The sequence below is a fragment of the Anser cygnoides genome, chromosome 1, assembly GCF_040182565.1.
Source record: "Anser cygnoides isolate HZ-2024a breed goose chromosome 1, Taihu_goose_T2T_genome, whole genome shotgun sequence".
In the NCBI taxonomy this organism is placed as follows: domain Eukaryota; kingdom Metazoa; phylum Chordata; class Aves; order Anseriformes; family Anatidae; genus Anser; species Anser cygnoides.
In genome coordinates this window covers 79,712,501-79,929,230 of record NC_089873.1, presented here as the reverse complement: position 1 = coordinate 79,929,230, position 216,730 = coordinate 79,712,501, and the positions used below count along the sequence as shown (strand labels likewise).

Here is a 216,730-nt window from a genome sequence, read left to right as displayed (position 1 = left end):
CTCCGTCGGTGCAGGTCCACCTGCTCCACCGTGGTCTCCTCCACGGGCTGCAGCGTGGAACCCTGCTCCACCGTGGTACTCCATGGGCTGCAGGGGGATAACCTGCTTCACCATGGTCCTCACCACAGGCCGCAGGGGACTTCTGCTCCGGTGCCTGGAGCACCTCCTGCCCTCCTTCTTCACTGACCTTGGCGCCTGCAAGGCTGTTCCTCACTCCTCTCACTCTCCCAGCTGCTGTGTGGCGCAGCGTTTTTTTCCCGTCTTAAATATGCTCTCACAGAGGCGTAAACAACATCGCTTATTGGCTCAGCTCTGGTCAGCAGTGGGGCCCTTACCTAACATGGGGCAGCTTCTAGATTCTTCTCACAGAAGCCACCCCTATGGCCCCCTACTACCAAAACCTTGCCAAGTAAACCTACTACACCTGTGCAGCAGCAGTGAAGATGAAAGGGAGATGGACAGGTTCTTCTCTGAGACACAACAGCTTGAAGAATGTCAGACCCCAAATGCAGTAGAGAAGCTGGCAGTGTCCATCCCCACTGTTAAGGTAAGCACAGCCTCTGGAGAATGGGAAGATAGAAGATGGTGACTTCTGGTACCCAGAAGAAGGCTCCTGTTCAGCCTGAGTTGCTTACATCTACAAAGTAGGCTCCTAGCTTTCAAAGCAGAGGAGGAGTCATATGTATCTGTAAGCAAAGATCTAGTCCACCTAGCCCTAAATCATGCAAAACATGCAGGAATAAATGGTAGGTCAATGGGTGACTTCCAGCTACAGGGCACACAGGCATCCATCTGTTGACCTGACCTATCAGCTAGAGAGGTCTGTGCTGTCTGCCGGGGAACTAGATCTGGGATGTTGTGGAGGGACAGACAAAGCTTGTCTAACCCTCTGACTACTAACCCCTACTGTTATTCCTTGTTGGTACAAATGATACTTCCAAGGGAAACCTAGCCAATAACAAAAGTGGCTATAGAGCCCTGGAGGTGGTAGTCAGGGGGTGTGAGGGCCCAGGTGGTGTTCTCAATGCCCCCACTGAGGGGAAAAGTTACTTACAGGACAGTTCAGCAACTGGCTATAGAACTGGTGTTGGCAACAGGGTTTGGGGCTCTAAGACCATGGACCCTCTTTGCAAATCAAAGACTGCTTGGGAGAGAAGGGATCCAGCTCACTAAGCATGGCAAAGGTATTCTTCCCAGTACTAATAGCTGACATTGTAAAAAGGGATTTAAACTAAGAATGTTGGGGAAGAGAGAGAGTAACCACTTTGAGGAAGTTATGGGCAGAGTTGAGTAAAGGGCATGGGGTGGTGTGACAGGAAGGGATCACAAAATCCTCAAAATGATGGTCAGCCTCAGCCTTCAGATGTAAACAAGGAAGTGTCTAGAAGGCCCCATTATGGAGAAATCCCCCAAACCTGTCTAGAAAATCAACACACAGGGATGCCTCTCTAAATTGCCCATATACTAATACAGTATGGCGAATAAATATAATATAATTGCAGAGCTACAAACTCATTGAGACTATGGATATGAGGTGGGATGGCTCCCATGACTAAAGTGTTGTAATGGAAGGATACAGGCTTTGTAGGAGGGACAGGCAGGGAAGATGAGGAGGAGAAGCTGCTCTCCATGTGACAAGATCAGCTGGAGTGCATGAAGCTCCGCTTGTGATGAATGACTAGCTGACCAGAGTTCATGGGTTAGGATTAAAGAGGACAGGTACAGATGACATAGTGGACGTCTGCTACAGGCCAACTGACCAGGTAGAACAAGCAGATGAGGCCCTCTATGGACAAATAAGAGCAGATTCATGTTCACAGCCTCTGGTTCTCATGAGGGACTTCAACCACTCTGGTATCTGTTGGAGGGACAATGTAGCAGGAAATAACAATCCAGGTGGTTCCTGTAGTGCCCTGTTAACTTCCGCCACATGATAGAGGAGCCAACAAGCAGAAGTACTCTGCTAGACCTCCAGCTTGCCAAGGTTTTGTTAGGAATGTGAAGGTCAAAGGCAGCCTCAGTGTGGCAGGTATGCTCTACTTCTGCACTTGGCGTAAGTCTTGTTCAGGCTTATGAACCACAGTAGGCCTCTGTGCCTGTTCCTTGAACTGGACAGCTCATCAATAATAGAGCACCAGGTGGATGCTCAAAGCCATGAATAAAGGGTGGCACTCCCTTAAAGCAGGTACCCACTGAAATCCCTCATGGGGAAATGATGGATCACTTCAGAGTTCAAGAACAATACGTTTAGGAATCTTTGACTACAAGCCAATTACTTTATCTTATAAAAAGAGCAGCTGGAGAAAGCCTATTTGAGCTCTCCAGGGATCACAGCAAGCTGTAATCCTTGATCTCCCCCTGAGCTCAGACGTCTCTCATGGTACCCCTGAGGTGGAATGTCTTTCAGGGCTGATTCCTTGAGGATCAAAGCTCATCCACAGACACACACTGAGAAGGGTGAGTAATTCACCCAAAGGGGGGGTGGAGAGGGGAGGGAGTTTGCAAGCGTGCAGTTGAACTTAGAAACACCTAATACCCTTGTACTAGGTCTTGTGTGAACTTTGCCATTCTCGAACATTTAACTAAGTTCCTGTTTCCATTAGAGCAAATTCTGTTTAAATCACTGTTTTAAACTGGCTGATGATTAAATGCTGATTAAGTGCTGTTAAGAATCATACAATCTATTTTTTTTTTTTTGATTTACCATAAGAACATAAAAAATTGCTGTTAAATCAAAGCTGTGTAAAAAATCTATTTGCATCAAACCGGTGTAGTCAGCAGGATTCCAAGTAGTATCACAGAATGCTTACAAAAGCATGATATTTAACCAAACCCCACACCTGGGGAAGAACAGCCCCAGGTACCAGTATATGCTGGGGGGGCCAACCAGCTGGGAAGCAGCTTTGCAAAAAAGGATCTGGGGGTCCTGGTGGATATCAAGTTTGTGGCCTTGCCACAAAGAAAGCTAATGGCATCCTGGGCTGTGCTGGGCAGAACATTGCCATCGGGTCAAGGGAGGTGATCTTTCCCCTCTAGTCAGCACTGGTGAGGCCACACCTTGAATGCTGTGTCTAATTCTGGGCTCATCAATACAAGAAAGACATCGACACTCTGGAAAGAGTCCAACAACAAGCCAAGAAGATGATTAAGGGAATGGAGATTCTTTCCGGTGATGGAAGGCTGAGAGATCTGGGACTTGTCAGCCTAGAGAAGAGATGGCCTGGAGGAATTCTTTACTGTGTGGCTTACAGAGCACTGGATCAGGCTACCCGGGGAGGCTGTGGAGTCTCCCTCCCTGGAGATCTTCAGAAGCTGCCCAGAGATGGTCCTGAGCAACCTGCTCTGGGTGTCCCTACTTGAGTGGGGGCAGCATGGATCAGATGACCTTCTTAGGTCCCTTCCAAGCCTAAGCCATTCTCTGTGAAAGTTATGCAATGGCATGGGAACCATGGTGGGTGCACAGTGACTCTTTGGAACATTGAGCTCTCAATTAATAAAGAAAAAAAATGTTTAATGACAGCCATCTACTTGCATAGCCTCACATCCTCTGCTACACTTTTCCTATGTATGCCTACTAGGAAGTTTGGCAAGAAGTCTCAGGAATTAATTTTTGACGGGTTACTGATATTAAAGCCAAGATCATTGTATTTCCTACATAAACTAAACATTATTAGTCTGGAAAAGTTTTTACAGATCTGCATTTATCATCCATGTGCTGTCAGTTAGAAATTAAGGAGGTTGCATAATTGTGAGCAACTGTTTTCAGTCTTAATTTGACCCACTGTTTGAAATATTTTTTTAACATTTTTTGTGAATGGAAACAGTCATAACTTTTCTTAGTTTGCACAAGCAAATGCTCCAAGTAAAATGAGTTATCTTGCCATTTATTTTATACTGCAGAATAAAATCCTTGGAAGGTATTCTTGTACTTGGTGACGCAAGTCTATCCAATTTTTTTTTTTGCACAGTTTGGGTCAGGTCATTTACTCAAGTAACTCACAGTGGAATGGGATGTGTTCAGAGAACAAAATTTAGTTTATGACCAAAATGGTCAGCAATTGTCTGGACTGTGAAATTACCTCCAATGCTAGGGAAAAAGTATTTGTAACTAAGTGCCATTAGGAAGTTGCTGTTTTGAAGACTGATTGATGTCTTGGTAGCAATGTCTAAAAAGGTATCAGCTGTGAAATTGTGTCATCTTCCGTGGTGCACACAATTAGTAGTCTCATCTTCTCTTCCAAAAGGGAAAAATAATATTAAAGAATACTGTTCAAATTAAAAATATATGTTAAAAAGTCTCAGGTAAATGGCCCGTATAAGCTTGAATTCATTTTAAGCGTGTCATACTGAACAACTAGCATAGCCGGGCAGTTCATCACATGTCGCTTTGTTATTTTTATACACTTCTCACATTAATCATAGTCTCTTAAATTACAAAAGTTATTTGCTCCAATCACCAGAGAAAACTGCAGGTTTACCACCACCAAAGCCTGACAGGCCATCTCCAGTGGTGTTGTTTCTGAACAGCAGCAGGCGCCCATAGGGGAAGGACCATGTACCGCAGTGCGGCCACATGCTTCAACAAAGGATTGCACGTCTTCGTTTGGGAGTTGTGGGGGGGGACACAAGTGTCTCAGAAACATCAGCTCATTCTCTAGTTGACTTTATTATTTTATTAATTTTTTATTTTATATCACTTCTTAGAAGTACATGATGATCCAAGCTACACCCACAACACTGCATTCAAAACTCTGGGTGGGGGGGAGGCCTGTGAAAAACGAACGCAGTCTCGTGTTTTCATGTTTCTTTTTCCAGATTTCTGGTTAAGGAATGAAGAAAGGCTTGAGATTTTTATTTCACTTTTGTGATATATGGAGTAATAATTCGTGTCAAGAAGATGGTTGATGTTAATAAAGAAGGGGGAGATGTGGGAGTGTGGCCATGGGGGTCGACAAGCCCCATGGTTGGTCCCATCGGACTCTTAACGATGAGGCCATCAGGAATGTAAAGAGTTTAGAGGGAACAAAGAAGGGTGATTCAGGAGACGCCATGCCGTCTCGGGTTGCTTGTTCTCCCGCCGTTAAGGCATGGAAGTTGCTGGGGGTTTGCTGGTTGCCGGGCGAAGTTGTTCGACCAATGAAGAGTTAGCAGAAAAGGACTGCTGTGCGGCGAATGGTATAAGAAGGGAGCCTGTCCTCAATATGGGATGTAACACATATATAATGAAGTTATGTCATCAATAAAGAAGCAGCAGTTACTGATATAGAACAATGAAAAACACTGAGTAAACTGTTAAAATTTATTGTTTAATGTTATATGATAACCATATTATTAGCGTGGCTTCAAGGGTTAACGCAACGCAGGAAAACACGGCCTCGCATAAGTTAAGTGTCAATCGCATTTTGTTACTTTCGGGAACCTTGTGGAGGGCAGAGCATGCGCAGAAGAAGAGGGAGCCGGTCGAAGCCGCCCGTGCGGTCTGGACGAGATAATTATAATACGAAGCGGGGATAGGTCATACATATGTATAGGCGTACTAGGGTTTCTTATGAATATGTAAAAGCAATGTTCTATATATTTAGAAAGTTCGACGGTTGTGCGTTGGTAGAGCACGCAGCGCTGTCTACTTGCCTCTTATAAATATTACTAAATTCAGATTGAGTTGTATCTTCATTTATAACACTTTTCACTCCTCGTAATTATTTGCGTGTTCCCAGCGGTCCCTCGACAAAGCCCACGAAAACGCTGACGAGCAAAGTCAACGCCAAGCCCAGAACAAGTCCACAAACAGAGCTGGCGGGGCCGCGCCCCGCCCTGCCGCGAAGGGAGGAAGTTTGGGCGTCAGCGCTCGCCGTAGGCGAAGGGCCGCCACCGCCTGGCGCTTCCCAGCGAGGAAGCGGCGGTGGCGGCGGCAAGCGGAGGCCCTCTCCTTGCTCGCTGCGGCGCCCGGGGAAGGCGGAGGAATGGCGGCTGCCCCCGGCACGGCGCGGAGCCGCTTCGTGGTGGTGGGCGGAGGCATCGCGGGAGTCACCTGCGCCGAGAAGGTGCAGGCCGCGGCCCCGCCGCCACAGCGCGCATGCGCGGGACCCCAACCCGGGGGGGGGGCGAGGGCAGTTACTCGGGGGGCGGCGCCATCTTGGCCGCGGGGATCGGGGTGGGTGGTAGTCGGTCGGGGGGCGAAATGCCCGTAGGGGCAGCGGGTCTTCAGCTTCATACAGTGATTACGTAAGCGTTCTGTGTCTCCCCCAGCGTTTTACAAAAGTTTATTCCTTTTAAAAGAAACTATTTTATAAATGAGTAGTGAGCACTTAGAATCATAGAGTCATTAAGGTTGGAAAAGACCTCCAAGATCATCTGGTCCTACCACCAATATCACCCACTAAACCATGTCCCTAAGCACCACGTCCAACATTATCTTGAGCACCCCCAGGGACGGTGACTCCACCACCTCCCTGGGCAACCTGTTCCAGTGCCTGACTGCTCTTTCTGAAGAGGATTGTCTCCTCATTTCCAGCCTGAACCTCCCCTGGCACAACTTGAGGCCATTCTCTCTAGTCGTATCACTAGTTAACTTGGGAGAAGAGGCCAACCCCCAGCTCCCCACAGCCTCCTTTCAGTTAGTTATAGAGAGCAATAAGGTCTCCCCTGAGCCTCCTCAAAGCAGAGTTGTACTACAGCATACTCAGCTGTCTGCCAACACTTGCCAAGAGGGTAAAACTGCTTTGCACGTATTCTGATAACAGTTTATGAAGGCTTCATAAAGAAGGGGTTAAACCTTTGTATCGTGAGAAAGCTGGCATTCTGTATGCCAGTCGAGAGGTCAGCAGCTCAAAAGATAGCTGTGTTTATAGCCATCAAGGACTGTACCATGAGTAGGAGGAAGTTTGCTGTGCTGTGCTCCTTGTCATGAAAGCAGTGCATCAGTTTTTATGGAATCCATGCTTAGGGCTGCACACCTGTGGAGATTCGCCAATCCCTTCAGCTTTCCCTGAGCTCAAAAACTCTAAAAATCGCTTTGTTCACTTCTTGTTTTCAAGGTTTTTGGTGTTTTCAAAGTAGCAGTAACTGGAGGGAGTTTTGAACCCATAACATGGAATAAAATGATGTAGATATTAGTTCAGCGAAAAACATTCTAGTTGTCAGACTATAAAGCAGTATAAAAATTGTTTCAGATACATCGGTTCTCTGGTGATGAAGTGATATTATTTTATTTCTGACAATCTCGGGCATTTTATGTAAAACAAATGCAGAATAAATTACAGGGGGAAAATGATTGTTCTTCACCTGTATGGAATGGGTTTGGGTTTCTACCACTTACTAGTTGTTCTTCCTTTGATTTTTTTCACAGTTGATGCAATATGTGGGCTCTAATACTACAGACAAATACTGTATTAATATGAGTTATTACTTAAAAATTGTTTAAACTGTTCACAGAATTAAGGGTATTGTGTATCCTTGAGTGCTTGCAAGAATAAGATTTGGGTCAATATTTAATATTCCAGGAGACTGTGTTTGCCTGGAGGTAATATAGAATCATATGTAATTGGTGTGACCCTATTTCACAATACAGGTTTTTCAAATATATATTTGATGTATATAATCTTTAAGATTGCTTTAAAAGCGACTCAAGTTTGTTGTTTTCTTGATAGCGTTTCAGCAGCATTAATGCCAGAGTTAGGGGTTCATTTCCTTCCAAAGCTTGTAGTGAGTACCCCACACAGAGTCACAGAGTCACTGCTCTGTGAGCTCACCTCTTTTCTTATGCTCTTTCCTTTCCCTTAAGTTTTTTTTTCACTGATAGTTTTTTTCTTTTTTTTTTTTTTTCCTGGAAAACCCAAGTCAGATTCTTACATGGTGACAGAGACTTGCTTCTTTATTTTTTTCATCTCCATTAAAAATGGCCCGGCGTGTTCTGGAAGGAGTTTAGTGCGGTACATCTATAGCTGCCAGCAAGCATGAAATAAAAGGGGAAGATTGAATGCAATCTTTCTCAGTCCTGATTTTGAACAAGTAAGATTCCCTAGAACACAGTAGTGGCAATAAACAACTTCTCCATCATACTACATTTCGGGTATGTACTTACATGATGCCTTGTGGTTCAGGCTTCTCATGATGCTAACTGAGAACAGTCATTGTTTCAGGTCTGTCTTAAAGAGTTCACTTAGAATTAGGTACTTTTAAAGTACATTTCAAAACAGCCTGACAGAATGTCTTAAAAGTTTTTGAGCTGTTGTTGTAAGTTTGGGGACGTGGTGCTTAGGGACATGGTTTAGTGGGTGACATTGGTAGTAGGGTGATGATTGGACCAGATGATCTTGGAGGTCTTTTCCAACCTTAATGATTCTATGATTCTATGTCTTACATAATTTCCACTTTCCATGTTTATGTTGCAACAGTTCTTTCCGATTTGTGATGATTTGCATGCGTACATATGTATGGCTGAACTTAATTAATATTCTATCTGGCAGATTTCTAATTTCAGTATTTTCACAGAATCACAGAATCATCTAGGTTGGAAGAGACCTAGATCATCTAGTCCAACCTCTGTCCTAACACTAACAAGTCCTCCACTAAACCATGTCACTAAGCTCTACATCTAAATGTCTTTTAAAGACCTCCAGGGATAACCACTTCCCTGGGCAGTCCATTCCAATGCCTAACAACCCTTTCAGTAAAGAAGTTCTTCCTAATATCCAACCTAAACCTCCCCTGGTGCAACTTTAGCCCATTCCCCCTTGTCCTGTCACCAGGCACATGGGAGAATAGACCAACCTCCACCTCAGATAAAGAATGCACCAGCCTCAATGACACTGAATGAAAATTTCACACAACCACTCAATCGTAGTAAGAGGGGGGTGTAAGCATTAGAGCATGTGTAAGTGATGCAGAGGACATGATGTCAGTCTAAAAAAGTCTGAAAAACATCTGATGATGATTACCTAATCACATGCTGTCTGTGGCATTCTGAAGTTTTTCTGAAGCTTGTTTATTACGTGCAGATGGGAGCAGCTGCAGAAGCACATCGTGCTATTCTATTGAATGAACTTGTCAACCTTTCTTTTTTCTGTCAGTATAAAGCATACAGCTGCAATAGTTAGGAAATACGTATTAGGGATTCATGCTATAAGGTGTGGATTACATAAAGTGTTCACATAGCCTCACTAAATTCATTTTTGGTTTTATGCCCAGAGTATGGCCATGTTAATCTCCCTTAAATCAACAAGATTTAAAAACTTTGACCTTCAGATTACTGTGTTAGACTCCTTGTATCGGAAGTACAAGGATATATGCTATTCCCTTTATAGCTCAGTTGCACATGTATGACACGAAACACGCTTCCTGGCAGCTTATACAGCCATTCTGTTAACATGTAGAATACAGGTGACAAGGAACTGTGGGTTTTGTCAGTGCCTCAGAGATGAGTGGTTTGTACTTGAAGGAGGTTTTTTATATGCTGTGGAAGAGCAATGCAGCATTTAAGATGGAAATTCTTCACTTTGGCTTGGGGCCTGTAAGAGTTGTGTGTTGCCTATAACACTCTGAAGGTGATAATCCTCTTAGCAGTTCAGTAAATTACATTTAAAATAACCAACAGGAATCAATATTTTCTCTGTCAAAATGAAGTCTGTGAACAATTAGTCACTGGTACTTAATAAAAAAAGTACTTCCAGCAGTTGGGAGTCTCCACAAATCATGTGATCATAGTCGTCCTCTAGTTGGTCTTCAGAATATTGTGAGAATAGTCTTTTGAATAGTCATTTTTACAGTGACGGCAGTTCTTGAAGCTGTATTTGTATGTGAATGAATTAAAATCTTGGGACTCCAAATTCAATTTGTTTCAGTCATTCTGTCTTATCCTAATCTTACCCTAATCTTGAAATAGCAATTACGGTTCGATGAGACTAATGTAAGGTAGCAATGCATATTACTGTTCCCCAATAATTTTATTGTCTTTAAGTCAAATTCTATGGATTATTTGCTCATCATGATTTCTGTTTCTTTATAAGTTGGCCGTGGAATTCCCATCAGAAGACATTTTTTTAGTGACAGCTTCTCCAGTTATAAAAGCTATAACAAATTTCAAACAGGTAAGAGAGCTTTAATTTTTGTTATGGTAATACCTCTTCAGAAGTTTGTACATGTACAGAAAATTTAGAGTCTAATCCTGAAAATGTCTATGATTATAAGCAAGTGCTTGTGATTGTGTGTTATTTTATAGTGGTTCATAATTATATTCACAATATTGGTGAATAAGCAAAGATTGAACTGGGTACTTACATGATTGAAATGCTTACTGCATTTCTACTGAAGCTTTATTACACTACTTTGTTAATGGGAATTTTTTCCCCAGAATACCCATGAGAGGAAGGTGCTTGCATGGAGGAACATAGAATCATAGAATCCTCGAGGTTGGAAAAGACCTCCAAGATCATCTGGTCCAACCATCACCCTACTATCAATGTCACCCACTAAGCCATGTCCCTAAGCACCACGTCCAACCTTTCCTTAAACACCCCCAGGGATGGTGACTCCACCACCTATCTGGGAAACCCGTTCCAATGCCTGACTGCTCTTCCTGAGAAGAAATGTCTCCTCATTTCCAATCTAAACCTCCCTTGGCGCAACTTGAGGCCATTCGCTCTAGTCCTATTGCTAGTTATCTGTGAGAAGAGGCCAACCCCAGACTTCCCACAGCTTCCTTTCAGGTAGCTGTAGAGAGCAATAAGGTCTCCCTTGCGCCTCCTCCAGACTAAACAACCCCAGTTCCCTCAGCTGCTCCTCATAGGACTTGTGTTCCAGACCATTTATAATGTAATGTGTAACATTGAGTTATTCTATCAAAGTTTAACAAGCAGAACAAGTAGGCCTTAGAAATGCACCAGGTAAATTAAAAAGCAATGCTGCCAATTCTAATAATACAAACCACTACAGCAGTTATTGCATCCATCAGGGTAAGTAGCTTTAGAATGAAAATTCTGTGTATTACTTTGACTCTACCAGGGATGTGCATGATTCTGTACATAAAAAAGTACTTTTAGCAGTGTCACAAGAACATGTTTGAACACAATTATGTTGTGACTTCTTTACCAGAAATGAACTTAAAACATTTTGTTGCAAATTTCAGAAGTAAACATGGATAAATTATTCATATTTTCAATCTGTCTCTGATTCCTACAGGTCTCCAAAACGCTTGAGGAATTTGATGTAGAAGAGCAACCAAGTTCCTTATTAGAAAGACGATATACCAATATTAAAGTTATACAGTCTGGAGTAAAACAATTGAAAAGTGATGAGCATGTAAGCTACTGTTTTCTCTGTTTCACTTAAGTGTGCTTTTTCAAGTTATTAAAAAATCAGATCTAAGAAACACTTGAATGTTTTTGGCGTGAAATTCTGTTCAAGAACATTCTGGTTATTAAAACATAAGTTACTAAAATTAGAGAGAATATCTGCTGACTTTAATTTCACATATCACATGCTGTTGTTCAACTAGAAATATCTACAGAGGATGTAAATATAGATCACAAATTGTTTGTTAATTAAGAAACCATATCTTCTAGATTTAATTCTTTGACACTTTAGATCTATGGCATTGCATACTTGATTGGAATAGGAGGGAAAACTGTCAATGAAACCAATATTGTATACCAGTATAGGTGTCAGAAAATTTCTAACCCTTAACTGGAGGTCTCTGTGATTCCTAAATTACTGCTTGTTGCTACAGAGACCAAATGGTAACAACTTAATGGTGCGCAGAAAATGTATTCTCAGAAGAACCAATATTTCCAGCATTTCTTCTTTTTAACAAGAAAAATGTTGCAAGTATGAGCAATGTGCAGGTCCTATTTAGAGTCCAATTCAGCTTGACATATTTTTTTTTCATTTCAGTGTTTATCAGAAATTCACATTCAGATTCTGAACTGTTCTTGCTCCTTTTAAGTTGCAGAGCTATGATTTCAGTCAGATTGTAATGCTGTTAATGTTCTGAATCCAATTATATTATTGTAGCCTCATTATTACATTGTTTTATTTTAGTGTCTATGGACTCCGGTATTTCATGTATGTGGATTTGAAGGATCTTTTGCCTGTTATCCCCAAATCTTTAAAAAGTCCCTTTGTGCAAAAAACACTGTAAACTAGTTAGCTTCTAATCTGGAAAAAAAAAAAGTCATGTTAAGCTTTAAATATTGGTTGCTGCAGAATGATGTAGCTTGTTTATTGCCTACCCTTTGCCTTTAGCAAAGAACAGAATTTGCAGAATTTCTAAACTGTATTCTAGCCAGTCCCTAAATAACCCAACTCTACAGTTGTTTAAGTGTTTTGAATGAGATTCTTAATTGCTGTTATATAGTAGTGCATAGGTCTACATCTATTACTGGGGTGGGGGGGACATGAAATCACAGAAAACTGATTATGTCAGCACAGATAGTGAGTAGAGAGTGCCACCAAGAGGTAGTCTTAATATTTCATCTGTCTTTAAGCATACATGTTCCACCTTATTGGTCATAATGTATTGTATACTTAGACTTGTAAGTTTGTAGTGAGTGTAATGCAAATAAAGTAACACATAATGAGAGAATGAAAGCTTGCTTTTTTTTTTTTTTAAGAATCTACTTACAGCTTTTAATATCTTCAAAATAGCTTAACATTAAGAAAAAAATAAAAGATAATGTTCTCTTAGATGTCTCCATTAGTTCCTTCTTTCCTCTTAATTTTTAACAGAAAATTTTCACTGAAGATGGGAAAGAGTATATGTATGAAAAACTTTGCCTGTGTGCTGGAGCAATACCAAAATTAATTTTTGAAGGAAACCCGTATGTATTAGGAATCCGGGATACTGACAGTGCACAGGTAAATGCTCTTTGGACTTACACTTATAGAATATATTCGTGCTTCTGATGCAAAATAGTAAAAATGGTTGCGGAGTGAAATGTAGAAACATAAGGTACTGGTTTTTATTATATATCCTTAAATAAGAACATTTTCAGTAACAGAGAAATAGCTTTAAAATAGCATTAAATAATTAGTCACTAAATTTATTATGTTTATAGATGGCTCATAGTGTCTGTAACATGAAAATCTGGAACAAGCCGTGTTTGTTCTTTTGCCTTCCAGGCAGAAGCCAATTTGAAAATGTAAACAGGAGGTAGGCACCAGTAGAAACTTCCTTGAAAAGGTGCATCTAGTGAACAATATGAAGGGCTGCTTCTCACAATGAAAAGCTACTGAAGGACTGATTTCTTAGGGTTCTAGTGTTGCCTCTCTTTACTGTGCAGAATGGAGCTACAATTGTAGACAAAGATGTGGAAAAGTTTTCACATGACTTAATAGGCTAATACTTCAGTGTGGAAATAGAAAGTGAGGTTTGACTGCTATAGATCTTCAGATTGAGAGGAGGAACAGGGAAAGTAAACACTGATTCTCCATAACATGAGCACTGTAGTTCATCAAATGACAATAGAAAAGGAATACCTTTTCAAGCAAACTGAGGTGAAACTATGAAATTACTGTTGTGGTTTGTTTTGGTTATTAAAGCTTTACCTGAGGTTTGGTTTTGTTTTGTTTTAAAAAGGATAATCAAAAAAAGAAGTTGTATTGGGTTGTATTTCTTTTATTTCTCTGGACACTAAAATTTGATTTGGAGACTTATTTCTTTTTAAAAGTTTTTGGGGAAATAAAACTGGTTCTCAGATTTGCTACAAATTATTTTTTAAATTCCTGAATTATGATCAGGGATTTTTAAATTGCTAATTGTCTCTATCTGTGCTCTCTTAGTGTTGTACAAATTATTGGGGAAGTTTTACAAATTATGATAAAATTGGATTAATAGATAGATATAATAACGCTAACGGTCTTCAGAATAGAGAAGTGTTTTCTGGATTCTATTACAGGCTCTCTTGATTTTGCTTAAATGTAATTACTTCTGGCTCAGTTTGAGACTTACAAGGCTATGGAAATAACTTTAGCCTTTAATGTGCTAAAACTTCACAGGCTTGTGAAGTTTCTGCAACATATTCTTAGTATAAGTGAATGTATATGAGTAACCTGAGAAAATCAAAATAAAAAGACTGAGGGCAAGAAAATGCTAGAAAGGGTATATTTGATTAATTGGGGTTTAATTTTTTTCTTTTCTAATACAGGCTTTTCAGAAGCATTTGGCCCAAGCTGAGAGAATAGTAGTGGTAGGAAATGGTGGAATTGCACTTGAATTAGTGTAAGTAAACTACTAAGTTGAAAACATACATATGCAAATAAAATCTTTACCAATTTGATGTTAAATCTTGTGTGTGTGAGTTTGGGAGAAGGTTGATGTACAATAAAGTTATCGTTCTTAAGGTACTTAGTAATAGAATTTGATTAAGAACCATTTTTCACCATATGGTGGAACTTACTGTCACATAAAATTCAGAAAGTTTCAAAAGAAGCTTTAACATTCAAGATGTCAAGAATATACAGCATTTTTCTAACTTGCCACCAACAGAAATTTCTGTTTAGGATATAAAGAGCAATATTTAAATTATAAAACTTGCCTGATTTGTGGAGGCAGAAGAAGTAACAGGAATAGAGAGGCAGCTTATCTTGCATCCAGCCAAATTTAATTTGATAGAATTCTGAAGTGTCTTATGTGACCTTTGTCACAGGCAGGATATCAAGCAATAGGGTCCTACAGTCTGATAGATTGCAGAAGCATCTGTATTATACAATTACATAGTCTTGTTTTGCTTTGCGGGGAATCAGTTCTTGACTTGGACAGCTACTAAATTGATGATGACTTAATGATCTTGAAGGTCTTTTCCAACCTAGATGATTCTATGATTCTATAAATCATTCTCTGCAGTCTAGTTCATGTTCCAGGTAATACATCTTTGCAGTTTTTCTGATGGATACGAACAAGATCTGAATGCCTGTTGCCAGCAGTGGGCAGTCTGGACAATAAGACACGTTAGTTTTTTCATTGTGGGGAACAGGAAATACTAAGTATTATTATTACAAACTTAGCCTGTCTTTCCCTTCTGCCCTGTGTTCAGTTGAGACGTGATGGTGAGAAAGTATAAGCTGCTAATTTGAAGATTTTTTTTTTATGGTTTCCTTACGTGAATAGTTAGAACCTGTAGTAGATTTTATAGGTTTGAAAGTCTTGGATCCCTTATTTGTAGCTTCTGGAATTAACATTGCACAATTCTAATGGTCTTGCTAAGAGTCACAGATCCTTTTCTGAGTAGTCTGTCATTTTATCCGTTGTTTAAATGTACACAGGTATGAAATTGAAGGCTGTGAAGTAATCTGGGCTATCAAAGACAAAGCCATTGGGAACACCTTTTTTGATGCAGGAGCAGCTGAATTTCTTATTCCAAAGCTAACTGCTGAGAAACGAGAGACTCCAATTGAATGTAAAAGAACCAAGTATACAATGGAAGGTATGGTGTTTTAGTCTCCTAGCACTGCAGCAGCTGCATTTAATATTAAATATAGCCCTGAAATGAGTCAATTTAGCTGACCATAAATAGCTTACTATTGTTACCAGTGGAATTTCCTTCTTTAAAAAAAAAAGGCAATACAAAAACTCAATTAATGTAGACACCTGACAGCATGTAACAGTTAGCACATTTTGCAGTATTAGTTATCTTTATGTCTATGCCAAGTTTAAATTTGATTTTCGGTACTCAATCTGCTGAAGTACCTTCTCTATTATTTGACATATTTTAATGTTTTTCTGAATTATGTCAGCATTATGGAGGACAGTGCTGTCCCATACTAAGGTATCAGAGGACCAGATGAAACCTCACAGAACTTCTACAAATGCAATGAAGCTGTGTTCTTAATAGCAACAGTTAACTAGAACTGCATGAACAAATATTACACAAACATATATATGACCTATAAATTATAATAAAAAGAAGAGCATGATTCTAGACTTTAGGTTGGAAGAGTAAGTTTTAAAAGAGTCAGCCTAAACGTCACAAAGTGACACCCAATATTCTTCACTTGTATCATCATGTTAGAATTTGCAGCCTCATGCAGTGGAAGCCACGTAGTGCACATTTGGTAGCAGATGGACATCAGTTTCACTATTAGCACTGACAATAAGCAACTGAGTTCACAGCTGGACTCTAGAACTCCAGTGCCTCAGAAGCTGTTGGGAATCTCTGTAGCTCTTACAAGTCCATGCAGGTACCTAACGGTGCGTGGTTGGTTCAGAGGTGAGTAAGTAGTGAAAGGCATAAAACCAAAAGGTGGCAAAAATACTAGTTTGGAGTCTGATTTGTCTGCCAATTAACCATGTTTGGGACTTCACCTTACCTTGTTTGTTAGATGTTTTTGTCTTTCCTTTTGGCAATTGGATTGTATTTCTCTTAATTGGGAATCCTTCTTCTGAATTCTGTAGGCAGTGAAGTGGGTATGCTAAATCTGATATTCTCGATCTCTCTGTCTTCAGGAATGGAGAAAAAAGAAAGACCATTAGCAGCATCTGACAAAGTGGGCAGTGCCTTAGGCCCCGACTGGCATGAGGGCTTACATCTTAAAGGGACTAAAAAGGTATGGTCATAACCTTGCTTACATTTGTTTAACTGTTGCTTTAAATTGATAAGGATTACAGAATTTATGATTATGGAATATAACATTTAGGGTTATTAGAACAAGAAAAATAAGATGTGCTCGAACCAATTCTCTCGTCAGAATCACATAGGAAAAATGCTAACACAAATAGAATTGTTTTCTGTTTTAGGAGGGAGGTGATAAATCAGATCCACTGCCATGGTTTCATCAATTTCCTATTCATGTTGAAATAAATGTTGGCTTGCACATTTCTTCAGGACTGGTGTCAATCCTAGCTTTAAAAAGAAGCAATGATACCTCCGCTCTCTTAATTGTATCCGCCTTATGTGTATTTTAATATGTGAAAAAATAGGACAGTAGAATCTGTACAGAGGTACAGTTTCCTGTTACAGTATGTAATGAAATGCTAAATCACGAGTGCATACAAGCATTATCCTCAGATAGTGATCAGTTATAGATTCTACAGAGATGTCCTTACAGTACTAACTAAAGTACGTTCAGGATATTCACATATTAATGGCCGTTAAAGACTGTGGAAATGTGGAAATGATATCTTCTTTTTCTCTTTTTACAACATTTAAAACCTAAAGTGATTATTGTTATCAGAAATTAATTCATGATAGAAAACTGAAGGATTTGAAATCCTGAAAGACAGGAAAGACAAATTGACTTTTATTTGTCTGTTCTGATAAGTTCTGTATTCCCTTTTTATAAACTCAGGGGAACTGGAATATGCTTTCTGGCATGCTAGAAAAATCTATAAATTGTCATGATATTTAAAGGAGCATCAGATAGCTGCTGAAAAAGCATGTAAGTTACTGCTTACTGTGGTTAGATCTATCCCAGATATGAAAGAGTGTGGGAACTTGGCTAATGTGCAGTGCTTTAAGATGCGATATATGGTAATTCTTTTTCACAGGTTAGTAATGCCTCAATTTAGGTGAAGGTGCATTTGCTATTAAAAACATTGTTAATCATTATGTTTATATTTTTGACAAACTTTCTTTAGTTTTCTCATAAAGTACATATTGAAAAACTATGTGAAGTAAAGAAAATACACCTACAGCAAGAATTTTTACAACTGCAACAGATGTCTTTGGCTTTTCCTAAGGAAGAGAAAAACGTAGAACCAGATGAGGGTAGGTGTGACGAAAAAAAAGTGTGCTAGTGCCGATTGGAAAAGCATGTTGAAGATGAAGCAATGCTAGAGCATGTTTGATCTTGATTGCTTGTGCTAAAGGAAATGCAGATTTGGAATACCAGTCCTTTATTTTTATAAATTAAATGGAGTTTTAGCAATTTATAGCAGTTGAACATTTATGGGCTACAATTAAATTACAAAATGCTATGAATCAGACCTTTCTTCCACAAAGTCACCTAACTACTTTGTGCGGAATATTTGTTCTTGTGGCAGCCCAATAAATGAGGGATTTGATTCAAGAAAATTCCAGAGAAAGCTAATAGTAGGGAACTAAGCTCCAAGTCCCATTTTCTGGTCCTGAATGAAAGTAAGAAGTGCTATAGGTAATCTCTGTGGGTATTATTATTATTTTCATAGCTAGTAAACTTGAAATCTCAAATCATTTTTCTTCTTTATTTCATGTCTTACCGTAAGACATAAATAATACAGTAACTTCTGTTGGTTACATTCTCAGGGCAAAATTTTCCACTTTTTCAGTGCTATGGCCTGTATATGTGGAATTAACTAATGGAAAAATTTATGGATGTGATTTCATTGTCAGTGCAACTGGTGTTGTGCCAAATGTCAAACCATTTCTTGATGGCAATAATGTAAGTATGCTGATTTACTTTGAAGTTTAAACTGTGGGATTTTTTTAAGTAAGGGAAGAGGAATTCTTCCAACTGGTTTACATTTCTTTTGACGTGAAACAGTGATTTGAAAGGTTTTGAATGCACAGCATCTCAAAATAAGGTAGGTATGTTGATACTGGAAATATCTACTAGGATAAAAATGAATTTCATTAGTGTTCTTGGCTTGTTATATTGCTACTCATGATATATACACAGTGTATCAGTAGATACAATATACACTGTTAAGATTAAGTCTGTACAAAGAGGAAAACATTTCTGTAATTGGTGGTTAATGCGGCAAAAATGTAGAAGCATTTTTGTGTTAATTGTGCACCATACACTTGTCTTTAAAATCTTTAAATTTTCTGCTGGGAAGAAAGAATGCATTTCCAGTAGTCTTCATCTAGGAAAGTGAGGTTTAAAGGTGCTATTATTTATCAAGGGAGGTCACACGTTGAACCAAAACATGGTTGGTGATTACAGAGTTTGTAGCTGCCATGTGAATTTTCAGGCTTTGAAATCATTCTGTCTCCATGGTAGGATATTTGGTGTTTTGCAGTTTCTTTCAATTAGGAAGTAAAACACTATCCTCTGAATAAAGCAGAAGAAAATTATGAAAACATACACTAATGTTGAGCCATGAAATGTTTCAAGGTCTGCGTTATAAAGTTAGGAATTAGATGTTTGCAGTGGTATTTCTGGCCTATATGTAAAAAAATAAAAAATTAACTTTAAGACTAGATGTCCCTGCAACGTATTTGAATTTTGGCATGCTCTGTTACTTCCCTGCCAGGTATCAGTAATAATAATGTTGAAAAACTGTGCTGTGTTCTAAAAATAATACTTAATGTTTTGTGTCTTACCATGGAGCTCTTGCCACTCTATGTCATCTCATGTTAAATAATTTTATTCAGTATGCGATGCTACTATAAGGTATTTTTAATAGATGGAGCTTTGAATTATTTTAAAGGGTATGTGAAGGTCACTTGTGAAATGCAACAGTGATTTGTTCTTAAACTTGGTGAGAAAAAAATGTGTGGATTGGGAGGAAATTCTACTTTTGTAGGCTAATTTTGGTTTTGCTTATTTGAAGATTTCACAAGACTAGGGATAAATTCTGCAGGGGATTGGGTTGCGTTATAATATGGAGAATATTTTTATAGGGATGATGGCAAAAAAATACTTTGTTATGGCATTCTTCAGGGAAATCAGTTTCATTCCCTTAAAAATGAAGAATCCTGAAGACTGATGTTTGAATGTGTTTTTCTTAGGGTTATCAGTCTTTTCTAATTGAGTCAGATTAGATGGGAGAATGAACAGCCATAGATCATTTACACCAAATTCCTTTTTCTCTGTTGTTAAATGAAAAGCAGAAGAGCATCTTGCTGTGTTCCCTTAGTATTAATTCATACTTTATATCTTCAAATGTTTCAATTAAGCAGTAGTGGATTTACTGAAATTTTGTAGGGAAGTCTGCCATTAAAAAGCAAATGTGACAACCACTTAACATGTATAAAGTTAAATCACTCAGTTAAAATTACTACTTTTCTTCAGTACTGATCTGTGCAAATACTTAGTTTGCTATAGGTGAAGATGGAGGTCTTAAAGTAGATAAACACATGCACACATCCCTGCCAGACATCTATGCAGCTGGGGATATCTGCACAGCGTCGTGGGAACCTAGTCCAGTGTGGCATCAGGTAAATTATACAATTGTGTGCTCAGCAGCAATGCAATCTACAAAGTAAATTACACACTGTTACACAGATGGGAGAAAATGTTTAATTGAACTGGAAACCAGTAAGTAGACAATCCTGGGTGTGTTGATGGTAGATAATTTTATCTCTGTGGCTGAAAACCAAGTTGTTCAGCCTTTCTGACCGTAACAAAAATACGTAGTGGGCACTGATGAGAACAGTGAGCTTCATTCATTTTACAGTGACACATATCTGTGTATTTTTTTTTTTTTCAGATGAGACTGTGGACTCAAGCTAGGCAGATGGGATGGTATGCAGCAAAATGCATGGCAGCAGATGCTTTAGGGGAATCTATTGATCTGGATTTCAGCTTTGAACTGTTTGCTCATGTAACAAAATTTTTCAATTACAAGGTAAAGTAAATACACTCTATCAGTTTTAAACCACTGAGTAACACACGTATTGCTTGTTTATATTCACGTGCTAACACTGAGCAGATGCTTTAAAGGGGGAATGGTTTTAAACTAGAAGAGGGGAGATTTAGATTAGATGTTAGGAGGAAATGCTTCACTCAGAGGGTGGTAAGGCACTGGAACAGGTTGTCCAGAAAAGTTGCAGACGCATCATCCCTGGAGGGGTTCAAAGCCAGGTTGGATGGGGCTTTGGGCAACCTGATCTAGTGGGAGGTGTCCCTGCTCATGGCAGGGGGGTTGGAACTGGATGGTCTTTGAAGTCCTTTCCAACCCAAGCCATTCTTTGATTCTATGATATAATTCTATGATATTGATGAAACAGCATTCTCTATATAATAATTAATCTTTGATTTTCTCCATTCACACTGACTTTGAATATTGAAACCAAAGAGGACAAGGTACATACAGACATACTATAAATTTTAATTGGTGAATACCAGCTGATCTACTTCACAACTCTGCATATATTCTTATTTCATTATCTCTTTATGTATCTTACTTCATTAAGATTCTGCTCATAAAGAAATTCAATACAATTCAGCACGGTAATTGGATCATTATTGCTTTTAGTGATAACATTTCCAGGTGAAGGATTTTTAATTATACTGTAGCTCTGACAGCCAGTGAAAGGGGGATTTTTTATTTATATTTTATTCCAGGGGCAAGTATTTCCATGTTTATATCATTAGAACTGTTATCAGTGAAACTACTAAAAGCCACTGCAATGTTCTTATGAGTGACTTTTCTTTTTCCTTCTGTTAGGTGGTGGTTTTGGGAAAATACAATGCTCAAGGCTTGGGTTTAGACCATGAACTAATGCTGAGATGTACTAAGGAACAAGAGTATGTTAAAGTGGTGATGCAGAATGGACGAATGATGGGCGCTGTGCTGATTGGTGAAACAGACTTGGAAGAAACGTTTGAAAACTTGATTTTAAATCAAATGGATCTTTCAGCCTATGGTGAAGATCTCCTGAATCCAGATATTGATATAGAAGATTATTTTGATTGAATGAAAACCCATTTCCATTTTGTATAAAGTTTTGACATTGATTAATGGCTGATAAAACTGATTCCTTGGGATTACCAGAAATCAGGGATAAGTGCAATTCCTTATTAAGATTTTGTGTTAATATTATCAATTTACTGAAAAGCAAATTAGGTTAATCTGTGTACAAGCACAGGAACAAAGGCACGTGAATTAGTATTGGCAGTGAATTTTGATGTATGTTAGACGAGAACACGAGAACAGGGCTCCAACACTCCTAAAAAGCAAGCTTTGCTATGCTGTTAAGATAGCACTGCATTTACCTGAATGCAGGGTAGCTTTCACTGTTGAAAAGAACTTAAAGCTGTATGTAATACATGTTAAATCCAGTGCATTCTTGCTTGGGGAAGAACTATTTATGATGTCCTACCATCCATTCCACTAGCATCCCTCCACTGCTCAAACCTTTGAGTACTTGCTGAAGGTTTCAAGTCTCTTCTTACAGCTGATTACACTGTCTCTTGCAAGCTGGCAAATATTCATGGCACAGGGCACTCAGAGCTCTTGCCACCTGGAATGTGGCTTACAAATATACAGCAAGCTGTATAATTTTTTTTTCCTTTTTTCCATAACTTAATTTCTAAAAGAAAAGTATTTTCTACTCAGCTAAATGCAGAAGACAGTCTTTGAACTATGAAAGCTAGGATGAAGTGTCCTTGAGATGTTAATTGAGAGCAGTATTTATTTTTTTTAAACTGTTTGTCGCTTCAGCTCTCTAGGTATTGTGGTAAAGCTGCACCAGTGCATCTTGTGTGATTTTCAGCTGGACCACTGCAGGGGTCCACTCCAAGGAAAGGCTAACACTGTACCACTGGTGGTTGTCACCTGCCTCCAGTGAGTGAACTTCCTCCACCTTGTCAGAATCCTGTGGAGCAGTTTGCTGCATCCAGCTTATTTGGCAGAGGGTACTGGCAGACTTCTAAATGCTGGAGAGCATAGCTACAGGAGCATGACCCTAAGTGCAAAGTTGATAGGGATGTTTTGCAGTCTCAAGGCTAATTGGTTTGCAGGGTTTTTGTCTGTTTGTTTTTTGTTTTTTAGATTTTGTATGGTTCCCATATCCTGATGGAATTCTTCACAAACAACTATTACCGTCACAAAAAAATGATGCAGGAGGATTTCTTGGCCACTTTCTGCCCTCTTCTTTTTTATACCATCTTGCGTATTGGTTCCAGGAAGGAATTTTTGGGGGTACTAAATTCAAATTTTACTTGTGGCAACTAGTGACAAAATATATTACTAAGTTGCCAACTAGGGTTTAAGATTTAAATTTTATTTGAAATAAAAATCATAACAGGCTACCTGGATGGATGTTTAGTTATACAAGATGCACCCTGGTAATCATGATATGTATGTACAGACTTGCTTAAATCAAGTTCATTCTTTTTTGTTACTAGTAATAATTCAGTGTCTCAGTTCCTAGGTTATAAAGCCCAACATTTCAAGCTATTCCTTAATGTAGTCCTTGTATTCCATAGTGCTGTTCATAGATGTAAATTGTTTCATACTTGATTTTGGTTTTGATCTGCAGTTGTTACTTGGGAGTTAAGATTTAGGTTTAAACTGGGAGCATTTCATTGTATGAAGTTGGCGGTACATGTTGGGATTTTTCCCAGAAAATCACTAGAATTATTTTGAAGAGAATGAGTGTTTAATTAAATTAATTAATTCAATTTTTGGCAAAGGGTTCAGTTAAATGATAGGTGAAACTCTAAGCTTCAGTCAAAAGATTATACCAGAAAAATAAAAATGAAGAGTTTATTTTAATTATCTGAGATATTTTTTTTTGTTTTAAAATATTTAAGTTGATACACATCTGAATGCCTGAACGTGTCCAAAATGAAACCAGCTAGACAACCAGAACCTAAGTTTATGAGTTTGACATCAACTTATTGATCATTGGCTGCTAAAATCTTAAAAAAAAAATAAAAAAAAAATCTAGCAAATAGATTATTCAGCCTCTTGTGCGCCTAACTAGCTCTTGCAGTCAGTAGCAGCTGTTGGGTCTTTACCACTATGGTAGCATAGTTACCTTTTTCTGCAAATACCAATGTAAACATGCATTTAAGGAAGTCAACTGCTTCTTTACTTAGCTTTATGTGTAGTAGAAATACATTCTCCTGCTGTCTGCAGCCCCTCTGAAATGGGATGCAAAAAAACGCTGTAACTGAAGATTTTCTTAAGTCCATAGAGATTGTTGAGGAGAGACTGTGACTCACAATGGCACCGTTGAGTCAGGAGGGCGGTACAGGTAGCTGAATTCCTCCATTACAGGTAAGGTTAGGCTTGAAATGAAAAAGGCTTCCTGGCGCACATAACACAAAGTAGGATTAAACCAATAAGACACTGATACATTTTAAATAATTTAGAAGATAATAATTGCATAAACGTACGTCTTTCTGAAAAGAAAGCATGTACTGAGCCCTCCATTGCAAAAGAAGTGAAGCTCTTAACATACACTGACACTTGGCTGTATTAAAAAGAATCAGCTTTTCTGGACTCTAAGCACTGCTTCAGGTTGCCTGAATTTGAGGCATGGGGTTTACTTATTGCTTAGAAAAGGGTATCACTTTCTTCCAGTCTACTTAGTGTATGAAAATGAACCTTTAACTATATAAAAAGAAAAGGTTGGTATTTACATTTGACTAATTATTATAAACATTTACAGAAATGTTCTGTGTTCAACAGCTACCTCTGAATAAGGCTTTGGTGGAGTAGATTTAAATCACTAGCAATCTTTATTTTCAGGTAATTTCATTAAGTAGGTAGCAAAGCTTCATCTGCTAACAATTCAAGGCTAGGGTTTGTTTAGTAAGAGAAGTTGAAAATGTTGCAAATAATACTGAGCAGCATGACCAGCCTTTTAAGGAAACAGCACTAAACTACTTCCAGTTCAGCTAGAATTGATGCATATTCAAACCAGCTATTTTAATGGCGGTAACAAGATACCCATACAGCTACCACTGCATTTTAGACTAGCAGAAAAAGTAGGATACTGATCCAAGCTGCAAGTGCAGTTCAGCATAAGAAACAAGATCTTGTCAAAGGTCATCTGCTGTAGGGTTTGGTGCCTTTAAATACATGTAAGATAATGGTGCTCACAAGGCTCTAAGTTGAGATCAGTTTCAAAGGAGTTGATGAGGGTAATTTCCTGGTTAATGAATTTACCCAACAACATTTTGTAGTCCTGGTATTAGTGTGTCAATATACCTCATTTTCTAGTTGAGGAGAAAGGGGAAATACGGAACCCTAGGGCAAAGAAAGGGCTAAATTTTCACTTGAAAAAAGCTGAAGTCACCAGAACTACAAGCTCGTGGGAGCTTAGCATTTACTTCTGATTGTCAGAGCAAATGAATCTGTGAATGAATGTTCTAGCCTTAGGCATTTGAATGCAACAAGAAAAGTGTTAAGATTTACTCAAGTTCTTAAAATTTTTTAACAAAGTAGTAAGCACATACAGTGTCTACTTCATTAATGGTAGCCAAAGAGTACAAAGAATCAGTACAGTAATTTGTATTAAGTATTTAAAAGCACATAAAGGACATTATCTGTTGGCTCTTATTTTCAGCTTTCAAGGTATTCAAAGATACTTTTAATACACAACCATGACATTCGTATCTTTGAGCTTAAGCACTGCTTAAATGTTAAGCATAAACAGAACAGAAGCCCAGCAGTTGTTACCAGGATTGAAAGTGTAGACAAGGCTGCTCCTTCAGGCTTATTGTCTCAACCAGGCTATTCTTGCTGCCAACCCTGACAAATGCAAGTGGAACAGAAAGCACTAGTGCTTGGTAGCTGCAAAAGACTTTACCAGTTACCAAATACTCATGTTTTTTTTTCCAAATTCATCAAGGTAAGAATAACTCAACAATTCTTTTTATCTTCTGTCCCTTTGCACCTACTATATCAAGGTCTTCCGATGTTCAACTTTAGGCCCAGAGAACATTCAATGTGGAATTCAGTTTTCCTGCCTCCCTCCTTGCAAACATCCCTCCTGTCTTCAAAAAGGAGGATCTCCAGAATGTGCCAGTCAGCATCGCCTTAGCAAAGCATGCTGATCAACCCAACTGACTGAGCTAACTGCCCATGCAAATACAGGGATAGCAATTGATGATGGATACCTTGACTTCAGCAAGTCTCTTGACATGCTCTCTCATAATTTTCTCATTGCTAGAAACATCAGAGATACAGACTGGATAAACATACAACAAGATAGGAAGAAAGTTGTCTAGACCACTTGATTCACAGAACTGAGACTGGTGGTACAAAGTCCAACTGGTCGCTGTTTACTAGTTAAAATCTAGGGTCATTAACAATCTGGATACTGGGATGGGTGTACTCCAGCCAGGCTGCAGATGATGCCAAAGCTGGGGGACCTGCTGCTGCACTGGAAGGCAGGGCTGCTGCTGTTCAGAGAGACCTAGGCAGGCTGGACACATGGGCTGACAGGGAACCTTAAGTTAAAGCCAAAAGCGAAATCCTGCACCTGTGATGTAGTAGCACCAAGCAATGGTACAGGCCTGAGCCTGACTGGTTAGAAAGTAGCTTTGTGGTAAAGGACCAAAGCTCTCAGTAGGTAACAAACTGAACATGAAGCAGCAATGTGTCTTTGCAGCACAGATAACAACTGCACAGTAGACTACATTTACCAAGAATGTAAGCAGCAGTTTGATGGATGTGACTTACTTGTGAGATGATAGCTACAGTGCTGGGTTCATTTTTGGACTTCCCCCTAAAAGAAACTGATACACACTGTTGAGTCCAGCAGAGGTCTGCGAAGCTTTCCAGGGACTTGGGGAGGAGAAGCTGAGATAACTGGATTTGTTCCAGATTAAGAAGAAAAAAAGCTGAAGTGGAAGGGGATTGTTGTCTTGAACTACCTAATGGAAGAGCATAGCAGCAATGGGGCCAGACTCTTCTCAGAAGAGCACAGTGATAGGACATGAGGCAAAAGACAAGCTGCAATACAGGAAGTAACCATTAGCTCTAAGAAATTTCCTTTATTCTTTTTTTGGCATGAAGCTGCTCAAACACAAGAGCAGGTTCTGAGAGAGGCTGTGAAATCTCCATCCATGGAGATAATCAAAACTCAACTGGACGCAGCCCTGAGCACACTGTTCTGACTGGAACCACTTTGAGCAGAAGACTGGATTAGATTTCTGGAAGTCCCTTCCAACCTGTGACTCTGCAATATTTACTACAGTAGTTTCTATAAACTAGACTTCCAAAAGAGTTAATAAAGGCAACATAATAATTACTTACAGTTTGTAGTCATTGCTGTATCGTAAGATACACACAATTATTTTGATATCAAGCAATTTTCCCTTAACCACAAGACTTTTGCTAGACTTGAGGATTTTAAAGATCCTCGTTTAAGTTAAATTTTAATTTTAAAAGCACACAAAAATACCATTACTAAAACACAAATCGAGCTTACACACTGGATTGTCCATGGAGAGGCAAACATGATGAGATCCTAAATGTCAACTGTACAACTCAGTCAAGAACTACTGGCTGGTCACGTCCACCTGCTTGAAGCTTAAACTTCTTTGCTTTTAAGTTAGATCCAGAGTTATGCCGCTTACGTTCTTGTGACTTCTTCACTGCTGAATCTTGGACAGTCTCTGAAATAGTCTGAGCATTTTCACTACTTCCTTTTGAAGCTGAAGACTCAGATGGTTTATTCTGTAAGTTATAAACAATTCTATTCAAATTCTAACGTTGGTTTTCTTTCTTAGTGTTCCCATGCAAAAGAGAAGATTATGTCTATCTCAAATCCCATTGATTGTATTATTATACAAAATAAATTGAACAGGTGCCAACCTCTTAAAATAAACTCTAATGGAAAGGTATACATATAGCAAGTTGGTACAGATATAATTACCCTGTGAACACTTTTCTTGTTTGTTGTCCCTTGTATTGTGATGCGGTGAGCCTCATTTTTCAGCAGTCCCGCTTTTGGTCCTATCTTCAGGTAGGATATTGTAGCAAATGCCGTGAAGCTGAAGTCTTCCCTGTATAAATTAAATCAGTTTTATACAGAAGGTTGAGAACAAAGTCAGGATAGAGCATGCAAGTAAAAAAACAGGACACGTATGGTAATCCTTCTGATTGATGTTCCAAACAGCAGCTTGATTCTGCCTTACCTAGCCAAGCGGATAGTCACTTAATTTAGAGTGAATCTGGTCAATGCTTAGCATAGTTTAATTTGTGGACTTTTATACGTATGCACACACACATCTCAGTCTTCTGGAATACATGCAGGAAAATGAGGAAAAAATGTAATTGGTCATCTGCTCACTCTCTCTAGAGTATAAAAAGTCAGCTGCATAAAAGGATGCAAAAAAATCTAGTCAAAAAATAAAGGGATTAAATGTTCAATTTGTGCACATTCTTGGAATTTTCTGAAACTATATGGAAAAAAAAACATATGACACAGAAAACTAGATTACACAAGAAGCACTGCTGTTATTTTCGCTATGCTTTCTTAAAATTTCTGAATACCACTCTCCACATTAGCCAGCCTGTCCTGACTTAAACTCTATATGGGCAATCCCATTTGCTTTGCTTATCCATGGCATGTAAATAATATTCAGTATAAATAGCAGACTTCTCTGGAATGAAGCTTCCTGCAGACTTCTAACTGCAGAAGACCCCAACTTTTTAAAATTGTGAGAGATGCAGTGTTTTGAGTATTCCTACATTTCTATTTTAACATTTTCATGTAGAAATACAGTAGTTTTTTTTTTTTTTTTTAAATACATTAAACAGTTCTGAATACAAGACTACGGAATATATCCATTAATATTGTAGAGAAACAACATGGCAATAAAGAAAAATGACTACTAGTTGTTCAAGAAGAAAGGAGTACTGCCATACATACCTCAGATACTGCTGCAGCAGTAAATGGGCAACGATTCTCTCCAGTTCCTCTCGAGGGAGCTTTGGTGGAGTAACTTCAGCCACCCTTAATTTTGATACACCTTTCCCAGACCATGCATCAACTAACTTCAGTGGAGTGAGTTTCTCACTCATGTTTTCAGCTTGCTCAAGTATCTTGATTAGATCCCTGCAGTACCCTGTGATATCCATTTTCTCAAGTGCTACAAGTAAAAATGACATAATATTAAATTGTAAGTCATCACATATAGTTATTTAGATAGTATCCATATGTATATTAGGTGTGTATATATAAGCACTTTTACATGTATAGCTAAATCTTTCTGTATATGTATATATGTGCCATGTAATGCCAATGCTTTCAGTGTTTTTTTGTTTGTTTTTTAAACTATAACTTAACAAATGGAGCTGTAACTTTTCATCGGTCCAAGTAGGATATACTTGCAGTGAAATTTACATTTATCTTTCTACTTCGTTATTAAAACACCTGCAAGCATGTTTACAGGTTTATATTACAAATGTTTACACTACAAACCGCCAGTTATTTCAAAGAAACACTTCCAAAGCATAATATTTGTACAGTAGCTACTATATTATTCTGCAACTGGATTCATTTTCCTCACCCATAATACTTATTATGGAAAGATCAGAGGTCAAAGAAAAACTGAGGAACATACACAAGGCATTTCTTCTCTCAAAACACTAACTGACAAAATAAGAGAGAAAAAATGTCACCGTACAGATTATCTTCATAATGAATAATTATTACACAGCAGTAACACACATATCCAAGCAGAACATAACGATCATGCTTCTACTGCATGATCAGATCATGGCACAGAATTACCCCAAATACCTTCCTCCAATACTAAGAATTAACTACTGAAAAGCCAGTACTACTCCTAGGTTTCCTCAGACCTCACTTATCTGTCAAGAGACCCTGATGGTAAAGCAGCAGAACAGGACATATTTCAACTATACTTCGCTACATTGCAGCTTTAAGTCTTGGGTACAAGCCAGATCCATACTTTCTTCAACCTCTGAGGCAGGTATAAATTTCACCTATGCCTTGATTTTGCCGAACAACTTTATTATATAAATAGAACTTTATAATGCAAAAAAAGTTAAACATCTTTGTTTTGTCCACTTTACCTCCAAAAAGTATACAAGAAAAAAGAAAGTGTAATTCCCCAGGATGCCTGTGGGCAAAACGGAAGAACTTGTGTTCGATAATTGCATTCTACTGAAATCATCCTCTTCTACCATGCAGACTGGTTTGTTTCAGCTCCTCTCCCAAATTCCATGCATATCCGGCCCATATGCCTTCCCTCTTATAATCCTAACTTTCTTCTAAAGGAAGAGCACATGCCAGACAGATGTTGTGCTGTTAGAGCTAGCACACAGAAAAATCCTGAATTAGTGTGCTCAGTGCACACAAGCATCACATGCACACTCCTGACAAATGCAGGACTCATGAGCACGCAGCACTGAAATCCTTTGATATTTTACTGCTAAGTCTGAAAGATACCAAGTGTTTGGCATCATGCAAAAAGCCAGCCTAGGAGGTATCCTGCTAAACACCCTGTATTTAGCAACACTAAATCACTGTAAACTGATGTTCATGACAGAAGTTGCACCTTGGAAACAGGCAGTATCTTAAACATGCTTTACAGAAGTTGCTTACAGTTGGTTTAAACTAGATTATTTTTAAGCTAACCTTTTCCATGTTCTCTCTCCTTGTTTGTAAAAACAATTTACTTACAGTTTTCTCTGCAGCAGTTATCACACATTCTGTTGCAGTGTGCAGAATCCCATACTTCATCAAAATGATGGGCTATGAGGACCCGGCGACACCTGAAAGAATGGAATAGCAAGGAGGGGCTATGGAAGATAAATTTACACACCTGTGTTACGAATCATGAAAATGGCAAAAGTTCCTCTGGTTAAGCTTGTATCTCAAAACCAGCATAAAGAATTGTCTCAGGAAAATCAGAAGACAAATACTGCAACATAGTATCCCTGTCAATCATGCTAACAGGAGTAATCAATAGCTTTCAGTAATAGTAAATACTGCACTGGGGACAGTTCTGTTAAAGCAGAAAAATAAGTATGATCTGCAATTCCAGTAGAATGAAAAAAATTTTCATAACATAAACTGATTCTTAGAATGAGACCAACAAAGGCTGCGTTGAATGCATGAATGATCTATAACACAGAAGTGTTTTCCATGACGTATTCAATACAGCTCAGTATAGCAGATAAACCATTAAACACATCTGGATTCCTCTGTAGCCATCAAACACTGTTACCTTAGAGTAAAAAACACAGTGTTCCAGTACTTGCTCTGAATGGGATTTGAAATCCAAACGCTGTTTGTTGACAGATATTTTATGTCAATGTAACAGCTTCCAGACCATTATCGTGAAGCTGACAAGCAACGTATCAACATTCAGTTATGTGTAAGAGTACACATAGTAGGCAGCCAAACTACAAACCCCAAACTCAAGACTCTGTTACAAAGGCAGTGTTTCTACACTGTGCTGTTTGTTTGTTGTTAAATAGCCTTAAAAACAAACTACAAAATTAGCCTATTTAAAACCTAAGCAACCTAGCCACTATAGTAACTTACTTGCTTGCATTCTGGCAGTAAGACACCATATCGTACAGCTTCTCTTGCCCTACATTTTCCATCACTACCATTGAGCTGATTCTGAATATATCTCCAAAACCATAATACAAAATGCAGTCAGCTTTTTGGTCATCCCTACCTGAAATGCATTAAAACAAACACAAAACGTAGAGTTTAAGCATCTTCTGGTACAAATTCCACTCTTATCTGCATTGGCTTCTGCAGCCCCCATAGAGTACACCAATGTAATAGACTATCAAGCATAATAAATCAGCCAACAGAACATAGCATGATACAGACTAGAAAGAAAATATATTTAGAACAGTCTTCTACAACTACAGAATCAAGCAAACTAAAAATAGTACACAAAGATTCAGATTCTTAAACAACTAAAATACAATATTACTGTGACACTGAAAATCAATGCAACCACCACTTCCTCACCCTACATCTCTTGGAAAATTCTATCCAAATATATATTGAAGCCTAATTCATACTTGATTAAAAGACACTGTGACCTTCAAATATCTCATTATGTATTCATGATAACAAATGAAGAGAGAATTATTTATGATTTGACAAATTACTCAATTTAAAACTAACTGTGCCTTCTATAGCTGAACTTGGATCATCTCTTCCTTCCTGTTGGCCACCCCTCCTGATGATGTGATGGGTGCCCTCCTAATGTTTGCAAGATCCAGAGAGCTGAGAAGGCCTGAAGAACGAACACTTTCTAGAAGTTTAACATAAAACAGAAAGGAACTACTTCACTTGGATAGGTAGTTGGAGGAAAAAGGCAAGTTTCATAAGCTAAGTGATACGTTCAGGCAGGTGAACAGGAGTGCTTAATGACCCTCCACCCCCTGCAGAAGAATCCCATTTAAATAAAATTATGTAAAAAGGAAGCAGATAAAAGCTTGTTGAAATCACCCTAAGTTGATAAACACTGTGAAATAACTATTTAGCACCTGTAAGACCCCTGCCTCACCTATTTCTATACTTCCTGTTACGTCCAGCACTATCTAAAAGTAACCAGATTCTAGTGCAAGCATATACAAACTCCCAAAAACTTTGACAGCTTTTATATTTCTTCAGCCAACATTGAAGCCAAGTTCTATCATAGAAGCACAGTTAACATCTCAACCAATTGCCCTTCTTGGTCCTTACAAGGCTTTCTTTCACATATCTGTCTTTGAAAAAATAAGAGTGAGCACAAGCTAAAAAAAAAAAAACAAAAACCGAACATCCAACAACAAAAAACACAATTTTTTTTTAAAGCTACACCAGCTGTTTAGTGCTGCTATACACTGGTCAACCCTTAAAATTCTAACCCTCAGGCTCCCCATCCCACTTGTATTTCTGTGGCCAGTAAAATTCAGAGAGATCATACACCATCTACAGAAAATCTGAGCAGATTATGCATCCCAGTTGCTATGCAAAGAAAACAATATCCTTTCTGTGACAAATCTAATCAATGTCACATCAGGGAATTATTCTGGTATGCCACAGATGCCACAAAAATCAAGTAATCCCAAAAAATGCTGAGTAATGGGCTAGATATTCAGTTATTTTTGCTACACTACAGTGCAGAGGCCTCAGATCATGAATGGTTTTTGTATCTGCTTTAAAGACTAAGTAGAGGCACAGTGGAGTTATACACTTTGTAGCCCAACTCACAGACATGCACATGTATCTGAAATGAAAGAACAATTTTACTGGTTAAATAGATGTCAGCTGATGCTTTGCAAATGCTGTTTACTACAATACCTGCACGTCCGCTCTCTTGGTAGTAGTTCTCCATTGACTTGCTCATGGAATGATGAATTACAAACCTCACATCAGGTTTATCAATTCCCATGCCAAAAGCAACAGTTGCCACTACAACCTGAAATAAGATTAAGAAACCATCAAGGTACTAAAACACAATTTGTTTAAATGAGACAGAAGTCTGTGAAAAGTATCTACTTAACCTGGATTTGATTTGCTGCCCATCCTTTATGAACTTTGGTCTTATATTTAGCATCCATATTTGCATGGTATGTCCCTGCCTTGATTCCCAGTTTCTGCAAACTCATAGTAACTTGCTCAGAGTCCTTCTGAGAAAAGCAGTACACTATTCCTGCACAAAAGTGAAAGACGCCTTATTGTATGTCTTCAAAAATATTAAAAAACAACGACAACAAAACAATCCCCAATACTTAAGGAGAAAAAAAAATTAAATAAAAATTAGTAAGTGGTCCTCATGCCTATTCAACATCTGGTATTGGTAGCCATGAATGGAATTTAAATAATCAATTTGAAAAAGACAAAATAGGCAAAAGGTAATATTCAAGTCCTCCTAACAGGCTTCCTACACTATGCAAAAAGTGGCTTACTTATCTTTTAGGGTTTTCTCCTACTGCAGAGAAAAAGAGTTCAGTCTCCAGCTTTGGCTTGTAGACTGAAGAGAAAATATGGATGCCAATCTGCATAATCATGGCAGTATTCTATCAATGTTCAAGGTAGACAATGCTTGTTAGTGCTTATGTAAAGTGGTCCCTTTATTAAAGGGTTCCATCATGTCCCTCATGACATCTGAGATCTCACGTGAGATGTTTCAGATGAACTTCATGCGTTTTCAGTTAAATCAACTTTTTGTCATTAGTCAGTTTGGGCTGTCTACAATTACACACAAAGCCATGCAGTTTGTAATAATTTCAGTGCAGTTCTGTACACAGGGAGCTGCCCATTACAGCCACAGAGTTCTACAGCAGAGACAGGGACTGACTGCTGCTCCAGAAAACTGGGTCCTGTTGCCTTTGTAATATGACTGCCCTCTTGATTTGCAGTACATAATTCTACTGGTTGCATAAAGTCCAGCTTTTACAGTTCTACATTCATCACAGAAGCACAATTCACCCCATCATCCATCCATCCCGGGCACTGAGTAATACATTAATTTTATGATCACATATGAAAAAGAACTGTTAAAGGTATTAACTACACTAACACAGATACTATATGGGAATGAAGTAAGAACATACAGAAGTTTTTTGAGATTTGTTTTTACTGTCTTAAAAATTGCTATTATTCTTACCTATGTAAACATTGTCCTACATAAGTCAACATTATATTTAAATACTTCAGAAGATACAAGTAAAGAATGAAAAGATTAATTACTCAAGGTAGGGATCTTACTAAGTTTCATCTCTTTTAACGTTGACTGTTCAATGTAAGGTGAAAGTGGAATTTCTCTATATGTTTCTCCGTATGTTTCTATATGATCATTTGAAGTCATTCCTATAATGCTGAAGATTATAAATAATAACATGCTTTTACACTGTTTACCTGAGAGCCCTTTGTATCTTCCATTAATGACCTTAACAATGTCCTCAATGAAATCTTCATTACTTGAAGGTTTATGCCGAACCTCAGAGGAAAATACACACGTGTCAGAGAGTTCTTCAAGTTGGTAAACAATCTGTCAAACAATTCTATCACCCTACTTCTCCCAGTACAATAAATACAACTGCTCTGTCATTTAACCAAAATTACCATACTTCAAAAGCCCACAAATTTTCCCACAAAGAACAATGAAAGAAGATACAGCCAGACTGAAAATACAGTACAACACAATAATTCACACATTTTTGCAATGATATGACATACTTTCCAATAAGTTGCAGCAGTCTGAGCCTGCTGCCCTCCTCTCCCCTGTACACAGCCCTGTCTGTGAAGCCTTGCTCACAGAGAACTGGGCAGCCCACATTCCTATGCAGATGATTGCAAGTTCAGATCAAGTCATTAAACAACACCGTCATTAAGTTGCAAGCTATATATTATGAAAATGGGTAATTGGCAATCTATCCTGAAATTCATCAGCTGCAACTTACAGAAGATAACATGACTGTGATACAGTTCAACAAACAGGTAATAAGAACATACCTCATAGTAAAGATTGGGCCGGTTGAAAGATGCAGTAAAAGTAATGCATTTCTGAACATGCAAAATTGTCTGAGCATCCTTTAAAACATGATTTGTAGCAGTTGCAGTTAACCCAATCAAGGGAGCATTGGGAAACTGTCTTTTCAAGATACCAAGGGACTTGTAGTCTAAGCAAGAATACAAAAAGGGGAAAGGAAAATGTCTTATCCCACAGATCCAAAGTTTAAAAAAAAGATATTCATCTTGATAGTATTATATGGGATAATAATGCAATAAATGTTGCTGATATTACTATTACTGCTAGTTACCACAGAGCTAATTTATATATCCAACTGAAGTAATAAGAAGGTTGTACTTAACAAAATGATTACCTTCTCTTCTAATTGAATTTTATAGAAGTCACAATTCAAAAGGCAAAACATTGAAATAGAACTTCTTAAAAATTATAAAAATTTAAGTCGCATTGCATTAACCAACATTCAGATTATTTTGCAAGTCTGCTTTTAAGAAGAGGGTTGTTTTTTTTTTTTTGTAAATACAGCTTTGATAAGAAACAAGCAATGTGGAATTTGAAAAAAATACTGAATAAAGACTATACTAAGGAAATATTTTAAAAGGCTCAGTGCTGACAATGACTTGTTGCCTCCAAACAGAAATGCAGCCAGAGATACATATCTAAATTCCACATTGCCTGTTTCACTTGCACCAGCTCTTTGCTCAGACACCTTTTTTTTTTAAAAAAAATCAAAACTGCAAAGGTTGACTTCACAGTTATTTTTGCACCAAATCAAAGTTTTTCTTTTAAAGGCAAAGAGACAGTAAGTTAGTTTTCTACAACTGACAAGTTAAGAAACAATCTGAAGCACCTTTTCTTTCCCCGAAAATCAAGGGCATTTATTTCAAACTGCTTTAGAAGCAATTAAAATATATCACATGAATTTCCAAAACATTATCATCACCTCTAATGCAGATATCTTATCAGATTATGAGCCTTGGCATCCTAGAATGAAATTCGTTACCTCATCCAGAGTGCCAAAAGAGTGGTATAAAAAATTACCCATTTTTTTCCTGTAGCAGATTAAAGATGACTGTACTGGCTATATTACAGGAGGCAGCCGAAAACAGTTTCATTAGCAGCTTTTCAGGATATTGACAGCAGAATGTATAATGAAATTGCTGCAACTTGCATGAACTTAGCTCCTGGACAAGGACAGAGCCATTTGCGAATTAAAAGTCCATGAGCTAACACAGATTCTTGCCATACCTAAGTATGGAAGTACTTATTTAACAAGTGAAGAAAGAACTTGGCTTTATTCCAGGCCTAACTTAGTATTTATTGATGCCTGAATAACACTGCATACTGGATTACTAATGAGCATACCAGGCCTGAAGTCATGGCCCCACTGGCTACAACAGTGGACCTCATCTACAGCAATGTGAGCAAGACACCCCGCTTGGTAAGCTTTCTCTAGCTTTGACATGAACATTTTGCTTTTTGCAATCTTCTCCGGGGTCACATAAATGAGCTTCAGTTGTGAATTTCTGTTTAGCATTTCAGTATGAACCCACTTCACGTGTTCCTGTTCAAAACAAAAGGAGAAATCAAAGGCGAACAAACTAGAGCAACACACTGAAGTTGCTTACTGCTAAGATTCTTAAGAGGTTATTAACAATTCAAAGGGGGGTGATTAACACAGACTGATAAACTGTTACATAGTATTTACTGCTACTGTAAGTCTTTGCAGCTGATCACTACATATAAAACATTCATTTTTATACTTGGAAAATTTGTTGCAGGACCTTGAAATAGCAAACTATTGAAAGTTTGTCTTTGTTTAAGCGTGTACTATCTGCATTTTCCCATTAAGCTATAACATACCAAACAAACCTGTGGTACTACAAGTACCAACCGTAACTTCTATTACTGAATTTTCAAGGTGCTCTACCTCAAAGCTCACTCTAAGTTTGGCAAGTTGCATCAGGCCACTTCCCTACCAAACACACTCTCATGTGCAATTTAATGACTACGGCCTCCTGTCAATCAAGAAAAAAAATATTTCACTATGAAAAGCAATTGACTAATAACAGACCGGGAAATACATTGCTTGCTGGTCTCAGGATCAGTTTACCATCCCAAAGTAAGATAAGTAAAAGCCTGCATTCCTCACCATGTCACTACTAGATAATAATAATCACCTCCTCCAACCTTCTTTCAAATCTAGAAACTGAGTAAAAACAGAATAAACACCAAACAAAGGTAGCTCACATCCTTTAAATAGCCCCATTAAATCTATTTATTCCCTGAAAGATGTTAGCTTAAATGTGTTCTTGTTATTAAAACAAGAAAACAAGAAATTTCCATGAGCCAGCAGTGTGCCCTGGTGGCCAAGAAGGCCAACAGCATCCTGCCATGCATAAAAAGGAGCGTGGCCAAGGGAGATGATCCTCCGCCTCTACTCTGCCCTGGTCAGGCCTCACCTGGAGTACTGTGTCCAGTTATGGGCTCCCTGGCACAAAAAAGACAGGGATCTTCGGGAAAGAGTCCAGCAGAGGGCAACAAAGATAATATAGGGAAGATGGCTCCAGGCCCTGTGAGGAAAGACTGAGAGACTTGGGTCTGTTCAGCCTTGAGAAGAGAAGACTGAGAGGAGATCTTATTAATGTTTACAAATATCTTAAGTGTGGGAGACAGAGGGATATGGCCAACCTCCTTCCAGTGGTTTGTGGGAATAGGACAAGGGGCAATGGTCAAAAAATGGAGCACAGGAAGTTCCACACCAACATGAGAAAGAACTTCTTCACGGTGAGGGTGACAGCACTGGAACAGGCTGCCCAGGGAGGTTGTGGAGTCTCCTTCTCTGGAGATATTCAAGGCCCGTCTGGACACCTACCTGGGCAACCTGCTCTAGGGAACCTACTTTGGCAGGGGGGTTGGACCCGATGATCTCTCGAGGTCCCTTCCAACCCCTACAATTCTGTGATTCTGTAATGCTAAACTCGATCATGTTATCCATACCACAGCATATATCTGGCAAGATACTGTTGACAGAATGGCATTAGCTGCTAAAACCATGCCATTCATTCAGCATTCATAAATAACAAGAACAGAGGCAAGACACCAGCATGTATTTCATAAAAAGGCATCAAAATTGGGCAGTTAATCATACCTTACTGCTTGAAGCATTTAATAAAGTTGCAGAAATGCCAAGCTGTTCCAGAACCATAAGCTGATCTTCCATAAGTGATATCAAAGGACATATAACGAGTGTGAAACCTGTAACAATAAATTATTTGTGGCATCTGAAGCATTGTTTGAATGTTGTCATCTCAAATACATTTAAAAACAAGCAAATGAAAAAAACTATTACATCAATCCTGTTCTGTAAGAACTGCGCAACAGGAGCTTAAACTTCACGCTTACTAGCGGATTCCTCTCCTAGACAGATAAGAGAGCGATAGGTCACATACGGATATATTCGATCAACTGCCTTTGACATGAACGTTCTCTTAGAATCCAGACCACAAAAAATTGTGCTGCAACAAAGTATAAGAACTAATATACAAAGCAAAGCAAGTTAGATTCACAGCTGTGTCGTGAGGTAACACATAACTAAGCAATGCTAGGTATTGGTAGGTTAGATCTTTCCAAGCAACTGATGGGTTATTTTTCAAAAAAAAAAAAAAATAAAGTATGAAAACTACAACTGAATACTTGTTTTTACAAATGAATATACAGAGTGTCTCCCAAATAATCTGGATCTAAAACTTCAGAATGGAACAGAAAAATAACAGGTATCCATACTTCAATAATTTACAAGCTGTATATAGAATTAAGAGGCAAAGAAAAAACTAATGACAAAGTGTTATGTTTTTAAACACTAGGGAAACTTTTTAAAGTAATGACAGGAACCTAAATAAATTATTTAAATTTAAATCACATCTAAATGGCACATCTGTTTTAAAGGTGCTATTGCTCCTTAAAATAAATTTAAAAAAAAAAAAAAGAACAAAACAAGTATTTCCAGTAAATCTCTCCCTCAAATCTTCATTCTTTCCCTCACCCCCATATATTGTTATATCAGACTCCAACGTCACATGCATTCTTCAAATAGCTACAGAAGAGAGTAACTACAATATATAAACAATTTGATGTTTCCTCCCTTTACATACCATCAGAACAGACAGCTGGTAACTGATAACAAAGGCTCTTTCCACCACCTGTAGGCATGACAAGAAATACATCCTTTCCTGCCATTACAGCATTTACTGTTTCAAGTTGCAAGGACCTGAACTTCTGGAGTTTAAACTTGCTCTGCAGTGCAGTTTTTATCTTCTCATACCATGGAAAATCTGTTAAGAAAAAAAAAAATGCATTTTATAATTACTTTCTTAAAACATATGGAACGGTAATTTACATATACAATAACGAGATCTGAAAGTGATATAATTTCAAATATGTGAAAGTTTTCAAAGATTCAATAAGGGCACACACAAACTGAGTCTGTATAAACTGATTTCTAGAAATTATACCTTTGGAAACCCTATGAAAATGTAAACACAATCTACCTCCAGACTAAAAGCTTTCATGCATGTAAATGTGAACTAATACTAAGAACTCATAAGCACATGAAGGACTTTAAAATGCTAACGATCTAGTCAATTGACTAGTTGAAAATTAAATGGAAATGAGAAACTCACTCTGAAAATAATAAAAAAAAAGACAAAAACTCCTACAGCAGCCTTACTATTAAATTGCCCAAATGCTTCGTTCACACAAATGCAGCAATTACAAAGAGAATAATGAAGGCAGGGTTATCACTTGTTCCATATATTCCAGAGATAATAAGCATTAAAAAAAAAAGGGGGGGAGGGCAATCACCCAAAATAATAATGTGTTTATAACAGTTTTATTCTTTTTCCCTAAGAAGAGTTACAGACTGCACCATTTTAAGAGATAATACTTTCAAAACTTGAATTTCAGATGCACCAGGATGCATATTAACCATTTTCTTATTAATAAAATAAAGCTACAGAAAAACTGTGGGAATTCCAGTCCCCACTGCAAGCAATGCAAGAATTAACTCTGGGACCTGAGGCGGCATAGCTTCCTAATTTACAGAGATCACAGCTAAGTTCCAAAGTTCTCTGAAAACAAGAAAAGCTTCCCAATGATTTCAGCAAGCTTTATACTGAGACCAAATTTAGCTGTACTTCTTATTCTATATGTAAATATGCAGCATCTGATTAAAAAGGTGTTAGGTTTTTAAGCTTAGAAGGAGAGAACAAGGCACAAAGACACCCAAAACATATCAATTTCTTCAAAAGCAGTGATTTGCAATTATGAAGTATCAATATGCGCCTAATGTTTTACCAGACTTGGACAAATATGGGTTAGGCTACAAAATCAATTTCATTTAAAAACAAAACAAACAAAACAAAAAACAAAACAAAACAAAAACCAAACCAACCAAACAAAAAAACCCACCAAAGCTATATACAATAGATACAGACAGGAACTAACAATGCACTTCCAAATTACACGTGAAGTAAAAGAGGAGGAAAATAATAAAAAGATCTAAATTGAATTTGCCAGGAATAACACAGTCGAGACCCATCAGCTATCTAGGACTTCAGTTAATATTTAATTTTAAAGATGGAACTTCCAAAAGAAGAGCAGCCCTCACACCACCATGGGACACTTGTAAGTTGGACCAACTCTACTGTAATAACGCATGCTACATGACTTTCAGCAGTCAGCATCCATGACTTTCAGCAGTCAGCATCCATCTGATTTGCATCATTAGGTAAAATGGTGGGGCTAAATAACCCACAGGAGAAACCACCCATTGAAGCAAGAAAAAACAGAGAGACAGTGCAAAGTATCTTCAGGAGTGCAAGACTTATTAACAAATCCTGAAAATATCCAGACTAATTATTCCGTGATTATTTTTGATCTAAAAATAAGTATTGCAATACATGCAGATTTGCTCTTGGATTCTTTTAGCAACTCCAATCAAGCTGTGACTTTGCAACAAGAAAAGAATAAAAGTAGTTATAACAGGCCATTCTTGTCATAATTCTGTCCATAAGAACTCAGATTAGTATTAAGGAATGTCCAGGGAGGTAAGTACAAATATTAACCCATGTAATTAAGATGGCAGGCCCCCCAGCTGAACAAAATGAAATGGAACAATATCATTATCCAAACAAAACTCTGTATGAACACATTTTTCCCATACTGAATTAGATTACCTCTGTGCCAGAATATTTGAATTTGACTGTCCAAACCTTTTTTGTTCCACGCTTCAGCTGAGGTTTCGGTTTCTTTACTTCCCCCTGCCTCCAAGTCTCCTGAGGACTTCTTTATCAGCCCTTTTAACATTGTCTTCTTCTGAATGAGTTCTTGCTGTTTATCCAGAAGCTCCTGAATCTGCATCTCCACTGCCTGCAGCTCATTTTCAATGGAAAGCAATTCCTCCTCTAGCACTGAAGAGAAAACAGGATGAAGGCAAAATAGTGACTATTAATCACAGTTTTGAAGGGCATTGTATTTCACGTGTTGATCAAGAACAATTGAAATTAAAAATAAACAGCATCTAGAGAAAAAGACTGCATGATAGGCCTACCAGTTAAGTTTACACGATCTTAATCTTTGTACGTACCATGTAAAAATACTTAGCAAGGCTTAACAACATACGTGATTTTATATGACCTATTAATTTAAGAAATATATACTCTAGGTTGTCATCTCCGATACAGTATATGAGAGAGATGAAACATAACTAATAGAGAAAAAAATCACCTCTACCTAGTTTCTCAGAAGTGGTGTCTCACCAGAGAAATGCTTGCCATTATCTTCTTTTCTGCAGATTTATATTGAACAATGAAAAGCAAATTGCATTTGCCTGATATTAAAGCTGAAAGAGCTTCAATGAGCACAAAAGCAGTACTCCAGCCATCCAGCCATTTGCAATGTGAGCACAATGTTAGCACATTTTTAGCAGAAAGCATTTACATGTAAGAATCAACATTAAACTCAGCAAGCAAAGGTCTTCTGAAGATGGAAATAGGGGTAATAGCAGAAAGCTCTATTTCTTGCATCCAGATCTCCCTTCTTATGCAGTACCAGAGCATTTGCTAAATGTCAAGGTTTGAACATGCAGGACAAAAGCTTTTACAAACACACACTGTTTAAATCGGAAAAAGCTGAAGCAAACACTCCCCAAAAGGCTGACTTACATAAGTGAATCCTTGGCAGGGATTTGCCTTTTTACATCCTTATGTGCATCTGTGTGAATTATGGACTGTGTTCCAGAACTTGGGCCCACAGGTTCACAGAAGTAATTAACATTTAACGCATACCACCACTTCCGAGACAGGTTAGAAAAGCATAAGAAATATCTTTTCTTTTTTTTCCCTCGAAAATAACTAGGTTTGGCCCAAACATAGCAGATACAATAATTTGCTTATGGGAGTAAAAGTGATTCATATGGAAAAAGATATCCTCATTATAAATGGCACAAAATGGGGATACTTGTCTTCCAAAATGCCCACTTTTATTCAGCAGGAATGAGTTGAAAATGTCTTAAAATATGAAGCATACTGTCAAAGCACTGAAAGCCAAGTCATTTGGCCAGATAAACCTACTTACATTTTAGTTTTTAATCCAAGAAACAAAAAGTTATTCAGTTCAAAAAAAAAAAAAAGGCAGGAGGATTGAACCAGGTGATCTTTAAAGGTCCCTTCCAACCCAAACCATTCTACTGTCTTATGAAGACCTTTTCCTTCACATCTGAAGTATAGAATCACAGAATGGCTCAGGTTGGAATGGATCTTAAAGATCACCCAGTTGCAACCCCCCTGCCATGGGCAAGGATGCCACCCACCAGATCAAGTTGCCCAGGGCCTCATCCAGCCTGGCCTTGAACACCTCCAGGGATGGGGCATCCACAGCCTCTCTGGGCAACCTGTTCCAGTGCCTCACCACCCTCTGAGAGAAGAATTTCCTTCTAACCTCTAATCTAAATCTCCCCTCTTTCAGTTTAAAACCATTTCCCCTTGTCCTATCATTATCTACCCAAGTAAAGAGTCACTATCCATCCTTTTTAAGACCCCTTTAAGTACTGAAAGGCTGTGATGAGGTCACCCTTCTCTTCTGTAGGCTGAACATCCCCAGCTCTCCCAGCCTATCTTTGTAGGAGAGGTTCTCCAGCCCCTTGATCATCTTTGTGTCCCTCCTCTGGACCCATTCTAAAAGCTCCGCATCCTTCTTGTACTGGGGGCTCCAGAGCTGGATGCAGCACTCCAGGTGGGGCCTCACAAGGGCAGAGCAGAGGGGGACAATCACCTCCCTTGACCTGCTGGCCGCTCCTCTTTTGATGCAGCCCAGAATGCAGTTGGCCTTCTGGGCAATGTGTAACAACATAGAGCTGACACACTCCTTTCTGCATACATTAAATTCATATAAAGAACAATAAATAGCATCATGTGATCAAGTCTGTTAGTCAAAAGACAGCAAAATGAACATACTGAATACTAATTTTGGATTACCTGCAACAGCTGCCATCTCTGGAGGTTACAGAAGGCTATCCTCAGGAGAATTTGCTTAACCAAACTGTCACTAATAATAATGAAAAAAAAAATCATTACTAATCTTTCTAAACTTAGAACAAATTTACTGCAAGAAATTTTTCATTAATATATAAGGTGTTAGTATAACAGGTTAAGTATAGGTTCATTTAATCTGCCCATAATAAATATACCCAACTACATGACAACACACTTTTTTCCCTTCTGCAAAAGAGATAGATATGAAGTCATAAACAGATCCTAAGGCTACACAGAGCTTACCAGCCTTCCAATGAAACCATGTGAATTTTGACCAAGACTTAGATTTTACAAAACACTCTCTCTTCCTTCTTAATAGATGAATGGTGTAATATAGACCAGACATTGACCTACCTTAGGCCTACCTTTTTTTGGTTCTCTTCAACAACTACTTTACAGAAAAATCAGAACAATTACATTCTGTCCATTAGAAAAGTATCCACCATAATACCTGGAGGATACTCACCCAGAAAAAGTGAAAGGGAGCAAATTCAATGGACCTGCACTAGAAGCTGATCCTACTGTATCCCACCTATTTTACTGTGTTCCTACAAATGGCGGAAAAATACATACATAAACAAAGACTATGCAAATAAAGGACCAAATTTGTCAGAAGAATTTGTATGCAAAACTAAGTCCCACACTTCAGACAGAAGTCGATAGGATAATTCAGCAGTTTCCATGTCACCCATGAAATCTGAGTTACAGTCCTGTCTTTCCACCACCTGTCACTTACACAAAAGCATCTGGAAATGTTCACCTTTCCAAAATACAGAGCAGGTAGGGACAAAAAGAAAATCAGTAGCTACAGAACTGACAAACTGCAAATGCAATACACTACTTCTGTTCCCCCCAAATAAACGCAATAGTCACAAATACCGCCAGGCTGATAGCTCATAAGCCATTTTCTTATCCAAAGAGTGGGAAGCAAATTAAACTTACCTATAGAGGTTCCCCTCTATGGTGCTGAGGCTCTGTAAGCCTTTAGTTTAGATTCTGCCTCTAAAAGAGGTAGCTCAGCATACCTTCCAACTGATTATATAACAGCACTGCCAGCAAAGTCCTCAACCAGCCTTTGACTCCTCAAAAACGCAGCTCCTAAGAAACTGAATAAAGATGAACTTGTACCTTATGATCCACAGGTGGATAAAAGGCAAGTGAAAGCATTATGCCCCTTAGGTAGTTTAACCCCACTGTACAAACAGCTGGTTACTACCATATCATGCCATTAGAGCTTTTCATAAGTCACCCTGCGGCTCAGCATCCTGGCGCTGGGAGCTCCCTCACCCCCTTCCCTCCAGCCCCCGACTTGGAGCTCTGGGGTACCCCTGTGCAAGGGGCACGGTGCTCAGGGAACCCAGCCCATCATAGAATCAGTAGGGTTGGAAAAGCCCTCCAGTACCATCTGGTCCAACCACCCCCCTACCACCAATGTCACCCACTAAACCATGTCCCTAAGCACTACGTCCAACCTTTCCTTAAACACCCCCAGGGACGGTGACTCCACCACCTCACTGGGCAACCCGTTCCAGTGCCTGACTGCTCTTTCTGAGAAGAAATGTCTTTTAATTTCCAACCTGAACCTCCTCTGGCGCAACTTGAGGCCATTCCCTCTAGTCCATCGCCTTTACAACCGCGGAAGCGCCACTCACGCGACGGAGCAACAGGGCACAACCTGCAGGCAGCCCCAAAACCCCGGCGCGCACCCCATAAACCCCTGACTAAAGGATCTGATTTATTTCTTTTTAAAACCGAACTCACGTCACAGACCAGCACGCCGAGCAGCCGTTCCCGGGTCCACCCTCACCTCCAGCCGCCCCCGACGGGGCTGCCTCAGTGCTTACGGCCGCGGCCCCGAAACAGCCCCAAAACTGCCCCAAAAGAGCCCAATACACCCCCAAAACGGCCCAACCGGCTGCCGGGCCCCGCCTCTTCCGCTGCCGGCCTCCTTTCAGCCGGCGGCGAGGCGCAGCGGCTGCGTGTTTCCGGAGGACGTGGCTGCTGCTGCTGCCGCCACTTTGCTCCCGCCGCCGTTTGCTTCTCCTGCCGCCGCCGCCGCCATGATCTCGCTGTCGGACACGCAGAGTGAGCGCCGCGCCCGGCTCGGGGGGCGCTGAGAGGGGCCCGGCGCTGGGGCGCCGCAGGCGGGGCTGGGCGGGCCGGGGGAGCGGAGCGGTGCCGGCCCGGCCCGGTACTGGTGCCGGTGCCCTTTGCCTTGTGGTGCTGTGTTGGGCTTTGAGAGCCTTCCCGTGGGGCTCTGAGAGTGGTTAGAATAGAGCAGAATGAATGGGAGTTGAGTGCTGAACGAGCAGTAGCTGGCAGGTCGACCCCTTCTAATGCGCCTCTTGGGTGGGCGTCAGAGGTTTTCTGTAGGTCCCCCTTCGGTGACTGCACGGTGCCGCTTACAGCTTGCTCCTGTTGAAGCAGAAGTTCACAGGTGGCGTTGAAGGGGTTATAAAGAGAGGGTCAGCCACGTAATCTAAAGTAAATAAAGAAAAACTTGTATGGTAGTGTGGTCATGTCTTTACTGGGGGTTAGAGATGCTGAAAGGGAAAATGCAAAGAAATCAAAGAGGGTCCACAGGTATGTAAACTGCCAGGTAAAGGAGATCGTTAGGCCTCTGGTTTAAACTAATATCATGCATATGGTCCTTTTTTAGTATGGCTGCTGTGAAAGGAAATAAGGCTGTGCAATAACCACTGTCATGTCACTTGAAGGAGGATGTGTAAAAGCTGTAAAAAAATAAAGTTTATATCTGAATTTATCTTGATAGCTGGGTACTGAGAAAAGATACTGAAAAGCCAGCTAAGGCAAAGGATGAAGGCGGGCAGTAAAGCAGGCTAGCAAGATTCCAGGTGAAGAATTTCTTGAGCTGATTTCATGCTTTGTTACTGAATAGGTACTAGCTGTTCAGTGTTAATTTCAGTTTTGTGACCCATTAAATCATTTTGGGCTTTGCTTTTGTTCATTCACCTATCATCGTGTCCAGACTGTTAATTGGAGGAAACAAAAAATCTCTTCATGATGAAGAGATCTGTTCTCTGTTTTTACTTTTCTTAGCTTCTTGTTTGGGACCTTCACCTAACTCCTTGTGCTGGCTCTACTGCCTTTAACTTTCAGAGCCAAGAGTAGTAGGTAAAATACTGTATAGTTTAGTGTTTTTGAATTATTTCTCTGAAGTTCTAGAGATATCTTCAGATATTTTGAAACTCGCTCCTGCTTGGAAAAAAACAGTTAGCTGTAGAGTCATTAGTGGAGTCGTGTGATAAATAGCTGGAGAGGCACACTTCATTAGTTGACATTTGAAAATAAAAAATCTAGAGCTTCTGAAGGACTATAGTGCATGATTCTGTTCTTGTTTTCATACCAAAGGATGTGCTGTTGTATTCCCTGAACTTTCACAACCAGTGTATCTTAAGTTTTAGTATTTGCTAAGTGATTTTGATGTAGTGCTGCAATATTCTCACAGCTCATGGAATTTTCACAGAAGCATTGAGAAAGCATTGCTCCCACCTCTCAGGAAATCAGTTGTTTAAAAAAATAAAAATCAGAACATCATGTGGTTAGTGTGTGTTTCTCCGTTCTAGACGGAGAAGTTGTATTTGAGTTTTCTAGAAGTTGTATTCTAGAATGTATTCTAGTTGTATTTCTAGAAGTTGTATTTGAGTAATATAGTAATATTCTGGTGTGGGAGGGAGAAGGCATTCAAAACCAGCTCACACCCTCTATAATACTTCCTTCTTTATTGTTTGCAAAGATGATGTACACAATAGCAATGCTAGTCATACTTAACTTTATATTCTTGGGGGGGCTGGATCTGAGTTGTAATATGAATCTGATCAGTAACATCTATTTGAGATGAGTCCAGAAGTACTTCCCTCTGCCAATATCTCATCTGCTTTCAGCAGTAATTTTTGGCATGATAATGGTGGGCTCTTTTCCGTTCTTTTTTTTCCCCTCTGCTAACCAGAGAATATGGTTGGCTTCTGAAGAGAATCTGAGTCTGTTGTAGCAGTAGGTGAATACCGGAGAGTGTAGAGTAGTAAGTGCAGCAGCTGTTGGGAGTCAGCCTCTGCTTCGTGCTAGATCCCTTCTTTGTGCTGTTTCTGAAGGAGGAATGAATAGTCACTTCTAAGGGTTGCAAATCTGTCTTACTGGCAGCTGGTAACTCTTTTGGAGCCCTGCCTCCAAGTATTTTCCTCCCAGATTGTTTCTCCTTCTTCTGAAGTAAAGAGCACTAGAGAAAAGGGCAGACAGCAATTGTTGTATTAGTTTCAGTCAGCGGTTTCATTGAAAATACAACTTGCAATTCATCTATGCTTCATCATAAATATTGTCTGCTTAATTGTAATGGGTTATGTAGCAGTTTTAATCCTGAGTGGTTAAAATGTTCGTAGCATAGGTTTAATGTGGTAGACAATATTGTACAATTACAGATTTAACACTGTGGTCTGCAGCCTTGCTGAAAGACAAGCCCTTAGGGAAGTTGGGGAATTTTAATGTTTTTGTACTCTGAGCTGTTCTGAATTTATTTGCTACAAATAAAGTTTTTTGTTATATACAAGTCTGAAATAGGCACTATGATACTACTTTTCTGCTAAGCTCTTCAAGCAACAATAAATAATCAAGTAACTCAACATTGCAGTTAAAAGGGCAAAAAAAAAATACCTGCAGATAACTGTTCTGGCTTTAATTTGGCTAAGAGGAGTGGTGAAGGTTTTGGGTTAGGCCATACAAAAGTACTGGTATCTCCAATGTATGCTGGATTGCCAACCCATCTATAATAATGCTGTTGTTCATGTATCCTGTAGGTTTCTAAATCCTCTAGTCATAAGGACAGTGGTAACGTAACGGTGAGCGCATGGATAAATGCAAAGGCTTTTGCAGCCAGGTTGCTGCTGTTCCTCTTCCTCTGCATTCAGTCTGTGTGAGAGTCAGAGGAAGGCCTTAAAAATTTAATCTTAATAGTAGGATGTATTTGTATGTATGTTCTTCAAAATGCCTTGGAGGCTATTGCTAAATGGTATCTTTAATCATAGCTTGACACTAGCCTGGTTTCCCAGACAAGCAAAGCTTCTGTCCTACTCTTTGCCTACCCAGTGTTTCTTGACCAACCTTTTCAGACAGGCAGAACTCAGAGTATCTGCAAGTTTTGTGACAACTGGCAGGGAACCCAAGTTAATATTCAACAGCAGTCAGCACATGCAATTTGGAAGGGGCCTACAGCATTTGTCTGGAATGGTGTTTAATCCAGAAGTTGGGTGGAAGTGCCATGTGAGGCCTCAGGGGGGTGGGAAGGATGGGTTACTTGTGTTACTGCAACAAACAAAATGGGATAAGAGTTGCAAATGGAAATCAAGGTTTCATTTGTTCATAAAATCCTTTTCTCTATGCTAGCAGTAAATCAAAAGGGATCTTTGCCATATGTGTATATGCATACATGCTTTTGTTGCACTCGGTTTCAGTATATAGTTTCAAATACATCCTTTTTATGATAAGCAGCTTCCACCAGCTAGTCTTTCTCTAGCTGGTATTGAAATAACCTATATACAAGACTGCTTTGTTTGTACACTCAGGAAAGTTTAAGTAGTCATGAAATAGTCCGTGAGTTTGTCTGTGAATTTAAAATGTCTTTATTAGATGTTGCAGTTTCTCACAATTTTTATGCATGAGTTCTTCTGGTGCCATGTTCTGTTACATACTTGATCTTGTTTCTTTTTGCAGAGATTGGAATGGGTTTAACAGGCTTTGGAGTGTTTTTCCTTTTCTTTGGAATGATACTCTTCTTTGACAAAGCCCTTCTGGCTATTGGAAATGTAAGTGTGTACTCTTCAGTCTTAGATTCTGCACTGCTCATAATTAAGTATATGATATATTGTTCTCTTTTCAATTTAATATATTAAACTAAAACTAGGTCACAAAAATACTGTGGCAACTTGGTGTAAAGGAGTTATGCTCATGATTTGAGTGAATCATTTTTCCTGATAAAAGTTAGAGCAGCTCATATCAATCTAAACATCATACCTCCAGGTCAGGCCTTTGATATGTTGTTCAGACAAGCAGCACCTTGTTTTACAGTTGTTATGCTGATGCAAATAAGATTTTTAGGTTGGCTGTCATTACTAAGACGTTTCTTTTTTTTTGTGATCTTGTAACTGTCAAAGTTAAGTATCCATTTGGATAACAATACTAACGTGTTCTGTTAAGCGTTGTTTTGCTGTGCCTTATCAGGGAAGAGAGAAGCATGAATTCTTGATCTGGGCTTAGAAGAGCCAATTGCCTTTCATAGTAGTGAGCTGTAGTAGAGAGCTGTAATATCTTCAGTCTTTACCAAATGGAAGTTTTGCTTAAGCAGGATTAAAAAAAAAATCCTAGTGCTGATGCATAAAATTCCCAATGCAAAACAAATGAAAAATAACATGGTGTTTCCTGAATCAGATATTGCTGTGCCTCTGCTGTTCCTAGCTTTGCCAGCCAGTCAAAGCACACAGCCTGAAAGACACTTGCGTCCTCTTTTGCTGATACCTAAAAGTCTGTGGTCAAAACTGATCAGTTTCTTTCTGTGGCAGCAGCATCAAACACTCAGATTTCCTGGAGGAAAATTCAAAAGTATGCATTTGAATTTGGGTGCATTGTGTGAAAGAGTAAGAAATAAAATAACGCATATTTTTTCTTAATGGAAGGTGGAAATATGAGATCCAGTTTAGGGCAAATGATGAATAGGTAGGAAGAGACAATGAAAGGCTCTGTGGTAGCCAAAGATAATGCAAGGAAAGGTACTGTATCCGTAGAGAGTTTTTAAAAAAGTGGTAAGAAAGTTTCTTAAATAACATTAATGGATGAAGTTCAGGTTTATGTTAATCTTGAGTAAAATCTGAGATACTATCCCTTTTCAGCAAAAACGTTGGCCAGGTTTATGCTTACAGGATGGAGTAACTTCCCTGTTGCTGAAAGATGCTGAAAGTGGCTTTAAATAGTCTGGAGTAGCATGATAGTGTTCAGCCTGTATTGGATCTAGTAAGTAGTTAAAGCTAAGGAAGGTAACTGATAATACTGTACAGCTTTTTTCCTGTTTTGCCTTTCCACTGATCAGCATGAGCTTTTGAAGGTGGCCATGCTGCAGAACAGAGGTGCTTTTGTGGCATGTCTGTTCCCAGTACCATTGACAGCTAAGATTCCTAAAACTAAGCTTCAGCACCAATTGTGGATAACGAGGGTACTTATGTTACAGGAAAGACAACTATTGTCACCAGGTCTTCTGACTTGACTGTTTGTCAGAGACCACAAAGGTACACTTCTTGCTATTTTTTTAAGCAGATAGGTGAAAAATTTAGAATGCCAGGTACGGTGCTTTAAGATGGAGTTTACAAAAGAAAACGCTGCCAAATTCTCTCTCATTATCAATCTTGGTATTAAAATAAGTTGTGCAAAAATGCAATCTAATATTTTAGAACATATATGCATTCTAAACTTAGGAATATAGTTAGCTGTTTTCTTTATTTGGTTGGTTTTTCTCTTCTAGGTTTTATTTGTGGCTGGCTTGGCTTTTGTTATCGGTTTAGAAAGAACATTTAGATTCTTCTTCCAAAAACACAAAATGAAAGCAACAGGCTTTTTCCTGGGTGGTGTGCTCATAGTTCTCATTGGTTGGCCTTTGATAGGAATGATCCTTGAAATTTATGGGTTCTTCCTATTATTCAGGTAAGACTTCTTTCCAAATTGCTTTCTGTATTGGTATGTGAAAAAATAAATGTATTTGTTTAGTGGTGCTGTATTGCAACTGGCAAAATAACATTATTTGAATGCTAACTTTTGAAGGATTTTCATTTAAAGTTGTTGGCTTACATTTGCAAGAGGCAAAAATTTGGTGTTATTCAGGACTCAAATCTGCTGATGTTTGTGAGGCAGATACCAAAATGATTTTGGTAACGTTGCTTATATCTAATCAAATAATTGTACAGCTTCAAACTATTTGGGAGCCCAAATTGTTAGCAGTGCTAAGAGTAAGTATTTTCTTCTTATAGGCAACTTAAATACCTAGGGTGGTTTTTGGTTTTGTTTTTTTTTTTGGTGGAGAGTTTGCTCTTCTCTTTGATAAATGAGGCAAAATACTTGGTTACAGACATCCTGGTTTTGTAACCTTACTATTTAATTACTGTGGTAGCCCTGTGGAAAGATGGTGTGTGTAATGTTTCATCACACTTGTGCCCTAGGATAGTTAGAATGTACAAGGTGCTGGTTTTAGTTACTGTTGTCCAAAATGCGTTAATTATGAATTTTCTTGTTCTTGAACAGCAATCTTTATATGTGTTATGTCTTTATACATGTTAGAAGAAATATGGTGCATCTGGCACAACGTCATACAACATGTCATTGCACTTAAATGTGATTGTAAGGGTGAATCCCTTACAATGTGTATATATTTTTATTTACACTTCCATGGTTGAAGCTCCATACTCTGGAAAACAAAGTAGAAAGTGTGCTAATAAGAAAGAAGGGAGGCTTTTATTGGTTCTTGGACTTCTATTCAGAAGAAGATGGTTCAGTTAATACTTATTAATCTAATACAAGGCCCACTGAATTTTTTTCAGTGTTCAGCTGCTGGCTAAATAACTCGCTTGTACCTAAAATCAAAACATTGCTTTCATACTACTCTTTTCTTCTACTTAGTAAAATGGTATGTTAATCTGACATTTAAACTCTTTAGATATCTCGAGTATTTACCTTGTTTCCTATTGAACATTCAGATTTCTGAAAATTTGTCTTGCAGTTTTAACACGTTTCTTATTGTTTTACACTGCATTATTCTGAACTCAACATTACTGCAAATGTTCTGAAAATCACTTTCACTGAATACGTTGTCACTTCTTGCACATGTCACCCGGGTTTAATCAGCCAGTACCAAGTGGAGTAGAGTATCTTTCCAAACAGAATTGTAAATTGCTATGTCTAAGCAAATATGATTATTCATGTATTATCTGTTTGTGCTAGCTAGGGGCTATCAGGGTAAAATAATGTTGAAGGGATTAAAGAAGGTCAGTAGTTTTCCTTAAGTCAGTAGGACTATCTCTTATCCAGAAGAGTGTCAACAATGGATAAATAATTCCAGGTGAATGCTTCTCACCTGTTTTAACTTAAAAATGTATCTAGACAATCTCTTCTAGTGCTTAATAGTTGTCAGAATCTTAATCTCTTGCTACAATGTTAGCTAGCTACTACTTCAAACAAAGGTGTTTTGTTTTGCTTGACTCATTAATTTCAACCACAGTCACCTTTTTGGCAACTTTTTCCTTTTTGAAGAAGGAAAAAATGTTTCCTTTCCTCATGTACCATTTTACACAATTCCTCAGGATCACCCAGCTTGTTTGCATACCAGGAAATCTTCATGGTTATCACTGGTCTCTGAAGTACATAATTCCCTTAGGCCCAAGGAATACAAGATCAGCATATGCAGTTTTGGATTTGTTGTATCAGCCTGTTGTGAGGGTGGGAATTTCTGCATGTCCTAATGACTTCAGTTACATAGCTTGCCAGGATTTTCATATGAAAAACCTTCGTATTTATCAGGAGCAATTTAGCTGTTCTACTAACTACTTCAGCTAAGGTGTATTTGGGTGATACTGTATTATCCTTTATTCAGTCTTATGATTTGTAGACCTCTAAAAACAGTTCCACTAGGTGTTCTGGTCGCTGAAGAATTTTTGCGTGTAGGTTGTCATTTTGTATAGCTGGACTACTTTTACACAATCATCTTTCACATACCCTGTAGAAGTAATAGCAGAGCCCCTGTTGTGCACAAAACAAAGGTTAGGTACTGGTGACCAAAAATACGAAAGAGGTGACATGATGGCAATGATTTCATTTATTTAGCATGTATCATCTCACCAAAGTGAGAGAGCCACGACTGCTCTTTTACTGATTTAAATCTGGAACGTCTTTCCCTTTTTTATTTAAGATACTGCCACAAGTTTCCTATCAGAGGTTTATTCCTTCACCATACCTTCATGCGCTTAAATCTTATTCACTGGAGAAGGCTATTACAGTACAGTTTCTTGTTATACTCCAAACTGCTTTTGGAGCCTTGTTCAGATTAGACATCCAAAGTTATGGCTAAAAATACTATCCTACCCATAATGACTATTTCTTATTCTTGGCTATACCAACTGTTTAAGTGTCTTACAAGCGGTTCATGTGCCCTGCATATCATGATTTACTGGATCAGTGAAATGATCTGGTCTTTTTTTTGGAATAATAAGAAAATCACAAGGACACGTTGCTGGTGTATTTAAGATATGCCCAGCAAAAAGTTCTTATCAGTAAGAGGATGGTGAATAGTGAAATCTCGCTGTTCTGATGCATCTGAGGTTTCACTATGTGTTAATCCTTATTCTATGCAGAGAATGTATAGCTCAACTCAGAATGCCAACAGCAGCTGAATTGCAACAGTTGACTGCAAACAGCTGAGACACTGCCACAGAAATTTCTTTTTACTGCTTCAGATACAAAGTGGATGTTAGACCATAGCAGCTATCCTAGGCAGCGACCCTGGCTCATTATTCAAATTTCTGACTTTATGTGAATTTGTCAAAGAAGTGAATGTTCAACTGTGTCATGCTTAATTTTCTTCAGTAAATATGAAGATTGCTATATATAGTTTCAAAGGGAATTACTCGGAATTAACTTAAAGTGTTTTTACATTGGGTATTGCAAGAATGTGTTATTAGTTGGGAGCATCAGTTCTGTTAATTAAGTTGGATATTCACTTCTTAGTTACTTTTTTTTGAAGAACTGACTCAGAGTTATGAAGAAAATGTTTATGTCCATGTAAAAAAGCTTTTTGTGGTTTTTTCCTTTCTCTGCTGAATGTGTTCATTTATTTGGTAAAATAACTTTCAGTGAAGAAGCTACAGGACTTTAATCTTGGTTTTAAAGTTAACTTCTATTTCTTCATTTCACAGCAACGTAGGAACAGTCTAATTATAAAAACTAATAATAATCTTCTGATATCTTACCTAAAGGGGTTTCTTTCCTGTGGTGGTTGGCTTTATTAGAAGAGTTCCAGTCCTTGGTTCTCTCTTGAATTTACCTGGTATAAGCTCGGTAAGTGTTTGGTACTCGATGTAAAATTTGAAGCTTTTACTGTTTTTTTGTAATTATTGTTATTCCATTGTTATTGCAATAGTAGAAATGCATTGGAATTAAAGCAGATATATTCAAATTCACTGCTCCAAAGTTGTATTCCTGTATAGGTCTTGCACCATACAGATGAACTTCATTCCCAGTGAGAGGATTTTAAATGTAAAAGGAACAAAAAGATACCGTTGTGGAAGTTGCCCCTGCTTAAGCATTGTACAGTAGAAAGAGCGCTGAATTGTGACTCAGAATGCCAGGGTTCTGATTCCTGCCCCACTGTTGGCCTGAGGTGACCACAAAGAGGCAAATTGTGCCACTGTTCTGTGCCTGATCTCCTGCCTGTCAAATGAGAAGGGCACTGTTTTCCTTTGTGCAGTATTTGGATGTATCTATGAAAGGTGGCCTGTGAAAGCAAAGAGGATTGTTCACTGTTAACACATAACATGTATGGTGAATCCAGAAACTCTTATGATCCATACTCATTCATCAAGTACAATATTTACGCAGGTCCCTTGTACCAGATTAATTCTTGCTATTTACTAAGCTTTGTACTTTTTTCAAATGCGGTTTTCCATTTTCTTGATTTAAGTAGTCAGGGCTTTGAAGACAGTTAACAGGTGCCAGAAAGATGCTAACCTAGGTAGGGTGTTTTGGTCAACTACTTTTACTGTGCTAATTTCTGTATGTATTTTGCCATAAATGTTTTTAACCCTAGTTTTCAAAGCTACAGTTTTAATAGCTACTACTTAAAAATTAATAGCGGGTATAACTCAGATGTATATAGTCCGTTTTTTAAAAATTAGTGTTTAAGATCATCTGTTCCAATCCTACAGTTTAGGCCAAGTTCTGGCTCATTTCGTGATCAATTGAATGCTTCACTTGTCAATTGATCTTGTCTACTCATTTGATTTGATCATAATGGGGTTAAATCTTGTTATAAAAAGATAATTGTTAATGTTTTATTCAAAGCCTACGTAGGCTCAGAAGAGAATCCACAGTAATGGTCAGTTGAAATATCTTACTTGGTCTACTAATGCATGTGTGGCTGATACTGTATTGTTTTGTTTTAATCATTAAGCTAGCAGTGGTATCTGCATTCTTATTTCCTTTTTCATTCTGTTGCATCTTCATGTTGCACTGTTAATGTCTATATGAGAAAACATGTCATGCAGAAACACAGTTGCAATGTAAGACTTAATTTTCACAAACTTAAATCATGAAATCTTGGTGAGTATTATTTGACTCTCATTTTCAGTCGCATATTAACTGTGCAAATAGCAAGTTATATTTGAGAGTAATTACACTGTACATAAATGTAATGCAGCCTAAAACTTTTCTATTTTCTCCTTTTCTGCAGCTTGTAGATAAAGTTGGAGAAAGCAACAACATGGTATAATGACAAGACAGCAGAAGACTGATTCTAAACTTACTGTATTATTTATAAAATCCTTTTGAAGAATACTCAGCACAAAGAGTAAGTTGTGTGCAAAGGAAAAGCTTGTAACATTCTTTATGTAACAGTTTAATTTAAAATGTATAGTCAACAATATACATTAGAAAAGAAGCTCAGCAAGTATGCTTCTAGGAAAAGTAACTCCAGAGTTCAGGAAGTAAACTGAAGAGGTGAAAGTCATGGAATAACATGTTACAACTGTTCAAGACTATTTTTGTTGATTTTTGGAAAACATGCTAGAGGCAATGAACCTTTTTGGATTTAAAGGTGCCTGTACTTTACCTCCTTATTGTCAAGGTGCAGTAGAGCAAACAGGCCTCCGTTTTTAAGGGTGATCCCAACTTATCCAACCCTCTGCTTGCTACCCTCAGTGTGCAAAAAAAAAAAAAAAAAAACCAGAAAACTTCTTGTGTAACAAGAGATGCGTCTTTTGCATGAAAGTTAAGATGACTATTCATCTTTAAGTGTATTGTGACAAAAAAGGAAACCCTACACAGTTCTGTTGTAAACACTTTTGTAAATACGTGGCTGAAATAAAACATTATCTTTAATGTTTCAAAGCCAAATGTAAGTTGATTGTATTTGCCTTCCTTTTTGGAATATGCAAAAGGTCAATCTTTAATAACTGCAGTCTTAAATGTTGGTTCTGAATGTGTAGAGTTCAGCAGGGAACTCTGGAAACTGACTTACGCTTCTTCCAGTTTGTTCTCCTCGTATTATGTCTGCATCTGGGTGAGAATGTAGCCCCTTCTCACTAACAAGAAAACTTTGAAATATATTTGGTTCACAAAACATGCATTTGGTTAAGGTGCTGACATGAACCTCTTGAAATGTATCTTATCAAAATATGAACATTTGTTTTTAAATGGTTTGAAGCTAAGGTTTCTTTGTTTATTCTGGAACTACAAATTGACTTTTATTTTTTACAGTAATAAAAGGAAAACTTAAAATTCTGTGTATGTGAGTCCATTGGGAGTAAATTGTGCTAACAGGCCAACTAGAGATCAAGTGCCAATCTCAGTGTGTTTCATAAATAGTTACTTGGGTTATCTTCAAATAATTTAAAACTTTTCTCAATCATAACAACAATTTAGCTGTTAGAGATTCTTATTTAACCTGGAATAAATGTCCCCTAATAATGCGAAGGTCAAATTTCTGCTTCTACTGGAATGTTAAACATTGTGCACTTCCAATAGATTTAGTTTCATAGCGTCCTCACCTTAAAAAAAAAAGTTGTATTTGTGAAGGTTCTGTGGTTTTCTGTTGTTCTTAACTTTTTTTTCCTTAAGTATAATGCTAAAAACTTAATTAAATGCAATGGTAGTGTTTCAAGTAGCTATGCAGTCTTAAAGGTCTGACAGATTTTTTTATTATACAGTTAAAATTGGTATTTTTTCAAAACAACTTGTAAGAAGAATCCTCGCATACTAACCATTCTGGAAGTTGCTACAAAGTTTATTTGTATAAGGCATAAGTTTTTTTCACTACAACTGCATTAATGCCTGCAGCCTACTATTTAGGCATAAATTAGGCATTGGAATGGGCTGCCCAGGGAGGTGGTTGAGTCGCCATCCCTGGAGGTCTTTAAAAGATGTTTAGATGTAGCCCTTAGTGATACGGTTTAGTGGAGGACTTGTTAGTGTTAGGTCTGAGGTTGGACTAGATGATCTTGGAGGTCTCTTCCAACCTAGACGATTCTGTGATTCTATTTCTAGCTTCCATACTTAATTTTCTTTCTTCTCAAACAGGCACAAAATAGTTTAGTGGGGGAAAAAATGCCATGACATTTATAATGAAGAACATCTGAAAAAAAATCAGGTTTTATGAATGTGTATATGAAAAGTTGGCTATATTTGCCTGATAGCATTTGTCTGTTACAGTTTACAGACAGGAGTAAATATGACTTGTGGCTCCTACCTCAGAGATGAACCAATTTTAACTGCTCCTGCAGATCTGTTGAGTGTTAAATGACTAGAAATAACACTACAACTGTTTGGCGAACTCATCGTATCTGCTTTGGTAGAGCAGTGGTCCTTACTGTGGGAATCAAGTACTGTTTAAAGCAGTATTTACATTAGAAGTCAGCTACCTGAAGATTTTTCTTCCTGTCTTTTGAGAAATAATCTAATGGGAGAGGTGGATTGTACCACATGACTCTGGAACTCTGACTGAAAGCAAATCACTTGGTAAGCTGAAGTACACTCACCGACAAGAAATCTCATATCCTTCAGAGGCAATGAAGGCACTGTGTATGATCTTCTAGCCCTCTGTAGGCAGCTCATCTTGCCTCTATTTAATTCATTATTTATTTTTTAAAAAGTCAGTTTTTGTCAGATGTGAATTGTTGTGAGAAGCATCTGAGGGAACAAAATTGTATGTTGAATTTAGCTTTGTCTTTATCTCTCAAGGTAACGTTGTCTTTCAGACGGTTTTGTCAAGATAAACGTGGGTGGCAGCAACAGTCAAAACTACTTAGCCTTAAATGTTTCTGTCACTGTAAAAATCTCTAACAGAAACAAGTTTTGAACTTTTCCCTTTTTAAATGTAATTTATAACTGCTGCTTCAAAAATCATAAGGATGGTTCTTATTCTGTGCAAATTAATATTGTAAATATACTTGTCATACCTTGAATAAATGGGTACCTTTTTCTATAACGTCTTTGTGTCTCCTTATATGCACATTTTAAGTGTTTTGACAAGTTTTCTTTTACAAAGGTTAATGGGTATGCTTTGCATACTCATACGCTTATGCAGTGATGTTACTTGCATAGCAAATAGTCTGATTAATCTTAAATAAAAAGGTTGCCTCTTACAATAAACCTTTTACGTATGCATCCCCCTCTTTCTTCTTTAGGCATCTTCCTATACATAAGATGTTACTTGTTTTTGAATCAAGGAGCAATCCACATGTAATGCCTGGCAAATAGGATGTTCTCAACTGCAGTATAACCCGTGAAAGCCTTTCTTCTGCTTTGTTTCTTGCTACTGTATAACCTCAAGCACCTTGAATTTCAGTACTTTAGTCAGAATCTGTCTATTCATGCAGGAGCTACAACTGGAGGCATGTTCTCAGCTGGTCGTTCACATTCTAGTTTCAAACATCACAACAAAAGGGAAATCGCAATTAGGTGAGAAATGCTTTCTTTGTTAAACTACTCTGCCCTCTTCACACAGGAAGAGAGGAAATAGTTTAGGAGGAAGAAAGGCACATGTCTAGCACTTAGAGCAGGTCCTGGTCCCTGTGCTTTCAGTTTAAGTCATTGATATGAGCATTACTTCTCTATATCCTAGGGAGAGTGACCTGATAAGCAGGCTTACTATTCTGTGGTAATGTGCAAGCTTACAGACTGCTGCTGTTTTCAGAGAGAGTAGGAAAACACCAAAGGCAGCATCTTAATTTGTTGAGGTGTTGTGTTTCTTCTGTGTGCTAGTTCATGCCTTAAAAACTTATTTTGACTGAAGTTCTAGCCTCTCACTTTTACCAGAGTTGGTTCTATCCTAAGAAGTTGGTTCTGTCCTAAGAATTCCAAAGAGTTAATGCTTTCTGATTTAAAAAGAGAAAAAAAAAATCACAGCTACACCTAGTTATATTTGTTAAACTGTGAGAGAGATAATGTTAATCTGTGTGTAGTTCATGGCCAATTACTTCCAGGGAACAGTTGCCATTTATTAACCAAAAATACTTTGCAGTTGTTATTGCTCACAATATGGTACCACTGTTTTCAGAGCCTGTGTCATGGAAGTTATTTAAAAAAAAAAAAAAGCATCTCCTCTGCTGTAGGCATTACAGGCAAGGCTTCATTGAATTAGTTTCCTTGCTAGACTTCAGTGTACAGACTATTCTAGCTGCTGCCCTTCTGGTTTGTTTGGTTACAAAGCTGACAAGTGGAGTCCACTTCGCTAAACTGACTATCATGTATGTCTCTGTGCCATCTCCTTGGATGACATCACCAAACCTTCGTCTCCATCTCTCTGGCTGCTGTGTCCTGGCTTCCTTTGGCTGTTAACTTCTACTGTTCAGGTTGTTCTTACTAGCTCTGACAGCACTAGCATGCCATTTCAAGACTAACCCATCAGAATCTGGCTTTTATGGCCCCTATTTGTTCTCAGTTTTTCACCTATAGTATTAGTCTTGGCATATTAAAGCATCTTTTAGAAGACTTGCTTAGTCTAGCGAAGAAATTCTGCAGCTGCTGTAATCCCTCTTCCAAGCTAATTTAAGCACATTTCTACCTGCTTAAGCATCTTCTTCAACCATGTGACAGTTTGCAGAAAAAAATGACAGGACTTGATGTGGAGTAATTTGGTGTGCAATTCACGATCTCAAATGAGGTATTTGTTAAAAGATCTTGAGAAATATCCCCAAAATCCATTTGTGTATTTACACTGGTCACTAGTGTCTGATTTACCTGCATGCCTGGAGGTTTGTTTGCTGAAGCCCGTGTACCTGCCAGCAGATACCGGGGCCACCAGGGGGAGCTACGTGAAAATTTTCGGCTGCGTTGCTGTGTACTTCCGTGGAATCATCTTAAATTCTAATTTAATTTAGACTGGGGAGCTGCGTTGGGGTTTTATACCGTCATGTGAGTGTTGAACCTTTTACAGAGAGCCACTGGCTCCGAAATGCTTTGAGCTGGCCTGGCTCAGAGCTGGCAGTATTTGAAGTAGTCAGGTTGGAATTCAGAGATTGGGAAAGTCACCTTTCCACCTGCAACAACATAGTTGCCTCACTGTCTCCTTTTCACTAGTCAGTCAAAAACATTTCCCTGAAAAGGTCAAAGAGTGGGTTGCTTTTGATGGAAACTCAGGATTCACGTGGCCCAGGTGATGAAGCACTAGGTGGAGTCACCTGATCACCTGCATGATCCACAGCTGCTCCTCCAGTAGCAACTAACCTCATTTAAAAAGACCCTTAGAGGCTTTGGTTCAGCAGTTGTGTGGATGTTTTCTCTTCTGGTGTGGGGAGGGTGTTGGCCCTAGTCAGCAGAGCTGTGTGGCAGGCTGCTGGAAGCTTCTGGAAGCAGCTTACAGGGAGGGGCCTTATGCTGCCACCATGGCTGCTGCTGAGGGGACTGTGAGGACTCGAGAGGTGAGCTGCTAGGGAACTAGCTGGAAGAAGCTTTGGAAACAAACTGTTCTTGAATAATTCCCAGGCTGTAACGTTTTTCTTGCCTCTTAGGACAGGAACAAATGACACGTTCACAAAGTGCTTATTGTGTAAAAAAGTGTAAAAGTGCTGTTTCCCTGAATGGGTGGAAATGAAAGAGCAGGAGATGTGTTTATTCCCAGTTCCAATTAGCCTTGCACATATGAACATTTCCCCTTCAGCCTTTTCCTCAGTGTTTTTGTGCTTGTCAGGTGTTCTGTTGCTGAGTTTCCCTTCATCTTCTTTCACGACTTCTTTAATGTTTCTTTCTCAGAGTGTAATTATGAGATCTGTACTCCTTTATGGTGATGCCAGTTTAAATGCTTTCCACCCCTTAGCATGTACAACAATTACTTCCTACTCTCATGCTTTTTGGGGGGCATTTTTAAACCCAGCTCATTCCAGCAATCGGCTTTACAGCACAGCCCACACACAGTTAAGTTTGTGCATCTGAGGAGGTGGCAAAATGGCACAAGGATAAACATGAGGAAATGAGCAGCAGGGAAAGGTGCTACTACAGAAAGATCTTAGTTCTCTGTACATTATATCTACTGAGACCTGACAACTAAATCAAGCCTCTCTTCTGAGAGGTGAAATGAGTTTATGACTGAGAGAGCCTCCTGTGCCTTCATCTTTCCATTTCTACAAAAAATCCTAGTAGTTTTTTTTCTCCTTCTACAAAATGGATACAAGTCATTGCAGCCACGAGTTTCTATGTATAAGGTTCATTATTTTGGCTTCTCCCATTAATTTGTTGTAGTCCCAGATAATGAAGCCCTAAACAACCTGTCCTCTGAAATAATTTAACAAATGACAAATTCTTACCCTAATATTTTGTGTGTATAAACACACGTTACATGTGTGCACACAAAATCTGTGTAATAGTTGTTTTCTATTAGGAAACTTCTACAACACTGACCTTATTCTTGTCCAGAGGTTTCTCCTTCACTTACATCAGAATTTTGATAGCTTTCCAGAACTGTATTTCCAGTCCTGTAAGGCAGCCTTACTGAAATATTTTCCTACAGTTACTTTCTTACTTCTGAGTGAATTTGGTTTTGTGACTGAAACCAATCTCAGATAATTTTCCTGACAAATATTTCAGAAGTTCTTATATTACATCCTGCCCCCCCCAAAAAAACAAACAAAAAAAAAAAACCTTTGAAAACTGTAGAAGATCAACATCAAATTTAAACACTGATTTGTCAAAATTATACCTTTTTATTGGATAAGGATTGCTTTCCACATGCTTTACCACAGAAAGTTTTCAAATCATTTGTTCTCATTCCACTTCAGAAGGAAAAAAATTCTCAGGATCCCAGCTTTCTGTTAAATAGAAAACCCAGTTTCTACCTACCTTCACCCTATCCTTTTTATGCAGACCAGTGTTATAAAAGGAAACCTTTCAGAGTGTATCAAACTATGGGTTTCTGCCCTTCGTTCTTCATAGAATTATGTAATTATACAAGGTACTTCTTTCAAAATTCACCATTTGGTTTTATAGAGCCTTTTTTTTTTCTTTCTTTCTGGACGTTAGTTCCTCATATTTCTGTGGCTTAAATGAGAGGTTATTCAGTTCTGGCTTGAATAATCTGCATGAGTGAAACCCCTTCAGTCATCTGCAAAAATTCTACTCATGAGCCCGCAGCAAAGAGAACAAATGCTGTGCTGATCTGCACAGCAACAAAATGAATGGAACATGCTTAATTGCAGGGTTTTGTGGCTGTTTTACAAAACTAATCTGCCTCTAGGGCCCCAGGTGTTGAAGCTCATATTCGCCTTGTGGATCTCTAGAACTTTGGTAACTCTTTGGAGTCAAAGTGTTTAAATTACCAAATTCTCTCATAGCTGTTAAAAACATACTCGTTAGAACTTTAGAAGTTTACCTGTGCTGTCTTGTGTTCACAGAATGCTTTGTATTAAGGAAAAATCTAGCATAGAAATGAATAATGTCCTCTTTTATGAAAATGAAATATTGAGAAAGTAGAAAATTTATGTTCTTATTGATGGATCAATACAGTTAATTGAAGATGTACAGGTAAAGAAAGATAAAGCTGTGAGTGTCCATTGCATTATTACTTCTGGAGGGTTACATAAGGAACTGAAATTAGATTGAGGTAATACATGACAATACTGCAAAAATATATCTGTATCATAAAATCACAGAATGGTTTTGGTTGGAAGGGACCCTTAAGGATCATCTAGTTCCAACCCCCCTGCCATGGGCAGGGAAACCTCCCTTGTCCTGCTGGCCACACTGCCTTTGATGCAGCCCAGGATATAGTTGGCTTTCTGGGCTGCAAGCGCACATTGTCAGCTCATGTTGAGCTTCTCATCAGCCAACACCCCCAGGTCCTTCTCCTCAGAGCTGTTCTCCATCCATTCTCCACCCAGCCTGTATTTGTGCTTAGGATTGCCCCGGCCCAGATGCAGGACCTTGCCCTTGGCCTTGTTGAACCTCATGATGTTCGCACTGGCCCACCTCTCAGGCCTGTCCAGGTCCCTGTGGATGGCATCCCTTCCCTCCAGAGTGTCGACTGTACCACACAGCTTGGTGTCATTGGCAAACTTGCTGATGGGGTACTTGATCCTGCTGTCCATGTCACCACCAAAGATGTTAAATAGCACCAGTATACCACATTTACTAATGGCAAGTTCACTTTCTGGGGGTGTTGCAGCAAGAAAAGCTGCAAGTTTGGGGGGAAGTTCTGTAGTTTTGGTGTCCTTTTTCTGATTTTTATTTGCAATTTCAGGGCCAGTTTGGCTATTAATAAAAATATCTCTTTTTAACATATAGCCGGTAGAATTCATTGTTTTGACTTCGCACAAGAGGATGTACCAAACATCCTCCGCAATTCAGGTAACATTTCTCCTTTCTCTTTCTTTTCCTTCTCCTTTTAATTAATCGGTTAAAATTTAAGAAACAGAAGAGAGAGTCTGCAACTGAGAAAATGATATGGAAATGGAGGCAAATAGAAAAGGGACAAGGTTTGCTGATGAGACTAAATCCTTCAGGGTATTGTGTTAAGTAATTCAACGAAACTAGAGCTATCTGCAAAGAGTTGCAGAAAGAGTATGAAACTGAGTTGTCAAAATGACATATAATAATGTCTGTAAATATAAACGGATGCAAATGGAAAAAAAAATATGGAAACATTGGTGAGTTGTGAATGACCCATTATCTTTCAGGAGAGAAATCTTGGAATTAGTCTGTAAAAATATCGTTTCAGTTTAGTGGGGGTGAAAGAAAAAAAAAGAGCAGTCAAATCAGGAAACAGAACATCAGGATTATGATGACAAGAACGAGGAAAAAGAGAAAATGAGAAGTAAACCTGGTTATCTGCATTTTGAGTGTTTTCTGTAGTTCAGGTGCCCATCTTAAGAGTGATCAAAGGTATGTAACTGCTCTTGTATTAAGACAAAAAAGATTGGGACAATTTATCTGGAAAAGGCCATGACTGACAGTGGATTCAAGAGTAGCCTATAAAATCACAAATGACATAAAGGAGAGGCATAATTTCATCTTCACTTCTGTTTACAGTATTTCTCACAGTATCAGAAGAAGGGAGGATCATGTGAAATTTTCAAGTGTCTAGTTGAAAACAAAACAAAATGAGGTATTTTTTCCACCAAAAAAAAAAAAGAGAGCTAAATTGTGGAACATGTTAACATGAGATCTTGTAGATGCCAAATTTTACATGGATTCAAAAAACAATTAGATAAATCAGTAGGATAAAAATCCATGCACATCTGTTAAGCCTGAAGAATTATACTTCAGGAAATTGGTGTGGCACAAACCCCCTGAGGCTACACGAGCATGTCAGGAAAGTGTCCCTGCATGCTTTTTCTGTTCTTGTACTCCTTTGTAGACATGGGTACTATACAGTGTCAGAGACAGGTTACTGGATCAAATGTGCCTTTGGCCTGCCACAGTATGGTTGTTCCTGCATTGTGTTTGTAATGTGAAGATAATTTATCATGAATAGATTGAATTGCTCACATGAGCACTGAACAGCAGTTCACTGATGATGAATTGTATCTGTCTGATGCTTCTTTGCTGCTACCTTCTGCCTTGCATTTTTCTGATCCCTCTTTCTTCTCTCCTAAATAGCCACTAAAACATCATTGTTTCCATGAACTTTCATTTTGGGTAGCATCATTTACCTGTGTTTCTTTGGAATCCAAATTTTTGTAACTCCCTTAAATAGTACTTTCTTACCTGGCCAGAGTGACAGGTATGGAGACCTGCTTTGGTTTTTATAACCAATCTCCAGCACTGTGCAAGTGAGAATAATTCCGGTACATCATGCAAGGCAGAACCTGATGCTTTTATCAGTTGAGTTGAAGTGAAACAGCTTTCAACAGCTACTCTAAAGCAGAGGAGAAGGGGAAAACATTTGTGAAAACATTAATAAAGGAAGAAAAGCAGCTGAGGGAGCTGGGATTGTTTAGCCAGGAGAAAAGAAGGTTCAGGGGAGACCTAATTGTACTTTACAATTACCTTAATGGAGGTTGTAGCAAGGTGGGAATGGGGCTGTTCTCCCAAGTGATGAGAGGAAACGGTCTCCAGTTGTGCCAGGGGAGGTTTAGGTTGAATATTAGAAGAAATTTCTTTACTGAAAAGGTTGCGTGGCACTGGTACAGGCTGCCCAGGGAAGTGGTTGAGTCACCATCCCTGGAGGTCTTCAAGAAATGTGTAGACATATAACTTAGTAACATGGTTTAGCAGTGGACTTGTCAGTACTAGGTTAGAGGTTGGGCTGGATGATCTTGGAGGTCCTTTCCAACCCGAACGACTCTCTGGCAAAAGACTTAACCACGTGATTTGTCAAGATGAAAGTAAGCACGTTGTGAACGTTACATTCTGGTTACACCAGGGCTTTCTCTTAAGAAGAGTTCCCAGTTTTCCACTATGACTGCACAGTGTCGCCGGGAGGGCAGCAGCCTGGCTCTCACCTCCAGTGCTGGTTACCTCCCTCCTGCCAGGTGCCTGCACACAGAGATGGAGACTAGGTACACCCCAGCTCCAAGGAGCAAGAGCAGTGGAGGTGCAGGCCATGCTGAAGTTCGTGGCATTACACCAAGGGCCCCATCCTGAACCATGCAGCAAGCCCACCTGGCTCGAAACCAAAGGGCCTGTGTGGGCCCCTCCTGGGTTTCTTGCAGCAAGTTGTGCGTGGGGTGGTGGGCTTGGGGGTGAGCCTGTTAGGAGCTGGGGACTGGCTGGCTGCCGAGGGGTGATCTGCGAGGTGCTGCCGTGTCAGGCAGCTGGGCGGCGAGGAGGAGGAGGAAATGACTCAGAGGCTGCAAGCGACGACTTTCGGAGGGTTCGCGCGGGCAGGGAGGAGAAGGGCGCGCCGGGGAGGACGCGTTCCTCAGCCCCAGCCTTCAGCCGCGGCGGGGCCGATTTGGGGACGTGCGGCCGGGAGGAGGGAGGGAGGGAGGGAGGCGAGGCGGGGCGGCCGCAGCCCCTCGCCCCTTTCCCCCGCGGCTGCCGGCGTGCGCGCCGCCCTCGCCCGCTGATGCAATCGGAGCCCGCAAGCGGCGGCAGCAGCAGCCCCGGAGGTGCCCGCGGGAGGATCGGGCGGCCCTGAGCCCGCAGCAGCATCCAAGGGAGCGGAGGGCAGGCGGCAGGCAGCCCGCACCGCCGCGGAGCAGGAGCACCCGCCCCGGTTGCCAGCATGCTCAAGGTAAGCGGAGCCCAAATCCCCTCGTCCATCCCATCCTTCCGGGGGATGTGGAGGGACTTTGCCTTGGCAGACAAGGAAAACGGTAGCTGGCCGCTTTGTGTTTACGGATTTCGATGCTCTGGTTTATTATTTATGCTTGGCGAAGGAGCTTTCTGTCCCCGAGAGGTTTCTTATTTGAGAAGCAGGATGTGTGTGATTCTGTCTCTTTCCATGTTGTTTCATTGCAGTCAGCATACGTGGAAAAGAAATAATGAGCGGGGAGGGAGAAGGGGGGAAGGGAAGGCATATAATTTCCTCTGGGGTTTTTCTTACAGTTTATTTGTAACATGGGACACTTAATGATTAAAAAGAAAAGAAACTGTCAAGGGTATGGTGTGCTGGCAGGCATCGTGCCTTTTTATGCCTGTGAGTTCCTTATAGGTCTTAGGTCTGCCATTGTACTTAAAATAGACTTTGGGTAAAACCCAGTAATGTACGTTTAGAGTTTCTGAGTAATTTCAGAAATAGCTTTAAATAATGAAAGAGGAGATGCTGGTAGTGAATGCTAACATGAGAGACGAGCATCTGTGGGAACTACCCTTTTACAAGTCGTGTTTATGTTCTGCTTAGTGAGGCTGATCTGAGGATTAAAATGAAGTCTTTGCTTGTCAAGACAAAGGGCATGGAGGTAGCGGGGTGCTTTTCAGTTAGACTGAGGGAATATCACAGCAACTTCATACCCTGTGGAACAGTTTCGCTAAGAAAAATAGTTGGGTTTTGAAGAAGGTCGGTGCAGGGCTGACTGTGAACTTCACAGCTGCAGCCTGATGCCGAAGTTAACAGCTGAGAAATAAAAGACTGAGTTATCTGCTGTCCTTGGTTAACTGTAACAGATGGAATAGGGGCACAACAGGTATGTGCCTGGCAGGTGTCTCCCCAGCTCCTCGCCGCTGCTGATAACAAGCATTGCTCTCATCCAACCTGGGGTCTTGCCACCACTGCTTGTTCCTGGGTGGGCACCAGTGGTGCAGTGCTACTGGTGACGGTGGGTGTGGAACAGGCGAGGGCTTTGGAGGGGCCTCACGGGGCCCTGGTGAGTCCCACTGGCAGTTTCTGCAGCTGGGGAGTGCAGCAGACCAATCGCAGCAGAAAGCTGATCTGAAACAGCTCAGGAAAAATACCACGCAGCTTCCCCCTGCAAGAGTGCTTTGGGACAGAATGCAAGTGTGTCAAGGAGCAATACAGATTCCCACGTTTTCTACTTCATTTCCTACTTCTTTTGTTGAATCTGTTGTGAGTCTAGGAAAAAGGGCTTGATCTTCCGAGGTGTCATCCAGCACCTGACAGTAATGCTATGGCAAGCCCAGGTGGAAAACAAGTAGCAAGACAAACTATAGACATGCTTGCTTGCTCAAAGCAGCACTGATTTCTCAATGGATTCTTCTCAACTGCACAAAACCTGACTTTACTTTGTATTTTAACTGTAGAAAAGACAGTGTGAAGCAATAGCCGCAGCAGTAGAAGATCTGTACACTCTTGTCACCCTCATGTGGTGTAGCCTTGGGCAAGTTGGTTCTGTCTGAGCCCTTTACCCTTTCTTTGCCTCATCTATTCAGACTGTAAGCTCTTCAGGGTTATGGCTGTCACTATGTATTTGTAGAGCATGTATCAAAGATGCAGAAAATTACCAATATACTCCTGCAAAAAACCAGTAACTTTATGAAGGTATCAGTAAACAACAGCATTATTACAGCCTGGTATCCCTTCATCTCCCCATTCATCATTTCTTGCTTTTAGTCCCAATCTTTCCTTTCCCCTTGAACCATTTCCACCCTCAGCCTTCTCTTTCTGGCCTGTTTGAAGGAATTTTATGTATAAGAAATGAATTGTGCTGCTGGCTTCTGCAGTCCTGCCTTGTCTACCTATTGTGCTGATGGTTACTGACAGGTCTAGCTCTCCTAGTGGTGTGTGATCCAGTGGATGTTCTGATTTTTTCCTGTGGAAACCGAGTATTGAAATCTGCCACAAAGTCATAGGCAAAAAAAGAAGATTACAAAATCGGGAGGTAGCTTTAACACAATTGACATCTTGCTAAACCAGCCAATAGGATATACTTATCCTTGGTTTAACTCGATAGGTGAAAATAATTCAAGTGGAATTCACTAGTGATGAATTTATCCCTTGGAGGCCAATGTTAGGAAAGGAGATAAATCAGTTCATTAATTGCGTAAGCACTCAGTTTGTACTGGAGGAGTTCAGCCATTTTAAAACAATTTATTCAAGCTGAACATTCTATAGAATCAGAATAGACTATTTCTGTAACTCCCTTTTGTTATGCTGCTTGCTTAAATGAATGATCATAACTACATGTATAGCAAACTGCAGCTTATTAGTAGGCTTGAAGCCAGGACCTTCAGTGTTGATAGAATGAAGGAGCTAGGGGGTTAACTGTTCACAAAATTTGCACAATTTGCCTTCTTAGGCCATGCGCCTGGGGACTGGCACCTTTATGTCACTGCAGTGATGTGTACTCTGCAATGTTAGATTGCCTCGTGAGGGACTCTGGGCTCAAGTCACTCAGTACTGATGGTGGCATCTGACAGTAAATCGTGGCTGCCCAACTGCCATGATGGTTGCGATGCAGAGATCGAATGCATGACCTTTGCCTTGAGTATCTAAATTCTGGTGATCCTTGGGCACAGATCAGAGTAGTACCTGACCGTAATTCATTATTCATAGTCACTCGCATGCCTGCAACTCGATACTTCCACTTTTTACATTAGGATTAAATGGATGGGTGGTCTCATTTACCTTGGAAACAATTTTATTACTTTATGACTATCCATTAAAGGGACAGTCAATATTACCTCATAAAACAGAGCACCTGTTGTAGAAGGGCAATTTAGCAAATATTAACATATGCTGTTGCAAATGAAAATCCAATATTATGCTTACAGAAAGGCCTAATGTTTCCCCTTCATGTGTGTATTAAATGATCCAAAAGAGTTGATTTCAATTGTTCAATTCATGTTATCTTTAAAACAGTCAAGAAGTTCTACCCATCTGTCTTGTGCATCTTGGCCCATATCTTCTTATTGTTTTTACAAACTAATGTCATAATAACCTGCAACAGAGTTACTCATTTACTTTTCTTCCCTTGAGGTCTGCTGTTTGTTCCAGGCTTTATTTTAAGGTACACCTGAAGTGCACCATATGACTTCTTAGCAGGTACACAGCTATTGCTAATTCAGTTTGCCTATTAGAGCATTTTGTACACCACTTGATAAAAGCATTCATTGTAAGCACAGAAGACAGATTGTTTTCCCTGGTAAACGAGTAAGGCTTAATTCAGCAAGGTGCTGATTCTACTCATTTCCACCAGCGTTCAGAGAGATCAGTGCCACTTGTTTAATTTTTTGATTGTTCTCTTAGTGTCATCACTTCTGTAATAAATGCTTGAATTTGGATTATCCTTACCAAGAATTAACTTTCTTAAACTTTAGCATTGAGGGACTGAGAGAACTGGACTTCTTCAGGAGAAGAGGAGGATTTGGGGGGACCTAATAGCAGCCTTCCAAAATCTCAAGGCAAATCAAGGAGATAGGCACAGGCTCAGTAATGATATATGGCAGGAGGACAAGACCGGTCCTCTTTAATATCTTTATCGATGATCTGGATGAGGGCGTCCAGTGCACCCTCAGTAAGTTTGCAGATGACACCAAGCTAAGTGCGTGTGTCGATCTGCTCGAGGGCAGGAAGGCTCTGCAGGAGGATCTGGATAGGCTGGAGCGATGGGCTGAGGTCAACTGTATGAAGTTCAACAAGGCCAAGTGCCGGGTCCTGCACCTGGGGTGCAACAACCCCAAGCAGCGCTACAGGCTGGGAGATGAGTGGCTGGAAAGCTGCCTGGCCGAGAAGGACCTGGGAGTATTGGTTGATAGTTGGCTGAATATGAGCCAGCAGTGTGCCCAGGTGGCCAAGAAGGCCAACAGCATCCTGGCCTGCATAAGAAGCAGTGTGGCCAGCAGGTCTAGGGAAGTGATTGTGCCCCTGTACTCAGCTCTGGTGAGGCCGCACCTTGAGTACTGTGTTTGGTTTTGGGCCCCTCGCTACAGGAAGGACATGGACGTGCTCGAGCGAGTCCAGAGAAGGGCGACCAAGCTGGTGAGGGGTCTGGAGAACAAGTCTTACGAGGAGCGGCTGAGGGAGCTGGGCTTGTTCAGCCTGGAGAAGAGGAGGCTCAGGGGCGACCTTATCGCTCTCTACAGTTACCTTAAAGGAGGCTGTAAAGAGGTGGGGGTTGGTCTGTTCTCCTACGTGCCTGGTGACAGGACGAGGGGGAATGGGCGAAAGTTGCGACAGGGGAGTTTTAGGTTGGATGTTAGGAAGTACTTCTTTACCGAAAGGGTTATTAAGCATTGGAACGGGCTGCCCAGGGAGGTGGTGGAGTCACCATCCCTGGAGGTCTTTAAAAGACGTTTAGATGTAGAGCTTAGCGATATGGTTTAGTGGAGTACTTAGTGTTAGGTCGGAGGTTGGACTCGATGATCTTGAGGTCTCTTCCAACCTAGAAATCTGTGATACTGTGATACTCCAGCATAAACTGAAACAGGAGAATCTCAGACTGGATATGGGGAACGACAGTCAGGCAGTGGGATGGGTTGCTGAGGGAAGCTCCATGGTCTCTTTCCCTGTGGGCTTTCAAGACCCAAGTGGATAAAGCCCTGAGAAACCTGGTCTGAGCTCAGAGCTGACACCGTTTTGAACAGGAGGTTGGGCTGGAGACCTCTACAGCTCGGGTCTTCCTGTGATTCTGGACTCTGCAAGGAGTTCCCCAGTAGAAAAACTTCTGAACTAAGATACATTTTTACCTGGTCTTAGTCTTTGACATAGTAGTGCAGATTGGTACATGTCTGTTGAGGGCTTGCTAGCCTTTTAACGGTCTGCAAAGAACTCTGTGCAAAGATGGTTCTCAAAGTCACGACACTAGACAGATTTCTTTTTGAAAGATCACTTCTTTATCATGTTGCTGTAGTAGTAATACCTTGTTCTTCTCTAGTATTTCCCCCCCCCCCCGAAAAAAAAAGATTGAACAGTAATGTTGGCAAGTCTTTTCGCAAGTATTTTACTTTATTTGGGCCTTTTTTTTTTCAGGAGTCTTATCATTTTAATTACGTCACTAGGATCCATGGTACAGTTTATTAATGCTCTATCAGCGAAGAAGACTCTACCTCTCCCCTATACTCGCAACATCTTCCCTTGAAGTAGCATGCTTTTTTCCCCATTTACATTGGAGAGCCAAGGTAGTACTTTTTCTTACAAGCAGAATAAGTTTTTTTTTTTTTTTCCTTACAATGTATTTTAAGAATAATTCTTTAAACAAGGATCGTTGTACTAGTAGGAACTGGCCATAGCAAGGGAAGAGGTATGTCATAACTTCCAGTAGCATACAGTGACTACACAAGCACAATTTCTGCCATAGCTGTACAGATGCATGCACACAGAAAAAAAAAATTACACCGTATTCACATGCTTATATATTTGAGGCACTTGTCTACCACAAGCTTTCTAAGCAAATATAATATGCCAATATGCCAGTAACCTATTTATATGTACATGAGAACTAAATTGCAGACTCTGCCTTAAACTGGATTAACTGTCTTTAGAAAGAGAAGTTACAGTTTGGGAGACAAACAAAAGTAGCTTTCACATGCTGGGAAGTGTCTTAATTCTGTAACCATAAGGGAAGTCCATTTGGTTGTTCAACTATATTGGGTTCAGTTCACTTTTTCTTCTTTCCAGATCCTTCTAACTTTTTCTAAATAAGTGCTTTTTTCTAAATCTGATCCTGTGCTATGTCCCAATCCATTCTACGGCCATGGAATAAAAGACAACTTCTGTAGCCAATGTTTTTTCAAATTGACAAGGGTCTGTACCATTAGAGGATTTGAACATTTACAGGTTGATTCTCTTCTTGAAGCCATCAGTAACATCAGCATTCATTTCTGGTTCTCCAGTAACCTGGAAATGCTGCATTTGCAAATGTTTCTTTTTGGATCTTCTTTTAAGTGGTTCTTCTGTAGCCAGCATTTTTAATTTTTATTTTTTAATTTTTGTCTTGTCAGTTAGCCAAAATACTTATTGTGACACATATGTAAAGTTCATGTTCTGTCCTGCCATTCCCAGGTGGACTGGATTCCAACAGGACAAATCAGATCCAGTTCTAAAGTATTTTAAGATGTTTACTAGCTTCATTAATTCAGAAACGATGGGGACATTCTAGTCAAGAGCATTACTGTTCATGTGGGTTGAAGCTGGACAAAATCCTTGGTTCATGGGGGGTGTTATAAATAAGTCATTTATCACAGTAGATTGAGCAGAGTAGGGCTGGTTGATTATTGATACAATCTTGAATCATAAGAGAACAAGTCTGCATTAACTGCAATAGGTCTGTTTATTATCTTTGACATATTACAAAAGGGGACTAGTACTAAAGTTATAATTTTTCTAAGAGAGACTGTATCGCTCTTAACTTGTGATGACCTTTTACCATGCTGTAATTTTGGCAGAGATGGTTGCTTTGTGTGCTTAACGTGAGCTTAATGCTGCTACCTCTACAAATACCTCATCTGTGACCATACTTTTTCAAGGACACTTTTAATGTGCTGAGTGTTATTTTGCTCTTGAGTTCCCTTGACAGAATCCAGTTTGCTCTGGGCACTGTCAAAAAATAATAAGTGATTTCAGATGAAGTACTTGCTCACAGGGAGTTCAGAGAGGACATGTAGGGTAACTTTTATGCTAAAGCATTACAGTGAAAATTTTGGAGTGTTATGATGCCTGTTTTTTCCAATCTTAGTGTCGTTACACAGTTGAATATACACTAAGCAGGTGGAGTATTTAGTTTTGTCACTAGTCTAATAGACTTTACCTCTTTTGAGCAGATGTCATCTGTAAAAACATTTTTTGTAGCTGTTATCTTGATTTATGTTTCTCATCTTATGTTTTTCCACACTCGAGGAAGCAATGTTTGATAGAAATGTAGTTGTGCTTTTTGTGGGTCGTTGGTAAGCTTCCACGTCACCATTTACATTTGCTTGGTGTGGTGGGTTATGCTTACTACCTCTTACTAAACTCATAAAGACTGTAAAACAAGAGAAGTTCCTAACATATTCTAAACTGGATGTCTATCACACAAACACGTGCCTTCTCTGCACCTTGCTGTTAATTCAAATAAGAAAGCAAGCATTGGCATAGATGCTGTCTTTAACCATGTTCCTAGAACTTTCTTTGCAGGTTATCTCTGTTCCTCGTTCCCTTTACGCCAGAAGAAAGGCTTCAACTTCCTTTCTACTTTGTTGAATTGAGTCCAGTTAATTAAGTCAGTGTTTGAACGCACAGCAAAGGACACGTCACAAGGATATAGTCCAGGCATTGCTAACAGCCAGGAAGAAATCTCCCATTACTTCAGACCAATTATGCCAAGTTGAAAACCCACCAGAGCTAGTATAGACAGGACCTCGGCAGCCATCACCTCTGTGCTGTTATACAAGAATCTTGCGTAGGGCACAGCTGCATGTGAAAAGTGCACAGCCAAAACCACATCAATAATTTCCACTTGTTCTCCCTTGAGAAGAACTGTAATGGATGTGATGGGTTTGTCTGCATAAGGAAGAGGAGCTGTAGATTCAGTTCCTGGGGAGCTGTGCACGCCCTGTGCCAGCATCTGTCAGCCTCCCAAGAAATTCTCTGAAGCAACAGCCAACATGCGTGAGGTGTGCTGACGGGACAAGCCATGTCTAAATTTCCTGTCTGTATAAGAGAGATTTCTATCTTCCTTCAGTTAGGTGTTGTGACTGTAAAGACAGGATAAATTTTTAAGGCTTTCAGGTATTACAGTGAGAAGATTTGTTTAAAGATTATAAATAATGGAGGTCTCAGTTCTTTATCTGAAACAAGGAGAGTAAAATAACTGCAAGCATTGTAGGGACTAGCCCACCATCAGAACTCAAGAAAAAGCACAGTATTTGCAACACCTCGAGCCAAAGCTTTGTGGTTTTTTTTTTGTTTTTTTTTTGGGGGGGGGGGGGAGGGAAGGGGAAGGTGGGGAGAGTGATTTCTACCCTGGCTTTTGTCATGCATCTCAAGATACCTACTAGATCACTCAATTCATTGTAAGCTTTGAAAGCTCAAGCCATAGTCTTCCTGCAGCATTGTGGCCAGGCATCTAGGCAGAACATATATCTAGGTGTGCCCAGTTCTGCCTGCAAGCAAAAAACAGGGACTCTGCTCAGCTGTTTGAAAAGACCAATGTAGCTAAAGAGGCACGTTAATACCAAATTCTCCTCTGAATAGACGGGTGGAGTGTACCTGCGGTATCGAGCCCATTCGGATCCCAGGTTAGATAGCTGCTGCCATGCTTTATCAGCTTCATCTGTTGGATACATAACAGCTAAACAAACTGCTTGGGGAGCAGGGAACAGGCTATAACTGCACCAAAAGCCTCACGCAATTCAGAAAGTCATGCTTCTCATGCTTTTGCACCACTGGTATTTGATACTCAGTGATGAATTAAATAGGCTGTGCAAAGTTATCAGGGTTAAATGTGATAACAAGCCAGCATACGTCTGTCCTTTACAGACCAGCAACCATGTGCACTGTTGCATAATGTTTTATTGTACTGTTACTCGAAAGCCAGCTGTGTAAGTTACTGTTTTATTATTTCTAGTGGGAGTATATGCAGGACTTCTGGGGGCAAAAAGTAACTCCAAAAGCTTTTTATTATTTCCCCAGAGCTTCTGTTTTCAGTGTGTGATTCATCATTGCTCAGTGTCTTATGTAAACCTTTATTCCAGTGGAAAATGGACTTAAATGGGACACGGTCTAAGTACTCTGAGAATAGCTACAAATGACCCCTTATACATGCCAGTGATTCAGGTCTGACCCTATATTTGGTGCAACTGTAGTTATAAGCAAGACTGGAAACAGGAGTATGGCCTTATATACAGGATTTCATCTGCTAGTGTTTTTCTTTAAACGTGTCAGTTCTCATCTTGAAATTCATCACTGTATCTGCTGTGATTTTTGTTTTATTTTTTGTTTGTGCTGTTTTGTTTTTTCTCCTTAGAGTCTACAGTGATTTCTTTGCAAACTGCAGCTTTGGTTTTCCCCACTAAATTGTCTACTTCCAGTTGTACACCCTCAGTAACTCTTCAGACAAAGATTTTGTTTGTTTCTGCTGTGTATGCATTCATCTTTTTCACATTATCATTTGGTAATTACATCAAGCCACTATCCTTGGTCATCAGCTGCAGGATCTCTGTGTACTTTCTACCATCTGAGAACTTAACAAATAAATTATAAGACATATTTTATGCATCTTTAAGTTAGATCTCTGCTTGACCTGTATGGCTGTACCAATATACAAAATATGGACAGTATAACCTATGCTGGATGCCTGAGGAAAATAAGCAGAATAATTTTTATTGTGCTTAGGCCAACCTTGTTAGTGTAACAATGTAGTTAAAAATTTATCCTGTAGCTCTGGTTAACGTTGCTATTAAATCTTAAGACTTTAATTTAGTACCTGACATTATGGAATAGATAAGCAAAGGGAAAAACAGAGAAAAGGTAATGAGCACGAGCTTCCTTGTGGTTAACAGCAAAGTCCTTTACAGCTGTAGGAGAGAGTATTAAATAGCATTTATGCTGTTTTCTGTCCCAGCGTGATGTAAAGGATCTCATATCAATGAGAACAGGGCCTAAACACAATAAACCCATGGTGACTTTCAGGATTTTTGTTTATTTTGTTTGAGCACTAACCATATCATATAGCCATAAGACTCTATCTGTTTAGAAAACAGGTGGATGAATTTATAGGTCAACTAGATCCAGCTGGCTGCTTTAATGTTTTTCTTTATGCTATTCTAGCAAACAATGCACTTGTTAAAACCTAATTAATGCTAGAGTGGACAAACAAATCAACAAAAGAGGCAGTCAGAGGCACTGTTCATAGGAGTTAGAGATGGAATAGACCTATTAGATCATCTGCCTGTTCTCCTAATAGTACAAGACTGTTTTCTTTTATCAGAAGGGATGGGTCTGAGCAAGAGGATGAGGACAGAGAAAATGGCACTGGAGACTGACAGAGCAACAGGAGGGTCACAGGGAGGAAAACCAATGTGAACAGAATGAGCAGTTGGCTTAGAAAACAAGGTTAAAGCAGATTGCATTTGGAGGTTATTTGCAAAGAGGATTTCTTTAGAGAACTTACCTGTTTCTGTAAAGAAAATAGGAAGTAGGATTGTATGGTTGTACAGGAAATGTATCAAGACAGATCTAACTGTTGAACAGAGATGTATGGCTGATTTATGTCCTCTGTTGGATCGAAGTGATGATAGCTTTCAATGCTTTTCAAAAGGGAATGATCACCTTCTAGACTCCATGTTGCGTATTTCAGAGCTCATCTTGTTAATTTTTTGAAATATCTGGAAAAAAAACAAAAAACAAACAACAAAACAAAACTAAAACTTTAGCCTGAAGATGAATAGATCCTTAGTTAGGTTCTGCTATCTAATCTGTGAGTTAATAGACTATATTAATTATTGTGTTTGTGCTGAACTCATTTCTGCCCTCTAGCCTTACTGATAAACCAGTTTGTCAAGCATGCATTTTTGGAGGTTTCAGAAATCGTTATTCTTCACTTTGCCTTCCAGGTGAACTGATATAAGCTTTCTTGTACAATGGATTAGACGTTACTGAACTTACTCAGATATCAATTTAAACACTGAGTCAAAGAACTGGCATTTTTTCCTAGACATGTTTCTCCCTAGAGTGCTGACAGCAGTGACTCTATATTGGCAATGTAGCCTGCATTTATTTAATCTTGTGACGCCATTTTAGTCTGCTTTTAGAGCTCTGATATAGCTATTAATGATACTAAATATGACTCTTGGACAGATTAACTGAATATTTCCACTAATTTATGATCATTGTTTTAAGTCTTTTCTAACCAATAAGTTGTGTTCATATAAACTAAATAGTCTTTTATTTAAACGTAATAAAAACAGTGATATTTGTTTCAAGAGGGGTATATTTTAGTTTGGTTAAGCTACTTAAATTTCTTTATATTAAACTAAACAAAATACTCAAGCCAAGAAATAAGTGCCTGCACTTGGAGTGCTTTAATGATAATCTATTTCAATTCAATCTTACTTTATGCAGTGCAGCTGTCTTAGATAAACTTTTGTATATTCTGACCTCTGATGCTTTCACTCTGATGCAAAATCATAAAGATCATGATTAAATTAAGTGGAATCTTTCTTTTTCAGATATGATAGTCGTATTTTATTCTCCTTTATTGTATGCTGCTACTATGCTGCTTCTCTGTGTAATTAACATTAGTGCCAGCTCAAGGAATGGGGATGAAAGCAGCCATGGTAAGGTGGCAACACCCAGCTAACAAGACATCAGTGCAGATATGACAGATAAGAGTACTCTTAAAGAAGGGGAAGCGCAGAAATCAGCACTCTTGATTCTTGGTGAACTAAGTGAAAAGCTAAGCACTGAAATTGCCCATGCTGAATTGTTCTTTGTTTGTTTCCTTGGTGCTGATCTGTGTATACATTGAGGTGTATCAGTGGAGTTGCTCAGTCCATGTTCTTTGAATACATCATTGAAGACCATTGAGCCAATATACAGAGTGCTCTGACCCAACAAAAATATAAGTCTAAGATCTCTGGTTTGATGAGTGGTTAGAAACACCATTTAAGAATTAGTCTTCCTGCTCCTTCTGTTTTGTTGATTTTGAAAAGAGTAGATGTAAAAGAAGTTGTGAGAATAAGCTTTGTGATGGTAGTGTATAGTAAGACATGCTATCATGTGAATAACCCAGTCTGATGAACTTACTTGGTGATGATGGCATTGTAACACACACTTGTGTATGCACATATTCATATACATACAACACAAAGACGCTTTTAAAATATTTTTAGATCATGCAACTACTCCTATGACATCTGAAGTAGATATGTCTGGCTGTTAGGTTCCATAAATGAGCTTCCTAGGCTGTACAAGTCTTTCATAATGGTCATTAAGTAAATGTCTTTTTAGTTGATATCAAATACAGTGTTGTTTGACTCAGTCCTACAGCACTATTAAGAATTTCTCTGTCAGACAGTGGGTCATTCTTTTTTTTTCCTTTTTTTATTTTTCATTTTTTTCCTTTTTTATTTTTATTTTTATTTCTTTTTTAAAAAAAAGCTATGATCATTAATGTTTTTTTCTGCAAAATCATCTTCTATGTGTTGTGGCTGTCAAATCATATAACATTTCGTAGAGGTAGTTGAAAACTGTTTTAAAAACATGGAAATATTCTATATGACTGCAGCAATACACAGAATATGTGGCATATGTGTACATTGCACTCTATTTTATATCTGGAACAGAAAGATAACTCTGATTTCTGTGGTTTTCAATGAAGGAGTACCTGTCATCACATGCTTAATTTAGCTTGTCTATAGGCAGTACCATTGTATAAGTCATGTATTAAACTTACCGATTTGCTAGATTCATAGATTTTAATAAATACTGTAATTTCATTATCCTCCTGTGTAAATCTGAGCGTGAAATATTTCTTAGACACTTAATTGCCAGAAGCAAGCATGGGGAAGAACAGTAAGACACTGAGCTTGGAGAAATGTCTCAGAGAGGACTTTTTTTTTAATTGAAAACTGTTTTTCATATGACGTCTGACTGAGATGAATGTTCCATTTCATCTTCACTGGGGCCTGGTGACTGCTGCCGGATAGTATTGGTTTTCAGTTTCTCTGCGTAGCAGGAGATGGGGTCACCTCAGTATAAGGAACCATATACAACCATAGCTGAGTGTCTTTGGCTTCTTTGCATTCTTGTCCTTCATGAATAGCCACCTCCTGCCAACAAAACACTGACTGCAATTCCTTTGTAGGCAGCAGCAGAATGGAGTTGGGTGTCTGGTGTTCCCTGCTGCCACCAGTACTCTCACCAGGGCACTGGAGCTATTGGTAAAATTCTGACTTAGTGTGGAGTAATCAGAGCTGTCTGCAGGCTGACTTGGGCACACTGACAGCATTCACAGAGGTGTTCGCACAGAATTTGGTACTAAATGTCCCCAAATCATTTTATCAAGAAAGCTGAACTTGAATGACAAGTTCCTTTTTGTAATACTCAAATACTAGTAGCCCTGAGAACACTGCCTAAGAAAGAACTGAGTGTTGATGAAGATCAGCAGTGCATCAGTTCTGTGGGGGAGATGAAACCAAAAAGATGGTGAAGGAGTTTGTGAAGCTGCAAATCTTTAATTGTTTTGAAAAGCAGCCAGTATAACCTCCTAGCTGAAAGAGTGAACTCTATAGATATAATTTGCAATCTATTTCTTTACTCCTGCCTTCCACTGGGGAAAGCTTTCTGTTCCCCAGTGCTGAGAAGAGTTACGGAACAACACAGAAAAAATAAGTGAGCACTTAAAAATAAGTGAGGCTTCTGGTAATCTTCAGTTTCTATTTCATAACAGGACCAGCCTACAGCATAATGGGGTAGCTAAAGCCTAAGAAGAGCAGTTTGACAAAGGATCGGATAGAATCACTCTTTATAGAATAGATAATCCCAAGTGAGAATGAAAACATTGATGCTACCGCTGTGTCTCAAAAGCTATCTAGTGTGAGATCACAGGAGAAAATAAGACGTGTAGTCTCAGAAGTCTTGGGAGTGTTTAGGCAGACTACAGGCCGATTTTTGTAGCAGAAGGTTCTTTCAGCTAAAGGATGAGCAATCTGTCTGCATTAAAAAGGTGGATTCTCTGATTTGAAGAAGCCATGAGCAACAAAAGGACACCATAAAAGATGAGCATAACTAGATGCATGACAAAATGGCAATAGTGAAGTTGATCGCAGGTCAGTATTTTTGCTACAAGGTCTCATGTCTGTAACAGAGTAACAGTCAGAATGTGTGCAAAGACAGCAGGGAAAGCCAAGAAGCATTGATTGGAGCATCCTGATGCTAAAAGGTGTTGAAAATTCTCATGTCTAAAGGAGTCTGAGGGCCAAATGCAGGAGGTAAATGTTCAGGTTTGGGGAAGCTCTAAGAGATGTGCAGGTGACAACTGTGAAGCATAGAATTTCCAAAAGTGCAGTTAAGTTACACACAGTGGTCCTTCACTTACTGGAAAGAGACTAATCCTTACAATAAAGCTTATATCTTACATATCTTAGATTTTATTGTTGTTATTTGATTGGAATTGGAATTATGTACTAATGTGAGGAGGTACTTTTATCCAACCAAGTTTATTGTGTTTAGTTTTGTAAACACCAAAGGATTTGCAAGAATTACTATACCATTGAGCTCCTCTATAAAAATAAATGATAAATTATTCATTACCAGGTCTTTATTTTAGTTGCATTTCTCAATGGTACAGGGACACTTAAAACACAATTTTAAACAAAAATTAATCTGGAGTGTAATATGTCACTCTCTTTTCTCATACAGGCTCTATGGTAATGAAAAAAAAACAGTGTGCAATTTCAAAATTATCCAGTATTTTTTAGGGAAAACTGTGAAATACTGTACTATTTAAAATTTACAAAGAACAGTTACATGTAACATAAAGAAAATGTTGCTAGCTCTATGCTACAACTTATGAAGTTATGCTTGTGTAAAGCATCTTGATATTTCGGGCTTACAAGGGTTTTACAGACCTGAGTCACTTTTGAGGAAACATTGACCCTGTGGCTCAAATTTATCTTTAGGATAACATCAGTGTTTTAATGGATGCAGTTTTTAAATCTACCATGCTATTAACAACAAAGGGCAAATTTATGCTTGGCACATCTCTCTTGGCAAAGTTGGCACTAAACCAGGGGGTAATTTTCCCTATTGTATTTAACACCATGTTTCAGATTTAAAAGCCATGGAACCATTAAAATATGACTCCATCAATTAGAAAGCAATTGTGGTATGTCTTTCTAGTGCTCAGGGTTTAACTCAGTATAATTTCAGTGTGGTTAACAAAGGCAGTTAGCTACTTGCTTTAAACATATTTTAAATCTCTAAAAAAGAATGACTACATGGAGAACAGGATTGGCCCCAATGGCACATGCCCAAAAATGAGCTGTTGACTTCACTGAGTTCAGTGGGAGCCTTGAACTGAATGACATGATCAAGCCCCTAAGGGACTGTTCCTGTAGGTGGTCCACGCTTGAAATTCACCTAAAAGTTTTGTATCTTTTTAGAGATGAAAGCAAAGATTAAACAACATCCAGCTTCTATCCTCTCTGCACTGATGTCAACACTTGCTTTAGGGCAACTTCATAAAGCAGAGATGAGAAGAAACTGAAGAATCATGACTGTCTGTTGTATTTGCTCTTACCAACAATTATTCTTAGGAAATCCAATTTTGCATACCGGACGTTAGAGAAAAGCCACCCATGGAGCTGGAGCTGCTGGAGAAATTAGTGCTTATACAGCTGGCAGCTACCATCCTGTCAGCTCTGCCTCCATTCTAATTCACTGCAGTGTGAAGTAAAATCAGTTGGCTTAATTAGTTTTGTCTTGGTAATAAGTTCTGTCTTAGTAATTTGATCTTCTTCTGTGATAAGGTCACCTGCTTAGTGGGTTAAGGGAAGGCCATGGATGTAATTTTTTTGGATTTTAAGGGCCTTTGATACTATCCCTCTCAGCATCCTTGTGAACAAGTTGTCCAGCTGTGAGATAAACAGGGTCATGCCATGCTGGGTGATGAACTGGCTTGATGGGAGAGCCAAAAGGGTTGTAGTCAACATTTCTAGCAACGACCTGGGTACAGGAGTTGAATGCATCCTCAGCAAGTTTGATGATGATGCTAAACTGGGAGATGCTGTTGGCTCTCTGGAGGGATGAGAGGCATAGCAGAGGGCTCTAAATAGATGGGAGCACTTGGCAGTCAGCAATGGCATGAAGTTCAACAAAGGGAAGTGCTGGAGTGATGGTGGGCACAGGCATAGCCTGGGAGAAGCGTGGCTGGGAGCAGCTCAGTAGAAAGGCCCTGGCGGTGCTGGTTGGCACCAGGCTCAGCATGAGCCAGCAGTTTGCCCTGGCAGCCAGGAGGGCAAACTCCATTTGGGGTACATTGAACACAGCACAGCCAGCCAGTCAAAAGAGGTGTTTCCCCTGCTATATTTAGCATTGGTGCGGCATCACATTGAATATCATGTGCGGTTCGGGGCTCCTCAGTATGAAAATGATGGTAAGGTCCTCAAAAGCATCCAAAAAAAGGGCAACAAAGGTGGTGAAAGGGCTGGAAGGCATGTCCTTTGAGGACACTGGGTTGTCCAGTCCGGATGGGAGAGGCCAAGAGGTGACCTCTCAGCTCCCTGCAGCTCCCTGAGGAGGGGAGGCACAGAGGGAGGTGCCGGTCTCTGCTCCCTGGGACCGAGGACAGGGCAGGGCACACAGGGATGGCCCAGAGCTGCACCAGGGGAGGGTCAGACGGGGCATTAGGAAAAATGTCTTTACCGTGAGGGTGGTCAAATGCTAGGACAGGCTTCCTACAGGGATGGTTGATTGCCCAAGCCCCTCAGTGTTCAAGAGGCATTTGGATAATGCACTCTATAACATACTTTAATATTTGGGTGGCTCTGAAGAGGTCAGGCAGTTGGACCTGATGATCTTTGCAGGTCCTTTCCCAACTGAACTATTCTAATCTAATTGACCTGCAGAAAAAGTATCTGTTATAAACTGATGGTATCATGGAGGTCTCCTGGGGTTTTACCACTGAATTTGGAGGTGTATGAAGAATTACAGGGAAAACAAGGATCTGTTTATACAGTGCTTAGTTCAGGCTGCCCCTCAGTTTAAGTAATATTTCAGTTCTGCTGTGGTCTGATACAAAATGCTGTTGACCAGACTCTACCAAAAAGATTTGTTTTTCTGGAGAATCTCCCCTTTGCCCCAAGGTTTATGGCAAATGAAACACTTTTTAAAAAATATTGTTTTAATAGAAATTATGTTTGTACATTACAAAGGGATTTGTGATTTTTTCAGCAGATCCTCGTTTAGTTGATAGGAAGGAGTCTGTAGTTGTGATTGCATGCCTTACTGTAGAGGGTTAGGAAAAAATAAAAGAGGAAGAGAAGGGCTAAAGCTGATACTTAGAAAAGGCAGGAGGGATGTTATTGCCTCCCTGGGCTGTTGGGACAGAAAGGGAGGAAGTGAGATCTTCTGTGGCTAGGAGTTTGTTTTTTCTTTTGCTGTTAGCAAGCCTGCTGTCCATTAACGGCTCAGTGATCATACTGTTTTCCCCCCACTTCCATTTGCCACGTTCCGAATATCTGCAGAAAGGAAAAAGATCATGTTATTTGCCTTGTGTGGGGGTCACACTTTGCAGCCCGTGCAGCTCCATGCCCACAGGACATGACGGCTGCTGCAGGCTTCAGCTGGCTCCACGGCACTGCCACCCACCCTTCACACAGCACTCCTCGGAGGATGAGGGCTGCCCCGGATAAGGTCTTGTAGTCAGTCCGTGAGGTGAACCTTTGCCCCAAAAGGTTTCCTGTGAACCTCTTTCCTTTAGGGGATTAAACCTCTGCTTTTTAGGGGATTAAACCTTTCCTGCCAGGGGTGGGACTTCCCACCCACCCTCGATGCAGCTCAGCTGAGGGGTGGGAGGGTGAGAGGCAGCCACCATGTGAGGAGCCGGGCTGGCTCCTCTCAAGGCCTTTCTTTGCAGGGCTGAAAGCCCGTTGTCTGTTGGCCTCAGCAACAACATCCCTTAGTGCCTCTGTCTTTCCCTCCCTGCTTCAGGCAGCCCCTGTGACCAGCCTGCTGTTCACCCCAGGCCCAGCCATTTTCTGCCACATCTCAGCAGCTAGTTCTCCCTTTTGCCATCCCCTCCATCTCACCAGTCATGCTGCCCTATAACCATTCTTCCCTTTCTTCTTCCCTTCATCCCTTTCACAGCCCATCCTACCAGGCATCAAAGATACTGCTCAGAAGCAAGAAACGCTGTCAGGCTGTATTTGTCTCCTTCCCTGCATGTGGTTGGGTGTAATATGCATTTTCCTGGCCACTGGCAAGGAAGGTCTAGCTAGTGCAGGAGAGTCCACAAAGGTGTTATCCTGATGCTGTGAGAACTGGGGATTGTGGCTTTGGATAGATTGCTCGCACCTGTCCCTGTTAGCCTTCTGATGCTGAACAGAAGGATATCTAAAACCATCACTCCTTTTCTTTTAGCTTTTTTTTTCTTTCTTTTAGTGTTGTCAGTGGCAGAACTCTGAAGTTTCACATAGTAGATAATTCAAAATACTTTGATTATATATTTTTATTGGTGGGCTTTCCTTATCACTGCCTTATTTTAGCAAAGGATTTACTAAAATCGTTTTCCTCTCTCTTCCATTCTGCTTAGTCAGGCTTCTCTGAGTAAAAGCAAAGGCAAATTTGCTGGGGTGGATGCTTTAGCAGAGAAATTGGGATCTGATGAAATTGTGGAAAAACACAATGTATTTATTCAGTTTGGAATGAAATACCCATGCTGTTGTCCATAGATTTATACCCTTCCGAGCAATAATCTAACATAAGAAGTTGTCACTCCTACTGAAGTCCTGAAATAGTAACACAAAATAACACAACTGAAGTGAAACTGAAAACCTAGAAGGTGGAAAATTATGCTAAGAAACTACAAAGAAAGGTCTTGCTGATATATTTACTGATGAAGTCTGAGTGATCATTCAGTTTAATCTGTCTCTAAAAGAATTAACTGAATGTGTATTAACCTTTCTGCAACAAGTATTGAATTTGATTTTTATTCCTTCTAGGGCTGTCAGAACGAGTGCATGGCTGGAGGATGTTCAGGGGAAGCAACAAAGCTTGCGACTGAATCTTTCAAGGTATGCTGTTTGCTAAAAGATGAGTGTCTGGAGCATTTCAGTAGGTGGTGTCAGACAGCATCCATAATGTGCTAGTGATTGTTTTGCAGGCATACTTAGCTACTGACAAGCTACTGTTTGAATTTCGTAGTTCTGTAAGTTGCATTTGCTAAAAATGTTTTCAGTATAGAAATTAAGAAAGTTACAAGATGAACTTTAATTTGTTACCATTGGATGTACTAGCTAAAAGGTTAGGAATCATTAAGAATAATTATTATAAGTGTTTTTTTTAAAATTGTCTGCTTCAAAAGCAATAGCAAGATTAATTTTTTTTCCACATTAAGGCTTTATTTCGTTTTTGTTTTTTTGATTTTTGTTTTTCTCCAGACAAAGTCTATGTAACACTCTATACTTTATTATTTGTTAAAACTTGGCATTGTGAATGGTGTTTAAAAGTAGTTTTTACCATCTGGTCTCAAAATGACAGAGCTAAGAATCTCAGAAGGACTCTAAAGCACACCACAGCTCTGGCATATTATCAGCACTCAATGAGCAAACAGTACTATGATAATAAGGAATGCTGAGCAGCTGCCAGGAACTGCCATGAAATTGAATCCCTCTTTTTTTTTTCTTTAATCTTGTGCTTAAAACTGAGCTCAGTTAAGATACCACTCTTCTCCTCTGCCTCCTTACTGAATGTAGTGCTAGTAACTAAGAGCTCATTTTAAACAGAATATGGACACAGATGCCAACTTCTAATTTTCTGCTGAAAACACAGAGACCATCAAAATGTGGTCCTTTGAGTTCTACCTTCTGTTCTCATTTCTTTTTATTTTCTGCCTCTCTCTTGTACTTCTCTTGTATTTATTCCTTATGTCACATATCTGTAATTCTTTCTTTCCTTTGCTTTCTCTATTTTGCAACCTTTAAAAAGCCTCGTCTATCTTTTGCAGATGTTTTTTAAAAAAAATTACCCAAAAACTGTTGACCTCACTTGTGCTTTTTCAGCAGTTCCTTTCCTGTTATTGCTGGCTATTGTCAGCAGTACAGGAGATGAAATTCTAATGATACACTTTGTAACCATCACGTTCTTCCTGAATTTCTCGGGTAGTGTCACGGTTGTGCGGTCTTCTGAATTATGCTTAAGTAGTTATTTCCCTTTTAGTTTCCAGGCTTTAACCATATATAGAAAATAAATGTTGCAGAAAATGTGTTGGCCTCCTTGATAAGATTTATTCTGATGCTGGTCCCTTTGAAAATAGCTAAAAATTCTTAAGAGCCCATGACTGCAGGATATGACAATGTAACAACATGTAATTGATATTTTTTTCCCCAAATCTCAACCCTCTCCAGTTCTTCTCTTCCTTATTTGTTTGCATTGTGTCCCTCTGGTAATTCTGCCCAAAATGATGTTTTAGGATGAATTTTCAGCCGGAAGATCTGTTTTTGATATATCCAGCCATGCATCCAGATTTGGAACTTCAAGATTTCACATGTATGGAATGCAGAGTTTTGTGGAAATACCTTTAAGATATAGACAAGATAGATTTCAGTAGATTCATTCAGTAGAGTGTGCTAGCATATTTAAAAACAAAAGTTGCTTTAAAGAAAAGAGTATCTTGTGTAACTGTACTTGTTGGCATAGTCCAGAAGGAGGACAGACAGAATGGCAGCAATCTCTGGTAGTGTTTGGGTCATGGGTGAAGTAGGCGTAAATTAAAGCAGACTTGAGACAGATTTAAATTACACTGTCAGTCAAGTGGGTCCCTTACCAAAGCTTCAAATATTGAGTGGCACAAAACTGGATTTAACCCAGTTTCCTTTCTATCTATACTTGCATATCAGCCAGCATGGCAAATCATTTTAGTGGAGAGTCTGTGTGAGGGGAAAGATATACTAGCAGGCGGGACAGATGGTCACAGAGGGAATAATGCTAGAAAAACAGCTGGCCTAAGCTGAAGTCTAATTTGTAAGTCCATTCCTGCCTTATGGCTTTGTTTCTGAAGATTAGCTGCTGTCACCGGGAAAGGGGTACAGTTCTTCAGAAAATGTTGTACCATGGGGCATGTGTGTGTATGTGGAAGTTATGATGGGAATATTGCAACTGATTACAATGTCATGTATGATTGCAGTCTCTTTAACTTCATTGTCAAATTATAAAGAAAAAGGCTTATAAACGAAGGAAAAATAGCCCTAGGCGATGACAAATAAAATAGCCTGGGTTCATTCTAGGGAACTTCACAGACAGTTCTTGGAAAAAGTTAGTCGCAACTTTAGAATCTACAGATAATGGTATTTCGGAGTTGGCCCATGGAGCTGACTGTGCTAAAGAAAGCTGCAATTTTGTGCCAGTGATTTTAGTAGTTCAGTATTGTGGGAATGAAAATATAGATAACAGGGTATGGTTTTGCTTTGCTTATATAAAACATTATTTGAAGTGGATGATGCCAGTATTTGAATCCAAGATTACCCCTCTGAAGACTATTTCATTTTAGAATGTACTGCTGTGCTTTTTAGGTGTGGGTAGGCTTTGAATTTACCTGCAATTTATCTAACTTCAAAAGATGGACTTGAAGTGTTCCCATATACTGAAAGGAAGGAAGGAATACAACATAGAGGATCTAGAGAGCTGTGAACCCCACTGCTAACTGTTCAGTTTTCAGTTCTCATGGAGTTCTCTCTAGTCAATAGATCAGAACTGGCAATTTGTTCATGTTAACTGCAACTGAAATACCACAATTTGACTCACTTTTCAAGTTAAAAATCTCATCCTGATTGCTCTGTGATTTATAAGGTACTTAATCTATTGCATTTAGAGTTATCACACAACCAGTGGAACAGATAAACATTATTTCCTTTGACATTTCTTATGCTACAGCTTCCTGTATTGTAGAAAAGGTCAAATATCCAGAACTAAATTTACCCAGCTCCTTCCGCTAGAGTGAAATCTTTATCTTCTCCTCAACTATTGTTTGTGCATATATATATATATATATATATATCTGTCACAGAATCACAGACTGGTTAAGGTTGGCAGGGACCTCTGGAGGCCGTGTGGTCCAACCCCTGCTCAAGCTGGGCCACCCAGAGCAGGTTGCCCAGGACCACGTCCAAGTGGATTCTGAAGATCTCCAAGGAGGGAGACTCCATAGCCTCTCTGGGCAACCTATGCCTATGCTCTGGCCCATGCACAGCACTAAAGTGCTGCCTGATGTTTAGATGGAACCTCCTGTGCTCCAATTTGTGACCATAGCCTCTTGTCCTGGCACTGGGCACCACTGAGAAGAGCCTGGTTCTGTCTTCTTTGTGCCCTCCCATCAGATATTTATATACATTGATAAAATCCTCCCTGAGCCTCCACTTCTCCAGGCTGAACAGTCTCAGCTCTCTCAGCATCTCCTCATAGGAGTGGTGCTCCAGTCCCTTGGTCATTTGTCTATCTATCTATATACATATATGCATATATGTACACATACGTATACGTATGTGAAAATATATATATAAAATGACTGTGGTTTGTGACTATAACCGAAAAAGTTATACTTGTAGTTTTTGTGCATTGTGAGCACTGGATTTCTAGGAGAGGCATACAAACCCACTAACTGAATGTTCAGTCATCCTTTCTACCACCAAATGTATTTCAGAATGTTGCTCCAAGAAGTGCATATATTTGGTTTTGCTATTATATATGTCTTTTTCCATTCAGTACTACCATGAAACAGCACACAGCTATGTCTAAGGCACTTTATGATTCGAGGTTAGGGAACCTCTTTAATGAATTCATTCTTCTCATTGTGCTGTCACAAGACAGTGAATGTTGTTTGGGTAATGTAATGGTGTGCTTCCATACTCATTCTAATTTGCTTTCTCTTAATGTGTTTATTAGCTCTGACTTTGAAATCATAATACTTGGTCTTAGGAAACTAAAGGCATTTATGATTGCCTTTTATTTCCCTCATGTTATCAATCGGTATGAAGAAAGATGATTTTAGTTTTTATGTAACTTTTTCATGGAATTTATTTTCTTTTTGAGAGACCAACACATGGAATACTTTAAGGAGGTATTATCTGTTATGTTTCTCTGTGCTTTTGATTATCTGAAGCCATGTAGAATTAGTTGGGCATCTTATTGGTGCAAAATATAGTTCTTTTATATTTAAATTTTTAAAGGTGTATTCACTGTGCCAAAATGGTGCAGACCTTCTAGGGAATTCTGGCTAGTGAGCTGTACTAAAGCAGAATAAAGTAGCCGTAGTTCATGAATGGATCTGGACTGATATGCTAATAAGAAGATTTATGGTAGTGGAATGGAGTTTCTGTGTCTGGACAGCTCCTTATGTTACTCAAAGCAACTCTTGGTGCTCCTGTGCTGTCTTCTACAGACAGAGCCAGCCGTCCCGGGCTCCAAGCCAGCAGGATGTGAGCCCGTGGCAGGCTGGAAGTTCAGCTGGTGCTGAGCGCCGTCTGATGTGCCCTGTTGAGATCTTGGACTTGCGAGGCGGAATGCAATGCTATGCTACTATGCTTACATGGCCTCCAGTTAGACACTAGCTGATATCTAACTGTGCAAGACAGTGGATAAGGGTATTTTCTGTAACAAGGTATGTTTTAGTATTTGTTTCTTGCATTGTTGTAATGGTTTAGAGCCCAAGTTGTGAACTATCTACCAATGTGCTAAGTATTGTAAGACTTAAAACATGAAGATTATTTCCTCGCTATTGGTATAGTCCACAAATAAATAAACTCTCTGACAGTTTTTCCAGAGGCCTAAATCTGTAGTCTATTTCACCTTTAAATAAAGTATGAGGAAACTGAAAATGCAATTCCAGAGCAGGCATTTGTGCTTCAAACTGGGAGACTGCCAATTCAAGTTTTACAGGTATTGATTTATTCTTACAGGTCTCTTCACCCAGATGTAGCTGTTCCTTGTAACAGGACCTTTAGCTGCGTGTTTTAAAACATGCAGCCTTTGCATCATATGTCTATGACCTTGGCTGGCTCTCTGCAAAACATTGCGCTCATTCTGTTTCCCTGCCTTGTTTTCACGTTCTTGACAAACAACATAATACCATTAAAGATGAAAATAAAGTCTGTATCTCAGCCTGGAAAATTATTAAAAGTATAAATAAAGCAGTATTGCAGGAGTAATATGTGCAGTTAAAATGTAGGCTAGATACTGCTACTTTAAGCAGCATTTCTTGTTACCTAGTATATGTTAGAAAGTGTTGGAAAAAACAAAACAAAACATTATTTTCTTGTGGAGGAAGGTATCCCTATTTTCAAAACAGTCTATCAATGGAAAACCTCACTAATGGTAGATTATATGTTTGCTTTAATGAAACTTCACTAGTTATCATGATTCACTATCATGATTATACTAATGTAACTCAAGCGTGCCTATAATTCCTACCAAATACAGTAGGATGTAGTATTCCTTATTCAGGGAATTTTGACATTTTGACATATTAGGCAGTTACACTTTATTTCAGAAAAATACTTTCTTTGTGAAAATGTTGCTGAGAGTTAAAAATAAGCAATTCTCCAAGGGCACTGTTTTTTAAAGAGAAGTGTTTCTCTGCCAAATTTTCTTACTTCCCCTCCAATGCAATGATTAAAAACATAAAACCAGATAATTCTGTATTTTTTATTAAACATCTTTTTAAATTTTGAACTAATTGACTCTCATACTGACATAATACTGGAACATGGTCAGAGTTTCACTTCTTGAAGAGGTTAGGAAGAACATAGCACTTTTATTTTATATGAGCAGAGGGTAGAGTTTCTGACATGACCAGAGCATGTGCATCAAGGGAACTCTGAAATGTTTTTTGGCATGAGGACATACGTGCACTTGTAGTTACCAGTTTATGTATAAGGCTAACTGCTTTATGTATAAAGCAGTTTTACATGGTTTATATATTTTCATACCCCTTCCTTTCCACCTTGTTCTCAATTTGTCATTTTCTACTGATATCAATAAACTATTTACCTGCCAAAGCATATGGGAACTTAGTAAGGTTTTTTATCATATTGCAGCTGTTGATTCTTCTATCCTTTTTTTTTTTTTTCTGAAAATGCCCTGCTTTTCCATTATAAATTCTACTTTTATATATAAATTCTATATAATTTTCTGTTATACCCCATTTTAAATGTAGATTGAGCAGATAAATCATAAAAAAAGTTCATGCTCTTTAAGTTGTATGGGCAAATATTGGCTGCAGAAACTTCCCAATATCTTGATGCAGTAATGGGCAGTCATTCTCCAAACTGAGTATAGAGGAATATTGGTTTTATGTAAACTGTCTTGAAGCAGTAAAATATGACCAAGTGGGGAGTTGGGAGTGGATACATATGTATGTAACGTCATCCAAATGGCGTAAGTTTGGTGTCTTTGAACCATAGGTCATCCAGCCCAGTGGGACTGTCATCAGCATTAGATCAGGTCAGCTGTGGCTTCATCTACTGAGTGCATCTACACATTTTTCATGTTTTCACTTTTTTTCCAAAACAAATTGGAGAGTAATAATATTATTAGACCACAGTTACTTCACATCACTTGATTATGATTCCTAGTAGAGGATATATATGCTGCGGAATTACTTCCAGTGATTTACAATCAAATACATATGATCACCTTCACCTGCCAAGAAGGAAACCAGCTACAGCACAGAGAAGATTGAGGGCCAAGTGGTTTTTATGGCATTGTGCACCAACACAGGCATTGCACAAAGTCTTGTAAGTATTACTAATAATAGCTGGGCAACACTGACTGCATTTCATATCTGCTGCTTTCATTCCAGTTATTTGGAAAGTATGCGTCTAGGTCAGAGTAATAATCAACACAGTGCATTTGCAGTTGTGTCCTGTTTTGATGAGGGCGAGGAAAAGCCCAGTGTGTGTTGCTGAATGTTTCAGTGGCTGCTGGTCACTAGGAGAAAATGGCTTTCTCTAAGTTACGTGCACAGGTGGAAGATCCACTAATGCAGCTCAGTTTTGCTGATGATGACTCTATTTGGCAGATCAGCATTTCTAAATCAAGTCTGTTAACACACAGTAGTAGCAGCAAGCAGAGTAGTGTCACTGCTTCAGGACTGGAGGAGCCAAGAAATGCTGCTGAGCACAAGTTCTTAGTGTTGTGGAAATAAGTCACCGTGATTCTGCTGTGGTACTCTAAGCGATATTTTCCCAGCAGTCTGCGAGTAGGTTTCTCATGTCATGGGGGCCCCACCTCTGCAGGGGTGCTTGACATCTGTGGCAGCTCTATACTGTTTTAGCTTGGTGACAAGTAGTAGTTCTGTTTCTTTTCAGATGAGTAATGTGCCTCTAATAGCTGCAGGCTAAAGCAAATAGGTTTTCTAAGCTGTAATAGAGAAACTGATTGTCCAATTATCTGAAGTTGTAGGATTTGCAAATAAAGCTAATTGTCTTCAACAAATAGTAGGAGCTTTTAGCCAAGATAAAAGAAAGATGTTAGAGAGCCAGGGAACAGTTTTGCTAAGTTAATTTATAGCGCAAAGAAAGTGATGCTTTATCTTCTTTTTAACTAGGTGGTGAAGATACAGTTGGTGTCTGTAAAAGCACAGAGGTTGTACAAAACATATGGATTTATCTTTTTCTGGACTTATTTTTCATAAAGTGAAGAGTTATTTTAAAAATGCAGGGCTTTAGCACCAGCAAGTAATTCCCAATAGAAACTATATGACTCCAAAACTTATAAAATCCATTTTGTCCATATCTGCCTCCAAGAGTTCTTAATTTTATCCCCCCCCCCCTCCCCCCCCCCCGACTCTGGCCCTTTCTGCTTGCTTCTGAAATCATCCCTATATCTTAATTCTCATGAACTAACAGCCTAGAGGGCTGAAAGAGTTTTATCCTAATCTCACGCATAGTACCTATTTCTAGGAAAGTACTGAATAGAATGAATTGGAACAATATGACAGTTTCTGTGGCAGATCAAGCCATGAAATTCATGACAATTTGTAAAGCTTATCTTCTGTCTACCAGTGTAAAAGATGGAATTAGGGAAAAAGTCAGGTGCAATTAACTGAAGGTTTGAAGTAAGTCCTTAAATCTCTGTAAGAGACTGTATCATGAAAGCATTTTTTATTCCCAAAAAGAGAAGTTTTTCATGTTGTTTTTTTTTTGGTTGGTTGGTTTGGTTTTGAAATTCCTTGGGAAATGATCCTTGTTGTTCCCTTCCAACTTGGGTTCTTCTGTGATTCTATGATAAATTCTGAATGCCTTCATTCTGTGAATCCACTCCCCTGCATGTCTGCAAGCTCATTAAAATCAGGGTAAGAAGATTTAATTGCAACTGCCCAGGACTTGGGCATGTGAGATTATGGTTCTATTCTTGGCTATCCCACATAACACATTTGCATGTTTCTGACTGGCCAGGCTACTTAGGTGAAGTATTTCAAACTTGTTTGTCTAAAATTTAGGTTTGCAATTCATTTCTTCCTTCATTAAGGCAGATAACCCTTAAAAAAAAATAATAAATATTTCACTTTAATTGTGTGAAATAGAAATGACAGTATTTCTGGAATCTGGAGACATCAGCATCTCTAATCTTTGTGCACCAAATTTATGTTTTCCTACAGCATTATTCAAACATCTAACACTGTGCCTTTGTACAAAAACGTGGTATTGGTAAAATGTCACAGATCTTGCTATTGCAGTTATGTGTCACAGGCCAGTGTGAGTACTCAGCTGGTGTTAGACTCAAACCTTCTTCTAGGCAAACTTTCTAAAAATGGAACATTGTGTTTATGTTACAATGCGGAAATACAGTGGCTGTAAGCACAGAGAAGCACTGCAATGTTAACCAAGTTGACGGAGTTTTGAGAAGGAGCAGTATATACTTACAGTGAATAACATGAGTAGTGTTACTAGTTAATGTGTTCTTTTAGTGAAGAAGGGCCCTAGGTATTTAAGGAAATGTTTGAATATGAGTCTGAGAGGGGTGCCTGTGCAAGGAATTGGGCTATTATAGACCTGCAGTCTGTGATCTCCCTTATTGTCCTATGTGGAATTGCTTATTTCTAAGCAAAAGCCCAGGTATAGCTACACTGCATACATGAAGTGCTAAAGAGGATTTTTATATAACTAACTTGGCCAGCCATATCAGTGAGCTGCAGCAATGTGTTTTTCAGTCCAGTGCAATGACTGCATTAAAGCTTGCTCATGCTTCCTCCCTATTGACATTTTCTGATTGCCCTAGTTAAGTGGAACAGCTGTTGGCAAAAAGTAGTGGTTAATATGACCAAAATTTAATGTATCAGTATCCAGTTTCTGCTTCTCTGTTTAACAGTCTTATCAATATCCTGATAGTTTATATTTTAGGTGCTAGTTATATTTCAAATGTTCTCTATAATTTGTTGATAAATGAGATACTAGATGACTGTGTTTTTAGTAGATCTGAAAATATCAGAAGAGAACCAGGCTAATGAGAAAGGGACCTAAAATATTACTACTATTACTAATAAAGGATTACTAGTCCATTTAAGTTTCCTGAAGCAGCAGAAATGGGTGAGGCTGTAAAGATTTGGGTAGTTTTGCCGCCCTTATGATCCAAACTTCTATAAAGCTGGAGGAAGGGGTCTTGATTAACTTTAATGACGTTTGGACCAGATCAAAGGGAATTGGTGCAGGGCAACATTTGAGCAAATGAAGAACAACTTAAAATTTAGTTGCTGCCATTTAAATCAATGATAGTATGCATTATCCATGTGCTCCAGTGCTTTGTAGGGCAGGGCTAGTTTCTTCAGTGCTTTCCCTACAAGCTACCCAGACTAGTTTTCCACCACCTTTATTTCCCTTCTGGTGTGTTTTGGAAGCTTGAGATAGCAGTTTGAGTTGGTCTGCTGCCATGTGTTCCCTCTTCACCCTCTAGGCAAGAAGTTTATGTCAATTCCAACCACATATATGTTGCCTTGTTAGGATTCAACATCAGTTTTTTATGTTACTAGCCTATTGTGCCAAATCAAATATTGCCGCATCAGACAGAGCGTTCATCAGGTGAGAGGAAAGGTTAAAGAAGTCAACAATGTCCTGTTCCCTCCTCCCTTTCTTCCCATTGCTTGGGGATGTAGTAGAAGCTCATTCTTTGGTTTGACAAATATTTGATAAATATCTGTTGTGAATAGATTAGATACATGCTTTGCAGAGAACAACATCTAGACAAAGCTAGACAAAGTCGTTCCAGACATATTTTCTGTTGCTTCTATGATTAATTCACAAATGATTCAGGGTCTTGACTGTCTTTTGCTTTGTCACTTGCTCTGTTTATTACCCAATGTACTGTCAACCTGATGCAATGTTTCCAGGCCCCAGTCCAATTACATGTGCTAACAAATATTCCCAGATGAAGTCTCAGGGAACCTTTATGTTGAAAAATTTCTGGATATTCTTCCTGAGGTTGCAGAATATATTTTATTTTGTTTCTTTCTCTCTCTCTCTCTCTTTTTTTTTTTTTAATAGAAGGAAGATTTGAATTTTCTTCCTGCTGTAATCTTATTATATCTTGACACACTTTCCATTTTCAAGCCTCAGGCTCCACTGTAAATTTAAAATAGTAGCGACAGTAAAGGGATTATAGGATAGGTTACATTACTTTTTATACTTACAAGTTAGTAATAGATTTCTAAGAATTTTTTAAACTTTTTTATTCTGTTTTATATTTTTGTTTATTATTTTCTTATTCTGATATAATTCTTATTGATCTTATTGTTTCTACTGTAGACTTTATTATTGTGATAACAGCAATGCTGGGCTTAGCCCTATACAGAAAGTGATGGTCTCTGCCCCAGAAAAAAAGCAAGCTTTTCCGATGAGGATGAGAAAAGAAACAAAAGCATGGAGTAGTGGTTTGTCCATGGTTAATAGGAAGTAAATCTCTCATTTTTTGTTCAAATAGACCATGCTGCTGTGGTGTCTGCTAGTGATTAGTGGATAGAGGTGAGAGGTAGTAAGTCAGACAAATGAGACAAATATAAGACATGCTGTAAGTTGTAACTGATTGCATCCACTAAAGCAGTGTTCAGTATTTCTGTTTCTAAGACAGGATTTAGGAATAGGCAGAGTAAATGATTGTTTATTTTGTCCTAGGAGAAGAAAAGGACCAGTTGCCTGAAGTCGACACAACACACAGCCTCTATAACTTTTCCCATTTCCTGGCTGCATAGCAAGGCACTGCTGCTGTCTTGTCTGATGCCACTGATGGAGGAGCTGGCATGCCATCCCTGATTTCTCAGGCTTGGCAATAGTTTGGCACAAGCCATCTCTGTTTGTGCAGTAGTAGCTGTTAAGCATGATTTATGATGTCAGCCTACAGAAAGCAGGACCATGTGGTGAAGGCTCTTCCTGGATCAGGTTGCAATTCCCTGTGGGCTGCTCATAGTACCTGTTCTACAGAAGCAATTATGTGCAGCACACGGTAGCCTGAACCCTGCCACAGGAGGCTGCTGGGCTGGAATATCTCAGAATGAGCTGAGAACATTGCTTAGGTAAGCAGAAATAAATAAAACGCGGGCAATCCTCTGCCACTTGCAGCCTAACATATGGGAAGAGAAGGAGCTTAATGCAGTACAGATCATTTGCTCATTGGCTGCAAGGCCAAAGAGAGTTTGTCCAGGAGAAGGGAGGGTTTCAGCTTCCAGAGGCTGGAGGAGCTTTTCACTCACCTGGTTAGTATCCCCAGCCTAGCTTCTCCACTGCTTCTCCTTAGCAGTGCAAGCCTCCTCTCCTCAGTCTGTCTCATAGAAGGAGCCCCATGTTGAAGTGGCCAGGCAGAAGGTGTTGAGGGGAGGAAGCAGCTGTTCCAGCAGAAAGAATGGATTCCTGAAGAAGAGAGGTGTGTCTTAGGGAGGGCCCAAAGGCAATGATGACGGTGCCACAGTCAGAAAGACGGGAGAATGACATCCTCATCCCTGGTGCCCTCCTCAAAACCATTCTGTTTCATTCCAGCCTCATTCTGTCCAACTCCCCCAGTTACACTTTTTTAACTTTTCCCTCTATAATAATTCCTCACGCTCTTTGTAATCTGTTTCCTCCTCAAAATCTCCTCCATAACTGCAACCTCAGTTCACTGTTCACAAGTGCAAGGGCAAAACAAGTTATTCAATTTTATCTATGCTTCCATGTCTGTTATTGCATCAGAAGGCCTGATCTTTCCTAGGATATGCTTAAAAACTCAGCGTAAGTAATAAAAAGTAATAATTGCAGTTGCTTTGTGATCTTGAATGAATCACCCTTACTAGAAGTCAGAGAGATTACTTATTTCGTAATAGATTACAGTCAGTTTCACTGAAAGTATGTTAATGTTTTGAGGAAGTCTGCTGCAACTTGCTGTTACAGCTAGGTAACTTGTAAGCTGTTGTACAACTGAGGCTGCCAGTTCAGTTTGTACTCAAGTAAATGATAGAAATGCTTTGCCCAGTACAGAGTTTAGAAAAGTTAGGGTTACACCTCTTACAGCTCCTCAACTCTACTATGGTCTAGTAGTTTCAGTGCAGTGAAAATTGCCGCAGCCAAGGGTCATTTGGGAAGGAACTGGCAAAATTGGATGGGAAGAATAGGACAAAATAAACACCATCTGCACCGACCCCAGGCAGCTCTCTGGGGTAAGAAAGGTAGAAGTGTAGCAATGGAAGTAAAAACTCTGGACTACTGTCCAGAAGCTACTGTCAGCTTCAAATCCACTTATGGCTATTCCACAGGCTGGATGGAATAAACATTAAAGTGACATCTTGGCTATGGGCACCGGGATGTCTTGCTGCGGCTTTGGTTAAAATTGACGCTGATCAGCATGTCATATTTAATTTGACTTAGCTCATAATTTACAAGATCTATTTTGATCAAATGATGAATTTTAGTTTCAGGAGGTCACAGTGCATCTTCACTGGGCTGGACAGAGCTTCAGTCTGGGTGAAGTCATGTTGGAATCAGCAGGCACTTCCCAGATAAGGGGCTATTCGAAAACATGCACCCGGTAGAGACAGTGGCTGTTTGCAGTGCAGCATCATTATATAAGCCTTTAAAAGCAGCAATATCCAGCTGGCTTCCCCACCACCCCTTTCTGCCTGCTGCAGGCACTCCTATTTCTTACAGGGTTGTCCAGAGCTGGGACCTAGGCACACAACTTGTAGGTACTATCCCGCTGCGACATGGAGAGTTTACAGGGCTGAAACTCAGTCCTTGTCATTCTACTGTAGGCAACAAGGGTGGAACAGCTGTGCTTAATAGATTGTGTGTATCATCTATTTCTTCATCTCCATTTTCCTTTTTGTCCCAGCATTTACCGGTTTTTCTTCCAGTTTAATGGCATTATTAGGTGGCAGTGTCAGAAAGTGCTTAAGAGCACACTGATAAACAAAGCAAGCAAACCACAAATGTAATTTAAAAATGCCCTGTATATTAGCAGTACAAACAGCAGGGTTCTGGGTGGATCTTAATGCCAAACTTTAATGCTGCTTACAGGGCTGGGGCAATGTTGACAAAGCAAAGAAAGAAATGGCGATTTATAAAGGTCATAGGTGATGCCATGGCAGTACCGTGATAATTTTTTTAACAATGTAAAAGTAACAGGCATTGATACTTAATCAGTACTCCTGTATTAGTCAACTGCCCTTGCTCTGCTCTCTTTGTGCAGGTTCTTTTGTGTGTCCATTTTCCCTCCTACTGGTGCTGCTTGAACAACAACAAAAAATGCTGGGGCAGGACTTTGGGGCAAGCTAAGTGAAAGGGGTCTGTTGGCCAGGTGAGGTGTTATGTAGGAGACTTACTGCTCAGGGACCTAAAAGAGGTTGAGGGTCCTGGAAATACTCTGTACCGCAGATGACACAGTGAGAAGGAGTACCCCAAGGTGGGCTCTCCAACCACCACCACCCTCAACTCCTTTATTTAAAATAAAAAATAATTTAAAAAAATGCATTGCAGCACTTGATGGTGTCTTGACATAAAAAGCATTAGGGTTTTGCTCAGTAAAAACAGAGAAAGAGAGAAATACAATAGAATGAATAAAGGCGGAAGATCCTTAAAAAAAAGAATTGTGAATAGTAATGGCCAAAAAATAAAATAAACTCTCAAGAGAGATTTAAATTTTAACAGAATTTGTCAGCATTATGAGGATCAGGAAAATTGCCTTCTTGCGTGTTTAGTGATTGCTGCCCTATTACTCTGCACTTAAGCTTATTTTTGAGCCCTTTCGAAGGATGTTCCTACTGGTGTTTGAAGGGCAAGTCAGGTGTCCTACCTGATGTTGGGTCAGGTGTTTGCAAAATGTCTGAAAGAAAGGTGAAGAATAGGTTTTCCTGTTGCTGAAAGAGGTGAGAAACAGCAGGTCGTCTCCTTGTCCACAGTGTGCGGCTCCAGGAAGCTCTGTGGTCTGGGAAGCACTTGCTTCCTTTCAGGACAAGCGTCATAGCTACCTCTCTAGGCTTTCTGCCGTCAAGTGACTCAACCTGAAATCTAGTCTGGTGGTTTCTGTTTGTGACTGCAGAAGGTCCCCAGTCCTTAGGGCTCAGAGCCAAGCATCCTGGACTATTGCTTTGAGCCATAGGCACTGCTGTGGGACTGCCTGTCACACAGCAGTACCTGTTTTATTGAGCTTGCAGGAGCAAGTTCTTGGTCCAGCTCTTGTCTCTAATGAGCCAGAACAGGAGTGACTCTGGCTCTGGGCCCCTCTTTGTACTAGCTGTCAGAACACAGCAGTATGTTTATATTTGAGTGACATAATTTTATTAAATTATTACTCATGTTTTAGAGACTCTTTCCAAGGATCTTTTGAACCTCATGTCTCCGAAGCTGGAGCAATATCTTTTATGGCAAGATGGCTTATTTGGTTAAATAAATCCAAACGCTCCCATGGGATTGCTTCTTTGCTTATGGCTGCAGCTCCCTCTACATGTGCTTGTGGGCCCATCAGAAGGACCACATTAAAATCCTTCATCATCCTTGAAGTAAAGGCTATATGTTAATACAGTTGAGTTTACCAAACTGTATTATAGAGCCGCCTTACAACTACTTGTGCTGCTAAAACTGAGGAAGGGGCAAAATGTGGCATACAGGCAGAAATCAGCACATTGGTGGGATTTGTAGGGGGACAAGACTGAATATGGGGACATATTCTCGTCCCCAGGCCCATTCAGTGTCAGGATAATTACCTTAACAAAAGTGACCTGAAATAAGACTGAAGCTTTGACTTGAGGGAGTGCTGTTAATACCACTGGCAGTAGGAATTCTTTAGAAGCCATGATTCAAGCATTTCTGCCCTAAGATAAAGGCAAGGATGTAATTGTGTTCTACATCAGTACTTAAGCCCCATTGACATCCTACTCCTGCTAAGTGTTTCCCTGAGCACAGTATTGCATTGTGGATAATTGCAAACACTCCTTTGTGGCTTTTATTTCCATCCATACTCTTCTGTGTGATTTTTTTTTTCCAAAGTGCATGATAAGAGGTTGTCAGGTAAAATTCATTTTTATTTTCAGGGCATCATTAGTGCTTTTCCCATTAGAGCATTCACTGTCAGCAGTACAAAGGGTACTCTCAAGAGTTAAGAGTAACTGTTTTTTCATCAGTTTATGTATTAGTTCAACCAAGGCAATGCACTGTAATATCTAGACAAGTCCTATAATTGGAGATAGTTTGAAACAAGCTTTTAGCTATTTATGTGCTCCAGCTCAAAGTTAATTTCACATCTAAGCCATTAGGGAAAACAACAACAAAAAACACCAATAAGAAACAGACCACTGTTATTAAAGACATCTTGAAAATCAGGTTGTTGACAGAGATGGTGCCTGCGTGTTGTTTCAAAAGCTTGGGACTAGTTGTTTCTCATTTTGTAAAATATATGCCGGGTCTGAAAAGCAGAAGTTAGAAGTTTGTGGTGTCTCTGGCAGACCCTCCTTTTTAGTGTCCAGACAAGTAATTTGAAAAGAATCTGAAGTACTGCAGTCTAGTCTGTTCTATATGCACCCAGCATAGAGGAGTAAGGTTTTGCTCTGGGTTCTGTAGTAAGGGTCGATGCTTTCTGAGTCATGTTAGGAAAGAAAACGGAGCTTCGAATGGGATTTTTGAGTTCTTTCTTCACTCTCTGACCAGCACAGCTTAAATGCTCAGAAGCTGTAGAAAGAGAATGAGAGAAGTGGATCAAGACTGTCCACTTCATAGCTTTCTCCTGTTGTTTTGCCCCTATCTATCTATGAAGGGAAGTGACATGCCAGAGATCCTGCTTTCCTTCTTCCTCTGCTGTTCTTTACAATGATTAACACTATATAAGCTACTATGAAAAACATTCACTCTCTCCTAACCAAAACCAATACAAAAAACTATGTTGTGTTTCTGCAGCTAGTCATGGCTCGTAAGGGAAAGTCTCTACTGTTAATCATGCAGGAAAACATTTAGCCTTCTTTGTGCTAATAGGATCTTTCTAGGAAAATACAAATGTGAATGAACAAGCTGGTGCAACCCAAGTAACCTGCTGACTCAGGTCTCTCACTCTGGTTTTATGCATTAAAGGCAAATCAGTGCAACATACTTAGTTGCGAGGAGGATTAGGTTCTGATGATCAGCTTAAGTTCTGAGATACAGCATCTGGGAGTTTCTGGAACTTGTATAGGTGTGTTAATCTGATTGTCCAAGAAATTTTCATCTGATAATTTTCTATTTGTGTGTCTGTGTTTTTCTTCCCACCTTGTGCTGCTTTCTTCACTTAAAAGTGCTTCAAAATATGTGAACAACTGATCTAAGCAGCACTGTGTGTATGGGTGCATACATAGTACGAATGCTCTGGCAACTACTTAGAGGTAGACACAATTAACAATTCTGTCTATAAATACCCCTGAAGATAAAATATTGTATTTTTCCATGTTCACTGATGCAGGAGTATTTTTCAATCAGTCTGATTTAATTACTTTATTTACTTTTGGGTTTCATGTTTTTTTTCAGGCTTCAGACTTGGTTATCACACCAGCTACGACTTTCAAGGAAAAACCAGACCCCAATGGTCTGGTATTTGGAACTGTGTTCACTGATAATATGCTGATGATTGAATGGTCTTTGGCTTCAGGATGGGAGAAACCTTATATTAAACCACTTGAGAACCTCTCGTTGCATCCAGCCTCTTCATCTCTGCATTATGCTATAGAAGTGAGTACCCAAATCCCTTTGGAAACCGCTTTTTTTTTTTTTTTTTTTGATTAGTTTCTGAAACTGTAGCTTTCTAATACATGAACTATTGCTACCTTAGTGTTGAGTTACATTTTGATCTGATAACCGATGCCCTTTCAGAATAATTCCCTATTTACAGCCAGGGGTATGTTTATGTTGGTATAATTCAGAACCAGCTCTGGTCTGTGGATTCCAGCTCACTTAACTTCTTAGCCTAGTGAAGGTGAACCCTTTCCTGTATGGTGGCAAATTCATGTGAGAGTTCATGAGTGTTCTAGATCACTGACAGGGGATCAGTGCAATTGCTGTCATTGATGTGACTTAATGAAGCCCTGGATAAGACTGTGTGAGATTCCAAGAGTAGCTTTAATTTGAAGACTGAACACGCACTTTGTGAAATTTGTTTTAAGCTGTTTTAAAGGCTCGTAGCTTGGATTGCAGGATAGACTAGACAGATGCTTGTTTGTACCTCCAAACAGGTCTGGAGAACTCCAAACAAATTCTGAGGCATCTGGCATATAGAAGTGTACTGACGCAGAGAATATTCAGCAAGGAACTTTGGAAAGTGAAATGTTAAGTCGGAAACCAGCGTGGTTAATAGTTTCCGTGCTTAGCTACTTACTGTCTAAAGCTGCCTTTTGCGTCTCCAGGGCAGCTTCAGCACTACTCACATCTGTGTGAGAGCTATGGTAGGGTGCACTGAGCTACCTGGGAGCATACAGGATTAATGGAAGCCTGCTTCTCCTCCCATCTCTGTGTAGGTGGGAGTCTCTCCACTGAAGTTAGTGGAGTTTCTCGTGCTTCTTTTATTATTCTTTTTTCTTTCTTTTTTTTTTTTTTTAACCACTAGTAAAATGGAAGGTTCGAGCTTTTTCCTGCTTGTTGTTCCTGTGCTCCTCCCTTCACCATTTTTTTTGTGCTTGCTGTTTTTTCCCATCTCGTTCCCAAAGGTCCTGTGTAAATTACAACAGGCCCCTGTGACTAATGCTGCAGCTCTTGATCTGCCCAAGGAGTAAGAAACCACGCTGGAGTCCCAAATCTATATTTCACTCTTAGTAGCATATTGCTTTAATGCTTGGCCTCTGGCCCAGTTTGAAGTCATTGCTAATATGAATATGCTCTTATTTTTTTTTCCGTTTTTTTTTTTATTCTTTTACTCTTACTGCATCACGTTTCCTCTAGCCAAGAGGACAGACAGAGGAGAATCTGGTGCCAATGCTGTGGCTCAATGAATACACAGTGGGTATAAAAAAATGATGAATTTGGCATTCCCTCCCCTTTCTCCTTGCCCTTCATGATGCAGTGTGATTGTCTGGATCTGCTGAACTCCAGATCCAGTTCCTGTGATGTACAGATGTCAGATAATATTGTTTGCACACTGCTGTAGTAACCAACCATCAAGCAGCCTATGGTGCAGTTGCTCTCATTCAAGATGGGCATTTCTGGAACACATCACTGTCTCCCTTTTTAATAAGTGAGAGGTTCTGCTGAGCTCTGGAAGGTTAAAAGTATTTTGGAACAAAAGATTTAACGGCTTGAGAACGCTTTGTGTTTCAGTAATGATGTGATTCTTGTTTCTCTCAAACCATTGATCAAATCTTAGTAGTAACATTCCTTCCTTTTCCCTCTCATTAAAATTTCTGTGAATGTCTTTGGAAGAAGGGTGGGGGGAAAAAACTGTTCTGTGATGAGAACTTGTAGCATTACAGAAATGTGGTATTAGTAACTGATTCAATCAAAATCATATCAAAGTATCAACCATTACACCAGCTATGCCATTAGTGTTTTTTTTTTCTTTGTAGCTACAATGTCTATCTTAGGAACAGTTTGTTTTGTTTTGTTGGTTTTGTTTTAATATCTGTGTACAAAGCTTTTAATAAGGTTGGTATTGCCATAGGAATAAGTTATATTTTGATGGCAAAAAGTTCTGGGTTCTAATTCTGGTTCTCCTGCATAATTTGTGTGTGGCCTAAGGAAAACTGCCAGGATTCCTGCAACCCAGTTACAACACAATTAAAATTTGTCATGTGGAAAGACCTAACTCTGTCTGGACTGTACAAAAGCTTTCTAAACATTACATTTCACTGATCCTTATGGGAAAATATTGTAGAATGTAATAATAATGAAGCCTCGAGTATTCTATTAATATTACTTACACACAAATGTAAGAATCTTTTTCCATAATCAAAAAACTGCATATATAGCCTTCAGCCATTTAGAATGAATTTGCAGGCATTTTTGGGGAAGCACTCAGGAAGAAGTCTGAGGACACTGACAGAAGTGATGTAGTTACATTCATGGAACTTACAGTAAAAATTAATGTACAAAGAAATGCTTCAGAAAATAATTTCTAAAAATTGGAACTCTGTAAGCATGAATGAACATTTAGCACTTAATCCAAACAATAATTTTACATATGTATATATTAATATGTTTATATAATACATGCATTATCTATCTATAACTGAAACTGGAAATTATCAAACTGGAACTGCAAATAACTATGGATGTTTTGTGGGCATAAGTTTTTTTATTATTTTTTACTTTTGCTGTGGTTAGAAGACACTGTATTCTGCTGAGAGGGCAGGGTGGGATAAGAATTTCTGGTAAATTTATTGTCAGCATAAGTCATCCATGTTCTGCAGTTTGATGGGACAATACTGACAAATTTAAGTTTCCTTTTAAGTATAGATAAAACATTTGCATACATTATTGCTGTATTATAAAGCTGATGCACCTGTCTCACATGCTAACTAAACCCCCTTCTACAGCATAGGAGCGGATGGGAGATGTAAGTGACCAAGATTTCACTATGACTACAGCAAGAACTGTAACAGATTTCCCTTAATTACCGTATCAAACTCTTCTTGCCAAAATCTGTTTTGGACAGAGCTCTTATAAAGATTAGAATATATCATTGAATTCTATAGGTCTTTTTCATAAGGGAGAGTACTGTTTTGGCTAAGCCTTAGATATCAGTCAGAATATAAGGGAGTGGTTAAGTCAAACGCATGCTACAAATTTTAATTGTTGTAACCAAATTATGAGAAGAATGTTCATCAGTAAGTTCCCTGACAGAGAAAGATGTATCAGAAGCACGGACAAGTCATCTTTGTAATATAAACTTTGTAATACTATACCTCACAGGAGTGTGTTGCAAGGATTAACTAGTTAGCATTTATGCTTTGAGTACTGTGAGCAGGAAAGTGAAGTTCTTTCATTTCCAAACAGCATGTTCTACTTTTGCACAGGTCATCATGGGATAGCATGCCTCAATTAATATCCGACTTCTTTTCCCTCCTTTTTGGCTTGGTAGTTGTTTGAAGGAATGAAGGCTTATCGAGGAGTAGATGGCAAAATCCGCCTGTTCCGGCCAAGCCTCAACATGGACAGGATGGCACGATCGGCAAGAAGAACAACTCTGCCAGTACGTAGCCAAGGCATCTTACTCTCCTTAAGTCGGAGTGTATTTTTATTTTCAGAGTGCAAATCTCTGAAACATTATGGTAGTGTAACGTTTATCAAGTGTGCTAACTCTTGAATAGTTCTGTTAAACTCTAAGAGATCCTATTCAGTGAATGGTTGGAAGTTATTTTTTCTATTAAATCAAAACTGTGTTTACCTTTCTGCATTGTGTCCCTACTGCCTCAGGTGTGCACGGTCTTATTTCTGAGGGATGAGCTCTGCAGTCATGCAGACAGCTTCTGTTTGCATGTAGACAGTTGATTAAATTGCTCTGTTGCTAGTGTTCTTGCTTTTTACCTCAGTTAAATCCTTTGACCTCTGAGTGCCTTCGCTTTTGGTTTTGCTAGAACTTCATGCTGCTTTTAAGCAGTTGTATATTGGCCAATGACTTTCTTCCCTTGCTTATTAGCTTTGCAGTAAAATTGGGAGACTTGGTGCACCCTTTGGATCTCTAACCCAAATCTCTTCTGCAGAAGAGATGTTGCCGGAGCTCACAGCACGCCCTCGGGAGTGAGGGGGTTGGCTGCACAGGGAGTTCTTTCCATGTGCTTTGAAGGCAAGACAGGTCAATAGCTCCTTTTTCCTAACTCAGGAGGATGCTTTGTAGCAGCAGGAGGGCATTTGGGATAATGAATAAGAAGGCACAGAGACTGTGGGATCTTAAATGGGATCTTAAAGAAATGAATTTGAGGAAGGTGGTGTAGTCCTATGAAACCCTATGGGCTGAGGAAGTGTTCCCCTTAACATATGGATCTATAAGGACTACAGTTTGTTCAGGTTATATTTCTCTGTTTTCTTTTCTCCCTTTGCTTTTCCTTCCCAGAGTTTTGACCAGAATGAGCTGTTGGAGTGCATCCGGAAACTTGTGGAAGTAGAAAAGGAGTGGGTCCCATACTCAACTGCTGCCAGCCTGTATATCCGTCCTACCTTAATTGGAACTGAGGTTTTAAACTTTCTTTTTCATTCTTAATTTTTGTGTATTTAAGCACAAAGCAAAATCCTTCATCCATAAAGGCAAATATGCAGCAGTTGGTAGGCAACAGTATTACATTTCAGGGACAACTTGTTTTTATGTTCTTTACCTCTGAGTTAGTCACCTGTAGCTCTACTTCACAAATTTATGTTGACCACACCACCATCTAGTGGATATACTGATTCAGATCACAGAAAGTAAAGTGAATCATCTGTTCTAAGCAATTACAGTAAAACCTAAATTCTGTTTGTTTTTGTATTATAAGTATAAATGTCTTTTATATGGTAATGTATGCCTTTAAAATATTAACAATCAGGGGCATATGTGAGAGTACAGAAGTTAGAAGCAGGAAGTGTATTTTAATTAAAACATTTTTTTTAGCAGCAGCAAGCGAGAAAGCTAGAGTGGTAGATCATAGGACAAAGAAACTAAAGAACTTGTGGTTCCCAACTAGACAAGTCACTTTTCTGCGATATCCATATCCTTATGTAGCTAGCATACGTGAGCACTATACACGTGTTCTAGGACTTCATTAACTTAAAGTCTGTAAACTAGTTGCAGATTTGGGGATGGAAGGATCACCACTCAGCAACCATAAAGTGTTAATATTAAGAGGTTTTTCTCTTTCATTTTTTTTGGAAATTCTTCTGCTGTTGAGATTTGTTTCAATCAAACAAAATTGCTGACCTTTTTTGAATCAGACCAGTTAGAAAACCCAGTCACTATTATATTTTGAATAATTGTGTAAGAATGACGAAAAATACCAAGACGTCAATTATTTAATGTTTATTTTGTTAAAAGTTTTGCTGAAAGAGTAAGGTGGACAGAAATCAAAAGCACCATCTTTACACCTGAGGAAAGCTCATGTGAAGTTTCCAGTAGTTCCATGTTTACCTTTTTTATTCCCCCCCTTACTTCCCAGTCTAGCTTCATGTGCCTTGTGCACAGTATTTTGCTTAAAACTTTTGTACAAGTCGTCTTCTTTAGAAGAATTCAGTTCAATAACTAGTAGTAGTAGTAGTGGAGACTTAACATTAGAACCCAAGGATGAGCTTGTTCTTTTTAGGGGACTAGTTCCTCTGAGTGGAGAGGAAATGGTAGCCCAAACAGCTGCCTGTAAGATCCCAAGAACTGCATATGGTCCAGAGTCTCCAGAGGTCCCTTCCAACCTCAACCATTTTGTGATCACTCTAGAGCTTTGCCAAGTATCATATAGATAAGCAGAGTCTTCAGCTGCAGAATTCAGACCTTGACCAGTGTCAGGCTTTTCACCTCTGTCTTCAGGTGTTGATAGTGATGACTTGAAGCATGAGAAGCCATCTCTCCGAAGGGGTAGGGGAAAAAGTGATACATTCCAGGTTATTTTCTGTCCTGCTGTGTGAACCATTTCCAGTAGACAAATCATTTTAGATTGTCACAGAGCCAGCACCTGACTCTACCAATGCCAGTTCTAATTGGCATTGGCTAATTCTCATCACTAATACAGCTGACAGTGGTTTTTCCACCATTGCTATTGCTCATGGTGGTCCTTGCCTCCCCAAAAGGTTTTGCAGACTACTGCTCTAATTAATTCATATAATTATATAGTGTTTTCTTGAGGTAGTTTCTGAATTCTCAAAAGCTTGAGATGATGTGAGAAGATTAAAATAATATTTAGACAAATGAAAGAGCTGTAAATGAGTGGTGACAGCGCATAAAACTAGTGTTGTCATGTTGCTTGGGATGGGGGGGAGGTAATATAAATATTTCCTCTTCATTGCAGAACTTTGCATTTTTTAGGTAAAAGCACTCCACTGCTGCAATTTCTCTGAAAGCAGTATTTCAGAAGCTAATTTTGCAACATCTGATGTTTGGAGTGAAGTAAACCTGTAACTTTACTTGTTTACATTCCTTATTTTCAGCCTTCTCTTGGAGTGAAGAAGCCAACTAAAGCCCTACTGTATGTCATACTGAGCCCTGTGGGCCCTTACTTTGCAAGTGGAAGCTTTAGTCCAATATCATTATGGGCAGATCCAAAATATGTAAGAGCCTGGAAAGGAGGAACAGGGGACTGCAAACTGGGAGGGTAAGAAAACCTGATTCTGCATTTGTATGGAATCTATCTCCACATACCACATATCTCCACATATCCAAAGGAGATGTGTTTTTTAGTGAAGTGTCTAATCCAGCAGAAGTAGAGGTATTAGATGTAGCAGTTAAGCAAACGATATACTATGACAAAGATTTCAAAGCAGTCTTTTATGAATATTACCTATACAATTCAGTTGTGTATTTTTGTTTGGATACTACAGTCAAGTGGGCTACGGGGCGAGACAATTTTTATAGCCTCTCAGGCTGAGGAACTGGACCTGGAAGGTGTCCATGTAGTACTTTAGCTCATTTCCCTTGCAGAAGTTGACACTGAAGATATCACTTCTGTGATGCAGCTTTCAGTATAGCGGTCTGCTGCCAACCAGGCAGTGAGCAGCATTTACTGCTGACCTCCATCCTTGGCAGACTGTCCTGACAAGCCATCTGCAGTTAGCTAGGGGAGTATGGGTGTTTCTGGAAAAGCATGAGACAATTAGCTGTGTATATGTGGCTGTGGTCTGGCAGTTTTCTGCTGAACTAGGCCGAAGTGCCACTTAGGTAGAAACATAATTGTTTATGTCCAACTACTTGAGTTGTCAGAATTAAGCTGCTTAGGACTTGACTGGAGCAAGCAACTTGGATGTGGCTAAATAAATGACTTAATTGTGCAAATGTGGTCTTTGGTTTAAGCAAGGCTTTTTGTATTTACCTGAGAGTTTCTTTTCTAGGCAGGAAGTTAGTAGCTGTCAAGTGCTGCTCAGCTGAGCTACTAGAATAATCAAATGGCAAGAAAAGAGCTTTTCTACCTTTGTTCCGATGCTCTGAGATTTTGACCTCCTACTTGTTGTTTTTTGTTGAGTTTGAGAAATATTTTGTTTCCTGTGCATTCTTTCATCAGCTGTTAAAAAGAGAATACTCTGGAGTCACTGTTGATTTGATTTGCAATTGTGGCTCAGAGCTGAGACCTGAATTGCAGTGCAGTCTGCACTTTGGAGCTGCTGACTTGGGGGTTTGATGGTTGTTGAATATCAGAAGTGAAAGGGGTTTTTTGGTTGGTGGTTTTTTTTGTCGTTGTTGTTGTTTTGTTTTCCTCCCAGAGCAGCTACAGGGTGAACATAAATTATGTAGTTAAGTTCATCCTGTAGGCAGCATTTTAGGAAAACACTTGCCCCTCGAGGACGTGAAATTCATCAAGGCTAATCTGCAGCTCCTAGAACTACTAAAAAAAAATAAGTTCACAGAATCACAGAATTGTAGGGGTTGGAAGGCACCTCCAGAGATCATCGGGTCCAACCCCCCTGCAAAAGCAGGTTCCCTAGAGCAGGTTGCCCAGGCAGGCTTCCAGATGGGCCTTGAATATCTCCAGAGAAGGAGACTCCACAACCTCCCTGGGCAGCCTGTACCAATGCTCTGTCACCCTCACTGTGAAGAAGTTCTTTTGCATGTTGGTGTGGAACTTCCTGTGATCCAGTTTGTGGCCATTGCCCCTTCTCCTGTCCCCACAAACCACTGGAAGGAGGTTGGCCATATCCCTCTGTCTCCCACACTTAAGATATTTGTAAACATTAATAAGATCCCCTCTCAGACTTCTTTTCTCAAGGCTGAACAGACCCAGGTCTACTCGGTCTTTCCTCATAGGGAAGATGCTCCAGGCCCCGTATCATCTTTGTTGCCCTCTGCTGGACTGTTTCCAGGATATCCCTGTCTTTTTTGTGCCAGGGAGCCCATAACTGGACACAGTACTCCAGGTGAGGCCTGACCAGGGCAGAGTAGAGGGGGAGGATCACCTCCATTGACCTGCTGGCCACGCTCCTTCTTATGCACACCAGGATCCCATTGGCCTTCTTGGCCACCAGGGCACACTGCTGGCTCATGGTCAACCTGTCGTCCACCAGGACCCCAGGTCCTTCTCTGCAGAGCTCCTCTCCAGCAGGTCATCCCCCAGCCTGTACTGATACATGTTGTTGTTCATTCCCAGGTGCAGGACTCTACACTTGCTCATGTTAAACTAGTTCTGTGAATGTAAACTAGTAACAAGAACTTGTAAACTAGTTCTTGTTAAACTAGTTCTGTGAATGTTTTTTACTAGAAAAGAAATAGCTTACCTCTGAAGATTCTGTATTCCAAGAGGTCTAACTACTCATCTGTTCACTTGACATATATGAGATTAGGTGGATAGTTTTGGTTTTGCCTTTTTTAAACCATGCGCTGGATGAGAACTATTGCATCTGTCCAGGATTCCAACTGCTAAATAAAGATGAATTCTTTACTAAGGTGTCTAATTGCAATGATTAGAACATCTAGAAAATGGAACAAGAATTATTTCTGAGAAAATTTGGATGGATATATTTGAGCTGTTGATGCTACTTAGCCCTTCAAAATTTTGGGTTGTCGATACAAAATGATCTAGTAAAAAAACAGTGAAGTACTTCTGATGGAAAATGAGCCCTTTTCAATAAAGGACATGGGCACTGAACCTTGCACAGAAATAAGAAAATACCCAATGAGATACTCATATGTTTGCTCTTTCTTTTTGTTTCTGAAAGGAATTATGGTTCTTCTATTTATGCCCAGCAAGAAGCCCTGGAGTTAGGCTGCCAGCAGGTTCTGTGGCTCTATGGAGAAGATCACCAAATAACTGAAGTTGGAACAATGAATTTGTTTCTCTACTGGATAAACGAAGATGGAGGTATAGTGACACACAACATGAAAACTCTTAGAGTAGACAGTTGGGATCATAAGGCAGGTATTCATATTCTATGTACAAGGCTTCTAGAAGCTAATTGGACCCCCAGAATGCCAGCCGTCATCCACTTCATCTTAGTGGGATAGTTACCTCCCTCCATAATCCACAAAATGATTGTTAGAGTGTCAATCGTAAACTTTTTAATGAAATGACTTAACAAAGGGAATGTCCCTTCTGAGAACTTATAGGTGAGTCCTACTGTTATGAAAGAGGAGATTCCAGAGCAGCCATGAGCAATGCCTAACAAATAACATACTTAAACAGCTGAACCATCCACATGCTCAGAAGGACAGAGTCTAGTCACATATGGGTAGCATAGCAGATTTTTTGTCAATTTTAACTGTGTGTTTTATCTTGGAGATGTGTCAGAAACAATGCACATATACTAAAGCCACTTTACGGCTGTGCAACTCTTCAAACTCTCCCTTTGCGTGCGGGTTTTTCCCATCATCACTTTCCAGCAAGTCACATGTTTCAGAAGCATGACCAAAAGTGCTTCAGCATCTAGCTGATAAAGCACTCAGCTCTTTCTTTGAAGAATTTGAATGTCCAATGAAGGCAGACAGAAATGTGTCAGTCAGCATTCTACGTCACTGGTGTTCAAGTGATACTTTCAAGATATGCCATTCTTATAGCAGTTTTTAACTTTTTGCATCTACACCTCTGAGCAGTGTACATGTTGATTAGAAAACTATCTAGTTAATAAGCAGACATCTATTTAGGCATCTTGGAAACACCCACTGGGCATGCCAATATTCAGTGCTTAAGAACAAATAGTTGCACCTGACTACTGGCTTAGAAGACTACATAAGTTTGAGTCCTTAGAAGAATGAGCCAGAATATATGGTGGTGAATGGAAGGACACCTCCTGATTTCCATGAGTGCTGGTCCTCCATGAAAATCGTCACTGAATTTTTGCATGGCAGCATATGCAGGGTTTAGACTCTGATTTAGTCATAGTGCCGTGGGTATCCTTGAAAACTGGCATTTTTCTGACAGTGCTCACCTGTAGTATAGAGACAGCTTTCCATGGGGACAGCAGTATGCTTTGGATAGTGTAGTGTAATGGGAATCCAGCTACTTGACTTCTATCTCCAGTTTCACTACTTGTTCTTCTGCAAAATCTTTACCATTTCTGAAGGAGTGAAATGGTTTTCTCATTGTTGAATGAGTCTGTGAAGTCTTGTGGATGAAACTGTAAATATGAGCAATCTCGTTGTTATAACAGCAGTGGACTTGTCGGTGTACTTAGATGGCTGAATTCACGCCTTTTGTAACTTCACTAGAGACATGAAAATAGATTTTGGCTCATTTTGTCCAGGGAAAGGACAGTGAAAAGGGGGACATAATTAGAATTCAATGTTCTCATTGTACTTAAACCAGGAATATGCTAGAATTATCCAGCTGCAGCACCGTACTGTTCCAAAGATCTGCCAATCACTGTATTACCAGCGCACCGCTGAATAGTACCATTGTGAGGTAGCCGTAGCAAACAACTTGTAATTCATGCCACCCAGGCTAACTGTGTACTGGCAAACCTGCCATTTCACGCAAAGTGGTCATTAGCATCATTGGAGCACTTTGCTGTCTTCCAGTGTGTTGATTAATGCTTAATTTATGATATCTTTGGTTGAAAATCACTCTTGCTGCCAATATGTGCTATCCTATATCTGCCTTATAGCTTTACATAGTGATTTTAAGTGTTTGCTATTATTTTCTCTCACTTCACAACAGATACTTAGGCAGTGTTTTTGTTTTGTTATGCAAATTCTGCAGCTGAGAGAGAGAATGATCTAACACAAAAAAGTGAGGCAGAAATTGCAAATCATCATCAAAAGGAAAATGCCCCTGTTTGTGTGTTAAGAGGTCACTGTAGAATAGTCTGAATGTGTTCTACGTGGTGTGTAACAAACCAAGGACCCAGCTCAGTAAAGTCCAGTCTAAAGAACATCTATGCTTCCAGTGACAGCAGGCTTTTTTTTTGTAAGCCTTTGCTATATATTTTCAGTTACAGCATTGTGACTAAACATGACACATTGTCTTGGGTAGTGAGGGAGCCTGGAAAAACGTCTCATTTGTAACATTGTGGAGGAAGTGGTAGGAAATTAAGTAATTTCTTGTAAAATTATATGATATTATCTATGCTACTTTTGTGTTCCCCCGTTCCTCTGGTTGAGGTTTGTGATATGACCAAATCTGGATCAATGCTGTTGCATAAATAAAGGAGCGTGATATTCCATTCGTCAATAACTATTTATAGTGTATGTTCACAAAATGAAAATTTTGTTCACCCTGCTATACTGTCCACCTGCCTCTTCAGAGTACATAACAGTCCCAAGAGGCTGTTAACACTAAAACTCTTATTTCCTTTAATAATGTTTTTTCTTCTTCCTAGAACATAAGCTTGACTTTGTGGAAAACATTGAAATTTAAATGTATGTCCAACCTGAAGGTTGCTAACTATGAAATCTGTACACATTTGCCAAAAATTCAGTTTCTTAAGACTGATTTGGAACCATTTGGGCTCTACTTCTAGCTTTACTGTTAAGGCATTGTGAAAAGTAATCAGGCATTATTTACTTTTTTGTGCTGTTATTAAAATGGGAATTAATAGCACCCACTTCAAAACAGCATACATAAGGTATATTTTAAAGGACTTACTGGAACACTCAGGTAAAATAACATGCAAGCTTGATTACTGTTCTGTAAGTGGAGAATTATTTCTGCTGTGGGAGTATGTTGTGCAAGTAGACTACTAACAAAGTGATTATTGTTTCTTCTGCTCTAATAGAAGTTCATAGCAAAAGCATGGAGGGAAGAGCAGCATGAATGATACGGCAGACAAAGAAAAGGAGAGAGGTAATTGAGGAAAGGAAATCAGCAGAGATGAAAAGGTGGAATGATTGCATGAGGGGAGAGTAGAAGAAAAGCCTGAGGGAAATAAGGAGAAGAAAGAAATAGAAAGGTCCAGAACAAATTTGGAACAAAAGTCAGCCATTCACACCCGTGAAATCAGGGTTCACTGGGTTCTCATTGACCCTGAAGTTCACTTCATATACATTATCATTTTGGTAAATTTCTCTGCATTGTTGTTGTCTGACTAGTACTGAAGGCATCCCATGTTTGGAATATTATCTGCTGTATGTTCATAAATGCAGATGTGTTAAAATTGAAGCTATGTAAAATGCAAGACTTCATTTTAAAAATACCTTTAAACTCTCCATGGGAGTTCCATTGTTATGGCATGCCTATACCATGTCTGGTGCAATGGGTCACTGGACTTAAAGTGCTACTATTATAACAAGTAATAACAATAGTAAAAAGAAGAGAAGCCCCAACATTTTCCTTCAAATGATGTTTTACCCTTTTCTTACTGCTATAAATTCTAAGGCTCCTAGCCCACCAAAATAACTCAGAAGGCAAACTGAGCCTGAGCTCACAGCCTGCATTCCTGGAGATGGAAAATCTGGTGTCACATGGAGCCTACTTTGGCATCAATTCACAGAGAGAACAAATATTTTGGCATGCCTTGTTGTATAGTATTATCAGCTCTGCCAGATACCCAGGGGAGCAAATGTTCTTTAGGTGGCCCTAGGCTGGTAGACATCATATGTATACTTGACAAAATAATACAGAACAGGTTGTTTGAAACATTATGAGACTCCCATGTCCTGTCTGCTCAGTGCTGTTTGGGGGATGGTCTGACCTGGCATCTTTTCAAAATAGCTCAAATCAATTAATAAGCTTTGTTGAACTTAAACGGGTTCTGGCCAAGATTTGTAGCAAAAGCACCAGAAAGAGAATGTTATCAGGTATGTAGTCACAAACTGTGGTATTAAGGTCCATGTTATTTGAAGCTTTCTGCTTGAGAAAGACTTGTATATGACTGTGTCTGCAGAGTCCATAGCAGGTGAGGTTGAAAATGCACTGTCAGCTTTCTACTGTTCAGAATGGAGGTCTGTGGCTCATGGAAAGTTTTCAAGTCCTCTTCTTTTGGTAGCTGTGCCAGAATTAGGATGTGATGGGCATCGTGATTAGGAGTGAAGAACTTTGTATTGTTCCTGACTACACGAGAAAGAAGAGACCACTGTTGTACTTAGGAATCTGAGATAGGTTAGGGAATGGTACTACTGGTGAGGGTGAGTCAAACTAGAGCAGAATGTATATAGCCTATTCTAGGGCAGCTCATTACACGTTTTGAGATGACAGTTTATGTCGATTACATATGTGCGTGTGGATCCTCATAAAAGGAATGTGGAAGCATAGGTTGGAAAAAACATCTATTTATTAATATAAATAAATCCAGAGTTGGTTGCATTAAAAAGTAACAGATTTCCCAAGAGAATGGACAATGAGTAGCAGATTCAATGAACAATTCCATTTATTATCCTTTGTTCTTCTATTCCACCCCAGCTCCCAAAGTCCTGAGGAGGAGAGACAGCATGCTGTAGTCAGCCTGGAGCTGTGTATGCACTAGCTGCCAGGCAGTGCTTGTGCACACATTATCTATCTGACTGCTGAAAACAGGGTGTTCAGCTGCTAAGTTCAAATTGGTCTCTCTCAATGCAAGGATGAATAGCATGTTTCTCTCTTCTACCCAGCTGCAAATTCTTGCAGGACCTTTAGAGATTTTTTACGGCTGCTCCTTCTTCAAGACTGGTTCAGACAGGCCTAGATTCAGTGATTGCTTGCCATGAAGGGTAAAGGGGCATAACGACAACATAAAGATGCATATCTTGTTCTTTGATTTGTTCTTACCTAGGTGACAAAAAAACATCATGGTTTGTGGATTTAATGAGCTGGATAATGTTCAACAAAAATAAGGGATCCTCAATGGGAAGGGAAAATGGTTAGAAAAAAATATGAAGAGTATTCCTGAAAGACCCACTGACTGTAAATTTAAGTATTTACCAAGCATGAATCACCATGTATTACTGTTTCATTAGTTAGTGTTGGATGAACATTTATCTTTTTTATCTAAGAGGAAAGATCATTAAGGCGGTCTCTTTTCAAAATGCATTTGGCAAGGTTTTTACTGCTTTGCTAATTCAGTAAATGAGCTTCAAAATTCCTGGCAAATGTTTCATAATAATGTTTGGAATACTGAACCCCATGTTCCTAAATAAGTTGAAGTGGTTCAGGGAGAGTCATGATCTTCCCTGGCATTATTAGGCCTGGCTTTCCCTTGTGCCTCTCTAGTCTGAATTTGAAGACTGAGCTGTTCAGTGGTTCCCAATAACTATTTAGTGAATCCATTATTATGGAATAATGCTGAGCAATAAATCTTACTACTAGCCTTTACCATGTATTTATTAATGTATTAAATGTATTTCTTCCCTGTCCACTCATGTGTAGTCAAAAGGTTTCAAACACTCAACAGTAATGTGTTGGAGTTGAATTTGAGCAGTTTGTGTTCACAGAACTCTGAAAAATGTTGCATCTTACAGAGCAGAAAACATTTCTGATAATATTCAACAAGTTTTTGATTTTCATTTTTGGTGGGTTTTGACTGTTTTGTTTAATTTCTCTTGTATTTGACAGAAAACGAACTGGCAACCCCACCTTTAGATGGCATCATCCTTCCAGGAGTGACAAGACAGAGCATTTTGGATCTGGCACGCAACTGGGTGAGTGTTTTGACCTTTCCAGTAATGGTTTCAAACATCATGTTATAACATCTACAAAAATATGTATTTCTGCTGTTCAGTATCTGGAAGTTCAACTGGTCTAGTCAAATCCATTAACCTAAATGGGAGCTAACAAGCATATTGATTCATAGATTCCTAGCAACTTCATCAGAATACCCAAAACTGTCACAGAGAACAATACTGAGCTCGTTAAAGTAGCTCCATATAGTATTTAATATGAAAGTTCTCATTAAATCCACTAGTACCAACAATATCAAGCAAGGATAGAAACAATTACCATGTGTGACCACAACTATACTTTAGTTATCAACACTGTCTGCCTGTCTCTCCACTTATTTCTCATGGTTCCACCCTTACTCCTAATAGCTAGCATGAAGCCTAAAATTAACCCACAATCTTAGTCATCTATCTGCTTACAGATTCCAATTGTGTAATGTACCCATCCCAAGTACCTATATGGCACTTGAATGGACTAGCTGCCTGTACTGTATTTGATTGTACCTTGGGTAAAAATACCATACAGCCAAAGGTTCATTTAGCCCATCCTCCTGTTTCCTGGTTTTGCTCAGGGTTATGTTCAGGGAGGAATAACAGGAATAAGGTAGGCATGTGTGATACTTTCCCCTTGGTGTTCTCTAAGCTTCCAACTGCCTGTAGTTGAAAAACTTCCTGAAATACAGTTTGCAGTTGAATGTAATGAAGAGAGCTAAGCATAATGAAGAAAGCTAAGCACGTGCTTCATGGGGTACATATGTCACTTGTTGATCTACATTGGACTCTCATGCATCTTTACTCATACTAGTACTACTGTGATCTAGATTAAAACTAGTATAGATATGCACATGCACCTCTCAGACTTGTCTCCTTTACAAGACAGACAGGTATTCCTGGTTGCTAGGGCCTGTCAGTGAGACATCAGAGTCTCTCTCACCTCAGTGCTCATGAATAATTAGGTGTCTTCTACTCTCTCAAAAATCATTCTTATCTTCCTGTCCTCCATTTACTAACCTATCTGAAAACTTGCTTACAGTGTGTCCCTGCCTTTCTCTTGAAATGCTGTCTTTTCCAGAGCTAATCACATTTCTTTGCTCTCTTTTGCACCTCTGTTCCATGTTTAAAAGCTTGCATATAAAGCAAGGGCTAAACTTTAGTTTGGCCTGGTAGGACAATAAAGTCTACATAAAGCCATGACTTGAATGTTACAAAGGTCAGTGTTTACTATTGCTCTTTAAAAGCTTTCCCTCAATCAGTTGCTATTCATTCTTCAACACTTATAGAAGGTAAACTTTTTTTCCTTTTTAAAGACTGTCCAATGTGAATTGCTTTATGCATACCTGCGGTACAGTTAATTTCTGTAGGTGACAACTGAATGCAGACTGCAGTGTAAAATTTCACCAGGTGTTACAGAAAAGTACTGCATCCAGCTGCCATTACAGGTGGAATTAACAAACGGTATTTTGCTTAGGAATCGTCCAAGAGTGGGATGGAAAGTTCTTGTACAAGGGTCGTTTTTGTACAAACTTCTGCACTCTAGAGACCATAAGTAGTCAGATTCTGTGTCACATAACCCATGACAAATTCTGCTGTATTATTCCCTAATGCAATATTTGACATTGTGTGCCAAATCAAAAGGAAGTGCCACTTAGTCATCAGCATTCTACCTGCCAAATCACTGGCTTCCTTTTTGTTAGTCTATCTTGTGTGATACTACAAGGTTGGAAGAGATCACAAAATCACAGCCAAAACTTAGCTGGTTGCAACTGGGCTAAGTAAAAATAAGAGATAGTTCTATTAGAGATGTTTCAACCATGGAAAACAAACAACAACAAACACCGAAATTTGTTAAACTTTTTACAATTTCCGTTTGATTCTTCTTGTGCAGGGAGAATTTAAAGTGTCTGAGCGATACATCACCATGAGTGACCTGACAGCTGCCTTGGAAGAGAGCAGAGTGAAGGAGATGTTTGGTGCTGGAACAGCCTGTATTGTATGTCCTATCTCCAAAATTTTGTACAAGGGCAAGGTAAGATTTTTTTTTTTTTTGGCCTCTCCAGAATTTTCTCATAATGAATTTTAGTCAAAAGAAAAACAAAACAATCAAGCAAAACAAAACAAAACCGACAACCAACAACAAAGAAACCCACAAATGAGGTAGAAAAAGAGTGCTGCCTGAGGCTTGTAGAAAGATGAACAGTGTCAGTATGTTATTTGCCAAATGAGTTACCAGTATGTTGTCAGAATAGGGCATTCCCTCTCATCTTTTGTTTGTTTGTTTTCTTAGTTAAAATCACAAAATCTCAGTTCCTGAAAATAAGTGTAATAGTTCCCAGCCTGTTTGGAAATAGAGAAAAATAAATTCTTCAGCCTTCCTGTTATTGAGCATTTTTTCAAAAATATCAGGCTTCTGAGACAGGTGAGAAAGGGAACGATTTCTTCAGGGAACCAAATTTCTGACCCACTGCATTTTTTCTTCCTTAAGTTCATCTCTTTGTCGCCCCTCATGCCAGGGAGCACTGCTCTGATGGAAGAGCTGTGTCAGGAGGATGCCCATCTTCCTCTATCTATTATATGCAATGTTGGAGATTTCTCCTGTACGAGTGGAATTCCACAGGGTAATTCTTCAGCCTATTGGGCTGACTTGATGCTGTTAAATCAGAGCAAAGTTAGTTCACAAGGCTGGAGAATTTCAGCTGAATATATGGGAGTGTTTTGTTGCATCAAATATGAGAAGTACAGTAAAAGTATGTAAAGTGATAATTCTTGAATTAGTAAAATGGAAAAAATGTATTGATATTATCATGTGGTAAGATAATATGAGAGACATCCAGGTGCAGAGTATTGATAAGTAGTGTGGATTACTGTATGTAGCAGTTCTGCCTTTGCCTGTACAATTAACTGTCTGTTTTGGATGGATCTTTTGGAAGGCTTAGATTGGCCTTTGTTCAAAAACAGCATGACAGTACAACTAATTTAACTTTTCACTGGCTGAGCAAGCTCTCCTATAAAAACATTACAACAAACCTTACCTACTTTTAAGGAGGACTAGGAAGCTTGATAAATACTTATTCAAATCCTTGTTGACCCAAAGGGATTTATATTTATATAAAGCTATTATTATATGTTATTTTCTCTCTCTTCTCTCTCCGTCTTATCTCCCTTCCATCTTCTCCACTTTCCCACCCCAACATTCTTTACTCATTGTTAGCATTTGCACGTTCCAACTATGGAGAATGGACCTCAGTTAACAACCCGATTCCTGAATAAGCTAAGTGATATCCAGGTAAGATGTTTGCTCTTCTTTAACCACATAAAATAGTAAAAGGTGACAATATGAAAACATTGGAAACAAGTATTTTTAATAATGGTGCTATAGGCATAGTATTATGTCTTAGTTTGCTGTGGTTAATCTATCCTTATTTTCTCAAGATGAGAAAAAGTTGTATGGATGGAGAGTGGTATATTTTTTCCCTTGATCTTCCAAACTGGATATTGTTGCAAGATATTACTGTTACCCGTAAAAATCCAGTACAGTTGTTACAAGCTTCCCTTTGAAGGGAAAAAATAGATGAAGCATCTTAATAACCACAATCATGGATGAGTATGGGCTAATCAATAAAGAGATATGCAAAGTAGTAAGCACTAGGTACAGCAAGCTGATCATTTCTGTTTCTCAGTACTTTCCAATCACAAGGCCACCTCTTGTTCCTAAAACAGTTTCTTCCTCTGTGATTTGCTAAATATCACATTCTGTATGGAATCTGTGCTTGTCTTGCATGTCTGGGCATGGAAATCAATATTGTTTCTTTTACCATAAATGAGCAGAACATGATGACCCTCCTTATTTTATTTGACTGTTTTCTTTTCCTTTTTTTTACGGTACTTAATGTGGGGGATTTGGGGATAGGAGTAGGTATTGGTAAGTTGCTAGGCCCTTTATTTTAGATTTGATAATAGTAGCTGTTTGCCAGTGTTGTCATAATTTTTCATCTGATAGTTACTGCTCTGCATTCTTAGCTTTTGGCTCAAGGAGGTTCTTAGACTTGCTACTAAAATTTTTATACTTCCTGCCAGTGAACACTGAGTTCTGTTGCAGTACCCAGCAACTGTATGGATCCCTTAAAATAATCAGAACTTCTTAAGACAGATTCCTAAAACTGAATTTTCTGTTTTACAGGCCTTTTACTCGTGTGTAGAAATAATCTGACACAGGGTTCTTTTGGTGTTCTTCTTTAGTCTTGCTTCTCTACATATTTTTAAAGTTCACAGGTACTGGTCTCCAACATAGCCACATTTTTTTTAACTTTCAAATATTTTCTAAGACTGGTAGCTCAAATATTGCAGCAAAACCACTTGACCTGTTTTTCACTAGAAGGATGACAAGATCAATGTCTTTTCTTCCTTAGAATAATATTGAGCATTGCTGGCTCAATAAAGAAGTCCTGATATTGTGTTACTTTTGTGTTGGTGGCTGAGTTAACTTTCATGGAAGGCAAAAAGATGCTCTTCCTGCCACATTTCTGTTGTTTCAGCTCTGCCAACTATAATGGCTTGTGATCTGTATCTTTCTCTTTAAAGACTAGGACTGACAGCTAGGAAGAAGCATAGGCATCTTTGGTTCTAAATTTTATTATTTGTTGAGGGGAGGGAGAGGTTTAGTACTCTGTGTTCCTAGGTCAATTATATATATTATTTTTATCATCTCAGTACATAACAAAGGCTACACCATAGACTTTCCCTAGAATCCTACATACCACAGTTCCATTTCATCTTTCTCATCCCTAAGTGCCTAATAGACCACATCACTGTTGGTGTCCATCAGTTTCTTCTTCTTCTTGCCATCTTTCTGGTTTTATGTCAGGGACAGGCTATGGACTGTATAATTTTATTGATATACTTTTTATTGTGATGTACAACATCTGCTCTGTTAGTATGTCAAGGATCTTTAACATCTACTATCATTTGTGTAATTCTTGTGTTATCTTCTGATGCCTACGTCATGCTTTTGAAAGCTAAGTTAGGGCCTTCAACAATGTATGGTCAGTTTGAGTCTCCACAGATCACTTCTAACTGCAGTCATGGAACAGCTCGGCATCAGAAAGAGTTCAGGCCAGTTCTAGAACCTTCTTTTTGAACGTTGTCTGTGAGGAGTTAGGTACTGCTTTAGCCGTTTGTATTACAAGATAAGCAAGTCCATTCGGTAGAAGAACGGATTGTGAAATCCAGAGTTGTTTCAGAAGACTACAGTGGAATATGGGTCTTCCTCCCCTGGCCAGTAGATACTGAGTCAAGACAAATCAAGATAAATTTATCCAGCTTGTTCCCTGAGGTTACCTTCCTTCCCTGCTACCCCTCTTATCCTTGCCCATCCTCAGCTTTCCCTTTTCCCTCAAGGCTCAGGAGGAGGCTGAAAAAGTATGCATTGCTTCTAACTTTTATCTTCGTTGGACCTTTATACATTACAACTATGCATACAGAGTTGAATGTACTTAGCATGTGTTCGTTAGTTGCAGGCCAACAGTAAATCCATCACTCCTGGAATCTGCTGGATTGTTACATACACACAAACTTCTGTGTTTTCTTCCTTCTTTAAAAAAGCCAGGGGAGTTTGAATGCTTTATCATTAGAAACATGGTTTTAAAGAGACTCAAGGCTGCCTTCTCTTTAAGAGTCACTCAGCATTTATTGGTTATGTTTCTGCACGTTCCTACGTGTGGAAGTATGAGCTTACATCCAAGTGGACAACAGAGTGTCATAGAGAAAATGATGCTGTAACAACAAAATTGAATAAATAACATTCATGAATGTCAAGACATTTTTCAGGCTCTTTCACAGAGATCTTATATATATTCTACCAGAAGGGAAAAAGAAGAAAAGATCTCTTTGCAGCACCACTGGACTAGCGTTATGATCATTTGAGCAGTCTGAGACTTACTCCAACGAATGTGCAGGTTCTGAAGAATAAAATGCAATGGAAATTACAGACAGACATAGCTTCAGTCTCTGTGCCATTGTGTTGCCTGAATTAAGGCAATGTATCCATTTCATGCTGGACAATGGACATTTGTGAGACAGTGATAGCTGTCAGTACCAACAGTGTCCTGGGTTTGAACCTATGACCTAGAGGTGCAGGGATCCATATCCAATATCATTATACTGACTCCTTTGAGTACAAAACATCCTTGTTTAATGTTTTCAGATTATCTTGATTATTGTGTTTTCAAGTCTGTTTTCATGCTGCTCATTGTTCTTTTGCAAGTCTTGTGTGTTCAACAGGATTTCTCTGGATTTGAACAGCTGTTCAGTGGGAACTAGAGCTAGAGTGACAAATTAGAAACTCATGGGCAGAACTGATTTAATTTCTCACACCAATTGAGAGAGACAGTAGTAGTACTGCAATATACATTTCCCTTCCTGTCACTGAGTGGAAATCATGATTACTTAAGGCCAATAAAGATTTTAGATAAATAATTTACAATGTATATAGTAATGGTGTACTTATGAATGGATTAGTCATAGAAGACTGTCTTCTGTAATTTCTTGAGTTAGGAGATACAGACATCAGATTCTTTTGTTTGGAAACATACTCACTGAAATACCAGTCAAATATTTTTGTGGTTTTGCATTCCATACTTCGAGAATAAACAAGCTTTTGCTGTACTCTTTAAAGTGTAGATCAGGATGCAACTTGGAATAGGTGAATAGAAAGTAAAATGTATTGTTTATACTGCATGAGATAAAATACATTTAAACACTGAAGTCAAAGACAGCAGTGAACAGAGATTTAGTCAAAAAGCACATATTTCTCAAAGTCACACAATTTATATGGGTAGACCAGTGGAAGACAGCTAGGGAAGGATAATGGATGTGTTCGTTTTTACAGAGCAGGACCTGTGGGAGAAAAAGAAGGATGGGATTGCCTAGCCTAAGGTCACAAGGTTCTCGACAGTCAGAAAAGGAGACTGAATCTGCTTTTATTTCCAAAATGAAAACATCTTGACTGTGGTCAGAATCTTCATTCTCTCTTTAATTCTGGAAGTAGGTTTGAACCATAGTCAAATGGCAACTCAGACCAGACCTTGCAATTTCTGAAATCAGCATCAGAGCATTATGATACTACCTAGAGCCATCAAGACTTCCAAGTAATCTCCTGTCTTTTCCCTGCTTTCTGATTTGTGAGTGGTGGGGGAGTCATCTTTTCTCTGAGAAACAGTGATGTGAAGGTCAAAGACTTTTTTTTTTCTCCTCCATTTCCCCCATCCACAACAAAATTGCCTCACATCAGGGTAATTCAGTACTTTGTGGTTAAACTAATGATACATCTGTTTTTTCTTGGTTACAGTTCACAAGGCAACCACACTGACATCTGGGAATGTAAATTGGAGATCCTTTCAATGAGTAATTTTTTCCAAGGTCCTGTGCAGCACCATAGCACTGTTTAGTCAGCTACATTACAAACTGCAGAACAGACACACCAAAATTAATAATGAAAAGAAAAAGTAGATATACACGCAGAGCTCATTTAGAGGCTTTACTTACTGGAGTAAAGAGTAAAATGCAAGCAAACTGAATGTTATTTCCTTGTGCATCTAGAATTGTGTTCTTCTGGCGTATCCTTATCTGGAGATACTCTCTCTTCCCTGTGTTAGTGTGTCTTTATCTCATTTCCTGCTGATAGAGAAGTTGGATTTGGAGGAACTTTCTTTTACCCTCTCTTGGAGAGAATAGCAAGTGACCTTTTCAGCATATATAAAGCCTCCAAAAACAGTACTTTACTCCTTGCTAAAAAGTGTTTTCAAGCTCACTGAATATGGTACTGTAAGGGGAAGGGCTCTCAAGCTACATCCGCCACTAGTCTGTCCACCTCTGCTTTACTTACATACGTGAACCATATGTGCATTTTTACAGCTCTCTGGAGTGTTGTTTACAGGCCTGGTGACAAAGAGCATTAGAACACAGAGCCAATTTAGCAACCAAAAGTGCTGCCTTGGGACTGTGTGCTCCCCTGGAAGGGAAAACAGATCCATGTAGTAGGTCACTTTCATTTCTGCCTGGTGATCCTACTGGTTCATGTATGGGAAGACACCTTGTTTTATTTGGGTTGCAATTCTCTCTAACTGCATTCTGTGGTATTTGTGATTGGTTTTATTTCACGTTCAGTCAGAATGTTGTAATAAAATGACACCTTGAAAATAGAAAGAAAAAAAACGTGTGTGTTTACTGGAGCTCGAGCAGGGGCATACTTAGGAATAAGCTAGTGATCTGACCTCAGGGAATAATAATATCAAATTGATGGAAAGCTTTAGCGAGGCAGGACTATTCTGTATCATCTCTAACTGAGGATCAGAATCACCCCTTTATAGTTTACTTGTTGAAGGACGTATAAATCTGCAAGCTACTTTTAGGCTTTGCTCAAATCAAAGACAGAAGGCATATAAGAAATAATGTAAGCTACTATCAAGGTGCTGGATATGAATCCTTCTGAGGATAGATCTAAGAAGTTGTTATCATCATTACTGTGCACTTTTAACTTTTATTCTTAAACTCTATTTTTGCTTTCTTTCAGTATGGAAGAGAAGACAGCGATTGGGCTGTGCTGGTGTCGTGAAGGTGAAAGAATTCAGACCCTCCAGACAGAACAACCACAAATAATGACAACTTCTGTAGCTGCCTGTGCGTAGCATAGTTTCTTTATCAATTTACTTCCCAGGATGATTGTTTCCACAATCCAGCAAATGTGAACACAATCATTTTGTTTTCTACTGTAAGCCTGTTAGTAGAAGCCTGTCTTCTTGGTAGAGGTGCTAAATGTTAGGAATAGAACTTTCCTAATGGTTTCTTAGTGCCTCCTTGTGTCTTATGTACAGTCTAAAAATTTGTAAAATGCTCTTCAACTGCTCTTCAGTTTTTGTTTGTTTTAACTGCCATCACCAGCAGAGCAAGTTGTGTAACACAGACATTGCCTGTTAGTTGACCGCAGGGTTCTATTGACATTATTCTGCCTTTTGTTCTGTGTTCAAGAAACAGTTAAGTTTAGCCATATGCTCTTTTCTTTTGTAACCCACTTGTATGGGAGATTTCTGAGTTTGCATAGTCCCACGGATTCCTTCATCTGTATTCTTTCAAATAACAGCTCAGTCCTTTAGGCCCACACACTCAGAGTGGATCTAACATGCAAAATGCTCCCTGATAGACTGCTGCCTTTCCCTCCATGTGGGGATAAGCAGTGGCTGCCTGGGCAGGGCATACCTCACTAACAGCTGAATACATCCTCGTGTACATGATGTTCAGGACTGAGCTAGACCATGCTGAAACAAGAATCACTCATTGTCTGGCCTAACAGAGAGCTGCTGATGCAGTGTCACCTTCTGGTGAATGTCTAGAAAATAATGTTAAACAAAACAGTAGCTGTAAAAGTTGAACCGCTCTTCATTTGTACAAAGTGAAAGCAACCAAGCCTTTGGAATGAGGATGAATTAAAAGGAATTTTCTTCAACATCTAGTCACATGATTTAGATCAGGAAAATATTTTCTCATCCTTCACTTCTCACTGTGAAACGTATCCAGCCTCCGTTAATACATGTGCATCTTAACTGGGTCTTCCTGTTTAAGGAGCAAGCTATGTTGTCAGCAGAAAATACCTAGCCCAAGACAGAAAGAGATTTAATGCAAACCCTGGTTTTGTTCTGATGTTCATATTCCGCTATTCTCTTACATGCTGTCTTGATATTATCTGGAAACATTATAAAGTATATATCCCATAGTTAGAGAAATAACATCTGTTCACTAAGAAATATCCTGTAATATTTATTAGCTTTGTCTTTTTGCGCAATGATTTGTCAAATGGCTTTAAGATATCTCTAGCCAAAGAGGATGATCATATTCTGTATCAATGTTCCGAAGTGCTACTTCAGTATAAAACTGGTGGATCTTTACTGACACTAATGGAGTTCAGTAAGAAGAAACATTTATTTCCATAGTGTGCAGTAGAGATGCTGCCAGTATTAAGGGAAATATTTAGCACTTTATTGTATGGCGTTTTTTATTTTTATTTTTATTTTTTTTTAAGATGACGACCCAACAACATCTCTCCCATGCTTTATAAGATTTTTGTAGTTACTGGCATCTGTTAACATAGTTCAAAAAGGCAAAGTAGAATTTCTAATAGACCATCCATGCCTTATACAACTGCTGAAAAGTAGCATTATGGCTTTCCTGTTCATTTTTGGTCATATTTTAAAGACATACCCCCCTACTTAGCCATCTTTTTTTTGCTCCCTCAAATCATGACTTTTACTGTCTTTCACTGTGGTCCAATCTGATCTTTTAATGAAGAACAGTTGAAGGTTTTCTCTGACAATGTAACTATTGTTAAAACATTAGACAGTTTTGTCTTTAGAATACAACTGCAAGCACAAAAATTTGTTTCTCTTACAGTAGCAATAGTACTGTGTGTCTGCTTTTCCAACCATTTGAACTGGTATAGTGTGCTTGTCTTTGTTCAGTATCTTACTATATGTTATAAGCTGCTGGTAGTCTTTCATTTTTCTTTAAGAAGGTGGGTAGAAAAATTAACAAGAGGAATATGTCAAGATGCAATGTGGGGTAGAGAGTTTTATCTGATGAGGCATGTATCATAACTAAAGAGTGCCTTTAACTAAAATGTGGCATGTAGCTTTGTAAAAGTCATGTAATGAGCAACCACATATGGCTTCCTGTTACTGAACTGTATAAATTTGTCCCCTTATGTTCATCTTAGATTTAGCAGCTAAAGGAAAAGTGGAAGTATCTGAATTCAGATATATGGAAAAGTGGTTGAACGATCCATTAGCATCTCAGAATCTTGATAGAGTTGATGGGTATCTCGTATCAAAAATCCCCATGATGGCATGAGAATACCAGCATTAATCTATTCACTAGCTGAAATGAATAAGGACCAGTTTGAATAATTATTTTACTGTGGTTTAGAAGCTGAAAGTTGTGTAAAACTCTTCTTAAATTGGATGCAAGTAATTTAATGTGAGGAAATCAAGTAGTTTCATTTATTGTGGTTTGCACTGTTGCCTATACCAAACAGAGAAACACCTCTCCTTCTATTGTACATATTCAGTTGATGGAGACTTCAAAATTAAAAGGGTTGAAGCTGGAATGACCCACAGAAATGCATAAAGTTTTCTAGCAGAGAAGAATGAAAATGTAGTGTGTGTATGGTCAACTGTTGTCTTTAACGTCTTGGTTACATGTTTTACTCTAGCTGTGGCTGTTTCTCACGTGAAACTCAACATTGTGGTTGTTTGTAAATCCAGGTAGATAGATTCTAGATTTTAAAATTTAAAACCTAAATAAAGGGAGCTATTTGGTCAGCATCATACAGGAAATTCTTCTGATCTTGCATGATGTCCTACCCTGTATTCCACTGCTGTTTTTTATCCTGTTAACCAAAGGAAAGAAATAATATGGGTAAATAATTGTGTTTGGTATTGTGTTCTCCTTTTTTTTTTTTTGCCTGTAAAATTTCTTTGAGGGAACTGTGGTATTCCCTGAGCTACTAATAGATTGTAAAAGAACATCTGCCATCTCTTTTCCATGTGCCCTATTTGTTTAATTGCAACAGATTTACATAGAAAGAGTATGGTACATCATAACTAGGCAATTATCCATTCTTCATTACTTAGTTATGGTTCTGTTGATTGATCATTTAAGACATAAGATAGTCTAACATTAGGAGAATTGAGACTGTTCAAAAAAGATCAACAAATTAATATTGTTGTGTGATATTTGCATAATTGTCTGCAATTATTTAATGTCTAATTGGGTTGATCAAATGAGATTCAGACTTTCACATGTTTGTGCTTTACAAACACTGGTACTTTAAAATTATAATGATGAACTCTAATTTTTGTATGTTCTTTCTTCTCCCTTTCATTCTTTTGATTATTATTTTCAGTATTGAGCATGTCCTTAATTTTCAGTTTGGTGAGTATGATTCAAGTTTCAGGAAAGAAGTCCGTCAAATGAGTGATCGTTTCATGAAATTGGTATTTCATACAGACTGTTCTGATGCCAAGAGTTGTGGCATCAGCAACTGGTGTTACTTAAATAGATTCTTAACTGTAATGAGGGCAAATTCACTGAGGATTTATAGTGACAAACTTGAGTAAGAATGCTAATAAAGGTCTCTGCTTAGAGTAGATAATCTTTTCAGTCTGTAGCAGAGCAAAGCAAATGTGATTTTTCTGGGATGTAGAAAGGAAATCTGACAAGACAAAAGCCAAGGTAGTGAGAGATCTCTGCCCCAGCCTTTACTTACACCTGTTCAGCTCTCTCAAGCCAAAAAGCAATTGTCTTCCACTCTTCTTTCTAGGTAAACTCTTGTTTAGCTTACCTTGTTTACTTGTTTAGCTCTTGTTGAGCTTACCTCATTCAACAGAGAGATTATTGGTATTCTCCTGCACACTTACTATATTCTTATTTTTCCTCAGGAATGAACAACATTAGTTTGGAAAAATTTGGATATTTGAAAGAGTGATTTGTAATGTGAGTTTTTTGAAATGTCTGTGTACTACATGGGCTTTGATGGAGGTAGACAGAAAAACAGCTGGGAATGGTTCCATAGCCACCTGTTTAGAGGGGAAACCCTCTTGAAGTCAGTGGCCTCTCCAAAACAATCTACCTAATCTCAGCAGATTGCTTAGTGTGATCTGTCTGTTGATAGTGCCTTGCTACAAAGTAGAATACAAATATGATAGCTCAGCCTGTTAGACTATGGCACATTTTTTTCTCTGCATGGGATACACCCTTCCAATGGTAAATTTTAACATCCTAGTGGCAGGCTTGTATACTGAGAGGTGGGAAGGTGTAAACAATGGCCGAGCATGGCCTGCGGTAGGCCATTCTTTTGTATTTCTCTCCCTGCAAACAGATTTGCAAACACTTTACCTCTGCCTCTCCTGTCATGGTGTCCTTTCGTCTCAAAACTAAAAGTGGCCCTTTAAGCAAATTTTGCATTGATTTTGCTTTCAGCAGTAGTGATAGTTTATTAAAAAAAAAAAAGTTTTCTTCATCTTGCAGGTGTTCAGGGATCAGAATTGCATTTTTCTACCTGAGCATGTAATGCCTGAACAGACTGACCCTGGACAAGTATTCTAATCTGTTTTTAAGTGCAGAGTAGTAGCAGTACCAATCCTACTGCTTTTGACTCTAATCCAAAGTCTTGGGAAAAAAAAAAAAAAGCTTCTTTTATTACAGATCAAATAAGCTTTCCAGAAAGCTTTTTAAGCAGCAGACAAAAATACCTAGTACAGTACAATACTTCCACTCTGAAGCAATCCTTGAAATTATCTTGATTATGCAGAAGTAAAAGGTTATCTGACTGAGAAATATATTTGTTTTGCTATGTGAACCCACAAACAAGTAAAATACGTAGTTCAGAATATATAGCAGCATGCAGAAATTTCATGAAAAGAAAGTTCACCTCCTCCTCTCAAACAGTGATATCTTCTTTAAAAGTGATGACTGGAGGAAGCATTGTACCTCTCAATGTAGAATCATTATACTGCAGCTATTCTAGAGGTACACCTTGCCACATAGCACTGAGACAGACCTCTGAATGAATCTTGGCTATAAGTTTTCTGAATTGCAGTCTTCAGATTTTGGAAGTGTCAGAGCTGTGTTTTACTGTGTTTTGTCACTATCCTAAAGATTTGGAATAAAAATAATAATCTCTTTGCATAATAGCAAAAGAGATTACAGATATTGTATTGGTGGAAAACCATGCAGTTGCACTCCTGCCTATTCCTTGCTTTAAGCCCAATGGTTAGTGGGAATTTCAGGATATTTTCCATGACCACGCAAAATCTGAGTGCTGTCTGTAGCACAACTGGTGAATATAAACAACTAGTTCCATAAACAAAACTTAACTTCTTCCTTACTCTCAATGATAAAGTACATTGGGACCTAGCATGTGTGCAATACTGAATTAGAATAGTCAAGCTTTAGATATTAAATGAAATTTTGGAATTAGTAGCTCAGATGGAAATAAATATTACTGATTGCACCAGCAAGGTTTACCACACCCAACTTTTCTAAAAATGCTGGTGTTTAAACTCATTAGTATTAATAGCATGGCTAGACACTTGTGCCTGTCTTTGAACATGAATTTACACTGAGCTTGCTTATCATAAAACTTATTGTCTTAATTTACCACAGTTCTGAATTCTCACTCCATGATTTAAAAAATAGAATATTAAATTTAATGTGCACGGGAGGATCTTAGGGAGGAATAAAGAGGTTGATAAAGCATTTTGAAAGTCTTTAAAATATCTGGTGAATGTAGTTAAGGTAGAAAAAGAGAAGACAACTTTGTGGAGAAAAATAGCTATAGCATACCAAATGATTTTCTAATGCTTTGGAGTCCATCATATTACGTTTCATCCTCCTGTCCAGGATCATTTTTGTTATTGACCAAAGAGGCATGCAGGGAAAAGTAGGTCAAATATGCTTAGTGCTTTTTTTATTATTTTTATTTTTTTTTTGAACCAAGCAGGGGTTAGGAAAGTTTCTAAGAGCTGGTTCTCTTGATATTGCTAACTCTTTAGGACTTGATTTTCTCATGCTTTTAGCAGTCATTTAAGTGTGAGATGGAAGAGCTCAGAAGTTATCTTAGGCAGTACTATCATGCAGGAATAGATTGATTTTCACTTTATAATCACGTTCTTCAAGATATGAACATGGTGTCTTTTAAATTTTGCATCTTTTTATAAAACCAATGCCTATCATTTTAGAACTTGATACAGTGTCATTGAGCAGTTATCTTAAACTATCACGTCCTGGTAGATTAAGAGAAGAATGCAAGCATTCTTATTCCTTATGTAATCACCTTCCTGTATACCAAATCCCCTCTTTATTACGATTTGGTCTCTGCTAGAATTGTGACCTCTTCAGGTGAAATAACACGTATTTTCTCTACTGTGTCCTTCAAGTGCACCCTGGGCTTTTGATAAGTACTAAGAGCTGGCAGCAAATATCAGAGCAAAAAGCAAAGTGAAAAGACTTCTGTCTCAAGAACAGGTATGCTAGGAATGAGAGTAAAATTGCCCATCTCCTTACTTCAGTCAAGACGAGTTCAGAAGATTATTAACATTCTTACTCAGTCCAAAATAGTGACAACCCAGGTATACCAAATGTCTAGTAGCATGGTAGATTGCTATTTATGAATGCTCCTATTTGATTGCTTAAATGCCTACACCTGTGCCTACGTTCTTCATAGTTTTAGCCCTAGTAGCTGAGTTAAAACCTGCAACACATTTATATACGTCATGAAAATGTAAAATAATAGATAAAAGCAAATAGTAGTGATCCAGACCATCTAAAATTGAGAAACTTTTCTACATATCAGTGGCCTATTTTGTTCCCATAAATTCTATTCATTTTCTGATGTCCCAGTAGCTGACCAGAACTACAAGTAGGAGACCAATATATCATTAATTCTACCCAATAGTCAAGAATGTTGACAAAGAGTGAATCTATTCCCTCCATCTCCTGGGAAAATGGTTTGGAATCTAACCTGGCCACTACAGTAAAGATTGACAGAAGATTCTTTGCCATGATGGAGACAAGTAGGAGTTTTATCTAAAGCTATTTGCAAACAATTTCTGTCAGACCAGTAAATTTGGAAAGACAGATATCCCAATCTACCTGACCTTCAAGGCATTTAGAAGGCTGCAGTAGTAGTTCTTGGAATTGTAGCAGTGGGAAATCAGCAGCTTAAGAGTGAGAAGTAAACACCTCTGAAGGGTCTCCGTTGTCTTAAATGTTAAAGTTAACAGGGTATTTTACAGGGATCTGAGCATATAAAAACAGTAAAGGACAGATGTGTGAAAAAAAATACTGGATCAACTAAAGGAAACTCTACCTCATTCTTCTTTAAAGGTTTTGTAGAAGCACAATTAAACGCTCCTAATGGCATTGTTACGTACAGACCATCTGGCATGAAAGAAACACTTTATATTTGTATGTCTATAAATCCTGTAATAACTGTATTTTGCTGGCAGTAGAAACAGTCTATACTATTTGCAGTTTTCCTCATCAAATCTGTAATTATGCAATGTTTCTGTTTCCAATAAAGGAATTTAATGGGTACCTGTTTTTGGCATGTTATGAAATTGTCACTGTCGAGTACAGCTAACTAAGCATAATTATCCCATAGATGGGAGCTGTTATGAAATATTTTCTTGAAGATTGGCTTGAAAGAAAGAAGAACTACTGAACGAAGTGTGGCATTTAAGAACAGCTGAATACGATGCAAGTGGTGAGAGATAAGCTACATCTTTGGTCAAACTGCAGAGCCTATATTCTGCCTTCTGGCTTCCACCGAAGTCCACGGGTATGGCACTCATAACAAAGGGAAGATGGAGGCCTTACCGACGGCAGGCGTGCATCTGCCCTGCCAAGCCTGGAGGTTGAGATGGTTGTTTCACTACAGTAAAATGCTGGGCAAATCAAGCAGCAAAACTACCTGCCCGCTAGCCATGTTGTCATGAAACAGCTTATAACATGTCAGGACCACGTAGCAGTGATTGAACACAGCCCCCAGTTCTAAGGGGTTTGGGGTGATGAACTCAAGGGAGAGAAGCCAGAAAACAACGTTATACTCTGTGCACTTACTTCACAGGGCACTTTTGAGTAGTCATTACTCTAAAGCATGTCAACCAGTGGGAAGCCCTTTGAAGATGGAAAGCACTGGAAAGTGAGTGTCATTAAAATCTTGACATTTGCCATGTGTAGTAGCTATATTTACAAAAATACTTGACGTATTCCCCTTTTTCAGGGCAGGGAATACTGTGATTAAAGGTAGTACAGATCCGTGCTGTGGTAAAGTACACAACAGGGTAAATTTTCCATCTGGTTGGCTCTCAGTGATTTCAGAGAAGGCTGGCAGGGGTAACAGGACACTTTAAAGAAGTTGTAGACAGGTAAGTATTAAGAGTTGTTAATTGCTGCTGGTGAAACAAACCTAACATGTCAGAATCCAACTCTATTCCTGTGTTTTTGACCTCTCCACTTTCATCCTAAGGGAACCTTTTGCAACTGTAAGCTTGAGCTTTAGTAAGTTTTCAAAACTCATTTGTCCCAAGTAGTTATAATTTGAGGACTCATCCTGCAAGGGACTGAGTGGGCTGCAAACATGGACAGACCTGTGCCTTTAAGTAAAACTTGGAAGACCCCTTTTTTTCCCCTCCCTTTTGAAACATCCAAGTAACTAGCAATAGTTTCATTTAATAAAGCACTTGTAGCAATACCACCGCCAACACTGTGTGCTTGGGATGGAGCATATCTATTCCAAGGACTATGATCTGTGTGATACAGTCTTGTAAAGCTGATGTGACAAAAATAGTTTTTAAAATATTACAAGGGGAGGATGAAGCAGAAGCAAAAATACTGCATTCTGTACATACAGAACAGGACAAAAGAAACCAGGCTGGAGATTCCAATAAGGACAGTCAATGTAAGAAATAGGCCATTTTTAAGGATAAATCAATGAATTTAGGGATTGTTTTTTTTTTTTTTTCTCATTCCTTTTGCTCAGTGTTCTGTTATTGTGTCATCACTATGGTGATTTTGATGAGATTGTGATTTCAGAACAACTTTAGACAACTTTTGTTTTATGATTTAAATTTTTATATCTTGCTCATGGAACAATTATTTTCAAAGTTTCAACATTGGTTAATTTACACTCAGTAATACATAGGCATTTACTCTTTACTATGATGTAAAGTATAAGCCAACTTGTTTGTTTGTTAGATGGAGTTGAAGAGAATTCCTATACAAGAAAAATATCCTAACTAAACTCTGTGTTTGTGCGATAAATACCTGACTTTAAAGGATAAGCAGAAAAACAAATGTTTTAAATGGGTCAGTCCTAACTACAGACTGTGTAAAATACATCCGCCCTTTAATTTTAGACACTTTATATATCAAAGGGACTTAATAATGAAATATTTTAAATTATATTCTGATTGACTGAGATAACAATTACATGTCTAAAGCACGTATGCATATTCATGGTCTACAAAAAAATGTCTTTAGAACAAAAGACTGATCAGGTTGATACTGATATGATAACACCAATGATACAGGCATTTTGTAAATGCTTGGCACACAGGTTTTTCATCTGTACACAGAAGATATTTGATGATCCTTCTAGGTCTGCCAGAAGACAGGTGTAGGTAGAGCCCTGGTCTAGATGGTGACTGTGCAGCTGTAGCTGCATAGCAGTATGGAAGCATGTGCTTTTGCAGGAATGTATGTGTGAGGGAGGTGACTAAACCTGTCCTGGGTAGATATACAAAGTAAATACATACCAGGAGGCTGCCACTACCAGAGACACTATCACCTATACAAGAGGTAGGGCTGTACTGACTCTCATTTTTAAAAGGGATGAAATTCATCCGGTGTTGCACAATTAAGAAGAAAACAAAGACTGTGACTCACTTGCCTTTTAGTGAAATGTACATAAACCAACACCAAGCAAAGCCAGAGGAAACATCTTTCTATTCATTTGGTACTGTCTCACACCCTAACTGAGGTGACTGTCATGTTCTGAGCTGCTAATGAAGAGAATGGCTTTGCTCTTCCTATTTCCTGCTGCTTGATCCCCACTCTTCCCTTGTGGCAGTAAAGGCACTAAAATAGTCTAAGAGAGACCAGATCATTATTTGACCACAGAAAGGAAGACGTACACATACACAGAGCCCATGTGTGGGAAGAGTATGATTGCCCTTTTAATGGTAGCAGTTTTTAAGGGACTAAGCCTGTTAAGAAGTCATATCCATATGAAACGTTAGGATTTGAGTATCTCCCAGGTGCAAGCCACTTTTATTATGGCTCTTAAATTTATATGCACCAGACCTTGCTTAAGTCATTAATGAATACTGTATCCATTTTTTTTCTTCCTTTAGCTCATGCAATCCTTGTGCCAGAGCAAAGACTGTAATGTTTGATTTACTGTTAGGTCTCAGGTTAGAAAAGAAACGAAAGTCTGAAAAAATTTGTATCTTCATCATAAAGGTATGGCTGAAAACTGATTAGAATAAAGATAGTGAAAAATGCTTAAATCTTTTTAGTAAATCTCAGTGCCTGAAAATGTGAAGTAAGAAAAATGCCACAGCTCAGACTACAGCACAGCTACTGCTACCAGTATCTTTTACCTCTTGGGATGGGTCACTGACCACCCCATTGCTCTGGATCCCACCAGCTAAGACTAATTTTTCTCCCAAGTGCTTGTAAACTTAACATCACTGCCTTCGTCTGCCACAAACTATGTCCTTACATCATGCAAAGAACAGAAAACCTGAGTGGTTTATCAGCTGCTTTTATTCCTTTCAGGAAAATGACATCTCTCAATTATCATCCGGTATGTATCACCCATAGCACGTGCTTCCTTTGCCATTCCCTTGCAAGGTGGAATATTTTTATGGTTCTTGAGGAAAAACTGTTGTGCTTGAGCTAAATTCAAGGTTAAAAATCCTTCCTAATCCCAGCAACCAATCAGTTTTTTTACAGAGGGTTCTCCCTCCAAAAGGGGCAATGTCAGTTGAGGAGAGACCCTGTCTGTCCTGATCTTGTTGTATCAAAATATTTACTTAGTTATCAGGTGGTGGCAATCTTCCATTATGCAAGATTGCAAAGTCATTATGGGTATTGTGTAGGTGAGAGAAGAGTTACTCATCTATGGTAAATTGCTTTACTGAGATAAATTGCATTTTCTCTGCTCTGTTTTGGTATCTTCATCTACCAGTGGTGATAGTGTTGGGCTGGGAAGTACTAATAGCTGCTATCAGGTGAGTCATTAATCTGAAGATCTTCAGATTTATCGGTGGCTGTGCCAAGGGCGTTTCAGATCACACAGTTTGTTGCCTGTGTGTGTGTTACAGTAGAAAGCAGAGAAACATAGTATTGTCTGTTGTTTTCTGAAGGAGCAATCAAATTTTGGGGAATGTAAGGTTTATTTACATGGCACATTCAAGGATTCCTGCATAAGGAACCTAACTTTTTGTGGTTTGGTCCCATTATATTCCTGATATATGAGTTTATTTTCTAACAAATAAACAAGGTAAAGAGATAGTATTACCTAACTCATTGCCTGTTTTTCACTGTCATGGAAAGAATCTGGTGAGACCCTAAGTGCTGTCGACTTTCACCCTTGTGCAATATGACCTCCAAAGAGGCAAAGCATAATTTTATTTTATTTTTACTTCAGAGACCAGACTACAGTGTATCAGCCTAGGCAGTTTTATTTAACAGTATACGCATGAAAGCCTTGCAACTGCTACTGGCATTATGCATATGAAGCATAACCAATCAGTAGATTTCTTTTAGGTTAGATGGGTGCTCTGTCTTTGAAAGATCAGTGCTGCTGTGTTTCTACCTTACAACTCCTTACCTCTGCTAAGGGGAAACTTAAGAGCTTGGTTGTACCTCTTATAGCTGCTTAACTCTCAGAGGCCATTGGAAGGATTCCCTTTGTTAGTCCACATGCTGCTACATGCAAATGAGACACAAATGAGAACTTATTCCACATTTCATTTCACATTCCAACAAAAAAAAAAAAAAAGAAGAACATTTGTACTCTTTCCCCATTTTTGCATATGTGTAATACTGGAAAGCTTTCTCAATACTAGGACAACATCAAATCAGCAGCTAAGACAGACGTCAATAAGGCCAAAGTTCAGGAAAAGCTTTATGGAAATTCCCAAAATTTTACAGGATAGGAACATATTTAAACACAAACTTTGTTTTCTGAGCATGCATAGATCTCTGCCAGAACTTGCAGCCTCTTTGCGGTAACTTCTTCCTGGAAAGAGAGAGTAACATGAGCAAGGCTTTATTATCTGTTACTATGGTTTAAGCAACAGGAGGAAGAGCCAGCAATGTTTGACCCAGTGAGACTATCATCAAGTCATCTATGAAGGTCCGGGCAGAATTCCTCTGCTGTAGAGATGTTTAACCTGCTTTAACTGTTGTTGTTGCTTTCTCTCTGATAAAACAAATGCTGTCAGGAAAAATAATTTTGTAATTTTTGGTTTGTGTAAAGCTCGTAGCCAGAAAAATCTATGGTTTTCATTAAAAAAAAAAAAGTATTTTTTCAGGGAAAAAGGAAAATTATGACTCAGATCATCAGTAATCAACTGAGTATATTTTAACAATTACTGTTTCATTCAGTCTTAAGATTATAAGTTTGAGATCTTTCATGGGAAAACTGAAAATCAAACTGCAATTATAGTAAATTGCTAAAACCTTGTTGGCTTTTAACGATTTATTTTTAAAAGATGCTGCTTCTCTTGGTTTCCTCTGCAGTGCATAATATAAGTTTATCAGATAAGTGATTTTCATTAGGGGAAAATTATAAGCAATCTGAAAAGGAAGAGAAGATTTGCAGTTAGCCTTCATCAGTTACTTTCAGTGCCTTTGAGCAAAGCAGGTAACTCTCCTAGCTCCTATTTTCCAGCTGTAAAATGGGGTAATAGTTCTCAGCAAGCTGAGAGACTCCTGTGAGGATAAATGCAGAAGAACAAGCTGCACGATCAATGAGCAATGGAGGGCCATATGTAACCGAAGACAGATTCCACCATGGCTGCCTTCTCCACATTAATTTGTAATAGCATGCTTACTCTTTCAATTAAACCTCACAATCACGTTTCTGCCAAGCTTAGTGTTGCTTCCAGTTTCAGTGAAACTTCACAAGTTGGAACATTGCCTACAGCTGACAGTGACATTTAAATGCAAGAAAACCAAGCTTATTCATGGCCAAACCTTGTATAATGCCAAGCCTTGTCAGTCTATGGTACAGATCTGGTTTAAACAAATAAACATCCAGTTCATTTTCACTAACCTTGGAAGAGTTTGCATCACCTAAATGCTCTGCTCTGGATCCAAGGGGTTATGGGTGTTCAAAAGCAAAGTATTTATACCAACAAGAGGCATCTAGGCAGAGTGCTATGTTTTTGCAAAAGGGTGCTTGGTCACTTGAAATGTAAGCCCTTTTCTGTTTTTCATGTAGACCAAATATAACTTGGACCTCAGAGGAGGGGGGCAGGTTGTGAGAGGAAGGTCTTTCTGTGCCTACTTGTTCAGTGGCCATTTTTTTTTTTTTGCATATATAGTTTTCTTAATAGAGGACCAGCTGTTCTGCAAGCATAAAGTTATTTTATGTTATTAACCAGGATAGAGTAAAAGAATCCACACAGTTGAGACTTGAAACATTTACTGTGTTTATTTTTGTGATCTTCACCCAAGCCCACAGAACTAGGAAACCCCACAGCCATCTGGGGCGGGGGGGGAGGAAGAACACATTACTGTTGCTTAGGAGAGAAAAGATGGACTTAAGTTGCAGTTCAGTGACTTACCCAAGACCTTTCTGCTCCAAAATTGCCTGTCTGCATGTGCAGTTCATAGCTGCAAGAGCCCTTTGGTGCTTGTGTGTTAGTGAAGAATCAAGCATTGTGGACTGTTGCCTGGCCAGGGCAGAATGGGGTCAGGCTGGCTCTGCTTTCTGTACCTGCAGGAGAGTCCCCTTCACAAGGAGGCTATTCTGTAGCTGCCTTCTGGCACCACGTTTATTTAGTTGACCAGATAGTCTTTGGGTGTACAAGATGAGGTAAGATGGCTGAGACATAGAAAGTAATACCCATGCTTGGCCTCTTCCTTTCTGCCCACAAGTGAACTATTTTTGCTATTTGAACTCACTCGGTAGTGCTGTTTTTGTTTGTTTGTTTGTTTGTTTGTTTTTAAAAAGTGAAGCACCTATTACTAAAAAGACTCTTCCATGGCCTCCACTGCACAAGTAAGGGCTGACATCTGCCCTGGAACCCCAGCAGTCAGTATCTATTATGTTCATGTCTGTAGCTTGTTCCTGCTTTGGCTCTTCCAGGTTAATCCGATTTTCAAATGCCTGAACTGCAGGAACATTCATTCCGTGATAAAACACAGAGCTCCCAACTTCTCTTCATTTAGCTTTACGCCTAAAACCTGTCTTCTCTCCAGCAAACAGGCTGTGACCCCTCTGATTTCCACTGGTGGAATAACTCTTTATCACAATTCTAACTTTCCAGGCAAATTATTATTTTAACTTAAAATGTATGGCTGGATTTTTCTTCCTCTCTGAAGAAAGATGTCCATCGAGAGAGATGTGCAGCTTCTTGCTCCCCTGGAAACAGTAGAAGATGCAAGAAGTGGTATTGATTTTCATGCTTAAAAGAAAAAAGGAAAAAAAAAAATAAAAAAGCCCTGCATGTTTTCTGTTCGCAATAGCTTCATCTGAGTAAACACAACACTGTGAAAGAGAACAGTAAAGCCTCTGTGAGGTAGCAGTGGGTTTTTAGACATGCTATACATACTCAACCTCCAAGCTGGCTTACAACATGTCTGATATACTGTGCTCTTATGTCTATGTTTAGGTGCCTTTTATCAGTGCAGACATACAGCTGCAGCTCTACTGTGAAGCTTCATTTTTTGCTTATATAGTAAGACCATACCTGGCCACAACCCCACACAGGAAAAGCTATACCAGGAAAACCACATTTTTGCTAGAACAACGGAGTCATTTGGGGCTTTGGTTGGCACAGCTCTGCTGGGGAAATCACAATTCTCCATGCTCCTAGTTGGCATTGCTGTTAGCAGAAGTTTGGAACAGAGTCATAGTTTCACAGGACTCTCATAGTTCAAGAAGAACAGATTGCCTTTGAACTTACTGATCCCAGGAGACTTAGGTCTTTGGTGTTTTTCTTTACAGTCCTGGGAGCTTGTGTGGGTTAGAACAGTCTTTTGCAGAGCTTTTGTAATGTGCTGTGATTTGTTTTAAACAAGAATACCCCTTCTTCACCCATAGCTGCTTCTACCACACTATTTATAGGAGCAGATTTGTGTATTGTCTTCTTCAGGAGATAGTCTGTAACAATTTTTACTCTAACTCATAACCATTTCTTTTTTAAATGGCGAAGTTTGCCATTGGACTGGGAAAGTAGATCTTGTTCCAGTTACCTTTGTGGCTTTAAGTCTTGTGCAGGAAAAAATATCTCAACCCTACAGACAAAATAACATTCCCTCTTTACCCTGTCATCCAGCACCCTGCCTCAAAAAAAAGAAAGTAAAAACAAATATAGAGAACAGAAGAACAGAAGTAGAATGTGTATTTAAACATGAAACCATCTATATCCATCCTGCCAACAAACACAACAGTATTAATCCCTTTTATACTTATTTTAAAACTTTAGGACTATGTTTCTTCCAAATCAAACAAAAACTGAAAGAAAATCCCTCTTATGCTGAAACAATGTACAAAAGAGAGCATTTGGGAGAACCTACTGGAGAATGGACTGCAATCATCATTATTCCATTACTTAGAATAGAATAGTTCAGTTGGAAAGGACTTCCAAAGATCATCAGGTCCAGCTGCCTGACCTCTTCAGGGCTAACCAAAAGTTAAAGAGATTCCTGTTTCCTTAGAAGTTTAGAGTCTTGCATCACATTCTCTACTTTTTCATAAATATGCCCCAGATCATAACCAGTAGCATTTGTATTCAGAGTAAAGTAATTTTTAATTCTTTGGTGTTTGAATTTCATCCTGCTATTCACCTGTCAGTCTTTATTATGGTCTGTTTAGTTAGTCTCCTGGTGAGAGGATGTCCTTGGCATACACAGGACAATGTTATGCTCCTAAACTCTCCATGCTTGTTGCCTAGAGAGGTGAGGGAATGGCCATGTGGCCACACTGGGCTACAGTGTATTAAGCTGAGGTAATTGCAGTCTTAAGTAGAACATGCCTGGATTTGGGTTACTTGATTCTCATTTTGATTTCATGTTCACCCTTCAGATTCTTTGTGAGGAAGAACAGCTTCTGACAGAAGAAGTTTTCATTCATTTACAAAAAACAGGAAGTCATTAGCATGCTGACTGCACAGTTTATGCTGGCTTTCAAGGATCAGTAGTCTTGCCTAACGCAAAATCACGAGTCAGGTCTTACAACCTTTTGATACAACCTTAAAAACCCAAGCATCATTTCCAAAATAAACTAAATATTTGTATCTCTCTTTCTTGGCTTCCATGTTTTTAAACTGCCTGATGTGCATATTCCACCTTTTTCTCCCCATCAGATGTGCTAAAAATTATGTTTAAAAACAAATCTTTCTTGTCTACAGCAAGTGGAGCTTTTTAAAAAAGTACTAGGTACTGTGGAGCTTGCAATAAAACATAGGCAGCTGTTTACTCTCTAACAGGTATTTTTTTCTAACAATGTTAAGAGGTCCCTACTTCATGGCTGCAGATATTTTGAAGTAGTGTTGCTCCAGCAATTTGTCATCCCTTACCTCGCCATTTCTAAGGAATCTTTGCTGCCATATCTGTTGGAGTCATCACAGAGTCAGACAACACAATTCCAGTCCTTGCAGGTTATCTATAGCAGCACCCTGGTTTAGTGTTTTCAAATGTCTACCCATCCACCCCACTGACTTGAATTGTCATTACTGTGAAAAGTCTTTACTTTTTTTGTGTGTGTGTGTGTGCGTGTGTGAAAAATATTGCAGTATGACTAGATGATTACAGTGAGAAACAGAGATTAACAGCATTGTAACTTTGTGCTAACATGTCATGCAGCTAACACACATCAATTCAGATGTATTTGAATGTTATGGGGCTCTGCAAAGATCCAGCCTCTGCTCTTTCTGTGCAAATCAGCACACCCTACTCTCTAGACCTTGTTTCTCAATAGGGTTTTTCAGGATTCTTGTCTTATTGGGGATATGCTTTTGTAAATCACACACAAGTAAAAGTCCCAAAATCTTTGACAAGAATATAACCTTCAGCTTCATTGACTCTTCAGAAGCATAGTCCTCTTCCCACCAGCCAGCAATGCCGACCACTTTGACTCTGTCCCAGGTGTTTGGGGTGTGTCTTGGCTGCAGCCGAGCTCAGGGGACTACTCACTTCTTTCTCTTCATTTGCCAAGGGCTTGGGCCTACAAACTGTGCAGAGTCTGGGCTTACTTTTTGTCTGTGGTAGATGTACAGTGCAAAGGATTGTTACCAAAGTACAAGTGGGATAATAGGGTAAGAACAAAATGAATGTCATAGTATTTCAGGATGAGCTTTAATTAAGAAATTTTAGAAATCTTTCAAGAAAGCTGGTTCTCCCAGTAGTTCCAGATTGAATAAATTTGCTAGGGTCATACTCCAGACCTATAGATGTCTTCTCTGGGAAATTGCAAGGCTTTACTCGTTAGCTGAAAGCAGAAGAGCTCCTTGCAGACACAGGGATGCTCCAGCTGGATTGTTCAAATCCTACAGTCGAGGCTACTGTCAGGAAAGGGCCCGTCTCGCTTTCTTACCAAACCAGTGTTTTATTAGTTAGCAATAGATGGCGCTAAATTTCCACCTGTCCAACACTGTCAGTCAGAAAACGTATTTGAAGTAATTAGGCCTGCAAGATAACACTTAAAAGGGTTACTGCTGAAGTTGATGAAAGTGTGTGGGCATAGAGAGGCAGGAACGCCAAGATGCTTCACCAGCTGGAGAAGTCTTAGGTGAGATAGTCTGGCTGCCAGAACAGGCTGCCAAGATAGTCAGAGAGAAGGAGCCAGGAACTGGAAAATGATTTGCAAATTCTTGAGAAGAGCTATTGCGATCCTCGTGGTGGCTGGGTCAGGTAATGCCTGTCATTATCAGAGATTGAGGATCCCAGGCCAGGCGTGTTAATCCCACTAGAGATTCTCAGTCTAGTTGGTGGTTTGTCACAAACTCTCCTTGTTCTGGGATTAACCACAGCACAGGGGACACATCCAAGCTGTGCCAGTTGGAGCAAGGCTGTGCTGGCAGGACAAGAGGGAAGGGCTTCAGAAACCTTCCTACAGGCCTGCTGGCTCATCACCCCATGGCTCTTGGTGCTTACAGGTGTGGGGGAGAGGGTATAATTGTATCCTGCATGAAGCAGAAAGAAGGAAGAGGTTTCCCCTACTGAATTTTGTGCTCCTTTTCTGGTGGTAGCAGGGAACACCTCCACAGTGTGGGGCTCAGTGCTTGCAGTTTTCATTGCTTTGTTTTTTCATTTGTGTAATAGTCCAGCATCCTGGATGGGACAGGTATAGGTGAGGAAAAAGACAGATTATTGCAATAGCAATTTACTCTCATGCGTCATGCTCTGGAAATGAGATTCTTAGGAAAAGAGGTTGTCCTGCTGGGAGCTGGAGCACTGCTGGTGCCATATGGCCTTCTCCGTACTGCTCAGTTAGCTATCCTTACCTGGCCACACTGGACTGCTGCATGCAGCCCCCTCAAGGCTTTCTTAATGATGCTCAGCCTGCCGTCATGCAGGATGCAGTCCGAGATCCCTGCTTTTTAAGGTGCAGATGTGATGTTACTTAGTGAGGAGTGGAATGGGGAGAGGAGGCGTTTGCCCTGATTCGCTGGGAGGAGAAAGTATCACTTGCTGCTAGGCAGTGCGTATCGTTAGCCCTCAAGTGCTTTGACAGAGACACATATCACAAGGACTGCTCACTAACTTGTTTTCCTGAACCATTTTTCCCTCACAGACACACTTAACACCATGACTTTTTTTTTCTTTTTTTTTTTTCCCCTATGATGGATAATCTTGTACTACATTTCTCAGAAAGCTTCTCCTCAGAGCTGTTTTACACAATGGAGTGAACAGTTAGAATATCTTGTGGATGATGGCTGCATTGCACTCACGCTTTGTGGTATGCTGCCTTCTTTATTAGGAGGGCAGTGGCTGGCACTGCTGGAGACAATGCAGGTAAGGGTGTGCAGAGAGAAAAGGAAAAACCCCCAGTTTAAAATCCTGACCAAGGATGTGGATGAGGCATATAAGATATGGAGACATAGTTCAAGGCGAGGCTGGATGGGGCTTTGAGCAAACTGGCCCATGGCAGGGGTTTGGGACTGGATGCTCCTTAATGTCCCTTTCAACCCAAACAGTTCTATGATTCTATAATTTTGCTCAGAGGCATAACTGTATCAACTAGGGAAGCAATTTTGCTTCTCTGGTGCTTGTCATTTGAAAATGAAAAGCAAAAATAGAAACCTTGTAATAATTTTGCAAAATCATCAACATCTGTCAGTTCTGACTCTAAATCCAGTAGCACATCAGGAAGAAAAGCATCCATTTTTGCTGCCCAGCCATTCAGAATGTGACTTGCCTGGTGTGAGCAAAATCATCCAGGTTTATGAGGCTCATCTGGACTCATTCCTGCATCTTTCCAGCCAACTAAATGCTTCAGGACCTAATAATTCTCCTAAATAATGCCTACTGCTTTAAAATGTGACTGTTCACCAGTTTGGCACCATCAGAGCAACATAGAGTGAATCTAATGCTTGAAATGTATAGCCTAGAGAATTGAAGGTAGAAGCCAGAGCTGCACTCTGCTCTTGCCCTAGTCTCTTGCCCCTCAATAAATTCTTTCACCCAGGACTTCAGTTTTCTCTCTCTGTTCCTCTAATTGCACTCACCTCCTAACGGTGGTGTGAAAAATGATTGTTTGCATCTCTATTCAAAGATCTAGTTAGAAATATTGTTATTATTTTAACAAGGTAGCTCTCTGAAGTACTTTGCAAGAGAAAATATTGCTAGAGACTGAAGTTAGAGAGAGTTAAAGGAGTCTTCCTGCCATCAACCCACTTTTTCCTATCTGTGCTCACAAAACTATCTTGTAGCAACATGTGGGAAGGGTCCCCTGTCCTCTTTGGCAAAAACTTAGAAGCCCCAATGCCAAAGACCTTAAAGACTCTTCATTGACAGATGTTTGTTTATAAAGACACTAGAAAGGCTGTGGTACACATCTAAGATCGTGAGACTTTCAGGCACTCAGCTGATGGTAAATGTAGGCCATTGCCCCTTGGTTGCCTGCCTGTGGTTTTGGGAGCCCTGCTGCAGGCAGAGGGTTTAGAAAGGCTGCTCTTGGTGCTGGTGGCTCATGCTGTTTTGAGGGGGAGAAGAGGTGGCTGCTGCCACTGAGCAGCAGAGCGCTCCTCCGCTTTTTCATATAGTCAGAAAAAGGGTGCATAGAGCAGAGACTTAGACCCATAAATCCGGTGTAATTAAAATACCGAACATTAACTGTTAAAAGCACTCTGAGCAAAAAGACTCTGAAAGACTTATTTAAAAAACCAAAAAAAAACCAAAAAAAAAAAAACACCCACAGAGTTTTCAATTATTGCTAAATGAAGCAATAAATACATGCACAGTTAGTGATGTATCCTAATTATTGTTCTGAACTTCTGCATTATTTGTAATGCACTCTAACTGGTGAGTGCAACAAGCTGCACGAGGCAGAAATGATTCTCCAGTGTCTCCTTGCTTCCAGAAGGTGTTGCTATTATACAGCTCTGTTAAAGACACACAAAGTTGTGCATAAAGCAGGGTGGAATAAAATGTGGTAAGGCTGGATAAAAAATGTAAACCATACTAAGTATATAGAATCCAGTCACAAGGATTTCTATTATGCAGGAAAAAGAGAGCCTTTAGTGTAGTATGTGTCCACAGTATAAATAGTTCGGCAAAATGTAAACACCAAATATTTCCACCAGAGATCCTTGCAACCTCACATACAGTAGCTCTACTTTTCTTTTTCATTAAGGGCTTCTTTTAATAAAGGGGCTTTTGTGGACTGAATTGGGAAAAATAGCAGCCACCTGTAACTTTTTTTTAAACCTAACAGTACATACAGTACATCTATCAAAAGGGAAGGAATTTGAAACCTGCAGACTTTTTAAAGAAGCAAGTTCCACACATGATATAAAACAAATGCCATGTGTGCACCAAGCCAAGCAAATTAACAAAAGGGCAGGGGCATTTCCAATATTGCTTAAATAACTCAGGCTTAATAATGGGCTCTTTTCACACATGCACACAAAAGCTAAAACGTGTTTAAGAAGAAAAACATGCATTTTCATTGTATTGCAAGGCAGGAATCCTGATTTTTTTTTAGAAAAGCCATTAACCCTAAGCACATGAATTCTCTGTGGGTTTTCTGGGGGGGGTGAATGTAGCACCTTGATGTAGAGGTGTTTTCTGTGGATAAAGAGGAAAGATTGGTTTGCCTGGAATGTTATGCATTGCTTGCCTGCCAGAAGTATTCTCTTGAGGCCCCTTCTTCACAGGAGAGGCATCACAGATGTCCCCTGGGTGCTGCTCTGTCTGCGATCAGTATTCAGAGGGAAGCCAAGTGCTGTGTGGGTGCAGAGACTGATGCGGTGCAGAGGCTGGTTTTCAGAGAGGCAGAACTTGTGCCATTCCTGTTACAGCAGGGTCGGGGTTTTTGGGTGTTCAACAGTTCTGTGTTTAAAACCATGAAATGTTCCTAAAGGTGGCTCTTTAAGTCAGGGTGAGTATATTCAGTTAAATCACTTTTCAGAGCTAGTAAATCCCTTATTTTCCATAGCCCCAGATTAGTTACACACCCGTTTCTTAGCGTGACCTGTCAGCTTGAGCTCTTGGTGGCTGGTGTGCTAGTGGTGAGCCATGGTGTTGCTTTACAGGGATCCAGATTTGTTAGGATTTCCTTAAAAAGGAAAAAATATTTTTAACATGATCATGCTTATGTTTTTCAGTCCAGTGGAGAGTGACAAAGAGACAGGACAAAAAGATACCAAAAAAGTGACTCATGCAGGAAATTTAAAATTATGCTTTGGTTGATATAAACAGTCCTTTGTATAGAACTGTTGTTCCCAATCTTCATTGGCTTAGAATAAGCAACACAACACGCCACACTTTGCTTTTCCTGTTGGCCTTCATTTAAACTTCTCAATTTCCTGTGGCCACAGCAACTTTAAAAGGTCTTGTGAATAAAACCTTTACCCTCCCTCCATATGAAACACAAAGGACCTCTACCACAGATCCAGTAGAGGTGAACTTGGACTCCTCTGCTGCAGTGATACAGAACTATGTCTGACTACAGCACTTAAAAATTTCTACCTTTTGGCTCCAGCCCTGCCGGTTTGTCTGACTGCATTCAACCGGAGTCTGAGGACAGAGGTGCCTCTGTGCCACTGCTATACTTGCAAGGTACCTGGAGCTGTTGGTGGCTTGTTCTGCATCTGAGGCATTACAGAGTCTCTCTGTGCCAACTGCTCGAATGCAGTAATGCTCCAGAAATTCCCCAGGCAGCATTTTGTCAATGCCAGGGGGCAACAGTGTGAACAAGAGCCACCTGCACCCACTAGAGATGGTGTCGCAGTAGGGGAACCCTGAGCAGTCAGCTTGGGTTTATTATGGTCCCTTTGTGCTTCCATAGTGTCAGCCAAGATTTTCCTCTAGCTAAAAGCACTTTGCAAACATTAACAAATAAACCTATGATTTAAGGTTTTGTTCCCCTTTTGAAAACACAGAAATATGCCAGAGCAACTAAGTTGTCCAAGAATCACAGAGAAAATCACACCAGGGATGTGAACAGAATTGAGTGGTTCCTCATTCTTTTCCAGCCATATCTTTTTCCTCCAAATTTTTCTCAGTGGTTTCCTATTGTCTTGCCATGAAGTTAGATCCATTTTTTTTCAGAGAGGAACCTCACCTTTCTTTTTGTCTATTACAGGCCTTAAAAGTTGTTACTCCTAGGGAAATAATGAGTCTCATGACCATTACATTCAGCTGCTTGGTTATGTGATTTCAGTGCCCTTGGATTAGAGCCTGAACCCTGATTCAGCCTTGAATGCAATAGTTCAGACAAGCAGGCACATTATTGGGGATCAACAGGCTGTGTAATGGCAGCTTAGATGCTGAGGCTTGATGCCACACCAGCTCCTGGTTTCACTGGTCTTTTCAAAAGATCTGGCTTAGTGTGCAAGCTGGTGTGGTGTTTTTAGCCTAATTGAAGAGCAGCTGTTATGGTTATTCTGTCCTATCACACTAAAAGGAGACTTCCTTTTGTTGGATACTTTGGAAGTGAAAATTGCGTCGTAATATAATGGCCCAGTACGTGTGTGAAACAGTTGCCTTCAATGGACAGATTCAGAAATGTTTATCCTGTGCTTGTGCACATAACTGTGTGTGCTGCCCTGAAGTGGCTGGGCACCAACAGCCAGTCTCTGTTGGACACTGTCCTTAAAAAGTGAGAGCTGTGCTCCCTGCCACCAGTTACAGTTCAGTAGTCGTTGTGCACTAGATGAAGTTCCTGAATGGGTATATTTTTTTACACTGTTCATCAATCAAATGAAATAGCTTAATGTAATATATATGTTTGAACATAAACCAATTTAACTAGAAGAAATAAGCCATCACTCTTTTCCAACAGTGGAACCTTCCTCACCTGCTTCCCTTCAGATAGTATTGGTGTGTTTTTTTTTGTTTGTTTGTTTGTTTTTTGGATCCAGCTGTAGCAAAAAGGTAGATAACTGCTATACAGTTTAACAAACAGGATATCAGACTTTGGAAAGGACCTTTTGTCAGCTTTGAAGGAGTGTTTGGTACTACACTGTTTCATTCAGTATCTTAGAGGTAGAGCTGGCTGAAATGAGGTCATATTCTCCTCTCCTTTATTTCCTAACTTTGTCATTTTTTAGTATTTTTTTAAAACAAACAAATAGGAGATATTCATCAATTTTAGCTGACAAATGAGAGTGTCTCTGCCTTTTCCTACATTTTTCTTTTTCAGTACGGAAGGGAAGGGAAGGGAAGGGAAAGGAAGGGAAAGGAAGGGAAAGGAAGGGAAAGGAAAGGGTGAAGAAAAAAATATGAGGAAATCAAACTGGCAAGAAAAATTCTTTAAACTGAAAAACTGAAGAATTTTAAAAGGGGAGAACACTTAATGGCAAAACACTTTTTTCAATGAAAAAAATATATTTTTATATCAAAAAGGGCTTCAGAACAAAAACAGGGCAACAGTTATCTACATTGGTGCTGATTTCCCTGTCCTGGTTCTGCATTACTTGCCTACTGTGATAAACTATCAAACTGTCTGTGGTGAATGCAGAGTCCTCTGGCTTGGCTGGCTGCATTCTTGACCTGGCGTTTGGTCTGACTGAAGCTGAGGCAGCTGAAAATAATGACTCCGTCACAAAGTGACAGTAGCCCTTTTCTGATCCAATGCAGCACCCCACCCCTCCTGAGCAGGCAAGACCAGCCTCTAAAGCCAACAGGCTAAGGATTTCAAAGGCCTCTTATGGGCAGCTGTGTCAATGGATCAGTCAGATTTCAAAACAATCTCTGGTCTGCCTGTAGCGATGAAATGGACCCTCTTGAACAGTCTGGTAACAGAGCAATCCCTGATCTCCAGTGTGACCAGCACAGGTCATTGCTGCCTGCGAGCGGCTGGTGTTTGGTAAGGAAGCTCACTACGCTACCAGCTGTCAAAGCCAAAGCAAAACAATTGCATCATGCAGGCATTTTTTTTTTTTTTTGTCCCATGCAGGAAAGAAGACTCTGTGTAGTAGTCATCAAGCTGCAATGTGTAAGGTTTTGTTTTGTTTTTCAATGTCGAGCAATCTGGTCAGTCATCCACACTTAAAAACTGAACTCGGTGTGTCCCAGTGCCAGCTGCTTGTGGCCTCTGTGTCCTTACACTGGTCAGTCATTGGAAATATATGCTTTGTCCCTCTCCAGACCATCCAGATTTTAACAGGGCTTTCCTTTTGGGAGTCTCTGGAGGCTCTTCCCACAGCAGTTTTAAATGTATCCCTCAGAGGCTGTAGGTGTGAACCATGTCCTTCTTCCTCCCTTACCTAACATCCTTGCAGCACCTATAGAGGGGTGTAGGCAGAAGCTGGCCCCTGCTGTTGCTCTTCCTAGTACCAAAAAGCATCCTGGTGTGTGAGCCTTCCTTGTGGCAGACAGGGAGGAAGGGAAGGCGGGAGAAAATCCGTCTACAATTTTCAATAAACACACAAATTTTGCTGGGGAAATGGCCCATACATGGCTTGCTGGCTGGATTCAGCAGCAGGGGAGCCCACAGTTAATCAGCTTTGCCTTTGCCACTGGGTTTCACAGCAGCTGGAGCCATGTCCCATAGGAGGCAGAGATGACTCAGCTGCTGGACAAACAAGAAATTAGTACAATAACATTAAGAAAGAAATACCACAGTGAGCTCCTACTTCTTTGCCCCCTCCCCTTACATGAGGCTGTATTAAAAAACAGCCCTTGGCTGGTGGTTCAGAGAGGAGTGATTGACATGGTAGGAGGACAGAGAGTCGGGGCATGCGCTGGGTGTGCTTTGGCCAGGACACAGCTGGGAAGGAGGCAGGGGGGGCTCCCTTGGCTGCTGTGGGAGTTCATGCTGGGCCAGAAGTCCTGTCCACCTCCATCTCTTTGGTATGCCTGTCCCTCTGGCTTACTGTGGGCAGCCATAGCAGTTTTGGAGACAGGCTGAGGGCAGCCAAGGAGGAATGTGTGTCTGCTCCTTGTCTGGTCTGAGAGCTGAAGCGAGTGGGGAGAAGGCCTCCCAGAGCCTGGGGGAGAGCCCTGTGGGAAGCAGCTCCTTCCCCCTGCTGCCCAACCTTTGCCCCTTTGCAAGCAATGGGTGAATCCATGCAAGGATGAAGCAGTGTTAGTGGGAAGCTGACAAACTTGCCATTGAAAGCATTACATTGAGGCTTTTGAAACCTCAGTGCACCAGGGACCCATACTGATCTTTGAGTTGAGCTAACCCTGGAAACCTTCTGTGTCTGATAAATAAGTGAAGAATATCTCAGGCCGTCAGTGTAGAAAAAAGGCAAAAGAGAGACATGTGGCATTACTGCTCGGTTCTCAGTCCTAACATGTAAATGTCTGGCGAAGAAACTTAGGATTTTCTTCCTGTATGTGATCCAACATGGCACTGGATTTGTTTTTTATCTGAATGATGAATCTGCCACCTGAGGGAGAGGTCTAGCTGAGGTGGCAGCCTGGGATGGCGAATCCACTGACCAAGGCTAGGGAGTCCCCCCCAGGCATCAGTACTGCTGCATTCACATCCTTTGTGAAGCACCTGCACTGGGCTGAAGTCTCTCCTTCCAAGTACTTGCCAGGTAATACTGGTAAGTTTTGCAGTACATATATACCACCACAGGTCAGAGGAATATGAAAGATGCTTATACAGACAAACAAACCACAGGAAAAACATCTCCAAACCAATCAAACTGTTCATCTTACATACTCAGGTGGTAAAAAGAGAGGATTACAGTTGTCATGCAATTAAAAATTCCTAGAAAGCACTCAGATGCTATCATATGCCAGATATGATTTGTATTTATAAGGATAATTCCAACGTGTCAGTCAAGAGTGAAATGCTGGGTGCTTGAGGGACATACATTGCCCACACAGTTGGAGGGAAATAATTTGTGATCCTAGTTGTCCTTCACTATCGCTGAGTATTATTTAATACTTTGATTTCAATGATGCCCTGGGGCTTTGATTAAGAACTGGCAATGGGCTGGAGCACAGTCAAACTGTTCTCACTGTTACTGCAGTCATGCCCTGTCAATGGAGAAATCATCTTTCCTTTGAGTACTCTCCTTCTGCAGGTCTTCCTCTGCTTTTCCTAGTCAGCACACAGGCATGTCAGCAGCTTGCCCTCTGAGCAGTGAGATGTGCTTATTGGACATTTATCAATGGCCTTTTAGATATAATGCACAGCATTTAATTTTGATTTGCGTGTGCTTTCAGAGATGCAAAATGCTGAGCAGTTGGTGGGGGTAATTGCTGTCAGTGCTTGATTTCAGACACAAGTTCTTGTTCCTGTCTCCCAGTTGTGGTTCTGGCACTCCTGGTAGGTGACCCTATGTTTCACTGGAGTCTTACTCTTCCTGATACAGGCAACATAAGGGAGACAGAGAAAATAATATCTTTCTCTATCTAGAATTTCACATATATTCAAAACTGCAATATATTCTTTACGTTTTTCTCTTGTTCTCTAATACAAGTAACAAGCATACATGTTATAAACAGTAACAGCATCTTGGGATTTTGGGATACATGGCTTTGGTTAACTATACCTGGCACATCCACTTTGTTTATAATGTTTTGAAGTTGTCATGTGTGTTTTTTTCTGCTCAACCACTGATCTTGAAGTGAAATGTCCCAAGCCTTAATGCTTATTTTTTTACCCAGTAAGTACCCTCGTAATTCAAGTAATCCAAGTGACCTCATGCAATTTCCATAAGACAAAACTTCACTTAATCCAGTCAGAGAAAGCAACAACAACAACAAACACATAAAATCATAAAATCAATTAGAAAATATTAAAATAAAAAGGGGGAAATGTTGGCATAGTTTGCCTGAGTTTGCCCACCTAGATGAGGGAGCAGATCTCTTTGATTATCGGTCTTTTCCTCATAAAAAGTTATCATGCAATTGCTCTTCTTCAGATGGAAAGAAACTGAAAGACTATTCTTGGTTATCTGGGCTTCAGAACTGGCAAAATTTACTGTATAACATGTCCAAGCCAAGAAATCAAGATAGATTCATTCCCTGCCAGAACACTTACTGGTTCATCTCTTAAATGGAGCTGTTGCCTTATGTTGTCCGTGGCCTACTGTTAAATTAAACTAGGATGCAAGAAATACACCAATACCTCTGTCATATCTACTAGTGAAAATCATTCTAGTGCAGACGTCTTGTCTTCACACTTAAGTATCTTCCAATGACTAAAGAATATGTGATATTCAGTGTCCCTAGAGAGGGACAGGTCAAAAGTAACAAGTATATATTAAAAAAATCTGAAGAAAGCAATGCTGTTACAAATATATCTAGATTAAGAAAGGTATGATGCGTGTAAGGAGGCGCATTTGAAGTGCTTCTACACAAATGCACGCAGTATGAGGAATAAAATGGATGAGCTAGAAGTCTTGGCCCAGTCCCACAGCTACGAAATCATTGGCATAAGCGAAACCTGGTGGGATGAGTCCTGTGGCTGGTGTGTTGCAATAGATGGTTACAGGCTCTTCAGGAGGGACAGGCAGGGTAGGCGAGGTGAGTGGCGTGGCGATGTATGTGAAGCATGGGCTAGACTGTGTGGAAATTCAAGTTGGCGATGGCAAAGTTGAGAGCCTCTGGGTAAGGATTAAGGGACGAACAAATAAAGGGGATGTCGTTATGGGAGTCTATTACAGACCACCTGGCCAGGACGACAACACCGATGAATTATTCTTTCCAGAACTAAGAGATGCCTTGAGATCAACTCCCCTTGTCCTTATGGGGGATTTCAACTTGCCAGATGTCAGCTGGGATCACCACACGGCTGACACGAGCAAGTCCAGGAGGTTCATAAAGTACCTAGATGATAACTTCTTGGTGCAGGTGCTAAGGGAGCCACCTAGGAAAGGTGCCCTCCTAGATCTGTTGCTGGAGAACAGAGAGGGTCTTGTGGGGGACACGGCAATTGCCAGCCGTCTCGGTCATAGTGACCATGAAGTGGTTGAGTTTAGAACTTATGGTGACAAAAGGAAAACTGTCACCAAAACTTCAGCCCTGGATATGGGGAAAGCAGACTTCAGGCTGCTCAGGGAACTAGTCAACAAGGTCTCCTGGGAAACTGCTTTTGAAGGCATTGGCGTCCACCAGTGCTGGTCAGTCTTTAAGCACTGCCTCCTAAAAGCACAAGATCAGGCTATTCCAAAATATCGGAAGTCAAGCAGGTGGGGCAGAAGGCTGACCTGGCGGACCAGGGATCTCCTACTGGAGTTTAGGCAAAAAAAGAAAGTGTATGGCTGCTGGAAGGAGGGTCAGGCGGTGTGGAAGGAATACAGGGATGCTGTTCGTGTTAGTAGAGAGAAAATTCATGTGGCCAAAGCCCGACTAGAGTTGAAGCTGGCCATGTCTGTGGGAGACAATAAAAAAGGTTTTTTTAGGTATGTGAACATTAAAAGGAGAAACAAAGAAAACATAGGTCCAGTACTAGATGGGGAATATCTCCTCACAGACAATGACACAGGCAAAGCAGAGACGTTTAATGCCTTCTTCACCTCTGTCTTCAACACTGATGATGGGCTTCAGGACACAGGGTGCCCTGAGCTGGAGGACCATGACAGCGGGAATGATAAACTCCCAACCAACCCTGAACATGTGCGGGATTTGCTGCTCCACCTGGATCCATGCAAGTCCACGGATCCAGATGGGATTCATCCCAGGGTGCTTAGAGAGCTGGCTGACGTCATCGCGGGACCTCTCTCAATTATTTTTCAACGATCTTGGGAATCTGGAGAGGTCCCAGTAGACTGGAAGGTGGCAAATGTTGTGCCAATTTTCAAGAAGGGTAAGAAAGGAGACCCTAGCAATTACAGGCCTGTCAGTCTCACGTCAGTGCCTGGTGAAATTATGGAGAAGATAATCCTTGAAGTTATTGAAGCGCACCTGGGGGACAATGCAGTCATTGGTCCCAGCCAACATGGGTTCATGAGGGGTAGGTCCTGCCTAACAAATTTGATTTCTTTTTATGATAAGATCACCCATCTAGTCGATCAAGGGAACCCAGCTGATGTGATCTTTTTGGACCTCAGCAAAGCTTTTGACACGGTTTCCCACAGGATCCTACTGGACAAAATGTCCAGCATACAACTAAACAAAAACATCATATGATGTGTGAACAATTGGCTGACGGGCAGGGCTCAGAGGGTTGTGGTAAATGGAGCTGCATCAGGCTGGCGGATGGTCACTAGTGGGGTCCCTCAAGGCTCCCTTTTAGGGCCAGTCCTCTTCAATGTTTTTATAAATGATTTGGATGTAGAGCTAGAAGGTGTTTTGAGCAAATTTGCCGACGACACCAAACTTGGAGGAGTTGTAGACTCGGCTGAGGGTGGAAAGGCCTTGCAGAGAGATCTGGACAGATTGGAGAGCTGGGCGATCACCAACCACATGAAGTTTAAAAAAACAAGTGCCGGGTCCTGCACCTGGGGCGGGGCAACCCTGGCTATACGTACAGACTATGCAACGAGACGCTGGAGAGCAGCCCCGCAGAGACGGATCTGGGGGCTGTGGTTGACAGCAAGTTGAATATGAGCCAGCAGTGTGCCCTGGCAGCCAGGAGGGCCAGCCGTACCCTGGGGTGCATCAAGCACGTCATCGCTAGTCGGTCGAGGGAAGTGATTGTCCCGCTCTACTCTGCACTGGTGCGGCCTCACCTTGAGTACTGCGTGCAGTTCTGGGCACCACAATACAAAAAGGACATTAAACTGTTGGAGAGTGTCCAGAGGAGGGCGACGAAGATGGTGAAGGGCCTAGAGGGGAAGACATATGAGGAGCGGCTGAGGTCACTGGGCCTGTTCAGCCTGGAGAAGAGGAGGCTGAGGAGAGACCTCATCGCGGTCTACAACTTCCTCGCGAGGGGGAGTGGAGAGGCAGGTGACCTATTCTCCGTAATCACCAGTGATAGGACCCGCGGGAATGGTGTTAAGCTGAGGCAGGGGAGGTTTAGGCTGGACATCAGGAAGATGTTCTTCACCAAGAGGGTGGTTGCACACTGGAACAGGCTCCCCAGTGAAGTAGTCACTGCACCAAGCCTGTCTGAATTTAAGAAGCAATTGGACTGTGCACTTAGTCACATGGTTTAAACTTTTGGGTAGTCCTGTGTGGTGCCAGGAGTTGGACTTGATGATCCTTATGGGTCCCTTCCAACTTGGGATATTATAAGATTCTATGATTCTATGATTCTACGATTCTATGATGTGATGAGAGGTACAGGGTAAAGAGCTTGAACAGGAAAACAAATAAGGAAATCGGTAGTATCAGTTGTAAAGTCTTCATTTATTCTAAGAAAGAATTAATCATGTATTATTATTATTCATTCACTTTTATCAAAACAACAAACAAACAAAACAGAAAAAAAAACGCTTGCACAGAAACCCACTTCATCTGTGAAAATGGTTTGTTTAATTTATCAGACATTTGTGAAGCGTATTATCACTCTGGAATTATAATGCTCACAAACATCACCTGTTGAGGAAAGTAACTGTTAATATTTCCTAATTTCAAGGGGAGAAATAAAGACTAAGGAGGTTAGTATCAGAATGGAGAAGAAAAACAAGCTTTTCTGCTCTTTCTTTCTTTCTTTCTTTCCTTCTTTCTCTCTCTCTCTCTCTCAGGCATTAGCCCGTTGAATGAAGATGTCCTTGCCTCTACAGAAAATATAGAATGCTAAAATCATTCCAGAGAAGTTGCTGATGACAGCTCAAAGAAAACAAATATACAAATGCTGTAAGCAGTAATTACACACCCAGTGTTTTCCATATTTTGCTTTGCTCATAAATATTGATCCAATCCCATGAGTGTATGTAATGTTTCAATAATCTCTGAAGCCTATTTTTAAGGTTTGGGATCTTGCCAACCCAGGAACTCTTTGTTGGAACTTTTCTTCTGTTTTTCCTTTTTGTTGGAACTTTTCTTTGTTTATCCTCTCAAATAATATACTAAGGCTAACCAAACTGTTGAAAACATTTTTGAAACTCAAGAAGACAAAGGGTTAATTTAATTAAACAGATTAAATATTTGATTATCCCTTACTGTGCATTTTAGTTAGGAATTTACAGTTGCTTTCAGTACATGAACAACTCTCATCTTGCAGTATATAGTGTATATACTGACTTTGTATTTATATATTATATACTGATTTGGTTCAGTGTTAAGTGATCATTCAGCATATACTGTGGTGAAAACTCAGGTCTTCTGCCTTCTCCCAGCATTGCTAGGAATGGGTGCTGTGCAGTCCACCATTCACCTCTTAATAATTCAGTGTCATAGAGTGGCTGGTTTAGCTGAGTATATTCTAATCAAAGTTAGCATGAAAATAACTATCCTTTAAGTTAGAAGTCCCTCCTGAGTTTTGAAAGTTTTGTTTTTTGTCATTGTTTTTGGTGGTGGTGTTTTTTTTTTGTTGTTTGTTTGATTGTTTGTTTTGGTGGTGGTAAATATTGGAACAAATAATATCCCATATTGGTTTTGTAATTAAGATATGCATATGTTGGCTCCAAAGGTTACTAATTACATCTGTTAGGGATGCTCTTAGAGAGAAGATAGTTATTTACAGTTTCTGCAGAGACAGAAGAGGATCTTAATCTGAAGCGTAGGGAAAACTCAGAAGAGTAGCCCTGGACCACCATTTATGTTGTGAATTATTTCCTGGAGGTACTACTGTAAGTGTGCATTGTCCCATATATTTTGCTACAAAGTGATAGATGTTTATATTTTGGATGTAGCTTTTCAACTATTGGCTTCTACTTGATTAAATCAATGACAAAATTCGTGTAGATTTTAATATTGCAGTCTTAGGTCCCTGAATAATAGATGCTACTCTCACTGAAAATGGCTTTCAGTAGGTAGTTTATTTCATCCAAAGTTTCCTGAAGTGTCCTAGGCTTCATAAGCCAACTTCAGCCCTGTAAACAGATTCTTAAGGCTAAGCGTAAAACATTGTCAGAAGAAGATAGGTACATAGTAAAGGTCTCCCACAGAAGTTCTTTCTTTATGTTTGATGAAATAAGACAGAGCAAAAAGACTGAGAACCTTACAGTATGGAGATAAAAAGGTGTGGATCTTCAGGATGTAGCATGCTAGAGGTTTATGGCAGACTACAGAAAAAGGGCGGTAGTGAACTGGATTAGAAGTATCAAAAAAAAAATAAATATGGCCACAGCCTGCAAGTGACAGAAAGAGTCATCTTGAAGTTATCTGTGTTTGGATGCTGTCTGGTGATCCAGGCAGAATTTGAAGTAATGCTTCCTGTCTGGCCACTGGCAGCCTCACAAACAGCAAGAGTTAAAAATTAACAATCTGAAGACAAGTCAAAATACACTCCCTGTCTGTAAAACAAAAAGTACTGCTTCAAACTCAGCCAAATCCGGCTGCTCCCTTATCCCCCACAATCACCATCATAATTACAGCAGCTGATTTTCCTCACACCCACGTCAGTGATTTCTGGGGGTTTTGGCCAGGTTTACATCCCCATATGATCCAGCCTACTTTTACTTATGTTTAGCGCATTGTGTAATAAGCAAAGCTTACATAAGCTAGGCACCGTGGCTCCAGCTTCAAAAACCTTCATCAAAAATAGGAGATCAGAAGCAAGATAAAAACTCATGTAGTTGCTTTCCTAAGCACCAATACAGAATTAACTGTCTTTGGGCTAAGTGCTCAGCTGTTTCAAATCTGTGTAGAATCATTAATTCCTACTCAGTTAAGCTAATTTACACCTTGCTAAAAGTCTGGCTTCTCATCAGTGAGCATCCCAATATTGAAAACTTGAGAGTAACTAGTCAAAAAGAACTGGGATGAAATTTTGGCACATTAAAGCTAGGGGGAATTTTCTCATTACCATCAGATAAGTCCTCCTGTTACTCCAGAACAGCCAACTCTTCAAAGTCAAAGAAATGACACTGCAGTGAATCTCTGTTGCTGTTGTGAAACTGTTCCCATTTGAACAGCTAGCAGACTCTGCTCTAACTCATTTTGTCAGGAAAAGGTAAACAGAAATTGAGGTTTCCTCACAAGAAAATGTTCGATTATCCTATTGAACTGACACAAACTGGATTCAGTGAGCTATAGGTGTATGGAACATTTTCATACTTTTAGACTATAATAGGACTATAATCATGTTACTCTACTATTGTAACGGCCATGGATGGGGGTTCTCTTGCAAGTAGGTATTGCAAAAATATAAAGTAGGAAAGCTTATGTGGCAGTGGATATTATCTACGTGCTATCCACAAGCCTGAATATGATGTTTTCCAAAGGTTAAGTTGATTCCACTGATATTATCTGGGGAGAAATTGCTTCTGAAGGAAAAAGGTTTTCACTTGTTGGGTAAGTCTGTGATCATTGTTACATTGATGTAGACACAAAATTATGCTGCTGAAGTTAATAGAGCTATTCCAAAATTATGCTGTAGCAGAGATCAGTCTCTGGTTTTATATTTTAAGACATCTGAGCTCTTATAAAGCTAGCATTCTATACTTTATGCAAAATAAAATAGCAAAGGCATTACTAGTAAAGAAGAAGTTGAAGAAGTCCAAAAAAAGGCTGAGATACAACCCAGGAAGTTTCTGAATTTAAGGATTTATTTTTTTTCCAGTGTCTCTACACCTTCAAGTTTGTTTTTTTTTGATTGTTTGGTTTTGACTTGTTTTTGTTGTTTTTTGTTTTGCTTTTACAATCTAATTTTTAGCATAATGGGACAGACACAAAGCCTTGGTTGAAAAGCTCCCCCTAGTCTGTGGCACTATTTATAAAGCTGTGCTTTTTAAACACACTGCAAGATGGGCTTAGTAAAACAAAAGGCATTATAATTTATTGTTCCAAGATTATTGATTCAATAAATTAACAATAATTTCCATGGAGAGTAGGAGCCCTGGCACTGTAAAAGTTTATTTATCTGAGCTTTAACTAGCATTGATTAGAGTATTCAAATTGTCCCAGTACTATATAATTGCTCTTTATAGGTAGAATGCCCTCTGCTGTGCAGGAGACAGTAAAATAAACATTCAGCCAGAAGTGACAATGGCTCTTTTAAAAGCTAGGATTTTTATTTTATTTTATTTTATTTTTTTAAGAGGGAAGAAAGAGTTTGTGTAACGCTTTAAAAACACAGCCAGCTTTGGCTGAAATGACTTGTTACATTGCCAGCACAGACACGCAAGACACTGCTATTGTTCTGAGAGGTGCAAGACATAAATATACTAGTTATATCTTTATATATGACTATATCCAAATGAGAAAACCTTTTCTGTTGTTTTTTTAAACTGCTATGTTGCACTGAAGTGCCAGGTGGAAATTTTTGTTACACGTGTTTTTTTCCTTTCTCTATTTTGTTTCTAAAGTGCCCACTGAACCTGTTCAAGGTAACTATGAAGCTATTGTAAATATGTTAATGATTCAAGCAAAACAAGCCATGCTTCCTGATTCACATTCACCATGCTGGGTTGCTCAGAAAGGAATATTTTGCCACCAGGGAGAAAAACAGCTGATTCAGTCCACAAGCAATTGCATTCCCTTTATGTAGAATACTTAGGACAGTTACATTTTTTAGACTTAGATTTATGACAGGTCTATCTTCTGATACGTATGATAACACTGCTTTTATTTTACAGCTCTGTTGATGTAAAAGATTAACAGTACCTTTTCCCTCTCTTGGTTTTAATAAAACAATGAACTGCTAGAAATGTCACTTAGAACCACAAGTTTGCAATAATTAAAACAAATTATGCATCGTAGTAACCCAAGGTGGATGATTAATGCAGGCTTTACATGATTGTTTGTGTTAAATTGTTTCTCCAAATGCAATTCAGGAATCTGAAGTTGTCAGATTAACTGCTGTATTTACTGGTCTGTTTGATTAGGTGAGCATAGTTTTATATTCCCTCTTGGAGACCTAAATAGCAACCATTTCCTACCAAAACAGCACACAAAACAAAGGCCCCATTCAGAGGACTATTCAGAGTGGGCAATGCTCTATAGCCCTTTGTATCCTGGAACAACATGGTTACTGAAGTGCCTCTAAAAGGTACAACAATTTTTTTAAAAGAAAACATTAATGACCATTATAATAGTAGTTGGAATATTACATTTTAGTCTAAAGGTAAATACCTTCTATCATAGATTAATGGATTAATTTCATTACAAGCTTAAAGACATCTCTCAGAGGTCTTTATGATTAATATAGTAAAATAGAGTTTAACAAATGCCGTTAGAAGGATGTCTAATATTCATTTGAAACTTTAACTCACGCTGCCAGAGTTTGTGTCCACTCTGAAGTCTTTTCATGAACATTCATGGAGTTGAATTTTAATAAGCATTCATAAGAAATGAATCCTAGGCTTGGATGTGTGAATTCTTAACTGAAGTGAATTTTAACTTCTTCCTTTTGGGGCCTTTTGCACCAGAAACTTGGTCATAAAAGCCAATCAGGGAATGGAAATGATACCGTGCGACTTTCCTCCCCCACCATCACCTTAGACAACAAGTGCATAGTAAGCATAGCTTGAACTTTGATCATCACAGTTCAAACATCAAGATAAATGAAGTGTTTACAGTAGGTTTTGATGAAAAATGTATAATACTTCTCTATGTCCAGAAGAGATGCTACACATTTTTCTCTTGGTCTGATGATTTTTATTATCTTCTCAAGAGCAGCTTTGCTGGGACAGTGGAAAAATACTGAGGAATACTGAAATATTGCTAATAACTTCTTGGTATTTCTGGGCAAAGCCAATCCGATTGCCACATCATTCCTGAGAAGGGAGGGAAACAGGAGGGAACAACATCCTTCATCATCTCTTGATGCAACTTCTTTTTTTCCTTTTGAAGTGTAACTTTTGGTAACAATAACTACAAGCAGCAGTGGAGGTAGGATGGCTCTGCCTGTCAGCATCATGTTCTAATGGCCAGTAGTGTGGCTGGAGGAAAGCCAGCTTCGTATGGAAAGACTTTAGGAGCACACTTACATGTAATTCTGCTTGATTGCTTTAAGAAACAGAAGGGCCAAACTGTTGGGCTCATTGCTGACTTTACACTCTGAAGAACGGACAGAGGGGTGGGTTTTTTGGAAGAGGGGACATGGTTTCTCCAGGGCAGGAAGTTTATGAGTAAGAAACCCTTGGAAGCTGAGTATTATGGAGAAATATCCCTTTCTTGCTCTATTTTTACACTCTTTCCCAGGCATCCACTTCTGGCTGCAGTTGGAGGCAGGATTGTGAGCCAGATGGTCTGACCTACTGCATTTTTTTTTCTATTTTTTTCTTGGGAATATTCTTTCTAGAGAAACATGGTCCCTTTGTCATTCATGTAGCAATATGTAGAGTAAGACAACACACACAACATGGAATTTAGGGAGATCAAAAAATATCTGCCTTCATGATGCTTTCTTGTGCAGGTTTGAAGGAGTCAAACAACATGTGGGATGAATGCCAGTGAAATTCAGAGAGGTTATTGTGACTTTCCAGCTCAGGAAGCTATAAAGTCTTCAGCAGCACTGAATCCAAAGCAGTCTTGGTGAGGAGACTTGGCTACTGCTTTTTCCTCACCCTCATGGAGAGATAGATGATGCTGTGCTTGGTTAGCATGAGCAATGTACCTCTGGGAACTTTCTGTGGGCCCTGTGCTCTGGGTCGCTAAAACTATTTTAAAGCAATGAACTACTGGAAAAATCTAATGAATGTGTTTCCAGCTATTGGGCACATGCTTCTTCTCCGTAGACATCTAAATTATAAAGATCTTCAGGATATGTCTCTGAGGTGTGTTTTTTCCCTTTTAGAATCCTATGTAAACTATGATGGATGGCTCTCAAATATGGGCGTACTGCTCCCCCGCCTGTCTCCCAGTCATTAGTGGCAAAGGGGACACAGCTGGGATGCTGGCTGCGTCTCTACACCAGGAGTGAGGCAAGGATGGTGTAACTAGAAGTAGCTGTAAGAGTTGGGAAACTGCTTGTTGGAGAACATCCACACAGCTCACAAAAATGCCCTGGATGCTGGAGGAAATGAGGAAATAGAGAATCTCTTATACTGTAGTCTGTAGTGGCTTGATTAGGCACAGTGTTGCTCTGATAGTCTCAAGGACTAGATGGCTAATTACAACTGCAGAAACAAAAAGAGGAGCCTTCTTCAGCAAGTAGGGGTGTTAGAGTCCTCGGGGCGGGGGGGGGTGGGGTGGGGTGGGGGTGGGAACAGGAAAACTTTTAATTAAATTTATTAAAATTCAGTTAGGAATTTACAGTTCACAGGAGTTCACACTCCTAATGAATAGATGAGTATATTTCAGTTGATGGTGAACTATTTCTCCTCCTTTTCTGCAGTGCTCAGGGGAAGCTGCTTGTACCAGCCACATACAGAAAAGCAGCCTGGGAATCTGGACTGTGATTTTAGTTTGAAGGAAATATGGATCAGAGGAAACTGCTCTCACACCCAGAGATCATAATTATACAAAGTTACAGTATATTCCTGATGACTTTGGTAGCTCCAAGGGATTTCACTGACTTCAGAAAATCCATATGATACAAGTTCCAACTGCCCCATCCAGATGAACTTTATACTGCTGTCACCATTCTCATAAGAGGTCTTTGGGAGCTACTTCTGATCCTGGAGCGAGAGGCAGAACTGCTTTGGTTTGGCTTGTTCCCCTCCCAGAAGACCCTGCTTGGAAACAGAGTTCCCAGTGTCAGTGGGATGTTGTTTAACAAACTGAGACGGCTATGTTCTAGTCCACTACAGGATCAACAGTGAAATCTTGCTGACCTGTATGCATCTACCTTGATGGCTTAACACCTTTAAGGCATGACTTGAAATGAGGTGTATAAGCCCACAGTTGCAATCCCACCAAATCTTTCTCAGCTGTAGTGATACCTTCTGCTATTTACATTTATATTCAAAGTAAAATTTTTGAGACCAGGTGTATTATTAGAAGTGCTTCAAGTTGCGCAGCTGAACATCACTTTTTCAGGAAAGCCTGGTTTGGTCCTCAGAGGGACCCAGCCTGTTGGGTGTTCTCAGGGTCAGATTTGCCATATACTCACTCACTGTCTCCTTGGGCTTCTTGCAAAGTATTCCTAAGCTTGTCTGCTTGTCTTTAGAGATGACCTTCACCCACTTTTTTCTTTCCTTTTTTTTTTTCCAAATTAACAGTCTACTGATTAGTACATTTGTTTCCACTTCCTTCTGACAGTGAAAATGTTCTCTTCCTCAACTGATCATTACATGTAAAACATGGTACCTTAGTAGAGACCAGATCCTGACTCTCGTCTCTGTTAAGTAACTGCCCAGTTGCAAAGACATCAACTCACTGAAAATGCTTTTCTTTGCCAGAGCAAAACAAATCTTGTAGTGCCAAAGGCACTCAATTTCTGAAGGGTATTCCAGAACAGCAACCACCTCATAATAAAGCACTCAAATACATTTTTCAAAAACTAGTAAAATAACTCTGCATATATGAAGCATAATTGCACAGCCAAGGAGGATTACACTATTTTGATTTTATTAGCTGACTTTTCTTTTAGACTGAAGTATCCAAAGATGACATAAAGACTTTTGACCAAAAATAAACAAACAAAACCTAAAAAATGAAGGGCTTTCTATTGAAGTTTTTCTGCTTTCCAGTGGGTGTTCATTTCTTTCACAGTAGCACAAATCTCCAAACGGACCAAACACCAAAAAAAATGTCAGTCTCTAGGTCATGGATGACAAGTATCTTTCCAGTACTGAAAGGACAGGTGTTTTGAAATGATACCTATTCTTGAAACTGAATTCTCAGTGAGACCCACTGATGTTAGGCACTCAGCTTCTGCTGCTGAATGTCATTGTATTTTGGAAGCTAATTTCCTTTGAAAATCCCAGCACAAAGGAACATCAAAGAGCTATGACTTCATATCATAAAGAGCATCATATTATTGTGAAATAAAAGAAGGAAATATATAGTGAAGGGTTTTCGTTTGTTTGTTTGCTAGCTTTTCTTTCAAGACTCCATTGGCAATAGAAAACTTAGGAAAAAGTGGAGACTGCAAAGTCTGTTAAGAAGAGATAATTTCAAAATATCTGTGGCTAAAAAAACTCCAAAATGTTTTGTTTCAACAAAGTTCAGAGTTTTTAAGGAAAGAGGATGCTATTGAAAATGATGACTAGCAAAAAAAATCAGTCTTCTAACAAACATTTCAATGGAAATCTTTCAGTTAGCTAAAGATGTGCTGTCATGTTGGGGTAGGAACAGGGGACTGTGTTATTTCGGGCATCACCTAGGTCAACAAGCAGCTAGAAGAGAGGATCCTACAACTGGTCCCTATGGAACGAGTACATTCCCAGAAAGAGAAAGTACCTTGGGAGGCTTAGGAAAAGATGAGGAAGGTTTATTTTCCCTTTTCTGGTTTCCTGCAGGTTGAAAGGAAATGAGACACATCCCAAATCAAATCCTGCCCAGAATGAACATCCTGACTGCTTTATCCTGGACACTTTATCCCAGCCTACTCCACAATGGAAAACACTATTGCTGGTAGCCACATACAGCACAGAAATAACTCAACTCTCAGTATACAGGCTGCTTTTTGAAGGACTAACATTTTAAAAAAGCTACTACTGAGATTTACAGAAAGGAATATTTTCATTGTCTTTAGACTGCCTCTACTGCCTGCAGTGAGTGATTTTTTTTCCTCTCAGTTTTCAAGGGATCAAAGGCAGGTCAGTACCGAGCATCTGGAGATCTTGTCCAGTATTGCTGAAAGATGAAAGCATTTGACAAAGAAATAATTAAGTGTCTGATTTTACTGAGGTATTAACATGAGTACTGCCCCTAATATGAATTTTACTGACACAAAAAAACTCCTTAACTATTAATATGAATTGTCTGTCTGGTTGTGGAAAAGAGGGGGAATTTGCTGTAGTTCACACACCTCATCTGTTGCTAGCCCCGCAACAACTCAAGTACTGTTTTTCAGCATGGCTATTCTCACTTTAAGCTTGCCTAGCTCTAGAGGTGAGTAGTCAATTTGAGCTAATTCTGTAGCAAATGTATAACATGAGATGGCTAACTTAACCAAATTACTTTACAGCACAGCATGCTGAATTATAACTCTTGTTGCATGAATCCTTTACACACATTTATTTAAAATTCCAGAGTAAGTAGACCCCTCTGCACTATATTAGAGTTTGCAAGAGACGTAAAATTACCTTGAATAAAGAAATGGAATCTGTAATTGAGGTATCTCTAGGGTATCTAACCTTATGCTTACAAGGGCAGAGTTTGTATAGCTGCTGGAATTTTTGCAGATAACCATAAACAATGATTGTTGACTGGATTAAGACACAGACTTGTCTTCTGCTGATCTGCTACTCAGGACCAAAAATGGTTTGCAATTGTGGAGAGTTTTGGTATATACATTCCTGGAGCTCAGAAGCGTTAGATTCACTGGTAACGACTGGATCAGTTACTTAATGAGTCTGTGAGATCTGGCATTGGCATCCCTTAATTCACAGCAGTGAGTAATATATAGACTCAGTATGTATACATGCTGAAGCTTAACTTGCAATCCTATTTAGAGTGGAAAAAAATGCCACACTTAAAAAAAAATGCAAACAGGGTTCTTTTCACGGTGGACAGAGAATACTGTTAAACAGAGGAAGCACAATATCCCTTTTCATAGCAAGAGATCAAATGTCTGCAGAAGAGTTTAATTTATACTTCTTCATGTGCCAGAGCTGTGTCTGAGACATTGCAGCATTTCAGTTCTTTCAATCAGGTCACAGTTTCCAGCACAGATGACTTCATCCCTTTTAAAATAGAACAAATAGAATAAATGGAATTCCACATAATCATGGTAGGAGCTGGGATTATAGGAAATTAAAAGATATACTTAAAAGCAGAGGTCTGTGCGGTAAATAATCATGACACAGAGCTTGGAAAGCAGTGCTTGGTCTCTTCTCAGCAGTTAATGGGCAACTAGGGTCTTAGGTTCTGCAGCTTTCTGTAACATGGGGTTGTGGGTGTATCCTAGAGGAGAATGACGAGAGTGATGGTGGTTAATGTGCAGTATCACATTTTAAAAAGTTGCTCCCTTTCCAGGAGAAATATTAAAATAATGCCACTTGACCCTAAGACAGCCTGGACGAACACTGGCTGGTGTGAATCTGGCATGGGCTTTATAGCCTGTGCATTGCTGCACTGGGAGCACTCTTTTGATTGCTTTCCCCAGTTAGGTCCTCTGTTCCCTAGCTGCTACAGAATATTTCACATCTCCCTGCCACAGCTCTGCGTTGGCAGTGGGAGAAAAGGTGTTGATGAATTCTGTCTCAAATTTCTGCATGTCTGAAGAACGCCCTTATAAAGTACCAGCATATATTATACTGATATCCCCCAAACAGAGAAGTAGCTCGCTGCAACCTGGAATACTTTGAACTATTACTGGAAGACTAGTGTTTGCAGTATTTATTACAGCAGGAGAAAATGAAACTAGAAACATTTTTTTCCTTAATTATAGTATGTGCCCTCACTGCCCTCATTGTGATCCATGTTTCATATCAAGAAAAGAGCTGTCAATACCTTATTGTAATATGAAAAAATTGCATTTTGCATCAGAGCTATTTTATTAGGCAATATACAAGCACACAGTGAAGACAGTCCTTGCCCCCAAAGGAGTGTTTTGTCTACATAAGTGAATGAGAGACTCAGCTATTACATGTGTTATCTCAAGTCACAGAAGAATTTAGTAGGGAGACTGGGAATAAAATTATCTTTTCCTGAGTCACAACCCTGTGCCTTTAAAGATAACATCACTTGGGTCATGTATGTCTTATGTATGTGCATGTGTGAATACATTCACGTTTGCCTAGTATAACATGCAGGTTGGACTGTGGGTCTGCATCTTCCATATTTGTATCATTTTTTCAAATCATGGCTCACTATGGTAATGATTACACGGACAGGCTAATTCCATTTGAGAAAGTTTTTGTTTAAAAGCAAGTAAAACTCTGAAAGGAAAGGCAAATTCATCACTGGTGAGATGGCTGAATTCAGTCACATGCTGTTATAATATAACTTATCCTTAGGAATTCAGGCTTCCAATAGGCCTGCCTACCAGATAAGCTACAACAAGATGAAAGTGAGTTGCATCAGATTCTTGTGCCCAGAGCACACAGTTCAGGCTCTGTTTCTCCTTCATTCAACCAGATGTTATACAAGAAACAGCACTCACACTCTTTCAAAAAAAGGAGTTAAATGAGGGGAGATACACAGGTAAAAGTTTTATGCATGCCACTCTTCTAATACTGCTGAACGTTTCAAAAGTATACTTTAAAGCTACTTGTGTTGGCTCAGCTTCTTTAAAAGTTTATCCTGGATTGCTTTAATCGCAGAAAACAGAACTCTCTTGCTTGATTTTGGTAAATGCAGTCTTCTACTGACATCAAAGATTAGAGCAACTGCAATGCACTAGTTTGCCTTTGTAGTTCCAAGTTGCTCAAAAGACTTTTAATGTATTCTAGTAGGTGTAACCATGTGTCATAAATATACCCGCCAACAAGAGATAAACCCTAACTCGAAAATAACTGTTAATCGATTACTGCAGAAAAACTGACAAAACCAAAGTGAATAACGCTAAAGGGTGTTAATTTGTGGATTTCTGTAGGCTTTGAAAAGCAAAATTAAGACTATATGGGATTATGGATATGTAACATAAACTGCGGGCCATGTGCCTCACTTGTATAAATCAACATCATTACACTGAGAGCCAGGAAATCTTTGCTGCAGCCCAGCTGAGAAAGTGGCCTATGACTCTGAACACATGGTGATCAATAGCAGTTTTTGTTTGGTTTAATTTATTTGGGGAGGGGGGAGGGAAATGAAACTAATGGGAATTTGCTAGATTGTTACTCAATCTGTAAACGTTTTACTTTTCTGCATGAATGCTGCTGCTGCTACTGAGTGGTGCAAACTGTGTATGAACAATGTTTCGTGCCTGCACTGAACTCTAGACCCCCAAGCCCTGGGGACCCTGGCAATGATGCTAAGAGATCATACAATCCAACAGCAAAACGATTCCAGGCAGGCAGCAGACAGTAGCCAGCACTGGCAATCAAGAGGGGCAGCACTGGCAGCTCTGTGCATTGTCCTAGCTTGTTAAATGTCCTCTCTTCCCATGCAAAAATGCAGGCAAATGCAACATGTCTCTTCAGAGCTCGGCAGAATTTTTGCAGTGAAATTTCTTACTAGCTCTGTATATTTAGCCCCAGAAGAGACAAATTCACAAATCTGTCAAAAAAAATGAGATTATGAAATTCAAAAAGAAACGTTTTGACATTTTTATTTGAAATGCTTTGCTTTGTTTTGTTAAATTTTGCTTACATATAACTTTAAAGTAATTATCTCAACAAAATGAAGGCAGGGTTTTTTCAGGTAGAATAAAATGTTTTGAATGTAAAATTAGCTGAAAAAAAATGCTTTTGGTCTGGTCAGTAGTCATAAACTTCTCTGCTTGTTTTCCTTTGCTGTACCTTTCCCTGCATGATTTTGAAATGTGTACAGGGCCATTTAATGAGGAACAAATTCAGATGAAAGGCCATTAGAATATTTGTTGAGATGGGTAAAAGTAGCCATCTGACTCCAAAGTGCTGGCAATCTCATGAGAATGTGGAAAGTCGGGTGAACCATACCTCTTCCTTTGGATTTGTGGTAGACTTGTTGTAGAGAAAGGCAAAGGAGGAAACAAAGAAGTGAAAGTCAGAACCAAGATATACGCATGTACATGTATGTGTGCATGTGTCTTCTTTTTCAGTACTTCAGACTAGAATTGGGAAATCTCCAGCCTGCTTTTGGATTATACTTGTAAAGCTTTGGTAGCTTTTTGCTTGTAGTTGGTAGAAGAGAAAGTAGAGTTACCAGTGTGGACCACATTAGCCATCAAGGTTAACACTGGGTATGTATGCAATTTAACATACTAGAAATGTCAGCTAACTGAAGCTCTCCCACCCGTCGGTGCTGTGAAGTGATAATGAATCCAGACAAGCTTAGATAGCCTGAACCAGGCTTTCGTTCAACAGCATCGTGAGTGAACCAAGCCTTGGCAGCCCTGGGAGTGCAGAGCTCTTGCTGAGGCAGGGTGAGGCCGATGGCAGGCTGTGCTGAAAGGGGTGGCTCTGGTGTCCACATTGGACCCGATCCCACAGCTCAGGGGCTGCCCAGCCTCACAGGAGGGCTGGTGGCACCTGCCAGGGGCTGCAGGCAGCCAGGGGCTGCCGCTGTGGCTGTCTTATGTTACAGTGAGGGGGCAGGGAGCTGCCGCAGGGTGGGAGAAATGGGGTCAGCCTTGCTGACTCACTGTCAGCTTGCTGTCATGGTGTGGGGTGGTACCTACAGCCTACGGGGAACCTTCCGGAGAGAGTGGTGTATTTTGAAACTCAGTCAGCTTCTTCTGGCTACAAATAGCTGTATTGCTTTATTTTTAGCCCTGGTATGGATTTAGAGTGGTTGCCAGTTAGATTAGTGAAATAAAGAAAGGTGGAGGGATCCATGGGAAGCCCACACCTTGAGCGTGCCAGCACTGTCCATACTGCTGCATCCTGCTTCATGAGGATGGGACACAACCTGGAGCAGCATAAAGCGCCTCTGTATCAGAGTACTTGCGCCCATTGTATGGGTCGTAGCTTATCTGGGGAGGGAGAACAGTACTTTTTTTGCAGCTGAAATTACTACACAGTTACACCAACTGGTATGAAGGCAGCAACCAGCCCTTGTCTAAGTAGTTGGTTTCTCAGAACAAATGAAGAATCTCAGCCTCACTCAGCCACTTTTCGTTTTGGTATTATATGCCTAATTTTCAACTGTATTGGCTATAGGTATTTTCTTCCCAGCAGAGACCAAAGCTGTGATATGAGGGGAAAAAGGTTCCTACTGTAACTTTTAGCTGTCCCAAAATGCATTGCAAACTAAAACTTTGTAACCCAGGATCTATTTGGGCCTCAATGTACTGAATAATTCTCTGGCTATACTGTCATGCATATAACGTTTTTTTTCACCATCGTGTATGATCAGGACTTAGTGTTGCAAACTGTGGGTTTACTTTCTGTAAATTAATGTAAAAGACAAGGTAAGTGCAGTGTGGCTGAGTTAATTGTGCAGGAGTAACATGGGGCCAGATACACAGTGATTATTGATTGAACTGAAGCCAGAGACTCAGCCCCTTAACTTTTCAGATTTCTGACTCCCTGATGTTGCCTCTCCCTCTATCACACTGCATTAGCTTAAAACGTAGCTGGAGCATTCCACGGTTGCTTACAAAAAAGGATCTGTGTGGGAAGGTGAAGGAGGCTGGTGGGGGCGACAGGCAATTCATGGGGAGGGAAAAAAAGAAGCTGGAAAAAATCAAGAAATAGAAAGAACATAAGGGGGAACTGCATCTTTCCCTATAGTTGAGTGGGATACTCTTGGCATTTCTGCCACTATGAAGTGCTGTGTGAAGTTATATATTGGCTCACCTATTATTCAAATCATTTAAGATGGCATTTCAGAGCAGGCAAGCATTTCGTTATCCTGTCCCTAATTATGCAGTGCTCCATCACAAAACAGTGGTGAAATGAGTCCATTTAACTCCAATGCAATGTTGTCCAAGAGTCCTGAAATATTCTGGAATGTGGATGGCATTTTTTATTTTTTATAACAGGCATCTGCAAAAGTGTCTATTTAAGAACCTCTTGGCCAGTGTGCCTCAGACTTTGTTTTTTCAACAGGGGCTATAAAAACTGAAGGAAACAGAGTCTGAAGTTTCTAATTTCAGCCATTTTTTAGAAAATGACATTTGAAACTTACAGCAAAAGTGTTCTCCATCCTACTCTTGCAACATAAAATGGCTACATAGACTTTAGCTCAAACTTCCTCTAAGATACCTTCCACTGAGACCACACATGGAAAATTTCAGAGCAGAATCCATTTCATAAAAATCACAATAACAAGAGATTAGAGTGGAATCTCAGGGTATTTAACTAAAGTGCATGTTCTTCTCCAGAGTTATGTCCCTCTGACACACACATGCACATTCACACGCAGAGAACTATCACAACAATGCAAAAATCATGATTTGCCAACAAACAGGGCAAGACATTGCCTTTATTTCATTTTCATATCAAGTGAGGGGAAACGGTGGTCTGTCAGACCCTGAAAATAATAAATGTGTGATAAATAATGGCTGGCTAACAGGGATCTATTTTTTTAAATTATGTATGAATGTGCATATATTCACAGAGGTGGTATGAAGTTGCATCTGTGGTGTTTGGAAGCCGTTGGTTTGCACAGACAACATACCCATAGACAGAGCCAGAAAGGTAGGTAGTTCCCGGAATGCGTGTTATGGGGGAATGGATTCAGAGAGATCTGCTTTGATGCCCACTGTAGGAGTGGGAGTACAGCAAAGACTGAGAATTCCCAGATTTCTCTTTATAATCTCCTGAGCAGCATACAGCAAGAGATCTGCTGTAGCATCTATTCCCTCTATGTCCAGTTTTCCTCCTCACTAGAAGCCTGCAAGTCGTGACTGATATCTGTAAAACTTTCCATGCTGGTATGGCATGTGCTGCAGAGATGCAAAAAATACAATAGTGTAGCTGTCCAGTGTTGGAGCTAGGAGTTATTGTTAGAGCTGGATCCAAAGCCCCCCTAGGGATCCACTTCCCTAGATCTGGCTCACATCAAATCATTTGTAAGTGCTAAGGCTGCGCTGCCATACTGTAAGACTGCACAGCCTCTCTGGTGTTTTGATCCTCGGTTACGCAGGGGAGATAAGAAGGCTTCAGGCTTTGCTGCTGAACATCTTGTAGGAAAAAATTGTATTTGGTTGGGTGTAGCGGTTTTCTGGGCAGCTTGCTATGCGTATCTCCAATAAGACACTTCTAACTAGGATAAAAATCTAAGCCAGATCACAAAGAGCCTGTGTACCAATACAGATTTGGACAGAACTGTGTTAAAAGAGACATTCCTGCAGGTGAGGCAGCACAACATGCGGGACCTGGTATTTTTTAAAGACAGAATTTGGCTGAGCACTTTTTCCTGCAGCAAAGGGCTGGGGGGCCACTGCTGCACCACACACCCATGGTGCGAAAGCACCGGCTGGCAGAGCGCAGGTCCTGCTCTTTCTTTGGGTGTCTCCCGCCGCATGCTCCGCTTAGCAGCACAGCCTGCGAGGCTCGGTGGCAGCACCCGAGCAGGAGGGACAGCCACGAGCTGAGCCCTCCTGCCCAGCACGCAGCAGCAGAGGCAGTCAGTGTTCCCACAGTGCCCACCACGCCCCGGCGGCATCGGGCCAGCTGCGGGGCCCACACTTGACAGTGGCAACCTCTTTGAAGCCCGGCTGCTCTTCCCGGCCCCGTTCACTCCCTTCTGGTAGGTGTTAATGCAAACATCTCCCTGGCCAAAAGAGCTCCGTTATTTATTGGAGGCTGCTTTCCTGCCAGCTGAGTCCCAGGCTTTGGTAGCTTTACTGGAGCCAAACAACTGGATATATGTCTCCAAAGATATCGTAAAAGCCTGGGTAAAAATGGGTATTGAATGTGCGTATGGAGCACCTTATGAAAGTAATCTCTTGTGAGTGTCAGAGCCCTGGCTGCCAAAAGAAACAGAGAGCCTTCTCTGGAAAGAGGTGCTGACAGTGACAGGTATTAGTGCACTGATTACAATGGAAACATTTGTATATTAAATTATATTAACTGCACACCACTCCGACTCCTCCCCTCCCCCACCCTTTTTTGCCTTATATTTTTTTTTTTTAAAGATAAAGGTGGAGGAGGGAAGTTTTTCTTATTGCTGATCAGGGAGTATTACTTGCATCTCTCTCATGGCATATGTTCGTACGCTTGTGGGCTCACACACAGCATTCTCATTTCAAAGCTAGAACAGCTCTCTTAGCTCTTTTTCTTTTCCCTTCTTCAGGACTTCAAGGAGTGAGTAGGATGTAATCTCAGAGTGAGGAGGCTTGGTTCTGTGCCAGGCACTACTGACTTACCACGTTGTCTCTGAGTAAGTCACTTCACCTCTTTTATCCTTCATCTTGCCACCTGTAAAAAAGGGAGTGTGATGTTTTCCTTCCTTTGTTTAATTAACTAGCGGTGCTTTAAAAGTTCATAGGCTGAAAGCCTTCACGTCACTTTTTTTTTTTTTTTTTTAATTAAAACCTAATTGACTTCAGGGCACTGTAGAAATCTCCAGAAACGTGCAGTTTGAGTCTTATCTTACATGATTACTGTAGCCTCATTGTTTAAAATAACTTCCATCATTTTAAATACTAGTCTGCCTGTTACAGGGGATATAACAAGAAGGCAGCCCTGATCTGGCAAGGCATGTCAGTGGGTCAGTACTCAGACAGACTTCTGCTGAGTAGGTGGGGAATCCTGGTCCTCCAAGCTCTATAGGAAAAAGATTTTGCCTTAAGTATCAAAAAATGGACAACTTCCCAAAGTGGGGATTGAATTTGTACCATATCATAAAAGAATCCAAGTTGCAGGGAATAGGTGGAGGGAAAACCTCTGGCATCTGCCCCAGTTTTCCACCTCTTGCCTGTCTTTTCCTTTGTCTATATTTCTATCATTGAGGGTTACAAATTAGAGATTGAGAAGAACACCTGGGCCACCTAAACTGTTTTTTTTGTCACTGCAGAGTTTTCTCCTGCAACGTGCTTCCTGTTTTATTGTTCGCACATAGGGCAGAAAGGAGCAAAGATGTGATCAAAATGAGGGCAATAGCTCACCCAGAGCTCCCCATTCAGACTTTTCCTGAAAGCCCTTCTTTCAGGTAGAAGCTGGGATCTGATGCTGTGATTCCTGCTAATTTGAATATAAGCCATTTTTGTATGCAAAGGATTGCTGACACCAGCAAGTTTCACTGTAATGATTACTATGGAAACGTTTATCTATAAATATAAAATTCTTTAAAGCTTAGCCTTTTATCTTTATAGAAAAAGGCCTGTTTATGTCACTTCTAAGCTTCCAGCTTTAATGTAGACATGAGCTGTTCTCATGCCAAACAAGATAACCTCAGTGTTAGAGCTGTGTGAGCTTTGAAACATGGGAATTTGAGCTAAAACTGTATTTTTTTAATATAATATTAATAGCTGCATGGAAAGTATTTTAAAATGCCTTTCTAAGCCAAAGCTCTAATTCACTTGCAGTCTTCTGTAGGTTTTATTATCATGTTGCTTGTATGGAAAACCTTCTTTCAGCTGCCAGTCAGTCCTTAAACTCCGTGTGTGTGTGTGTGCACGCACGCACGTGTGTGTGTTTTTGAGTGTATGCATGGTGATGAGGCTTGCAGAAGTACAGCAAAACTGGAGAAGTCACTTATTCATTAACCTTTTTCCTTTGGAGTATTTTCAGATGTTGCTTTTCAAAGTCTATGTAAAAATACGGTTTCTAACTTTAGGTCCCCAAAAGACTTTCTTTCTTTCTTTCTTTCTTTCTTTCTTTCTTTCTTTCTTTCTTTCTTTCTTTCTTTCTTTCTTTCTTTCTTTCTTTCTTTCTTCCTTCCTTCCTTCCTTCCTTCCTTCCTTCCTTCCTTCCTTCCTTCCTTCCTTCCTTCCTTCCTTCCTTCCTTCCTTCCTTCCTGTCTGTCTTTCTGTCTTTCTGTCTTTCTTTTTCTCTGCTAATGACAAAAAAGAGATACAATTTTAAGTTTTTTTGTTACTTAAAGCCTGCAATGAAAAGGATGCAGTAAGAAAAATGAGAAATAATATTTTTGTTTACATTTCTAAGATTTTAAAAATATTTTCTTTGATTTCATCATTTATACTTGAGAAATATATATATTTATATATTTTTTTCAAATACACACACTAATAGATCAAACACCCACATTTGCAGATACTCTAAACCTACCCCATTAAAGTTAGTCTCAAATAATGGACTTGTGGGGATTAAGTAAAATATGTTTAGGGTGTTTTATTGAACATCCAAAATTTAGAACACAAAATTTAAAGTGTTCAAAAACATTTGCAGGATCAGTTTCCCACTGACTTGGGGAACAGAATTTGTGTCAGGCATAGAGTAAAATCATAACTGATGATGATCAGAAGATTAATTTGTCTTTCATTGCCAGGGAGCAATTGATAGCAGCAACCTTGTCTGCAAGGGCACAATTCATGTACACATATTAAACTTTCTCTTTGTGTAGATTTTGATTATTAATACTGATGATTTTTTCCTTACACTTTTAGGTGGAATGAGAAAATGGACGATTAAATGGTTCATTTGAAATTCAGCTCTATATATGGATGAACTAAAAAGTTCAGTTCAAGTGAAGAGGGGACTTTAAGTGGCCTTTTTTCTTCTTCCAGCTTTGTAGGAGGAATAGGCATATCCTTGGCATAATTTTGACACCGAGGAGAGTCATTTCTTTTAGGTTAAAATCTCTTCCCTGGACTGTTCTAGGGACTGCAGTCCTAACCGTAGTGCTTCCAGCACCAGTGTTTGAGAGGGAACCTGTGTTACAGGACTGAAGAAGCTGCTGGTGGTGAGGCACGGACTGATCTTGCTGTTTGATTCTCCCTTTGTTCCTTTTCATTCCTCAGTTTTTCTTACCAGTGGACTATTATGTAAGTTCTTTGAGATCTTAAATGGAAGTGAAGCTGGAGTATAGACAAACAGTTCTGGACTTGACTGGGATGTGTGTACGTCTGCCTGTCCTCACTCTGCTCTTCCCAGTTCATTTTACAGTTTCTTGCTCTGAGCATAGCTGCAGTCATAGGAGTCAATTGGACACTGTTAGTAATTGGACATATTGTCTGGAAGTAAAAGATCTAAGAGCCAACATTAAACCCTTAAACAGGACATGTAGTAAAAACAATATACTGTGGCTCCCATAGGACTGAGGGAAATGCAAATAGTAAGATCTCATGTTGGATTCAGAGAGATACTCTCAAGTTTAGAAGCGTATTTGAATCCTATCCCAATAATTCAAACTTGTTAGATCTGTAAAATTAGTCTGTAAATCTCACAGGAAAGGCTGTGGGGTGTTTCAGCACTTTCATTTGTGCTCCTGGCAGGAACATGAGTATTAATACAAAAATGTAAAAATGACCATGAAAGTAACTTTTAAAGCAGTCGCAGCTTTTTATTCTCTTTCAAATCCTACAGAAAGGATTACAGTTGTGGGAAAAGATTTAGCTTACTTTCTATTCAGTCTAATTGGCTTGCCCAGCCTTGATATATTAAACCATACATTGTTAATGTCTTTATCGTGTCTTTATTTCTTGTCCCATTTCAAGGTTCAGACCACGGTCATCAATCCTCACCAGAAAACAGTTTCCTTTCCTAGGGCACTGCATTGTAAATGTAGCAGTGATTAAACCAGGAGCCTTGAGGGGTGGGGGTTATCATGATAACTGGTACCTGAGAGGGGAGGGGTCTGGGTGAACTTCCCTGAAGTAAAGACAGGAATATCACTGGCAGGGACTCACATCTGTGATGTTCTGCTCAGCCTCAATCTGTCAGACTTTTGCCTATTCTCTTTCCCATAAGCTGTTCTCACTGTGGTGCTCCAGAAGCACCATAACCAGGACAAAGATAAAGTCTTTGGGATGTGAAGTGCTTTTCTACTGGATGTCTCTGTGGCATTTCATACAAGGACGAAGGGGCAGAGCTCCAGTGGGCAGCTGGGCAATATGTGGGTGTGTTGTAGTGAAATCAGCGTGTTTTTTTCCTTTAGCAAACTGGAAATACTCTTTCCATGTGTGCCCAGAGACAGGACAAAAGGCAATGAGCATGAACTGAAACATGGGAAATGCCACTTAAACATAAGAAACCCTTTCTTACTGTGCGGGCTGCTGAGCACAGCCAAAGGCTGCCCAGAGAGGCTGTGGACTATCCCTTCTTGGAGATTTTCAGAAGCTGCCTGGATGTGGTCCTGGGCAACCTGCTCTGGGTGGCCCTGCTTGAGCAGGGGTTGGACCAGGTGGACCCTGAGGTCCCTGCCAACCTCATCCCCCGTGAGTCTGTAACTCAGGTGCAGCTAACTCTTGAATGTATGGCTGAGCCACTGCACAGAAGGGACCGTGGTTTTGGAACTGCACACAGCAGCCTGCATAGCTTTACATCTCATAAACCCTGCCAGACCTGATCTGAGACTACCAGCATTCACCACGACCCACAGAAATACCCCTACGTTGCTTGGCCTAAGGACTGGCTACCGTTTTGAGACTGTAAATAAATGACAGTAACACCGACTACTTGCAGATACACTGGTGCAAGTGGTTCATCTCATCCCTCCTCCAGAAGATGAAGAGAAGCCTGTGTGACAGTGAGGAAAAGTCCAACAGATTTTGCCTTCACTGGCAGAAATAAGTTATATTCCAAGGCAGTAGTATTGCAAGAGACAATATTGCAAGACAGGTCTGCCCTCTTTGGTCACATTGGATTGTTCTGGCTTTGCATTCTGAGGAGGTACATGTGTTTTGTGCACCCTGAAGATGTTCACCCCTGTCTTTTCAGCACAATTGTAAATCTTATGCGAAAAAAGGCATACATACATTGAATGTATATCTATATATATCTGAATATTAAGCCTAAGATTTTGGTGGAGAAATGACCTGTGGCTCAGTCACTCAGTTCAGTCAGCACCTTTTTTGCTGCGATGTGATAGCAAGTGTCATCCCTTCTGGTGTGTATGAGTGTGGAGGTTTATAGCCTTCTTAATCAGCTATACCACAGAAGTACCTCAAGGAACTAACTGCTAACTAATTAACAGAGGTATCTGAGGAACTAACCCATCAGGGCAGGCAGGTTTAACAGCAAACAGCTAGAAAGTGCTCTTTCTAAACAAAACACATTTCTGTGTTTCTTTCAGTTCTGTTTCCGTACCATTTGCAATGTAAGTAACTCTTTTCATTCACAAATGGACAAACACAAGTATGCGTTCACTCTTCCAACTCTGGGAAAAAGATTGCTAACAGGCTGACATGGAGGGGGCCCAATGTACCTGGAATAATATGAAACACCTTTTTTGTGTGTATTAGTTTACATACCATGTTCAGGAAACAGGGTACAGAAACTTCCTTAAAACTCCAGGAACAATAGCTATTGTTGGTTGTCGATATGGCATGAGCTCATATCCAGGATACCGAGAAAGGAACTCCTGACTACAACTAATATACTTCTTAACTCCTGGTGTGAAAGAATGTATTTATTGTTTTTGCAAAGCGAGATGGGGAAATACAGCTTTAAAAAGAGGTGGCTTGCATGGCAGGACAAAAACTCTGATGTTTTTTCTTTTATTTTTTCCTCTTAAAAATGTAATTAAGGAATTTCTTATGGAAGAAAAAAGTTTCATAGTTGGGTTCCCAACAGCCTGGGTCAAAATCTATTTTGAATTTGACTACATTATGGGAAAATGATAAGATTAGTGTGATAGGTCTATAAAGTTACTCTTTCTAACTGTTTTTTGTCTTGCCTACATCTGCAATAGGGGTGGGATACAATTGCAGATGTTCACAGAGCTCTTGGTCAAAATTATACAGAAATGTGTTTCTCTGGATTTTTAAAAAGTTGATTAGGGTAGAGGAGCTTCTTTAATGCTGCAGCCTGTCAGTCCTTTAGGAGCACAGCCTTAAGTTGTTTGAAAAAGAAATTTGCAGAACCCTGGCTGTTCTATCTCAAACTGACACTTACACTAGATTTAGTGGATACTCATGACTAAATTGTGCACTACAAAAGGAAAGGCCTTGAAGGGAGCCTAATCTTTAAATGGTATGCGCCAGTTAAAACACAGGAGTGGGAGTTAGGAGTCTCTGCAGCATTTCTGATACTGTGGCACCAGTCACGTCACTTAGTAGAGGAAAAGGGAAATGGCTCCTATCTGTCCTGTGGATCCTCCACCTCTTAGGAGCATTACCTCTTTTCATCCCTTTAGTGCTTCCATAGAGGCATCTGGAGTATTTTGACAAAGCAAAACTTTGTCAAAATATATCACTGTATTGACATGTGTTAGTCTCTGCAAAGCTTTGCTCAGATGGCTTTTGGGTTCTGAGGGACTGCTTGCTTGGCTTGCTGGAGGTCTGGACTGTGTAACACCGCAGCTGAATCTGTGCTCCCTCCAAGATGAGCTCTACTTGGTCACTTGGAGCAGGAACTCCTACCTTTGCACTCCCAGTCCTGCCAGAAGCACCCAGCTGATGAATGTGAAGCAGGCTCCCCTGGGGAATGGAGTCATCTTTCCTCGGTCTTGAGACAAAAACAATGGGCACTCAAAAGTATTATTCCTTAAAAAAAAAAAAAAAGAGTCTCCTGCACCAAAGTCTAATTTTTAACTACTCAAATGACTATTTCAGATGGTCTGCATGTTTATGTTGTCAAACAGACATCTTGTAGGGCAAGTATTAAACCTTGTAGTGACACTTTTCAAATGAAATGGTAAATTTTTAAGGATAAGCTCAATCAATATTAAAAACCCAATAAATTCTAAGCTCTGATGTCTAGCAGTGGGGGGTTTTAGGCTATATATGTTTTGAGGTACCATTTTCCTGTAGAACTATGTATTATTGGCTATTGCACTATATGGATGTTGCAGAAATAAAAAAAAAAAAAAACAGCTTTAAAGGCTTCATACTAAAGGGGAAAAATAGAGAGTACCTTTTGATGTGTTTTTTTCTTGTTTTCTTTTAGTTACTTGTCCATTGAACAATTCTCAAAATATCAAAGTATTTTGCTAACTTTTTCAGGGAATAAGTCTTGGTTAGAGACAACTCAGAGTATTTTTTAATATGTGCACTTTACATTTGTTACAAAGAGAACATGGCATTCTTTTGGTTCCATGGTTGCAAGACTTTAAAAATAAACTAGTGCAACATTGCAAATGAGATAAGATGCATACTTTGACATTTACTTTTGTTTCTCCAAATTTTAATGAGAAATTTAAATAACTTACTACAAAACATGCCTAGGAAGTGGTAAAGCTGTGCAGTGTGTGGCTTCAAGGCAAAAAGGGTCTTGTTCAAGTTACTCTGTACAAACAGGCCAATATTTGTTCAGCCTGGAGCTGCTGATACACTTGGGTCTAACTCTTGATTTCCCAGGTGAAAAGCAAGGAGTTTTGGATGAGTCTTGTTCTGTGTTCTTGGACTTTCTCGTTTTAAGGACATGTAGGAAAAGAATGCAAAGCAAACCCAAGTTCCTGGAGGGCAAAGTTAAGTGAAACTGCCTCATAGCTCTTAGGTCCCAAGGCTGTGATGCTGAAGTGACACAGGGTATATGCTCACACAAAGCCCTCCACAAACACAGCCCTTGACCACCACCTGTCAGTAACAAGGTCAAAACCCACTCTTAGAACCCATATTTAACTGTGTTCTCAGACAAAACCCAGCCTACTTAGCAGAGGAACAACATCCTCTCCAAACCTGCCCAAGTGTGCCAGCAGATACGTGCAAAACTCATGATCTATCAGAAATGTGGCTACATGCTAATATCAGGAAGACAGACATTTTTAAAATGAGCTTGGGTTTAAAGTGAGTGCTACTGTATTTAAAGAATAAGAATGGTTGTCTTCTATTGGCTAACCATGGGATTTTCTTCTAGAAAATAAGGATGCATTTGTCTTGCTGTGGTTAAAAATCACACCACTTAGTGCTGAAATGAAGAAGACTTTGTATCTAGTCTTAAAATGTTCTTCAGTATTACTGTTGATTCCTTACACCAATGTTTGTAATTCACGTACAATGCTGAGAAAAGCTGCCTAGTTTGAAAAAAATCTCACTTGACAGATAGAATTAAATAATCTTTAAAGTATGCAGAGACTTTGCTTATATTTGAGAACACTTTTCCAAATGTTCATATTCCAAGGCAGCCAACTGGACAGCTCAGCTAGTATAAATCTGAGCAGGGAGAAGTAGGTTTAGAACTACTTCTGTAGGACTATTTTTGTTACCTTGGAAAACTACAGGGATGTTAGTTTAGCAAGTTGCAGCTTTGACTAGAAGGTCATATACTCTATATTTTCCACTGTATAATCCAGCTACAAAAGCTGCTATAAAGACGGCCTTATAAATGTTCAATTGCAACCTTGCCAAATTAGAATAACAAAACATTCCTTCCTAATGGGATAAGCCTTGCTGTCATACCTTCTGATGTGTCTGTATCTCCTTTGATTATTTTACAGCAAAGAAAACAGAAGTTGTTGTACCAAAAGTACTGAAAATTCTTAATCCTACCATGCCAGCTTTTTCCCGTTGATTTTGCTGCCAGCTCTGTATCAATGTTTATAGACATTCTCCTCCCCCCACTCCTGTTTAGATTCCCATTGAAGAAGTGCAGGGAGTATAGCTGTGCAAGTACGCAAATGCTGGCTGCTGTGGGATGATACGGAGACAAGTTACTTAGAGTTTTTATTTTATTTTTAAACAAATGGATGAAGCACTTCTGTTAGTACAAATAGCACCACAGTAACTGGGCCTAAATGAGAAGGACTCCAGCCACTGTGCTTCTCCACAGAGGACACTCAAAAACTGGGGCTGGGCTTCCCTCTCTTCAGTATTAGGACAAAGGTGCTGTGAAGTGCATGGTGAGAGGCATTTTGATTTTGAGGTATCAGACAGTAATATTTTGTTACAAACGTAACACTAGCAATATATGTCACTTATTTGTCTTATATATGTAACTCTCAAGATAATTTTTATCCTCATGATCCAGCAACTCTCACACTAGAGAAAAAATATTTTCCTTACCTTTCCTCTCACAGTTCTTTAGATCTATCATTTATCTATTTTTGTAAGCGTAAGTGATGAGACTGAAAACTATTTCACACTGATTCTGTAGTAGAAGTAGCAGTCTAGATTCTGGCATCATTTTGTAAAGTTCAAAGAAAAAAAAATAGTAAAGGAATATGCAAAAAGCTAAGTGATGTTTTGTCTTCCAGGTTGTAGTCCAAATATGGGATTTAAGGAGTTCTCCTGAAAGAAACTAAAACAGTCATGAAAGGTGTGGTGAAATTAAAATATAGTCTTACAGGTTATTCAGAGTTCCCAGTTCTGCTCTGCCATGCTGTCTATACTACTACTTGCAGAAGAATGGACACATTCTGTCTTGTATTGAGCAGGGGCCGTATCCCTCAGCTGTCATGTGAAGGAGATGACAAGATCAGTCCCTCTGACTCTAGTCAAAATAGCTAACTTTGCAAGTATGTGCTGAGAATGTGTGTTAGAGAAAAGTATTTGTTTTTTTTCCAGAGGTCATTCTGAAGTCTTCTAAGTATCCCGGAGTAATTAAAATATCTCACTCTACCCACAAGGTGACAGACTCTTTTTAGTTCACTTTCTCTTTTGTCACCTGGTAGCTTCATTTTTGTGACTACGGTAAATTCTTTTAATGGACTTTGGATCTCTACTTGCATGAGGAATCTTTAATCCAAGCATAATTCAGCATCTCAGAATTTCCAAAGGCAGATTTATTTGTGTTGCATTGCAGAATTTCAGGTTGTTTTTGTATTATGTTTCTTTGCTTTTTCAAAAAACACAACAGTCATGGTCAGGAAGAATTCCTCTGGCCAACCTGGTGTACTCCAGCATGATCCAGTTGCTATGGTTATGTGGTTATGAGTGTCAATCTATGTAAAGATGAAAAACGTGTAGTAAGAACATAAGCATTAATGTGAGATATCTCCATTATGTGGTTTACAAGAGCATCACCACTACGATGGCATAATCATGATGGATTTGTAAGACACCACAGAAAGTATTCATGTAGCAGATAATGAGACAACATATAATCCAAAACTTCTTTGCCACAGTCAGTATAAATAAAATGGAAAACTGATACTAGAGGGGAAGCCTCTTCCAATGTGTTCTGCTTCTTTTCAGCATCTTACATTCAGAATTGTCACAGAAAGCAGTTCAACAGCTTTCACTATCAAAGCATTGTAATTCCTCCGCAAACCTGATGGTACTGTGGACAATCCAGTAAGAGGAGGTAGATCCACATGGCTCCTTAAAGGGCACTAAGACCAGATCCCTTTGCAGTTGCCCCTCAAAGCTGTCCCACAAAAAAAAAAAAAAAGGTGTGATATTGCTAGGACTGACTGACCTCGTATTCTCCAGTACTCTTAAGTTTTAGCTTTATAGTTGCAAGCAACTTTGAAAAAAAATATGTTTCTGACTTATAGGGAAGAGGCTTTATATTGCTGTGCCATGTGGATTTTTTTTTTCCCCCTTATGCTAAGTATTTGGAAGCTCTCCAGTAATTCCAATATTTGCACTCCTGCATCCCTCTCTACTGCTGTTATTTTATCCTCCTGCATTTTATTCCATCAAATTGTAACTCCTTTTCTCAAAGAGTAACCAACAGCATTTTAAGAGTGAGGTAGGTACACTTCGGACATGAGACCAAAAAATCTTTGATGTTAAAAATGAGTTTTTAATTATGGGAACAGTGTGCCACAATTTCAAAAGGAAAACCAAGTATTCCTTTCCCCAGCTTTGCTTCCACCTGTAGAGCTGCATCCATATGCCATAACAGACATGACCATGGTATATCAGGAGGCACCTCATTAAAATACTCCTCCAGAATGAGAGCGATCCAAAAACAAGTGCCTGGATTTAATCAGACAGAGGAGGGAAAAAAATCCAAGGCTCTTCAAATCTCAGTTGACCTCTCAAATTCAGACGTTACTGTCTGTTTCGTATGGCTGCATTTATTCCTGGTTTTCAGACGGAAGTTGAGATTGGGAACAAGTTGAAAACTTTTAAGTCTGTCTCTGTGAAGAGTCGAAAGATGTATTCTATGTGTCTTTACTGTAAGATTTAGTCAGGAATCTGCTAACAGTGTGCTTGGTGAGCTGGTATTCTCCAGCCTGCAAGTCCGTTTCATATGGTAGACACCCCTTACAGACAAGGGACTAGACAAGATCAGGATGGGCAATAAGGCATTAGTGAAGTGAGAGGCAGCTCACTGACTTCCGATGGTACTTTCTTGCATGCTGAAATGGAGGAGGGCAACTGCTATTCATAGCTGTAAGTTATCGGCTAGCTATATTGTTGGGCACCAAGGAACAAGTTCTGGCCAGCACTTTTTTCATTATTGTTCATCAAGACTCTTCTTTTCTCAAATGCAGCTTCCCCAAAAGGAAGCCCAGACATTGAGCAAAGAAATAAAGCACTAACTCAAAGACAGAAACTAACCCAAAATATTCCCTTTGCAGTGCTTTTCACTAAAATCATGTCACAGCAGTGCTCCTGTGTCTGGCCAATACTCATGTCCACATGAGTAGCTGTGTGTGTTGGGTGTGGGACTTTGCCAGCTGTTACAGAGGCTGAGAGTTTATAAAGACTTACAAGCAATACCTGACTTCTTTGTATCCAGCTGGTGTTTTCATCCTTTAAGCTAAAAGTGGTGCAGGTGGGGCTGTTCTTTCTAGGGTGAACAGCTGAGTGGAGGAGGGAGGAGAAACTCCTGACCCACAGTGAGCAGAGGGAAGGAAGGTGAGCGTGGGGAGAAGGAGCTTGGGACATAGGCTTATAGGTCAAAGATACTGCTGTAGAGAGCAGGGTGTAAAACCCACAGCTGGGTCTCTGGTGGTGAGAATGAGTAGTTCCTATGTACCAGAGAGTACCATAGCACCTGTGCAGTTTGCTGCAAATCAGAGCCATTAATTTGCTTGAATCCAGGCTTGAAAGCAATGACCTACTTGCAAAAATACAGCTAGCAGAGGAAGGCTTGGGTATAAACCTTTTATTTCTGTTCTGCTTTAGCTAGCCTCTTTTAAGTTTTCTCCATTTAGCGCTGGCTAATTAGTTTATAATCTAATTAAATTTGGCTTGTTTTTCTCTCTCTTTTTTTTTTTTTTTTTGTTGTTAGTTTGGTCATCTTTAGGAAGCTCACTATAAGGAAAACTGGGAAGATGTAGTTCAAAGCTCTGACTGAGGAGGAATCCCATCAGGCTTTCCCCTGCCTGGTACAGGAGAGACCCAACCTGCATGGCTTGCTGCTAGTTAATATTTGGGCAATGACACCACGCTCTCCCTAACTCAATTAAGATATGAGAAAGTGAGGAGCTGGTGGAGGCCAGCAGCTCTTAGCCTGCTGAGCTGAGGCAAGCCATGCTCCTGTTCCTACCCTAAGCACAAGCAATGACCTGGCAGCAAGCTGTGTAACTCACATTGGCTGTTCTCATGGATGGAATGCTTTTGGGGTAAAGATGAAGAATCAGTGTCTCACCTCTTTTTGATATGTGTTTGTTGTATATAAAGTAATTAAAAAAACTCACTATAATCTTCAGATGGATTGCTAATTATGAAAGAATAACCAAACCATCTGCAATACAGCTGGGCATAGGAGGGCCTGGCTGACATCTTAGAAAATGAAAAGGGGATTTTGGAGAAACTTTTCCTATTAATTCATGCTGCCTGTTGGTCCTGGAATTCCTGTGGATATTACTGGGAATCAGTCATCTAATTACAGAGGGTCTTCAGTGACCCATTTGATTCTCCTATGCAATAATGGTTAGATTCACAAGTTTCAAGAGCGTTATTTTTTTGTTCTGTTTTCCTGAAAACTTCTTGCTGCCCATCCACCTGTTTGAAGAGGCTATTTTATATTAAGCAAAGATATTCATGCAGGTCTTATTGTTGGGCTTGCTGTCACCTATTTATTCCTAAAGCAAACTCAAGGTTAGAACTGACTAATTACTAAAGCGATGGTTCCTTACAATAACTAGTATCCATGCAAAGATCTCATTGCCTTCTGCTTTTGAAAAGTCCTTGGCCTTCAGATTTTATTGTGAAGTCCTTACTAGGTTATCCAATTAATAGATTGACCTATATTTATTTTATTTCTCTTGCTACAGGTTAATTTTGTGGAATTCAGCAGAGAAATAAAACACAAAATAATGCTGCATCGAAAAAAAAAAATATTGCAACATAAGTTGAAAAGCCAAAACTGAAGGGCAAAGGTGGCAGGAAAGGAGGCACAGTACATAATTTCTGATGGCAAAATAACATCTCACAGTTAGTGCGTTCAAATCTGTTTCTAGCAACTAATAGTTCTTTCTTTTGGATTGGGGGGATTAGCAGTAACAGGTGATAGGACTTTAAAATGAAAACATTAAAATAGTCTACTTACCAAAGAGTGTGGCTCTTATGATCTCTTCATTGCTTTGTACTGTGTTTGTATCAATATAGCAGTTTGTATTTGCAGCTTCTAGATTTTTTTTTTTTTTTAATATTTCCTGTCTAGTCTCCAGAAATAAGGTCTTAGGCTAATACCTTACAGGGAGGTAAGCCTTTGCTTAGTCCCCAAACAGGGCTAGCTAGGTATGTGGACTAGCTTGTGTTGGAGCTCATTTGGGCACCACAAGATTTAGAGCTGTAGCCATTCAGAGAGCATTAGCATTTTGAAAGGTTTAACTGACAAAAGCACACTTGTGGCTCGAGGAATACAGATGCTGAGAAAATGGTTAAATTCATGTAATGATTTGGATCTTCAGGACCACTTGATTCACCCTTGCAACCTTGTCTCCAGACAGTGCCACAGGCTTAACTCACCTGCCAAGAAGTGTGAGCATTCCTTGGAGTCTCTGTAAAATGCATCTGTGTGGCAACTTGGATAGCTTTTACAAGGCATAAAATTACTGTTCAGAGTAACTCCCTTCAGCTACTTTTAAGTCAAGTGAAGTAAGAGTAAATATTTCTCAGCAGGTTGGCATTCCAAATGCCACTTCTCTTTCTGTCTTTGGAGTCCCTTTATATTTTTGTATGCATGTATTTCATGCAGGTTCAGGCTGAGACATTTAGGAGTCAAGGGAAAGTGAGTCTGGAAAAATCACAGAACGTTCTTGATAAATATTCACCAATATGGTAAATTCCATTGAAGTATGTTTGGTTTTTTTTTTAAATAGAAAGAAGTATGAATACCTGAAGTGCTAAATCCATATGTAGAACTTTGTGTGTGATGATAAAATGAGAAAAAATAAATTTACCTTGAGATTTTGTTGGTAATTTTAGTATTTACAACTTCAATTAAACATATCCATTACTGTTTTCTATGGCGATGAATATGTTTTTTCCTGAGAAGGAAATTATATGCTGACATGACGAGCATAGCACCAACCTGGAATTTTATTGCTAACATGACAAGCAGCAGGGAAACTGTTTATCAAGCTTCTGGGTGTTGTGTCTCTGGAGCAGAGGTCTTGCTTCATTGCTCAGAAGCAAGGCTTGGCTAATGGAAGCATGCCACCAGATGGTGGAGAGGGTTCCCACTGTGCTATGTTGCTCCAGATTTTCAAAAAGGAGCCCAGTGCTGTGAATTCTTGCCCTGACCATAGTAGATGCAGCCTTGCTTGAAGAGGTGTGTAGGTTTTGCCACGTTGCATGGGACTCTGTGCTATGACACCTCAAGCACTTAAGTATGGCTATTTATGTCTGCTTTGGCAATAAGCTTGGGCTTAAACTTGCTCTGTCTTCTAGGTGAATATTTCTATTCTATGTGAATATTTACACCTTTTGTTCTTGCTACTTCTTTCTCATGTTAACAGGTTCCACACTTATGACAAATAGTGCTTGGTCATGTTTTTGCTCTTTCATGGAACAGATTTTCATAGTGGCTAGTCCCGTTACTCCTAGTTCTGTGTGTCTGCTGGTACACTGGGGAGTGCTGCTCTGATCCAGGTCCACTCTGTTCCCACAAGTGAGCAAGGCTCACTCCTTCTCTGGTCTAATGGTGTTGGTTCACAGCCCTGAAAGAGTATGACTAGCTCAAAACTTGATTCTTACTTTTTCAATACAATCTGACTTCCTGTACAGCAGATAGGACACTCTGCTGCAAGTCCATTAGCTAGACTGTGTTTTGTTTTCCCATTTTCAAACCCAGAGCTGAATCGTTCTTCCAAGGGGCAGGATCAAAAGGTTGAGTGTGGGCTCTCCAGATTCTGAGCAGGCTCTTTTTGCAGTGCCTGTGAGTATAATATAGGTAAGATAACTCTCTGGACAACTTCAGACATCTTAGGTTCCTTGTGTGTCCCCAGCAAACACCATCTCACTTGGAATCAGCATGATCAAGGTTGTGAAAGATCAATTTGTTGCTCTTTGTTCAGAAGGTGTACTGGCTTTTCCTCTTTCTCCCCCTCTTAAAATTTTTGCTATCTCATTATGCATGGTCTATTCTTGTTCACATTTCAGATTCTGCTTACTTCCTTACAGTTCCTTAGGTTTTGTTTTCATTTTTTCTGAAGTTGTGTTATCACCTTGTTTTAACTGATTAACACAGAAAAGGGCTGGATGAATAATTCATTATGTATGATTTAATCAAAGAATTTACGTTTCCTTTTGTTTCATAAAATGTCTGCAAATATATCAAAGCTTTCTCTCAGTTATTTGTTTTTGCAAAATTATTTTGCTAAATAATTGCAATAAATATTTCTTTGTGTTGGAAGTGTAGCATTCTTTGTGCAAGAATTTGACATGGGTATCTAACACCATTACAAAGTCAGTAGAGACAAAGTGGAAAGTTGTTATGGGTTGTTTCTTTTTTTGAGCTCTGCTCCCATAACTTCTGCCTGCACCTTGCTGGAAGAATCAGAGGAAGATAGGTCTGTTTTGGAAGGAGGTAGAGAGCTAGGTTGTTTCTTCTCTTATTCTGTATCTGAATATTTATTTAGAAGGATGACCCTGTATTAGTTACACTTCAAATGCTCATTTCTAGTCCCTTTAGCTCTAAGGAAAATATTGTACGCTTATCTTCTGTTTTTACCTTTCTAAATTCTGATGCTTATTTGTCTGAGAGCCAGGTTATTAGGCATGCACTTTGTAATGTGTATGGAGGAGAACAGACAGCTTCTACCCAAGTAGCAGTTATACTATATATTTTGTCCTGTCATGGATCTCTGATGTTTTGTTTAATGAAGTTAGAGAAGGAAATAGCAATTGTTATTTGCAATGTTTCAGTTGCTCTGAAATCCACAGACAAGTACTGCAGCTGATAGAAGTAGATGTAAAATGGCAAAAGCATAGCTGGTGTAGGAAAGATTTATTGACTGTGCAGGAAAGGTCTGGAATCTGGGGGCAGTGGATTGGCTCTGAGCATTTAATTTGGTGTAAATGGTTAAACTGATAAAATATTGGTATCTGGCAGTGTCTGTTATCTAAAGACAAAAGCACCTTTACCAACAATTACCCCCTTCAGATTTAGCATCATACAGATACTTGTGTGTGTCTGTGTGTATGTACATTAATTTCTTTTTCTTTTGTATTATATGTGTGTTTATTTTTTATTTTAATAACCATTCTTACAGAGACTGAAGAAAGATCTGCCCTCTTAAAATAATGGCAGAGACAGCAAATCAGATGGTAGTGGGGGGAGGAACAGCCTTGAGGAGACTGTTTATGAAGGCTTTCATTCCATCATGTACCTTGGACATAGCTCAAGTGAGGGAGAATCTGCTATGCCAAATCTAAACTTGGCCCTGGAAGAGGCAGATAAGGACCTGTGCCTAGTGCGAGCCATGGGAAGAATCATATTTGGAGACAGGCACAGCTGATTGAATCAAAGATAGTGATAACCTGTGGATCAGACTATGCATCTTTTTGACAAGCATCAGCTGTCCGTTCCCAGACTCTGGGTGACTCCTTTATACCAGATGCAGTATTTCAAAAAACAATTGCTAGTGATGTGGATTAGGGAGAAAAAAATCTGAATTGGAAGCAACCCAAGTTCCGACTATGCATGGGTGTCCCATGGGTCAGATGAGAGAGACTGTTTCCCAGGAATCACAGGCCAGATGACATTTGCAGAAAATGTGGAGGCAAAGGGTATTAGAAATGGAATTGTCTGAATAGGGGGAGGCTACATAAGAGGAATTAAAATTTTCTAATGCAGTAAGGTCACCATTAGCAACAATTAGAATCCTCAGCGTGGGGAGCTACCCCTAAATCGGTGCTATTGTGTGTCTGGAGACATCAACCATGGACAAAAGATCTGGAATTAGTGATCCTTGGGAAACGGCAAGAGTGGAGGACAAATACGCTTTTGACTGCAGGAGTTAAATAGGTGGCTACTGCTCGTCAGCTACTGCATACAGCAGAAGTCCAGCTGTTTATCTGATCTCGGCTGCTGCTTAGCTACATGCTGTTTCAAGCTGGATGAAGCAAAAGTAAAAGCAAATGATATTACTTCCTGTGAGGTGCAGTTAGTGGAAAAATTGTATGTCTAGAGAAGAATCTCAAAGACTCTCACAAAAGAAGGAGGAGGTCAAGAGCTTTGGGCAGGACACACCAGAAACTTCTACCAATGGCAGCTAACAGAAATACATAAGCAGTTGTTCTTATATTTTTTTCCAAGAATAAGGTGTTTGTAAAACTGCTCAAGTGAGGGAGCGTTCAGAAAGACAATCTCATGTCCTGCTCCTCAGGAAAAGCAGGTACCATGGAGTGCCCAGTTATCTACCCTCACTTTGGGGTGGGTTTTGCAGCCCAAGATGTGTTTTGTGCTTCTGCATCTATACTGCCAAGCAACATCTGTTTAGCAAATTCAGAGTATATTTCTGTGCTCCCCAGAACATATTCAGTCTCTGTGAAGTGTAGCAAGATTTGTTCTTTCTCCCACACTCTCTCTCCTGCACAGATTGATGTTCATCTACCTCTGACTTTCCCTCTAAGATGACGTCTGAGAAGTCTCAGTGCTGCACAAGTTAGTGCATGGGCAAAAGCAAGACCCTCATACAGCCAGCCATATACAAAGATTTGTGATAGCGCTGAGCATTGGGTCTGAGATCCAACCCAAGGGCTCATTTCTAGAAAGGTGAGGGGAAAAACAAAGGCATGAAAGGAAGCTGACCAATTATGGACTACTAGAGAAAATGTGAGAAATGTGGCCGTGCAAAAAGGAGAAAGTGTAGCTGTGATCTGGAGAAGAATATTTAGAATATTTATTCCTTTCCTGTGGGACACTGTAACTAGTCATGCAGACACAAGACCTCCTCACATCGCAATGTGTTGAGAAGTGAGGTTAGCTAACTTACCTGAGAAGGGATACCAGAGGTCTGCAGGTGAGGAACTAAACATGCTCCAGCAGGTTTCTCCAGCTCATAGTGGACAGCTACAAGCTCTCTGCTGTAGAGAAGACATTGCTGATACGTTCTCAGGATGGGATAGTCTTCCACTAATTTACCAGCACTAAAGGACACAAATAACCTCCTATAAAAAGGGCCACCTTTGAATGGTGCCCTATGTACACGACTCATGCAGTCAGAGCACCAGGGAAACCTGTGGTGGGCTGGAGCTAAATGGGTTTGGAGGGACCACAGTAGTATCTGAACTTTCGGTTGTTGCCATTTCACCTTGGAAATTTGTGCTGTTTTCTTGTACCAGAGAAGGAAAGGGTGGGAAAGAAGAAAATTAAGGCCCACTTTTATAAGAACTGGTAAAACAATTAAAAACGACTGGTAATTTTCTTCTGGGGGGAAAACAATATTTTTTTAATGCTTAAATATACCCCAATGTGTGCGTCGCTATTAATGAGGAAAACCAGGCCTGAGGATTCCACCACAACATACACAGCAACCCAGCAAACATGCTAGGAGTGGGATTTCACTATTGGTGTTGTGCTGTTTATTATAAACCCTTATGGAGTGCTACACCGTGAATTGAACCTAACCACAAGCTCTATTAGCCCCAACCTACTGCACAGCTCCTCCAGTGTCATCACAGGCATAAGTATTCTGTGGCTAGACCCACTCAAAAGTCACAAATCCTTTGCCTCAATGTTTAGTTTGGAAGGACAATAAACAAGATGCAAGATAACAAAGATTCAAAATGATACAGGAGGATTAATAGACTGCTTTCTTTCGCTCATAATATTACGTAGAAAATCTACCATATCTTTTTAAAGATATTAAAAGGAGAAGAGGAAATGCTGGTTTAAATATAACTGAGACAACTGATGGGAGTTATTGCTGTGGGATACCTATGAGCCCTGAATGTTGATAGATTTTGAAAAAGAGAAGTGGGTGTATTTAAAGGTACAGGAAAATTAAAAGATTTAAAACAGAACCACGGAGAGTTGCATTCAGCATTGTGAAGATGAAATCTGAGCACAAATTGATAGAAACAGGCAGATGTTTCTCTTTTGGGTAAATCTTTTTGTAATCGTCCATAAGGGTTTCCTTGCCCTTACCTTCGAAGCTTTCAAGTATGACTGCTGTCAAAGACATCAGAAGTGCTACCACTGCAAGCTCACCAGGCTGTTACAAAGCTAAAACCCAGCAGAATGACTTAATACTGGAAAAGAGCAGTTTGTGATGCAAGTACTAGAAAACAAAAGTTCGCAGCCATGAAGGGTGAATTGTAGTAGATGTTTAAAGGGTAAAATAAGCTATTTTTATCCAAAGGCTCTGCTTAAGGCTTCCTTTAGAAGGTTTACATCTTCTCCGTCAGAGCTTATCCTCAGTTTGCACATCAGTCTGCCAGCTACACAGGACTAAAATTGAGTGAGCCAATTGAATCCACTTTAGCCTGGGAAACGAGGGCTTGCTGTTTGGAGGAACAGTTTTCAGACTTTAGCACCCAGAATGCCAGTGAGAAGGCAGTGAGAAGGGATTTGTAAGGACGCTGTGCTTAAAGAGAAGGGATTAGTAAGTCCAGGTGAAGGCACTTCCTAGAGTGTCAAGTGTTTCATGGCAGAACTGTGACAAGGCAAATGAATAAAGTCACAAACTTTCATTACATGAGTTGTAACGTGTGTACATATATGCATGGGTATTCACACATATGTATGAGTGAACTGGAGTGTAGATAAGTTCTGAAGATACAGGCCACATATCTCTATGAAGTACCGAGTTCAAAGCCAAATAATGCAGATTCTTTTGTTTCAGTTTGTTTTCTTAGTATAGGAATAGCTGGTTTGAAACCCACAAGCAGTTTTATGTCCATAAGAGTATTAAGCAAGAAGTTTTGATATGAAATCATTATCTTCCCTCTTCTAAATCCAAATACTAATTGCAACCTTGCTGTGAGCCTACAATATTAAGGCTATCATAGCCATGGCAACCGAAGACAACATTAAATGGAATACATATCCACTGCACAAGATTTTTTTGTTGTTGTTTGGGCAGTAGGCAAGCATTTCTTTTCAGCAGCCATGATAAATAGGTCAAAAGAACTTCCAGTTCTTCAAACCTCTGAGCTATTTTGCCACATATGCTCTGCTATCACTTAATATTTTGTGTATCTGTATAATTAATTTCAACGCTGGATGGTTTGTTAATCCACAGACACGAATAAAAACGCAAATTAAAATTTCAGCATGGATTTTACAATGGCCCATTTACATTTCAAGATTAAACCCATAATAAAAACTTTTGTGTAGTTATAATTGGGCTGCTTTTCCTTAAAACCAGGAGATAAAAATCTATGTAAATAGCCTCAAAAAGATATTGTGTTTAAGAAAAGAGCACTTCAAATGAGCTGCTTAAAGTCACCTTCTGTGCTTTGCATGGTAATTGTAATGCAAAATAACAAACAGAACAGGACACCAACCACAGCACTTCAAGGATTATATTGTGCCATTTATATAAAGACAATTAGGCATTCAAAAACAACCAATATCAGTTTTAAACCTTCCAATAATAATAATAATAATAATAAAAAGTGGGGTGTATAAGGTAGTTTTATTGAAATAAGATTCCATTTGCTTGATTTTCCTGAGGGTATGTATCCATAATAATCTGTCTGGCTCCAAAGCATCTGAGTACACACTGAAATTAATTGCTGGGGACACTGCAGGACACCATAGTTCTGTAGGCCATGAGTCAGATCTGGATATATTTTACCTGTTCATGGGTATATATGAAGGTTAGTTTGACCTGGAGAAGATGTAGCTGTGCCTAGATTGTCACATAGCATAGAGGAAAACTTATATTAGCTAAATAACTTACTGCTTGAATTGCTTATTTCAGTTTTTAGAGAGAAAGTGTGAGAGGGAAAGCTGTATCAACGCAAGTGTCTTTATGCAGGTATAATTGTATCCATGCTAATGAGATCTCTCTACCAGAAAAACCTCTAAAACATTGCACCTTAATTCAATGCTACTCTGTCAGCAGAAATTTCTATTCTATAATGTAATATTTATGTATGTTTATAAATGCTTAAGAAAGGGCTAATATACATCACTAGTAGGGGCAGAAACTGCTGGGATGTATTAGAGATTGGCTGCTTATGCCCATGATTTATAGCAATTGTCCTACTGGAAGCAGTAATTATCTAGTATATGGTTATTAAAACACTTTTTAGCAAATTATTTATAAGGATGTTTTTCATCTAAATTACACCAGAAGTTGTTCAGAAGAGAGCTTTACATCAATAAAAAATGTTTTAATACGGAGTATTGAAAAAGAATTTTTACCAAGTCTTGAAGTGTTGCTATTAATGGTAGACATGTTTATGAAATGTAGTCTGTGTATAAAACCAGACACATAATGTGAATCCATTTCATATGAAGGAATCCATCAAGTTTCCTACCTTTGTGTTTAAGAGTAACGAGGCTGGAGGTACTGTTTGACTCTACAGTCTAGAGGAAGAAGGCAGGACCTGCCAAGTAGAGAATCTTGTGGTAGATATTCTGTTAGGTGGGACTCGTGACCATCTTCCCTCCTGCTGCTCTGGTTGCAGAGGGCAGCAACGGATCAGGTGCCAGCTGGTTGCTGCTGCTCAGCCTCGCTCAACGTGTTGCATGCGTGCTGTACCCAGCATCCTCATGGTGCACGTAGGTCCTGTCTGAGTGACTCCCAATGAGCACCTGAAATTGCAACCCCTTTCCCAAACGGGGTAAATGAGGAATTGCTCTAGAGTCTGTGCTACAGGCAGCTCATGTGGCTGATGGGTGTAAACTACAATGTCACTTCAGGGCCCCATTTCCCACTTTCAGAGAGAAGGCACTTTCTTCTGTGCCTCAGTGGACCATGTCAGGATGACGACATTCATACAGTAACATGGCATAAGTTCCAGTGGCAATTTTTGAAAAGACTTTTGTTGATGGTGAAATAATCTAAATCAGAAACTTGTATGGTGCTCAGGGTACCCTTAGCCGTTAGCAATGTGCTTAGATGGAAGTGAAATTGTGTCTCTGCATTTTGCAGATTCTTTGCATGGGAGGGAATACTTGTCTCTTAAGGTCTGCACGATTGTGTGGGCAATTTTTTATGCAAAAATTCAGAAAAGAATTTCTGTGATTTTACAATAACCTGAACAATGATTTGTAGACTTGACAGTGTTATTAGTTGGTCTGAAAAGATGTATTATCTCACCTTGCAAACTGCATCTGCTTTTGTCCCTGGATTATCATGGCTTCAATTACACCACAGTTAATACCCAGAGATCAGCTTGTTTAGCAAGAAGACATAGCATTTTAATTAACTCCACAAGGGCTCAGTGTAGTGCTCAACTAAGTTACTACAGGTATTTTGTTTACCCTGGGCGTACTCAGAATCTTAACAGGAGTTTTGTGTAGCTATTCATTGCTCTTTTCATGCTGGCTCAGCCAGATTTTCCCATGATAATTACATGATACCTGACTTTGTTGTAGGAGCAAGAGTAAAGGTAAGCCTCGCAAATTAAAATATGTTTAAACCGTTTTGACACAACTTGTGAAAATTAAAAAGCTGATTGCACTTTTTATAACAATCTTGTCAGTAATATTCAAAGTGATAAATCTCTAGTATTCTAAAGGCACAGATTAGCCTAAGTGACTGAAAGAGACTTCAGAGAATCCATAATTAAAATCAGTAATATGTACCGTATGTTTTAAAATCCTGAACTCCATTCAAGAGATTATTTTCTTCACATAGTACCTAAGAACATATTCAGATATGTTGATACTATTTAGTGATAGCCTTATTTAATGATCATCTCTGGTGAAGACTAGCTTCCACATTTGTCGTCTGAGTCCTGCATGTGGGACGATATGCCAGTGTACCATCCCAGGAGGCAGGCTGACAAAGAAACGTGTCTCAGTCACAATATCATCCCATTCTTCTCTCTCGGTCCACAGAAAACATAAAAAAGGTGCAGTTTACTTCCCCCTGCCTGTCTATGGCTCCCTTGGCAAGTATGGTATGAGCAAATTCCTCTTAGTCTCCATTCATGCGTAAGGGCACAAAAGAAGAGAACAATATCTACATTTTCCACTGTAACCCATACAATATCTGGGTAGGCAGTGTGACTAGACAGGGATCTGGGGAATTGTTCTCCCGCTCAGGACTGAACGACAAACTGTTTTTGCAAGAGCAGAGTCTGCTGGTGTCATTATACCGAACTGTCACTGACACACCTGGAGCTGCCCCTGTGGATGAAAGGCACTTCATAACCAAAACTTGTGCCCTTCACAAGGATTTATGAACAATTTGGAAAAAAAAAATAGTATAAATTTAACAGTGCTGTTAATAAGCTTTTCATGATTTCACTGTGAGTTATATATGCAGAAGAATGGAGGATTAAGATCACCTTAAAAGTTTTGAGGTTTAGAAAATGGAAATGGGTAACTGGTCTTTTTTTAACCATCTGGGACCCCTTTATTTCTTCCCATCTTCCACAAACTCTCTAAGGTAGACATTACCACAGTGAGCTCTTTAGGCATGTCGCAGCAAACTTCAGCTGGAGAACAGGCTTTAATACCTCTAACTTAGCTAAATGTTCTTTAATTCTTTCTTCCCTATTCTGATCTTTATCCTTATTCTATTTATTAATGTTAATGTTGTGGAGCATCTTGTCAAAACTAACCTTTCATGTGCAGATGGGAGCAAGAAAAGACGTGTGAATGTCAGCCTTCCGTCATCCAGTGTTTGCTGTCCTCCCTCATTAAAAAATTAAATTGTTCTTTTCTTTGCCTTGCCCTTATATTGTCACACATATTAGAAGTAGTTAGAAATATACAATTTTCTTCTTTCTTGGGAAGTTGGCCTCTTCAAAGTTGAATAATAGTGTTCATTGTGAAGATGGGTCTGTGATTTTTTAAAAAATCTGAATAAAACTAATTTTCAGGACTAATCATCAGCATCCGTACTCTATGAGCTTTTAGAAGCTCCCCTTTAGTATGGCTTTGAATAAGAAAGGTCTGAAAGCAAAATGGATTTTCGCTTAAACTGTTATTACCAGATTGTCTGAAATTGAGATTAGACTAGAGACAAAATAGTTTTGTTGGCCTGTTGGCCATTTATTTAGAGAATGAATTCTCCCTTTCTCCTGAGTATTAAAGTTCAGAGTCAGAACCATCAGATCTGTTAAAAGTTAGGAGTAAAGGAGTAAAGCTCAATCCTCTCTTTTTTCAAGCATTATGAGCACTAGAAAGATATTTCCTTATTGCTAGAATTGTTAGCCGGAGGTAGAAGGGAAGACTATGTAAAGAGAGTGGTAAGAAAGAAGATTTGGATCTAAATATTCATGTTTCAGTAGCTATTCAATGATATTAGGAATAAATTACCAGCTAAGGACACACTTGATTGATTCTGTCTGAATTTGTTTTATAATATTTTCACATAATTTCATTTATTCTTTCCTTTAACATCCATTAGAGGAAAAGAGAAAAAATATACAGCATATGGAAAGAACACAGGGAAGTTTTTAATATAATGTTAATAATAGTTGATGTTTAATTGAGATCGTATCTTTAATCTTTTCTTCTTTTCCCCTGCCAGCGTTTCATCTCTATTCTTATTATCTTGTTTTCAGTACAGAATTATCACCCACTGGTTTTCAATTACAGAAATGCCTATATTGATTCTCCCCTTGATTTTTACTCGAAGCTGAAAAATTACTCACTTAAACCAATAAAAGTAGATGATGTGGTTAGTCTCAGGTTCCTTTTTTAAAATAAGCAAATAAAGAGGAATGATAAGCTTATAATGATTTTGAGTTAGAACGAACTGGTATGGAAATTCATTCAGATCATTTGAACTCAGAACAGTGTTATAAATTTATGTTTATCTTCACGGTGTGGTAAGTGGTCCCTAAGAGCACAAAACCTATGTCTATAATTCTAAGTTGCATTTGTCTGCTAGTGCTTGGGCACAGAGACCACCTGGCAGATAATGGATTCTGCCTATGCTTCAAGAGAAGCTTCCAAAAACAGGGTGTCTCTATGCAAAGTGCCTATTAGGAATGGTCCCTGGTCCATGCTAGCTCCCAGACTGTGGCCAGGAATTATCTGGGAGAGTGCCAGCTGGCATGGCCTGAAATCACCGCTCTTTTGATTTAATAGCAGAGATGATCACATTCCCGGGCTTGGGAAAGTTCCCAGGCCCTGCTAAATTTACTAACACAGATGTAGCCAGAGAACATTGTCCCTTCTAGAAGTTACATCTCTTCTGCAAACACTTGTGTGCATACCTATATCTTAACACACAAATAATCCCATGATGCAGTGATAACAAATTACAAGCTTAAAAGCGAGATTAGCTGCAAGATTTGACCTTAAATACAGGCAAACATCAAGAGTTGTCATGGTATAGTTTTTGGTGGCCATGTGTGATTAAGAATCAGTCTTTATTACTGAAGAGTAAGTACTCTCCAAATTAATTCAGAAGCAGAAGCTGAATAGGAGGTTTACTGAGTGGCATACTAAAGGAGTTGATTCTGCACCCATTAAAAACTCTCTTATTAGCTTCTGGTAAAGCAGAATCAGAGCTGTCTACAGAGAAAAAAAAAAGTTTAAAAATGTCAATTTCAGGCACAAACCAAAACACAGATAGTGAAGGGTCAGTTTCTAAACTAGAAAAGTGAAGATCTTTCAGAATCTTAAATATCTCAAGTAATCTCAAATACTTTTAATGGAAGGCTTTGTAAGGGAATCCACACAGATGCACACAGTAAAGAACCAGTAGGTAAGTATGTAGGTGGGATTTCTCCGCAGAAGAAGGTGGGAAAGGTGGTATGACTCCGCTGGAGGAAGATGTTGAAAATCTTTAGAAGAAAATCACCTTAACTAACTACAACCATAATTGTCTGCATTTGATAATCCTAGCTGCATCCAATTCATGCATGGTTAGCACCTCTTATGTAGACAAAGTATAAAAACACTACTTGTTAGTCTGATGAGGAAACACTGGGAAGCCAAATCATGAATGCTTTCTGCTGACTATGCTTAGATTTCTACATGCAATCTCACCTTTTCCTTGAGCATGTGCATTATTCTTGCCCATATGTTACTGTGAATTTAACTTTTAAAACCAAGTCTACTAGTCCACGGTGATAGTTACAAATACTTGGGTCATGATTTTCAGACATGTTCTTGTAGTCCTGGAAACTCCAGCAGACCACTTGCCAAAGAGGCCTTTATTGAAGAGCAGTTCTATTGTGAAACTTTTGGTGCCATCGAGCTGCTAGGCATCTGTCCTGCATGAGTCTCTGGTTGACCAGCACTTCTCTGAGCTTCAGGCAGACAGTTCTGCTTTCTCATAGACCAGATGTATTTGCCCCATTTCAACATCCATCTCTCATGCTTAGAATTAAATATTTGCTTTAACAAAGGCAAAGCTTTTCCTAGATTTGGCAGTGCACAAGATTCTTTTTATACATACAATTTCTCTACTTCTCTTGCATTGTAGCAGCTTTTTGCTCTTTGGAAACATTCCAGAAAGCACCTGTACACACTTGCTGATTTGTGAAATGCAAGTATGGTAGGTTGTAATTTGCCGGTTCATTTCTTCTCTGAGAGTAAATTAATTGAATTGATAGCGGCAAAATTTATGGTTTTATACAGGCTGCGTATACCTGCTATGGTACTATTTTAACATTAGGATGGGGTAAATGAGTCATAACTAATTATGGAGCAATTCCTGTCTAAGTAGTGATAGGAAATGAAGGCTTCTCTTTCCATTCTTTCTGGGAGACCTGCCTTACAAGTAAGGTACCTTAAACTGTTGCCTACCTCTCCCCTCTTTTCTTTGCACTTAGTATCACACAGTCTTTGGTCTGGAGCCTTTAAAGGGTTTGAGAAACTGCAAAAGACAATTTTTCTGAGACGGCTTACCATTACATGACATTCTTTTACTGTTTTCTGTGTTTGGAGCAGGCATGCTGATGAGGGCTTCAGACTTGCTGGCTATTTCTGCATATTGTACACATTCTAATTTTTCTTCTTCATCTGACAATTCCTTACCTGGAATTTATTTTTTCGTTATTTAGAGTTAGACCAGCAGCTTTGTGGCTCCTTCTGAACCTGCATAGAGGCTCTTCTACCATAGCCACCCCTCTCTCCCCTACCTCCCTCATACTAAAACATTCATTTAGACTATCGTACCCTCTATACCACCAAAAGCTTGTTGTCATTTCCCGTGAAACACCTCAGGTGCCAAACACAACGCCAATGCAGCCTGTGGAAATAGTGTCTCCCAAAGGGGGTGCTGAGCGTGCATAAAAGTGGGCTGTGTTTTTCCAAGTCACCTGCCAGAACCTTGCTGACATTTTCAGCATAGGAAAATATTTGGCATTGGACAGCTGTTCAGAAACTTTCTCCTTGTAGGTAGTAGAAAATGTTCTCTTCTTTAAACATATTTATATAATTCTTTTGGGCCTATACATATGTGAAAGGTTTCATTTTTTCCCCACTGTGATGTCCAGGGAATTCACCTTCTCAGTTCCTATTTGTTCTATTATTCCTCACAGTGAAAACAACCAGTTCTTCCTTTTAGCCTCTTTCAAAGCAACCTGAGCTGCAGGATGGTTGATTGCTTTTACTTTGTCTTCCAAGCAGTTGCCTCACAAGTCTGACTCTAACATCTCCTCTATTTGTTATACATTTACATTATATACATTTTTCTAATAAGTGCAACTTGTGGCATAAAAATTCTTTCTCTTCCATTTTATTCAGTTGTAAAATTTATGGAAATAAGACCGTTCCTGCAAGCATCCAGATTTACCAACTTACCTTCCACTTTTCTGACAGTCAGCTGTTGGAGAACGTGATGTGCAATTGGCTTATGTTCCTGTATTCAGTGTAGACCTACTGAGAATCCCATTGATTTGTAGGTTGAAATCTTAGCACAGCTGATAGTTTACCTATTGCTTCTACAAAGAATTTATAGGAGCTAGTTGGCCCTGTGTTTGTCACCTTTGAGTGTGACAACGTCCTGCCCAGTTTGCTGACATTGGCTAAAAGCCTGATACAGTTCCAAATGTCAGGCAGTGTCTTTGCTTGTGGTGGTAGCTCCCAAGTGTTTAGCTGTAATGCTCTGTTGTCTTTCCTCCCTCCTCACTTTGTTTTTCTTTTACTTTAAAATCCCATCTATGGGCTTTGGATGCTTTTCTGCCTGAGTCTATTCTTCTTCTGTATTTTGGATTTCCTATAAAGTCTACTGAATAGGTAACATAAATGTCATCCACAAGACTGTGCTGTTGATGGTTAGGTCTTCTGTATACCTTGCTATTAACCTTGTTCTACACAGTGCGAAGTGCAGTTGTTCTGTTATGGTTTCCTTTACTTCAAGGGTTTCTAATAGTCTCCCTGAAGTGAGTTGGAGTTTTTATCTGTCTCTCAGCATAGGCTTGGTTTTGGTTCTCATTAGGAGTCACAATAAGCCTCCTTCTTCCCTTCTTGACATTGCTCCATTGCAATGGAAAAAAATGAGCAAACTATAAATCTACTCTTCAGCCTCGGATAATTTACAGACTCATCTGTTCCTTCTCCTGTTTTATACCCTGTTCTAAGACATCTGTAGGTAGAATTTGTATGCAATATACAAATGCCTCTAACGCAGGTTTTGTCCTTGTTTTTGGTTGGTTGATTGTTCTTTTGTTTGTTTGTTTTGTTTTGTTGCCATAACTAGATATTGTCAGAATTAAGGTAGTCTTGGGAGATATATAGATACAACGTGCTTTGTTTGTGAATGTAATAGATACCATGCATGGAGAAACTCTGATGCAGACCTTTATCACCCTTCATTTTTCAGAACAGTGTCAAAAAACAAGGGTTATTCATCTGGCTCTTAAGCAATTGATCAAAGTCCAAGATTTGCTTTCCTTCACTGCTTAATTCTCATTGACTAGCATTATGGAATCTGAGTCTTCTTGAGGCATGGAAGCATTTATTTCAGCAACTAAAATTTGGTGGATTGCAAATGGGAAGAGGATAGTAACAAAGTCATGAACTGTGTTGTCAGGGCATGCTCCTTCATCTTTTTGTAGAAAAAAATGTAGATAGAATATAATTAGCTACTTCTAAGGGAAAATATAGACTGGATTCCAGGGAAAAGTATAGGTAAAGTGCTAAATAGATGTATATATAAAGTGTTAGACCATTCTTAAATACTATTGACTAAAAAAAATCACAGAAGAGAAAGCGTCAATCATAACTGTTTCCTCTGCACTCAGATTCACTAATTCTGTGACCTGACTTATGCTTTCTGCAGTCAGGAAATAGCTGTACCTCTAGTTTGATAAAACTGTACAAGATAACGTAAAATTGAACTGCAGTTTCCCTACTATTCATCAAAATAGGACTCAGAATGTCAGCAAGTGGTGAGCAGCACAATGCACACAGCCATTACCAGTTTCAACCTATTGTCCTTAGGGAAGGAACAAATAGCTAGATTGAGACAGATGTTTTTAAAGAGTTCAGGTGTTTGCCTAGAAAATGCAAATTGGAAATCAAATCTGAAGTGAAACTGATACAACTATCAGAAAACAAGAGAGTTCCTTTTAAAGAGAGAGCTGGAAAATGGACACACAAAGGGGTTATTTATAAAGAAGGTCCCTCCCCATAGACTAGATTAGTAATAGTGTGTGGTTTAAATAAATGCAACAAACCAGCTATAAATGTTAATATCTTGCTCCTCAAAGTTTTAAATTGTTAGAACGCTGTTTCCGGAACTGGACTTTTCTTTTGAGGAAGGAAAAAAAGAGTCATTCCTTTAAAACAGAGCAATGGGAAAGCAAGAATTATTGAATAAAGGTTTCTTTTAATTTATTCACTAAAGATTCCTGGCAGGTAAAACTCGTTTAAAGGAAACACATTTTTTTCATGATCTTCTGAATTCCCATCTGTACACAGACAGTTGTATTTACACTGTTACATTCTTCAGGAGCAAAAATTCTCTGATGTGAAATGCTGAAGGAGTTGTGCATGAATGTTTCTGAAAAATGTCTATGTGCAGAATATTTCTTGAAAATGACAGTGGTGTTCACCATGATAGCCTCATGTAATCAGACTCCCAGCATACCATATGTACTGATCTAATAAGTTGTTGCTGCCCTAGCCAAGGAGACAGGGCTCTTTTCATTAAGTTGTAACAGCTCAGAAGGTCCTCAGTTTGTTCCCTGATCTGTCAAACTCATGCTAGCTAAGATAACTGTGTTAACGATATTTCAGGTCTGGGATACTTAAACATAAGTATACCAAAAACAAAGCAAGCAAGGAAAGGAACTGAGAGCAAGAGAGATACTCAGTAAGTGCAATCAATAGAAATTATTTTAAATTGTCTAAGTGGTTTAAAACAAAACAACAACAACAACAACAACAAATCTACCTCTCACCCTTCTATTTCCTGGCCCTTAGGTACTTAAAATGCCTCACAGAAGTCTTGTCCAGATACTGGGAAAGTGCTAACAATTTTGAATTTGTCAGATTTAAACCTATATTTACTGTTCATTTCTTTTGGACCTAAAAAATCTTTTCTGTCCATAATCTTTGTCGTGGATTTTGCCTCATATTGAGGTATTGATTTCAGTGCTGCAGTACTGTTTCTGTCTTCAAAGTCTCTGATTATCTTCACAGGCTGAAAAATCTGGGTGGCATTTGGAATCCAAAGTAATAAACTTTTCTGAAATATCATTAAAAAAGCAGTAAACATTCATTACAACACTATCAACAGCAGCATTACATCATAACAATCCATTAATCCACAGCCATTAATTTTACAATATTTTCTGCAAGACAATAAAATTGTGCTGGAATAGAAAACCTGTATAACAGTTCTCCAGGCAGGATTTTTCACTTCTTGGATGGTGCTGTATGCAGGTTGTCAAGATTTCAAACTCTTTGTAATGCTACAATCTTTGTGTTGCAACTTCTGAAATACCAGTAAGTAAGAAGTTGTCATTGTTTCTTGTAGAAATGCTCTTCTTACAGAGCATAAGACAATGACTTCACCTTGTTTCAGATTGTCAGCATATGCTGAGGTGAGTTCTTCCAGTATCCTTAGAAGATTAACAATTCAGGATTTCTTCGTGGCAGATAATTGGTTTATACCAGTGTGGGGAATACTGGGACTTCAAATACTTAAAACAGGGTGTCTACAAATAAGTGAAGAGTTAAAAATATGTGCACAACAATTTCACTAGTGGAGAGAAGATAGTGCACTGGTACTCTGTAGGAAACATCACAGTACTTGAAAATATGAAGGCTGGTGCATTTCAAAGCAAATGCAGGAACCATAGTGGTGATGGATATTTATGCAAAACTTTTTGTGTAGACATACAGAAGCAGTGCAGTTTAAGGGTTCACAGTCACAAGCCTAAGAAGTTTCTGCAAGTAACTCCCAGCCAGCTAATGGAGGAGGGACATGATACACAGACTATCTTGTCCTTGAGTCACATTAGGTATTTGCTTGTTTATGAGGACTGACAAGAAACCGCGTGGTGTCTGACTCCTGTTTGGGTGACTGGGAAACAGATCCCTCACACGCAACAGCAGCCACTCTCATTGAGAGCTCATTTGCCTGGCATGGAATTCCAGAGGCTGTAATTACAGATAATATAACTCAATTTTCCTGTCAGGAATCTGCTATTTGTAGTACCAGCAGAACCGGAGTGTGTCACATCCCTGCCACACTCCAGCCAAAGCAGAAGCAGCTGTCAGGGTTGCCAAGCATCCTAGGGCAAGTGGGATGCAGAAGAAGTGTATTTTGTACATTATTTGGTGATCAGCAAGCCTAAAGGTTTACCCTGTGTCACCTCCACACATTGATACTACGGTGTGCAAATTCTGCAACTCTGTAGAGGTAACCTGTAAAAACGAGATAGTAAAACCAAAACAAACTGAATGCCTTGAGTGGGAAGCTTTACTATGCTTCACATGGTAAGCCCCATATATCAGTGGCCCTCTTTCTCATATATTGAATAAGAGGACTTATTTGAATAAGGAGGGGTGTAATTTATAGTTGATCAGGCCTTCAGAATCAAAGCTACATGCAGATTCTAAATCAAAGCTGTTATATTTAAGGATGTTGCATTTGTTCTAATTCATGCATTTAGCAAATTAGGTCTTTGGCTTTTCCCTCCATTTGTAGTTAAATATTGCCTTGGTTCCATTAGGGTCCACAAAAAATGCCACAGTACAAAATTCTGGGGAGGTACTGAACTTTTGTTGCCTGGGACTAAACACTGAAGCTTTGAAGTAAAATGTCATCATTAAAGCAAGTGGAAGTAACAATAGGACTTCTGTTTTAAAAGCTGACATCAAGACGCCTGCTGTCAGTGAATAACAGGTATCGGATATTTTTTCACTTAACAAAGGTCATCCTTTCTCTTTAGCTGACTCTTTGTATTTGTAAAAGTAAAATCGACTTTTCCCCTGTGCATAAAGGAATTTAACATACATGATAAAACAAAGGACCTTTCCTCACGTTCCAGAAATCCAATGGCTACTTGAGACTCTTTTTTTTGATTCAGGTTAGAATAACTGGTCACTGAATCTGCCCCCAACTACCTCTCCTGCTTGCACACTTTGTATATCCCTCCTATACTTGTATGAAGCACAGACATCATGAAGATGCAGTCACCTGGGAGGAGGATCTCCACCATCCTATTCCTGTCTTCCAGCTTACCCTGAAGCTTAGTTCTGAACAAAGATTAAAAATAACTTAGCGAAACATGGGAGTTATATTTCAATGCATGCAGATGCAACAGCTCTGATATATTACTAATACCATTGTGATGAGTACTTTATAACTTATAGAGATGTCACAGTTTGTTTAATGTCACTCACATGCCATGTACTAGCCAGCCAGAAAGCTGTGCATAGGATGTAGGAACTGTGGCGTGCTGGTGGGGTGGAAATCAGGACAGGTTTTCTTGGGGGCAGGTTAGAGTCAGAGAATCTGAATGAATCAGGTTATACAGAACATCTGGAGGTCATTTAGTCCAACCTCCTGCTCAACACAAGGCAAGCTTGGTCTTATTTTCAGGACTGTAATTAAGTTGTGAAAATCTCCAAGGATGGAACTCTTACAGCCCCTCTGCACCTTTCCCAGTTCTGCACCACCTTCATAAGGAAGATTTTTTTTTTCCTTTAGTCTGGTCAGATTCTCCCTTGCTGCAACTTGCTATCCATTGCCTCTAGTCCTTTTCTGTGTGTCCCCAGGACAGGTCTGGCTCTGTCTTCTTGATACCCTCCCTGTCAAGCCAGGCAGGCTGCTCTTAGGACCCCCAAAGCCACATCTTCCCCAGGCTGAACCAGCCTAGCCTCTCCTCACAGGGCCGGTGCTCCAGCCCTTGACCATCTTGGGGATCCTCTGGTGATCTTCTCCTGTTGGTTGGTATCCAAAAGCAGGACACCACACTCCATCTGTCTCACAAACACCACGTAGAAGGGAATAACCACTTCCTTTGACCTGGTGGCTGCAGTCTTGCTAATGGTAGATAACCTGTGTTGTCAATTGATTCATTTTGCCTTCATACTGGACTGTGAAGCATGTGACGGCAATATGATTAGAGACAAGGTTTATGGAGGCAAAGAGGTGAAAAGAAATCTTATGGCAGACTATGAAGACCATATCTCTTCCAGAAAATTTTCCGTTGTTCAAGACTTTTAGGATGAAAGAGGAAGAAAGGGGGAGTGATATGAACAGAAAAAAATTAATGCAGACCAAAGAGAGCTCACAAGACAAACACACAAAAAAGGTTACAAAATACAGCCTTTTGTTCCCAAGTATATCCAGGTAAGGATGGTCAATGCTTCTAGAGATGTTTGAGAGGTGTGGGTTTGCAGAAATACCTGTGGATTCTGCTGGTTTCATTGTTGTTTGGCTGATTGGTTTTGTTTTTGTTTTGTTTTAAAATTTCACAAACTTATGTGGTCACAAACACACATAAGACCTGTCTGTACTGAAGGGTACAGTTCCCAACCAGTAAGTACAAACAATTCATTTTTGTAAACTAGCTATCAAGTACAGTACCTCAGACATTTTCTAGCCATCTGCATTAGTCCAGGATAACATATTGCCCAGCAATCCTAGCTGCTTAGTGTCTGGAAAACTGTACATCACTGCTCAAATCTGTAGTCTTCTTAAATCAGAAGAACAACCCTGAAGCTTTAACTGGTCCTCCAGCTAAGAGAATACTTCAAAAATACGACCAGAAATAATGAGATAACCTTATGCAAACAAATTTAGGCAAGAAAAGAGAAAGAAGGAGCAATTGTATAGATGTTGGGTCTCCTTACCAGAAATGAAGACTGCAGTGATTGCATTCCTCTCACGAAGCTAAAAGTTCAAGTACAAAATTTACAAATATGAAATGTATAAATCTGGTCCTGGGCATTGCTTTTTGAATTATAATGATTGAGCTACACGGATAGGCATTCATTAAAATAACAGTCTATATGTAAGCAATTTTGTCTATGCATGTGTCTAGGATTCCCAAGGATAAAAGGACAGAGAAATGTTGCTGTAATTCATGTTGCTTTGGTAGTTTCTACTGCCTCAGATTCACCACGTCTGTTCTGTGCAGTGCACACTGCCACAGGATATCAAAGAGAGGCTACCTGAAGCTCCAGGGCAAAGGCCAAAAGCAGTAACTTTGCTCTCTTGGCAGAAGTGGAACCTGACCCCAAAACATTTAAGCACTCATTGGTCATTGTCTTGGGCTGGTCTAGGATGCCAAATCATTTGTGATGACTGCAAACCATCACAGGGCTCATCCTGAGCATCGAGCTCCCTCCAGAACAAAGCCACAGCAGCAGTGAAGGCTGTGCCCAGGGCATGGCACGGTCCTTCAGCCCTCTTGGGAGGACAAGGGAAGAGGGGAGACTGCTGTGGCAGGTGGCACTGCCTGAGGGACAGGAACCTGGTCAGTGCGCTGATCTACCACATGGGGACAAATGCACACTGCAGTTCATAATAACTGGAGGGCGTACGAGTATACGAAAAGCAAGTGTAGAACTGATCACTTTTAAAAGTTGTCAGTCTCAGAAAACAGAAGTTGCACCATACAAGAGAGGGATACTCTTAAAGATGATAAATTTAAGTAGGCATAGTGATCTCTCTCCCTTTCAGAGAACACATATGCTCAACCAAAAGGAAAAACCACATGACTTGAAGCAGGCATCTTCTAAGCGACCAGCACAGCTTGCTTTTCCATGAATATTAAGAGAATATCAAAAGGCAATAATGCTTGAAAAATTCAGCAATGCACAAAAATTTCTAACAAGTACTTTCATTGCTTTCAAATCCATGCCCAACAGACTGATAACTAAACCTTTTCCTCCCTTTATGTGGACTTCCAGCTTTCAATCAAAAGTTCAGCAAGTGTTCTCAGATGCTGTGTTTACCTTCTTTAAAAAGTTTTCGTATTTCTAAGAAGATGCCCTTTTATATAAAGTTATACAGAAAAGGCAAGCCTGTTCACAGTGACATCATACCATAAAATTTGACTATTGCTGTATTTTTTTCCTCTTTAGCAATGTCTATCTATTTTGCAGTATTTATGCCATGAAATTAATGGCATAAGTGAAATAATTAGGGAAGGTATTAGTGGACGTACTTCATGCTTCAGTTTATGAGTATTAAACCCAGCAGTGCTTGTTAAGAAAATGCTCATATTTTTAGGTTTGTGTCCCTTGGAAGGAAAAGTACCAGCATGAAGAATAAACATATTGAGAATATATAGTTAAATGTGTCAATGGAATGAAGCAGGGAAAATTTTGCAATCTTTAGTCACACTTGTTAATCTTTAAAAACTGAAAGTGCAAGTACATTGCAGTCAGAATATATTTATTTTTAAGGGTAGTCTTTCTGAAGTACCTTACTTTGTATTGTGATGCTGCCAGGGAGCCTTTTCCAGTGACAAAGAGTTATTTCTTTAGGTGCTGTGCAAATGCAGTCAGAAGACAACTCTTTTCCAAGCACACAACATTTAAATTTATTAATAATTGTGCCCAGATGCACCAGAAAATTGAAAGTAAAAAGTGAGAGATCCTCATTCTACCTTTGAGATTGGGGGAATGAAAGGAGAAAGCTTGTCCACTAAAGCTGTGGACAAGAAATTGTTGTAAATACTTCTGGTGTGCAACAGAGCAAGGGCTCGCCTGCACCTTGCAGTGACACACGGCAGGAAGCTGGTGCCATGGGGAACAGTGTTACACCATGCACAATTGCAACCATGCCACTACTTTTTAAAACAGCAGTACCATTGCCCATGAAATACGCTGTTTGTGTTGAAGATTAACAATCTGAATTAGCAAGGGAAGAGAGGAAAAGACAGAAAGATAGTTCTCTCTGTTTTGTCACTTCTATTGATGCGAGGGAAATGTTAGCATTCTTTATCTCCTCAGGGTACCCCTCAGTGCCCCAGCTCCAGCATTTGCTGTACCACTCCTCTGGGAAACCCTTTAAGCCTTATGGTTCACCTGCTGTTCCTGGATTTCTACGTGCCTAAGGAGTTGGTGGTGGTAGTGGTCCTTATTCTTTCTTTTGCTTCATTCCACGTCTCATTTGGATCTTTATGCCTTTTTTCCAAATGAAACTGTCTGTTGTACTCTCCGTCTTCCTTCTAGCTCAACCAGCAGTATATAAATATGTTTCTGCAAGCACATGTGTTCCTTCTCCCATACTGCAGCAGCCAAAGAGAGACAACTTTTCTGTGTAGTGAGGGAGTTAGAAGAATCGAGATTATTCATCTTTTAGGTATAGTTTATACTCTCTTGAGTAAGTCAGTGGACTAGATACTCCAGCAGAGTTGTACGTACAGGCCTTTTTCTCTAACACTCTGATTCCCCAGAGAGAGTAATCTGTTGATGTGTTTTACAGAGACCAAACCCAAAAAGGTTGTTCTAGGAGTGTGTGAACATGCAGAGTGCAGTGTGACATAGCTGGCAAATAATTTCTGAAGTGAATGCACAACTACTGCTACAGGACAGGCCTTTTGGTGGCGTACACAGTGAAAGGGAGTATGCTGTAATATGTGAAAACACCTACATGAAAACTCCTATGGTTTTCACTGAGGAGGGATTCCCAGGGTATTTGGAACAGATGTGTTAGTCCCAGGTGACAAAGATTTAAAGGGTACATAATGGCCTTGCTGCCAACCAGTTGATCGTGGATAAGTGTTATCCTGTTGTTGGAGCTTGCTGGGGCTCATGCTTTGACACAAGGAGTGAACAAATTCCACTTGCGTCTCTGTGACTGCTGGTATGCTTACTTTAAAGTACAGAAGATTTGGTACAAAGGTTGCTTGGCATTTAATCTCCATATGCAAGGTCAGCAGGAGAATAACATGAAATGCAATATCAGCAGCAGTTTTCCATAACTGTATGCAAAAGAACTGCATATGAATGACATGGTAAGTGCTACATGATGTGAAGGTCAGTGGTGCATGGTAGAAACGTGGCTCTGTCCTCCAGGATGCAATTGCTTTTATTTGAAGCCCTGCATGCAGGAGAATGTGAATTCATGAAATGATGGCAGGAAAGAATATTCTCCAAAGTGTTTGTCAACCACTCTCCAAACTGGAGCTTGCAAAAAGAGCTGCTACAGTACTCTGAATGAGTGAACTGGTCTGAATCAGTGAACCAGTTCACATTTTTTCTAAGCAATTCAGTCCTTGACAAGCACTTAAAAGAACCTTCTGAATGCTAACAACTACAATGAACCTGGAAAATTAACACTTTTAGAGGCATTAAAAAGAATAAACTGATTTTTGTATCCAAAGCTTTGACTGTACATCTCTCAAGGGGAAGGAAGAAAGGTATTCAAGACAGTACAGTGTCTTTGCTGCTAAGAATTGTAATTTAGATTGTAAAAGGAAAAAAGAACAACTGCATTCGTCTTCTTTAATGCATTGTTTTGGACACTTACATATCAAATCTGCTTTTCTATGAATATATTTTTCTCCCAGTTCAGACTTGTACGTTAAAATTTTGCTGCTCATTAACAGGAAAATAATTCAAATTTTAACTTTTTTTAAAAAAAAATTAATTTCACTTTATTCATTTGGGAGAAAAATATACAGAAGTAAACAGAGATTCTGCAAACATGAACAGAGTAGTGTAACCGTTGTTGAACCTACTCATCAGTAATCCTTATCCTAGCATAGGTGATGGATACTAAGGCACCATATCCAGTATTTCAAGGACTTGGGCACATTATACAGCATATCCGAAAAGTGGCTGTGTCATTATTTACATTGTATGGAACAAAGGAGTGTTTCAGAAAATGTCATGGATGATTAAAGCAGAAAAAAATGGATTCCATTCTCCATGCTGCCACTAATTTTCTCTATGTCCTTATACAAGTTTCATCTTGCAAGCTGTTAAGCACATGCTTTCTGGATGATCCAACTCACTTCAATGAGACTAATACATACAAGTATTCTATATTCAATACATGCAAGTGTTTTCAGGAAGAAAAAAGACCTTCAATTTTGCATGCCCCATTTCCCATATCCTTAACATCAGGAGGATATATTTATTAATTTTGTGGGACTGCGAGGACATATGATTGTTTGAAATGTCAAAGGGAAGGTTTAAGCAAGTGAGATGAAGATAGAGATAGCAAAAATGCTAGGATACATGGTATAAGTGCAGCTGAAATGAAAAGCTACCCTTTTCAGGGATATATCCACTATTCTAGAATTTTATTGAAATGTTTCATCATCAAATGATTTTAAGCTCTGGAAAAGAAAAAAAAAAAAACAAACACATTTTAAATAAGGCTGCCTCCTAGAAGGGAAAGAACATCAGAAGAAAAACATTTATACAACTTTATGGGCTTTTCCTTTCAACATCTACCTGAAAGGTTGCACATCTTTAAGCATATCTATAGATAAAATGAATTATTTAGTGTGACACTTTGTTATCGTTCAGAATTCTTATTTGATTTGACTTAGACTTTGTTAGATCGATACACAACTATGACTAAGCTGAATGTAAAATAAATAGCAGGTTCATTCCATCTTGTTCCTTAGAAGGATATTTAATCTTTTGACCACTGTTGTGTGTGTTTTTTTGTTGTTTTTAAAGCAGTTTATAATTTCTGTGAGGTGTCAGCCTAACAATCCCCCCACACTGTGATCCTGATATGGACAATTGTACAGTACAGTGGGTGCAAAGAGAACAGAAGTTATACTTGGAGATGTACGCTACTGAAAAAGAGGTTTTGCTGATTAAAAGACTGGGATTTTGCTTGTTGCTTTGCTTACCTTAATTATTAGTTGTGTACATTAGTGATTCCAGAATACAAAACAAAACATTTCTGCAATACATTTTTAGATACAATAACCTACAATAGTACACTTGTTTTACTACAAAAAGTGAAAAAAAATCACAATGTTTTAGTGAAAAATAAAATAAAATCAAGCAATGGAAATGAAGCTTACACCTATACTGAAAAGTAAAATATCCATAACTTTGAAAAAGAACTTCCCTTCAAAGCATAGGATTTATTTTCTTTGTAGCATTACTTTTGATATGTCTTGAGACCTGGAACAAAAGTCTTAAATTTGCTTCATGTTGTCCAGAAGAGGACAGATGCAGTTTGGACACTTGGGTGTAACACTAACGTAATGTTCAAAACAATGTAAGATAATGCCTAAATGTTTTTGAGGATCTGGATGTAATTATCTAGACTAGAAGGCTAACACAAATGCAAAAACAAAGAAACAAACAAAAACACTTTACTGTGAAAAGGGATGTCCACCAGTCACCTTGCAGTAGAAACATCCTGATTTCTCTCTCGGCTACTAAACTGCTGAAATATGTAGTGTCATCAGTATTTTGGTATTCTGAAAAAATTATCAAAATAGTTTTGCCTCTGAAATATTTGGGTATTTGTATCCCAATTTAATTATTAATACATATTATTATAATATAACAACATAATACAATTAATAATTATAATATAATTATTAGATTAAAATAACATAATTCTTATTATTAATAGAACATGAAGAACATACTAGTAGATAGCTGCTGAAGGATGTTTTGTTTATCACTAGGAGTCATCTGCTACAAGTATCTTCTTTTCTAGTCTTCAAGTTGTATTCATTTTAGGTCAAATTTCACCGAACAGAACCAGATATGAGGCAAGAGAGGTGTACTGGTTTGGGTTTAATATGTCAGAGCCACCTCCTCTCTGTCTTTCCTGAGGCACTAAGACTTCTCCCTGAAGCTGTGATTTTCTTCCACTTGGTCCCTTTTATTTTATAATTAAGTAGAATGCAAAGAGTAAAATAAATAATTTTACCTACTTGTATATTGTGACAAAATTACTCCTCATGAATGGACTGTTTCAAGGTCTCTGAAATTAATGATGTTAAATTCAGTGCTGCATTTGGGTGAAGTCCATCCTCTGCTTGTAGGCTTTGGATGGTTTCTTTCTCCTCAGTCCCCCATGAGTTTGCAAAATAATCTTGCTTTTGTAACCTTTAGCTATACTAATAAAATGCATCTGAAAATCCTAGGTCTTTTGGAATAAAAATGGCTTTGTTTATAGGATTGATTTTCTTCAACTTATCAACCCCAAATGGGTACCTCATGCATGTTTATTTCTCCTGGCCATGCATAAAATCTACAAGAATAAATGGAAAAAGGCAGAATCCCTACCCACTTTTACATACACAGTTTTTGTAGACTTGGAGTCTGGCACTTACTTATTTGCAGTCACCTGTCTGAAGGTGGACAGGATTTTGGACTGGATAAAATGAAGAACCTGGCAGTTGTACTAGGGTGTCGCGCAGCAGCTCTGAATTCTGCACTTTGCTGGCTAGGACCTCCCTGTAGATGAGCTAATCAGTCCTGACTGCAGAGCTACGGGTCAAGGGGTAAGTAGGTCAGTTCTGTGGAGGTGGACTCTGTTTTGGGGAAAAAGAGCAGTAAAATTAGTCAGGGATCTCTCTTCTTCAGTATACAGTTCATAGAGATTAAAAGCTTTCTATTATAGCTACAGATAGGGTGGGTTTTGAGGCGTGTCACAGCACAGAGTCCGGAGCAGCTGCTGTCATTTTAGTGGCAATACCAGAGCAATTCAAAAACCCTTGTGGTAAGGGCATCTTCGTGAATTTTATCTTCATGAAATTATGGGTGACGTGGCTAAGACAATGGATGAGAGGAATGTACGTGAACATACATACAGAAAGTGTGAACTGAATAATACATATATCATA

General features: G+C 39.5%; 4 protein-coding genes across 12 annotated transcripts; 3 read left to right on the top strand and 1 right to left on the bottom strand.

Moving 5' to 3' along the window:
* The first annotated feature begins 5,908 nt into the window (after nt 1-5,908).
* Nucleotides 5,909-23,356, top strand: PYROXD1 (pyridine nucleotide-disulphide oxidoreductase domain 1). The gene is made up of 12 exons (XM_048046754.2): nt 5,909-6,044; nt 10,008-10,088; nt 11,179-11,298; nt 12,724-12,852; nt 14,142-14,215; nt 15,259-15,419; nt 16,439-16,539; nt 17,570-17,699; nt 18,239-18,351; nt 19,950-20,072; nt 20,345-20,482; nt 21,305-23,356. Exons 1-12 carry the CDS (start codon nt 5,964-5,966, stop codon nt 21,551-21,553), a joined length of 1,500 nt encoding a protein of 499 aa, XP_047902711.1. The 5' UTR covers nt 5,909-5,963; the 3' UTR covers nt 21,554-23,356.
* RECQL (RecQ like helicase) lies at nt 12,847-45,570 on the bottom strand. 9 transcript variants are annotated; one of them, XR_010832936.1, is made up of 19 exons: nt 45,411-45,559; nt 44,592-44,755; nt 43,593-43,662; nt 41,295-41,528; nt 39,213-39,392; nt 38,210-38,316; nt 36,424-36,622; nt 35,043-35,209; nt 34,446-34,527; nt 33,089-33,237; nt 32,886-33,003; nt 31,119-31,257; nt 30,252-30,343; nt 28,473-28,692; nt 27,474-27,603; nt 27,027-27,274; nt 23,809-23,894; nt 16,303-16,432; nt 12,847-14,927 (listed from the first exon to the last, which is right to left on the bottom strand). XR_010832936.1 is itself a non-coding variant. In XM_067000828.1 (16 exons), exons 3-16 carry the CDS (start codon nt 43,606-43,608, stop codon nt 27,086-27,088), a joined length of 2,022 nt encoding a protein of 673 aa, XP_066856929.1. In that variant the 5' UTR covers nt 43,609-43,662; nt 44,592-44,755; nt 45,457-45,570; the 3' UTR covers nt 26,564-27,085. The 9 variants fall into 9 exon arrangements, 7 of the variants coding, with proteins under 7 accessions (XP_066856929.1, XP_013051440.1, XP_013051444.1 ...); XR_010832935.1 differs by lacking the exons at nt 12,847-14,927; nt 16,303-16,432 and having other exon boundaries at nt 23,334-23,894; XM_067000828.1 differs by lacking the exons at nt 12,847-14,927; nt 16,303-16,432; nt 23,809-23,894 and having other exon boundaries at nt 26,564-27,274; nt 45,457-45,570.
* Nucleotides 45,571-45,600: 30 nt separating this feature from the next.
* Nucleotides 45,601-57,185, top strand: GOLT1B (golgi transport 1B). Its single transcript, XM_048046758.2, has 5 exons — nt 45,601-45,734; nt 49,374-49,465; nt 51,172-51,350; nt 54,668-54,749; nt 56,140-57,185. The coding sequence occupies exons 1-5, from the start codon at nt 45,710-45,712 to the stop codon at nt 56,176-56,178; spliced, it is 417 nt and encodes a 138-aa protein (XP_047902715.1). The 5' UTR covers nt 45,601-45,709; the 3' UTR covers nt 56,179-57,185.
* Nucleotides 57,186-66,695: 9,510 nt separating this feature from the next.
* BCAT1 (branched chain amino acid transaminase 1) lies at nt 66,696-134,133 on the top strand. Its single transcript, XM_013195980.3, has 11 exons — nt 66,696-67,071; nt 85,875-85,946; nt 102,873-103,073; nt 106,411-106,521; nt 107,383-107,502; nt 109,434-109,597; nt 112,149-112,291; nt 117,890-117,975; nt 119,879-120,019; nt 121,202-121,276; nt 126,560-134,133. The coding sequence occupies exons 1-11, from the start codon at nt 67,063-67,065 to the stop codon at nt 126,599-126,601; spliced, it is 1,164 nt and encodes a 387-aa protein (XP_013051434.1). The 5' UTR covers nt 66,696-67,062; the 3' UTR covers nt 126,602-134,133.
* Nucleotides 134,134-216,730: the final 82,597 nt, after the last annotated feature.

Coding starts and splice junctions, on each gene's coding strand:
- PYROXD1 (XM_048046754.2), top strand. CDS start 5,964: ATGGCGGCTGCCCCCGGCACGGCGCGGAGCCGCTTCGTGGTGGTGGGC. Junction 11,299..12,723: donor AATTGAAAAGTGATGAGCAT/GTAAGCTACTGT, acceptor AATTTTTAACAG/AAAATTTTCACTGAAGATGG. Junction 12,853..14,141: donor GGGATACTGACAGTGCACAG/GTAAATGCTCTT, acceptor TTTCTAATACAG/GCTTTTCAGAAGCATTTGGC.
- BCAT1 (XM_013195980.3), top strand. Junction 107,503..109,433: donor CTACCTTAATTGGAACTGAG/GTTTTAAACTTT, acceptor CCTTATTTTCAG/CCTTCTCTTGGAGTGAAGAA. Junction 117,976..119,878: donor TGGATCTGGCACGCAACTGG/GTGAGTGTTTTG, acceptor CTTCTTGTGCAG/GGAGAATTTAAAGTGTCTGA.
- RECQL (XM_067000828.1), bottom strand. Junction 27,604..28,472: donor CTGCTGCAGCAGTATCTGAG/GTATGTATGGCA, acceptor TAATTTATACAG/GGAAGACTTCAGCTTCACGG. Junction 27,275..27,473: donor ACAAGAAAAGTGTTCACAGG/GTAATTATATCT, acceptor TATAACTTACAG/AATAAACCATCTGAGTCTTC.
- GOLT1B (XM_048046758.2), top strand. CDS start 45,710: ATGATCTCGCTGTCGGACACGCAGA. Junction 45,735..49,373: donor CTCGCTGTCGGACACGCAGA/GTGAGCGCCGCG, acceptor TTCTTTTTGCAG/AGATTGGAATGGGTTTAACA. Junction 51,351..54,667: donor GGGTTCTTCCTATTATTCAG/GTAAGACTTCTT, acceptor TCTTACCTAAAG/GGGTTTCTTTCCTGTGGTGG.